Source organism: Telopea speciosissima, chromosome 4 (genome assembly GCF_018873765.1).
Source record: "Telopea speciosissima isolate NSW1024214 ecotype Mountain lineage chromosome 4, Tspe_v1, whole genome shotgun sequence".
Taxonomy (NCBI): domain Eukaryota; kingdom Viridiplantae; phylum Streptophyta; class Magnoliopsida; order Proteales; family Proteaceae; genus Telopea; species Telopea speciosissima.
In genome coordinates, this window is record NC_057919.1 from 61,760,131 (window position 1) to 62,048,488 (window position 288,358).

General features: G+C 40.5%; 10 protein-coding genes and 1 long non-coding RNA gene across 12 annotated transcripts; 6 read left to right on the forward strand and 5 right to left on the reverse strand.

The window, feature by feature from the left end:
* The first annotated feature begins 2,193 nt into the window (after nucleotides 1-2,193).
* On the forward strand, nucleotides 2,194-9,626 carry LOC122658620 (sugar transporter ERD6-like 7). Its single transcript, XM_043853644.1, has 18 exons — nucleotides 2,194-2,286; nucleotides 2,395-2,457; nucleotides 3,550-3,639; nucleotides 3,757-3,816; nucleotides 3,949-4,014; nucleotides 5,298-5,363; nucleotides 7,409-7,484; nucleotides 7,579-7,643; nucleotides 7,730-7,822; nucleotides 7,915-7,995; nucleotides 8,092-8,176; nucleotides 8,260-8,303; nucleotides 8,395-8,457; nucleotides 8,547-8,606; nucleotides 8,706-8,759; nucleotides 9,096-9,155; nucleotides 9,243-9,357; nucleotides 9,452-9,626. Exons 1-18 carry the CDS (start codon nucleotides 2,230-2,232, stop codon nucleotides 9,568-9,570), a joined length of 1,317 nt encoding a protein of 438 aa, XP_043709579.1. The 5' UTR covers nucleotides 2,194-2,229; the 3' UTR covers nucleotides 9,571-9,626.
* A 12,107-nt stretch (nucleotides 9,627-21,733) lies between these two features.
* Nucleotides 21,734-39,969, forward strand: LOC122658619 (sugar transporter ERD6-like 7). Its single transcript, XM_043853643.1, has 19 exons — nucleotides 21,734-21,975; nucleotides 22,465-22,527; nucleotides 22,688-22,777; nucleotides 22,896-22,955; nucleotides 23,094-23,159; nucleotides 23,278-23,343; nucleotides 23,500-23,575; nucleotides 23,731-23,795; nucleotides 23,887-23,979; nucleotides 24,081-24,161; nucleotides 24,661-24,745; nucleotides 25,364-25,407; nucleotides 25,491-25,553; nucleotides 25,647-25,706; nucleotides 25,791-25,844; nucleotides 25,954-26,013; nucleotides 26,112-26,226; nucleotides 26,406-26,574; nucleotides 39,940-39,969. The coding sequence occupies exons 1-18, from the start codon at nucleotides 21,802-21,804 to the stop codon at nucleotides 26,519-26,521; spliced, it is 1,431 nt and encodes a 476-aa protein (XP_043709578.1). The 5' UTR covers nucleotides 21,734-21,801; the 3' UTR covers nucleotides 26,522-26,574; nucleotides 39,940-39,969.
* Nucleotides 38,604-49,295, reverse strand: LOC122658616 (conserved oligomeric Golgi complex subunit 8-like). The gene is made up of 12 exons (XM_043853640.1): nucleotides 49,043-49,295; nucleotides 48,803-48,955; nucleotides 47,440-47,588; nucleotides 46,420-46,497; nucleotides 46,184-46,277; nucleotides 45,914-45,988; nucleotides 45,402-45,698; nucleotides 40,687-40,754; nucleotides 40,549-40,603; nucleotides 40,075-40,213; nucleotides 39,004-39,188; nucleotides 38,604-38,908 (listed from the first exon to the last, which is right to left on the reverse strand). Exons 1-12 carry the CDS (start codon nucleotides 49,187-49,189, stop codon nucleotides 38,627-38,629), a joined length of 1,722 nt encoding a protein of 573 aa, XP_043709575.1. The 5' UTR covers nucleotides 49,190-49,295; the 3' UTR covers nucleotides 38,604-38,626.
* Nucleotides 49,296-77,987: 28,692 nt separating this feature from the next.
* Nucleotides 77,988-94,006, reverse strand: LOC122657801. The gene is made up of 3 exons (XR_006332363.1): nucleotides 93,931-94,006; nucleotides 89,883-89,888; nucleotides 77,988-77,997 (listed from the first exon to the last, which is right to left on the reverse strand). It is a non-coding gene; the product is annotated as an uncharacterized LOC122657801 (long non-coding RNA).
* Nucleotides 94,007-98,710: 4,704 nt separating this feature from the next.
* LOC122657643 (protein DMP2-like) lies at nucleotides 98,711-99,469 on the forward strand. The gene is made up of 2 exons (XM_043852413.1): nucleotides 98,711-99,265; nucleotides 99,376-99,469. Exon 1 carries the CDS (start codon nucleotides 98,723-98,725, stop codon nucleotides 99,251-99,253), a length of 531 nt encoding a protein of 176 aa, XP_043708348.1. The 5' UTR covers nucleotides 98,711-98,722; the 3' UTR covers nucleotides 99,254-99,265; nucleotides 99,376-99,469.
* A 6,303-nt stretch (nucleotides 99,470-105,772) lies between these two features.
* LOC122657642 (protein FAF-like, chloroplastic) lies at nucleotides 105,773-106,401 on the forward strand. Its single transcript, XM_043852412.1, has one exon. The coding sequence runs from the start codon at nucleotides 105,797-105,799 to the stop codon at nucleotides 106,373-106,375; it is 579 nt and encodes a 192-aa protein (XP_043708347.1). The 5' UTR covers nucleotides 105,773-105,796; the 3' UTR covers nucleotides 106,376-106,401.
* A 1,479-nt stretch (nucleotides 106,402-107,880) lies between these two features.
* LOC122657637 lies at nucleotides 107,881-111,311 on the reverse strand. The gene is made up of 4 exons (XM_043852408.1): nucleotides 110,011-111,311; nucleotides 108,617-108,824; nucleotides 108,398-108,527; nucleotides 107,881-108,314 (listed from the first exon to the last, which is right to left on the reverse strand). The coding sequence occupies exons 1-4, from the start codon at nucleotides 110,904-110,906 to the stop codon at nucleotides 108,049-108,051; spliced, it is 1,500 nt and encodes a 499-aa protein (XP_043708343.1). The 5' UTR covers nucleotides 110,907-111,311; the 3' UTR covers nucleotides 107,881-108,048.
* A 6,218-nt stretch (nucleotides 111,312-117,529) lies between these two features.
* LOC122658472 (pyruvate, phosphate dikinase, chloroplastic) lies at nucleotides 117,530-140,035 on the reverse strand. 2 transcript variants are annotated; one of them, XM_043853447.1, is made up of 15 exons: nucleotides 139,877-140,035; nucleotides 135,619-135,798; nucleotides 135,078-135,215; nucleotides 134,306-134,470; nucleotides 134,019-134,180; nucleotides 133,851-133,940; nucleotides 133,423-133,561; nucleotides 132,782-132,959; nucleotides 130,773-130,902; nucleotides 129,882-130,010; nucleotides 129,007-129,144; nucleotides 128,498-128,575; nucleotides 127,901-127,992; nucleotides 127,711-127,764; nucleotides 117,530-117,602 (listed from the first exon to the last, which is right to left on the reverse strand). In XM_043853447.1, exons 1-14 carry the CDS (start codon nucleotides 139,955-139,957, stop codon nucleotides 127,722-127,724), a joined length of 1,743 nt encoding a protein of 580 aa, XP_043709382.1. In that variant the 5' UTR covers nucleotides 139,958-140,035; the 3' UTR covers nucleotides 117,530-117,602; nucleotides 127,711-127,721. The 2 variants fall into 2 exon arrangements, with proteins under 2 accessions (XP_043709382.1, XP_043709383.1); XM_043853448.1 differs by lacking the exon at nucleotides 127,711-127,764 and having other exon boundaries at nucleotides 117,574-117,667.
* Nucleotides 140,036-141,729: 1,694 nt separating this feature from the next.
* LOC122657850 (coiled-coil domain-containing protein SCD2-like) lies at nucleotides 141,730-209,516 on the forward strand. The gene is made up of 17 exons (XM_043852645.1): nucleotides 141,730-142,342; nucleotides 142,677-142,960; nucleotides 143,973-144,042; nucleotides 144,288-144,329; nucleotides 144,614-144,676; nucleotides 147,695-147,748; nucleotides 147,839-147,862; nucleotides 159,405-159,479; nucleotides 159,641-159,751; nucleotides 159,830-159,890; nucleotides 194,651-194,764; nucleotides 195,308-195,429; nucleotides 201,870-201,945; nucleotides 206,347-206,400; nucleotides 207,030-207,070; nucleotides 208,337-208,463; nucleotides 209,391-209,516. The coding sequence occupies exons 1-17, from the start codon at nucleotides 142,034-142,036 to the stop codon at nucleotides 209,510-209,512; spliced, it is 1,749 nt and encodes a 582-aa protein (XP_043708580.1). The 5' UTR covers nucleotides 141,730-142,033; the 3' UTR covers nucleotides 209,513-209,516.
* A 7,029-nt stretch (nucleotides 209,517-216,545) lies between these two features.
* LOC122660116 (superoxide dismutase [Cu-Zn]) lies at nucleotides 216,546-222,282 on the forward strand. The gene is made up of 8 exons (XM_043855298.1): nucleotides 216,546-216,605; nucleotides 217,686-217,774; nucleotides 218,329-218,430; nucleotides 218,537-218,632; nucleotides 218,887-218,918; nucleotides 219,011-219,086; nucleotides 221,767-221,820; nucleotides 221,962-222,282. The coding sequence occupies exons 2-8, from the start codon at nucleotides 217,699-217,701 to the stop codon at nucleotides 221,982-221,984; spliced, it is 459 nt and encodes a 152-aa protein (XP_043711233.1). The 5' UTR covers nucleotides 216,546-216,605; nucleotides 217,686-217,698; the 3' UTR covers nucleotides 221,985-222,282.
* An 8,370-nt stretch (nucleotides 222,283-230,652) lies between these two features.
* LOC122659509 (protein HEAT INTOLERANT 4-like) lies at nucleotides 230,653-258,210 on the reverse strand. The gene is made up of 13 exons (XM_043854612.1): nucleotides 257,992-258,210; nucleotides 257,406-257,444; nucleotides 257,153-257,206; nucleotides 256,889-256,952; nucleotides 256,471-256,529; nucleotides 256,136-256,251; nucleotides 255,744-255,803; nucleotides 235,739-235,794; nucleotides 231,858-231,937; nucleotides 231,621-231,659; nucleotides 231,037-231,099; nucleotides 230,881-230,928; nucleotides 230,653-230,793 (listed from the first exon to the last, which is right to left on the reverse strand). Exons 1-13 carry the CDS (start codon nucleotides 258,157-258,159, stop codon nucleotides 230,653-230,655), a joined length of 987 nt encoding a protein of 328 aa, XP_043710547.1. The 5' UTR covers nucleotides 258,160-258,210.
* Between the last annotated feature and the right edge of the window lie 30,148 nt (nucleotides 258,211-288,358).

Sequence of the window (288,358 nt, forward strand, 5' to 3'; positions counted from 1 at the left end):
ATTAATTAATTAGATCTCTCCCTCTCTTTCAAGTTCTGCGTTTCCTAGGGTTTCCATCGTTGCCCAGGGTTTTGTGGTGTGGAGTTCTCTGTGGAGAAGCCTGTAGAGATCACGTTGTGCTCGTAACTGCAAGCTGCTTTCGATCATCCCTTCCGCTGCGATTCCATTCGGTTCAGGTAATCCCTAAACCTCTATGGGATGCTAATATGCTAACAGTTATATTAACTCCTTCTCATTGGAATTAAAAGTAGAGTCTAATTACAAATAACTTTTCCATTGTCTGCTTTCCTGATCGATCAACTCTGCTACCCATTGAAGAGTGGTAGTATTATTAATGGATGGGTGAATTTGAGAGGACGACATAGATGGTATCCATTTATAGTTCCGGATGTGTATCTTGTCACCATTTCCCACCTTCCAAATCAAACCTATCTTCAAGATTTTTCTTCCCTCCAAGCCCACGAAGGGCTGTTACCCAATTTTGCTTCCATGAAACCGCATTTAGGGAAGTATAAACTCTTCATGAATTGAGCCTAGTGGGAATCTGGTTCGCTCAGAAGGTTCCAAGCAGCCTTTGCTAGTAGTGCCCTGTTATGAAGAGATGGTTCCCTGAAACCCAGACCTCCCCTTTCCTTCGAATGACTAAGTTTATGCCAAGAAAGCCAATGAGTTTTTGTTTTTCCATATTTTCCTTTCCCCTAATAAAAGCAAGCTGCCTCTCTTCGAATACGATCAAGGTGGGATTGAGGGAGTTTAATGTGACCTGCAGAGAAATTTGAGGAAGAATAACATATTTGAGGAGGACTTCGCGGCCAGCATGGGTAAGAAACTTTTGAGACCAACCATACATTTTCTTGCTTGCTTGGTCACTAATCTCGTGAAATAGATCAACTTTATTCACCCCCAAATCTGTTGGCAAACCAAGGTATTTTGATGGCTCCTCTCCATAAGGAATTTTTAGAATTCTTGAGAACCATCTTTTCACCTATGATGGAGTGTTGGGACTAAAGCATAGACTTGAATTTTTCATATTGATGGCTTGACCACTGGCTTGACAATAGAGGTCCATGCAGTCCTTCAAGTTATGGATCTCATTCAAATTCACAATCGTCGACAGTTTCGGACCTTGATGCCATTGATCATCCTTGCTGATTCTGCTTTGTTCAACAGACTACTCAAAGCTTGGGCACAAATAACAAAAATAGTTGGGGAGAGGGGGTCCCCCTGTTGAATCCCCCTTGTCGATTTTATCAAAACATCGTTCAATCCCATTGGCAAGGATGGTATAGGATACAATCGTGAGGCACTCCATAAGTAAGGACACAAATGTTGCATCAAACCCCAATTTTGTCAGTAAAGCTTTCATGAAAGGCCACTCAACTCTATCGTATGCTTTTTTCATGTCCAGTTTGATGATGACAACTTTGTTTTGCCTTTCTTCTTCCTTGTCAAATAGTGAAAAATTTCATGAGCCATGTAGATATTGTCGGATATTTAACGGCCCGACACAAACGTTGAGTGGGAGCAGGAGCTATAATATGAGGGAGAAATAACTACAAACGGCTGGCCATGATTTTAGTGACCACTTTGATGGTCACACTACACAAGCTGATGGGTCTATATTGATCGATTGATTCCGGGTTCCCAAAGTTGGGAATAAGGCAAATCAATGTCTCGTTGCAAACAGCTGGAATAGAACCTATGGAGAAAGCAGTAACCACAAATGCATAGAGATCTATGTATGTTAAATCCCAAAATTTTTTTAAAGAGAGGATCCAAATAAGCATAAAATATTTTAAAGAATAAATAAAGAAATAATCCAAATTTTAGATCCAACAACCATCCCCCCTAAATAATAGGTTTCCTCAGTGACTACCTGTCGGACTGACTCTTCATATGAACTAAGTATGTAAATGGAAGAATCGATCATCCCTGTAATTAAACTAAAATAATTAGAAAAAACAAAAAAGAACACGTAGTGATTAGCAAATATACTGAGAGCCCTCAGTCTTTCTTAACTGATAAAAAGAGCTAAAGTTGGAGGAGATGGGTATCATAAACATGGAGAAGGTCAACCATTCAGTAGGAGAAGGGAATGGTAATGGTTTACTATCAGAGACTGAGCCACTCCTCAAGGCCCAAAAGCCACAGGATTATTTGGTTTGCTTGGAAAAGCCTAGAGAACATGATAAGCTCAAACTCCAAACTCACCAAGGAAGGTCACTCTCAATGGTTCTTCTCAGCACTTTCGTTGCTGTTTGTGGGTCTTTCGAGTTTGGATCTTGTGTATGTCTCAACTTTCTCTCTCTCTCTATCTATGGAGAAGAGTGATCTGAGCTCTTTTTTCCCATTCAACTGTAAACTTCTTTAATTTTCAATTTATTGGCTGTGCAGGTGGGCTTTACGGCTCCTACCCAGAATGGCATCAAAGATGATCTTGGCCTGACTTTATCTCAGGTTCATTCGTTATGTCTTCCTCTTATTTATTTTTTTTTTTACTTGCATTTTTACTTGCTGACTTGTGTGGTATGAGTAGAGCCATAGTATTAAATCTCATCTTGAAAGGATATTTCAGTCGGATCGAAATTTTCAAGATACTGAAATCTCGTTGAAATTTCATCGAAATATTGTAATTTTTCTATGATTTTTGCTTAGCCATTTCAGGGTATAAAATGCTAAAATGATCCAAATAACCGAATTTTTGACGAAACGGTGCATTTTTAGACCTAAATTTCCAAAACAATATGATCGAAATTTCCGAAATATTGCATTTTTTCATTTCAACATAGCATCTTATCTCAGCCCAGCCAAAATATCCGAAATTCGGCGAGTTTTTGAACTATGATGGTTCGTAATCTTGAAATCGGATTGGTTGATTCACCAGATTAGATCGATATCGATTGAGGTTGATCCCGAATATTGACCGATCCTACACCGATTCACCGGTATGGTCTTAGGGTAAAAATATAATAAATCAATTTTTATTAAAAGACGGGCGACAATTCCATCCGATCCAAACCAATTTAGGGCAATACCGATCTGGTTCAAGTAAGCGGAATTGGCAATAGAATCAGTTTCCATGGATTTTGATTCAGCTAGATCAGAATCTTAAGACATTAAGTGGAGAGAACTTCTCAATTATATAAAGGCAACAAAGATCAGAACATCATGTTCAATAACCTTGGATATTTTAATTAATGAATTTGCTTTGGTTCATCCAAAAAAAATATATATATCAGAATACTCTGATGTGGGAATAAAACTCCTAACATCTTATAACCCCTCTCGTGTGATCTCGTTCTGATACCATGTTAAAGGGTCAAACTTAAAACCATAATGCATTAAGTGGAGTGAACTCTTCGAGTATATGAAGACACTAGAGACAAGAACATGCCGATGTAGGACTATAACTCTATAACTACCAACATCCCAACAATTAAGTCGAATTTGCACATTACTAATTTCACATAGCCAATGTGTATTATGGATGTTCTTATAAAAGTAATATTTGGGAGTTGGGTTCCTATTTGACTTGGTGAAACAATGCAGTACTCCTTGTTTGGCTCGATAATCAGCATTGGTGCAATGATCGGTGCTATCAGTAGCGGTTGGATTGCTGATTTCCTTGGCCGAAAAGCTGTGAGTGATGAACATCCCTTAAGATGAGAAATTTGATATTGATGAGCTAAAATTTTCCTTCTCTAACTTCCTTTTTATTTGATTCTCTGTGTGGTTTAATGAATCAATGGAGCACAGACCATGAGAATGTCATCAGTGTTGTGCATTGCAGGATGGCTTGCCATTTATTTCTCCAAGGTTATTAATTTGTTTGTTTCATCTCCACTACAAATTTGATAATTTTGGGTTCTTAAAATCTCCCTATAAATTCTCTGTTTTCTTTGTGACATTTTCTCAGTAACCTGATATCCATCTTAATGTTTCAAAAAGGGTTATGTAATACTGGATCTTGGAAGATTCTGCAATGGCTATGGAATTGGAGTGTTTTCCTATGTGGTATGATTTTCTTCATTTCCCCTATAATTATGCTCACTAACGCTCCTATTTATTGTTGTGTGAGGGGTGGGGCTGGAATCGGGTCGAATCGGTTACAAAAAACCTTAAATTGGCTACAAGTCACTTTAGATTTCTAACCAAATAGGCTGATTCCGCCGAATGCTATTGGAATCAGTCTTGGCCAATATTGATACAGATCGGCCGTATCAGAAGATTTTTCCCTTTTCTTTTTTTTTTTGCATAAATCAATTTTTGGACGGTTTTACTTTTACTTCGAACCATTATGCTGATCCGATATCGGCCAAGTATTGGTATTGGCCAATACAGCCGATTTGATGCCCATGATCCGATTCCTCGAACCCTATTGAAGATTGGAATAAGTAAAGCATTATCCCAGTTCTTGCATACTTAATTCTTGGGCCTAGTTCATGGTATAAGGAAACTGATCCCGATTTCGATTTCAGCCGAGTTCTGGAATTCTAGAGTTCAAACTCTATTAATTAAGGAGTAAGGACCACTGCTTTTACAATTATTTCCATTTTAAATCTACATATCTGAATTTCTATGAGAAGTAGAATACAATCTCAGGGTGTCTACACTAGCAAAACCCTTTGTGTGAATCATATGTCTTGGTTTGTAGGTGTTGTTTTTGGGTGTTTTCATCAATTTCAAGTTTGTAATGTCAATTAACCACATATATTTAGAGAGAGGATTCTCTGAGCAAGCGGCATAGGGGATACCACCAATGGGTTGCGATTAAAATGGTATCAATTATAGGAGAACAGTGAGGTCATTTCATATGGGGAGGAGAGAGATAGACATAAAGGTGCTAGCGTACTCTACTCTAGCGGTTAAGAGAACCTTTTCCTATGTTTTATTATCAGTTTGGTTCTAGGTTTGGTTTGATCTCCAGTTTCAGTCAGGTTACTCGGTCGGCCTGATCAGTTTTGATTTCTACCGGTTTTGGAAAACCCAAAACAAAGCCGAAATGATAAACATTCGGCTTGGTTCGATTGGGGCTACATTGGACGATTTCGGTTGGCCCAACCGGTTCAGGCTGGAAGGTGACACCCCTAGCTCCTTATGCTTGCTTTGGGCATATCGTCAAATTAATTTTAAGACGATGATTACCTCAACTACTTGAGGTCATCAATTTTATTATATGTAGTTCAGGTATTTGATTTGGGCAACTGGGTTCTTACTTGGTAGTGTGACTAGCCTGCCAAACCATAAATCAAATCTTCCAACTTTCCCACCAAAAGTGCTTATTGATGAATGAACAGGTACCCGTCTTCATAGCAGAAATTGCACCAAAAGATCTAAGAGGTGGACTAGCGACTGCAAATCAGGTGAACTACTGATATTCTATTATACTATAAAGAAGAATAGTGGGAGAACTAGACTCTCTATGGCAACAATTTGTGTTTTTTGAGCGTTTCTGGGTCTGACACAGTTTTGTGTTTCTGTGTTTTTTGAGCGTTTCTGGGTTCTCAAATGCGATAGGATATAGGGTGTAAATGAATAGCCGAAATCTGTTTCCGAAATCCGTGTCCGTATCTGTTTAGCACTATCCAAATCCATCCGAAAAATGGATACGGATACGGACAGGCTATAGCTAGCCGAAAAGCTATATTTACATGTAAACGGATAAAATATCCGATTCGTATCCTTGTCCGTATCCGTTTAGCACTATCCGAATCCGTCCGATAGCTAATCGGATGCGGATGCGGATGCGTATATAGCACTATCCGAGCCGAATCCGATCCGTTTATAGCCCTAATAGGATAACACTGCCAAAAAAAAAAAAAAAAAATCGTTTCTGTAACTAAGAAGAAACATAAACATGTATGGGTAAAATAGGGGTGCCACAGGTAGTAATTCAAGGTTCTAATAATGCAGATCAACAAGAACAGATTGAAGAGATGAAATCATCCAATGCTTTCAAGAAAAAGACATTCAAAATGAACATAATTATCAGATTATTATCATTTGTGCTTTCATGAAGAGCACAAAACTGCAACATTAGGAACAAAGTTGCATTCAAATAGGTAGAAGAAGATTTCAAACACCACAACATCAATAAAAACCCCTAAATCAAAATGTAGACCAATACTCATTTTAGGACAATGTTATACTTCATATCTTGGGTTGAGGAGCACAGGTCGAGTGCGAAGAAGAGTTGCAGAGGTCGAGCGACGAGAGTTTGTTAGAAATCAACAAAAGGAGAGGACAGAAAGAAGGCCCGAGTCGAACGAAATCGTTCGTCCTTAAGCATGATTTGCACCCTCCTAATCCGCAAAGGGTTGCAAACCCGCCTCCCAAGATAAATCAGCGGATTATCGTGCGAGACAGAACACTGTGAAGCTATCAGAGAATCTTTTTTTAATCCTCGGACGAGAGAATTCGTGGCCCATTTATAGGCCCACAAGGCCTGTCGGATGGGTCACACCCATTGGCTCATATGGCTTGACCGACAGTCATGACTATTGGGCGGCCCCTTGGCTGTTCGGTGGGCTGCAACTCTTGGGGTCAATGTTAAACCAAGGGTTGCACTCCTCTTTGATCAGCCACCGATCCAACGGTCGGATCGATCCTAAGCACCCTTTGATCGACACCGTCGATCCCAAAAGATTAAGGCGACATATCTGACGATGCGCACGTGCAAAGTGCAAAGTGCAAAGTGCGCCATCAAAGCGCCACATTGCGCCTCACGCACACGCACGCGCGACGCTGCACGCGCCGGACGGGTACCGTCCTCATTCGCAAGTGCACCGTACAATCTCTTCTAACATTACATGTGATAATAATAACTACTTACTACTAACACATATAAATCCAATGAGCTTTCCTTTCATAGCCGATGTGGGACTAAAAGTCCACATCAATATTTTGAAAAATTCCAACAGTTGCAAAGGTCGAGCACGAAGAAGATGAGAGCGGACGATTGCAAAAAAGAGTTGTAGGTCAAGAACCTAGTTGCAGAGGTCGAGCGCAAAGAGAGCACCAGAGGTTGATCGGATTTACAGAGGTCGAGCAAGAAGAAGATGAGAGTAGTCTTCCGAGAGAAGAGTTAGATTTTAGGGCAAGGTTTCACCTATTATTATGTTTTTCTGGCAAATTCCAGTATTGCCCCTCGTTAACTTAAGTGGGAATGGTGTTTCTTCAAAAATTGGTAGAAGTGTTTCTCTAATGTGAGAAACATCATTTTGGTGTTTTCAAATGGGGCTCAAAAAATAAAACCGGACATACCATATAGTTTTCACCCCGTTTCTATTCTAAAAAAGGAGAAAAACACTACAATTGATTTTTAAGAACGTTTCCATACAGAGCCCTAGCGATCCTTCATATAAACAACAATAAAACTTCTGTTTACAGTTGATACTTAATTGTGCAGCTCATGATAGTTACTGGAGTTTCAGTTGCTTTTGTCATGGGGACTATACTGAACTGGCGGACATTGGCACTGACTGGTAATTCCATGTAGTTACTAAAATTTCTTCATTTAACTTTCATCATAAATGTGAAGTAATAGAGATTTACAGAGTTGAATGGCCAAATTTACAGGAATTATTCCCTGCATTGTTCTACTACTGGGTTTGTTCTTCATTCCAGAATCTCCTAGATGGCTGGTAAGCTCATCTGCTCTGCTAAAAATAAAAAAAGGAAGTCACGTAATGTGCTTGATGTTTACAGACACTATTAACTTTTCTTTCAGGCTATGGTTGGACACCAAAAGAATTTTGAAGCTGCATTGCAAAGGCTTCGTGGCAAGGACGCGGATATTTCAAAAGAAGCTTATGATATCCAAGTTCATATGTTTTTTTCAGCTCTAGATCCCCAATTAACTTAGAGAATATAGCGAATTTCGATTTTATTAAGCCTTCTGTATGGCTTTGGCAGCACTCAATTGAAACTCTTCAACACCTCCCAGAAGCTAAAATGCTAGATTTGTTTCAAAGAAGTTACCTGAGATCTGTCATTGTGAGTCCTTTTTCTGACCCAGTAGCAAAGAACCATGACCCATATGGGAGTTCATAAAAATTTCCCTTTTTTGACCACTAAGCTTTTGATGTTCAGGTAGGAGTTGGGTTGATGATGTTTCAACAATTTGGAGGAATCAATGGAATTGGATTTTACTTGACCAAAATTTTTGCATCAGCAGGTAAACATTGTATTAGAATCATTATTTTTCAGCGAGACTTTGTTAACATATCTATACTGACTCTATCTAAATTGAGCTTTCAGGGTTCCCTTCCAATGTTGGGATTGTGCTTTATGCTTGTTTACAGGTTCACTCCCTCAATGTCCCAGACTTTCTTGTACTTTTTCCTGTTTTACAGCCCTGATTTCGCTCACTTTTTACATGATAACATCCTATAGGTTCCTGTTACTGCTTTGGGTGCAATCTTAATTGATAAAGCTGGTAGAAGACCTCTTCTGTTGGTAGGAAGTAGAATAAAGTCTCTACTGAATAAGAACACATTTAAAAATAAACCTTCTTTGACACAATAGCTTTGCTCTTTTAATTTCAGATTTCTGCGTCGGGGTTGTTCATAGGCAGCACTCTTACAGGGATATCATTCTACATGAAGGTAACTCACAAGTTTCCAACCAAAAGCAATCCTTGAACTATTTTCAGGTCTCCATATCTAGCTTTTCATCAAATACTTCAAGATTTTGTTGTGAATCAGGTCCATGAATTATCACCTCAATGGGTTCCTCTGTTGGTTCTTACTGGTGTCATGGTAACAAGACTAAACTATATACAATGAGAAATTTATTTGATATTATAGAGTTTCTGCTAAGGGGAGTATGCACCCATATAGCTAGATTTGCAACAATCAAGTTACTAAATGCACTTCATACAGATCAAACATTTTCAAAAGAAACTTTAGTTGCCAAGAAAAAGAGTGTAATCTCTTTATCTCTGTGTTTGAAATTAGCTAAGTTGAGGCCATGTAGAAGTTCTACTATGTTTCAGCTAGCTAGTGAGCTTCTAGACATTCAGTGCTGATGATAACTAGTTTAAGTGTTCCTGTGCTGCAACAAATGAACTAAATTTATTGTGAAACTGGGAGCAGGCATATGGAGGATCTTTCTCAATTGGGATGGGAGGAGTTCCTTGGGTCATAATGTCTGAGGTAACTTGAAGTTCTCAAAGTATGATATTTTTCAGCTTATCTTAATCTTTTAACTTTCCTTTGGTGTCCTTCTCTGTCTGTATACAGATATTCCCTATTAATGTGAAAGGAACGGCTGGAAGTTTGATTACACTGGTGAATTGGTTTGGGTGTTTTGTGGGTTCCTACACTTTCAATTATCTCATGAATTGGAGTTCTTATGGTAAGGAGATCTGATCTTAAAACCCTCTTATGTTCATTTTTTTTATTCAATATGGTGAGAGAATCCTCACTGAAACCTGTTCCTGTGGTTTTAGGTACTTTTTTCTTCTACTCTGTCGTGTGTGCTCTGGCTGTTCTGTTTGTGGCGAAGGTTGTACCGGAAACGAAGGGGAAAACATTGGAAGAAATCCAGGCTTCCATGAATACTTCATAGAGAAAGCAGAAGAGAGGAGAAACAAAGAAAAAAAAGGAGAATCATTGTTATTTGCTAGGTTAGAGAAGAATGCAATTGCAGAAAGTTAATCTAGGGCTTTTAATCAGACAGATCAATCCAAAAATCTATATGTAACAGAAATGCCCAAGTTGGTTTCTTGTCCGAACTTCGAACAAAAATATAATTTTGAGCAAATTATATGCACCCCCCTCATGTTTGAAATAATAACAGAACATCCCCCGTCGTTTCAACAATTACGTCTGCATCCATGAAGGTTGACGGTATTAGTTTTTTTTGGTAAGCAAAAGTCTACTGATAGACAGGTGAAGGGCACCTGGTTGTTGGAATACAAAGCTCCTTCAACCAAGGAATGGAGTTCGGCTAGATTGGCATACACCTCACAGACAGGGCCTTCCGGGCTAGGGAGTATGCAACAATATTTGACTCCCTAGGAATAAACAGAAAATTACAAGCCAGAAAGTACGATGTGGCGAATGTCCTAGATCACTGGCTGAGCCGATAGGGAAGCAATTCTTCCTTGGTCCAAAATTAATTCACTAGTTTCCTTACTATCTGATTCCACCTCGACATAGTTGACACCCATAGCAATAGCCTCAAGAAGACTACTTCTAATTGCCACAGCCTCCCCTTCCTTGATATCATCTGCTTGAGAGACATCAGATTTAGCCAGCATAGGAGAGCCATTATGGTCTTTAATACAAATGTCGATCCCAAGGAAACAATCATCACTAGCCTTAGAAGCATCGCAATTTAGCTTGAGAAAAGGGGGAACTGGGCACTTCCAGCTGTTCACTGTCGCTTGGTTGCAAGGGGCATGCACCTGAGTCATGGGAAGGGTGGGATGTTGGACTTGGTCGAACTCCGGTTGGGCCTTCAAGGCAGCTTGGATAATCTCCTAAGGGGTCCAATTGCGCTTCCCAAACACTAGATCGATCCTTCCTCTCCATAATCACCAAGCCAAGAAACTACATAAGCTAGTGGCCCATTTCTTGTCTCTTCGGTCCAGGCAATTATTTTCATTCCATTTCATGATCCAGTCCGAGAGAGAGCTTGGACCATCTTCAGTAATTTTCAGGGAAAGAGGGCACCCAAACCCAACCATTTTTGTGAAAGGGCAATGGATCAGGACGTGCTCAACTGTCTCCAACTCTTCTCTACACTACAAGCAATTGGGATAAGTGGGAAACTTATGATTGACACATGCCTCGCCCGTGGCAATGCCATTAGCACAAGCTCTCTATAAGAAAGAGTGGATTTTGGGGTAAGTGTGACACTGCCAAATGGATTTCCAAATTGAAGGAGGAGTAGCGGCCCATTTGCTGATTTGGAAGGAAGAAGGAGCCTTACTAAGAATGTCATCTTTGATGTTGTTCAGTAGGTGGTAAACCGTCTTAATCGAGAAAAGGCTGTTTTTAGCTACTCCCCAAACTATACAATCTTCCCTTGAGAAGAGAGGAAGCCGAATCTTTATAATTTCTTCTCTATCTCTCGGCTCAAAGTAAGCTCCCAGCCTATCCACATTCCAAGTTCTTTCCTCTTGGTTAATAAGATCTGAGACCAGCTCGAAGGGGCAGCCTTGGGGATAAGGGTGTTGCACCAAAGATGGAAGGGTAGGGACCCATTTATCTTTCTAAATGTTGATTGAGTTGCCAAAGCCCACCATCCACACCACTCCTTTTTCAATGACCTTCCTACCTTCAATAAGGCTTCTCCAAGTCTATGAGGGATTACTTCCCATGGGGGCTTCCCTAAATTTGCAAAGGGGGAAGTAGATTTCCTTCATGAAAATAGCCCATTGTGATTGGGGCTCAGACATGATCCTCCAGGCTGCTTTAGCTTATAGAACTTTATTTTGGAGAGATGGCTCCTTGAAGCCCAGCCACCCCTTCTCCTTCAAATGACTAAGTTTTTGCCAACAGATCCATTGGGTCTTGTGCATTTCTTCACATCCTCCCCATTAGCAACGATTCGCCTCCTTGCGGGTCCGATCTTGGAGAGACATAGGGAGGTTAAAATGTGATGCAGCAAAATATGAGATAGGCATGATGGCCGCTTTAAGAAGGGTTTCCCTACCTGCATGAGTTAGAACTTTTGAGTCCATCCAAGCATTCTCTTTGATGCCCTATCATTGATGTCACGAAATAGAGCATTCTTATTTGATCTCGCTTCCATGGGGAGACCCAAGTACTTTGATAGACCATCTCCATTTGGCATTTTCAAGATACTTAAGAACCATCTTTTGAGCTTAGGAGGGGTGTTTGGGTTGAAACACAAGCTAGATCTCTTTGCGTTAATTGTTTGGCCACTTGCCTTGCAATAAAGCTCCACACTCTCTTTCAAGCCATGGATTTCTTGGAGGTTAACCTCATACAAAGCAGGCAGTCATCTACAAATAACAGATGCGAGATTGGATGAATGTGGTTCCTTACTTTGATTCCATTGGTGAGTCCTTCCCACTTACCATGACAAAGAGTGGAGCTAAGGGCTTGCGCACAGATAGCAAATAAAGCCGCAGATAGGGGTCTCCCTGCATGATCCCACAGATAGGTTTAAAGGAACATTGTGTCACTCCGTTGATCAGGATTGTGTAGTTGACTAATGTTGTGCATGCCAAGATAAGCTTCACAATCTCTTTCGCAAACCCCAAGTGGATAAGAAGTTGCTCCAGGAAAAGCCATTTAACTCTGTCATATGCAATTTCCATGTAGAGTTTGATAATGATGAAGTTCTTTTTGCCCTTCTTCTTCCTCTTCACATAATGGAATGTTTCATGTGCCATAAAATGTTGTTGGAGATCTGATACCTGAGGACGAAGGTTGATTGCCCTGGATCAATGATGTAAGGGAGGATTGATTTCAGTCTCGAGGCCACAACCATGGTTACCACCTTGATGGCAACTCCGCACAAACTAATCGGCCAGTAGTGCTCAACAGATTCCAGGTTCACCACCTTGGGGATGAGACAAGTAAGAGCCTCGTTGCAATTGGAAGGGATAGAACCTGCGGAAAATATACTTACAACAAAAGCAAAGAGATCCACATACGCTAAGTCCCAAAATTTTTGATAGAATAAGAGGGGAAAACCATCCACACCTGGGGACTTGAGAGGGCCCATAGAAAAGATAGCATTTTTGGTTTCTTTGAGGGTAGGGGGAACACATCACTTAATTATCTTCATTTGTAATGCTCCACTGGATAGTATGAAGGACTTTGTTCATGGCTGACTCGTCGACACCCTTAGAAGTAAAAATAGTCTGATAATAGTCTTCCACTTTCCAATACACTTCATGCACTGAGTCTGTCGAAATTCCTGATCGGAGCTTGATCTTGAGGATCCTATTATGTTGCCTCCTTTGCACCGTGGAGGCATGAAAATAAGCGGTATTACGATCTCCTCCTTGGATCCAATCAACTCTAGACTTTTGGCGCCAAAAGTCTTCTTCACGAGCAAGCCGGTCTTCAAGACACTTGGACAACTCATTTTCCTTTTGTTGAGAAGGTAAAGAGCAGGGGAGGTTCTGAAGAGTTGTCATCTCTTCTTTAATATTTTTTGGTAAAGTTTTAGAGGTGGCCAAAGGTGGTTTTGTTCCATTCCCGCAACCCTTGCTCACATCTTCCAAGCTTGCAACTGAGATTGGTCTTGGGGTCTTCACGCCGCTCCTCCTCCCATGCCTTTAAAATGACCTGCTTAAACCCCTTCATGTTTGATCCATATAGATTGAAATCTAAATGGCCTTGGACCTATAGTTGGTTGGTGAGCAGTATCAACAATAAGGGGAGTGTGATTGGATCCACTGCGGCTTTGGTGAAACATATGGCTTCCTCAAAGCGCATCCTCTAGGCTGCATTGGAGAAGGTGCAATCTAGTCTAATACCAATGTTCGCTGTCCCTATACGCTTGTTACTCCACGTAAATGCAGGTCCCTGAGAACCAAGATCGATCAGTCTACATTCTTCCACCATATTCCTAAAATTTAGAATGTCCATGTGCCCTTTGCAATTTTTGCGGCTTTTTTCATGCCATACTAGGAAGAAGTTAAAGTCTCCTGGGCACAGCCAGCTATCATCTCTTCCTCTGTTGATTTGGATCAAAGTATCCCACCCTTTATGTTTGTTGGCTTTGACAAGATCTCTATAGATACAGGTAAGGAAGAAGCTCTATTTGTTGGGAGAGGTAACCAGGCAGTCAATGATTATTGCGTTAGAGAAAAGAACCACCACTTTAAAACTCTCTTTCCACATGATTGCAAGCCCACCAGCCAACCCATTAGAAGTGACAGAGAAACATTCTTTCAAGCAAACTTTTTTAAAGATGAAGCTCACCTTATATGGGAGATTTTTGTTTCCATAAGAAAAATCAAATCTGACTGATCCATTTTGGAGAGGTTAATCAGAGATCGAACCATCAGAGGCCTCCCCAACCCTCTGCAGTTCCAACTTGCAACTCTCATTGCTCCTCGTGGGGTTGTGCTTCGACAATGTCTACGGTTTCGACAATTAAGAAATGATCCTCTTTTGGTTCTTGCTTGTACAGGGAGTTGCAAAACTTCTCAATACTTTTCCTCTTTTGGGCTTTGCATTTCATCTGAGCAGGGGTACTTGAAATTCTCTGTTTGGCAATCTCCAGGCATTGAGCTTTTTTATTTCTTTTTACAGGTTTGGATCTGTAAAGCTTGGAGGTGAGGGATTTCGGGATATTAGGATGGATTATGGGTTGTTGTTGGTTGTCGATGGTCTTAGGGGGTTGGCTACTGTTCTCGGTTGGGTTACTTGTTGGGGTTGGGATTGAAGAGGTAGAAGTGTTTAAGGCTGGTTGGGGGTTTGGGTACTTGGTTTTTGGTTTGGAGATCGACCTGCAGACGAGGAAATGATTTCAGGGTGGGAACGGTTTGGTTTGTCATGGTGAGTAAAGGTTTGGGTTAGTTGGGTTATTGGGTTCGGGTTGTCGGGGCTAGTGAGTAAGATATTGGACAAGTGAGGGAGCATGGCCAGTAGGAGAGAGGTTAGGTCCATATGGGATGGTGTGTGATGGGCCTGCGAAGGTTCTGGAGGGGTAATGATTTGGGAAATGAGAGATGCCAGGTGGTGGGGGACGATGGTGGGAATGATTTGGTTTACTTAATGGTGTGATTGATGTAGTGGGTTGGTAAGTAACGGCTCCTTTCCTGAGATGATTTGAAGGGATTGTGCATGCCGAGGAGGATTGGGGCTCTCTGGTACATCTATTACTACTTGGACAGAGAGAGGCAAGGACAGAGCCTGGTGCAATTTAGAAAAGACACATGGTATTGGTATGACAAAGCCTATAGTGATTGTACCTAGTTGTCTTTGCTCGTCTTCTCCAGCTCCAGTTGGCGAGCTCCGGGGAATCTGTTGATGCTTAGTCTGCATCTGCCTCCCTGATTCCTCTTGGCGGAGATGGACATTAGAGTCCTCAAAGGGCATAGATATAGCTTGTTCGATCAATCTCTAATCTGGAGGAGTACCCCGAAGATGACTACCGAAGCGACTTTGATTTCCGTTTCCTCCAACTGGGTGGGGTCGTTGTCGTTCCTAGCTCTTGAAGCGCGTAGGGCAGCAGGAGAGGTTGTGGCCCAAGTGACCGCATATGTAGCAGAAGAGCGGGAGTCGCTCGTATCTGACTTGAACTTATGTATGAGAGCTTGACTGATAGCGAATAGGGAGGGAAGGCCACAAAGTTTTATTAATGTCTATGGCAATTCTGCATTTGAGGTAGTGAACTTGGCTACCGAATCAGTTACCTTGGATGACCATAGCCAAGGATGGTTTCCCTATCATGGCGGGGAGCTGGTGGGCAAACTCAAGGTGGAAGAGGTCGGTTGGCACAAAGTGGAATTGGACCCAGAAGTCGGCATGGCTGAACTGCCAGTTGCCACTGTCTCTCCACCGCTCAAGGAGTAAGTTACCTAAGATGGTCCAAGGTCCTTCGTTGACGACATTCTGCATATCAAGTTGATGTTGGAATTTGAAGAGGTAGCAGTTGTCCTCTATAGCTGAGAATGCAACCGGAAATCTAGTGTTTTAGGTTGTTGGTAGGGCTTCTGTGACAACTTGGCGCCTGAAGAGTTTCCCAAGTAGGATATATCCAACCATAGTGTTGGCCCATTAAATGGCAAGGTCCTCCTCTTCCTTGTCATCTACTAGCAGTTCTTCTTCGAATATGGGTCTGGGGGTTGTGTCGGTGGTGGTTACATAGGGTCAAGTTGGATAGTTCTACGCTTGGTTGTGGTCATTATAGAAAGAGATGGGGGGAAGACAGAGTGAGGGTGCTCGAAGTTCAGGGAGAAACACTCACAGCGGAGGATTTTCCTATGATCCTTATTTTTTACAGTAGGGCTGATAAATATTAATGAAGTGTTAGTTTTAAAATGTTAAAACGACATTTTTACCCTTATTATTTCTTGAACTAAAATGATAAAATGAAAATACCATTTACCCTTTTATATTCTCAAACCTAAAATCCCCAAATTTTCTTCTTCCTCTTCCTGTTACATTTCTGTCAGAAACCTAAATTCCCAAACTACAGAGCATTAAAAAGGAAATGATATGTACACTACTGATGGCTATGGAAAAACCTGCATAATTTTTATCACTAATTTAAAAGGAAAATGTTGCATATTGTAGACACCACATTTTGACACCTTGGAAGTGTGTCTAGGCAATGATGGTCAAGGACGTAACTCGTGTGGTGACTAAATGGCAAGAATTACCAAATTACCCCTACCCCACTTTTTGTAACCAAACTGTCCCAAATAGAGCCTAAACCCCCAACATAGCCGTATTTAACCATTTTAAGTCCACATTTGAAGTTTCACCCAAATCCAACACCTTTGTGAAAATGACCGTTTTGCCCCTAGCACGGTTCTCGATATCTAGATCACTCGATTTAGCCTGAAACACTTTGGATGACCTCATTTGGTCGTATTAAGCCTTCACAGAAAGTTTCGGCCAAATCGGATAACTTTTGTGAAAATGACCATTTTGCCCCTGGTATGGTTCTTGGTACCCGAGCCACCCGATGTGACATGAAATCATTTGGATAACTTTATTTGGTCATATTGTGCTTACACGTAAAATTTCATGTAATTTTGGTATCATTTGGACCTTGATCGGTGTGAAACACCATTTATGTGCTTTCCTCGATATCCGTGTCATTTTTAGGTAAAATCCGACCATATCTGTCACACGGATGAAAAGTACGGGTTGAGACCTTCGCGACAATATGTGGCGCGTCAAAATCGGCCACACGGATTGGAAGATATCAATATTTGAATGTGGGCCTTTAAAATGGAATCTTTAAGAAAGAGAGAAAAATAAAATAAAAAGTTGACCGACCCAAGTCAGACCGGATTGACCCGACCGGATCAACCCGGCCTGACCCGACCCACCTGAACTGTCGGCAGGGGACAAAGCCCCACCATTTAGGCTGAGCCACACAAGGCCCATCACCCATGCCCACCTGCCCAGCAGGCCTAGGCACACCCATGCCCAGGCTGCACAGCAAGCCTAGGCACACGCAAGCCCAGGCTGCGCAGCAAGCCTGGCCACACGCAAGCCAGCCCATCACTCACCTTATCCCCAGCCATTAAGGCCCCAAGGGTCTTTGAGACCTTTCCTCGAACAGATTTTCTCCTGTAAATAGGAGGCCATTTGGAGGGTCTAGGGACGGAGTAAAATTAGTGAAAAATTACCTTCACGTATTCCTTGATCCCCTCTTTCTATCCATGGTTTTCTTATCCATATTTTATGCTCCATTACTGATATAAAATTCCATAAATACCCCTTCTTCACCACTCTTGCCATTCGGAGCAACCACACTTGGAGCGGCTTTTGGAGGTTTCCGGAGATACTTACGGTCAAAAAAAGGTTACTCAAGCTGAGCCCAGGAACTTCCACGCTTCAAGGGTATTTTTTTCATATTTTTTAATTATTTCTAAGTATTTATTTTGATTTTCTTTACAACAAAGGTTGTTTTTCAGTTATAAAAATATTAAAAATAATTCAAGAGTGATAAAAATATGAAATTTTCAGGGATGATGCTTGTCACTATGTTTGACATTCATTAATTTTATCAAGCTCCAAATCATTTTTTTTGTGACATTTTTGCCCCTGTAAAGGATTTCGGATTATGTAAAATCTGAACATGTGGGTGGGTATTTGGACAAAAGTGTTATGACCGTGTTAAATATCATGTTTTGATTAGTGGGAATGGGCTCTGGTTTGATCCAATTCGGATCTGTGATGGGGATTTTGTATTTTTCTTTGTTTTCCCTTCTTTTTTAGTATTTTAGAAAATATTAAAAATAATATAAATGCATAAAAATTCACAAAAAAATTAGGGAATGCATATTTCATCATGCTTGATTTTATGGAATCATTATCCTGACATGCATGTTTGATAGTTTTTATACATTTCCCACCTCATTTAGGGGTATAAATGTCATTTTTCTAATTATAATGAAAAATTCTGGAAAAATAGAAAAAAAATGTTTTTTATGCCTGACATGCTGTTTTAGAATGGTTTAGGATGTTTTCATATGCATACGTGACCATCATGCTTGATAGATATGCATACAAAGTCATTTGCGCCCTCTAGGGGCATTTTGGTAATTTACCAAATGTGGGCCTAGGCTATCATTCTGGAGATATCATTTGGTGTGTTCAGTCATTTTAGGATGTTTAACATCACTTTCGACGCCTACAATGATTCTAAGTGTCTTTTGACACTTTTGCCATTTTGCCCTTAGGGGCATTTTGGTCATTTTGTGACCAAACCTTACTTAGGACCCCGGAAAGGCTCCTGTTATTTTTGCTGCATGTTTTGACATTAATAAACATGTTTTAAGCATAAGTCAGCATTTTCATGAATTATCAAGCATTTTCTACATGTTTGCCATAACAGGGGCATTTTGATAATTTTTACCATCCCACATTTCCTTGGCATTTCATGTGCTTTTGATGATCCAAATGCATGATGTTAATGTTATTTAATCATGTTTTGCTTATTTACAGCATTTAAATATGATTTCATTCCTTTGTACATATTTTGGCCCTTTAGTGGCATTTTTGTAATTTTGACTATTTTGGCCTATAAGCTGTTTTGCTTATCAATATAATTGTCCTTCTCCATGACATAATTAGACTTGGTTTTCTTTTTTACAGTCAACCATGTTTTAGACCATAGAGTTAGGCTTTTTAATTTAGGTAAAATCCATTAATTAGCTTAACTAGGATGCATAATGTACATAACCATCTAGCCTAGTGATAGTAATCAGGATTAAAACATTAATCTTAATTAACCTAACTAGGTTCATAAATTTCAATTAAAATAATAAAAAATCTTCAAAAAAAAAATTAGTTTAATTAGGTACATAATATGTATAAAACAACAATACACAACAGAGTTTGGTCTAGGAAGACCTACCGTCGGCCGGGCAGTTATTGGATGCTTAACACCTTCCCAGCCCGTAACTTGACACTTACCTAGAGATCTGGGGCAGACCATCTATTGAGTCATTGGAGTTAAATTAGCGCCCCTTCTACGAAGGATGGGGCACCATTCATGGGTCCTAGACCCCAAATCTAGGTGGCGATTTCTATTTTCCCATTTTCTTTCTTTCCCCTGGGTGTACGCTCAGCGACCCTCCGTCCGCTGCACCTACACATACAAAGAAAATCCTAAAGTAGGCAGAGAAGAAGGCAAAAGGAGAGGGGAAACCCTAACCCCAACCCTGTTTGTAACGGCGGAAGAGGTCTTCAATCTGGGCGTTCTTGAAGGCACTGCAACCGATGAGGTATACCCAAATCAGAGTGACGACGGTAATGATGAAGATGATGCTAGTCCTCCTCCATTGTTGCCTCAGGTTCCCAATAGCCCTGCCTGGCAGGCGTTGCAACTATAGCACAGTTCCGACCGGTCGTTGTTTCACAAGTTGAGCAGTCAGGGACTCAAGATCCATAGTTGGATTCGCTGGGTTTGTCCACATCGTTGGGTTCACGTAACCGTAGCCGCAAACCGTATGAGGCTTGCAACATCCCGACTATAGAATCAACAATCGAGAAATGTAGATGATGAGGAAAGAAATTTAAAAGAAGAATAAGAATGGGAATTGGGAATTGAGACATGAATTAAGAAATTGGAAAGAATAGAAGGGCTATAGAGACCTGCCGTTTCTTAATTTGGGGATTTTTGGAAGCAATAGAGACAACGCGAGAGAGGTAGAGGCCTGCAACAAGAGGAATGAAGGAGAGGACGACGAGGCGGAGGTCGGGATCGGAGGGCTGGAAGGTCTCATAAAGCCATGGACTAAAAGGGTCGTCGCCAGAGCCGGAAAAAGTACATGAGTTTGGGATTGCAGGAGGAGGAGAATGAGAAAGAGGAAAAAGAATTGGGGTTTTTTAGGTTTGAGGATGTAAAAAAGGGTAAAAATGGTATTTCTATTTTATCATTTTAGTTCAAGATATAATAAGGGTAAAATTGTCTTTTTATTTTTAAAACAAACACTTCGTTAACACCGTCAACCTTTATGGATACGAAAGTAATTATCAAAACAATAGGGGGTGTTCTTTTATTGTTTCAAACACGAAGGGGTGCATGTAATTTGCTCTATACTTGATTTTAATGGAAAATGAGAAATGGGTTTGAAACGAAGTCTGTGTAATAGTGGAATTCTAACTGAATTTTGGAAAAAGGTTATCAAGATGAGGTAAAAGGTGTTGCAGACTCTTTAGTAAGGAAGGCCATGTTGGTTAGATGTACAACAGTTTGGTCAAATTTCGATCCATAAGTTTGCTTTTTTCTATCCAAAAAAATAAAAAACAGAATTTTACGTGGAAAAAGGATGTCAAGATGAGATTTCCATGTTTGACCATGTTTGACGGGTCGAATTATACTTTTTGGCTCAAAAAACTTCCATTCGAATGGTTCTTCTTCTATGTCGCCGAAGGAAAAGCAAAACCAAGAGTCCATGACCAAGCGTGGATCTACGTGTAGTAGTTGTAGGCGTTGCAACTTCTCAATGATGTCAACTCATTTGAGGAGAGCCAGAAAGAGACAAAGAGAGAGAGAGAGAGAGATGCATTGCCAGTTTTGAATTCCGAAAGTTGGAGAGATGCATTGCCAGTTTTGAATCCCGAAAGTTGGAAACACATAGCTCCAACATTGTTAACTTTCGGGATTTGAAAGGCAAAGTTGAAGTCTACATCACTGTATAAGCGATTACAGACAAGCTTTCTGAGTAAGGACTGAAAACGATTGCTTTCAATCCGACAATCCACATTTGCGATTTCATGAATGAACACAATCTGTTTGAGAAATTCTCTCTTGTTCCCCAAACCTTTAGGGAAATGAAGTCTCTCTGTAGAGTTGTCTATAATATATCTCTTTAAAGTTCTCTATCATGAAAATGAAATATGATTATGACTGCAGATTTCAATTTCTCCCTGGTTGTTCATGGTTTGTTTTTTATTTATTTTGGGTTGGGGAAAGATGATTTGTTTTTTGGGTGGATGGGGTGGCGGGGAAGGTGGCAAATAAGAGAATTCACTTTAAGGGAAAAAGAACTCTGTCCGGAAGTGTGATCCACGGCAGCGCTCTCATGTGTCTATCTCTCTCTTTACGACCTCTTGTTTTGAAAAGTGTTGGCGTAGGCCACACTCCTGGACAGAGAACCACTTCCCTCAGTTTAATTAATCACCACTTGAGTGAGTTGGTGCCCATGGTAGCCGTATCGCAATTTTGTACATTCTTATCCGATTGATTCTATGGTTTTGAGACCGATTTCAATCCAATTTGGATGGAAATCAGCACTTACCAGTTTGATCCCTGACTCCAATTTTCATAGCCATGTATGATAGATGGAAGGTCCTTTGTTCTCATTCTCTTGGGCTTAGTGTCAGTTGTTTAAATTCTTTGATCCCTTGGACATCGCTCTACAACCTCTGTTTACAGCCTCACTTGGCCATAAGCATCTATAAAGCCCCAGTTGGACCATCCACAGAACAAAAAAAGACTCTGAAATCTAAAACTGGAAATACCATTTGCAGATATGTACAAGTTGTAGATTATAGTCACTAGCATTTCTCTTTTTTGAGCCTATTACATATGTTATGGTACTTGTTTCTATGTTTTTTTTTTTGTTTTTGAGATTGATCTGTCTGATTCATTCTCCTCTTTTTTGAGTAGATAGATATGGCCATTGACCACAACATGGAAACTTCTGAGAACAGATTGCAAAAAGAGATAAGAGAGCCTCTAATACAGTATGGAGAAGATGAAGACAGAAAAAGCACCAATGATAGTCATTGGATGGTTTATCTCAGCACATTTGTGGCCGTTGCGGGCTCTTTTGAATTTGGGACTTGTGTAAGTTCTGATCCTTAGATCTCCCTACCTTCAGTTCATCTCACTGAGAAGAAAATATAATACAAAATGTTCAATTCAAATCTGACTAGCAGATGAATTAGTTTTCCATCCTCATTTATTTGAAGATACAGAGCTCCTTATCCTCCTTGCATTGAGATATCATTCAAGACATAAACTTGGACCTACAACCCTATAAATAGTTCTAACCTGCTTTTGTGATGATTGAGCTTGGTTTATACCCTGCTAGTGAACTTAGACAACAATGAACCCCAAGCCACCCACTTGGGTCAAAACCACAATTATAACTGTTGGGGGGGGGGGGGGAATACAAGCTTTAGTCTTAGTGTATTGACTTTGAAACTCTTTGAGTGATCGTATTCTCGTACAAATGCAAAACAGATTACTGACTTTCAACAAGTTCTGTTCCATATCATATTCATCAAATGACAAACTTTGGTAAAACTATTGACACATTTTCCTATTCTTCAGGTAGGTTTTTCATCGCCAGTTGAGGCTGCCCTAAGGAAAGATCTGAATCTATCAATAGCACAGGTTCTTTTACAGATTTATTCAACTGATTTAATTAAGCAGTCATGTACCAAACACACTACCAAGTCGCAATGTATCCTGTGATTACACTGTAAGTACACAAAATTTTCAAAGTCACTGGGACTCAAAACTTTCCAACACCATTTTTACATGTTGCATGCAGTATTCTGTGTTTGGGTCTATCGTGACTTTTGGTGCAATGGTTGGTGCAATCACAAGTGGGACAATTGCTGATTTTATTGGTCGGAAAGGGGTAATCAGATGGAAATTTCAATAAAATTTGTTGCAACAAGCTTTGGCCTGAACAGGACTGTAGCATATTCAAGAAACATAGCCGATCTATTTTCTAAACCATGGTTTTGTGTAAGCAGGCAATGAGAATCTCAGCCGTTTTTTGCATTGCAGGATGGTTTGCTGTCTACTTCGCCGAGGTTTTTGTTTCATTTCCAGTTCTCCACTCTTACTTTGAATGCTGTTGTACTTCCATCTCTACATTACTTTTATTGATATTAATATTATTTCTCAAAATTGTAACACGGTTTCCTTTCCATATCTTGATTCTTATAAAGGGAGCTACATCACTGGATATTGGAAGACTGTCCATGGGATATGGAATGGGAATCTTTTCTTATGTGGTAAACTTCCTAAGATTTTGGATTCTAATGCATTAAGCAAACACTATTGAGAGTCCTGCTTTGGTTGTAGATATTTACTGTATGTCTAATTAAAAGTTTTAACAAAATGGATGAAAAGGTGCCGATTTTCATAGCTGAAATAGCACCCAAAGATCTTCGAGGAGGCTTGACGACGATCAATCAGGTTGCCAACTCAAATTATAAATATACACCTACATGAAATGTTGCAAGAAACACATCGTTTTGAAACACTTATGTCTAATCATCTTCAAGCCTCATACGTATGTCTATAACTGATTAAGGAAGGATCACTTGAACTTACTTTATACTGAATCTGCAGCTTATGATCTGCAGTGGAGTATCTTTTTCCTTCGTTGTAGGCACAGTTGTAACATGGCGAACCTTGGCTCTAATTGGTAAAATTCAGCACTTTACCCTAATTAGATAACCTATTATTATTTAGTTATGTTAAGGACATGGAGATATTGTATTATATTAGTGCAGAAATATTAAATCAAAGAACCTCAAATAGACCTATTGTAGGAAGGACTAACATGTTGTATTGTTGCAGGACTTATCCCATGTTTTACCAATCTTCTGGGCCTCTTATTCATTCCAGAGTCTCCAAGATGGCTAGTAAGAAATTTCAGCGAGTAAAGTTACTTCTACACAATATATGACAAACACTAAAGAGAATGACATAGTTTATATTTGATTTTTGTTGCAGGCAAAGACGGGACACAAGAAAGAATTTCAGGTTGCTCTACAGAAACTTCGTGGCATGGATGCTGATATTTCTCAAGAAGAAGATGAAATTCAAGTTCTTCCCAACTCAAAAAACAATAGCTTTTGAGAACGTAATATAACTTTTACATCAAAGAAATGTGATGACTGATGAGGGACCATATGGGTGCTTTGCAGGAATATATAGACACTCTTGAAAAGCTCCCTAAAGCCAAATTGCTGGATTTGTTCCAAAGAAGATACTCCCGTTCGGTCATGGTAAATGTTTCTTGCAACTCAAATAACTTGGTACTATTAATCCCACAACGATTGTGAGTGAGAAATCTCTCTCCTGATATACCTATGAACACCCTCCTCTCATCAGATCGGTCTTTTGAGATGGAGATTTACATGGTATCAGAGCAGGTTACGTCCTTCCTCCCTTCCAGTTCCATCCGACTCCAACATCCCCTTCCTATATCCGTTCACATGTACGGTGGCTCCGATCCACCTACATGTGAGGGGGAGTGTTAATCTCACATCGATTGTGAATGAGAAATCCCTTTCTTAATATACTTTTGAATACCCTCCTCTCATCAGATCAGTCTTTTGAGATGGAGATTTGCAAGTACTGCATCCTATAATCGGCTGTAGGACGAAACTGATAAAGCTTTCTGTTTATTCTACACGTTGATTTTTAAAAAAAAATTTGGCGTTCATTTCTCTTCCCTTTTTTTTATTATATAACTTTTTGACCAAAAATGATATTGATGAACAGATTGGAGTCGGACTAATGGTCATTCAACAATTTGGGGGAATCAATGGAGTTGTCTTTTACACGAGCCAAATTCTTTCATCTGCAGGTAAAGGGACTTCTTTGAAATGATTCCTGCTAGACAAGGGAATTAAGTAAGTGGCAAAAACAAAACTGTCAGCATTTCACACTTACAGACACTTAATTCTGCTTTTGGTAGACCAGAAATACAGCTTCAAATGAGCCTCTATACTCTTCTGTCTTTCTGGAGTAACTTTTCCAGCTTGATTATATGAAATGTTTACTGGAGAATTCTCGTTGCTACTCATGTTAGGAGAACTTGGTCAAAGGAAGATCAGCTTGTCTGTAGAGGAGAGAAGGTCGTTTTTTGGGATATTGAGTTTGTTCTTTCCCAAAATAGTTCATACTTGATTACAATAACCTTGCTTCGATATCACGTATTGGGAAAAACAAACCCTCTCCCACCTGTGTGCAAATTAATGGATAAACACAGCAACCAAGTCTGTGCAAAGCTAATAAGGCAGATAATCATTAATGGACATACAAGTATTCTCTAGAAAAGATAACCTTCTGGAGTGCTGTCTTCTAGAGAATGTATCAAAAAAGGAAATTCTGAAATGCATTTTTTATTTTCTTTCTTTTGATAATGTACAGGTTGAAGTAACAAAAACATACTAATTGCCATTGAATCTGTCTGTAATCTTAGGATTTTCTGCCAAAGTCGGAACTATATGTTTTGCTTTTCTTCAGGTATTCAGCTCTCTTTTCCCTCAATGTCCTTAAAATTGAACATCTTTCTCCATGGAATTGATTTAGACAATCTTATTTTGCAGGTTATAATAACTATATTCAATGCACTCTTAATGGACAAGGCTGGAAGAAGACCCCTTCTATTGGTAGGAAGTGATGGACAATGAATTGGGAAAACATCTTTTATTGCACAAAGTCCTTTTAATGAATATGAGGTGTTGTTTTGTTTCATTTTTTAGATTTCTACTTCAGGGTTGGTCTTAAGCTGTTTACTAATTGGGATGTCCTTCTATCTGAAGGTAGTTGTCACCTATGAATCCTGATATTCTTCCTGTCTTTTGGTTTTCGAGAGTCTTATGCCTAGAGATGCTTTTGTGAATTAGGTCCACGAATTGGCACCCACAGTAGTTTCTCCACTTGCTGTAACTGGAATACTGGTATGGTAATGTGGGAAGTCTCTAGTTAAAAATACTGATATTATTTCTTCCATCAGAACTCAATTCTTTTAATCTTTTTTCTGGGTTTTAATTTGTTCAATGAGCTTAGGCATACATAGGATTTTTCTCAATTGGAATGGGAGCAGTTCCTTGGGTTATGATGTCCGAGGTAATTTTAACATTTGTCATCAAAATCATTATTCATGTCTACACTATTTCTATACATTTGATCATATGCCTCATCAGCCAACTCTGCTTTGAATGCAGGTATTTCCTCTAAATATTAAAGGAGCGGGTGGAAGCCTGGCAACATTGGTGAACTGGATTGGAGCATGGACAATTTCTTTTACTTTTAACTTTCTTATACAATGGAGTTCTTATGGTAAAGACTAGTCATGAGTTTATATTTCTAGTGTGGGAGAGAAACTGAGAGATTAAAAGCAGAATTATTATTGCCTTGTCTAACTTGGTTTTCTATTTTAGAACCTCTGTGATGTGTTACTACAACATTAATCCCTTGTAACAGTAGTTGTTGGGCTTACATGTTTGTGTGATTTTCAGGTACCTTCTTCCTCTATGCAGCAAGTAATGCAATAAGTATCCTGTTTATAGTCATGTTTCTGCCTGAAACAAAGGGGCGAACCCTGGAACAACTTCAAGCTGCCATTAATGCCTAGAAAATGGACAAACCTTGAAAGAAAAAGAGCTGGAGTTTGCTTGAGAAGCAGTTGTAACTTTTTTTTGCTTGAGAAGCAGTTGTACTACTATCTCTTTCACTCACTGTTTTCTTTTCTTTTTTGATAAATCGATTCACTGTTTAGAGCCAGCCCAAGAAAAACAGTCACAGCCACTGTTCATCCCAACTTTTCCCATCTGAATTAAGTTATAAGAACCCCACATCTTCCAATTCCACATTTCCCCACCAATGCACTATTGTGATCTGCTTTGCTTCCAGTGCTAGACTACTGCTACTGTCTCCTCACCTCAATCTAGTTCCCACTTCCATCTCTCAAACGACCTAGAAGGTCAGTCTTTCTAACTTATCTTCTTCTTTTCAAAGCTTTATGAACTGGCAATTGCATTGAATTTGATGGAGTTGCTTATTATACTTCTTGTTTGTAAATCCTTCAATGAAATGTGGGATTAATTAAATCTCTCTCTCTCTCTCTCTCTCTCTCTCTCTGATGATCCTGTTTTCATCTTCATAGATATCATATTACACCATTACCATTTTCACAGAATCTTACCCATATTGTTGTTTTGGAACAAGATTTTATTGTGGTAATTAGAACTGAGCTTGAATTAGAGAGGCTTTAAAGCATATAATATTACTTCTCTGTGTTCGAAAATATAGGATATGATGTTGTTGTTTCATAGTGAAAGTATTATCCTTTTTGGTCCTCAAATTTTTCTTTTATATTTATTGGTGATGGTCCCCATGCTGCCAACATGGGTAAGAATGCGCACGGCACACCAATGGGTGTTTTGAAAAAAGTATCATTCATATGTAACCCACATTTTCAAAGTAGATGAGAGAAAACAATAAAAAAAAAAACTCATTTGAGAGAGGAACTGCACGGTCGTGTATAAGAGGTATATGTCAGATTAAAGTGTTTTAATCTAAACTGTCCAAAGATAAAGTAATGGTAGATACTTCTCCTATACGATTACCTTTTCAGTTACTTTTTCAAAATGCGTGCAAAAGACTTTTGTATTTATCAACATGATTAAAAAAAACAATGGTTAAAAAAACAAAAATGAAACAACTTCCTTTTGTTTCATTCTCTGCAACTTCCGTTTTTCAATACGTTCTCTTAAGAGGCTGTGATGGCTTTAAGAGGTGCGAAAGGAATAGCTCAAACCAAAAGAAAACCTTCCAAAAAACCAAGAAGTCAAACGACAACCAGGAGCCCAGACCAAACTTTTTCCTCAAAATTGCATTTTGGTGGCAATTCCGCAGCAAAATCAGTTGTAACTTGCAGATCTTAGGCTCGATTATAAGGTCTAAAAAACCCAACAAATGAGGGGAGGGGAGGGGTCTCTTCCCCAGATCTATGTCCACATTGGGTGCACTGCAGAGGATTTTTATATGGGTTTTGCCGTTGGGTTGGGAGAGAATTTGAAATTAAAAAAAAAAAGAATATGTGGTGAGGTCAAACTGAGTTTGAAATGAGACACCCAAAAGACAAACAGTAATAGTGATTCCCCTCCCGTAAAAATGAGTAAACTCTTGTAAAAAATAACGATACAATTTTTTTTTCTTAAATACAACGGGAGAGATTATTGAGAGGGGAATTCTTAAGAACCTTCGTCCCTGTTTTTTTACACTTCACAGAGACGTAATGTTCCTCTTATTCCCCTCTGTGTTTCTAGTAATCCAATTATGTTTCTCCTCTCTCTTTCTCCAAGTTTTTTATTTTATCAAAAAAATAGTGAAAACAATTCAGGAATAACAGCGATTCACTATTCAGTAATCCAATCATGTTTCTCTTCTCTCCTTCTTCAGTTTTTTCTTAAAGCCATCACAGCCTCTTAAGAGAACGTTTTTGAAAAAAAGGGAATTGCAGTGAACGAAACAAAAGGAAGTCGTTTCGGGTTTTTTTTTAATCATTGTTTTTTTTTAATCATGTTGATAAATACAAAAGTCTTTTACACGTATTTGAAAAAGTAACTGAAAGGTAATCGTACAGGAGAAGTATCTACCGTTACTTTATCCTTGGACAGTTCAGATTAAAACACTTTAATTTGACGGTTACTAAAAACCAGTGTAAAAGATTCCTCTTATACACGACCGTGCATGAAACTTTTCCCCAATTTTTTATGTGAAAAATATTGGACCGAGATTCTCTACACTCATAGAGAAGGGAATGTCCACACATCTAAGGACATTTAACCCTTTGAAATAGTATGGGGAAGGGTAATGATGACATGGAAGTCCAATCACATTGTTGTTGGTTTTCTCTTTCATTCAAATACAAGCTGGTTGAAACCTGTTTGTACCCTATTTCGGTCAAGAAGCGCGAGCAAGTATGGCTGGGTGTAGAGCAACAAAAGTTTTAGGGGGCCAGAAAGAATTATTTTGGGCCACAGTGGAACGGTTCATTTGGGCTAAGATAAGGAAGTTGTTGAGATTTGGCCGAGGTACTTTCGGTCGGTCTTCACAAGCCTAACACACTTAGGACAGTTCTAATCCATAAAGAATGGAAGTTACAACTACCGGTGGAGAACATGGGGTTTTTCCAGTTATAGAACCGTTCAAATATAAATAAAGGATTTGAAGGAGGCAGAAGGACCTTTCGGTAAATCAAAACACCATAATCTTTTTATCTTTATCTTAGGAAGTAGAAGTAATTTAGTGTAATCTTAGTTTGTAATTTTCCATCAATTTCTTGAGGAGAGTACATCTGATATTTTCAATCGTTCGAAAGAGTGATTCCGTTGGAAAATTGTTAGTGTAAACACCAACTAAAACACGAAAAGTAACAAAAACAGAGCAAGATGACACAGAGATTTAATGTGGTTCACACACCAGTATAGTGTGCTACGTCCACCAGCGAAGGCGAAGCTGTTTCACTATGTAAATTGGAGAAAGTTACAATGGAGAACCCTCAAGAACATCCAAAACGGTGTTGTTGCTCTCTCCCTGAAACCCTAAAACGAAAAAGCCCAAATCTCACTACTTTACAATAAAGCGGGTAAAGATTATAAATACTCCTCCATCGGATCGGGTCGATCCATCGTGTCGGGTCGTACCGTACCGTGGGGGGCTTTGCTCCCGCACCCCCAACGAGATCAGTGACAGGCCCAAGCCCTCCGCTACCGTCACAAATCTCAAAAAAAGTTCCATTCAGGTCGCCATCAAAAAATGTCGGAGTGGGTAATTCTTCCAAACAGGTCCAAGAATTCGAGACGTACATAACAAAAACAATTGATAATGTTTTTTTGTTTCATCCCTTTGAAGATCTGTTTCTCTTGAACAATTGTCATAAAAAAGCCCTTGGATCTACCTAGGTGGGAGGTTGATCCATAGTTTCCTGAAAGAAGTCAGATCATCATCTTCGATTTTCTCTAGGTCTTAGTGACTCTGGCACGCTCACGCATTCAACATTTGATTCGTGACCGAAGATAGAGGAAACAAAACTTTAAATCTTTAAATTTGAATATTTCCTCCATTGTTTTCTCATGGCCCACTGATAGGCCTTGAAGCATAATCTTTTTATTTAAAATTCCAATTAACCTAATTTCAATGTCATTGATTCTCTTTTTCTAAAATTAGAAGGGTGGCACCTAAACCTTAAGTCTACAAATATGGGTTTTTCCTTTGTTGTTTCCTCTTGGGCCACTCATAGCCCTCAATGCAAAATCTTTTCATCCAGAAGTCCAATTGACCTGATTTCAGTGTCATTGGTTCTCGCTTTTAAAGAAAAAATGACCATGGTCTGGAGTGTCAAATGTAAGATTGTCCCTCTTTATTTATTCAGTGATTTTAATCACAACACTTCAATCAGAACAACATTTTTGATTGACCTAATGCACTTTGGGTTTCGCTTTGTTTTCAAACTTGAAAACCCTTTGTGTTGGAATATATATAAATTAAAGGGAAGCAGTTTTCTGTCCGGGAGTGTGGCCTATGCCAGCACTCCCATGTGTCTATCTCTCTCCTCCTTAAAACAAGGGGGCAGAGGTGTCTTTTCAAATGGGGAGGAGAGAGATAGACTCATGGGAGTGTTGGCATAGGCCACACTCCTAGACAGAGAACTTTCTTCCTAAATTGAAATATATGATTCCAAATATTAGAGGGATTGTCGTTTCCTAATAGACACCTAAATGACCAATGGGTGTGTCTACTGGAAGACTTGTTTGAATGGTTAACAAACAAGTCTTGTGGGAAAAGACATGGTTTGTGGGCATATCCTTTTGAGACATCTCTTGAAGTGCCTTTTCTTCTCCTATATAAAGAGAAGAGATGTTTTGTCCATTTTTCTAACATTTAAGACGATCTCATTTTGGTTTTGGCTTTCTCACTTCTTTGTTTGTATCCAATTGAGTGCAACTATCCGTCCCTTAGTAGCTTAGTGAGTGAAATGCATCACTACTAGATAGCTTCATGTTTGGAATATTGTTTTATCTTGGAGACTGATTCATAAGGACCCGGTTTAAACCATAGGGGCATCTATAGTCTTAAGGAGAGTGAGTTTTGTCGCGACTCTGCCCCACTGTTTCCTTAAGTTTCTTTAAGATTTTCAAAATCACGACGCGTTATATGGTGCTTGAGATTGTCGTCATCGACCTTAGTTTGTCTCCAATTAAGATAAGCAATCTATCCCCCTTAATTTAAGTGTAATTTGGATAATTATTTTCAACGCTTTGCTTGAGATAGGGAAGACAACGTGACCTCTTTATTGTCTCTTGAGACTAGTCTTTGGTCACAACTTAAGTACCACTCATGAAAAGCTTTTGCTTGCCTGAGATAGGGAAGGGAATGTGGCATCCTTACTGTCTCTCGAGACCGGTCCTTAGCAGCTTGGGTGTCATTCGTGTATACCAGTTTTGTTGCTTGAGATAGGGAAGACAATGTGACCTCCTTAGTGCCTCATAAGACCAGTCCTTGGCCAACTTGAGTGCCATTCTTGGACACCTAAGTAGGCTCTCCACTTGAAGCATGATTTTAAAAAAAATGGTCAAATTAGTGCTATGGTTTCTCTTCTCCAACGTGGCTCCAAGACTCCTTCTTTGACCCTGGCATCCATTGTAGTGGATATAGCTCATATGTTTACGATTTTTAAATCATGTATTGTCTCTCACATTCTTAGATATGTGAATGCCTTTGTAGACTCTCTAGTTAGGAAGACCCTGTCTATGTTGTGTATGATTGTCCTGACACAAGCAACAAGAACTATTAGTCTCTAGAAAACCTGCTAATTTATCTTTTGTGGCAATACCACCATTCAACAATTTCCACAGGAACAATTGGAACTTTAGGTGAATTTTGAATTTCCGTATCAATCTCCACGTGCATAGCCTTAATAGACTCACCAGTCCCTACCGTCTAGCAGACCATCATCTGTAAAAGAGACCAACCATTCACAATACTATTCCAACACCAAGATCCCTTTTTAGATTTAAAATCGAACATTAAGGGATTAGAAGTTGGAAAATACTTTGGTTTCAGAATTTTGCTCCATAAGGTATCCGAATCTTTAAGAAGCCTCCATCCATGCCTAAGAAGGAGAGAAGTGTTATATATTGAACTTGCCCTAAAACCCAAACCTTCGAAAACACGAGGCTTACACATTCGGGACCAAGAGATTAAAGCAAGTTTATGTTTTCCCAAAGGCTCAGCCCTTCAAAATCGAGCATTAATCGAATCCAATTGGGAACAAACAGACTTAGGAAAGCAAAAGTAGGCCATTGGATAAGTTGGCATGGAACAGAAAACAGATTTAATGAGGATGGATATACCAGCTTGAGACAAAAGAGAGGCTTTCCAAGTAGCAAGTTTATTATGGACCTTATGTACAATTGGGGAGAAAAACTTCGTGGATGAACAAGATATAAAAAGGGGGCACCTAAGTATGAGGATGAAGATGACATTTCCTTCATTCCTAGAATCTGACACAGTTGAGAATGAAGCCTACTAGGAGCATTCTTACTAAAATTGACTTCACTCTTGGAGTAGTTTATACAAAAACCAAATAAGTCCTCAAAGAGGTGAACAATAGCTAAAATGGTATTAATATCTTCAATAGTAGTACAACAAAATAGAGATGTATCGTTTGCAAACATAAATGAGAGATTTCCAGGGTTGAGCGGGCAATTTTGATACCTTTAAAAAGGTTTAGATCTCTATATACAAATAACAAACATGACAATCTTTCCATTGCAATAATGAATAAGTAAGGACTTAATGGGCATCCTTGTCAGATACCCCATAAGGATTCAAAGAAACCAAAAGCACTTCCTTTGAGCTTAATTGAGTAACTGACTGAGGAAATGATATAGCTCACTAAATCACACAAATGAGTAGAGAAACCCAATAACTCAAAAATGGATTGAATATAACTCCATTCTAAACTATCATATGATTTGGACATATCCATTTAATGGCCACTCAACCCCATTTGTCACGCCCCTATTCCAGACAAGGAATATAATATAATATAAAGGGTGATTAGGACGACGCGTGTCATCCTACTAAACCGCCTGGATCACTGACACAGTGTCCCAACACACAGCCATAACCAATATTAACACAATATAATATCAGAATGTGAAAAAAGGGAATATTACATTCCAAAGATCAGTAGTATTGCGGAAGCGTATAGAATCAAATAGTTACAAGATGTTCAAAGGCTAGATGATAAATACAGTAGTTAGTTATATTTTCAATGACCATCTAATAACTATCAAAAGGGTATAACAGTATATGTTTAAACACGAGCCTAAGCCCCAAAAGTAAATCAAAAAGGGACCAAGTCCCGAATATCCTCACGGCCCTTAGGCGCAATCATCACAAGGACACCCATCGCCATGTTCCTCGAACACAGCTTCCGGCTCCCCTTCACCAATCTCATCGTATCCCGAGGGCTGAACTCCAAGTCCCGCGAGATACCCGTCACTTGCATTATAATCTAAAAAGTGTGCGTACGAGGGGGTTAGCTTCACTGAGCTAGTGAGGGGATGGGGATGCACAAACACGCAATTCACATAGTCCAATGCATGCACATGTTAATTTTATTTTTCCACCTAACAAACAACTAAGTCAGAGGTATATGCTATTGTGACAACTCAGAAGACAATGTGGGTCACTTATCTTATCACCACAATGAATTTTCAATTGTCACCAGGGAGCCTACGCCAATCGAAGCCTCCAAGATCACTCAGTGGCAGACCCCAATAACCAATACTACCATGACTGGCCTCTCTCCCCTCCACAGAATCCAATGTACTGATTACCCAACACCTAAACCCCTGTTGGTAAGGGTCGTAGCATAAGGGTACAAAATCCTAACCGCAGATATACTACATGCAAGTCCTATCGTCCCGAGAGGTAATCCGGACGCATCAACTTTTCATATGGTTTAGTGTCCGGTTACCAGCACGGCACGGTGCATACAGTTCAACATGACATTCAACATAATTACTTCATAAAAATATATATAGTATTCGGGGTTCCGGCACCGGCACCCACCGGCACTGTAACCCATCAAAGTAAAGCATCTCCAATCAACATCATAACAATCATATATATATAAATATACAATATGCGCAAGCATGCTTAATAATTTATAATGATGACATAATATACCATGCAATAATAATATCAAGCCCAAACAGCCAAACCCACTCACCGTATATGTTATGTCTCAAGTTATGGGTTGCCGTTGGGGTTAAGTAGCACGTTGCAAGAAAGGAGAAATATAACCTAATGAAAAAGTGAGAACATGGTTAATTATGTAAAAGGGGAGAATCCCCAAAAGATACCTCATAATTTAGCTAAGTTTAAGGTTTCAGAGACAGGGTGATTTTATGGGTGGTCTCATGCCCAAAACCTGAATCCACACGTAAATCCTAGCTAACCAAGGGCTCAGGAAGGTCTCTGCCCAATGTGGTTTTATGGGTAGTTTGTCTCAGAACATGAAACCACACCTAAAATCGACTTTAACAGAGCTTTCTCAGGAGAGTGGTTTCAAGGTGGTTTCTCGTAGGTACTGAAACCATATGCAAAACCACACACCTGCAGAACCAAAAATGGAAAGGTTTCTCATCAGGGGTTCCTTCCCCAAGGGGTTTGAGGGTAAGGAGGCTTCAAGAAAGCTTCCTCCTAAGTTCAGTAGGTCCATGTAATCTCAAGAACTCAAGAGGGAAAGCAATGAGAATCCTATTTTAGGGCATAATAGGGTAGAAACCCTAAGTCTTTCAATTGGAGAGAGATTGTGAGCTTTAAGACTAGCCATAGAGTGAAATAGCTCCACCATAATCACAGCTAAGGGTTTCAATCGATTTTTGAGTTCTAAGACAAACCCTAGACTGATTCTCTCTCATTTCTCCAAATTCCAAATCAAAATAAAAGAAGGGAGAAAGCTTCAATGGCTTACCTACCCTAAGGTAGAAGCTCCACGTTGAGGCTCCAAGAAGTGGGGTCTCAAACCTCCCACTAAGCTGCTCCACCCTTTTCCCTCCTTTTCTCCTTCCTCTTTACTCCTCCACGTTTAGGGTAGATGAGAATGATGAATGAGGAGTAAATGTTCTCTCTCCCTCTTGGACTTATTTATAACAAGTGGGTATTGGGTACCTCAAGTCAAATGTGTCATGAGGGCTTAATGGGTTGACCCATTAGTTCTATTTGGGTAAGAGAAAGGAATACTCAACCTTGGGTCAAATAGAGTTAGATGGACCCTTAAGTTAAATTACCACTTAAGCCCAATGGCCCTCATAAGCTAATGGGCCTGCCCACTAGTTATAATTAGGAAAGAACCTAATTAAGAGATGAGCTCACATGATATGGGTATAATTGCTCTCCACATGTTTCCCCAAGGCAAGTGGGACCCATAAGTAAATTATTTTTCCACTCAACTAAAATAGCCCCGGCGGTTCAACCTTGGCCCGTACTTCGAGGTCACCGCGGGAAAGGGTAAATAAGCAATTTAAGGGCTAGAACTTACACTTCTAGTGTCATGGTTTATCACCCATGACCCCAAATAGCTTCGCCACCGCAATGCCCAGCTCATCACTGAACGAAATATCCAACCGAGGTGACGGTCCAGGGTACTCCCTCCTAAACTCCTCGCTTCCCGGGCTGGTACTTGGAGGATAGTCAACAAAGTCGCCGTCAACGAACTTTTCCCACTGGCGGTTGAGGAACCTTTCCTCTACAAGTAAGCCCGTACTGTGATCAATGATTTTGTAGCTAGATTTGACCATCATAGAGAACAGGTCGCCAGCATACATGGCAGCGGTATCTACACGTCACGAGAAAAAAATAATATTTAATTGCATTCCGGGATGCGGGTATAACACCATTTCCCTTACAATGCTTCATATAGTACATAATCTCTTTAGCAATGATTACATTATCAGATATTTGCCTACTCTTGACAAAAGCTAATTGGAAAGGAGAAATGAAACGTAGTAAAAAATTTTGCAATCGACGGACCCTAAGTTTGGATATAATCTTATGAGAGAGTGCATAATCTAATGGGTATGAACTCATCTGGAGAGGTAGCACCTTTTTTTTTTGACTTGAGAGTAATCAAAGTATGATTTGTGCCACAAGTTACAGAGATTGATATGAAGAAGAGTTGCACAAAATTCAAAACATCCAAACTCACCATAACCCAACAGTTTTGATAAAAAAAAAATTAGCTGGGACTCCACTGTAGTCAGAAGTCTTGAAGGATCCCAAGCTAAACATTTTTGTCTCGCACCTCCTCTAAAGAGGGTAAGGCAATGAGTGAGTCATTATCATTAGGACTAAAAAAAAACTCTCAATGAAATCTGGATGAAGAGGATTTGAGGTGCAATGGATGGACTGGAGATGAGAAGAGAAGACTTTGGCTATCTCTGCCACATCAGTGACAATGTGGTAGAATTTTGTATTTCGATCTCCCTGAGAAATATAATTATGCAGGGAATTTTGAAACTAAAATGTTTCCTCAACCGCAACTAACAAATGGAGATTGGATGAAACCTCCAAAATTCGGTTCAAACCCTCAGGCGAAGGGGTGAGTTGCTCTAGATGGTGCAAACGCTTAATGAGATGTTGCTTAAGAGAAGATGACCAAAAACGTCCTTATTCCATTTTCGCAAACAAAACATCAGACTCTTAGTTTTATTGAAAAGATCAAGATCCAGATTAATAGACCACTTTGAGACACAGAAAAGGTTGAAAACTAGGATGGTGGCACCATGCAACTTGGAAGTGAAATAATTTCCTCACATTCCTAATTCCTAGTAGCCGTATTTGTTGCTAAAATTATAGGATGGTGATATGACTTTAAAGCTGAAGCAAATGAGAGTAACAATTCATCCCAGATTGTCAACCAAACAGGATAGGTAAAGCATCTATCAATTTTTTTTTTTCTTTGATTACAATTCAAAGGCTTTTGCTTATTAGACCAAGTAAATTTTACCCCCAGGATGAGGAGCTTGTAGACGTCAAAAGTGTGCAACAAATTTTTTAGACCTAGAGCAGCAGGGCTATTAACATTACTATCCTCCCCTCCAAATTTATCTATAGGTTACAGGGATTGGTTAAAGTCACCAATAATTAACCGAAAGAGGCACAAATGAAGGCTTGAAACTCACTCATATCCCAAAAAAATAGAGAGCAAAGAAGCGAGAAAATGTAAGGATGTTGGTAGGCCTGGACGAAACTTTGCTGCTACCGGGTTGCAGGAATGTTCCTGCTAACCGGTTCACTGCCAAAGAAATGGAATAAAAAAGGGTATTTTGGTAAATACCAAAATCCATGAGGGTATTTGTGAACCCTAGGAGAAAGTGAATTATTCCATTTCTTTGGCTGTGAACCCAGGTAGTAGCCAAAATTCTTTCCGGTAGGTCTAAGAGTGGAGCCAGAGACACACCATAATCCTACTAAACTTCTGAAGGAACCTAGTACGTACATGCTTCTCATCCAGACATCTTAACTTCGTCTCGTACAAAAAGATGAAATACGTTGAAATATTGGAGCGTAAAGCTATTCTAGTTTGAGGGGACTCAAGTCCACGAACATTCCAACTGAGAATTATCATATTACATAACTGAGTAAGCACCCAAAGCCTACAAAACACAACAAGGGAAACAGAGAAGAGACTAGAGGAATCCACCAAAAAAGATCGCAAAGGAAACGACATATTAGAAAATAGAGCAGATCGAGGTGAAAGAAGAGAAAGAAACCCAGAGGGGTATCGGCTTTGGTACAGCACCCTGTCCACGTTACACGGACAGCACCAGACACAGCGAGACATGCAAAGACCGCCTTACCCCTGCTCGGGCAAGGGACAGACAGGGTGCTGCACAGGAGCCTTTTCGTAATAAACTACACAGGTCACTGGTCAAAATAAAAATCAATCTGCAATAGTAGCACCAACAATGAATAACAATGTATGAAAAGTTAGACACAGTGATAGCAATAACCTTATTTTTTAAACTTCTCATCTCTCTACAATACTCTTCCCCACCCCCCACCCCCCACCCCCATACCCACAACCAAAACAAAGAAAAAAATCCTACGTCTCATCAAGGTTTTAAACTTGGAATCAGGGATAGAATCAGTTATCGGCCAAAATCAATCCCAACAACCCAAGAATCGGCTCCTCAGATCTGAAAACTTGCGATTCGGTTCCAAATCCTAGAATCGGTCACTCGTCCAGAATCAAGATCAATCACAGACTATTCGATTCTGATGTTATAAACAGTATTGCATTACTTGGCAGCTGTGTCAGTAAAAGAGATTTAACATTCCAAGTTACCAAAAGCATTCGTAGCTTCTTTTTTTTTGGGGGTTGAAAACATTTCTATTTCTATTGTTGGCAATTGGATGAGAATTTGGTCATGCAAGCATGGACTTAAGATGGTCAGCCCCAACTGGCCATATCCCTACAAGTACCTAATTCCAAATAAAACCAGAGAATGTGTTTCAGCACCTCCAATCCACAGGGTTGTTACCACTTTAAGGCTTTAGCAAACTACTCCATTCTCGTGTATAAGTTCCTGTTTCCCATGTTTTCTTTTTCCTTTGGACCAGATACATCATACCTCCATGAATTCAGTACAAGCATTTATACAGAACTTCCAACAGTCTCTGTGGTAGTGTCATCCGAACCATCTTTTCCCGTCTGCTCAGCTTCATGTACAACTCCATTGTCCACTGCAGGGATATCTTCACCATTCTCAGCAACATATTTTTCCCCCACATGCTCAACCTGGTTGGATAGTTCTCTGGCAGGAGCGACTGCCAATAGCCGGCTTACTCCATCAAATAAACTCTTTGATTCCGTAATCAAAGCAGCTCCACCGGGATAACAGCGACCAAAACAAGTTGCACAATGTGGATAGACAACCTAGAAATGTAGTGTTTCAAAGAAACAGGCTGACAATCACTATCGATAATTAAGTACAGGTTGCAAACAAACCTCAGTCTCAGTTTGGATCTTACCTCAATAAATGCTCGGCAGAGTGAGAGAAAAAGAATAGACTCATTCTCTCTAAGCATCTTAGTTGCATTGAACCTCAACAAGGAGTCAGAAACAGCTTGTAATCCCTTTAAAAGTTCTTGCGCCAGCATATGTTTCAAGCTCAATGGGGCACAGGGCCGTAATTCATTCATAGCTGCTGAGACACCTGCAACCAACAAGGAAAGAGAACACGAGTGAGATAGGGATGTTCTCAAGTGGGTTACAAGCAACATCTTTCGGTGAGAAAAGCCAACCAAGCATTATGGTTGTACATCAAAATATTTCTTCCGACTCTCCATGTAAAACAAATGCATGAAAAGATCCTGAAATTATAGTTTTGGTGATTGCTGTTCCTGTTATCCGTTAACCGATTAGACAATAAGTCATGTACCATCAAACCCACCAAATTGGTGAGGTTTGGAAATTCACACCATAACAATGAAGGTTCACCATTGTCTGTTTTACGCATCAGCAGCTAAGATTGAAAAATTCAAGATCAAACAAGACTAATTCACTCTGTAATAATTAGAAAACCACCAGACTTGCAACAGCTCAAGCCACAAAGCTTCTTCTCAGTTTCTCTAAAAATTGAGTTTAAAAAATACTAGGAATTGTAAACAAAATAATTATCAAGAAATAATTGTTTTTTAAGAGATACTTGAATTAAGATGTCACTAGAGGTAGCACCAATGCATGAAAGGAACTCTTGCAAACCAACTTTTGGAAACTATCTTACAAGACATCAACAACAATTCAGCCTTATCCCAACTAAATGAGGTCGGTTATATCTTACAAGACATCGATGGTTGCTTATAGAAAAGATTTTCACAATGTTATGAGGTAGGATTCCAGCTTGATCCAGGCTCAATTTCAAGTAGAAGAATGAAAACTGGTAGTCAATGGCATATCAAATAAAGATTTTAATCTTTTAAAACTTTGCTATGCACCCACTTTCTTAAAATGAAAATTAAAGGATATCAGAATGAAAAGAACTAATCTGAATCCTGATCCAAGAAAGAATTTCATAGAGAAGACAAATTAACCAGACATACCATTAACAAACACCGCAAGAGGTGGATGTTCCATTAAATAAGAAGATGGAGTCACATCTTCCTGACTGTCCTCAGTTACACCATTGGTTGAGAATCCAACAGCTGGTAATGGGACCCAACGATGTGAATCCAGGACTATCTGATAGAGAACAATGGCAGTTGTAATAGTTTAAAATTATAAAACAGTTCACAACAATTTGATTCAGTCATTCAGCAAAACAGTAATATTGACAATGCTGATATTGAGAGCAGCAATAATAATAACAGCTGCAAATTATAAACCACTCAAAAAGGGAAATAGGTTGTTCTTTTCAATGAAACATGTCAACCTAATCCCCATTTTCTGAAATGAATTCAATTTTCAGACGATAAGAACATTATTCCCAAGAAAAAAAGTTTCTGTAAACCAAAAACATTTTTTTTCTATATGGTAATACAATACAAAAATTAATTTTATGCTACTATTTCGCAGACCTGGAAGTCTTCAACTGCTGTACTCATGTTCTTTGAGAATAAGTTGAGCACTGCACTGTGAAACAGCCAAATAAAGTTAGCTAAAATGTTGGAATGCTGGAGGTTGTAGTAAAAAGGAGAAATTAAAGGTTTGTTTACCCTTCAAAAAGCAATGGAAGCAAGCCCCTAAAATCCAGTCCAACCAAACCAAGACCCACAGCACAATACTGTCAAGGGCAGATAAGAAAAAGAGGGGCATTAATTTCAGCAGACACTCCACAGATGATATTACAGACACCCTTTTTTTATTCATCAGAGAAACAGTAACCCTCATTCAGTTTAAGATTAAGCATACATTTTTTGGGGGGGAGTGGGGTGGGGGGGGGGTTGGCATACATTGAGATTACCACAAGGTACAATTATGAAAAAAAAATAAAAGCACGTACATCATCATACTCAGATACTAACTGGAGACATTGGCTATAGGAAATTTGTTGGTGTTGGGCAACTGCATCATGGGTGTCATTGTTGGCAACCCGTGTGGCAGTGTTCGGTGGTATATTGGAGGTGTCTGGGTGATGCACATGTGTTGTGGCGGCTCTGGCAGTGACAGACAGACTGCCACATTGATGTACACTGATAGTGGATCAGACAGAGAGCCGTGTAACACATGGCAGCAAAGTCAACAGTGTGACAAACACACTCACACTACAGTGCGGTGACAAATGTGATGGTTCAATGACTCGTTCTATAGTTCACTTCTTTGGTTCTATATGATTCGGCTCAACTCAATTGATTTGGATTGATTCAGTTTTGATTCAATCTGGTTAAAGAATGATTTCATGTTTCACGTGGGGTCTCAGTTCAGTAACCAATAGGTAAAAGCCGCGGTCAGTAATTTATTTGAAGTGGAATGATGAAGTCATGGGTGATATCAGCAAGCACATAGACAGCAGCATTAAAGTTCCCAATTTCATGATATCAACAATCACTAAGGCTGATTTTTGGCACAGAACTAAATCTACACGTGGACTGAACTCTCTAAACATGTATAGTGTATATTTCAGCAGCTTATATAAGCAGCAAATAGGAAAGGGAGTTCTAGAATAAGGAGTACAGTTGCTAATGTGATTTGGACTCTTGAGAATCCTAAATAAAAAGGGAAACAACCCACTGTATGCGTGGATTCCAAAAGGAAAGAAGTAAACCAAAGTTGGACTCTTGGGGTTCGGTTATGACTTTGCCATGTTTAGCCTTGCTATGTTTGCCATTGGTTGTACAGAAGTTCAGATAAGTCAGGATTTTCTCTACCTCACACGATTTCAGCAAGGAATACTTGAATGTTTCTAAATTCATGCTATAATAAGGAGGAGCTCTAGGATTCCTTGCATGGATTCTCTCTAATAGAGATAATTCTTGCGGCTCAAGACACAACCGAAAAAGGAAAATCTTAATTTCTCTCTGTCACTTGAGCATATTGACAGCTTGGTTGCCGATCTGTTGCTTATTTAAAAGAACTTCCTTGCGGGCAAAAACTGAGATCTCTCCTTTGCAGAATTTTTGAGAAAGTAAGTATGTGTGAATAGGTGCTGCTACAATTGTTTCTATTTTCATCAGAAAGAGATGAAGAAGAGTGGTCGAGCAGAGGAAAAAAAAAAGGAGAAAGTGCAGATTTGGGTTCCGTTCTTTGGGCTGCTATGAAGCTTCAAGTCGTTTATTAGTTGATGCTGCATTTCAATGGTTATATATCGTTGCCTATAGAGACAGAGATCTGAGAGGATAGAATGCTGACATGGTGCACATCAGATTAAGAGAAGTTGCTGCCATTGTGTTTTGAAGAAAAGAAGAACATCAATAGAAGGAAGGTATTGCTGTTCTTCAATACCTGAATCAAGTTTCTGGTCTGAAATTTTGAAGGATGGCTGCAATCATGGTGTATGAGAAGGTGCTGACTTGAATATAGTTGCTGCTACGGTTCAAGTACCACTGCTGTCCATTATTGTTGCAAATTGCAATCAAATAGAGGTTCTTATATCTGATGCAAGGAGCAGAGATCAGATTGAAGGAGAAACATCAGAACTGAAAGAGAAAAGCAAATTTGACAGTTCAGGAGAGTTGCTGCTGAAATAGGATCTTCTACGGAATATTGAGGATGATTTAAGAAGAGATATGGTATTGCAGAGATTTTTTAATGGCTGTTGCTACCATGTGTTTTGAAAAGAAGAAATCCGAGAGAGTTGCTATGCAACTGTGGATTGAAGATTGTTTTGCATGATGCTGTTTTGACTACTACTTCTGTACATATGGTGATTTTTTTTTATATACGTTGATGATTGAAGCACACTCAAGTTGACTTCTACGCATTGAGGGAGCAGTCGTCATGGGATTACACAGGTTGAGGTAATCCATATTCGCAAGTCCCTATTTTTGTTTGTCTAGTGTTTGATTAATGCTGATAAAGCTAGACCATTGATTTATTGGGAGGATTAGTAATTTTCTGATTTATATTGTTAGCCTAGCAAGTTTGGACTTGTCTAGGTGTTGGAGATTGTTGTCCTAGCCTTTATGTCATCAAGGGTTGAAGCAGGAGAGGGTGCTCCTGGGTTGTTGCTGCAACTGAAACATACCATTCGGGATTGTTGCCTTTGCACTTTGTAGGCAAGTGTTGAACTAGGATAAGGTGTTCATGAGCTGTAGCTTGCATTTAAAAATCACTGGTGTGAGTAAACGCTGAGGTCAGTTAGACCATTACTTTGTGGATGTAGGCACACTGCCTAACCACGTTATAGCCTGTGTTCTTGTGATTTGCATTATTATTGTGGATATTGGAGTGCTATGGTGATGACATCGTGACAGGATGGGTGTGCTTCTCCCGGTTGGCATGACCAATTGTAGTTGCGAGGCAAGAGGGCATGCGAAATTGTAGACTGATAAATTGGGTGATGTAGGACAAAACATGAAGAAAAAGAGGCCAAAACACTGCTCACATGAACAGTGTCACAGACCCTTATTTTGCCTTGGTGAGAATATTATTAGAAGATTCTGTGGGGCCCAAGATCAAATTGCATAGTGCTTTGTGCGTGGAGATTTAGAAGTCTAGTTTAATTTCGAATTTTAGATTTAGAAAGTTGGCTTAAGTTACTATTTTTAATTAGACTTAGTTTCTATTTTGAACCTTGCAACTTAGAGTTTCTAATTTAGTAACCCAAGTCTCAGCCTCATAAGGGACTTTCTAATTTTTAGTTTCTGTTTTGGAGCTCAATCCTTGGGCCTTTATATATTGTAACCTGCCACCCCACGTTTTTATGAATTAATGAAGTTGCTTAGGTTGTTTTGTGCAAGTTTTGATTATCCTGTTGTGAGGATGAAAGGCAAGGAGCCTGGCTGGTGAGACCCAAAACCCCTAGGGCTGAGAGAGCCGAATCTCCTTATCCCTTTTCCCTTCTTCTCCTATCTTCCCTTCTTATCCCAATCGATTCCCTTGTGTTGCTGTTATATTGTGATCACTGCAACTGCTGTGAAGATCCTTGAAGGCTCCAATCATCTCCAATCAATTCCAGAGGCTGCTGTGGCTATTACCCATCGATTGAAGACTGCTGCTACTCCCTGTGATCTGATTTAGTGCTGCAGCTTCTGTGTCTCATATCTACACATCCAGTGATCAGAACAAGCTAAGAATTGGAGGAGTTCTTCACTGCTGTTGGGGATCCACTCGATCCCAATTCCAGCCCCTGCCGTTGGCTGGATTGCTCTGCAGGCCATCACCTTCTAATTCTGAGTCCTACCTTCTATTTTCATTCCCATCTAATAACTCCACTTCTGTCTATCAGAATTACATCAAAATTGCTGCAGAGCTTTCTCTCATCAAGGCCTACACGCAATCCTCATTGGAGCCCAAACACAGTGCTGGTTTGTGGGCTCTCTTAACCTTCTAATTTGGTGTTGCTTCTATATCTTCCAACTCCACCATTAGAATTGAGTGAAATTTTCAGCAGTGCTTCCCCTCCATATAAGCTTCAATCGATCCAAGTTTGGTTGCATTCCCATGGCTGGTTTGGTTTGAAACCCTAACCTTCTAATTCTGCCCTTGTTTCTATTTTGTTTTTGTGGATTATTTGGGAAATTGGGACTAGTATTCTAGTTTTACATTATTGGGTGCCCCAGCCAGTTGAGGTTTGTGCCAGTGCGTATCAGTGTTTGTGGTTGTGCAACTAGGTGTGTGCTAGTTGTGAGTGCCGTTACGTCAGCGTCGCTAAATACAGTGCATCAGTGCTTGGAAAATAAAGGGTGTGTAGCAAAGAGTGTCGGGAATAATTTTGGCAAGAATTTTTTAAGACATTGATTCTCTTCCCCCCCCCCCCCCCCGCGCCTTCCTCTCAGTGTCAATCTAGGAATCTCAGTTGGGTTGTGTGTCTAAGTTTGTAGATACCAGTATGCAGGAGTTTGTCTTGAATCCAATGCATCAAGATAGAAAGGGACCTCCAAGTATCATGTTTCACTGTAATGTAATAGTTTACTTCAGTCTGGCCCACCTTTCTTAATTAAACTGTCACATTCTCCAAGAAACCCAGCCATGCGTTTTTTTCTTAATAATTACATACAAGATGGGTTGACCCATTTGACCCAATGGTCAAATCATTAAACCTGGAACATGGTGCTTAGACCAGTCAATGACTTACTCCAGGTTTAATAACTCCCCAGATTGCATACACAATGAAGGATACTACATGCAACAAATTGTCACATAGTCAGGTAAACAATGAGTTCACCTTTTCACAAATCATCTCACAAGAAAAAATCCTACATGACGTAAAGAAGCAAAGGCAAGCAAACATTAAGCCACAGAGATAAGACTTCAATGGAGACATTCTCACCATACACTGGTCCAGTATGTTTGACAAAGATCCGCCATCAGTAATCTTGGGCAACAGGGTCTTTAAAGTTCTAAGATGTGAGGTAATTTGATGCATAGCCCAACTATAAAGAAGCCCGCCATCATAGTTTTCTTCACTTTCAGATTTATCATCAGAAAATAAAGCTCTGTATTGATTAACTGCATTTAAGAGATGCATCCGATGACAATTCACCATTCCTTTCAAGTACTCGTAGACATTTCTCTGGTCCAGGTCATCAAGAATTCCAGCAAGCCATGCTTCTCTGCATCTCAAAAACTGTTCCAATGCAAGAACCTTGTCAGAAAGAAAGAAGAAAAATGAACATGCTCAGAGTTGCATAAGAACATTGTCAGCATGAAGAACATCAGACATCATCATCATCAGCTAACTTTGAGTAATTTGACTGTCCGGTATAGCTAGTCAGAACTATAAACTAAGAAACCAAAACAGGCAAAGCCGAAATATGTGTAGCAATCACACATAAACCATACCTGAAGGCGCAGTTCCGACTCACTAAATACTCCTATACGCCGTAAATACCCAACAATACGAAGACATTCCGGCAACTGCAAAATTTCAACCCAGTATACCAATGAATGTTGTTTTGCCGGAGCTAAACATATCCAAAACAATGGACTCTGCTTGAGAACATGTACACCCCATTTAAGTCAACTTTTGATAATCCATTTAAGTTGGAATAGAAAACAGAAAGTAATTTCCTCACATCCATATATTTTTTTATCCATGGCTGCCAAAGGTACCTCAATATTCGATCGAAGTTTTTGCAGAAGCTGGGAAAGAAGAGCTTGGGTTGTCTGTCTAACTTCTGCTGCTAATGCTTGAATGGCAGGTATCCTAACAAAGAGAGAGGAGGAAAAAATAAAACAGAACAAGATGAAAAGAAGCCACTGTTAGCTACTTTTATGAGATTTAAACTTCAAAGCCATAATTAGTCTTAGTTCAAAATAAATAAATAAAATGATAAAGTGAAACTCACTTTGGATGCATTGTTGACAGTTTGCAAACAAAGGCTTCTAAGTCAAGAGCTTCATCATAATTTCCATTCCTTACACATCTGTGGGAAGAAGGACCTTAGAGGCGTTTCTAAGCAATGATCCTAGAGACAAATATGGAGTGTCATACAGAAATTGGAGAAATATTATTTGCCACCAACAAAAGCAAAAAACACTAAATTACAGTGATATCAACCAACCAATCACTCAATAACCCAAAAGGTGCCTATTCAGATTCTCATCCAAAAAGTCTTTGAAGAATGCTGTTCTGATGATAATGTAGGACAAATTTTTTTTCTTTTTCTCACTGAACCTAGTCATTGATTCTAAGATACCAGGAGGTCCTAATTTTATTTTATCGAAGTACCCATGTCAGATGCAACAGGACAAGGAGATCATAGAGGCATCTTTTTTTATCCTCCAAATTTATCACCTTTTTTTCTTTTTTGAGTTTGAATTGTGTGCGTACACACCCAATTGGCATAAAATACCACCTCATAGTTTGTACAACACCCAACCAGTACATCCATGGATTTCTTAATGCAATGTGTGTGTGTGTGTGTGTGTGTGTGTGTGTTTTCCTGGTGGATGAATGTTCTCATGAACATTCTTTTGTTGCTAACTGTTTTCAATCCTTGGATACCAAAAACGAACACAGATTATCTACTTTCCAAATCTTGGAAATTTTTATTTTTCCTCAGCTGTTATTTATAGCCCATAATATGTACCCTATTGTTGATTCCATTTAAGCCTAGTCCAAGCATGCAAGGCTTTACCATATAAAAGATTCAACTCTTAGACACATACTGGAACAGCGCCCACTATCATACACATCTTAATATCAATCATTAATCTCCAAGAACTTTCCTATTCATTCCAGAAGATCAAGGTTGTTGATCCCTACAGTAAAAACTTTACAAAAGCTAAGAACTATTGGGGATCCATAACATATTGGCCAGTTATTGAGTTAAGAAATTATTAAAAGTATGTAACCAAACACATACGTGTCCATAAGCTGGGGAATTTCAAGCAAGTCAAGCAAAGTATTATGATTGGCTAGCAATGTTTGATTCAGCTTTCTCTTCTCCAAAACATGCTGTGCAGAGTCAATGAACTCAGTGCAACCTGTTGTGAGTTTCGGAATATCAGTTATCTGCAAAAAAATGGATAACAAAAGAACCTCAGTTTCCTAAGTCTGTTGGACTAGAATGGATAATATAATATTAGCAAAACAAAGTAGATATCCAATCATATGAATAAATGCATATACTTCAGAAAAGACTAGGTACCAATTTATAAGCAAACAACCCCTAAATAACTAACATATCAATAACTGTTCATAGACAAAGCTTGCACATAACATTAAAAAAAAATCTCCAAATAACATGAAGAGTTAAGGAGGCAGCCATTCTTATTAATACTCAACTCGATTCAAAAAATCCTTATCCCAACTACTTTGGTTTACTACTGCTCTACTGTTCCACTCTTTCTAGAGCCACCTCTTCAGTTAAAAATCTTATGTAGTAGTCTCTTGTCACAACCTTGACCACATCCTTCTTGGCCTTTCCTTGTCCTTTTAGAGCCTTCAACTTGCACCATATCATTCCAGCCAGTTCAAGTCATTTCTCTTTACTACAGATGACAAAACCATTTTATTCAACTTTCCCTCATCTACTGACCTATCGGTGCTACCCCTAAGTTCAAGAAAAAGCATCCTTAGATAATTCATCGTTCTGTTCTGATAACATACCCAACTGAAGATACTCCTCTAGCATACACATTCTCTCTATGCAAGGCAATGTGGATTGCCAGCTGTCTGTTCCATTTATTCGAAAACAAGGCAGCAGTATGCTAATATGGAAACATAAAATAAGTAAGAGAACAAATGATTTTCCACCAGAAATATTCGAGCTATTAACACAATGAGTTTCAATCCAAACTTTGAGGTATGTTACTCCATCAGAAGCTAAATATCAGTCTTGCAATAAACTGAAGTATCAAGTCTGGAGAAAAGTCAGTATTGTTGTAATGTAGATGTAGAATTGTTGAATTATCCTAGAACCATCTCTAGCACTTTATTCAATATGTGTTGAAGGTGATGGTTGGACGCTGTAAACATTAAAACTGCAGATTCCCTTTTGCTGCTCAGGTCAGGCACGCATCCATCCAAATCTAGCTCATCCACCGAAGGTAAAAACAATTCAACAGCAGTGGGGAGAGAGGAAATTATGAAAGTATCTCATAATGAATGGCACCCAATTGTGGATAAGATGCATTTATCACATAATGAATTGCACAAATTATGGATAAGAAGCAGTTATCTCATAACAAGTTAAAACAAGGAAACAAGTGAATCAAAGAAAATACCAGCAATTCAAGATGTATGTCAACTGCAGTGACTTCCTCCCTAATTGAGAGCAATGCATCAGCGGCAGCAATAAAGGCACGGTAATTCCCAACCGCCACCTCTTGCATTTGCCGCCGAATACGCTCGGCATCCACACGAAGAAGCTCCGGTTCCTGAAATCAGTACAAAAACAATCTTATACAATTATGTAGCTTTCCAGAGAAATCAACGAAACATGAACGACTGTTAAGAAGAAATACCTTGTGGAGGCGATCAAGAGTGAAAGAGAGGAGTTCTGAAACGTAGGGTTGCTGAGAGACAGAAGCCAGGGGAAGAAGGGCTGCAACCATCGTTGCCTCTTCTGGATTCTCAGATTCCATGGACATCTTCAATGATTCGAGCCTCATACAACGCTCAAATTTCACTGAGACACAGATCAAAATAGATCAATGCAAACGGATAGAATGATGATTGAGAATGCGGACAAGACGAGAAATGATTGGAATCCGGAAGGAATGGCGGAACTGTTTGAAATCCAGGTTTTTCCGTCAGGGCGAGTCAATTGCAATATAAGATCCTGATTGGCAGAAATGTATTGTTTCAGACTTTCAGTCTTAAAACATTTTAAGAACAGGGGAAATAGAACTACAGCCCCTGAATTGGCCTCTTGGGGGTAAAAAGAAATCTTCTTTTTCAAGGTGAATGCAAAGTCACGAAGAATCGTAGAAGTAGAACCCGAGTTAAGAAATCGAACTGCAGCCCCTGAATTTCCTGAAACCTGACTCAAATAGCTCTGAAACTTCAGAGTTCGAGTCGCCTAGGGCTGCTGGATTCAACTGAATCATTAAAAATCGATTTAAAAAGGAATAAGAAGAATCGATTTCAACTGGTTTACAAAATTTCGTTAAACTGGACAGATCCGATTTCAAAGTAGTACTTCACCTGTTCACCATCCATGCAGGCTTTTAATCCCAGAATGCACAGGTAGGGTCGCCTTAGAGCAGTAAGTAAACCTCGGATTTCAGAGAGAGAAATTTACCGCCAAGGCCAAGGAGTTGCAGGCTATTCAGTTCGTTCGACTCTCCTCTTCGAGAGTTCTTGCCCCTTCCTCTTGCAGGGAAATAGGGAAGAGCCAACTGAAAATCTAAAATAGGATTACTGAATTACACTACGGGGGTTTTATTTTTTCGATTTCACGATTTAGTGCCTTTTGATTTTTGACTGGAATCGGTGGCCCAATAATGATTTGAAAAGTAAAAAAATAATAATTTATCGTTAAATGTCTGAGGTGCCACGTGTCGAAATCTCAATCCCTATCGCTGCATAAGAAATTGAAAAAGATTAAAATCCTTAGATTAGCACATGTGATGCATCAATGATATGGTATGAACCATGGTTTGAGGTATTGGATCGGATCGGTATCAGTCAAGATCGATCCCAATATCGATCTGATCCAGCTGTATGGACAGGGGAAAAAATGGAAAATAGGGATAAAAGTATCATATTTGTCTGAGTTTGGGCAATCCCGATCTGATCCCAATCCAATCCAATCCAGCCGATATCGAAATCTCTACCCGACGCACTGCTTAGGGAATTGGAAAAGATTAAAATCCTTAGATTAGCCCATGTGATGCATCAATGATATGGTTGAACAAGGGATAAAGTGAAAAAATATAGTGCCATATTGATATCTTTGAATGCAAATACATCTAAAACGGATTGATACGTATCAGGTATAATATCGGTTACAGAATTGGCTGATAGCCTGATACCCATTCTGATACGGAGCTAAAATCCGGAAATGACATTGATTATGCTATACTTACCTAGTAATGGAAGTTTTCTTTTGAGATTTTATCACAATATATCTATTTTAAAGGGTTTTTTCTGGGTGTTACCATGTTTAGTAAAATATAACATTTTATTATTTACCATTTGGTAGTAAATAGATTAGTCCATGCGATGGTTCACTGATATCGTATGAAGAGGGTAAAGTGATAAAATAAGTACCGTATCAATATCTTTGAAAGCAAATATATCCGATATAGATTGATACATATCAGATATGGTATCGGTTTCAGAACTTGCTGCTACCGAACTAAAATCCTGAATAACACTGATTATGTGCTATACTTACCTGGTACTACTAGTAAACCACTCATTGTAATGTATGACAAGTGCATATGTCTAACCGTGCATGAAAGTTCAGATTTGTTCAGGCTCATGCAGGTTTTATGTTACTAAGGGTTTCAATTGGTTCGGTTCTAGGTAATCGGTCCGATTTCTTAATAGTTCCGGTTCTAAGGGGTCAAGATATCATAGCCAAACCAATAAGTTAATTGGTTTCAAACCTGAGATCCATGACCATTAATTAATGAGTGGGCCATTTACGGTTCAAGTTCCTACACAGTTTCAAGCAGTCCAAAATAATTAAAAAAAAAAGAGTGTTACTTGGTCACGTGGTTCTCATACCTAGGGGTATAAATGAATAGTCGAAATCTGTTTCCGTATTCGTTTAGCACTATCCGAATCCGTCCGAAAGCTAAACGGATGCGGATATAGATAGGCTATAGCTATCCGAAAAGCTATATTTATATGTAAACGGATAAAATATCTAATCCGTATCAGTGTTCGTATCCGTTTAGCACTATCCAAATCCGTCTGATAGCTAATCGGATGCAAATGCGGATATAGCACTATCCGAGCCGAATTCGATCCGTTTACAGCCCTACAGTCATACCCAGACATAGGCATTCGTGAATTTACCGCCATGCCCACTTTGAACCCTTCCAAGTTGATGCCCTTGCTTGTGCTCTCATTGGCCCTCACGTTGGTGTAAGGGGTTTTTTTTTTTTTTTGGGGTCAAGGTGCAAGGGTTATACAACTAAGCAGTGATCTCTTGCCCATAAATATAAATTCTCTAACGCATCCTACATATATTCGATAATATTACAATAAGAAATTAGTTTCATTAACATGAGATATGCCACCCACTATCTTTTTTTTCCCCAAATAGCGGAACTAGTCCATATTACCTCTTGTTTTATATTCAATTAATAAGTAGGAACACCACTACCTTCATAAGTTAAGATTATTTTAATGTATGTTCTTAAGTTAACATTCCCAAATGAACCTTTAAATTAACAATCAAATCTTTGGTAAAATAGCAAATGAGACAAGTGGTACCAGTCAAAATGAAAGACTAAAAAATTAAAGGATTTGACCTTTGTTCTCATGTCCGTAAGTCTTAAGAATTATATAATATATAGGGGTTAGGATGTGAATGTGTTTTGATTCTAACGGTTATGGAACCATTGGAAGAGCTATAACCTAATTGGTAGATCTGGAACAAGACCAATAACTTATCGGTAGCTCTAGAACCTGACCAATAAGCTATTGGGTGGGTTGGTTCCGGCCCAAATTGATACTCTTATATGTTACCTTAACATATTTTTGGTTAGTAAGAAATGAATTTATAAATAAATAAAAGATAAGCGAAAACTCAAAAGATACATACCAAAAAAAAACTCAAAAGATAAAATTTGTGTAGAATCTTTCAATTTTGGAATTAAAAAAACATTACAATCCTCAAAGTTATTTCAAGTTTGGAAGGAATATATTTTCTTTTTCATTGACAAACAAGCCCAAGCCCAGCCTATAGTCTAGAATATTTCCAGCCTAACCTTGGATTTGTTTGGAGTTGGGCTCGGGTAACCCGTCCTTAATCCTAATCAAGTAAGCCCATGGGCCCTGATGATGTGGTCGGAAAGAAAGGGAAAAGTTCTATTTGTTCATATCATCTTAAGGCTCCGTTTGGTTGTAAGGGGAATTAAAGGGTTGGGAAGGAAAATTTTTCAAACCTAAAAAAGAAACTTTTGTAATCATTACCCAATGTGATTATATAAACTGCTTAAATTTCTTACCATATCTAGTAAAGATACATTTTACATGTAATATTTATTTTACATTTTAAACCAAAGGAAAATGGATGCAAAGTAAAATGAAATAGGGCTATGGTGATGGAGAACCTTAGATTACAATAACTCAATAAAAAACAATACATGTTTTGTCGTCTCTCATAACTTCATTTTTTATTATTTGTGAAAGCACACTTGAATATGATTTAAGTTAAAGGAATGGATCCATCTATATGATGGGGGTTGGGTTCTCCACTGGTTTGGAGTTCTAACAGTCAAGATACAATTACTATTTTGGGAAAACAATATTCTAAAATTTGAAATGAATATTGTATTCCAACTATTTGTCTTGCATTTCAGTAAAACATTTTCTTCCTTTCTTATATTAATTGTTAACAAATTCTGTCAGAAATGTTTAGGCTATGATATTCCAACCCGACCTCGAACAGGGTATCTAATGACACAAATCCGGATAAAGGTAATAGGTCTCGCCCTCACGAGCGGTAATCGAATGATTGGGAAAAGTCTATCTAAAATCAACAGAATTTTTTTATTTATTTATTTCCTCGCTTACCAGCGGGATGCCTAATGGATGCCGACTGGAGGACATGGTGCTACTATGGCCGTGACGGATCAATTGGTGTGGCTTCGTGGATTCTGCGGCGATGACAACACGTGGTAGGCAACCTTTGATCGGGGCGTACCTCACTCACCTAATTTGTGTATTTGACAGTCACTTAAAGACTTGACCATATGATTTGTATTTATTTTTAAAATAAAAAATTTACATGTCATGATTTATTCATTATTGTCTATTTATCATGTAGGATTTCATTTATGAATTTCATGAAGTAACTATATTAACATTCATTGAGCTAGTGAGCTCAACCCCATTATTGATTTCACTTTTTCAAGCCAACACAGATATTAGAAGGTAACACCATGGGCACCCCAAGTTCTAGGGGTTGACATATTTTGCTTCTTTAACGATGTGCATGTGCTTATATGTTGGATCACTAGAGATCAAAAAAACTTTATTTCTTAGGAGTACGAATAAGTGTCTTTATTTTGAACTATATGTGACACGTATGATGTTATACTTTTATGGACTTGTCCTTGGGAAGGGATTGATGTATTTGAATTCCTCATGGACACTATGATTTGTAATTAGTAAATTACACATCACCCCCAGGTTTTCAAGCGAAATTCAGATCACCCTTTGGTTTTTTAAAAAACTCAAATCACCCCCTCTACAGTAACGGTGTTAGTCTACTGTTAGTTATTGGTGTGAAATAACTACTTACCCTTGTACTAAAACATTAGAATTAAATTTACAAACCTACCTGGGCTCGCTTCCTCTGTATTTTCCGGTGTCTCTTTCTCTCTCTGGCGATGACGGTTGCGACTATAACAAATGACTCTATAACCCAGGGTCATGAACCATTATCAATGTCCGACATGAGGACCTGGAACACACTTGGGACTAGAGCAGAGAGGAATAAAGAAAATGCTGGGGAGCTCTCAGATTACAACATCTTCATGATCTGTAGCTTTGACTTCAACACTGTCGGGCTTCTCCAGAAGATATGCATCACCTTCATCGTATTTGTCAACGATCTCTTTTATCAAGGTCACTCTGTCGCTCTCCGGTTTATGGATACAGCCAAAACCATTGTCTTCAAGGTTTGTAGATATGTTCAGCGCCATCATAACACATCTGATGGTTTGAACCTTCAGCAACAAATCCATCGTCGATGCAGCGGCAGATTTGCTGTCATTGCCCGGAGCTCTGCTCCGCTGCTCCGTCATCACCGAGAGAGATTTGAATTTGTGCTTACGGCGCCTACAGCATTGACTTCACCTGACCTTTCTGGGAGGAGGCCTGCGTCTTCGCCTAGGTCGTGGACACCTAGCACTTTGCCCCACGGCAAGAAGGCCTGCGACTTCGTCTGTGGCGGCGTCGATGTCTTCGCCTCCGTCTCCGCCTTTGGCTCCGGCAGGTCCTTCGACCTACGCGACAAGGAGGAGAAGGAGAAGGCGTCGCTGTTGGTGTTGGCGTTGGGGCTGAAGCAGCCCTGCGAGGTTGAGGGTGTGGCCATGACCTCCAAAGGGCTGTTGAGGGGTGGGCCTGGTCTATGTTTGGTTCGGGTCTTTTGCCATCATCGGCCGAAAGTTACTTTTTTTGTGCTCCAAGGTTATGTTGCAATTCCAAGCTCTATGTGGGAGGCTTTTCTTTTTTCTTTTTTTTTGTGTGTTTGCAGGTGATGTCGATCTGGGTGCTTGTGGTACCGAGCTTATCATCGGCTCTGAAGCGCTAGCCATCGTCCAGTCTTCACCAAGCCTCTCTGATCGTCGGAAGATACTCCACTCGTCGATCCAGCAGGTCTTGGCAGATCTGTTCGAAAGTAGGCTGTGGCATGGGCAATGTGGTGTTAGATTGTTTGACATATATGGGGCCCCATCTATTGGCACATATGTGCATGCACTCAACTTTAGCAGTGGCTACTGCTTGTTACCTAGGGAAGCGGTTATGACCCAACCCCTAGTCTGGATGACCCAGTCAATGGCATGTGCGACCGGGTCAATTTTCACTTCTCGGTTTTGGATACCATACATCCATACCTTGTGTTCATCATGCTTTCTATCTGTTTTATGTATTTCATTTTCCTTTGCTTGGCGTTGGGCACGCATGAATGAATAGCCTTCTTTCTATCCAAAAAAAAAAATTTACAATGCTATCCTGGGTAAATTACAGATCACCCCCTGATTTTTGAAAAAACTCAAATGTCCCCCTCTACAGTAATGGTGTTAGCCTGCTGTTAGGTATTGGTGTGAAAGGACTATTTTACCCTTGTACTAAAACATTAGAATTAAATTTACAATACTACCCTTCCTTCGTCTTTAACATTGGTCAAGGGTAGTTTAGGGATTTAAATTTATTTAACTGACTGTCATCATCACTTAACAGCATAAAACTAACGGTAGGGACTAATTTGTCATTTTGGGGTGTAAACCAAGGGGTGATATGAGTTTCGATTGAAAACCAAGGGGTGATTTATAATTTACCTTACTATCCTTCAAAATCTATGTTTGGATATAAAGGGTAGTTTAAGAATTTAAATTTATTTAACTGGCTAACATCATCACTTAACAACATAAAACTAACGGTAGGGACTAATTTGTCATATTGGGGTCTAAACCAAGGGATGATTTGAGTTTTATCAAAAACCAAGGGGTGATTTGAGTTTCGTTTGAAACCAAAGGGTGATGTGTAATTTACCCTTATTTCTAATATTCCATAAGCCTTTTTTTTTTCATTTTTTTATAATAATATTCCATAAGCTTTAATCACCATGTAATAGATGCCACCATGTATCTTGGATCTTTTTGTATTTACTTCCTTGGGTGGTTCCCTCTCTAGTATAGTTATTCGTTGTAGAAGGATGGTCGAGACCCTACTCCGTCCACCTCGGATTCTACTGTGTCTTTCAAAAAAAATAAAAATTTTCCATTGATTTTAAATATACTTTTCCCGATCATTCGATCACAGTTTGCAAGGGCCAGACCTATTACCTTTATCCGGGTTTGAATCGTTACAGGGTAGGCCTGGCCCAGCCAAGCCCAGTTGCACCCTAGCTACTAAGTACTGGCTAGCTGTTGCCTTTGAGGTCTTGACACCCAATTGCCAACAAAAGTATAAAGTTTGTAGCTTTTAATCTGGCACCATGCTTCTCTCTCCACACTAAAGAGAGGATCTTTCCTTTCACTGACCTCTACATAAACAAAATGAAGCAGTTTAAACTGAAAAAGACCGGAGAGAGAATTTATTGGTTCCTTCCTTGCAATTGACTGTGTTATAAAGGAATCAGGCCCCATCACCCCACGCTTTACTAAAGACTTCTTGGATTTGTTCCTCTTTCTTCCTCTTTTCCTCAGTGGAGAATAATTAATGTACACGCTTTTCTTTATGGCTTGCAATAGGATATAGACTGAGGGTTCATGGTCCACCTGTATAGAATAATAGAAAAAAAACCACTAAGTTTGGAATCCTGCTACCATTTTGGACACAGGCATGTAAATATGGATCGTGATCTTCTACCGCGTGCTGCGCGTAGCGGCCATAGCAGCGTATTAATGAGACGAGGTGTAATGACCATCTTACTCCCGCTTGGGCAAGATGCTCGGACAGGGGTAAGGTGATCATTGCTCGGTGCCTCATTAGTGCACCGCTCTAACTGCTACGGGCAGGCCGGCCGTAGACGATCTCGATACTGTAAATATATAGGGATGTCAAATGGTCGGTTTAGTTTGGTTTAGTTTTGATAATTTTTATTTTAAGTTTACTAGATTACAATTGAATCTGAAAGTTTCTTTTAATTGTGTATCATCAATCTATTATTGGTCCATTATTGATTTTTTATATATAAAAAAGAAAAAGTGCAAAATATATATTGAATTTTATCATATTTTTTTTGTTTTTAAAGTTATTTTTTTCTTTTCATTTTCGGTTCAAACAGTTGATTTTGGTCGGTCTTATCAGTCAGTTTGATCGGTTATGATCTTTAAACGGTTCTTAGAAAATAAAAATCAATATCGCACTGATAAGGAGTTCAATTAATCAATTTTGATATGGTTTGATCAATTTATGTCAATTCAATTGGGTTGGTCTAATTACTTATCTTTTGCCACTTTTGGACAATTTAAATGATCAAGGAGGCAGTTTTCCTTCACCCACAATTTCTTCACCGCGATATCTCGATCATTGTCTTTTTTGTTTTAGGTTAGGATATCCATCATTGTCAAGGCTTCACGGAATGGGTGTAAAAAAGTAGGGAAAGAGTATTTCATATTTCAACTAATAGAAGTAGTAATGACCTAAGATTTTGGGTGAACCCTCCACTGGTTGTGAAAACATTTTTTCCAATGATTTAAATATAGAAAGTGGGAGGGTTTACGACAGTAAGACTGCACACTACACCAATTAAGGGTGAAAATCGGTCCGGAACCAAATATTCGGTTTGGTTCCAAGGAATATTAGTGTGATCCAGATCTGGATCAAGTCTCGCATCGGTTTTGAAATTCGGTACTTGTACCGAACCTATACATTTCCAATTCGGTTTCGAAAATTGGTTCTTACATGGTTCGGCTCCGGTTTCGATACTTAGGTTATACTATATATATAGTATAATATATTATACTATAGTATATTAATATTATAAAATCAATGCTAGTAATATATATATATATATATATATATATATATATATATATATATATATATAATATATTAGTATTATAGTGTATTAATATATTAATATATTAGTATTATATTATATCAATGTACTCTAATATATTGGTACCTAAATTCAGTTCGGTTTCGGTTCTAACTGCCGGTTCCTATGTTGGATCCGGAAAGTAACCTAGTCCTGCCTCAATTCTATTCTTCAGTTCCAGATTGTAATTAAATTTTATTCGGTTAGGTTAGGTTATTCAGTCTGGATCTTGTTTCGATTTTCGGTTCTAATTTCAATTTGATACTTTTTTTTTTTTTTGGTAAACATTTGACACCCTTAGCACTCACTAATGAGGGGTTAGAGAATGATATCATCTATATGGGGTCCACATGAGGCCGCCAATGTTAGAATAGGAGAGAAAATATAAGTGTAGACCCATTATTTATTATGTGAGAAAGGTATAAAAGAATCTTTAGAAGGCCAGGGTATGTCCCTTTTTCCCATGTAGAAAACTTAGGTATGTGCCATATTATCAATTTGAAGGAAAGAAGATTTCAAAACTGTGATTCCCCTCCCCCCCCCCCCCCGCCTTCATTTTTTATTCTTTTATCAGGGTCTACATAGGGATGTAAACGGATCGGATTCGGCTTGAATAGTGCTATATTCACATCCGATTAGCTTTCGGATGGACTCGGATGGTGCTAAACAGATACGTATCAGATATTTCTGCATCCATTTAACTTTCGGACGGATTCGGATATGGCTAAACGAATATGGATACGGATTTCAGCTATTCATTTATATCCCTAGGTCTACATCTTCATCACATATGAGCATTGGATCTATTGGACCATGGAATAAAGATGACCTAGGGAAGTAGGTCCAACACTTTTCCTAGCGAATGATATTTGCAAAAACTTTACCGAAAAAAAAAATATTTGCAAAAACTTTTGCTTGGCATAATTAAAAGGCAAATTTATCTTTTAAGAAACATTGCCCTTGTTTTAGTTATCTTATTATTAAAGAAGAATCTTTATCACGGAAAAGATATTAAAGAAGAATCTTATGGCAAGAAGGGAAGCAAGCATAAATTAAAAAGCAAATTTCCCATCTCAAGCAACATAATTTTGAAGTTAGAACATTTCTCTCATCACTACCTTAGAAAGAAAAAAAAAGAAGAAAGAAAAAGGGAAGTCAGAAGAATCATTTGAATTAGTCATCTATAATCCTTTCTTAAACTTAAAAAATGAGATTACCTTTGGATTTGTTTTTGATTAAAAAATAATTTTGAATTTAATTATGTTTAAAATAAATTAAAGCAATAATCAACTTGGGAGATGTTCCAATTAAGGAAATTACATATAAATAACAGGTGGGCTATCATGAAAGGCCTCATGAATGGGGACATGTTTTTACACACCAAAACAGAAGGCAACTCTTTTACCAAAAAAGGAAAAAAACCAGAAGGCACCTCTTAATATAATAACATAACCTAGACATAGGTGGCTTACAGTACAGGTCTGCATTCTGCTACTCACACATTTCTTAAAAAGTAGCTAAAGATATATCTTAGCCAGAATCCTTTGCACTGTGGGGTTTTATTGTTAATAATTAAATCTACAGTGCATGGATGATGAGGAAAGACATGCTTAGTTTCGGATTAAAATGGATATAGGGGAAATAAGGATTTTGAAAATAATTGATTGGAGAAAAGGGTTTCATATAATCAACCCTATTTAAGTTAAAGGGAGAGGGATAGGCTCACCGACAGTTTTATGTAAACTAGTGAGCGGCACCAATGGAGGAGTAGGATGGGGATCTATACAAGAAGGGCAAAGGGGACCTCAAAGGTGGGGAGGGGAGGGGGGGGAGGGGTGGGGGGAGAGAGACAGACACAATGGACGCTAGCTTACGATACACTGATGATGCACTCAACCTTTTCCTTACATTAAAATAGGGAGAATGTTCTCTCTGCCGCAATGCATCCTGTGCCCAGGCACAGGCAGTCTGTGTAGGGGAGCAGGGTGGTCATTGCGCCCACCCCCATGTGCCTGGGCACAGGTTGTGCTGCGGCATAGAGAACAACACTCCATTAACATAAGGTCGAATTGAGTTGAATATATTTTTTTTGCAAGAGATCAATGCTTGTTCGTGTAGCCCCTACACTAGCGCAATGGTCAATGAAAGCATACATTAAAACATTCATGCAGAAGAGATTTTTATTTTATAAGGGTTTGAGTGGTAATTTCAAGTGTTCCTATGTCTGAATGTAGGAATTGAGTGACCAAACGACTTTCTTTTTCCCTTTTTTATTTGCTAATAATTAACAATTTTTTTAATAAATTTATTTATTTATTGATGGGCTGGTGGAGGGGATCCTGGACTAGATAAGGAATAGGAGATCCCATGGGGACTAGGTTCTATTACACTTAGGGGTGTCAATGGGTCGGGTTGGGCCGAGCCTACCTAAACCCTGACCCTGACCATAGAGGCCTTAATCTAAACCCTGACCGTGACCCAACCCTGGCAGGGCTAAGAAACCCTCAACCCTGACCCGATCCTGCCAGGGTTTTCCCTAACCCGGCCCGGCCCAACCCAACCCTGAACAATCGTAAGAAATGGTCAAATGAAGTCCAAACGAAGGAGATAATTCAGAACTTTATAAAAAAAAAAAGGAGATAATTCAGAAGCAGAGGATGGGTGAAATTCTCAGTGATAAGGCTTGGCAGTCAAAAATTGATATTCCTGAGGAGATCCTTGCTCTCACTTTTGATGGTTCAGAAAATTCTAGGAAATTGGATCCTTCCTGGACACTAAAATTGCTCCTTGCATCTGCTGATGATTCAAACAGAAGATACAATCGAAGTGTGCCTTCACGTATCCTCAGTACTTTTGGTTCCCTGCTTTCCATTTTAACAAAAAGTCCAAACGAAGAAAGAAAAGAAACCCATTTGAGATTAATCCGTTCTATTACCTGTAATTGAATATATCGATCAATCTCCAATGCCGCTTATCAATCTGAGCAGACTAAAGACTCGGAAACGCCATTGATAGAGAAGAAGAAGAAGAAAGCAGGGGACTATTTTCAAAACACAGATTGTGATTTCCCAATAAATTGATATTCGTAAGTGTTGCATCTGTTCTTGCTTGTTGAGGATTGAGATATAAATCGAAAACCCACCACGGAATTCATCCATTCCTGCGTACCGCCCCAAGTAAAATCCAGATTCTCTGGAAACTGCTTAGCTTGAACAGCCATTATAACAAAAATGATTTCCTAACCAAATCGTAAGAAATGGTCCAACCCTGACCCAACCCTGCCAAGGTTTTCCAGACGTCACAGAAGGAAAGAGATGGGGTTTGGAGACTCCTCGTCAGCCTTCTCCTCCAAAGTCCAAACGAGAACGATAGATGCGGCTAATCCAGATATCGCAAAGGAAAGAGATGGGGTTTGGAGACGGCGCATGAAGGGAAAGAGATGAGGTAGAGTGAAATGTGAATTGCCTTTAGGTTTTGAGGGTTTTGAGTATTTTTTTATTATTTTTTGTTCAGATAAAGAAGAATATAATATATATAAATATCTATATATCTATATATTGTATATATAAAAGTATATATATATACTTATAAACAATTGAGGGTCGGGTCGAGCGGGCCGGGTTCAACCCGAGGCCTAAACCCGATCCCGATCCGACCCTGCCAGGGTCAAACTATTTCTAAACCCTTACCCGCTCTTCGGGCTGAAAAATCGGGGTTGGGTCCGAGTCGGGCTCAGGGCGGGTTCGGGTCGAGCGGGCTTTATTGACACCCCTAATTACACTAAAACTTCAAGCCGTTCATTAAATAAATTTATTTGAATACCGCAAATAATTCTAGGGAAAAGGAACGCTAACTGGTGCTGCAACACGGTGTGTACCTGCACAGGCACAGGTACGTATGAAAAGCACAGTGCACCCCTGGTTTTTTTTATTTTCTAAGGGTGCGTCCATCATTTTGCATGCGACTGTGCATGGGCGTAGGTCCACGCCATACTGCGGCACCGGTTAACATTCTGTCACCCATAATTTTAGTAGGGGAGAAGATTGTCATATCCAATCCAGGTTTTCAAGAATCGGGGTTGGGATCTGATCTGGGTCGTCCGATCTTCGAACGGATAAAACAAAGACCGATGAAGTAAAAGTCGAGTAGAATTGTAAATTTGACAGCCTTATTAGGCCTTTTATCAAATGGGTCTTCTTCGTTGGTTCAGACTTCAAACCAAACCCACCCACCAACACCTACGTGAATCACACTTGAGTGATATTCATACCTTCTAAACGTCAGATTGGAATCAAATTCTACCAAAACTTCCTCTTGTAAAGGGAAGACTATAAACACAAGACTTCCACTGCGTAGGAATCGGGACTTCTCTTGTGGGGCCCATACGGGATAGAACCTCTCTAAATCATTTCCATAATTCCATGTAATATTCACTCATAGAGAAGTTAACGTCGTTAGGAAGCGTGAACGAAAGAATGAGACGACGATATCAAAGTAAACGTAAAGAAAAAACGGTTTCCGTTAGACAAAAAAAAAAAAAAAAAAACCGCGTGGACCACACAGCAGTGGAAGACCCAGTCAGGTCGGCCCATCTAATGGTCCTACGAGGCGGCCCACGGTCAAATCCATCTGTGTCAACTCTGTGTGTATGACTCATCTTATCTTCTTTTTTTTTTTTTTTAATTATTCCCAACCACTTTTTTTTCATCTTCTTCTCCTCTCCCCTATAAAACCACCTCGTCGGGAACCACCGGAAACTAAAGTTGCAGAGCGGAGAAAATTAGAAGAAGAACAAGAGAGAAACAAAGAAATCCATCTCTCTCATCTCCAAAGGAGGAACAAGAAGGGCGGCTTGAGAATTACTTTCAAAACTTTTTTCTTGTAGTTTCAATTAATCACTGGTTTGTTAGGTTTTCTATCACGAGAATCACCAGATGGGAACGGAGATCTTACACCCCCAAGATTGGTTAATCGAACGGCTTAGAGTAGGCCCGGCGGATTTTCCTCGCCGCAAGCCATACGCCGGTGGTAACCCCAAACCTAACCGGAAACCGGTTACCCGGCTTGAACCTAGAAAGCGTTTTCCCCCACAATCAGAGCCTTCGGTTTCGAGAAAATGGACCGGAAACAGCACCGATGATTCTTCGAAATCCTCGAAGAATTTATTCACGGGGCAGGTGACCATCTTAAAGCGTGGCGAGTCTCTCGATTCAAAGAGATCGTGGACGAGGAACAACCACCACAACGTCGCTTCTTCTTCTCCTTCAACTGCAAATGTGGATCTGATCGTTTCCGGCACGGAACGGTTGGGACCGGATCCTGAGATGGTTCCCAAGCAGATCCGGATTGCGGATCTCAAGATGATTGTATCTCCCGTAGCCGTTCAGTCCGATGTTTACGCCGGAGCCGCCTTCTCTCTCTCCCCTTCTCCCAGTAGTCTACCGCTGCCGTCTTTTTCCAAGAAGAAAGATGATCTGACGATCGTCGACGACTCCGCCACCAAAGATCTGAGGCGTCTGCTCCGCCTTGATTAGTAATTTTTATTCCAAGATTAAACTGGTATAGATCTTCATCTGGATCTAGGGTTTCTGGGTTTCGTCTCTGTCTCACCTCTCATAGTCTTTAGATCTGTTCTTCGTGGCCTATTTTTTTTCGTGCACACGAGATGAAGATCCGAATTATGAGACCAAAAGTAAGGGCGAAGCCTAAATATGGTATATTTATTTATCTGTTTTCATAAAAAATTGAAGGAACGTGGATTGATAGATTAAAGTTTAAAGGGATTCGTCTTAAGAGGAGGAAGAAGTCTTTAAATTTGAAGGAACGTGGATTGATAGATTAAAGTTTAAAGGGATTCGTCTTAAGAGGAGGAAGAAGTCTTTAAATTTCTCTGTAAATCGGTAATGGCTTGTGGAAGGAATGTGTAGTTGTTGGGGGTTGAATGTTGATTGTGAATCTTCTGCTAGGGTTTGTAATCTTCTTCTGTAATTATCTATAATCTATAAAATTATAAAGGAGGGAAAGAGACTGGGGAAGGTCTATTCTCAGTTTATCCCCTATATTAGCTTATAAGTTAATAACTTTTAGTTTCTGTAATACTGGGTTCGGCTTTAGATTTTGTAATGTTTTCTTTTGATATCTGGATTCTGGAAAGAGAACAGATATTTTAGATTTTAGCGGTTGTATTAGCGTAGATCAAAATCAAACTGTAGCAATGGCTATCATTATTCATGAATGATTTGTTTCTGATATATACATCCTCATTTCTTCCCCTCTTTTGTATTTTTTTTCTGGTTGAGTTGTCTTCTTTTTTCTGTGGGAATTGCAGAAGATGACGAATTCATTTCTTTGTCCTGTACTTCTGTGGTTGGGTGGATTTGATTATTTGTGAGTGATCATTTCAATTTATTAGACCAAAAAAAAGAAAATAGTAGGTAGCGAACTCTACAACCTCTACCATGGTCAATTGCAGCTTCATCTCATTATGATCTGAAAATTTTCCATTGCAGATATCAGATCCCTCTCTGTTAGAAATCCGGCGGTGAATTTGGGGGCTCTCATGAAGAACTCCAGTTGTGGAAATGAATTTTTAGAAACCCACACTGGTATCTCTTCTGCGTAGAACTTGAGCTTCTCTGATAGTATTGCTCCGTGCTTCCAGTGGTGGTGACAAACGCAACATATCACAACTTAAGCTAGATGCCAAGATCCCACCCCCATTAAAGCTCGAATTCAATTGGAAAGATGAGGTTATGGCCGGATTTTCATCTTCTCAAGTGCGGTACACTGCTCTGTGGTGCACCTTTAAAATGCATCTCTGATCCCACTGTGGTTACTACACTGAGAGGATGAAAATCCAAACACATGTTCTTCTCACCATCAGATGAAGGTGCATTTGAGGCGGTAAAAATGGGGGAATTATTATTACTATCCTATAATTAGCTTATATATACTAAAACTATCCTAAACTTCTTTTCTGATAATCCTTTGCTTTTCAACTTTTACATCTCCTCCTACCCTCCTGTTTTTAAATACCCAGATTGCCCGTTATTTTCATCTAGTAATCTGCTATTCTATTCAATCTACTAATCTTCGTCTATTTTTTACTATTTTTGTTATTAAAATAGTAAAAAATGAAAGCACCCATCCACTTTTCTCTCTTGTTTTTTAATCCATTTTTTTTTTCTTAAATTTTTCTATTTAATTAATTTTTTATTCAATATTTCATCTTCATCGTTCTTCAAACAGATCGACTTGATCCTCACAGTGATCTAAGTCTTCTCTTTCGTCTCTGTTACAGGTGCATTCTCTTCTCTGAAACCGATCGATCTTTCATGGATTTTCAACTGAAATCGCCAAGAAGGCAAAGACAATCCGACGATTGATCTTGTGCCGTTCTATCTCATGGCTGCGAGGTTGAGGAGAGATGAAGATGGTCATGTAGAAATCAATTGTAATGGAGAGGGAGGGTTGACGAGGGAGAAGAAGAGTGATGACTCGAGAATCATACTGTAATTTAATAAAAAATAAAAAACACGGAAAGATAAATTGAATAAAAAGAGGAAGAGAGAGAAGAAGTGGGGTGGGGTGCTTTGAAGAGAGTATTCCATGGTTTTAGTACATATTATCGGAACTACTATTGATAACCCACAAAACTGATATGATACCGATACGGTATCGGTCTGGATCATCTGTATTGGACAAAATTATCCTTGAATCTCCTTAAAAAATGAGTTTTTTGATCATTTTACTGCTTGTCCGTACCGATACAGTATCAACATGGTATTGGTATTAGTGACTAGCAAAATTGGTATGTATCACTTTATACAGGCGATACGATACCGATACTTGGAGCCATGATCTGTTCGAAGAAGAACGATGAAGATGAAATGTTGAATAAAAAAATAATTAAATAGAAAAATTGAAGGAAAAAAAAAAAACCTAATAGAGTAAGAAATGGGAGAGAGAAGAAGTGGGTGGGTGCTTTCAATTTTTACTATCTTAATGCCAGAAATAGTTAAAAATAGGAGAAAAATGGTAGGTTAAATAGATTAGCAGGTTAAAAGGAAGCGGAATCTGGGTAATTAAAAACATGAGATTAGAAGAAGATGTAAAAATTTAAAAGCAGGGGAGTATCAGAAAAGAAGTTTAAGAGGGTAATTTTAATAAATATAGGCTAAGTGTAGGGTAATAATAGTCATTGCCCTGTAAGAATACGGTTGTGGCCACAACTTCCCTAATTAGCTAAAAAGAATCAAGTTAAAGCTGCGTTTGATAACTCTGATGAAGAACAGTTATTTTGTTCTTATGTTTGTAAAAACACCCAAATGCCATTTGGCAATCCAAAATGTTTCTGTTCTTGCAGAATGAACCTGGCAAAATATGAGCTTAGGAACAGGTTTGCAAGAACAACAAATACATGTTCTTGAACTGAAAAGACCATCTTTTGGAGAACAATTGCAAGAAAAAAAAAATCCTAGGGATCTCTCACTCAAGGTCGAAGGGCCAAACTTACAAATGCCATCGCCAAGCTCCATCCTTCCTGATAGGGGAAGACGGACCCCGACCAATGACGCGAGGACACGTGGACACCGACACTATCAGCAACAGAGCAGATAACGACGATGACGTCACTATCTTGCTGTACAAGGTAAGGGGACCCTAACCCAATGCAGCCAACCGACGGATAACCCCTATTTGTTGAAGATTGCTCATAAAGGGGGAAGAACAGTCCTACTCCGACGCAACCTCGGAAGACTCCCGGTGACAGTGAACTACGAAAGTATAACCGCCTTGAGAACTCCCCCACTATAAATAATAGGCGAAGGGACCCAGGTAAGGCATCTCACCATTATTGACTCTGACTCTTTCGTACTTCCTCTACTTGTTGTTCTACCGGACTGACTTTGGCATCAGAGAGTCCCCCCTCGGGGTCCGCTCCAGGTCTCTTCAGTGCTCTTCCATCTTTTGCAGATCTCCACGTCATTGAGCAGGATTCCGATGGCAACAGATTGGCGTCGTCTGTGGGAATACAAAGAGCAAAGTCTACAATGGTGAACACCAGGAATATTCATCGATCAACATCAAACAATGAAGCCGGGAACAATATTAACCCTAGTCAAGCCAACATCGAACAAGAAGACCAACGCCAGGCGTTGACGATCGCTAATCGCGGTGGAAGAGCCCCCTGAGGCGGAACCCGGAGAACCAGCCAACAGCGGGGACAGACGAGCAGGTAGGTACCCCCACTTGATCCATAGGCGCCGATGACCCAAAGCCAATTCCTGGCTCTGCAACAGTAGCTCGAGAGGCTAGCTCAAGCCCTTGAGCAAAATTCGAAAGCCCTTGCCACTCATGGGAATACTATCATCCCATCACGGACTCATAGCACGGGCATGGATGACAAAGATAGCAGCTCGGGCTCGACCTGTGCGGATCAAAGCAACCACGACAAGCAAGCCGGCAAACAGAAGAAGAAAGCTGCCGATCAAAACGAGGTCCAATCGAAGCAGTTTCCCCAAGAGGACCGTGGAAAGGCTCCCGCTGAGAACAATCTGAACAAGCAATTGAAGCACCTCCGAGAGCAGATCCAGAAGATGGCCAAGAAGCAGCCATTGCCCGAGAAACCTATCTTCTCTCGGAAGACAGCACTCTAGGATGAAATCATGGCTGTCCCATTCCCCAAGGAGTTCAAGATGCCGACTTTCGAATATTATGATGGCAGCACCGACCCTGTTCAGCATCTGGAAGGTGATCATGTGTCGCGCCTTCCCCTCAACGTTGAGGAAAGCTGCCAGAACTTGGTTCACCCACCTAGCACCAAACTCTATTCACAACTTTTAGCAGCTCAACACGGCCTTCGCCTCCGCCTTCATGAGCAGTCAGAGCTGCAAGAAGACACCGGTGAGCCTCACCATGGTGAAGCAGAAAAGTGGCAAAACTCTAAGATCCTACTTAACTCGGTTCAACCAGGTCAAGCTAGAAGTGGAGGACCTTGATCCCAAGGTAGAATACATCGCTCTACTGGCTGGGATTCGCGACAAGGACCTCAATTGGGAACTCTATAGTAGTAATCCCAGCAATCTAATGGAACTTCAGGCTAGATGCGAGGAGTACATGACGGCGGTGGAAACCCTAGACGTAAAGATGGATGCCCAGGATGGTAGAACCGAGAAAAAGAGAACTGAGCGATTTGAAAAGCGAAGCCGCAAAGACGATAGGAAGAGGAGGCGACGCCGAAGCAGAACCCCTCCAAAGCACTTTGAACGGTATACTCCGCTCAATAAACCCTGTTCGAAAATCCTGATGCAGATCTAGAACGAGAAGTTCATCAAGTAGCCGACGAAGATAGGCAACAACCTAAATAAGAAGAATGGTGACAAGTTCTACCGCTTCCATAACGGAACTGGGCACGACGTTGATGACTGCAAGTACCTCAAAGGGGAGATTGAGAGCCTAATACAGAGAGGCTACCTAGGGTGTTACGTTTATGATCGTTGAAACCATGAACGCCCCGATGACCGCAGAAGGGACCACGGGAATGTCCTGTACTGCCACCTAGGAGAGAGAGACCAGGGCAGGAGGCACGGAGAAGAATGAAGGCATCCCGAATCAGCTGAGTACCCTAGGCAGAACGACTAGGGGAATCGAAACACCTCGGTAGAAGTTATATCTACCATATACGGAGGCCCCGGGGAGGAAGAAAGTTTGAAGTCGGCTAGGAAGGCGAAGGCCTACGCTCGAAGGGTCAACACGACCGAAGTACCCGAGCAAGAAGGCGAAAACTGGCCAAGTCATCTCATTCTCCAATGATAACCTAGTCGGAATCCAGTCCCTGCACGATGATGACCTGGTGGTGACCATGTGGGTAGCAAACTTTGATGTGAAGAGGATTCTTATTGACAATGGGAGTTCGGCCGACATTCTATTCATAGAGGCCTATGACCGAATGAAGCTGAATAGGGATAGGCTGAAGAAGGTGGATTACCCCTTACAGGGCTTCACGGGGCGACCGTGAACGTAGTGGGATCAATTGAACTGCCGCTCACAGCGGGAATGGGAGACCATCAGGCCACAGTGATGGTCATTTTCCTAGTGGTCGATGTGCCCTTCGTTTACAATGCTATTCTTGGACGAGTGGGGCTCAACGCGGTGAAAGCCGTGGTGTCAATGCCCCACCTAAAGATGAAGTTCCCCACCAGCCAAGGTGTCGATGAATGCAAGGGAGACCAGCAGGTGTCTCGAAACTGTTATGCAACTGCACTACGAGGAAAAGGGAAAGCTAGAGAAGCACTCCCTATCGAAGACCTCAGGGACGAGAGCATGCAAGGCCAGGCAGCCGAGGACCTCGATCTCATTGATATTACAGAAGGAGATGACTCCAAACAGGTCAGGATCGGGTCACACCTTCGAGGCACCCAACGAGAAGAGTTGATAGATTTCCTCCGAGCAAACTCAGACATCTTTGCGTGGTCCGCAGTAGACATGCCCGGGATCCCCCGGAGTGTGATTGAGCATAGATTGAGCGTTGATCAAGCTAGAAAGCCAGTGCGGTAGAAGGGAAGGAACTTCACCCCTGAGCAATAACTCAAAATTAAGGAGGAGGTCGATAAGCTACTAGAGGCCAGGTTTATCAAGGAAATTACTTATCTCGAGTGGTTGGCCAATGTGGTTATGGTACCCAAGGCAAATGGGAAGTGGAGGATTTGAATTGACTACACTGGTCTCAATAAAGCTTGCCCAAAAGACACCTACCCATTGCCGAGAATAGACTAGTTGATAGATGCCATCGTGAGCCATGAACTGCTGTCATTTATGGACGTCTATTCGGGATATAATCAAATCAAGATGCATGAGGTAGTTCCAAAAATGGCGTTCCGCACCGGTGACAACCAATACTGCTACAGGGTGATGCCGTTCAGGTTAAAAAATGCGGGCGAGACGTATCAACGGCTGGTGAACAAGATCTTCAAGGATCAAATTGGGTGAAATATGAAAGTGTACGTAGATGGCATGCTAGTAAAGAGCATGGAATGAGGAAGTCTTTCAGGTCCTGCGGAAGTACTGCATGAAACTGAACCCCACAAAATGCGCCTTTGGGGTGACCTCAGGCAAGTTCTTGGGGTTCATGGTGTCAAAGTGGGAGATTGAAGCAAACCCTGCTAATATCGAGGCGATCCTGGGAATGACCTCACCCTGGACAATCAAGGAAGTGTAAGAGTTAATAGGGCGTGTAGCCAAACTGGGCCAATTCATGTCCAAGTTGGTTGATAAGTGCTTCCCCTTCTTTAAAACCCTGAAGCATACGAAGCGGTTCGAATGGACAGATGAATGCGAAGAGGCCTTCCAACAGCTTAAGAGATACCTGTCATCACTGCCAATGCTAGCAAAGCCAGAAGCAGGAGAAGAGTTATAATAGTACCTGGCAGTCTCCCCGTTAGTTGTGAGTGCAGTTCTCATCCGAGAAGAGAAGAAAGCCCAGAGGCCGGTGTACTATGTCAGCCGAGTACTGCTGGATGCAGAAACAAGATACCAAAAGGTGGAAAAGGTTGCATATGCACTTATTGTTGCCGCCCGAAAACTCTGCCCATACTTTCAGGTGCATACCATCTTGGTTCAAACTGATCAGCCACTCAAGAAAATCCTACAAAACTAGAATTCTCCGGAAACCTAGTGAACTGGATGGTTGAGCTAATTGAATTTGATATCCACTACAGGCCGAGGACCGTTATCAAAGCCCAAGCATTAGCAGACTTTGTGGTTAAAAGCACTTTACCGGAGAAGGAGGAAGAGGAGGTGGAGCAAACAACAGTTTGGACACTCTTTGTCGATGGGGCCTCTAATTCTTCCAAAAGCGAAGTAGAGCTCATACTAACTAGCCCAGAAGGGTTTAAAGTAGAGTACGCCCTACGATTCTATTTCTCGGCGACTAATAACGAAGCGAAATACGAAGAATTGCTTGCAGGGATGAGATTGGCCTGGTCACTAATGGTCAAGAAGTTAATGGTGTATAGCGACTCACAACTAGTGGTGAGACAGGTCAACGGGGAGTATGAAACCAAAGAACCCCAAATGGAGAGCTACTTAAGGATGGTCAAAGAAAAAGTCGTTGATTTTAAAGAATTCCAAATCCGCCAAATTTGTAGAGGAGAGAACACAAGCGTCGATGCCTTGTCCCAACTGGCTAGATCCGACTTTGCGCAACTGGGGCTGATGGTTTATGTCAAGGTCCTGCAACAGCCGAGCATTAACGAAGCCCCTGAAGTCCTTCCAATAATGTAAGACCATGTTGGATGGATCCAATCATCAGTTATCTGCAGGACAGCACCTTACCAGAAGATAGGGAAGAAGCGAAGAAGATACGGGTCCGAGCAGCCCATTACAAGTTGCAAGATGAAACCTTGTACAAGAGGGGCCACACAATGCCCTACCTCAGATGCTTAAGGCCATCTGACGCTGAATACGCCTTGTGAGAGGTACACGAAGGGATCTGCAGACAACATCTGGGGGGCAGAGCCTTAGCGCAGAAAATCATAAGACATGGTTACCACTGGACACACCTGCTGCAACATGCAATGGAGTTTGTCAAGATGTGCGAGAAGTACCAAATATATGCACCGGTGTCACACCAGCCCATAACCTAATTGAGGTCATTCGCCAGCCCGCTGCCCTTTGCTATCTGGGGAATGGACATCCTTGGCACGTTCCCCATAGCATCTCGACAGTGAAAGTTTGTAGTGGTCGTGATCGACTATTTCACAAAATGGGTAGAGGCCGAACCGCTGGCTATCATCACCAGAGAGAACATGGAGAAATTTTTTCGAGAATCGGTGATGTACAGGTTCAGCATACCCTAAGCATTGGTGACCGACAACGGTAAGCAATTCGATAATGATAAATTCAACAACTTCTACAAAACCTAAGGAATTGACCACCGAATACATTAGTCAGATACCTGCAATCGAATGGTCAAACCGAAGTGACAAACAGGACGATCCTCAACGGGATCAAGAAGAAGTTGGATGATGCCAAGGGGCTTTGGACAGAAGAGTTACTCAGCATCCTATGGGCTTACAGGATGACCAACCGCGCTGCTACAGGAGAAACGCCATTCAGGTTCACATATGGCATAGGAGCAGTGATTCCCTTGGCAGTAGGGCTCCCCTCGCTCTGGGTGGCACACTACACTGAGGAAAAAAATAGCAATGACTTGCGGGCAAACCTAGATGTAATTGAAGAAGTGCGTTAAAGCTCCTGGCTCAGGATGACAGCTTACCAATAGAGGGTTGCCAAATACTACAACTCCAGAGTCAAAGAGAGGGTCTTTATGCCTAGCGATCTCATACTCAGAAAGACGGAGGTCTCTGACCCAAGGCATCAAGGAAAACTCGCACCCAACTGGGAAGGGCCCTATAGAGTTACCAGAGTTGTCAAGCCTGACACTTACCACTTGGAAACTCTAGGGGGCAAGGAGATACCACGCTCCTGGAACTCAGCGAATCTCAAAAAATACTACCAGTAGCTGTATTTGTCATTCATTTGCTTATCTTTTTTGTTTCGTTTCATTTTGAATGTTTCGTTTTTTCTTTCAAGTACTTAGTTTGTGGGCTGCGCTTGTATGCCTATCTTGTTTTCGTCAGAAGTAAAGTCAATTTTTCAACAAAGATGTGTACTAATCAACTAACGGAGTAGCATGCCCTCGAACGGGCAGAATGAGCCAAACAGGCTACTTGGCCCATGCCCTTGAACGGGCAGAATGAGCCGAACAGGCTACCTCGGCTATACCCTTGAATGGGCAGAACAAGCCAAATAGGTTACCTCGACCATGCCCTTGAACGGGCAGAACGAGCCGAACAGGCTACCTCGGCCATGCCCTCGGATGGGTAGAAGGAGCCGAACAGGCAACCTCGGCCATGCCCTCGAACGGGCAGAGTAGGCCGAACAGGTCACCCCGACTGCAAATAAAATAGGTATACCATAGCTCACAGACGAAAATCCACAATGGAAAATAAGGCCAGTTATCATTGAAAGTTAGCACTACTGGGCACTCGGCCTTACAACAATGAAGCCAACCATGCATTATAAAAGTTAAAACAACCTAAGAAAAGCTTTGGGCACCAGGCCTTACAAAAAGAAGAAAACAAGGCTACAACAAGGCGAGTCACATATCACGCCCAAGAGTGAGAGGGAGCTCACGATCCTCAGGGTTGTCGGCTACGGCATGATATTCGGCTTGCTGGTCTTCGCCGGGCTCAGGATCCGCCATGTTAAAAAGGGGGCACCCACTATAGTCGAAGTTCGGATGGGATGCTAGAGTCCAATCTCACACCATCGTACCCCCCCTGCAGGAAGGCGTCTGCCCCTTCATCGGTGACCGCCTGGATAAAATCTTCAGATCTCTTATACTCTGTAATGGCGGCGACTCGAGCCTCATGTACCGCAGCCTCCTGATCCTTTGTCGCCTTCGCGAACTGCTCCCTAAGCTGCTGCTCGAAGTCCTTGCGCCGCCTTCTCAAATCCTTCTCAAGGGACCCAATCTTCCGTCCCTGTTCGTCCCGCTCCTGAGCAAGAGCAAACTTCTCCTCAGCCACACGATCATAAAGAATGGTCATCTCCTCCAGCCGAGTGGTGATATCCGCAGTGTATAGTATGGCCTATGATAAAACAACAAAAAGGAAAAAAATGGTGGTTAGAAAAAAGGAAAAAAGAAAAAGGAGCAAAAGAAGAGAGATCACGCACCCCAGCCATAGCAGAGTATGCCTTTGCGGTAGCAGTCTCATTGGTGTTGTTCCTCAAAGCCTCAATGTCCCTGGGGAGACGACTCCCCAAAATGATCTCCTTGGTAACCCTAGGGTCACCCAGGGCGGTGTCGTCATCCTTCACCACCCAGCTAGGGCTGAAAAGAACCTCGCTATGCTTGCCCTGTGGAGCCTCCGCTCGCGGAGGCAGAGATGAACCACCTGGCCGTGATGAGGCACCCCCCGTGGTCGAACCGGAGGTGAAGAGCGAAAGGACAGCCTCTCGAGGAGCAGAACAAGCTGAAGGAAGGGGGTCGTTCGAGGCGGTCGGCTCAACAGTACAAGCCCGCTTCCCTCCTTTCTTACCCTTCAACGCAGCTAGATACTTCTCATTATCAAGCACCACTACGAAAGTTCAAAAATAAGAAAAGTGAGTTTGGATAGCATCATTATGACATGACATACAAAGTATGTAACCTTGGAGCTCACCGCTGCTCAACCCATATCGGACCAAAATGGACTCATCCTCAATCTGGTTTGAAAGAATGCACCGCGCGCCTCCAGCCTTTGCCAAGGCAAGCGAAAGTTCGTCCTTAGGATCAAGGTACCTCCTCTAGTTCACCTCGGCATAGGCTGCGGCGCCCACAGGGGGCTGAAAGGAAACCTGTGCTCGGATCTCACGAAGAAGAACCTTCTTTTCCATCCATGGATGGATGACTTAAGCTTGTCGAGGATTTTTATTCCCTCCCGCTGACGAAAATAATACCAACCCTCGCCCTCGGGGAGGCTATACAAGGCAAAGCGATGGACGAACAGGTTCATGCTCACCCCCTCTTATGCCGAGTAAAGAATATGAGGAAAGCAAGCACGAGGCGCCATACAATGGGTGCAAATTACGCGGGAGCTAACTTATAATAATGGAAAAACATGGGATAGAAGCCATGGAAGGGCAAACGAAGACCTGCTTCCAAATGGTCCCTATAGAGGCATAACTCATGACGGTTCCTGAAGCTGGCCCTCTCCCCTTTCCTTGCCGCCCTGATGATAAAAGAGTCCGGAATGCCATACCAGTCCCTAAGTCCGGCCAGATCCATTTCGTCAAGGCAAGGGGGGTTGTCTTTAGCTACAAGACCAAGTAAAGGGTCTGCAAAAGCCGCAAGCGTAGCACAAGACTCTTATAGTTTTCCCCCTCTTACTCCTCAGTGACGAGAGGGGCAGGGGATGGCATATACGATGAACCCGAGTAATCGGATGAATCCAATTGCAAGTCATCAGAGTCAGAACTGGCAATCGAACCCTCCTCGGGGTCATAAAAAGCCGGAGGAAACGAGCTACTAGAAGCCATAATAAAAGATGAGAAATGTGACTTACTTGTTATCGGGCCAAACGAGGTGAAGCAGACGCAAGTTGAGCAGAGCTTGGATGAGTAGAAAAGAAAAGAAATGGGATGAGCAGAAAAGAAATGAGATGAAAAGAAATGAGATGAACAGAAAAGAAATGAGATGAGCAGAGGAGAGTAGAGCACTCAGAACTTCTCCAAAGTGATAAATGAAAGTGAACTCTCCACCTCTATAAATAAGGAGTGAGTGAGAAGAAGCTTGTAAGGGAAGCTAGATGTCACCTCAGGCACGCTTTCTAATAAGGGTGATTTGACAAGGCAAGCTAAGAGGGTAGCTTGTAGGAGAAACCAATTCATTGGGGTTCCCAAGAAGGGATGATGTGTCACCTCCACCATTAGGACTAATGAAAGGTTAAGTTTAATGACAAGATCAAGCTTAATGGCAAGGCAAAGCTCCCAAACACTTGGCTAACCAAGCACGGCCGATCAAACACGGCTGACCAGGCCGGCTCGTCTAAGTCACCCAACCGTGCACGTCAAAGCCAACTTGGCCCAAGTCAACCCAGCCAACCAAGTCTTGCCCGGCCAGCACCAACCTAGCCGAGCAGAGCCAGCCAAGCTGGTCACACGCCAGGCCAGCCTTGTGCGCATGCACAAGGCCAGCCGCGTGCACAAGCACAAGACTAGCTCCACACACACCAAGGCCAGCCCCGCGCGTAGGCAAGGCCAACCTTGTTCATGCACAAGACCAGCCACACACAAACACAAGGCTAGCCCCACACGCGCACAAGCCAGCCTCGCACACACACAAGGCCAGCCACAGCGCACCCAAAGCCTGCCACGATGCACCTCTGCCGACCAAGGCTGAACGAACAGGCCTGCCCGGCCAACACTTAGCCGAGCAATGTTGACCGAGGAGGCCTGCTCGGTTGAGTTAAAAAACGAGAAAAAACTAGACGTTATTTTACTCTTTGCTCTCCCAACACCAAAAAGCAGCCATTATTTAAACCCCATTTTCCCTTCTTAAAATAATGTTTTCTAAATCCAACGTATTGAGAATTGAGAAAAGGTCGTTGATTCATGCTTTTATTTCAAAAAAATATTTAAAGAATATTTAAAGGTCACATCCATTGAAAGAAAGTTGACTAACTCTTAAAATAATGGTTACCATTTACCAAGCATTCTGCATTTCTGCTCATTATCAAACATTGAGGAAAGCAAACACCAGATCAGCCGAATCTGTCGAGCAGGTCTGCCCACCCAAAGCACCCATACGGGCAGAGTCAGCCGAGCAGATCTGTTCGGCCAGCAAAAAAAACAAAAAAAAAAAAAGGCGGGGGGCGGGGGAAGAGGGGGGAAAAGGGAAAAGAAAAGAAAAAAACATCGGGGTTCGCTTGGATCATACTCCTTCACCCGTCTTCTGTGACCAAGGGAGTAGGGGGCATCTAATAGGGTAAGACGACCCCAATCAATAATGCAAAGACATGTGGATATCGGCACTATCAGCAATAGAGCAAATAACGATGATGATGTCACTATCTTGCCGTACAAGGTAAGTGGACTCTAACCCCAATGCAACCAATCGACGGATAACCCCTATCTATTGGAGATTGCTCATAAATGGGGAAAAATAGTCCTACTCCGATGCAACCTAGGAAGACTCTCAATGATAGTGAACTACAGAAGTACAACCGCCTTGGAGAACTCCCCTACTATAAATAGTAGGCGAAGGGACCCAGGTAAGGCATCTCACCATTATTGACTCTAACTTTTTCGTGCTTCCTCTACTTGTTGTTCTACCGGACTGACTTTGACATCGGAGAGTCCCTCCATAGAGTCCGCTCCGGGTCTCTTTAGTGCTCTTCCATCTTTTGCAGATCTCCACGTTATCGAGCAGGATTCCAACGGCAACACTTCCTCTTCGCGCAAACGCTCCAACCTCCTTGTGGAAGCTCCAAACTCTAGCTTGGTACTGCCTCTTTTTTCTTCAATAGAAAAGAACCACCTAGCAGAGATTGTTCACAAGTAGACTCGACACTCTCTCTCTCTTATCGGCTACTTCACGCATACTGCTGCAAACCCTAGAACCCTTAAACGAGTTGAGATTTGGGGAAATTTCGTCTATTGTTCTCTCCCCTTAGATTCGTAAATTTTTTTTTTTTTTATATCAGACTGCATATCCTCCCTCCCTCCCTTCCTATGTGTCCTCAATCTATTATTAATACGGGTAAATTACACGTCACCCCTGGTTCTCAAACGAAACTCAAATCACCTCCTGTATTAGACCCCAATATAACAAATTAGTCCCTACCATTAGTTTTATGCTGTTAAGTGATGATGTCAACGAGTTAAATAAATTTAAATTCTTAAACTACCCTTGAAGATGAAAGAAGGATAGTATTATAAATTTAATTCTAATGTTTTAGTACAAGGGTAAAATAGTCCTTTCACATCAATAACTAACAACAGACTAACACCGTTATTGTAGAGAGGGACGGATGCATATTTTCAAAAACCAAGAGGTGATTTGAGTTCCGTTTGAAGACCAGGGGATGACGTGTAATTTACCCTATTAATAATGTCAATAATTTGCAAGTGAAGTTAATTTTGGTGTGTTAATCCATACTAGGTCAATTATTCTACCTACCCATTATTACGTAATAGAAATATCTTCCCAACTTGGAGTCCGGTGAATCTTCACGTATGTGAACGACTCACAGTCGTTTAGATGGAATATTCTCACAGATTGGATTCTATCTGAACGGTTATGAGTCGTTCACGTACGCTCACGTACGTGAAGATTCCCCGCTCACCCCAAGAACTTGTGCGTGCATGGCTTCTATAATGTATTTTTAATTCAGAAATTTGATTATGTAAGACTAAATTTTCATCCATGTTTTTAAATCGAAGTTTTGTATCAGACTTAATTAGAACTTCTTGCAGTATTTTCTGTTGCCAAACTCCAAACCTACAATGGTCTTAGATTAGCTTAATTTTGAGAAGTACGCCATGACGTTATTAATTTTCTCTTAAGTTTTACATGATTTCTTTATTTTCACTTTCTTGTTTGGCTGCACTCTGTTGCTACTATTTGTTGGAGAAATGCTGCATCTAAGCCTTTACTGAGGCATCTGATCTGATGTACATGGGATGTGGCACATAGTAGTGTTGCTATTTACAATTTATTTAATTCTTGTTCCAGTTCCTTATTGCTTGCTAATGTTGACCAATTATCTCTTTTATCTTAGCTCTTCTTCTCTCTGTAAGAGTGTCGTGGTACTATTAACAAGACAATGCAAACAAAATTTACAAGTGCAAGAGTGAAATTAGGAGTTGGGTCTTGAGAGTCATTGTGTTGTGTACAAACACCTTTTGTGTGTGGGTTGTGTGTGTGTGCGAGGGTGGGGGAGGCAGCAGAGAATAATTCAGATAGTTCAATGCCCGGGTTGCAAGCAGTCTCGGAAAGAGTTGGTTCAACGGATTTCTCTCTAGGGAGCTCAGCGCCCAAGGAGTGCTCAGGGGCATCCAAGGGTTGGGCTGTGCCGCACACATCTCGATGCATGCCTAGAGATGTGTGTGGCACAACCCAACGGTTGGATACACCTTGGGCATGCTGGGCTCCCTAGAGAGGAGCTCAATCCTAGTTCAGCTATGCCCATCTCTACCTCTGTCCTAGATGAAGATACTTGGATAGAATATATTTTACAAGTGGGAAAGTGAAAAGAGTCAAATTGTACAATTTGGATCCTCTACTGCCAAGCTGTCCGGCAAGACCGTGCTGCTTAGACACGGTGCGACTTGCAATGATCGCTTTACCCCCACTCAGGCAAGGTGCTCGGACAAGAATAAAGTGGACATTGCGTGCAGCACCGTGTCAAGGCCGGTCCTACCGAACAGCTCGGGAGTAGAGGATCTCCCATATATATATATATATAATCTACAACTGGTTGCCTACCTGATTTTGGTTGGCTCCCATACACACAGCTGTCACAGTGTTTCGACTGCATTGTACAATGTACACAATTATTGTTTGACATTTGAGTCACAGTAGTGTGAGTTTGTGACCTAGTAAGGATTAAAGAATCATCTCTCTGGTTATTGGGATGTTCCATTGGACGTTTCTAGAACAAGTTAAGGTGCACATTGCACCTCTTTACATTTATTATCAAATCAATTATTTTAAGGAAAGAGAAACAATGATATAAAAACAATAAGAGAGGATTTCCTTCGACACCGCAGGTCTCACCATTCTGAATCTTCAAATAGGGTGGGAGACCATTTTGGGAGGCATTTAGGATATATCACCCCCCCTCCTCTCATATGAACAACTATATGTTATGGAACATGCAATGTCGTTTTTTGTCTGGCCTTATGGCAATCGTTGGCCCTTGTATTAATGGATGATTTGGGTCTTGAAGTCTCCCTATGGTGGGAGAGACATCTCATTGAACTTATGGTTTTAAAAAGAGAAAATTATTTGAACACCCCTTAGACTATGGTCTAATTATTTATTCTTTTCAATTTTTCAAATAATTACTTGAACACCTCCTGCAGTATACCATTTCTTTCAAGTAGGTTTTGTCCGTTAGTTTAGTGATGATGTCATCGGTTAAATTTTTTGTAATGCTTAAACTACCCTTAAAGGATAGTGAAGTGACCCTTTTACCTTCTTCCTCCTTCCTAGAACCCAATTTCAGATTCAAACCCTAATCGATTTTAGGAAAAAATCTATTTTCTTAGACAAATTTCAAATCAAAATAAACTAAAACCCTTAATCGATTTCAGATTTAAACCCTAATAAATCTCTTTTTGGCCAATCCAGGTACAAAATTTTTTTTTTTTTAATTTGAGATCCCACTGTTTGTTCCCCTGTTCATAGAGGTAAAAACTTGATTTCCGATTATGTATTTTCGCTGCCCTCATGGTTCTGATTTTGAAGAATATTATTTCATTATCAGTCAATTGGGTTGCTTCTAAATTAGTTCCCCATTACCAACAGCATAAGTGGATTATTTGAGCTTGAAGTATATAGTATCACAGGCTGAAGATAGTATGGTAGTTTTATTTTGTCCATTCTGAGATTATTGCTGCAAATGGTGTACATCGATTGACCTTTACAAATGGACTGCTGGGTTCCATCAATTGAAAATTTTAACCTTTAGAAATGGACTGAGATTATTGCTGCATAAGTGGATTATTGCTGCGAGATGAACTGAGATTATTACTCCACCCCTACTCCTTCTAGGGTTCCAGCGATTGAAAAAAAAAAGAAAAGAAGAAGAGCAGAGAGGGCGAGAAACCGAGACTCCCTCCTGATGTACGCATCATGCGTTGATGGTGATGGTGGTGAGATTCGGTCCTCCCTCTGCAGCTGAACTGTAGTTGCAGGGAGAAGAAGAAGAAAAAGTTAAAGAAGAAAGGAGGGTAAATTGGTCATTTAACTTCATAAGTTTAAGTTAAATAACTCATAAGGGTAAAATGGATATTTCCATTTAAACAGTAACAGCAGACTAACACCGTCAGGTTTCAGGGGGTGTCAAGTAATTGTTTGAAACGTTGGTAGATAGTAAGCAAAATGGTCATAGTCTAGGGGGTGTCCAAGTAATTTTCTCTTTTAAAAATCAGTAATTGGACTGATCATAATCGATTGACACGAATCCTGATTCCCATCGCTCCTAATTGTTGCTTACTGAATCAGAATCGGATCAGAATTGGTCGATTCCTAGTCATTTTCCTTATAATTCATCTTGAATCGGACCAATTCAAGGGCCGATTCTCGATTCCTGAACCGATTTTTACCATAAAATAGTTTAGATTCCCGATTCCTGAATCGATTCAGGCCGTTTCAAATCGGAATCCTCTTTGACCTATTCCGAGTTTAAAACCTTAATTGCACTCTTCCTCTAGTTCTTTTTTTCCCCTCCCCATTGTGCTCCATTGTTTTTAAATAACAAATCACAGTTTCTTTTTCCCTTTCAGCTTTATTCATTGAGCATACATATTTTGATTATTTTATTTTGAGTTAACCAATCCATCATCACCTCTAGATACTGGAACGAATTCACATCTGGAGAAGGTATTCTTTCTTTTATATTGTTGAAGGAATTCAAGTATTGAAATAAACTATCAAATGGAAGAGTAAATTTAAGTTTGAGAATTTAAACTACTAAAGTCAGACTTTCCCAGCAGTAGCAGGTGACTGACCAACTTCTTCAATTTCCATCATTGAATACTTAGCTATATATATATATATTATAACAACAAGGCTTTCTTGGGCATGATTAGGAGACCTATTGGAATCAATCACCTCCCTTAACGGTTTTCTTAAGATGTTGTACAGCAACCAGAGTCCACAAGTCTGAGGGTTAAAGCTCAACCCTCAAGACTTGTGAATTAAGAAAAGACCAGAGGACTAGTAGGAAGAAAATTGAATGTTACTAATTTACATTTCAATTACTTTAGTGATCCATGACAACAATCACATGACCAGAAGGGTAAAGCCCCGTTTGTTTGACAAGGGCGATGGGTGGGAATTTTATTGGACTGGATTAGTAGTGCGATAGGTTGGGGAACAAGGGTGGGATTTTACTTTTCCCACGAACAATAATCAAAGTCTTTTGGTTTTTGTAAAACTTTGGATAACATAGGAGTGAGATTTTCAAATGTCACATCAGTAGACAAAACATTTAATGTTGTTGCTTGAGCTTTTGTAAGTTCACCACCCCTGGTTAAAGTCTTACCATATGAGTCTTCAAACAAACAAGGTTGAGGTGAGGTTTTGAAGTACCATCAAAATCCCCGTCAAACAAACGGGGCCAAAGAAGGACCAGAAAGAATTACACATCAAGATGCATGACTCTATATTATTCACTAATACAAATTAATTAGGCTTCTACAGGTCATCCAACATATAACGTCGTGATGAATAAAACTTGTTATGTTCATCAATTCATTTTCTAGCATTCTTGAGGGGGTTGCAGGTCTGGGAGTGGGCCAGGCAAAGAACTAGAAGAGATAATTTTCCACTTTCACTTGAGGGTATAAGAATTAGTGTATGCAGCACAAGAACCATTCTTGTACGGCCTGAGCCGCATAGGCAGAATCCAAGATAGATGGATCCCACACATGGATTCCATCTCTGCGGCTAAGGGCCGAACGAGAACCTGAGCCAGCCTCAAGAATATTACACCGCATTTGGTTGGATAAATCTTCATCTTCTACAAGCAAGACCTGAAGAACTGCATTCGAAGAACTTCTGCAAGCAAGACCTGAAGAGCTGCATTCAAAGATCTTCTGCAGGTACTTCCTCTCTCTCTCTCTCTCTCTCTTCGTCTCTCTATCTCTCTGCGCTCTATCTCTCTCTATGAATCTTTTCATTTTTTGCAGGATCTTTGTACTCTAAGTAGCGTTTCATCCGCATGAAAAACGAAGTTCGTGATCTTCAAACAGAAGCTCAAGAACAGCCTTGCAAATCGAGTTCGTGGCCTTCAAATTAAGCTTGCGGCCTTCAAATCAAGCTTATGAAATTCTTTTTGCCCAGCGCATTAGATTTTGTTCTTGTGTACCCTAAATCTACTGTTGTTATCTGATACATCCAAGATTCACCAGACCAATCAGTGGCTGCCACGTGTCAAAGAGCGACCCGCTCCAAAACCAAGGAGAACCAATGGGGGGTCCCACCCGGGTGTGGCCAGCACCCAGGCGCGGCCTCACCCAGGCGCGGCTTGCACCCAGGCCCGGCCTACACCTAGGCGTGGCCTCACCTAGGTGCGGCCTACACCCAGGCGCGGCCTACCCAGGCATGGCCTCTCACCAGGCGCGGCATCGTGGACGCAGACGTGATGTACACGGACACTGGGGCCACTCGTCTATGACCCAATCGTGTCACAACAAACTCATGTCACCACCAGGACTCTAGGTCACCGCTTAGAAGTCACATCACCCAGACAGATTCAAGCACCAATGACGTTATCACCACACGCGGGTATCTATCCTTCAAGGATCTTGATACCACCAGGACAGTCCCTCCCGCAGGGAGATGGCCAATCAGGATAGAGCGCTGCTACCTAGGGCCTCTATCCACTTAACGGTACACTGGCCATCAAACTAGGACTCTCCACACCGCCATACACTACTATAAAAGGCAAGGTACACAACCCCATGAGGGGACATCTGAACTCATATTGAATAATCACTATTCATCAATTTGCTCAGGAGATCTAAGTTTGGCATTGGAGAGCCCTAGGCCGAAACCACACTGGTTCTCTCTGTTGACCCCTTGGTTCACTTGCAGGTGATGACACTCACAGGACCACTCGACGATTTCTTGACGCAACAGATTGGCGCTGTTTGTGGGAACGACGCTAGCCATTACAGCTATTAGCTCGCTTCCATATACATTCAATGGCACAAAGGAAGACTACCACCACCAACAACGGAGCAAGGAATGGATCACCACCCCCAGAGTGCTCTCGCCGCAGAGCCAATGACCAGGACCATGTCCCTCTAGAGGAAGAGATCCCCCTTAATGACCAGTTTGTGGCCGACGAACCCAATAATGACGAGGCAGACGATGTGGTGGTGGAGGTGATACCTGACCCCAATGCTCCAGCCACTGTGGGTCAGATCAACGACCTACAACGACAGATCCTCGATGAAAAATGACTCTTTCGAGAATACTTGACTCAGGGTGCGACGTCTCACCGCCGAAGGACGTCGCCTTCAGCAAGGGTGGAGTCCGTACCTCAACAAGAGCCGAACCCTAGGAGATCATCTCCCAGGGAAGTGGGATCAGAGAGACTTGCACAATGGGCAACCCCCACTCCGCAGCGGGGGGATCCTTCCCAGCATCCCAGGAGAACAAGAGACCTCTCGCCACGGTCAGAGCGTGGGAGGACACCAACACCCAGGGCGAGGGTGCCTAGCCCGCAGAGATCGGTTCGGAGGTCTGTGTTCGACGGACGACTTGAAGAAGGTCACATACCACGACGAAGTCGGACCTACAGAGAGGAAAGCGCCTCACCTTCGCTATAGGGTTCATCGCGGCGTGACCATTCACCATCCCGCCAACACTCAAGGCAGGAGGGGACATCCAGGAGAGAGCGTGAACGAGGTCACAGCGATTGTCCTGCCAGGCGTGAGGGACAGACATGGGACGAGGAGCTCGATCGAAGACTCCGCGACCTGGATGAGAAGCTAGAAGGGTTGAAGAAGCAGACCAAAGGCGAGACACATTCCATACCTGGACAACACCCATTCTCGACAGAGATCATGTCAGCCACGCTACCTTCCAGATTCTGACTACCCACCTTTGAACTTTACAGTGGTACCACGGACCCTAATGACCACATCAACTACTTTAATGGCATGATGACGTTGTACGGTGGGTCGGACGTGGTCTCCTATCGGGCATTCCCTACATCCCTCAAGGGAGCAGCCACATCATGGTTCTCTAGGCTACGACCGAGATCTATAGGCTCGTTCGCGGAGCTATGCAAATAGTTCGTCACCCGCTTCCAGAGCAGTGTCAAGCAGAAGAAGACCACCGTCAACCTACTGAACGTGGTATAGAACCCTAGGGAATCTCTCAGGGAGTATGTTAGTAGGTTTACTAAGGAATCCCTGGAGGTTCGAGACTTGGACGGCCAGACACAACATGCAACCCTAGCAGGAGGTATCAGGTACCCGGACCTAATCAAGGATCTGGCACGTCATGAGACCAGGACTATGAAGGAGCTCTTGGAGCGGTGCAAAAAGTTTGCAAATATGGCCAAGGTACTACAAGCTAGAACGAAGATAATCGAGGCGAAGCTGTAGGACAACAAGAGGTCAGCACCTGATGACTGCAAAGAAGGTAAGAGGTCGAGGACAAAGCATCGACAAGAGAAGGGCGACCGCCCATCTAGGAGGATGGACCGTCGTCCAGAGAGAAGTGAGAGGGCAAGCACCCCTAAGTTCATGCCACTGAACACCACCAGGTCCCAGATACTCATGCAGATCCAAGACCGTGACCTACTCCATTGGCCACGAGCCATGCTAGCAGGACCAGAGAAGCGAAACCCTAACAAGTACTGTCTCTTCCACAAAGAGAATGGGCATGACATAGAGGAGTGCTATCAATTGAAGAGAGAGATAGAACAACTTGTAAGAGCAGGAAGCTTGAACAAATATGTGAAGGGGAGACGTGACAACCGCTCAGGCCAAGGAGACAGAGGTCGCGACGGAGATAGAGTTGAACCGAGACGAGAAGAAAGAAGAACAGATCGAGAGAGAGACCGCCCAGAAGAGTGGAGAGATGCAACAGAACCTAGTGGCACCAAGGGACCTCCTATCCTCACCATACTTGGAGGACCGGGGCAAGAGTCCACTAGAAAAGCTAAAGCCCATGCCAGGTTCATGGGAGTGGCAGAGAAGCCAAGCAAGATAGCCAAGACCGAGGCGGTGATCTCCTTCTCGGATGAAGACCTGGAAGGACTAAACTTCCCACATGAGGATGCCCTGGTAGTACAGGTGGAGGTAGCCAACCGACCTGTACACAGGGTACTGATAGACACAGGGGCGTCTGTTGACATACTCTCCTTGGACGCCTATTGATAGTTCGGGTTTGGCGACGATCAGCTCAAACCAGAGCCCACGTACCTCTATGGATTCTCAGGTGCCACCGCCTCCATCAGAGGTACCATAGAACTACCCGTCACCTTCGGGGTACACCCTCGACAAGTGACTATCATGGTAGTCAAGTCTATGGTGTCCTTCAATGGCCTCCTAGGGCGACCATCTCTGACAGCCCTTAGAGGAGTCATATCGCCACTCCACCTAAAGATGAAGTTCCCCACCGAGAATGGGGTAGGCGAAGTCCGAGGAGATCAGAAGAAAGCAAGGGAGTGCTACGCCACGTTCATGAAAAAGAACAATGGTAACACCCACGGAATGGCACTCTGCCTAGAGAACATGGCCAGTGACTAGAGAGATGAATTGATAGAGAGAAGAGGAAGACCAATAGAAGACCTCATCCCATGGCCCCTTAGCAGGGATGACCCCTCCAAGGTCGTACAGGTTGGCTCGCTACTAAGCAAGGAACAGAAAGAAGGGCTTGGACACCTCCTCCAAGCGAACATGGATGTCTTTGCATGGTCGACCTCCGACATGCCTGGAATACCACGTTCCATAGCAGAGCACCGACTACATGTCGACCCAACAAGGAAGCCCATTCAACAGAAGCGGTGTAACTTTGCCCTCGATCGACAAGCAGCAATCAAGGAAGAGGTCGAGAAGTTGAGCCAGTTAGGGTTCATCAGAAAGAAGAAGTTCCCAACCTAGCTCGCAAACGTGGTCATGGTACCAAAGCCAAGCGGGAAGTGGAGGATGTGTGTCGACCACACTGACCTGAACAAGGCATGCCTAAAAGATGAGTACCCACTGCCTAGGATCGACGTACTGATCGACGCCACCGTCGGCCATGAGATGCTGAGTTTCATGGATGCCTACTCCGGGTACAACCAGATCCTCATGCATGAGGGTGATGAGTCCTACACTGCATTTTGGACGGACAAAGAGAACTACTGCTACAACGTCATGCCGTTTGGGTTGAAGAATGCAGGGGCCACCTATTAGAGGATGGTCAACAAGATGTTCGAGGAGCAGATCGGGCACAACATGGAGGTATATGTGGATGACATGCTCATGAAAAGCATCCGCGCCAACCAACACCTAACCGACCTAGAGGAAGCATTTATAGTATTGAGGAGGAACCAGATGAAGCTAAACCCTGCAAAGTGCACCTTCAGTGTAACGTCAGGAAAATTCCTGGGGTTCATGGTCTCAGTACGTGAAATAGAAGCCAACCCATCCAAGATCAAGGCCATCCAAGAGATGGCACCTCCTCGGACGGTCAGGGAAGTGCAGAGGTTGAATGGAAGGGTCGCCGCCCTTTCCAGGTTCGTGTCACGATCAGGTGATAAGTCCCTACCATTCTTCAAAATATTGAAGAACCTCCGAAGCCCTTAAGATTTCATATGGACAGAAGAGGGCCAGAAGGCGTTCGAAGAATTAAAGGAGTACCTAGAGAGCCCACCACTGCTTGGGCGACCAGAACCAAATGAAGAATTGCAGCTCTACCTGGCAGCCACCCCTATCGTGGTCAGCGCAGTATTGCTGAAGGAAGAAGACAAAGTCTAGAGGCCTATCTACTACGTCAGCCATGTTCTGATCAATGCAGAGACCAGGTACACCAGGATCGAGAAGGTAGCCTATGCATTGGTAATCGCAGCTAGGAAACTACGACCATACTTCCAAGCCCATACCATCACAGTCCTCACAGACTTACCTCTGAAGAAGATACTCCACAAGCCAGACGTCTCCGGACGATTGATAACATGGGCGGTGGAGTTAAGTGAGCATGACATCAGGTTCCAACCAAGGACAACCATCAAAGGCCAGGCTCTTGTAGATTTTATTGCAGAGTGTACCCTGTCTGAGATCGAACCAAAGATAGGGGAGCCCAAGGAGAAGGATCGCGGATCATGGGACATGTTCGTGGACGGGTCGAGTAACGCGACGGGAAGCGGCGCTGGCCTCATATTAACCAACCCCAAAGGATTCCGTATCCAATATGCTCTCTGATTCACCTTCCAAGCATCTAATAATGAAGCAGAATACGAAGCACTACTAGCTGGACTCCGGGTAGCTAGAGCCATCCAAGTCACACACCTATCCACCCGGAGCGACTCCCAGCTTGTGGTGAATCAGGTGAATGGAGAGTACGAGGCAAAAGATGATAGGATCGCATCATACCTAGCACGTGCTCAAGCATTGATCGAGGGTTTTGTGAAGTTCGAGATGGTTCGAGTTCCCAGGGACTAGAACGCCGTCGTCGATGCCCTATCCAGGCTAGCAAATGCGGAACTCCAAAATTTGGCTAGTGCAGTCTATGTTGAGATCCTACATGAGCCAACGTATAAGGAAAAGCAGGTTAACGAAATCGAGGAGGGACCTAGTTGGATGGACCCTCTACTCAACTACCTCCAGAACGACATCTTACCAGAAGACAAGGCCGAGGCAAGGAAGATCAGGATGAGAGCTGCAAAGTACACCATCCTAGACGGGGTACTGTACAAGCGGGGGGCAACAGCACCACTAGTCCGGTGCCTAGGACCCCAGGGGGCAGAGTACGCCCTAGCAGAAGTCCATGAGGGGATATATGGAAGCCACATGGGGGGACGAGCCCTAGCTTACAAAATCCTCCGCCAGGGACTATACTGACCACGAATGCAAGAGGAGGCCATCCAATATGCCAAGAAATGCGAGCAATGTCAGTTGTTCGCCCCAGTATCCCATCTACCCGCCACCAAGCTGACATCAATCCTCAACCCCATACCTTTGATATGTGGGGGCTGGACATCTTAGGTAACTTCACCACAGCACCAAAAAACAGAAAGTACCTGGTCGTCGCGATTGACTACTTCACCAAGTGGGTCGAAGCTAAACCCTTGGCCAAGATAACAGAGACAGAGATGGAGAAGTTCGTCCGCGATGACGTCATCTACAGGTTTGGGGTACCACAGATCCTCGTCTCAGATAACGACAAACAATTCAACAACCCCAAATTCCAGGCATTCTATCACAACTACAACATTGACTATCGGCCTGTATCAGTAGCATACCCACAGGCCAATGGTCAGGTGGAGGTCACCAACAGAACACTACTGGAAGGAGTCAAGAAAAGGCTAGAGGGAGCCAAAGGGAAATGGGTCGAAGAGCTACCAAACGTTCTGTGGGCATACCGAACTATAGTACGGACACCCACAAGAGAGAGCCCATTCCGCCTAGCATATGGCACTGAAGCATTGGCGCCAGTAGAGGTCTGCGCCATGTCCCATAGGGTTATGCACTTCAACGAACGTACCTATATCGACGAACTACAGGCGAACCGAGACTTTATAGATGAGGTCCGTGAGAGAGCACTACTAAGGAACGTCGCCTACCAACAACGTACTGCCAGGTACTATAATGCCAGGGTCAAGGAAAGGCTATTCCACCAAGGAGATCTAGTCCTACGGAGGGCAAGTGCATCATAGCCACAGAAGGCAGGGAAGCTGTTAGCCAACTGGGAAGGACCCTACATAGTCTCCAAGCAGATACGTCCAGGGACCTACTGCTTGAAGACTCCAGGGGGCAAGAAGGTAGACCATACCTGAAACTCAGAACACCAGAAGAAGTATCACCAGTAGAATCAAACAGCTCCATCAATAGTAGCAGTCAAGTAGTATCAGTAGTGGTAGTGGTAACAGCAGTAATAGCAGCAGCAGTAGCAGTAGATGACATCACTGTTTCAAGGGCAATTTGAAACTTTCATTCAAAATAAAGAGGTGTTTCGGGAATACTTGTCTTCTTCTACCACTCAATCGAATCACTGCCACTACACCAAGGCGTTACGCCACCACTGAGGCTTTATGCTTAAGGCGTCATGCCACCACTGAGGCTTTATGCCTAAGGCGTCATACCACCATTGAGGCTTTATGCCTAAGGCGTCATGCCACTATCGAGGCTTTATGCCTAAGGCGTTATGCCACCATCGAGGCTTTATGCCTAAGGCGTTATGCCACCACTGTGGCTTTATGCTTAAGGCGTTATGCCACTACTGAGGCTTTATGCCTAAGGCATTATGCCACCACTGAGGCTTTATACCTAAGGTGTCATGCCACCATCGAGGCTTTATGCCTAAGGCGTCATGCCACCATCGAGGCTTCACGCCTAAGGCATTATGCCACCATCGAAGCTTTATGCCTAAGGCGTTATGCCACTAAGGTCCGATGACTGCCCAAGCGCAAGGCCACCACGGTCTAATGACCACTAAGGCGCAACGCTACTACCAAAATTTCATGGCTATCACGGGTCATATGGCACCAATGCTCAATCAACCACCAAGAGACAATGCAATCAAAGAAAAGCAACAGCGATCACATAGAGAAGTCATAATAGTTACAACTCAAGTTCAAAAAGGAAAAAGTTCAAGGCATCTACAAGTTCGGTATGGCCATAGGGTCAAGGGACCACAGAGGGGTGGGTCACCTCCTACCCAGCAGGAGACATCATGTCCACCTCGAGAAGGCAAGCAGCAGCACCCCCCTCAGGCAGGGCAGCCTCCACCTCTGACACTAGAACGCTCTCCACCACTTCTACACCAGGAAGCGCCGTAGCAAACTCAAAGAACCCCAAGACAGAGAAGCCATAATCGAGGGTCACCTCCAGGACACAAGCGGCTAAGTCCCGGACCCCTCCCTCATACGCAGGCTGAAGCTGTGCCTGATACAGCGCTGAGAATGCCGGGGAAGCCTGGAACTCAGCCACAGCTCGCTCGCCTGCAGATGCCAGCTCCGCCTCATGACTCCCCCTCAACGAATGAAGCTCCTGCTCCAAGGCAAGAACCCTGGCCGAGCTCTCGGCCATAGCAGAGGTCACACAAAGCTCCTCAGACACATCCAGGAGCTTCCCAGATGCCACCACGAGCTCCTTCGATGCCCTCTGTGCACCGGCCTTGGCCCTCTCGCGGGCATCGATCTGTCCCTGGAGCTCCCTCTCCACATCACGCAGGGTGCACTGTATCTCCACCTCACGAAAAGCTTGACCCTCCAGTTGAAGCACCGCCTCAGCAACACGGTGGTGGATCTAAAATCAGCATGGCAAGCGATAAACACTCTAAGCATAAGTAGAGTAGTGAACATGACAAAACAAAAAGGAATAACTCACCGAAGCCATATCATGGTAGAGAGTTTGGGCCAGACACGCATCGCTAAGCCTCTGCAAGGCCACCCTCGCGGTAGGAAGCCTACCCTTGTCTACCCATTCCCGCGACACACTGGCTCCAGCCAAGGTCGAGCCCTCTGGCACACCTAAGGTGATCACCAGGGACTCATCCATCGCGAGAAGATCAGTGGCAGTACCACCGAAGGAACTCACCCCTTTCCCCTTGGAGAGGGGCAATGCAGAAGACCCGAAAGGGGTGACAGTAGGAGGCAGAGGCACAGAGCCCGAAACACCATCATCATCGAGAGAAGTACTGGGAAGGAGGACACGCACACCAGAGCTCGTCACATGGGCGTGTCCTGGACCACCCTTCTGCTTCGCCCCCACAGCCACAGGCACAGAAGGACCACCAACATCAGTTACTCCAGCAGATGGACCACCTTGAGAAGCAGCCTTCCTCTGCAGATTGCCATGGAGGAAACTGAAGTCCGGACGCATATCCACTGCATAGACCCCCCAACCAATCAGATGTCATATATATTCAAATACAAACATGCCAATCAAGTACAAAAGACAGTACTCTTACCAGGACTCAGCTTCCAGAAGGATAGGAAGGCCTCTGAGTCCAACTTTTGGACGTGGAACGGATCACGACCCAAGCACAGCTTGAGGGAGTCACCCTCAAAATCACTAAGCTCAAGCCCCTGGTTGACCCTCTTGAGGTTAATGACTTCCCTAATAGTTCGTAGTGGGCATCGGGGGACCATGGCAAAAAAGAAGCGATCCCTCCATTACTTCACGTTACTAGTGATCCCTATGAGAAGCTCCAAAGAGGCATAGGGCCCCTTGAGCACGCGGCGAGCAAAGTGATAACATCCATGATTCCCTTTCTTCAATAGATAAAAGTGGGAGAATAGGAGAACAGTGGCGGCACGCCCCAGGTGGGCGAAAAATACATAGAAACCCAAGATCACCCTCAAAGAATTGGGCAACACCTACCCAGAGGTGAGGTGCCAATGCTCTAACACCAACTCGACAAAGCGAGGGATAGGAAGGCGAAGGCCCTGGAGAAAAAAGGAACGATAGAGACAGATCTCATCCGCACGATGAGAGAAGGCATACTCGCCAGGTCTAGGAGTACGTAACAGGACCTCAACGGGAATATGGAACTCCTCACGGAGGGAGGCCAAGTCAGAAGGGGACAAGATGCTAGCAACATGACCCAACCTATCAGCAGGACCGACGACTGAGGACGCCCCCAGAAGGCCTACGATCCCTACTGGGACCAGAGACACTAGAAGGTCCCACACCCCCATCAATAGCATTGGGGGAAGGTATAGAGGATGGCGTACCCACAGAAGAAGGCGATCTTGGGGAACGCTCCTCTGAAGATCCAACCCCGACTGAAGCAGGGCCAAGGTCATCCGGAGACGACATGAACGACAAGAGAAGAATGGACTACTTACTCGAGAAAGCGATCTCCCAGACAAGAAGCTAGCAAGAAAAATGAAATGAAGGCCACCTGCAAAGTATAAACAACAGATCCATCACAGACAAGAAGAAGAAAAGTGGAGAAGCATGAGGGTCCATCGCACCCACGCCGCGGCCACCCTAGGCGTGGCCTCACACTCACAGGCACAGCCACCCCAGGCGCTGCCCCACGCCCTCACCTGTGGCCATCGCAGGCATGGCCTCACACTCGCAGGCGCGGCCCCCCCAGGAGCGGCCTCACACCGCAGGAGGCGGCGCCCAGGCGCGGCCTCACGCAGGGGGGGCGGTGACCCAGCGGCCTCACGCACCCAGGCGTGGCGACCTCGAGGAGGCCTCGCGCCCGCAGGCGTGGCCTCACCTAGGTGTAGCCCTGTATTAAAAAAAAAAAAAAAAAGAAAGAGAAGGGGTCGAACTTACCTCAGGGGGAAGGCGATCGCACGGGGAAGCAGGCACATGACGATGCGGCCACACCACTGGCACGATCAAGTGACAGAGACCACCAGATGCAAGGCACTCAAGCCAAGCACCACTTAAGCCCTCCAAGTAAACAAGGCACCAAGTGAGCACAAGGCAAACACAAGGACCCAAAATCAAGCAAAATGGATATTAGTCTAGGTGACCTAAGGAGAAGCACATGGTGGGCACCAAAAAGAGGACAAAAGACAAAAGTGTAATGCAAAGGAGAAATTCAAGAAGAGCAAAGTGGGAGACAAAATGTAAGAAAGAGAAATGAGAAGTGAAAAAAGAGAAAGTGAAAGAGAGGAACATATATCTACAAAAAACAAAAGAAGAAAAAGTGTAGGAGGAAAGGTTTGAACCCCCAACCTCTCCTACCTCACTAATAGATTTGCAGGCAAGCCCCACAAAGAAAGTTTATTTTCCGTGGACCCCTCATTATATAAAGGCATCTACTCTCTTGGACATCCTATCTCAAGAGAGTGGGGGGCAAATGATACATCCAAGATTCACCGGACAAATCATCGGCTGCCATGTGTCACAGAGCGACCCGCTCCAGAACCAAGGAGAACCAACCGGGGATCCCGGGCGTGGCCTCACCTAGGCACGGCCACACCCAGGCGCGGTGTCACCCAGGCGCGGCCTCTCACTCAGGCGTGGCCTGCACCCAGGCGTAGCATCGTGGACGCAGACGTGATGTACACAGACACCGAGGCCACTCGTCTATGACCCAATTGTGTCACTACAGACTCATGTCACCACCAGGACTCTAGGCCACCGCTTAGAAGTCACGTCACCCAGACGGATTCAAGCACCAATGACGTTATCACCACACGCGGGTATCTATCCACCAAGGATCTTGATACCACCAGGACACTCCCTCCCGCGAGGAGATGGCCAATCATGATAGAACCCTGTTACCCAGGGCCTCTATCCACTTAACGGCACACTCGCCATCAAACTGGGACTCTCCACACCGCCATACACTACAATAAAAGGCAAGGTACACAACCCCATGAGGGGACATCTGAACTCATATTGAATAATCAATATTCATCTGTTTGCTCAGGAGATCTAACTTTGGCATCGGAGAGCCCTAGGCCGGAACCACACCGGTTCTCTCTGTTGACCCCTTGGTCCACTTGCAGGTGACGGCACTCGCAGGACCGCTCGACGATTTCTTGATGTAACATTATCTATGATAAATTAGTATTGTCTTGGATTGAGTCAATGCAGGGGAAATTACTTTATTTTAAAGGGAAATAACCAACTCTGTTGTGAGTACTCTGTTTTGTCTTGCTTCTTTAAATGGGAAATTTGTATGAAATCCTTGCTTCAGTGGGGACTGTTTAAACACCCCCCCTCCCTTTGGATTGGCTTTTTAATGCTTTGTTTTGGCTTGAATGTTTTGAACATGGAAACTAGAGGGGAAAAATATCATCTAACTTCTCCTTGTATCTTTAATTGGATGACTGAAATTTTGACTAAACAAAATGTGATGATTTTCTGCATTCCCATTCTGTAACAACCGCCCAACTTTCGTATACAAACTTGTTGATTGGTACACTTAAATAAATCCAAATTGAAAGCAAAACTCCAAATCTGACAGGAGAAAGATTTTTTTGTTTTTGGTAAACATAATTTATTATCTCTGAAACAACGTTTCATTAGAGTCCAAAAACAAGGGGATTGAGATAAGGGGGGGGGGGGGGATAGTACATCCAAATATGAGATAATTGAGAGTCAACACCATAGGTTGCAAGAGAATCTGCCGTAGCATTTCCTTCGCGGAGAATATGATGAAACTGGATGTCCACAAACTGGCGAGAGAGGGAGAAAGAGTCATGAACCAATGCTTCTATACGCCCAGGGATGCTAGCAGTCCGGTGGTTGAAGATGTTAATCAATAAGAGATTGTTGCTCTCAATAATGAGATGGGAGATGTTCCAATTGGTGGCTAAAATGAGAGCCTGCCGAATGGCAGTAGCTTCTGCAACCAACGCGTAACCGTGACCCAATCCAAAGGAGAAGCATCCAATGAAAGAGTGAGAAGAACGACAAATACCACCAATACTTGCGAGTCCAGGATTGCCTCGGCTTGAACCATCCACGTTGAATTTATAATAAGGCTCGTTTGGCGGGGACCATGAAATTATTCTGAGTGGCTTGAGAGTAGGACCTTGATTGTGCGGCGCAAAATCAAGAGCTGCGCTGCTTGCTCTAAGAAATATACTTGAAGTTCTAAATGGAGAATTCCAGAAAACTAGATCCCAATAGCCATGCCAAATATGCCAGATTAAACTACAAAACATGGTGACCTGGATAATGTGATTGCGATCTCGAAATCCTGCTTGATTGAGTACATGTAGGCCGGATCCCTTCTTCAATGCTGTTCATCTGAAGAAGATTGGGAAATCCTGCTTGCCGCCAAAGAGTCTGGACAATCGGACACTGCATGAAAAGATGAGTGGCATTCTGGTGGCTGTTCTGGCAAATATGACAATATGGGTTTAAACTGTAGCCCCTTTGGTTGAGCAAATCAGGGAGCGGTAATTTGTTATGAAGAATTTTCCAAAGAAGATGCTGAGTCTTGGGGGGTGTGGGGAGATGCCATAGTTTAAGCCAATGGGGGTAATGGAGGGGAAGCTACATCAGTTGTTGCTAAGCGGTATGCTGAGGCCACCGTGAAGTTGCCTGACGAAGTGACCGCCCAAACCAACTTATCCTCAATGGGGAAGATAGGTAAAGGAATAGAAAGAATGATAAAAGCCACATCAGGAGGCCACCAGTGAAATATACGGTCACGAATCCAAGAATGAGAGTGAGGATCAATGAAAAAATCCACAGTATTAGGGCCTGTTGATGGTAGAGGAAATGAAGCTGAAGAAGGTTGATGATCAAGGATCCAATAATCCAGACATGGATTAATGGATTGGCCGTTACCGACTTGAAAGAAGGTGCCCCTGTGTAATAGTTCGCGAGTCGAACATACAGATTTCCAACCCCATGAAGATGCTTGAGAGCACCGAGCTTGAAAAAAGGAGGAATTGGGGAAGTACTTAGCTTTCATAGAGTGCGCCCAAAGTGAAACTGGGGCATGAAGGAATCCCCAACCCTTTTTTGCGATAATAGCAAGATTCATGGATGCAGAAAGTTTGACATTGAGACACCCTGATCTTCTGGGTTGACATATGGTTTTCTAAGAAATGGTTGGGGTCAAAGACTTAGTACCACTGGACCAAAAGAATTGATGGCAGATTGTTTCCAACTCCTTATGTATGGAAGAAGAGAGTTGGAAACAAGACATAGTATATTGCGGCATCGTAGAAAGAGTGGATTGTATGAGGACCGTCTTACCTGCCGGACTGAAAAATTGTGCTTTCCAGTGAAGCAATTTGCTATTCACCCTGGTGATGAGATCTTGACAGTGGGCTTTAGTGAGAAAGATTTAATTTAGGAATGATCATTTTTTGTGGAATTTCATTTTTCAAATGGATATTTTGGTTACATGTGAGATTTTTGTAAATAATGGTATATTTTTTATTTTAGGTTATATTAAGTTGAATGGTAATTAAGTATGATTAATTATTTGGGTACATTAATATGGTAATGATATTATTTTTTAATTATTGATTAAAGTACCATGTATTTTTTAATTTCAGGGTAACCAAACAGTTTTTCAGGAAGAAAAATGTCACAGAATCAGGGTAACCAAACAGTTTTTCAGAAAGATTCACGTCACAGAATTAGGGTAACCAAACAGTTTATTTTTTCCGAAATACAAATCCACAAAAAGTCCATTTAGAGATCCCCATTCAAAATTAATACATGCTCCCAAAGATTTAGTGGGTGGAGGAAGTTAAATTATTGAATTTTTACCCACCATGCGATTTAACAAGAAAATTGCCTTAAAAGTAGATTGCGTTTCATAAGGGTTTGTATCAGATATTTTTGTCATCAATTACCTAGTATTAGTCATAATTTTGAGCATATTGGTTTCAACGAAAAGGTAAAGGGGAAGGGAATATTTCCAAATTTAGAATGCCTTCTAAAGAGAAATATTGGCATCGAATATGAATATTTTTGAAGAAATTGAAGTTCATCCAAAAAATAGAGTGCCTTGAAATTTAAGAATTCTAGAGATCAGAGCAAGTTAAGTAATCCCTACTTCAAGGCTTTACAAATCCAATCCAACAACTCCCATTTTCCATTTATTCTAAGGGAAGTAGGGAGTGCGATCTACGTCAGTATTCCTTGTGTCTATATCTCTCCTCCACAAAATAAGCGTAGAAGTATCTTTTCACAGAGGAGGAGAGTGATAGACCCAATGACACATGGGAGTGCTGGCGTAAGCCATGCTTCGGACAGAGTTCTATTTCTCTTATTCTAATAAGCATTTCGATGTGTGCCTAAATTTGGACCCGGATCCTCTATAGTGTGTCAGCCCCTCCAGCTTGCATCTGATAGTTGATACTGGTAGTGATTGGCACACATCCCAATGCTCTGCCAGTCGTCAAATGTTCATTGGAGGAGCTAGCGTGCTAGAGAGGATCTGGTTCCAACACCTTCCCCTAAGAGTATCCTCTTTTGGTTCATTTTCTGAGATATAACATAAGAAATTGAGTTGAAGGACTATTCATATATATTAAAACGATGGGAGAAATTTGGATTATTTTAGGGGTGTCAAAATGCAACCCAAATTGGTTGGACCGATCAAAAAATACGAATCAAATGGAATCAACATAGGCTGACCTGATTCTGGCCGATTCAGACGAACCAATCATGCACGGAAACTAGGGTTTAGGGGTTTTTTTTTGCCAATTTCTACCAATGACCAATCTGGATCGTGATTCCTAATTTTTCTTTTTTAAAGCCTGGTTTTTTTTTTTTTTTTTGGGTAGAAAAAAAATTTTAATTTTTTTGTTACACTAGTTTTCTTTTATATTAAAAATCGAAACTAAACCGATAACAACCTGATAATAGATCAATAAGAGCCTGTTATGACAATACACAAACCCGAAACCGATCATACCAAAACCAAATCTCACCTCATAATGGTTCGGTTTCAGTTTAGACTGATACACATAAAATCGATTCAGATCAACCAAAATTGGACCGAACCGACCATTCTCTTATCTGAGATTTCTCTTCATCTCAACAAACAATGCAAATGATATGCATGGTTATGTTAAAAAAACAACGCAGCAGAATGGCGATTTTGCAAAAGAAATGCGAAGGGAAAGATAAATCACACACACACAAGACAAGATTTACGTGGCTCACCCACAAGAAGGAAGGCTAAATCCACGAACCAGCTATAGAACGAATCCACTATTTTTGTGAAGCAAATACAAACCCTCACTCTCCTCACTCTCCTATTTTTCAAAGAGATAACTACAACATATAAGAAAAACCCTAACACAGAAAGTACAAAATTGCCCTTAAAGACCCATCCGGTTTGATTCAGACCTGAACCAAAATAGGTTGAAATACATATCAAATCGAAGATCTTGACGATTGAAACAAGTTGGATTCTTTACTCTCTTAATACAGTAGGATTAATACGTGTAACGGTCTAACTAACCAGACTATCGATCTATCACTAGACCCAAAAAGGGTTTGAGAACAAGAAAATATGGGAACCACAAACTCCTGCAAAAGTGGAAATAGAGATGGACAGAAGAGCAAAGGCCCACATCAACATGTCGAAGAGTCTAAGTAAACCAAAGCTCAACCCAATTGAGTTCCATTTTACGTGCAAGCAATTCCTTCCTCTCTTTCTCTTTCCATTTCCAACCTCTACAGCTGCAACTTTATATATATACCTAAACATGGTCGAGAATCTATCAGAGTTAAGAAAAAGAAGCAAAAGCCCATTCCACTCATCAGAGCTCTAGTTAATAACAGAGAAATGGGTAGTCACAAGAACTCATCTTCAGCTTCTTCTTCTGGGAAGAACAAACTGAAAGGAGGAGTAACAGATATGGCATTCACTGGAGTGGGAAACCTTATCAAGCTTCTCCCAACTGGAACTGTTTTCCTATTTCAATTCCTGAGTCCATTTTTAACTAATAATGGTCAATGTTACACCATTAACAAGTACCTAACTGGTATTCTCCTTACTGGTTGTGCCTTCTTCTGCTGTTTTTCATCTTTTACAGACAGTTATGTGGGTAGTGATGGTTTGACTCACTATGGGATTGTAACCATTCATGGGCTCTGGTCATCTTCTTCATCAGCTTCAGGGTCTGTTGACTTATCAGCTTATAAGCTCAGAGTTGGTGACTTTGTTCATGCCTTCTTGTCTCTAATGGTGTTTGGAGTAGTTGCATTAATGGATCCAAACACTATGGATTGCTACTATCCATCTTTTGAGACTACACAGAAGATGTTGGTGATGGCAATACCTCCTTTGGTTGGTGCAGTTGCTAGTTCAGTGTTTGTAATCTTCCCCAACAATCGTCATGGAATTGGGTACCCTTCAAGCCCTAATTCTACTCAAGATGACTCCTAATTAAGTGATCACTTTCATTCCCACCCCCAAGAAGGAAACATAAATAATTATCAATCTTCTTATGTATCTGATGCCTACTAGATAAAATTTGTGTAAATTTCTTCACTTTAATCTTATCCTTTCTTCTTCTTTCCCATCCAGAGAAGAAAAAGGAAATAAATATCAATCTTCTTATCTGATTCTACCTTACACAAAGTTTCTGTGAATTTCTTCTTCTTCTTCTTCTTTTTATGTTTGTGGTTAAAACTTTACAATGTGAGCAGGTAGATATGTTGTTCCTCGATCTGTTACATGGATTTTTTCTATGGTTAGTAACCTGGATCATGAACCACATTGTCTCGCGGCTTTTGATCCTCGTAAAGCCGTTTGCAATGGGTACAAACTATCCATCAAAAGTTCTGTTCATGATTCTTTTTGGTCTGAGTAGGGCTGTAAATGGATAATCGAAAATCCGAATTCGATCCGCATCCGTATCCGTTTAGAGATATCCGGAAAAAAATCTGAACAATCCGATAAAAATCCAAATCCGAATACTTAATTATAAAAAATTAAGTAAATTATGATCTTAAGGGTTTTTTAAGATTCAACAGGTTCTAGAATATGAGGAAAAGAGAATCATGATCTAAAACTATGGATTGAGAGTGAATTGTATTCACTAGGGGGAGGAAGGTTCGGGTTACACAAGGCAGAGGTGTAAACGGATGGTCGAAAATCCAAATTTGATCCGCATCCGAATCCATCCAAATTCGACCAAGAAATATCCGAATCCGAGCCATTTACAGGTCCAGGTCTGAGTGACTATTATCTGACTATTATCTTTCCTTCTCCATGTTGTTGAAGGTGCTTTAAGGTAATAACTGGTTTAAATTTACAATACCACTCTTCCTTCATCTTCAAGGGTAGTTTAGGGATTTAAATTTATTTAACCGGTTGACATCATCACTTAACAACATAAAACTAACGGGAGAGACTAATTTGTTATATTGGGGTCTAATACAAAGGGTGATTTGAGTATTTTCAAAAACCAAGGGGTGATTTGAGTTTTATTTAAAAATCTGGGGGTGATGTGTAATTTACCCTTTAAATTATTTTAAGGTAAGTTCCATACCTTTCATCATCATCCCCCATGACATCTTACACTTTAAGTAATTACATGACTTTAACATCAAACAAGCTAGGTGGAAGAAATACACCCACACCCCCCCTCCCCTCTCAAAGAAAATAATAATAATAATAATAAAAAAACTAGACCTGAAAATTTTCATTTATTAAGGACATGAGAATCAGTGTGTGGGAATACTTGTAGGAGCTAGTTAGCAACCTTTCACTAATGGTTTACATTAGAAATTGGTCTAAAAATTAGAGTATCCTAGTGCATAAGGCTCTTGCTATTACAGAGTCTGGGAGGGGCAAATGTATGCACCCTTACCCTGCTTCACAAAAGATGTTGTTTCCAAGTTTTGGACTTGCAATCACTGTGCTGTACGATTAAACCACCCTTTTATCCATAACATTATCATTGTAACAACTTCTTTTCTTTGGTGTGCCAGCCAGGGGATAAGCATCCTCTCCCGCGCGGGAAAGGCACCAGCACAAATCCAACGGATGGGCTGGCACGATGGACACTCCATCGTGCCAACCCATCCGTTGGATGTGCGTTGGAGCCTGATCTCAATCTGCTAGCCAGGATTCCAAACTAACACCCGTGGCCTCTTCTTCCCTAGCTTACTCTGTACCGGACCTGTTCATGCAAGCCTTTCTACACGTGTTTGTAAATATCAGTATTGGGATTAGTCATATCGACCATGCCCAATACTGATACTTGTCTTATCTTACATCGGTGGAATAGGTTTATTAAGGGAAAAACTGTCTAAAAAACAAAATTTTATTGAAATTGAAGGCAAACCCATCCCATATGTATCAGTATCTATCAAAATCGATACAGATCCTGACACCGATATTTACAATCATCCTTCTACACCCACTTAGGATCTAATTAAGGGCACAAGGGATGAGCTGGAGAGGTGGTTTGGGACTCTACCACGGCTAATGATCTCTAATTGTTTGATTGTGTATTTGGAGCAAGGTTATAGGTATTGGTATGGTCTCAGTTGATATCGATATAGATTGGGCTAGTATTGGACATTAAATTTAAAAATTAAGATCACTTCTCGACCGATACATTCGATCTGTATCAATAATATATAGGTCTCTAACGATATTGATACATATATAAGCCGATATAGTGATACAAAACCGATACTTGGAACATCATAAAAGTGGCTTTAAGAGTGTCGGATCAATAGCATATAGTGCGTATGGACCATGTGGTGAATATGCTGGTGGACTATCCTTCAAGAGCAGCGGTTCATTTGGATATGGGAGTGACCATGATGCATCTTCTGCTACATATGGATATCGTGATGGGTCAGGTGTTGGGTCATCCTTTCTCAATAGTATCTTCGTGTATCCAGCCCAACCATGTGTGTCGACTCCACCTCATTAGAGTCTCAGTGAGCCCTTTCCTAAATTGGGATATCTTAGACAAGTTGATGAAGGGGCTTATAGATGGGCTATTATGGACTATCAGAACAATTGGGTCCAAAGCATGTCATGAGATACATATGTGGTGCATTCAGAGGAACGGCTCCAACATCTTCAGTGATGCGCAACTTGTGGATTAGACCCACCAAGAAACTCCTCTTGGAATTGAGAGAGTGTTGTATGATTTATGTTTTATTTGGTTAAGATGAATTATTTAGTTTTCTAGTGCTTTAAATACATGCGAACTTATTTTTTATAATATGGCTAACCTACACCTGGACATTAGCATTCATTGTACACTAGTAAACTTAGATCAATAACTACAAGTACCATTTTGAGTGTTTTGTTTTTTTTATTATTATTTTTTTTCGGGAAAATAGTTCATGCATTGTGTTAAGAATGTAAAAAACTAGACTGTAGAGAAAAAACCAAACAAAAAAACAGCATTTCTGGACCTCAAAATCACCAACTCGAATTAACTGGAAAAAAATACCTGATTTCAACAAGTGTCGACCAAATCTCGATTTCTGACTGGTCAAAACCGAGATTTAGAACCTTGTTCCTAACTAATCAAGCGAACCAATTGAGTTGCATGAAATCTAACTAAGTTTGATTAATTAAATGATACGAGACATAGACTAATTTATATCACAAACCTGAAAGAGGAACTAATGAAAATGAAAGATGCCATCATACAAGTAATGGGCTGAATTGCACCATGGGCCTATTTAGGACCTAAAGTAAATAAATAGACTTTGGAAATATCATGAGCTTATGGCTTTCTGTATTAAATAAAAATAAAATTAAAGATACAATTTATATATATGGTGTTTCCTACACCCTCTCACAGGGCAACCATGAGATGACACCTCTGCCCCCTGGGGTAGATATCTAGGCGTGTTCTCCCATTGGTCCAGACACTTGTGTAGAGACCATGCAATCAAGTGGAGATCTCTTGCTCATATATGGAAAAAAATCTCTACTAGGTATCTACCCCAGGGGGCAGAGGCATCATCTCGCGTTGCCCTGTGAGAGGGTGTAGGAAACATCACATCTTCTCCCTCGCACTTAAGTGAGCTGCCCCACGGCAAACTTCTAATGAATCATGGACTTTCTTAAACATTTGAAAAAATTCAATTGATTGATACGAGTTTCTTTTTCTATTACGATGGATCGACAAAAGACTGGCCCAATAGCTACTTCAGCGGCTGCAATAGCTACACTGTGGATGGCAAGGCCAAAGTGAAATAGTGATTCTGACTATCCCTTTGTTGTGGTTTTTTTACCTCTTCAATCATCTGATTAGATTATCATTGTGTGGGATCTCACTCATCTCACGGTGCCCTATGAGAGGGTGTAGGAAACACCACCAAGTAGAGATCTTTTTCCATATATATATGAAATCATAAAGTTTAAGGGATCCTAAAATAACCCTTGGAACCATTCACAATAAGTAGGTATATAAACTGGAATGAGACCTTAAATTATAAAAATGCCTACGTAGGTGATGAGCCTAGGAGTGAAAGACATTAGCGGGAATTTTTCAGTTCTCTTTGTGGACATCAAGGTGAGTGGAGCTAACAAACTCCACCATTTTCTTATGTATATGAGATATCTGATGGATGATGCATATGATGGTATGTACATAATAATTCCCCTGATAGACATAGTGACATATCAATAGAATTGTTGATGTGTGAAGGTTACACCATGATAAAAAGAAAAAATTATGAAAGTATTATGAAATGAAAGGAAAGAAAAGATGGAACCTTTGACCCCGTGACTGTCACCCCTTTCCAGTAGGCGGTTAGGCATTGGATGATGTACACAGAGATAGTCTTCCATTCAAGAGTTGACGTTATATTTTCAGAGATTGTCCTCCATTCAGGAATTGACGTTATATTTTTAAAGATGATCCTCTAATCAAGAGTTTATGTTATATTCCAAGTGGGCCAATCGGTGTATCCTCACCTTAGTGTTGCGCTTTTGGCAGATCACAAGTTGACCAGACCTATGATTTTTAGGTTATGTTTATTGTCTTGTGATAATTTAATTTCCCCTAATATATATGAGAAGTACTATGCATTGCTCTATTGCCATTACGATTTACTTCATAGTCAACATAATATGATGCTGATAACTCCACGTTATATTTTCTCTTTTCATTCTTCGTAATAATTATTCATATATGTTACTTCATGGTGATGGATTCAGATTATTATCCTCTCTAATTCCTAAAGTGTGGCAGTGCGGCAATGCTAGGTGGAGATGTCAACACCTGGCAGTTACCGCATCCAACGGTCTGATCTCATTGATATGGACTGTTGGATGCAGCAGCTGCCAAGTATCAACTTCTCCACTTAGCACTGTCGCACTGCCACGCTTTAAGGATTGGAGAGGATAATTTTCCTGATGGTTTCTTTCATTTTCCTCAGTGGGCTAGTTAGTTCAAAGCCGGACATGTCGAGTATTGTTGTGCTTTGATCTAGTATGTAATTTTACTAGGGTACATGGTTTGTAATATTTTGGAACCACTTTGTAATTTGTGTAAATAGGCAAGGATACTCTCTATATAACTCGAACCTAATTGTTCGTAGGTAGTTGTTGCCCGAAAAAAATTGGCTGCAAGCCAGGTTGCAACCATGTTCTTGCTGCCCCCAATCGGAGTCGCAAACTTGGAATAATCCATTTCCCCTTTGGGTTCATAAATACCCTCTTCGATTTTAGTTTTTTCAAAATACCCTTTTGGATTCCAAATCGGCGCCTACAATTGGGGTAGCAGGAACATAGCTGCAACCCAGGGAATTTTTATCACCTGTGGTTCCCCTGCCCGGTACAGTTCCCTAGTGCCTCTAATAAAAGGGGGGTGGATCCCACCCGGGCAGTGTGTTCGGTCAGGGGGTGGAATGGTCATTTCAGCTCCCCCTAGGAGAGGAGCTGCACAACCGTACAGGTCAGCGAACCTCAGGGGATAAAGGTCCGCAACCCAGGTAAATCTTCTCAGATTATTATCTGCTCCATTTCCCTGCCCGGTCCATTTCCCTAAGTTCCTCTAATAAGGGGGGCGAAAATGACCACCCTACCCCCTACCCGGGTGGGGTCCACTATCCCCCATCAATCTAGATCCTCTACTACTATGTTGCCCGGCAGGACTGTGCTGCACAGACACAGTAAGGCAGGAAATGACCGCCTTACCCCTACCCGAGCGCCTTGCCCGAGTGGGGGTAAGGCGATCATTTCCCACCTTGCAGTGTTTGCGCAGCACGGTCCTGCTGAGCAGCTCGACAGTAGAGGATCTGGATCCCCCCCCCTCCCCCTATTAGAGGGACTTGGGAAATGGAGCGTGCAGGAAATGTAGCAGATAATTTTCCAAATCTCCTCATTCCCTGATATTTGAGGTAACTTAACCCCAAGAACGGACCACAGTTCTTACAAGTCAGTGCCCTTCTTAGTATAATCAGACTATAGTGGATTGATGTTAAGAGAACATAGTGGATAAGGAAGGACCGAAGGACATGGACAACGAATGCAAGTAAATGCCAATGCCAATAAGCTCTCTGGCCTGTCAATACTCACCCATTCCTGAGAAAATAATTCTATTTTGGGAAGTGAATGGATGGGTTTAGAGAAACTAAGACTGGTATTGTTCTTGTAATATATGCTGGCAATCTTCCTCTCTTCCCCTGTTCCAGACCATAACCATGGCCATTTGCCCATAATAGCCAGGCCAACGCACCAGGTATTGAGTAGACATTCCACCACATCTTTACTACTATTAACTCTTCCATCCTCACTTCTTTATCCTTATCTTTCGCCTGTGAGGATAACAATTTGAACCCATCCTGTCCCCATTTACCTGTCTACCCATCTCTAACAATCGTCACTTTTTCTTCTTCTTCTTCTTCTTCTTCTTCTCTTATTTATAATCCTGATACTGAAAAGGAAAACCAAAAAAAATAAAAAAGAAGAAATTTTTAGCCAAAGCCAAAGAAACAATTGATGGGTTTCTTTAAGAAGACAATTAACACTTTCTTAGGCCGCTCCCACTCCAAGGACTACCCAACAACATCCCACCAACATTGCGGCCATATTCCGCCCAACTCCGGCTGCTTTTGCTTGATCGACGGAGACACCCAGAAGCGACCCAATGTGGTGGAGTCTAACGCCATTAAGTCCACCTCCAACCCCACTTCCGGCAAGAAAGATTCCAGCACCTGTAGCTTCCTCTTCGACAATGCCAGCAATGGGTTTAGTGGGTCATTGCCGTCGTGCACAGAGAGCCTTGGCTTTGAGAGCTCTGACCACCCGATGGAAGAGTCATTGGTGGAGGAGCTGTCGAGGTCCAGGTCGACGACGACGGCACGATCCAGGTGGAAGACGACCGTGGCCAAGGTCAGGAAGCAAGACAAGAAGTTCCCACCCCCTCTGACATCAATGAACCAGAACGGACAACGCAACTTTTATCTAAAGCCAGTGCGCATGAATGGAAGGCTGGAACTCACCGAGGTGAGCATCCGACGTCCCGAGGTCTTCAGGGCCTGCCGAGAGGATGGTCGGTTGCGATTGACGACGAAATAGGAGAACAAGAGTCAGTCATCTCCCGTATCCCTTCATCAAGAAGAAGAAGAAATTATTGGACAGCAAGAAATTGAAGAAGAACAGGGGAAGTAAGAGGGGTTCCTAAGAGGGGTAGGAACCCCTCCTCAAACGAACCTCTCTGACTCCCACTTTCCCCTGTCAGAAAAAGAAGAAAGATGGAATGAAATGACTGCAAAATTTGGAGCTCCACAGAAAAAGAAAAAGGAAACTGAGACACTCAAGATTGGAATTCTTAAACTTTTCTCTGTGAGTTTCGAGGTAAAAAGATCGAGGCTTTCAATGATAAGTTTATGATCGAAAGCCCCTAAAAGCTTTTCCACTTCCAAATTCCAATACAATCTTTTCGGGAGGTAGTGAACGAGTTGAGCTCGAGAACAAAGGAAGAGAGTCCAAATACCTTTACAACAAGTTCTATCCAATCATGGGGTCCTCTCATTGAATTCTAAAAAGAAAAGACTCTGCATTTCCAAACAATTTATGCTATTGAGATTGTGGTCGACTTTATTCCAATACAGTCTTTATTGGTCAATGTTCGTTGGGTGTTTGACAAAGATTCTAAGGAGACATAAAACAATAAGGAGGCAGTTGGATCTGTTGAACCAAATCCATTTGATTCACTCCCCTAGTGTCTCCCCCCTCAAATCCCAAAAACAATGACACCTGCAACAAGATAGAAAATCACCCTAGCTTTAGGTCATTGCCCTGCATGGACAACCCATTTTGATACCACTTGACCGCGTAGAAAGACCTTTCCCAAATTTCCCCCCCCTATTGCCATGGAGTTACACTCACATCACCATCTCATCCTTGGTGAAAACCTGAAGATCAATTAAGGTAAATACGAACATTTGAGATTTATTATTAACCTTAGATTATGATAAGAATGGCACAGATTTAGTGATGGGAAATTATTATACACGGACATCTCTTGATGTTTTTCATGCTATATTTGCTTTCTAAGATAAAGCATTATATATAACTAATGGAATTTCTATTTGACATTTTTCAGAAGCATTCAGCAGTAAGTATGAATCAAGTATGAACCCAACAGACCTGCAAACCATGTGTATGTGACTAATCCTAAGACTGAACTGCAGAAAGTTGGGCTTTAGTCATGGAGATTTTTTCTCTAGTTGGCCTAAGGCAAGCAAGCTCAAACCCAAGCTGCGGTTGGGTGAGCTTGGTTAAGCTTGCCTCCTTCCTCCTTGGTCCTTGCATTAATGGGAATTGAGTTCAATTTTCTTGAATGGCAAATTGGTGCTACTGAGAATGTAGAGTACATGCTAGTAGCTTGAGGGTCCCAAAACAATGGCTGCATTCCCTTGAAGAGTCTTTAGGATTAACTCTAGAATTTGGAGACCTTAGGATGAGAAGGTTTTTACATTTGTGACAATAAGACCGATAAATCCTCCTTCCTCTCGCCTTTAAACAGAGGACATAAAACAAGGAGCACTTCATATCTATTTTCTTCCTTTAGTTATTTCTTTCCAATCTCATTTCTGATATAAAGAATTATTTACATAAGGTATCTTTCTCTCAGGAGGATGAAGCAATTTAAATTATCTCTCTAACGTCCCTGCCCTCGAGAAAAGAACACCAAAAATGTGTAAATAAAAATAATAAAGGGAAGAAGAAGCAATGCCATGGCACCTTCAAGTATTTGTTTTCCTTATTCCCCTTGATGAAGAAGAGTTTGTTATCTTTACAACCTTCTGTTTTGGTTTTCTTCTACGCCGTAAGGCAACATTTTCTTGGGCTGTGTTGTCTACCCTTACCACATCAACCTTTACTATGTGGTGATCAGATGTCCCTTTTGATGACATGACAGAGTATGACCCAGGAACAAATCTATATTGTAAGGCTGGTGATGCCAATAAGTAATCCACTCTGGTCCCATACTTGCACGTTCCCTGCACATCTGCATTGTTGGAATTCATATTACTACAACAATAGTATGGTTTAATCAATTTCACTAGACTTAGTTAACCCAGGACATCATACTTTGGCCTTTGGCAATCATAACCACAGATTCGCATTCGCCTGAAAAGTCCTTGGAATCAACAAAATGCTTTCCCTTTAAGAATTTCATCACATCAACCTTTGGTGTCGGCTTTCCTATCTCCTCATAGTACTGCAATATAATCAATTACTAATTGTTTCAAGTATTAATCTAGGATTCATAAACTGGCAACAGAACCAAAAACTTCATGACCTTTTTACCTTCACAATATCTGACCATCTTTCCACAGAGTAATCTGTTTCATCGAGGGAATTGAGTCCTCCGGCTAAGATGTGTGGCTCATCATTTGATTGGATAATTGCATTTATCTGCTTCATCCTCCAGTTCTCATCCAAATGGTCTAGATGAGTGCAATAGAAGTTGATTTCTCCTGCCTGGGGCACATCAATTGTTGCCTTCAGCACGTTCCTGTAGATGTTAAGCACACACCAAAATGAATCATAAAGATTGACCGTTTAGAAGAGAGAATTCTAGAATATGAACTTTCTTGTGTGATAGAATCTGCTCGTCATTTTCTGAACGAAAGATAACCAGAATTGTTACATTCCAGAAGCCATATGCTATTACTGTTCACAATTTATCAGCTGGATGTGCTGCTTGCACAGTTATGGATTGTTGGATCATGCTTCATGTAGCCAATGAAAAAAGAAGAGGGTAAAAAAGAGAGGAGGAAAGCACCATAGACCTCATCAGTCAAGGCCCTACGGTTGAGTAAGGGCAGCTTGGATGCTGATGATAGTTGTGGTGCTGTCGCATTTCCATGAGAAGGTGATCGAAGTATGTGATTGTATCAGATCATATAATCATAGAATTACCCAAAACAAGATAAAATTATTTTATGTTATGCCAAAAAGATGGAGTTACTAAGACGGGGATCAGAAGATTTTGTGACAAAGTGCAGTGCATCCCTAGTTTCTCAAATAAATGGATTTTATATATCCTTCATCATCCACCAGATCCAGGACCTCAATTTTGATAGAATCAAATAACCAGATTGATGTTCTGTTGATCTAGAGGCAAGCCCAAGTGGATGCCGCCCTCACCAAGGTTGATTAATACTCCAGAGCCCTAATCAGCTAATAGAGCCATGTGTCATTAACCATGGCCAGACATTCATCTAAGATGACAGAAAAATCACCAAGATACAACTTGAGATTGAATCTTTCTCATCTTCCTCTCATCTTGATTGGCTTGTTAAAGCAAATACAAACAAACCAAAAAGGGTCTCATAAAAAAATAAAAAAAAATAAAAAACAAACCAAAAAGGGAATGGATGGAAGAAAGCTGAGAAGAAACAGAGCCTTAACTTGGTGATTGACTAGTTCTTCAACTCTTTTTCTTCCTTTTTGTTCCTCCTCAATTCTTTCCTAGTGGACTACAGTTGGTAAAGGGTAGCTTATGAAGGGGACAATATAGACAGTCAATTGGAGCAAACAGGGGAGCTATTGTGATTATTGAGTCATGCGAAAGAATCAGCAATTTCCCACAGATTTTAACTTTTAAGGTCTAAGGGTTCATAAAACAAAGGAAAGCAACGAATACAGAGGACATGAGTGAAGGAAGAGGACTACTGGAGAAGGAAAAGGATGTGCACCTGAAGTCTGTGTCATCGAAAATTTTCTGAGTTTGCCATTTCTTAATTGGCCATTTGGACAGGATTGCGTTCCCATACTCAGGAGCCCAGCTCTCTGCGAATACATATTCCATGCCCAAGGCAGTAGCCAAGTCTGAAAGAGGTTTCATGCCTTTCTCTTCCTCTGCTTTGACGCCTTGCAGAGCTAATATATCTGAATCCACTTCCCTCAGGACTTCCAGAATGGATCTACGGCTTCTCAGTGTCTCACCGTCCTTATCAGTTACGGTCAGATTGGTGGGGAAACTCAAACTGGACTTCAGAGGAGCTTTGCCTCTTGGGATTTTGCTTGCAATCTTGCTCAACGAAGATGGTCCCTCTCCATTCTCTTCGGAAAAGCTCGATTGTCTACTGCGCACTAATGAAATCTCATTTTCAGGGAGATTGATGGAAACCCTCAATTTTGATTTAGCGAATTTTTGTTGCTTGGAAGCATGGTCAGGACTGTTAGGGATGTTGGGATGCAGAGGAGATTGCTTCAGTATGCTCTTGGGACGATCATTTACGGATTTGGCTCGGATATCTACTTCCATGGCTCGCCGTATTTTGAGATAATCTTGCTCTTTATAATCGAAGAAAACAGATTTCTCAGAATGGGGAACGGCAGTAGCCATGGAGAACATGGCCGCATTGAAAGTTGCAAGTCGAATTTGCCTTTTGGGTTTAGAAGTGGAAATGCCCAGTTGACCATTTTGATGGATAGCTGACTTGTTCATGGTGGGTTCTTCTTTGGGATGAGGTTTCGGGTTGGACTTCCCAAACCTCCTGATGACGACTTTGGTCTTTGGACTCCTCCGTATTGGCCAGTAGAGTCTCGAGCAGAGGCGCCGGAGTTTATGGCTTAAGGTGCTTAGCATTTCAGAGAGTAGGGAATTGCAGGAAATCGCTTGAGTCCCTCTTAATTGCTTAAGAAGAAGAAGAAGAAGAAAAGATGTGATGATGTATGTTTCTACAGTCAGAAATGGATTAAAAGTGAAAGTAAGCTTAGTTTAGTTTGATCGATCATGGCTGGAAAGAAGAGGAGAGGAAACAAAGTCTTCTGATAAATAAGGCTGGTAGACATTTGGGAGACAAAAAGGATTGAAAAGGGGTGGTGGGTTTTTCTGAGAAGTTGCAGTAGAGATGGAAAAAGATTGAGAGGGAGAGAGAGAGAGAACCCAACTGCCCAGAAGGAATAAGAATTGAAAACCCAAAAAACCTACCCTCTTCAATCCCAATCCATGCAATGCGGACACTTGTTTGGAACGCCACGTCACCCAAAACCCGGGGTACCAAACTCTGGATTTGCGGCAGTGGAGCTCATTCTCACCCTTGAAGCCTGCAAGTTTGCTTGATTTGGGGCCTCTCTCCCTCTCTTCCCTGCAGCATAAGTTTGCTTAATTAATATAAATCCTTTTCTTGTCTTTATAAAGATTTACATAAGTAAAGCTGTAACTTTTCCAGATGGGGTCTCATAGGAGAAGTTTGATCTCTTAAGTTCCCATATTTAAGAATTAAGAAAGATATACTTGGTATCATTTTGGATTTGATTGAATTATTAAAAAGTGAGTCTAATTCTCCCTGGATTTTGAACCTTGAACCAGAACCATGGCTGCTGTTTTGTCAATAAAGAAAGTAAATATCTAAAGGTTAAAGAATATAGTTTCTGGGTTTGATTTGTTTATGTTTCTGTTAAATGTAGAACTGAGTTGGACTTACTTTACAAAAGAAGATGACAAAAACAAGGTTGGTTTTGGGTTGTTAAGAACTCAACAAAATGCCAGCGTTTCTCACCTGTTATATATATATATATATCTATACCTTTTGGATCTTTCCCATTGTTGGGTTTCTTTTCTATCACATTTGGTCTTTCCCATTGTTGGGTTTCTTTTCTATCTCCACCAAATGTGGTTATAGAAATTAAAGAGATGGGTTATGATCATATAACTCTGAAATATTAAAAAAAAATATGACTGAAACAGAGAAAACAGAGAGGTTATGCATTATTGAAACTTTAAAAGAAAACTGAAAGCTTTTAAAAGATCACAAGGCTCTGAGAAGAGGTCAGTGGATCCAGTTGGGGCTTAAGGAATCTCCATTATTTGGTCGACAACATACCTTAGCTGTTATCTTGTTGACATGGGTTTTTGTAGAGTTGTTCAAATTTTACAGTTTAATCAGTTAGGCTCCATCATCAGTCTGTAAAGTATCTTTTTTTAAGAAAACTCTCTCTCTCTCTCTCTCTCTCTCTCGGCTTCTTAATAGATTAGTTTGTCTTCTTGTCTTTTCTAACACTCTGACCTGAACCAATACGGAATTCAAGATTAAATGGGTCAGTTTCAGCAGGTCCATACTGCATTTAAAAAGAAAGAGGCGAAGTAATGGCTCATTTATAAGATTCTTCTTTGCATTGGATTTATTAACATAAGCAATTTTGGTAACCATTATTTCCTTACAACTCTTTCACATTTGTTAGTTATCAGCAAGTAGAAAAGAGATGACATCCGCCCAATGAATGGGTAGTTGAGTTCATTTGGTTTGTGTGGATGGCATTAAGCACAGCATTTATATTGATGAGTAGACTGTTGGGATGTGGGACCACTGTTCTTAGTATCGGTATTATATAAGTCTACATGTATCGATATTGTTAGAACCCGATATCGATATGGATCAGTCGATACGGTCAAAAAATTGATTTTTTTTTATCAAAAAATATTTTTTTTTTATCTTGAATTGGATCGATTCATCCTATACATATCGATATCAATTGAGACCGATATGGGTACCGATTCCCGATAAATAAAACCATGGTTGGAACTACAGATATATTTATCAGATTGATTTGCATATGTAGTATAAGGAAGGTCCAATTCTTCTAATGAATTTGAAGATATCATATGTTATTTTTTTGTTAAAAGTGTACTAATCATATTAATTATTAGTTATGGGATTGATTCACGCGGTCCACCCTCTAACCTCCCCATCACAACACATCTTAAATCATATCAAAATAAATTAATTAATTTTTTAATTCTCATTATCCATAAAAGAAATTTCCATACCTCAAGAAAGTTATTTACTTTAAACACCCCCTCCCAAAATGCAGGTCAAGTAATTAAAAAAACTAAATAGGTGGTGGTCTCCCATGATGCTAGAGTGGGGAAATCGCATCAATGAGTTGGGAGACGGATTCGATCAGTAGAATGCTTATATTTTCTGAAGAGAATCAATGTGCATTCCATGATTTATTATGTGAGAGGATATAAAAAAGAATCACTCACTCCAATGGATGAACATAAGAATGAGTCAAAAGAATGGAATGAACTATGTCAGGTCGCATTCGATACAAACAAAAAATATTTGACCAACCCACCAGAATTGACACCTCCAATACCTAGCAAACTTTTGTTGCTATATCTGTTTATAATTGACACGACTATGGGAGCAATGTTAGTATAACATCAGGAAGATGATAGGACAAAACAAGCCATATACTACTTGAGTAAGAAGTTTGTGGACTATGAGATAAAATATACGTCACTAGAAAAAGTCTGCGCGGCTCTGATCTGGGTCACAAGGCGGTTGAGGAATTACATGATATCCCACCCAGTATTCCTGGTCTCGAGGATGGATCCAATCAAGTACCTATTCGAGAAACCCGCCTTAACAGGGAGGTTAGCATGATGGTTGTTGTTATTATCTAAGTTTGATGTCAAACATGTAACACAAAAGTCGATCAAAGGACGAGCGATTGCTAATCACTTATCGGCACATTCAACCCTTGAAACTAGACCGTTGGAAGACGTATTTCCTTACGAGAATATTGCACAATGGGAACCAGAAGAAATAGATACGGTTCGGACAATTATTATTCGATGGAGCAGCCAATCACAAGGATTATGGAGCTAGCATATTACTAATCACTCCTGACAGAACCCATATGCCCTGGGCGTTTAACCTAAACTTTGAATACACTGATTCTTGGAGGCTTTTCAACATTATGGCATTGGGAATAGTCCCACATCGAAAATGTAAAGATGATTCCTTGGTATATTTAATAAAGTACTATTTATTATTTAAATTAATAAATATAGTGTATGTGCGAGGACTTTCATTTGAGTGGGCAGTGGATTGTAGAGGCGTTGTGACGTACGTACTTTGCACGCTTCGAGCGAGATATGATCTGGACCGTTCCTTTTGATCCAATGGACCAATGTGAATATAGATAAGATTATTATATACAGTTGATCAACAGTTATGACTGTTATATTTTTAGACGGTTTAGATCGTACAGTTACGATCTAATGGACCAGATTAAAAGATGGAGGGATCCATCTGCTGGGATCAGGTGCCAAGTGGGTTATAAAATAACTAAGTTATTTCAAACTAAGATATATCCCAAACATTCTTCTTCTCCTCTTCTCAAAGTGATCTTGCACGAAATTTGTTTTACTGCAGAAACCAGGTTTTCTGCTACTGGCTTTTTTGTTCTCTCAAAAGGTTTTCAGGCATCGATCTTGACTCCATTTATGCAATACATAATCAAGATAATCAACATAGTTTGGGGCTTCATTGTATCCTGGGAGACAATTCATCTGCAACCTATTTGTATCTGGAAGTAGGGACGGATTTTGTCTTAAGGAAAGCGACTCTGCAACGCGCCTTGAAGATTCAAGCCAACTTTTGTTCTAACACTAATAACATGGCTGAATATGAAGCTTGCACCATAGAACTTGAGGCCGCCTTATCAATAGGACTCAAGAGACTTGAAGTCTATGGGAACTCTTTCTTGGTCATATGCCAAATGTAAGAGAAATGGAAAACTAAGGACAAAAAGTTGATACCATATCAAGAACATGTGGAAATCTTATCTAAAGAGTTTAAAGAGATTACTTTCTCCTATTTATCAGGAGATAACAATCAGTTCACCAATGCACTAGCAACTCTGACATCCATGGTTGAGATGGAATCTGAAATAAAGGTACATCCATTTTCAATTAAACAAAGACATCAACTAGCATTCGCCAATCACATCTATACCTTGACAGTCAATAGATGACCATAATAGCAAACATTGTGGATTTCATCAGGGAAGGACGATACCCCAAAGATGCTACGACAAAGGAAAAGCGTTTCTTAAGGAGGTACGCTACACAGTTCATCCTGTTGGAGGACATTCTATACAAGAGGTTGTAAGATGGAGTGCAACTGTTGTGCGTTGACGAAGAACAGTCAAAGCTAGTCATAGATCACATCCACCAAGACATATGTGGGCCTCATATGAATGCAAGAATGATGGCCACAAAGATTCTTAGACTAGAGTATTATTAGAATCCCATGGAAGCCGACTGTGCCCAATATGTAAAGAATTGTCACAAGTGTCAAATATTCGGCAACCTCATACATACACCGCCTTCAGAGTTGCACACTCTAAGTTCTCCCTGGCCATTTGCAACTTTGGGCATTGGTGTCATTGGCCAAGTGAACCCTAAGTCTTCTAATGGTCATTAGTACATTCTAGTAGCCATCGACTATTTCACCAAGTGGTGGAAGCCCAGACTTATGCCAAGCTAACGATAGCTAAGGTGGCTAAGTTCATAAGCTACAACACCATGTGCCTATATGGAGTCCCCCATGAACACATATCAGATCAAGGATCCCACTTCAAAAGAGAAGTGAAAAAGTTATGACAAAATGAATATTCAAAGATATACATCGTCAGTCGCCTTATAGACCTCAAACTAATGGTCCAATGGAGGCTACTAACAAAACAAGAAGGGGGTTTTGTGTGAATAAAGCAAATAGGCCCTTACTTGCAAAATTAGATAACTTACTTCTTCAACCTTTGACAAAGATAACCAGAGGTATCTGGCTGATTTTCACATCAGAATCTCCCAACAATAGATCCAAATTGCAGGAGATCTCAAAGGCAAGTTCTTAATTCCAGTCTTTATCAATCCCACACTAAGGCTGAACCAACAAGAAATAATCAAGCAAGGAAAAAACCTCTGCAACCTAATCTGGCGCAAGAACAGAACCAGATTTGAAGTTCTGGTAAAACTCCCAGCAAAGGCCAAATCTCAGTTTGAATCTCCGTAAGGTTTGTCGTTTCTATCACAGGAAAGACCCCTTAGAATCTCAAACTGATCTGAAGAAAATCAGTAGAGATCGATGCCAATGGTTGGGGCACTACCGGTACCATCAGAAACAAGGGAGAAACCAAAAACAAAGAACATTAATGAAAGAGAGAAGGAGGAGGAAAGAAAGAATCAAAAGAGGGAAGAGAAGCACGCAAGGCTCATGGCAATCATCGGTTTAACTAATCAAAATTTCATTAAAAAACTCTCAAATCTCCATCGTGGGAGTTAAGGGTGTCAAAACCTAACCCGAACCGTTAAAACAGATCAAAAAAACCTTGACCGAACCGAACTGATTCTTATTGGATTAGTTTTGGAGTGGGGTATTGCAGGACCGGTTGAAAATAGGACCGCATCAGATCGACCACTAACAAATCAAAAATCGAACCGAATGAAACCGATAAAAAAAATAGAGTATAAGGTTATGAATAGGTGGATTGATTACCCATTGATTTCAATATTAGTGAGCAATTTTCTGATTGTAAGGGGAATTGTTACAAATCAATGAGCATGAGGTTGAAAAAAATGGAAATTGATTTGTAACCATGCTTCTTCCATTGATCTTCTTGTTTACTATATAAAATTAGTTGGTTATCCAGAATGATTTGATAGTAGGGTTATTTTTGTGATTTCAATATTAATTATCTTCTCAGTGATTATTCATTGATTTTAATTTTAATTACCTTCTCCTTACAATTAATGATAAATAACTATATGATTTGTATTTTGTAACAATGATTTCGCTACAAACTCTATTTATCCATTGATTTGAATATTAATTATCTTTTATTCTTCCCCATATAATTTATTCTTCTTTATTTGAATTACAACATGAACTGATGAACATATCAAATCATTTTTCTTATTTTTGATTGTATACTTTTTTTTTTGTACTAGGGAAAATGAATTGAAGTGTTTTTATTGAATCTTTCCTCACTACAAATTATGAATTTAAGATTTCATTGTGGCTCAAACCCGAAAGCAAACCGATCTAAACCGGTATTAACCCGATATTGAAAATCCGAAATAAACCGAAATCGCACCGGACAGAAACCAAAACCGATACCAACCAAAAGCCGAAGTTTCTTAACGGTTTGGTTTTAGTCTCACCATTCCGAGACCAAAACCCGATTCAACCCGACCGAAACCGAGCCGAACCGACCGTTTGACACCCCTAGTGGGAGTACTTGCCCTTTTATAGAAATAAAAGAAAAGAAATCCTATTCCTACTTTGAAACTGAAAAAAACAAAAAAACCTAATTGAAACGAAATATAACCTAGACTGAAAATAAAATTAAATAAAATTGGACTCTTACCTTTCTACGATTCTAATAACATGAATAATAAAAATTTAAAAAAAAAAAATCCCTATTTGACCCATCTTCTAACTGCATGAAGGTTACATGCATGCAACACTTGATCCACAGATCTTCCTACTTGTTTCCTACTTGAAGTCTTTTCAAGCGACCACTTGAGCTGCTGCAAGCCTAGCAATAGGGACCCTGTTGAAAAATTAGAAACTAATCATAAGAAAAAGGAGACCACATCCAGGAGTTTTATCGAGGTGATGTTTTCAGTCAGCTGAACTGAAACAAAAACTTTCTTTTCATCTAATTGTTGAGAAGTATGAAAACATACCTGAATGGTGAACATGAAACATAGTCTAGTCCAACCTTCGCAAAGAATGCTACAGAAGAGGGCTCCCCGGCCACCATGTTCTCCACATATTCCGACTTGCTTGTCATCATATTATTGATCAATCTAACTGGTCCAAGATAGGAAAATAGAAATCTGTCTTTTGCCTTACTTCTCAATGAACATGGTAACCTGAGGTTCTTTTGGGACATCTCAGATTCCAGCAAGGGAACCTTCTCAAATAATGAAAGACATTGGATCACATGTTGTAACAATAAAATAATTACAACCATTTGGTCAAGTCACATTGGGTAAAGGAGAGCTTTGCATCCTTGTATAGGTATGCCTCTTAAAATCAAATTGGGAGGTATCAGTGTTCCAGAGTTTAGTGGAAGCAATGCATCTATCAATGCCAACATTGATATTGTTAAAATTTCAGAGTATTTTCACAATCGGATGGTTTCTAGAAGAGTCACTTCATGATAATTTTAAGGGAAATTATCAACGTCACCTCCTGACGTTTGCCTATATTTTAAAGCACACCCACTAATTACCATAATATCAGTGCCTCCTCCTGTTTTATCAAACTAATTCCACACAGGCCCCCTATCGTTAGTTAAGAGCTGTTAAGTGGTGATGTCAGTAGTTTAAAAGACAATTCTACCCTTGTTAATGGTGAAATACCTAATCTACGCTTTCAATTAGAACAACCACAAACCCTTCTTCCTCCTCACACTCAGCCGACAACCATGGAGAACATCCACTACAACCTACCATCTTCTGAAAAGAGACCTACTCCGGTGACCAAATCTGTCATTCTTTGCTTATTGCTTGTTTCACCACTGAAATGGGTTTTCTGTTTTTCTTTTCCAACGATGTTCGGTGTTTCAGGTTAGTAAAGGAACCGAAACCCTTCTCTTTCTACTTCTTCTTCTTTTTGCAACACCATCCGTCTCTTCTTCCTCCTCCTCTTGCAATAACAGAGGTGATAGATAGGTCGCACGTCACCCAGAATCATCGTCTCATTTCTATTTCCTCCAATTAATGATGAAACGGGAGAAAAATTAAATTTCCCCCATCGCCCAAAAATCAAATTTAAAATTATTCATATTCACTGCAATTATTCATTAAATTATGAGAAAGTAGTGGTTGAAAGTTGAAGTCTCAAACTACCAAAATCTAAGAATCCATAAAGAATTCCAGACATACTATCTATTCTACTGGCAGAGATATTTTCCCTTTTGTTCTTTTGCAGGTTCCGAAGTCTTCAATGGGCCATGGTGGCATTGGCTACGATGGGTGATTTGGGGTTGAGCATGCCAACGGCGTTGATGAGGTATGGGGTTGGGTGTGGAAGGTCTGCTCTCTTCATGGTCGAAGAGGGCTGAGAGAGAGAGAGAGAGAGAGAAGGATCAGATTTCGGATAACGGTTAGAATCTCCCCAGGTTCCATAGCCCATCTCAGCAATCACCCATTGCAGTATTGCACCCCTTCCCAAACCCTTCTGTTTTCTTTGTGGGAAATGGTTTGATGAGCTTTGCTGCAGTGTTTGTATTTATGGTGATGTCTACTAACATGCGCCCTAGGTAACTTGTGGATGTTGCATTTTTTTTAATCAATTTTGATTAAAAAATTGGGAGAATTTTGGTCATTGGAACAATCTGATTGGGTAATATTTCTCTCTGTCATTGGATCAATCTAGGTTTGTAAAGGATATTTTGGTCAAAAGAATTTCAGAGATTAACACCGTTAAAAAATGGGTAATGATTGATATTATGAAAGGTAGTGGATGTGCTTTAAAATATAGGCAAACGTCAAGGGGTGTCACTAATAATTTCCCTAATTTTAGACCACTTAAAATGTCCTAAGAGAAAAGTCTGGTAATGAGTACCAAAGAAAAAGTCTGGTATTAGCTAGCAACTTTATAATATATCTCCCTTCTCAAAGTGTCAGTCACTCACCTTTAAGCTAGGCCTTGCTCCACGTCTTTTGTCTGTAGCAATCTTGATGAGTTGCCCCGCTCCTTTTTTATCAAGCACCTAAGAATCATTTCCATAGGACCTTGGAAAGCACCTAAGACTCATCTCTCATTTGTGGTGGTAATAGCAATAGTAAGCAGTGACATATTAATCTTTGTAAGTTTGAAAAAAAAAAAAATAAAAGTTTTTTTTTTTTTTTTGGGAATTGGGAGCTTTATATATATTTTTGGTATAGAGGGGGGATCGAACTGGGGAGGGGATAAGGTACCAGCCAGGAGATTCGAAAAATAAATAAATAAAAAAAAGTTTTATTTGTAGAAGAATAGAACACACCATCCAATATACCTATGCAATTTTCCAACTGCTTTCTGACAAATGGACAAACAGAAGATTGCATCAACACTCCCTCCTATTAGTAAAATTACTGCTTTATGTGGATGAATGTGTATTTTTATGGTCTGAAATGAATATATATTATATATGAAACAGGGGGCAGGGTGGTCATGCAGGTTGTGCTGCAGCACAGAGAACAGTTCCCAAAAAAAAATAATATTATTTTTGGCATCGTTTTTTATCAAACGTTGAAATAATCTAAAATCTACCATATATGACGGCGTTTAAGAAATGCCGCTGCCATATGTTTTACCGACATTTACAAACAACTGCCGCAAACAACCTACATTTAGCAACATATACCGGCGTTTAAGAAATGCCGCTCTAGGATATTTTACCGGCGTTTATGTAAACATGCCGCAAATAAATCATATTATACCAACGTTTACCAATCTATTTCAAAAAACGCCGTTATAAAGTATATATGGCGACATTTGTTAACAAATGCCGGAGAAAGTATACTTACATGGGCGTATGGCATAAACGCCGTGATACATTTTTGATGGTACATTTGACGGCATATGTGCGGCGTTTATTACAAACACCGCTGAAGCATATAGCGGCACTTTTTTAAGCTACGGCGACACATGAAAAACGCCGCAAAAGACGCTTTTTCTTGTAGTGTTCTTCTTCTCTCTTTCATTACTCTTCTTCGTTTTTGGTTTCACCCCTGTTTTTGACAGTACCAGCAGTGCCCCAATCATTGGCATCGATCTCTACTGATTCTCTTCAGATCAGTTTGAGATAGAAACGACACACCCTACGGAGATTCGAACCGAGAGTTGGCCTTTGCTGGGAGTTTTAACCAGAACTTCAAATCTGGTTCTGTTCTTGCACCAAATTAGGGTCGAAGGTTGAAGAAGTAAGTGATCTAATTTTGAAAGTAAGGGCCTATTGCTTTATTCACACAAAACCCCCTTTTTTTTTTTCTAATGTTATCTTAGAGCCCGCTTGATAACCTTACGAGAAATAGTTTTTGGTATTTTTCTAAAATGAGAAATGGAAAAACATCCAAAAACCACTAGATAACGAAGTGTTTTTTGTAACTGTTTTTAGAAACAAAAATCAAAATTTATGTTCCCTAGAAGACTTTTGACAGAATGTGTCCAACATGTTCTGTCGTTTCTTGGCACAAATTGGAAAAACTGTGTCCGATAATTTTTTGTGAAAAAAGGTTCCAAAGTATCCTCTCTGCTCGACATCGTCCTCAAGAACCACACTCTACACTCTCTACTCTCATCGTCCTCTGGAGCTTCACAGAGAAGTTGCAACTCACCATCGTCACTCGAGAAATCTACTACCGCCATCGAACGTCACCTGCAATTACCCTCTCCGCTCGACAGTGTCTTACGAAGTGTAATCTGACCTGCAACTTCTTCTTCTTCAATCTAATCTAGGTTCTAAAATACCCAAATTTGGTTTACTACTTCGCCTTCAAGTCCTGAATCGCAAAGAAATTTGTTCGTTTCATCTTCAAGGACCACTAATGGGAGGAATTTGTTTGCTTCGACCCGGCGGCGAGGGCCAATCACAAACACAGTTCAACGAGGGCGAAGAGGAGGTTCAGCTCAGCGGGGCCGCGGTCGTGCCACGATTAATAGTCCGTTGCATTGTTGGTACCCGAGGAGGCCTCTTCGTGACATCACAGAGGTTATGCGAGTAAGTTCTCTCGGATCCTCTCAGTTTCTGTTCAATTTTAGAGTGGAAGGTTTAATTGGGTTTCTTGTAATTCTTCACATGAGCCCTTCTGTTGTGGCAAACCTTTCTCTTTCAAAACTACTTGAGAAAGGTGTGACTCAAATGATTGAGATCATCCACTTACCCTGACTTTTGGCCCTCTGGATCTCTTAGTTGGACCCATTTAAAATTTTCTACTAATCCTCTGGATGTACATATCTGCAATTTGTGCTAGAGGATATTTATTATTATGAAATTTTTAGATTGGAAAGGCTGTCTTTTGTCATCATTTCATGATGCAAATTGCAAGTTTAATTCTTTTTAGATTAGTCATCAACAAGCTTGCTTAACTATGGAAAAGAAAATTGGATGCAAAATATTCTTATGTTAGAAATCTATAATCAAGGGGCATTGCTCCAGTTAGTATCTTGTAATGTCTGTAAATTGCTCGAAAACCATGGGATTGGGAAATGGGTAAGCAACGGATTGATGGGTTTTGGGTTTGAATGGTAGTGGTGATGGGCAGGTGAAGGTAGATAATGGGATTTTTAAATGGGTTCGAGGGAAAAAGAAGAAGAAGGCTGCTACAGCAAAGGCAGCAAGGACAAAGAGAGAGGATGATCATTCAAGAGAGAGATAGAGGATGATTGTCTTCTGGAAACGTTACCAGAACAGGTTTACCAAGCGGGTCAAAAACGGTTTCTCAGCATAAAAAATGAAAAAACTATTCTACTATTTCTCTACACATAATCCGCTTGATAATTTTACGGGTGTTTTTATTCTGATTATATGCTGAGAAACCGTTTTTGACCCGCTTGGTAAATCTGTTCTTGGAAACAATCAAGAGGCTAAAGGATGCCATAACCACTCTACCTAAACTCAAAACCGCCGATCTTCGACCTGAACTGCAAAAATGGGGGTTGAAACTCAGCGATAATTAGAGGTGGATTACAAGATAAAGTGAAGAAACCTCTCTGATCTTTCGAATTCCTAATGGCACAAACATGTCCAATTCGTTCTACGATGCTCAAGCCTTACATTCAGGAAGAAACGTTAGACTGGCAGAAAAAAATACGAAGATTTTCCATATTACTCTGAAATAGACAAACATTAACCGCTTAGAAACAACCACCAAGATACTTCACCCAAGAATGAGAGACTCTCCAGCGAACATTAACCGCTTAGATCCACCGGAAACCGAAGAACACCACAAGAAACACAATACAAAGCGCCTGCAAAAAAGGCTGGTCCGAGCAGGAAAAAGCCAGGAAAACATCCCTGTTCGCCTTTTGAAGAATCGAGAAACTCAATCCCTTTCTGGAGGAACTCGAAGAAACAATCGCATTATTTCAAACCCCATTAGCTCCTTGTAAGGCAAGTTGACGCCTGCCCTTCTCAGAACCCAATACTCAGTTGCATTCGCATCGTCTTCGCCTCTTACTTTGTAGAAATCGCCGGATTCTGGCGGAAAACAACCGCTGGAGGAATACTCTGTTCGGTTATCCAGGTACCTGCAACCTCCTCCCGGAATCCACCTAGATTTTGGAGAGTTGCAGAGGGATTTCATCAGAGGTCGAGCTTGAGAGGAGGGTTTGAGAGAGAGAGCTTGGGAGAGCTGGGTGTGGTTGGTATGGGTTTCAATTTTATCAGGAACAACTTTGTAAGGCACCGTTTGACAACGTTATAAACAGACTGTTTCTTTGCCAGTAACGTTACCAGAACACAAATGAAACAAAAAAACCGTTTGATAAATCCGTTTTGTTTCATTTGTTTTTTATAACAAAAATCAAAATTTATAACAATTTATGCCTAAAATAACGTTTTTGACATAACAACTATTTGTTGTTATTACCACTTGTGATTCAAAATCCAAAAGTGTTACCCGTGTTTTAAAGAAAGGGAGCCAAAGAAAGGTCTCCTCCCTCTCGCTCGACCCTTCCCTGAAAGCACTCCTCTCTCAACCTCCATGGAAATACGGGGAAGGAGACAAAGAACCTGCAACTCGTCGTTACCAGCGCTGATTTCTCCAGCCTGTACAAGAACCTCAAGCTCTCAAGTTCCAGCGCTGACTTCTCCAACCTCAAGCTCGCCCGCTCGAGATCTCCTACCGCCTACAACTCGTCGTCGCCATCTAGGGTTAGTTCTATTGTTTTCTTCTGCTTCTTCTTCTTTTTCACTGCACAACCCCTAATCTCTGCATCTTCGAAATCCCTTAAATTTGTTTTGAAAACAAAAACCAATTAGAATCAGAATCAGGATAGGGGTTTTGCAGAATTGCGTAGAGGTATCTTCGAAATCCCTTCTTCGTTTTTTTTTTTTTTTTCTGGTAGTTAAACCCCTCCTGGTGTTCTTAAATTTTTTTTAATAGTTGTTGTCCCTCAATTCTGCCTTACTTTTGCTGTGTGATGTGAATATGGTCCATTTTCTCTTTGCAAAAATTCGCCCTCCTCATGGTACAGAACTCCCCAGAGTTAGAGCCAGGGGAATAAGGAGGAAAACAGAGAGAGAGAGAGAGAGAGAGAGAGAGAGTCATTAGAATGGCAAGAATCAGCCCGAGTTGTGATTCCTATTTTCCCTAATTTGTTGGTTTTGTTTTCCTCTCTCAAATAGATATTTGTTATTCTCTTGCAGCCAATGCGTTTTCATGGCAGTCATTGTTATTGTTCGTCATTTTTTTGCTCGATGCACAATCTATGCTTTAGAGGCTTCCTTGAATTTTCTTTGAAGATTTCCTAGGTGTGGTTTAATTGGAGAGGTTTCTCATTGTGTGTGGTACAGAGAAGACAGAGACTTTTCCAAGTTATTTGAAAAGTCATGGAAGGACACAACAGCCACTAGAAGCTTTTCTTTTTCGTATCTTTGTGCCTTTATTACTATTGGTGACCCATGGATGACACTGCAGAAGAAAGGTATGATTAACCACCTAAATTTGTTCCTTCAAACACATCAAAGGACTCCAAGGTTTGAGTTCTGGTTTATGGGATTTTGAAATTATCTGAAAGCTTTCAAGTATCTTCAGTGGACAAAAACTAGGAATATATGGTGTTCTGTTGAGCATAGAAGAAGACAATGCCAATGTATACAAATTCAAACGGTTTAATATGGCTACACTTGATGATCTACTGTTTGATTCTTTGGAATTTATAGGTTTGGATCTTGCTGTCCATTAGAAGATTAATGTACTTCCATCTTTTCTATTGTAATCTTAAGTACATGATTGGATCTCGATGTCCATTAGGAGATTAGTATACTTCTTTCTTCTATGTTGCATCCTTGAATACATGTTTGGATCTTGCTGTCCATTAGAAGACTAGTATACTTCTACTGTCCTCTGTTGCATTCTCTTATACATGCTTGATTCTGGTTGTCCATGAGTATACCTCTATTCTCTTCTAATGCATCCTTAAATACATGCTTGGGTTTTGCTGTTTACGTGAAGATTAAGATGCTTCCATATCTCTTGATGCATTATCATATACCTTGCAGTCCATAATATGATTGATACATCCATGTCTTCTCTTGATAGTAAGTGTTTATTTGGAACCCAATGCACTTCTGTTTAGTTCTTTATAGTTGGATTGATGCTGCTATAATCATTATAAGTGGATTGATGCTACCATGGCCTGCCTATTAAACCAGTACATTCAAGTACAACATCCTTGAATGTTAATGAGGTTCTTCATTTTAATGAGGTGACCAATTCTCAATTAGTTTAATGTCTAGGATGTTAACGAGGTGCTTCATTTTGAAAATTGGTTGAAAGCCACAGAGCAGCTTAGATCTTTGGGTTCTTGATTTGTATGTCAAAGAAAGTGGAGTATATCCAAAGGCACCAACTTGTTTTGTTCAATACATGTGAGAACATTAGGAAGGGTTGTGGCAAGGTCCCAATTGGGTATTATCATTGGAGCATGGTTTGTGGCATGATCTCATGGTTACTTGTAAATTTCAAACTTTACTTGTTGGGTCTTTAGCTCAAATTGGTAGAGCACTTGGAACATGAGGATGTGTCAAGCATGTTCCAAGGGGATGGTGGTTCGAATCCACCATGACCCTTTTTATTCAACTGTTCATAGAAGATAGTCATGAGCATCATACAATGTCAATGTTTTTTTTTTTTTTTATTTTTTTATTTTTTATTTTTTTATTTTTTGTTGATAGTTTGAATGAATTTTGTTGCTTCTCTGGTTTTGAAGATGAAAAAACGAATGAGATATTTCCTATTTGTATTTTTTAAAACTTTTGTATGTCTAATCGATCCATAAACTTTTGTAATTTATAATGTTAATGGCATTTTTGTAATTTATAGTAATCTATTAGTGCATCTCTGTCTTTTTTTTTAATATAAACTTTATTTAGATTTTTAATAAATTTTAATGTCCTAACATCATTGACTTTATATGTATTTTACTATTAATGGTAATTTTGTAATTTATATTAATCAATACAAAACTGTTTTTGGAAGAAGTTTATCAAACACCTTTCAGGAAGCCAATAACGTTATTCTGGTAACAGTAACACCAAAATACGTTTTTAGTCAGAAACAACACAGAAACAGTAGTAACGTTGTCAAACGGTGCCTAAATTTGTGCTGAGAAACTGTCAAAAGTCTTCTAGGAGCATAAATTTTGATTTATGTTTTAAAAAACAGTCAAAAAAACAATTTGTCATCAAGCGGTTTTTGAGTGTTTTTCCGTTTTTCAAAATGGAAAAACACCAAAAACTGTTTCTGATAAGATTATCAAGCAGTCTCTTATTTACCCCCATTTAAGTGTTTCCATTCGGAGGTTGAAGAAGAAGTAAGTGGACTATTTTTCTGTCATCTACTAAGAGCCCGCTTGATAACCTTCCCCGCAACTGTATTTGGTGTTTTTCTGTTCTGAAAAATGGAAAAACACCGTAAAATCCGCTTTATAACCTTCTTCAAACTGTTTTCGTTGTTTCTCAGCACAGAAACAACAAAAAGGTTTTTAAATGGACTCTAATTTGACCTATCTTTTTTTTTTTTTTTTTTTTTCTCTTTCCGAAACCAATCTATTTGCCAGCCAAAATGGATCCTACAATGGCTCCTCAATCTAGTGAAATAGAACATGTAATAAACACCATTGGATTTTTTAGGGAAAAGGGTTCGACTCATTTGACATTTATTTGTTTTTTCAACTTGTCTCGTGTGTCAAGGTGTAGCCTGAGCGAACAATCGAAATGCCAACTTAAGTGGATCCTATGATATGCCCTCTTTTATTGCAAAAACCATTTGCTCTTCTGTGTGGTAGAAGATAATATTCGGTAGAATGCTATGTTTTTTAACATATATTCAAGGTTTTGAGAATGTCTTAGGAATTAGTAGAATCAGAAGAACATTGGACTCTAATGTTGCTTAGTCTCTTGGCTCATTTTTAAAATTGGGTTTGATCAGGAAAGTTTTAAAATCTATAGCCTTTTGAAATACATAGCGACTCCAATGTTCTTCTAGGACACTGTAAGATACTTTCCATCTTGTAACTTGGAATTTCACCCTTTAAGGGTTGTTTGTATTGTCCTCTCCCTCCCCCCTTTGGGGCTCTTTGTATTCCCCTTTTGGGGCTTTTCTTTTCGTAATATATATTTTGGGAGAATGTTCTCTGTGCCGCAGCGCAGGCTGGGCCCAGGCACATGGGCCTGCCACTCAGGGGGCAGGGTGGTCATTGCGCCCACCCCCATGTAGGCTGCGGCACAAAGAACAGTGCCCCATATATTTTATTCATCCAAAAAAAAAATTCTTCAATTTTTTTGATAAATATTCTCCATTTTCACTTTTGATTGATCATATCATCATTAGTACTACAAGTAAAAAGATCCTATTTACATCTGCACAAGGTTACTTGAAGTCTTCTCAAGCGACCACTTGAGCTGCTGCAAGCCTAGCAATAGGGACCCTGTTGAAAAATTAGAAACTAATCATAAGAAAAAATAGGCCACATCCGGGAGTTTTATCGAGGTGATGTTTTTAGTTAGCTGAACTGAAACAAAAAACTTTCTTTCATCTAATTGTTGAGAATTACGAAAACATACCTGAATGGTGAACATGAAACATAGTCAAGTCCAACCTTCGCAAAAAATGCTACAGAAGAGGGTTCCCCACCATGTTCTCCACATATTCCGACCTGCTTGTTATCATTATTGATCAATCTAACAGGTCCCATACAGGAAAATAGAAATCTGTCTTTTGCCTTACGTGTCAATAAACATGGTAACTTGAGGTTCTTTTGGGACTCAGATTACAGCAAGAGAACCTTATCAAATAATGAAAGACATTGGATCAAATGGTGTACCAATCAAACAGTTACAACCATTTGGTCAGGTCACATTGGGGAAGGGAGAGCTCTGCACCCTTATATAGATATGCCTCTTAAAATAAAATTAAGAGGTGTCAGTGTTCAAGATTTTAGTGGAAGCAATGCATCTATCAATGCCAACATTGATATTGTTAAAATTTCAGAGTATTTTCACAATAGGATATATGGTTTCCAGAAGAGTCACTTCATGATAATTTTAAACCACTTAAAATGTCCCAAGAGAAAAGTCTGGTAGTTAGTACCAAAGAAAAAGTCTGGTATTTAGCTAGCAACTTTTTTATATACCTCCATTCTCCAAGTGTCAGTCACTCACCTTTAAGCTAGGCCTTGCTCCACGTCCTTTGTCTGTAGCAATCTTGATGAGTTGCCCCACTCCTTTTTGATCAAGCACCTAAGAAACATTTCCATAGGACCTTGGAGAGTAAGACTCATCTCTCATTTGTAGTGGTAGTAGCAATAAAAAGCAGTGACTTATTATTCTTTGTAAGTTTGAAAAAAATAAAAATAAAAATTTATCTGTAGAAAAATAGAATACATTTCACCCAATTTACCTATGCAATTCTCCAATTGCTTTCTAACAAATGGAATGATATAAGATTGTTGCAAGTTCATATCTTTATGTCATTGGCAGTGGAGGAGACCTTACTCATAGCTATCTATCAATATCTTATGCATCTTTCTAATATTTTGGTCTCCAAATGCACAATGATCAAAACCAACAGAAAATCAGGAGTTGGTGGGTGCAACAGCAACGGACCCAATTTTAATTGACTTTGCTTTACACTACTGAAAATAGATTCTGCAGTATTTGCATGTTCTAACCTCAAATGGATCACTTTGTAGAATGCCTTTGGACAAATACACTGGAAGGAACTTTCCGACGTCATCTCTACTGTATCCAAATGTCATTTGTGTGAGGTCATTAGTCCCGAATGAGAAGAACTCTGCTTCCTTGGCAATCTATAAATCATCAATGAACTAATAAGCAGAAATAAAGAATTGAAAACTATATTGAGAAGTACATTACAGCTTATGATGCTTATGGAAAGTAAATGAAACCACCAACTTGCCAACCCTTATAGCTTGAACATGACAGCTGCAATAATGCATTCTATCTGTGCATTACAGGCCCTTACTTGTAGGAAGTGTTTGGGTACAGTTCCTCAAATGCTAAATAACTAATTTTTCCATTTTGTAATGCCAAAAGTAAAAGGTCATTCTATTTCTGTCTGTCGAACAAAGATATATTTATAACCTCTCAGTGACTAATGGGCAAGTGAGATCCAAATTTTCCCTCTGAACACATTAAGTCCATTGAAAGGCCGTACCCTGTGCACAAGGCTCCTGTATTTAGCAGGTTCTGGGGAGGGTCAAATGTATGCAGCCATACCCCTGTTTCCAGAGAGGCTGTTTCCAGGACTTGAACCCGTGACCAAGCGTTCAGCAAGTGAGCACTTGACCAACGCGCCAAGCACTTGACATTAAGTCCATTATGTGCTTAAATTGTTCTTTCTAAATGGTCCCCAGACTGCATTTAGTGATCCATTCACATGAACTGCATGTTTAACAAGGCAAACAAAACCACCAAAATGTCCCTTCGCAATTTCTCGGTGGACTTGTCTTCAAGGAATAAGCTAGTGAGAGCTGTATTCAATATGTTTGCAGCAATATTAAGAGAACAATGCATTTCAACAAACCTCATCTGCAAGTAGAGCAGCCCTGGGTATCTCAATCATAGTCCCAACCTTATAATCTAGGGAAGTACCCATCTCAGAGAATACTTTCTCGGCAATGCTACGTATTAAACTCACTTGATGTCCTAGTTCCTGCAATAAAAAACTTCATTATATGCGAAATATAGAATTGAGTGCTCTACTTTAGGCTATGTTTGGATGCCAAGTAAAGAACAAAAAAAATTGAATTTGAGGAGAGAGAAAGACACATAAATCAATCATTGCATCATCATGATTTTTGTCTCATTATGTTTTTCTTTTCTTTTCTTTTCCTTTCTTGGCATCCAAACATAGCCTTAGTGTATTGAAATATTTTGTTTTCCTTTTCAAATTGTGTGTGCGTGTGTGTGTTTGTGTGTGGAGGGTGAAGGGTTACAAAATAGTGAAATGATTGGAATGGCACCTCATTTTCGGATATTCAAGCATGGTTAGAGAAAATGAAGAGTATTTTATGACTTGCTACAAGAAACGGTTTCCAATTATTTTGCACATAGGCTCCATCTCCTTGATGAAAATTTTGAAAGGTAAAGTAAAAACAAAATTGAAACTTTCCAACAAATATGGACAGTAATTGTGTATCAAACTGACTTAACAGATATAGTATGTACATTTCACTAAATTCTTTAGACTTGTAGTGAAGCAAGGAAAAAGGAGATATTTAACTTCACTATTCATCTACAATCTGAAGTCTAACTATTTTCTGTTATGCTATTAGGATTTTATTTGTGGGATATTTTAGTTTTCTTCATTTTTCATACAATCAAATGGAGCCATAGAAAATTAAAACTTTCTTGCAGGGCCAGCCCAGTCCGTACATATATAAGATATAGAAAGAAAAGGAATAAAAAGCCATGCCTGTGGTGTTCCAACAAGGGGAACCATTATTTCAGGAAGAACTTGGACACCCTGGTTGCTCATTGAGATAGCAGCCTGAAAGATTGCACGTGCTTGCATTTCAGTTAGTTCTGGATACGATATCCCAAGCCTGGAGACACATTATCAATAAACAAGATATAAACATTAAATCTTTAAAATATCAATACGGTAGATATTTTCATCTGCAAATCAAAACATGCTTTCAGTTTAAGCAAAGTAGATAAAATAAATTAGGTGACATTCACATTCATGTGAGATTGTGACCAAGTGATCACAGGTTCGAGTCTGGAAACAGCCTCTCTGCAAAAGCAGGGGTAAGGCTGCGAACATTATGACCCTCCCCAGACCCCGCAGTGGCAGGAACCACGTGCACTGGGTACGCCCTTTTTCACATTCATGTGAAATTGTGAGATGACCTGGCCTGAACCAATTGCTCTATAAGTTGGCATTCCATGCAGCAACTATAGGCCTCAGGTTTGATCTTGAAAGAAAATATTGATTTCACAACTTGGCCATTTACGGTTTTCAATGCAGTCCAAAAATTCATAGGCCTTCCGGGTAAAATGCACCTGCACTCTATGTGGCAACATAACCTAGATGCTCAGACTCTAGGGACATGCACCATTTGGCAGTTTGAGGGATGATCTTTGAATTCCAAGCTTAAGAAATAGGCATATGAGTCCATAGCTCAATGTTTTTGTCTGATGCAACCTTAGGTAAATTCAAGGGATAATCAGGAATCCTCCATGGCGTAAAATATCTGGGTATTTAATTTTGTTGATGAAGTCCGAGAACAGCCCTCGTAGAAGCATGACTGGATAGATTTCAAAATCTGACCAGAGGCTGGACCATGGGATCAGTATCACAAAGTCAGACAGTCCGCCCAAGAATTAGAAATTTAAGAGGGAAAATCTTGTTGTAACAGAAGTTGGTGAAAAAGACGTAACTTTACTCTTTTTTTTCCCCTTTTAGCATAGAACACACTTCTTTCAATGAGTAAAATCTTGTCATTTCACATGTGTACTCAAAAAGTGTGCAAGACAATGACTGCTCTTGAGAATGACATAATGGCAAGTCACTTAAAAATTATTTTAAAAATCCCCTATTTACCCCTGAATTAAAGAACTTTTGAGAATAGGAAGAAGGGCAAAGAAAAGAAGGTTATAACTTCTCGATTCACCACTTTAGTTACAACAGGATGCACCCAGTTTGTTATATAAAATTCCCAAGTATGACACAAGCTTAGAGTAATGTAAAATGTGTCATCAAACTAGAGATTTAGAGTTTGTATTTTCAAATGCCAATTTATCTAAATACTTTTAGTACTCTCACCATGCAATAGCTATGGTCTGCAATCTTATGCAAGAATTAAAAACTCGGTACTGAAGGTTGGAACATTTTCTGGTGACACCGATCCTGATCGGGCAATCCAGTGGATCAGACCGATCTAGACAGGGAAAAAAATAATTCAAATAATAAGAACGGTGATCCATTCTTATCCCTGGTTGGATCATTCCGAGATGATGCCCATCCGGACAATCCAATACTGATCTTTAGAACCTTGGTCTTATGGTCTGACCATCCAAGTACGATCAATTCACCTGTTTAAAATTCTTTGAACATGGAACAGATATGACCTAGGACCAGGTTATTTGGGCTAGCAGCTGAAAATCTATATGGTCCAGCCACCTGATTTTATGGTTGAAAACAAACTGATATACATCCAGTACTGCAGGTCCTCCGTATTTGCACTATAATTGGAGTCTCTCTGCCCTCAGGATTCTTTTAGAAGTTTATACCATTTATTTATTTTCATAATCATCAAATCCAATCCAAGTGTAAATGCCTTGGACCTTATTGGGGACCCAGGACTGCTCCATCACAGCATTTCTTCTAGTGCTATAAGAGGTGGTTGACAAAACCACTGGTTGGAGGCAGAGAAAACAAAAAATTTAGCAAGTTAACTAAGGTAATAGAAGGCATCATACCTGCAACCACGAAAACCAAGCATGGGATTTACTTCTGAGAGTTTCTCAACTTTTGAAAAGACTTCGTCTTCAGTCATGCCAGTATCAGAAGTTAGTTCGCTGATCATTTGTTCAATGTCCCCCTCTGGCAAAAATTCATGGAGAGGAGGGTCTAACAGCCGGATTGTTACAGGAAGACCTGAAATTTCAACATTTTCTGTAACATAGCTGAATAATGAACCGTAAAAACAGACTACAAAAACCTAGGCATCTTGCCAAATTGTAAATACCTAAGAAATAAGTTCTAGTCAAAGGACACATCCCAAATTAAGATCTATGAATTCCCTCATTAATGCCATAAGTGCCAAAATGTGCCAAAAAGATGGAATTTGATAGCAGAAAGGTCAAAAGTATACATGTAGCACCATTTCACTTGATAAGTGGGCATGTCCACAAGCAAATCATAAGCCAGTAAGCATGTGCAACAGGGACTATGAAATTTCCTCATGCATAGAACCAAAGCTAAGTCTATTTTGTCATAGTGCATAATAATTTCAGTTCACAGCATTAACTTTATCACTCACTAGTGGGGCCCATGCACTAGACAGAGATCATATATTTTCTTTTAGGCATATAAATGTGTAGGAAGAATATAAAAGTACCATCCATTGCACGAAAGATTCCTTCAAAATCAGATCTTTGATAAGGCAATAGTAAGTCCAGGGCCTTCTTTCTCTGTTCTGGTGTCACAGCCATTATCATCTGTCTCACTGCCTTTATCCTCTCATCTGACGCAAAGAACTGAGACTCAAACGAAGGGGACGGGGGGGGGGGGGGGAAATCAAATTTGTACCACGTAAGGTTTAATTTTTAGGATCATATTCCCACAAATACACATAATTTATGATATCTCCAGTCTCTTCTTTTATGGAAAACAAAGAGTATGACTGTTGTTGCAAAACCCCGTGCATCTCCAACATTTTGCAATAGTTCTTATGAGACTGCAATCTATTTCTTATCTTCCCAAATATAAAGAAGATAAAGAAACACTAAATAAAATCAGAAACAAATAAAATAATCCAATATCTACCATATGCTCCGTCCTACAAAGTCCAATCCCTTGTGCACCATTATTTCTTGCTGTTTTTGCATCTTCTGGTGTGTCAGCATTTGCCATAACCTATAACCCACAATTTCCATGCATTAGTTGGAGATTTTCCAGCAACTTGTATGTACAACTTAATAATATGAGTTTTACCTTGAGAGACCTTATTTTATCAACCATGGACATGAAGGTTTCCAAGTCACCACTTATAGCTGGAGGAGCAAGTGTCTGCTTCCCCATTATCACTTCTCCTGTAGATCCATTGAGTGAAAGCCACTCACCCTCCTTAATTATCTCGTCTCCAATTAGAACAACCTGGAATGTTAATCAAACAACCCATCTATAACTTCCTGTTCATTAAAAGTTTGTCCTTTGTAGGCAGAAACTGTCAAATACTTCTTTTATTATCAAAAGAGAAGAAAAAATGTCAAATACTTCACCTTTTCTGAGTCATTCACACGTAAGTCAGAGCATCCGGATACGCAACATTTTCCCCACCCACGGGCAACGACAGCTGCATGTGAGGTCATGCCACCTCTTGCTGTCAAAATACCAGTGGCTGCATGCATTCCCCCAACATCCTCTGGGCTGGTCTCTGTCCGCACCTTCGGACACAACAAAACCAACTCAACTCAAGAAATAATTCTGCATCAGGCAAAAAATGGCAACAACATCTTTGCCAGTATACTTTCTTAGGTTTAACAACTGTTATTCTTGGATATTCTAACTTGAGATGACTACTCAAGGATTCCTTTTCCAAAATAGACAGTTCTCTTTATTAAATGCAAACAAGTGCAAATTTATTAAGTAACAACAATAAGGAAAAGTTCAACTGAAGGACCCCATAAGCATTATACAATGACAATATGTAAAAGTAAGACCAAAGGATTCTACAAGCATCATACATGGGGAATAACTTAAATCCAGGGAACTGGAATGATGAAGGGTTTGGGAGATCAATTAAACCAAAAATTATCTCAATCAGATAGCATGACGAATGTAATATATCACATTCTCGTGGAAAGCTACAAAATATTTACAATTACCAGTCAACGAGATTGTTTCTGGTCAACAACGCCACCTAATTTTAGGTTTCATGTCTGGATAATTTTTAGGCTAAATTTTTAGCCTACAGTCCTGGAAGTTTCAAGTAAGCTAGTCGTCCTAATATATAATGATGGAACATAAGAGGGGGAAAAGAAAAGTGAATACCAAAATGACACTCTTTCCTTGCGCATGCCATGTTTCAGCATCATCAGCACTGAATACAACCTGACCAACTGCAGCTCCAGGTGATGCTGGCAAGCCCGTGGCTATCACATTGTCTTTGTAAGAAGATGGATCCTCAAACTAATCCAAAGAAATAAGAAAATAAGTTATTGAAAAGTACATTACTCCTGCTTTGTGCATGACATCCATGCTTCATCTCTGTGCAAATATGGCCATGCAAGAGTACATAAATCATGATAATGCTCATAGATGTTAGGTCTGAAATGGCTTAACAACATTTTATTTTTTAGTCTATGCACTCACAAAGTATCATAGTTAACATAATTCGCAATAATTTCATTTCATGAATTCATTAGAGGAACTAACAGAAAACTTTTAGCATTCATGTTTTATTTACTTCTTGCATGTTCAGTCCAACACTCCAACTATTGTGTTCTTTCTGCTATTTGTGTAACGGGTGAAAATGTCAAAGTAATATTAATCTCTTACTGTATCCTGTGTGCATTCTTGTTTACTTACGTACCTGTGGATGAAGAAGTTGATCGAGATGTTGTGGTTCCACCATCTTGATAGCTGAATGAGCATCAACAAGCCCTTCATTAACCATGTCCACAGCAATCTTTACAGCCCCTTTCCCAGTCCTCTTTCCAGATCGGCATTGCAGCATCCACAGCCTATGTTCCTGAACTGTGAATTCGATATCCTGTAAAGACCAAAGGAAACAATACTCAGTTTCAAAGCAGTATAAATAGAAAAAATAAATAAATAACAACTCAACTTTATCCCAAATAAATGGGGTCAGCTATATGGATCTTTTTTTCTCCAATCAGCTTTATTCAAAGTCATACTTATTACTAGTCCTCCGCTATCCATGTTTTTCCTCACCACTTCTCCCACAGTCATTTTAGGCCTACCCATGTCTCTTTTAGCTTCTTCAATCTGAATCAATACACCCCTCCATACTGGAGCATTCAAAGGACTCCATTGCACATGTCCATGCCACCTCAAACGACTTTATCGCAACTGAACATGTATTGGAGCTACTCCTAAATTAGCTCCAATTTGTTGCATGCCTATTGTAAAATTTAGAGAGAGAGTTGCAATATTGCCGTGTATTTTTCATTCACAATAGTAAGATATATATACAATGAGATAGATGAGGATAAAAGAGGAAAGAGATCAAGGTTATATCACACGTGATATAGAGTTTCTATATGAATATGATTCTATATCACATGTGATAAATAAGAGGGAATACAAGTATGGAAGTCATAGGATTCTCCTTCCATTGAGAGACCAATAATACTTCCCCTCAAGTTGGAGCGTGTAGATCACGAACGCCCAACTTGGAAAGTAAGAAATGGAATGTATCATGACCCAGTGCCTTAGTGAAGATATCGGCCAGCTGCATGCGAGAGGGAACGTGGGCCGTAGTCAAACAACCAGACTAGATACGCTCACAGACAATATGACAGTCGATCTCGATGTGCTTGGTACGCTCATGATAAACCGGATTGGCAGCTATATGGAGCATAGCCTGGCTATCACAAAACAATCGCAAGGGAGCAGAGAGAGTGACCCCGAAGTCCTGGAGAAGAGCACGTAGCCATAATAATTCACAAGTGGCGTTGGCCATAGAACAATACTCCGCCTCGGCAGAGGAGCGAGAGACAAGGGTTTGTTTCTTGGACTTCCAACAGAGAGGGCTGTCCCCTAAAAATGTAATGTAACCAATGACAGAGCGACGCGTCATGCATAGTTGTCAAGGCGGCGCTTAGGCGTCCTGGCGGTATTTTATGGGCTAGGCAGTGCTACGCTTTCCATGAGTCAAGGATGGCGGTCGCTCTGACCATATAGGTGTGGCCAAGGCGGTCAAAGCGACGCCTTGGTGCGCCATATGGGCTGAGCGACCGCCATCCATGACTCTGGTTATTTTATTTTTATTTTTTCATGTTCTGCTTTTTTATTCTTTTTGCTTGCTTTTTATTGGTTTGTGTATAAAGAGTCTAATGTACGCTGCTACATGGGCTTATTTAGTTTTAAAATGTTAAATACTTAAAAGTTAAAAATCTATCTAAAAGTATAAACGAAAAAATGAAAACCTAAATTTACTCTAAAGCCTTCGTCTCCTTCAACTCTTCATCTCCTGCAACTCTTCGAGTCTTCATCTCCTCCAGTTCCGGCAAGCGGCAACAAAGACTCGACTCATCTTCTCTTCTAGTTCCGGTAAGTCTCTAGTCTCTACTCCCCTAATCTTCTTCTTCTTCTTCTACTTCTCTAATCTCTGTAACTCTGTTTTTCCTTTTTTGTTTTTATTTTTTTTTATTTTAACGACTGCTGGCTGCTACTGCTTCCCCCAACACAGCATCTCAACTCTTCCGGTTCCACTTCCGCCAACTGAAACGTGACTCTTCTGGCAGGGTAAGCCCCTAGTTCCCTACTCTTCTTCTGTGTTTGAGTGTTTTGCCTGCTGCGCTTTTTTTTTAAACGCCTGCTGCTTCTCTCTCTCTTTTTTTTTACTTTTTATGTTAACGCATGTTACAGGCCCTGCTTCTCTGTTTTTTTATTTTATTTTGATGCCTGCTAGTCTGCTACAGCCTGCTGCTTCTCTCTCTCTGTTTTTTTTTTTTTTTTTAATGTTAACTCCATTGTTACAGCCTGCTTCTCTGTTATTTTTTTCCTATTTTAATGGCTGCTAGTCTGCTACAGCCTGCTGCTTCTCTCTCTTTGATGCTTCAATTAATCAATTCTGCTTCTTAGTTCTTAGTTCTTACCTTCTTCTTCTCTGTACTTTGTAGTTTGTAGTGGCTTAAATTTTATTTTTATTGATATAAGATATGATATGTATTGAGTGTTTTGGCAGGGGGGGGGGGGAGGGGGAAAACTAACACTAGATTGACTAGACCGCCTTTACCGCTTAAGCTCCGCTTAGGCGGCCGCTTTACCGCCTAAGCGCTTAGACAGGCCTCAACCGCCTTGGACCGCCATGCCGCCATGACAACTATGGCGTCATGGGGCAAGCCGCCCAGTCGGAGTCAGAAAATGCAGTAAGCCGAAGAGAACTGTGTGCCGGAAAAAAAAAATACCAGTGCTTGGAGAACCCTTGAGAGTTTCTATATGAATAGGATTCTATATCACATGTGATCAATAAGAGGGAATACAAGTATGGAAGTCATAGGATTCTCCTTCCATTGAGAGACCTATAATACCTATTGCAGAAACTACTCCCATGATAAGGAGTTTAAGAACAATACTCTTCAGTCAAGCATAAAATTGGTGAGCATGCCTATAAGACGTGACAGTTATGCCATGGCAAGGTTCAAGGGCTGAACTTTGCCTTAAGAGTGAGGTCCAATCTTCATGCCTTGAGGCTTACTTTATGTCAAAGTTAAGTGCCTAAAATTATAGTATTTGACATATGGGATTTTCTCACAGGAACGGAACATAAAAAGAATTAATAAATTTTCATTGATTTTGTTTTTATTTAAAATTCCCTTTGGATCTCAATATTACATTAGGAAATTTTCTGACAGGATTGAAGGATGTCAGCCATTGGAATATGATATAGTTTTTATGACTTTATTCTGAATGTATTGGCAACTGCTACAAGCTTTTGTTCTGAGGTGATGACTTAAATATTTACTTTTTGTTATACAACTCACCTCTGTTTAACACTTTAACCTTGCCTTCTCTCTCTTTTTTTCTTTTTTGTTTTTATTTTTTATGGCGGGGGTGTTAAATGATCTGTCACACCCCCCTCTCTTTTTCCTTTTTTTTTTTTTTTAATTCTATATGCAGGTATGTAGAGGTGTGATTTTGTCCTCATTCTTTTGTTCCTTCTAAATTTTGGAGAGATCTCTACAGATTTAAAATCATTGACTCTACATCTGTGTAGATTTTAACACCATTGCCAAATATGGGTGAAAAAATCAGACACTGGAATAGCATGAGATTTACACAAACAAGGTTGTTTTAGGTTAGGCTAAGCTGTTCCAACCTTCTACAGAAGTAACTATGATCCCCCCCCCCCCAAATTTAACCTTCGGTTAGTTATTAGAATGTTGTTCCCTTTTTCTTTTCTGCCTTATAGTTATAGATACTTCCTATGAACTCACCACGAGGAAGATTAATTTCAGTAAAAGGAAGAACTTTCCTTATAGATTTTCATTGCATTGCTAACTCCTGGAATCACTTAACAAGGGAATATTGTATGAGATTAATTTCAGTAAAAGGAAGAACTTTCCTTATAGATTTTCATTGCATTGCTAACTCCTGGAATCACTTAACAAGGGAATATTGTATGAGTGTACAAAGAGAAAAGAAAGGTTGTTTCTAAAGAAAGAGAATGTTTCCTTTCATTCTAAACCTAGTTGGTTTGGGTGCTCTCTTGGATTGCTTCTTTGTAGTCTGCTCATTATAAGTGAAGTTCTCATGGATCACTTTTCCTATGGATGTATTTATGCCTAACCATGTATTTCTTTTATTTTGATTGTGTGGTGTGTACTTTCTTGCACATTACTTTTCTCTATTAAATTTATGCACTTCTCTCAACTTCATACCCAGCTTATAAGCTTGACATGACAAATAAAGCACGCTAAAAAAGAGCTTAAAGAAGAAATGAAACTGAAAATCAAAATTGTTGCTGTTGTGTGTTGATATATATTATTGTAGCCCTTACTTAACAGCTCGAGTTTTTGGGATAAGCGGTGGTAACTATAGTGATGTAAGAAACAAGGAAGTTAGAAGCAAAGTCATAACAAAATATAATCTGTGTATGTTACCATCATGTCTTTGTAATGTCTCTCCAGAATTTCACAGTTCTGTACAAGCTCTTTGTAAGCTTCAGGCAAGCATTGTTTCATGGTGTCCAGGTCCTCCGGTGTTCTAATTCCAGCAACTACGTCCTCTCCCTGTTTAAATCCAAGTCCTACTCATGATTACTTAAAACAGCAATTGTCAAAAGAATCATAGAAGTAGGGATGTAAATGAATAGCCGAAATCCGTTTCCGTGTCCGTGTCCGTGTCCGTATCCGTTTAGCACTATCCGAATCCGTCCGAAAGCTAAACGGATACGAATACGGATAGGCCATAGCTATCTGAAAAGCTATATTTACATGTAAACGGATAAAATATCCGATCCGTATCCGTGTCCGAATCCATCCGAAAGCTAATCGGATGCGGATGCGGATATAGCACTATCCGAGCCGAATCCGATCCGTTTACATCCCTACATAGAGGTTCTGACTAAAACATCATTCTAGTATTATGGAGTTGTCTCCTTAGATTTTGAAAAAGTTTTGGGTTGGGGGTAGCTTGCTGACGAGCACTCTGTTTCATCTTCCCTTGGCTCTGTATGATAAAAACTGTAGGTGGACTATTGGATACTGATGTCCCATTCCCTCGAGCATGTGGTGGATTCCCTTTGACCTTCTGATGATTTTCACCTTTGTGACTTGTACTAACATCTTTAGTCTCAACGTGCACCTTTGATTTACCATTATTGTTGTGTCTTGGCCCTTTTATGGCGTGTTTACCTCCATCCCTCATCTAGATTATTGGCTTCTATTGGTAGAACCGTTTCAGTACTAGGCGAAGGATTTGCCAATCGAACAAGAACACAGTTGTCATCCCGGTGCCCAAACACCTTGCATCTGGTGCAGTTTTCCAGTCATATTCAACTAGTTGCAAAATACATTTTCCATTTGGGAGTTTGATTGGAATAACCTCTGGTATTCCCCCTGAAGCGGGCATCATGACGCAAAGTCTCGCAAAGGAAAGTTTTTCATGATTTGCCGTAGTAATATCGCTGAACATAAGCTTCCCAAGGACTTCAAATTTAACTCCACCCCCCTCCCAAGAGAGAGAGAGAGAGAGAGAGACATTGGTGCAGAATGGGCTGCAGAAAACCTTCCATGGTTGGATTGGAATCTTTTGTTTTTGCATCTAATTACAATATCAAGTTGGATCCAGATCCTCTACTGCTGAGCTGTCCGACAGGACCGTGCTGTCTAGACATGATGCTGTGCACAATGACCACCTTACCCCCACTTGGACAAGACATTTGGGCAAGGGTAAGGCGGACATTGCACGCAACACCGTGTCTTGATAGCACGGTCCTGCCGAACAGCTCGGCAATGAAGGATCCAAAAGTTCTGGTTGCACAAGGGATTCTTCACCGGAAAAGAAACAAACGTCCAATCAGTAGTATCAACTTCGATCATTGAAGCAATCCATCCTAGGTATCAGGATCAGATCGATGCATTAGATCGGTACTAGTGCCCAAAATCTGGTCACATATATTATTTTACCCCTATTTTTTTTTTTTTATCTTTTTATGTTTGTCCGTACAGGTTTATCAGATCATCGATCTCATGCTCAGCCCATACCGATCCGATTTGGCCAATATCGGCCGATCCGATCAGGCAGGCCAAGTAGGAGGCTCCTACTTCCAAATTTGAAACAATCCATGATATTTATTCAAAACTCTCAAATTCCGTGAAAATAGTCTCTTAAACGGTCAAAATTGGCGGAAACCTATTCAGACTTCAAAGGGGAGAGACAGAGTCGATTCTAGTTCAGTTTCGTTGTCATCACAGGTCCCTCCCAACTGAAACGAAAACGGCAATGAAAATTTATCCCTCAGATTTACTCGATTTCTGATCCTGTTTCAGGAGAGGACGGTCAGTTTGATCGGTTTCCATGTTTACCAGTTGAAATTTCAAGCTTGAGGATTATATTTGATCTCAGTTTCCTCAAAGGAAGTTTTGTTGAAGCAAACGTTCGTTTACTAAAATTGTTGTGAAATTTCTGCAACAAAAACCTTTGAATTTTCAACTGTGTGATCGGTCTGTAACTGATAATATAAGTTTTGAAAATATTCAAGCAAAATTTAGGTTTGAATTCGGATTATCTTCCTCCTCCGCTTTTGGGCATCAACAATGGATAAGGAGAGGACCAGGAGTCCAATGTCTGTAAGACTGAAGAGCAATTCTAGCACGTCCGAAGGTACAGCACCTGCGATGATGTCCCCCATGCATCGCTATGGACGGTCAGAATCAACCGGTGTGAATTTCCGGAGGCCGCAGAATTTCGCCGCCAAAGCTGCAGCTCAGAAGCTTGCGCAGGTCATGGCACATCAACAATCGGAGGACTACGATGACGATGACGATGGCCTATCTTTGGATTACAATCCCACAGGGAGAATCGGTCTTGCATCCAGGAGCACAACTATGTCTCCTTCTCCTGCGGTAATTTGTTTCTTGTTCTTGTTCTTGTTCTTCATCTAGACTATACTAATTGAAGATTTGATACTTCTTTCTTCTTTAAATAAGCACGATTCGAGTAGTATAAGTAGTATGTAAATATAAAAGTGCACTGATGAACAGGACATGGGTTAGTTGTCGCAAAAGACCAGCTCGAAGGTTAAACAAATTCTGCTTCCTATAGCACTTGAGAATGGATGCTTAAATAGTTATTCTGCAACTTCAAACATATTTTTTCTCTAGTTGCAGTTCTGTATTCTTCATCATCAAATAATTAATGAAATAAGGCTTACTGAAGGTTATATGTTGTTTCTTTTAGGTAGGTCGTAACCATGTAGAACAGACTCAATCTTCTCGCTTTTTATCAACTAGCCGATCACCTATTGCAATCAACTCTACAGCTGGCTTTACATCAGTTGGTCAATCATCTTTTGCGGCTAATTCTGTTAAGCAACCTCCATCTGCCCATTCTACATCAGCTGGCCGACCATTCCAAGTAGCCAAGACAGTTCCCATGGTACAACCCAGTATACCAATATCATTAAGGCCACCTACTTCTGTGCCTCTATCAGATCCTTCCACTGAACATCAAAGGGATAGAAGGTATGTTTGAGTTTAGAACTTGGCCATCTTCATTTCGTTGAATTGTAATCTACTACCTTCCAAGAAAAGAGCTAAAAGTGTTTCACTACTACTTAATATGTGCTGTCATCATCTTTCTTTAGCATATTGTGAATTCTGTATGTGAATATAAATAATTCTGTAACAACCGGAAGAACTCACCCTCATAGACCGGTCTATAAGGGGAGGGAACCCAATATTATATATGCCCACACCCAAGCCCTTATGGGACAGATGTGGGACTATTGTACATAACATTACCCCACCCTTTAACGGCCGACGTCTCCGTCGGCCCACTCCAGATCAGGTAGCCCTTTCTAGGCGGCTCCACCCTGCTCCAGGATTCTACCCGGCTGCCGGTAGCCCTTTCCCAGCGGCTCGCACTCTGGCCCCAGGTCGCCCCTTCCAAGTAGTCAGCCACAAAGGACGGGTCAATGAAAGCACCAATGTAACAATTGGAAGAACTCACCCTCATAAACTGGACTACAAGGGGTGGGAACCCAATATTATATATACCCACACCCAAGCCCTTACAGGACCGATGTGGGACTATTGTACATAACAAATGCAGTCAGAAAACAACCAACCTGATAGTAAATTCTTACAATTGAGTGTAAGCTATATTTTCCCTGTGTTGCGATTTTATGACTTTAAGTTTTAAGATTTTGGATACCTTTACATTGATGTGAATTTTCTATTTTTGACATTTGATTATGCGGGCTCTTTAATACTAGTTTTTTTTACTACAAAATTATAAGAGCTTAACAGTGTGATAACCATAGGTACTATGATAAACTCTGTTATATGGCTATCTTGGTTGATTTGTCCAACGAAGAAGTTTTCCTTTCAGTTTAGGTTATTATTCAGGTAGTTAGTTAGATATTCCAATAAGCAGACATTTGGAGGGTCATCCAAAATTTTGGATATGTTTCTGTCATGAAATTTCGGATCCTTCTAGAGATATTAAGTTTTAAATTGTTCTGTCAATATGCAGATCATCAGTAGATTTGGGAAGTTTAAACTTGACTGGAAATCAGCATTCTATTTATGCCCTTCAAGATGAGGTACAATCATGTTTCAGGCTGTTAAAATGTATTGGGAAATTCAAATTTCTTGAAGCTTCATGTTGAAAAGCTCTTAGCTGAGATATATTTGTAATTAATTGCTAGCAATTACGTTTATTTGTATTGATATTCAAATCATAAATTTGCATTTATCTTAAAAAAATTCATAAACCTAATATTCTTAGTGGTTAGGATAATATCTTTCTGAAATATACTTCTTAGCAAGGTGTGTATTTAATTTGCAGCTTGAAGTGCTACAAGAAGAAAATGAGAGTATAATTGAAAAGGTGCGGGCCAACACTTTCTTACTTGTTCTATTCTTTTATTTTTTAAATTTGGAAGGCGCTTACTCTTCATTTCATGTGCCATGTTCAATCCCGTTAGTAACTTCATGCTGCTCAATCAAAGGAACATGGTTTGGTTTCAAGTTATTGAAGCACTGCCTTTCATTAATCTCAGTCAACATTAGATTGTTCAAACAGATTGAGCAGCAAACCATGATGCTTAGTTGAATAACATATTCATCCTGCTGTTGTATGCTTTGCAATTCATTATGATATGTTGTCCCCAGCTTCGACTTGCAGAGGAGAGGTGCGAGGAAGCAGAGGCCAGAGCTAGACAGCTTGAGAAACAGGTAATGGAAAACTATGTCCAAGTATATCCTGGTATAGTTAAACTCAATTCAGCTCAATAGACTTGAGTTTCACACATATATGTAGTTACTCTCTTGGCTTCCCATGTAACACAAATGTTAGTGAAAGAGCCATGGCATCATTAAATTTTAAGCCATGTGAGCATGTTGATACAGATTGAGATACTGTCATGGGAAGTGTTTTTTACTGTTTGCACTTAAACCCCTAGATCCTTTACAGTTGGAAGCCTAGAAAATAGTAAGGAGAACCATGGTTTAAAGTATTGGCCGATACGATACGATACAGGGCGATACATATCGGTATCGGTAGGTACCGATATGATACATCTCGATACGTATTTTATTTTAGAAAATTGTATGTCTCGATTGGTATTGTATTGTATCGGCCGATACAGCCCGATATGATACGATACGATACAGACCGATACTTCCAATATGTATGTTAAAGGGTTTTGTGAGAGCATCGATGAAAATATTTTTTTGGACATCAAAACAAATGAATATTTTACCGCACTTTTGGTTTTTAGCAATGTTTTACCCTATTAAGATTTATAGAATATTTAGATTTGAGAAAAACCCCAGCATTATAAAGTTGAAAATTGCACCTATCGCTGAAAATCTAGTTTTTGTTCTTGAACTAGGGGGTTGACTTTTTTTCCTTTTGGAATTTGAATTTTTATTGGATTCAAATAGGGGGTATTTGCTTATGTTGAATCCCGTGAATACTGGCTTTAGTCAAAGTGACTACCACCATTCTTTATTTATAATATGAGGTAGGAACATTCAGGAATGGGTACAAGGACAACATTACCCCTATGACAAATTTACCCCTTGAACCCATATTACAACACTCCCCTCAAGTTGGTGAATACATGTCAAACATGCCCAACTTGCTTATTGCAGAACAAAACAACTTACTACTAATTCCTTTAGTAAGGATATCAGCCAGTTGTTCACTAGATTCAACAAATAGAATGCAAATTACTCTTTGCTCTAATTTTTCCTTGATAAAATGCCGGTCAATCTCAACATGTTTGGTGCGGTCATGTTGGACTGGATTATGGGCGATACTGATTGCTGACTTGCTGTCACAGTAGAGTCACATAGGAAGATCAACACCTATACCCAAATCTTGAAGAAGTCCCTGGAGCCAAAGAAGTTCACAAATACCTTGTGCCATAGCTCTAAACTCTGCTTCAGCACTAGATCAAGCAACCGCTGCTTGTTTCTTGCTTCTCCACTTAGTTAAATTACCTCCAATAAAGGTACAATATCCAGATGCTGACTTTCTATCATCATGGTTGTCTGCCCAATCTGCATCAGTATAGGCCTCTATCTGAAGCTAACTATGTGGAGAATACAAGATTCCTTTTCCAAGAGATGACTTCAGGTACCTCAATATTCTATATGTTGCCTCCAAGTGAGATGAGTAAGGGTCATGCATGAACTGACTCACGACACTCACTGTAAATGCTATGTCAGGTTGGGTCTGGGAGAGATATATCAATCGACCGACTAATCTCTGATAGCTACCCTTGTCCACCATGTCACCTTCCTTACTCTTCAAATGTGTGTTGGGCTCCAGAGGAGTATCGACTGGTTTACAACCAAGCATTCCTGTATCACTCAATAGGTCAAGGGTATATTTTCTCTGGGAAAGAGATATACCCTTAACTGAATAGGCTACCTCGATTCCCAAGAAATATCTTAATCATCCCAAATCTTTGACTTCAAATTTTGTACCTAGATAAGTCTTTAACTTCTGAATTTCTTGTGTATCACTACCAGTGATCACTATGTCATCCACATAGACGATCAAAATTGTGATGTGCTGTCCCACCCTTTTAACAAACAAAGTGTGATCAGCATTGTTTTGCTTATAACCATTAGAATTCATGGCTTTATGGAAGCGACCAAACCAGTCCCTTCATTAACAACTTCTTGAAATTACATATGCCTCCCTGGGAGGTAAAAGATAAAAAGAATAAAAGATAAAATTACAACTTAACATGACTTATAATAAGCCAGTGACAAAAATACCCCTTACAACATAAACTCTAACAACAACATCCTGAATTTTAAAATGGAAGCTGTTTTCCAGCTTACTGTCTTACATTTTACTACAAAAATTTCCCTTTCTTTAATCTTATGCAATTTTGTGTTGGTTTTTAACAAATCCTGGATTATATTCAACAACTAAGTGAATAGGAGAAAATATTCTCATTTGTATGTAGGTAATCCTTCTCTATAATCTTGTATGACTTGTTTTTCCTTACAAAGTACTAGCCACCTACAACTGCAATCTCTATTTTCTATTCAATTTCTAAGTGCTGTGAGCATGGTCAAGGCTAGTGTTTCGCCAACCTGTACTTATTTTCTAGTTCCCTATCCATTGAACTTGAGTAAATGTTAAAAGCACAGAATTTGAACTGGTACTGTACTCTCAGTTAAAAGGCCATTCTATTATATTAACAGCTTACAAATAAATCTCCTAGAAAGTAAAAGGACCTTTGAGCCAAATTATAGCTTGAATGGTTATTAATCATTCTTTATGTAGTGCTTACGAAGTGTATATGCATTTTCCAAGTGTGTTCGTACTTAAAACTAATACTTCTTACTGAATATTGTGTTATTTATAGAGTTTAGCAAGCACTGGAATTTTATTTGAAATTTCCATATCAACAACGCTAACGATACTATCCATGGATCTTAAATTTTGTTCACGTGGCTAAAAAAAAAGAAACCGGTCTCCATGAGTGTGTGTGTAATACATACCCCAAAGCATGAAATGAACTCTGGCAACCTGGTTCAACATCAGTTTATGTCCTTTGAGATTTCAGTGAGAATCTTATGCCTTTTTATCTTACTTTTGGATCTCTCTCTGGAATCTTTGTGCACAGAAAAGCTCTTCCTCTCTCCCTCTTTTTCTGAATTTTAAAAATATTATTGTAATTGCATTATCCTTTTATGTTTTTAAATCACATATTTTCTCATTCTTAGGTTGATTCACTTGTAGAAGGCGTATCTTTTGAGACCCGTCTCTTAAGCAGGCAAGTTTTGAAAACCTCCAGAGGCATTCCTGTTCTGCCTTCTTACTTTTCTGTTTTCATAATCTTTCTATGATTTTTCCACTCTTTCAGGAAGGGGGCATACCTGCAGCAAAGGAAGGTACTGCTGGTCCAGCTATCTCCATGTCAACTTCTCTCAGGCCCACTTAAATGTGTATCACATGTTTGTGTATTCGCGTATTTGTCTTTATGCATATCATGTGTGTATTTACGTATACAATTGTGCATATCCTTTTTCGTGTATTTATGCATCTAACTCATGTGTTCATCAGGTTATAGATGATTGTAACAAGACGATACATATGGGTAATGCACATGGATGGGTGTGGTTCATGCATTTGGCTAATGAAATTTAATCTGCAGTGTCAGAAATTAAACAATTTTGTCCTTACAAAGTTGGATCTCTTGTGGTGTGTTAAGGAGAGTCTCGGTTTAGTCTTGGTTATTGTTTTATGTTAGTGAGGGGTGTTTTGGGTATTAGGTATATGTGACTTAAGTCGGTGGTTGTAAGTTATTCTGTTTTAATATAAATATATCCCCTCACCCACGGTTTGAGTAGAATGTTTACAACTAAAACCGTGGGCAGTATTACTCTCCTCTCTTATCTCTATTGATCTCTCTTCTTCCTTCTTCTTCCCTATTACTGCTGCTTGTACTTAATGCCTTGAAATTGTCACATGGTATCAGAGCATTTAGATCCAGTGGTTATCCTATCTCCTTTCGTTTGGGAGTCCTTGCTATTCTCCATTGTGGTGGACAGCAATTAATGCTGTATGTTTTCTTTCTGAAACCCTAGTTGATAATATAATGAAGAACTAGGTTTTCCTACTTTGAAGTGTTTACTACATCAACCACTGATGGTTTACTACAACTGATGAATGTGGTACTCCGTTTTTCTGAAGACTTTTTGGCAGAATTTGATGGCAATTACTTTTAATCTGTTCGATAGATCAGTCCAATATTCTAGGGCATTGAAGTTCTATCTGAATAGGTTCTTCGATCCAAGTGTGATCCTGATCCAAGCAACTACTTCAAATTAATTTGAAATCTCCTATTTTTGCAATTTGATTTTCTGGAATTTCTGTCAATCTCTTGTTTTTGCAATTACTCAAGATCTTTCCATTGGATCTGGATGAAATTTGAGGGCACCAAAGTCCACCCTGCAACCCTACTTCAATTTGAATCTGGGGCTAATCTTAGCCTCTGCTGCAATCAATTTCTCCCATGACACCTGCGGTACCCAGTTTTTGCATGTGATTGGCTGATTCGATGTTTCTTATCTGATCACCTACTTCAAGTGCTGTCTTAGGGCATTGTTGCTCTTCTTTGGGAGGGTTCAGACTTGGTATTTTATTACTGATTGATGGCCCTTTATCTATTCTGCATCTGGTTTCTCCCTGTGGATTTGATTAATCTCAAGGTGAGCAATTGATTGTTGGTTATTTTATTTACATCTCTATTGCAGAATCTAAGCCTCTTGTGGGCAATGTTAATGTCCAGATAACTTCTATCAAGTTAAACGGTGCTTCCAGTATCTTCTTTGGGCACAGACTGTTGAAGTCTATATCATAGCCAAAAGGAAGACGGATGATTTGTCTATGACTCTTGTGAGACCCACCTCTAAAACCCGGTCTCACTAAACTTGTATACTTTCAGGTCCAGGTTCGGCAACCATGTATGCCTCAATGTTGTGGGCTTTAGCGGTTATAGATTCGGACCAATCCCTCGATTCACCAATGGAGGATTCCGAAGAGCCAACCCAATTGGCCATTATTGAATCTGAGGAACCTGGCGGGACTCCGCACATAAGTTTTGCATGCGAGGTATGCTGGGTGGAGCATATGCAAAACCTGTCAATCTCTTAGGCCGGATCATAGGTAAGAAGTAAGAACCCTTTGGTAATGTTATATAAAACTGATGTCTTATTTGTGTAATATAGGCTGAAGTGTAATTTTCCCCTGTGGGACCCACATACCCCGTCTGGGTTGAGCATACCATCACGACCGGGCTCTCACTTGTGTCACGGGATATCATTCTTGGGACTTAATTATAGGTCTTCCTTAAGTTAATTATCATTTAATTAGTTTAGAGAATCAAATTTCCAAACTAATTCTGTTTTGGCCCAAACCAAACATACCTTAGTAACTTCACTATATAACCAAAACTTAGTGTTAGGAACTCATTTTCTATCCAAATCAGAATCGTTTTCTGCTCTGGAGAAAGGAAGAAAGAAAAGAAAGAAAAGGGAAGGAAAGCTTGAAGAACGTGGCTGTTGGAGAGAGAAGCTCTGGGAAAGGATTGATCGGTTTGGCTGCTACCATCTCCTCCATTTCATATCTCTGGTAGGTTATCAAACCCATTCTGATCTGCCCAATTTCTCTCTTCCTTCTTTGGTTTCTACTGAGTTCACAACTCATCTCATCCTAAGCTTAGGAAATTAGGCAAAATGGTTGTAAAGACCTTAAACCCTACATGTATTTGGGTTGATTTGACCCAAATGTTATGTTCTCCATCCCCATCAAACTAATTTTGGATTTTGGAGCTGTGCATGGCAAGATCTATGAGCACCCTAAACCCCTACACTGCAGCAGCCACCGGATGGAGGCACTGTCATCCAACCGGTCAACCAGTCCCTGGGCTGGCCTACATCCGATCCCCCTATGCTGACCCTAATTTTTATCCTAAATGGTTGGGGCTTTGCCTTGGGTTTATTCCATGATCTAGTTCATGTTATGTACTGTTAAAATAGGTTGTAATCTTCTATCTTAGGTGAGGTTTAGCAATAGTTGAATCTACTTTTAGTTTGGATTGTCATCCAACTCAAGGTGAGTGGATTTGACCTTAATTTGAGAATGTTTGTTATTATTTGCTTGCTGCACCTATACATACATCATATCAGATTTATGTTCATATAGATTTTAGTTTTTCTTTTACATTAGTTATATGCATGATAGTAAGATACATTTCATTATGCATTGCATATTCTTATTTGTGATCTATGAATGATGTGTTGAGAGATGATGATGGAACTGATTTGATATTCTATTTACTATGGAACTACATAACATACATGTTTGAAAGTGCATCATAAACCCTATGCTACGACCCTTGCAAACAGGGGTGAGGTGTTGGATAACCCGTGGTAGGTCCGAAGGGATGATTCCGGAATGCCATTTGTTGTCTCCTAGGTCCGATGTGTGCTTCCGGAATGGGATGTACAGTAGGGTTAACTTTGGGGGTTTGCTAGGGACCGATGGGTGATTCAGGTACTGGTAGGTCTCCACCGTAGCAGAGTGGTATTCTTGGGGTCCGATGGGTGCTTCCAGAATTGAGAATATCATACCTATTACAGTAGCATTTAACCTCATGAGACCTGGATTTGTTGTTAGTTGCATGCTTAGACTTGGGACATGCATCATGGATTATTTGCATCTGTTTGCATGTTTTCCCTCGCTGGGCCCAGTGGAGCTCATTCTCACGGATATTCCCCTTTTTCAGATGGTGTGGCTGGTTATGAAGAACCAGGGATAAGAGCTATTGCTACTTTGGACCTCCACACTGATGATGGCTACATGGTGCAAGATATACGAAATGGAAAAATACCATATTTCGACGATATCTCGTGAGATATCGACGAAATATAGTGGACTCACGATATATCGCGAGATATTGAAAAAGCCACGTGCAATATTTCGGAAATTTCGGTCATCTCGTTTTGGAAATTTCGGTAATCTCGTTTCGAAAATTTTGGAAATCTCGGTCATTTTGGCATTTTACACCCACAGAAAAATATCATATTTCGACGAAATTTCGTTGAAATTTCGGTATCTCGGAAATTTCGGTCAGACCGAAACACCGAAACGAAACGAGTTTAGTACCATGGGCGTGGAATGGATGGTCATGGTAATCAATCTTCTAATCATATTGTTTGTTGGTGCACTCATTGTGGTCGCCCTAATCATACTATTGACAGATGCTGGATGAAGCATGGCCAGCCCTAGTGGGCACAACAACAACTATTTGCTAATACTATTGTCATTGATGGGAATACTGATGTAGTACCCCCTTCTGACTAATCCTAGTCCTTCAGGTGGTGGTGGTGTCTCATCTCATACTGTATGATCAATCAACTCCTCAAACGAGTTCAGAAAAATGAGACATCCTCTTCCACATCCACGGCTAGATTAGCTTATTCAGGTATACCTACATTCCTCACTTCCTCAACTTTCAGACTCGAGTCATTGACTCAAGCGTCTCCTTACATATGACTAGTAAGGCAAATTTGTTCTCTTCATTTCAGCAGTCTGATTCTCCATCACAAGTTATTCTTGCAGATGGATCCTTTCCTAATGTTACCGGTCATGGTGTGGTGCCTTTGTCTTCTACTCTTTCATTATCTATTGTACTTCTTGTTCCCAAATTGCCTCTTTATCTCTTATCTGTTAGTGAACTGACAAGACATCTTAACTGCTCCATTACATTTCATCCTTCTCATTGTGTTTTTCAGGACCTCAAGACAAAGATAACTATTGATGAAGGGCATGAGAGGTATGGCCAATGCAATGAGTCAATGACGTTGCTTCCTCATATACGGCGGCGTCCGCTACCTCTACTAGCATTTCCCCTTTATATTGGCACTACCGGCTGGTGTACCTATCTCTTTCCAAGCTATAGCATATGATTCCTAGGTGTAAGTCTAGTTTCCATCTTGAGTGTGAAGCTTGTGAACTTGGCAAACATCACTGTACAGTTTTTCCGTCACATAGCGAGTCTAGGAGTCTAGTTGTAAGTCTAGTTTCCATCTTTATTTACATTAGTTCATTATAATATTTGGGGTCCATGTAGGGTCAAGAGTTAGTCCAATTTTTATTGTTTTGTTTCCTTAATTGACGATCAATCCGCATGACATGGTTGTACCTTTTTAAAGTCCATTCTGAATTTACGTCTGTCTTCAATTTAAAATGAAATAAAAGTTTAGTTTGGTATTTGTTTAAATATTTTGCGTACTTACAATGCTCTTGAAATTACCCAACGTGAAATTGCATCCTTATGTTCTGACAATGGCATTATTTACTAAACCAATTGTTCTTATACACCTCAACAAAATGGTGTTGCAAAACGGAAAAACCGCCTACTGTTAGACATTGATAGGTCCCTTATCTTCCATATGAATGTTCCAAAGATTTATTGAGGCGATGTTGTGTTGACCGCCTGTCCTTTTATTATCTAGATGTCGTCTTCTATCCTTCGTAATCAAACCTCATTTCTATTGTTTCCTACCAGTCCATTGTTTAGTTGACCTCGCATTTTTGGTTGTCAATGTTTTTTCCATAATCTTCGTCCTATTCTCGATAAACTATCTCCTCAGGCTACCAAGTGGTCCTTCGTAATCAAACCTCATTTTCTATTGTTTCCTAACAGTCCATTGTTTAGTTTACCTCGCATTTTTGGTTCTCAATGTTTTATCCATAATCCTTGTCCTATTCTCAATAAACTATCTCCTCGGGCTACCAATTGTGTTTTTCTTAGTTACTCTCATACCCAAAAAGGCTACCGGTGCTTTGATCCTATTACTCGTCAGCGATTTGTTAGTGCTGATGTTATTTTTTTGAGAATACACCCTATTTTCATGGTTTTGTTCTTGATTTAGGTCCTATCTCTCCAAGTCCCCCACCTATTCCTCAGATCATTCCTCTTGAGGTTTCGAACCCCAAACCTAAAGGGGTGCCCTTACAGATATACAAGCACTGCTCCAAGCACCCACTGCCTGTTCCTACCATTCCTTAATTCTCTCCATCCGACTCTTTTCCTGGAAATACACCTTCCAGTGCTGATCTCTATATTGCTCTTCAAAAAGGTATTCGTTCCTGCACTCAGAATGTTTTGGTTGCATATCCAGTTGCTAATTATGTTTTTATTTCTCATCCTTCTTCTCTTCGTCAATTTGCTCAATCTCTTAACTTCCACTCCGTTCATACCAATTATAAAATATGCTTTGTCTAATCCTAGGTGGAAAAGTGCAATGGATATGAAAATGGATGCCTTGCTATCTCGCAAAACCTGGACATTAGTATACCTATCTCCCGATAAAGACCTTGTACGGTATCGTTGGGTATACACTATTAAGTACAACCCTAACGGTTTAGCCTTGTCTGGTTGATAAGGGCTATACTTAGACGTATGGGGTTGACTACTTTGAGACATTCTCCTTCATTGCTAGGTTAAATTCTATGTGAATCCTGATATCTTCGGCTCAATCTTTTTTTTTTTGGGTGAATAAAAATTTCAATACTAAAGAGGAAAAGAAAGAACAGCCCTCAAATAGGAGGGAGGAAAACCAAAAGCCAACAGCGAAAGCTCAAACAAGGGAGCCCGCGGCTATAAAGGAGATAGAGGAAAGACCCCAGGATACAACAATGAGTCTGTTCCTTGGGGTGTCATTACAAGAAGAGGGAGCAACCGAACTAAGCTTGGTTTTAATTTCAAAAGAGTTGGAATCCCAAATCTGGTTGATAGATCTAGATTTGGAGGTCTATTTCCGAAGATTACGCTCCATCCAAATATGATTGATGACAGCAGAGAAAGCCAACTTTCCGACCACATCGCAGAGAGTAGAACCTCTGAAGGTCATATCAACCCAAATCCATTCTCGATCAAAAGGAAGGATCCTTTGATTTCTTGGCCAGTATTTAGAAAGGATGCCTTTCCAGATAGAGCAGGAGAAAGGGCACTCGAAGAAAAGATGATTTGCATCCTCAATTCCATTCCAACAAAGACCACAATTAGGAGAGACCATGATGTGTCGATACCTAAGGAAAGCTTGCGTTGGAAGGCAGTTGGAGAAGACTCTCCAGACCGTAAAGCTGTGCCTTGGAATGTGATGCTTGAACCAACAAGTTTCCTCCAAGGAACAAGAGGATGGCGAGACCTAAAAAGATCCCAAGCAGATTTGGAGCTGAAATTACCTGAAGAACTTGGCAGCCAAGAGACACAGTCAACCCTAAGGAAGGGTCTTCTAGGAATAGATGGCAATAAGTTCCAGATAGAAGTAAGCATTGGGTTTGAGGAAGCCGGGGGATCCCATCCATTAGCATTTAGAATATCAGCCACCAAGGCATTTCTAGGCAGCCCAGAGCCATAGATAGTTCTAGGGCTGACATGATGAAGGAGGATTCCCATAGGATGCCAATGATCTAACCACAAGGAGGTGGAATTCCCATTACCAATGTGAGATTGGATAGATCCAAGAACCAAGCGGCGAGATTCAAGAATTTTGCTCCAGACCCAAGAAGCATCTAAAGATATGTGAACAGTCCAAATAGAATCCAAACGAAGGAGACCAGAATAGATCCAATCCACCCAGATACTTTTTTCCCTAGACACAATCTTCCAAAACAACTTAATGATGCCAGCCAAGTTCACATCCTTGATCCTTTTGATATCCAAACCTCCTTCCACTAATGGAAGGCAAACTGAATCCCAACTGGCAAGTTGAAGAAACCTAGAAGCATCAGTACCTTTCCAAAGGAAAGAAGACATAAGGGATTCCAAAGACTTGATGGTGGACTGTGGCAATCCATAAATTCCAAACCAGTAGATGTAGGTGGCTTGCAGCACAGACTTGACAAGCACCAAGCGACCTGCATAAGAGAGAAGCTTGCCTTTCCAAAGTTGGAGCCGTTTCCTAATAAGATCCAGTATAGGGGTGCAATGATGAGCCGATAATCTGTCCGGGATCAAAGGAAGACCCAAATGTTTAATTGGGAGCTGACCAATAGTGAAACCACATTTTCCCTTCAAAGCAGCTTTGACCTCATCAGGAACCCCAGTTAGGAAAAGAAAGGGCTTGAAGGGATTGATCTGGAGCCCTGATAAAGCATGAAAATGCTGCAAACAGTTCATGATAGACTCAAAGGAGCTAATGGATGCCTTGGAGAAGATCATGAGATCATCCGCGAACGCCAAATGGGATAGCTTGAGGGCTTTGCATTTGGGGATGGGGGAGATGAGCAGCTGATCAGTGCATAATTGAATTTCCCGAGAGAGGATTTCCATAGCTAAGGTGAAGAGATAAGGGGATAGAGGGCAGCCTTGGTGCACACCAACAGTAGAAGCAAAGTAGCCAGCCGGGTTGCTATTAACAAGCACAGAGAACTTGGGGGAGGAGATGCAACAATGAATCCAATGGATGAAGACCGGAGGGAACCTCATCTTGACCAAGACTTTAGTAATGAAATCCCATCTTAGAGAATCGAAAGCTTTGTGGATATTGATCTCCATAAGAGCTGCTGGGGAATGATTTTTTCTCTCAAAACCTCTGTCTATCTCATTGCAGAGGAGGATATTGTCAGAAATGCTCCTACCAAGGATGAAGGCGGACTGGTTTTCACTGACAAGGAGATCCACAACAGTCTTGAGCCTGGAAGCAAGGATCTTAGCTATGAACTTGTAAATCAGGTTGCAGAGGGCAATGGGCCTGAAGTCCGACATCACAGAAGCTCCTTCCTTCTTTGGAATGAGACAAAGAAAAGTATGGTTCACCCTTGAGATCTGGCTAGGATTGAAGAAAAAGCTTCTAATAGTTTTAATGAGATCTTCCTTTATGATATCCCAAGCAGCTAAGAAGAACCCCATACTAAAACCATCTGGCCCAGGAGCCCGGTTTAGCTTGATAGAGTGAATAGCAGCAATAATTTCCTCCTCCAGGGGAATGGCACTAAGGGGCTGAATGAGCTCATTAGGAATGAACTTGTTGAGCAAATTATCAGGGATTTGATCAACAGCATCCAATGGGCTCGAAAAATGATCCTTAAAATAATTCACAGCCATGTCTTTGATATCTTTCACATTAGTAACAGGAGAACCATCGGGAGCATCCAGCTGTAAAATGGAGTTGGAGTTGGATCTAGATTTCAAGGAGCAGTAGAAGTAGGCTGAGTTAAAGTCCCCTAGGTCCAACCACTTGATCCTGGACTTTTGCCTTAAAAAACTTTCCTCTTGGTTGAGAAGCAAGGATAACTCAAGGGCAGCTGCTTTTTCTTTGGCTCAATCTTGATTGCCCACTTTACCAGTTAGACATCAAGAATGCCTTTTTGTATGGTGCCTTGCAAGAAGAGGTTTATATGGAGCAACCTTCTAGGTATGTTGCTCAGGAGGAGAGTACTCAGAAAGTTTTTAGGCTGCACAAAGCCATTTATGGGCTGAAATAGCCCCCACAAGTGTGGTTTGATAAATTTAGCAAAGTTGTAGATGCATATGGCTTTTCCTAGTATTACTCAGATCACTCAATTTTTGTTCGACGACAGGGCTCCAAAGTTATTGTGCTGGTCCTTTATGTTGATGACATCATTGTTTCTGGTAATGATCCGTCTGGAAATGGTTTTTTTTTTTTTGGTAAGGCTGGAAATGCACTGGTTAAGACTTAAGACTTACAGAAGCATTTTCAGTTTGAAAGACTTCTGCACTTTCAGCTATTCTCTTGGTATTGAGGTCATTCGAAGTAAGAAAGGGCTCAATTTATCACAACAGAAGCATGTCCTTGATCTTATGTGTGAGAAGAATGTTAGGCTGTAAGCTTATAGATACACCTATGGACTCTCCTATCAAGCTTGTAGCGTCTAATGACGAGTTTGAAAATAAACATCTCGAGATTAGTCGGGAAACTTATATATCTTACTGTTACCTGTCCGATATCTCATTTACTCTTGGTGCAATTAGTCAATTCATGCAAACACCTAAGCAAGTTCATAGGCAAATTGTCGTATATTGAGAATACCTTAAGGGTGCTCTAGGGAAAGGTCTTATTTATCACCATCATGGTCACATTAGTATTGTTGGTTATTTTGATTGTGATTGAGTGATTGGGCTCTTGTTGATGGTGATCAACAGTCTACTACAGGTAATTGTACCTTTGGAGGTAATTTTGTTACGTAGAGGAGTAAGAAACTAACTACTATGGCCCATTCGAGTGCTGAAGCTAAATGTCAAGCTATGGTTCACACTGCAGTCTGCAGCTGAGTTGATGTGGCTTCGGTCCTTTGTTCAGGAGATTGGTTATTCGATCAACAAGCCAATGAGATGTTTTGTGATAACCAAGCGGCCATTTACATTTCTAATAATCTAGTTTTTCATGAGAGGACGAAGCACATTGAAGTCGATTATCATTTTGTTAGGGACGTCGTGACAAAGAAATTGATCTCCACTCCTTTCGTCAGCTCTCATAATCAATTTGGAGATTTGTTTACCAAGGCCTGGTTTTGGAATGTTTTTCTACAAGGGTTTCCCAAGCTGGGCATGGGTGATGTCTAGGCTCCGGCTTGAGGGGGAGTGTTAAGTATAGTCTCGGATTAGTCTTGGTTATTGTTTTATATTAGTTTTATGTTAGTGAGGGGTGTTTTGACTATTAGGGACATGTGACTTCAGTCGGTGGTTGTAACCTATTCTGTTTTAATATAAATATATCCCCTCACCCACGGTTTGAGTAGACTGTTTACAACTCAAACTGTGGGCAGTATTACTTTCCTCTCTTATCTCTATCGATCTCTATCGTATAATTTATAGTCTCCGCAACAAAGATTCCAACGATTAGGTGCTTTTTTCAACATACCTTTTTTTCATAGGGATACAACTCGCGGTAGTACCGCGAGGGGTGTTTTGGCTATTAGGGACATGTGACTTCAGTCGGTGGTTGTAACCTATTCTGGTTTAATATAAATATATCCCCTCACCCACAGTTTGAGTAGACTGTTTACAACTCAAACTGTGGGCAGTATTACTTTCCTCTCTTATCTCTATCGATCTCTATCCTTCTTCCCTGTTACTGCTGCTGGTATTTAATGCCTTGATATTGTCACACGGTGTTTCATTTCCATTGCAGAAGATATTATTTAATGAACCCTGTTTGTATACAAATGAATATCATAACAGCTTTGGTGGTCCCTTGCTTTATGTAGGTTTTTATTATCTTGAAATTAGTGATCCACCTACTTTCTAATTCCCTTATCTTTCCTACATTTGGATAGAAAAACATAATTTGATAATAATCTAATTTAACTTTGCAAAACCAACTTTAGAAACTACTTACTATTTGAAAATGATTCTAATGTACGAAATCCCTAATTAGACCGAAAAGGAAAAGAAGGAGCCAATATATATGTAATATGTTGCAAGTCCAGGAGTTCCAAAAGTGTCCTGATTTCCTTCTAAACTTGATACAACCAATCCCATGTTAATATCATGCTTCCATGGTAAGACTACTTTAAATTGTTTAATTCTTTTCCACCACTGAGAAAATGACAAAATAGAGGTAACTTTTGTCACTAACTATACAATAGGAGCTCTTATATTGATGCCCCAAGCAGGGGAAGCTAATTGGCACAAAGTTGTCCTAGATCCTTGGCAAAGCATCCTGTTGAAATTCATTGGTTCATTCGCTTAGTAAAATTCAAAGGTGTAGAAACTTGTTAAGGGAATTCATGATTTACGTCTTTGGCTGGATCTCTTCATTATTTATTTATTTGGATGACTTCTAATTTGGTTTGCTTCAAATATAGATTATTATTGTGTCTTAACTTCTGCTTGAGCTGATTCCAAAATTATGTTCTTGATCGAAGTCTGATACTGATATCTAGTTTATGCAACAGGCTACTTTGAAAGATGCACAACAGACTTGTGATGGTAAAAATGTAGAGGTTGCAACCCTTCGATTAGAAGCAAAGGTATCAAAACTCTGCCCTTGTATGTTTATTTTTTTTCTTTCCTCTGCCCCGTCATTTAATGGCATATCTGCATGGATGATTTTTTTCTTTCCTCAGTCACATCATTTAATGGCATATCTACATGGCTGCATTTTGATTGACAATTCTGTACTGTTGGCTAGACTGCAAAGGATGAGGCAGAATCTGCTTTGGAACAACTTCATGAGGCTGAATGTGAAATTAAATCTCTACAGATGTTGACACAGAGAATGATACTCTCTCAGGAAGAGATGGTTTGTATACAGTTTATCAGTCTTATGAATTTTTTCTACTTTCTATATCATAGTTATGTAATACACATTTTGTGTCAGGAAGAGGTGGTTCTTAAGAGGTGTTGGCTTTCTCGACATTGGAATTTATGTTTTCAACACGGTAAAGTGACCTTACAGAAGCTTTTATTCTTGTTTTGCATAACCATATCCACTTTGTATTGCTGCTGATGGTTAATGCATATTCACTCAATAATAAACGTTCTTGTATATTTGGTTGATGCATAGAGTAGATAGTTTCTGGAATAGTGTTAATATTGTTTTCTTGTTGATATTAATGATAACAAGGAAATATTACCTACGAAGTTGTTGTTGTAAGTACTGATTTTATAAATGGCCGGTGTGACACAAAGACACTTTTTTTTTTCTTTTTTTTTTTATAACTTTTTAACCCGAATATTACCTGGGACCCGGGTGAGCCCCTAGCATTTTATTGATCTCCAAAAAAGAATCAAAGAATACACGGGGGGGACATTCCGCCTTACCCCAACCCTTGGAAATGACCTCGCACCGTCTAAAAATCACTCAAAACCCACACAAAGCGAGCCAAATAGCAATTCTAGCTCCTAAGGACTGGCAGACCAGCCTTGTCCTCCCTAAGGATCACTTGAAGCATACCTTTGGGAATATCATCCTGATGAAAAGTGTAAGACAGACCTGAGTCACAGGCTAGGTTAGCTAGCCAGTCAGCAGCCCTATTGCTTTCCCGGAAAGCGAAGGCCACAGAGGTCCGGCCTTCCGCGACCAAAGCCAAAATCTCCTGAAACCAATACCAGCCCTTCCACAGGTTGCACCTTTTCTGATTAATCATTCTGACTGTGGAAGCGGAGTCCGAGTGTACCACCACATCATTGTAGCCTAAGGCCTGGCAGAGGGTTAAGCTGTCTCTCAGGGCTCTTAGCTCAGCAATCGAATTCGTACCGATGCCGTAGAAGTTAGAGAAAGCTGCCAAAGCTTCTCCCCTCGGATTCCGAATGACACCCCCACCCCCTCCTGGACCGGGGTTACCCCTGCAAGCGCCGTCCACATTGAGCTTAACAGAGGCAAAAGGGGGACACCAATACACCGGGGTGGGGCGGGACAGTCTGCGAGCGGGGGCCCCGAGGCCAAAACACTGTAGAATCAGGCCGTTTCTGACCGAACCTTGCCCACCAAGCTTGGGAGGGAACTGAATCTCGTTAACCCGGGCTTTAATGCACTCAATCACCGAGTTAGCAGTGCGTCGCTTTTCCCCATGCCTTCTAGAGTTCCTTTCTTTCCACAGCTCCCAAACAATCAGGGAAGGGAGTATGCCAGTAATGAAAGCACAGGCACTGCGACAACTAGCCGACTCGTGCCAAAGTCCAATGCGATCACGGACGCCCTGGGAAGGGATCGCAGGGATGTCAAAGAGCCTAGAGAAATACCCCCAGACCTTGGCAGCCGTACAGCCAGACACAAGACAATGGTTGGAGGTCTCACTCCTTGGCCTCCCACAACAGTTGCATTTGGAAGCCAACGGAATGCCCACCGACATTAAGGAATCATCTGTGGGGATCTTTCCATTGAGGAGCTGCCAAGAGAAAAACCCCACTTTCAGGGGCACCGCCTGGTTTCAGATCCACCTCGCATAAGGAATCACTGTATAAACACTCCTCACTTCATTTCAGGCCTATTTGGTTGTGAAGTTCCCATCAGAAGAGGGGGTCCAAGCGAGCACATCACACCTACCAGAGGGAGCAAACTTATGGAGAGAAACACTATCCCTGGCAGCCACTGAATCAATGACATCAAGGATCTCTTGCCTCCAAACTCCGTCCTCCACCAACGCATCCCTGACTCTCAAGCCCAGGTCCACCTGCAGCGTGTTGTCAACATGATCAAGGAGAGGGCCAACACCCATCTAGTTATCCAGCCAAAAGGAGATGTTACCCGAACCCAGCAACCATCTTGACCTGTGAAGCAGAAAATCCTTAAAAGCCAATGTACTACGCCCGGATTTTGAGCCCAGTCTCTGACCACCAGCCAGTACAGCATGTGAATTCCTAAAGAACTTTGCCTTGAAGAACTTACTCCAAAGAGAGCACTCAGTGAAGACTTTCCAGAGGCCCTTAAGCCGGAGCGAGAGACCAACATCTTCCAACAACCGAACCCCCAAACCCCCTTCTTGAAGGGGCCTGCAGACCTTCTGCCAGCACGCCCAATGCCTTCGCTTCCCCCATTCAAAGCAACCCCAGAGGAAATCAGCAAAAATCCCATAGAGCCTTTTAATAACAGCCTTACGGGAAATAAGTGATGCCAGAACATGTATGGGGATACAGGAGAGAACATGCTTTAGGAGTGTGATCCGACCTCCAGCAGAAAGTAGCTGTCCCTTCCAGCCTGCTACTTTATTTCTTATTTTTCCAACCAAACCGTCAAAGAAGCAAATTTTAAGCCTACCAGCATAAAGAGGAGCTCCCAGGTAAGTGATTGGGAGCGTCTTTCTAGAGAAGCCAGTCACCACCCCGATCATATGGGCCCTAGCCAAGGAGGCCTTGCTACTCAACACAAAGCAGCTTTTTTGCCTGTTCACCAGCTGCCCTGAGAAACCTTCGTACCTGCCTATGAAACCCATGATTTGCTTGAGCGAGTTCTACAGACCCTTGGTGAATATAATAGTGTCATCCGCAAAAAGGCTATGCGAGATTCCAGGACATCCCCTTGGCAGCCTGAAGTAAGAAGCGTGCCCCTCCAAGAACAGATTTTTAATTCCCCTGCTGAGCACTTCTTCTGCCAAAATAAAAAGGGCTGGAGACAACGGATCCCCCCTGCCTCACCCTCCTAGAGGATTTGAGAAATCCGGATTGGCTGCCACCGAACACAATAGAGAACCAACAATTCTCCACCGCCTTCCTGATCAATCTGATCCAAGCCTCACAAAAGCCAAACTTGGAGAGGACCCGCCAAAAAAAGCTCCATTCTAACCGGTCATAGGCCTTGGCCATATCAAGTTTGAGGATCACATTGCCCCCCGGAGCCTTCCTATTAAGGTCCTGAGTAACCTCCTGGACCACGGAGATACTGTCATGGATGCACCTGCCTGCCCTGCACAAAAGCACCCTGTTCCGCTTCCATAGGAGACGGTAGCAAACCCGCCAACCTAGAAATAATAATCTCGGCAATAATCTTGTAAGAAAAGTTGCAAAGACTAATAGGGCGGAGATTAGCCATTACCTCAGGATTCTCCTTCTTGGGGATGAGCACGAGGTTAGCCGAGGTGTAGCTTCTAGGGAGGGCCCCACCCTCGAAGAAGTCCACTACTGCTGACCCGACATGAAGGCCCACCACCTCCCAGCAAGCTGTGAAGAAGTAACCCGAGAAGCCATCGGGACCTGGCGCGCTGTCACAAGATAAAGAGAGGACGGCCTGCTTTACCTCTTCCAAGGTAGGCGAAAGTAACATGCCAGCATTCACATCCTTCGTAACAACTGTGGGAATCAGCGCCAAAAGTTCTTCGTCCACCAAACTGCCCTGAGAGGCAAAAACATCTGAGAAGTGGCGCACCGCCTCAGCCTGCACCCCATCAGGGTCGCAGATCCATTCACCATCCTCTCCTTTAATCCTATCCACTCTGGCTTGTCTTCTTCTGATATTAACTATGGAATGGAAAATTTTAGTGTTGCGATCCCCCTCCTTTAGCCAGGTTACCTTGGACTTTTGTTTCCAGAAAATTTCTTCCTGAAGAAGCACCCCTTCCAAGGTATTCCTAGCCTCCACAAGCTTCTTCTTTACCCCCTCACTTGGGCTCTGGTCATAGGTAACCTCCAATCTGCTAACAGTATCTTCAGCATCCTTAACCTTTTGGTGAACATTCCCAAAGACCTCTTTGTTCCACTTTCGGAAAACCACCCGAAGACTCTTCAGTTTCAAGAACAGGACAAGGAGTGGGGAGCCAAGCACCGATTCTTCCCAAACACCCTTAACAAACTGAATGAAATTAGGATGGAGCAACCACATTTGCTAGAATTTAAAGGTCGAGGCTGGACGGTTGCAAGTTGCTGAAAATGAGAGCCACAGAGGAGCGTGGTCAGAGCACGTCCTATTAAGATGTGACACCTCACACCTGGGAAAGGCAGCCAACCATGCTGGATTCACCAGGAAACGATCCAATCTGGCCATAACTCTGCCCGCACCCGAGCGGTTGTTTGTCCAAGTGAAAATATTGCCTGAATAGCCCGCATCCACAAGGCCCGCATCACTGATAAATCTACCGAACTCATCCAACGATAACGAGCAAGCAGGGCTGCCCCCTATTTTCTCCAAGGGGGGCACCACTGCATTAAAATCCCCTCCCACCGACCAGTGGAGAGCGTTAGCTAAAGAGAACCTCACCAGTCTCTCCCACACCTCTCTCCTTTCGACCACTGAGCAGAGCCCATGAGCGAAAGTGACAACATAAGTCCCTGCACTGACATCCACGCACTTCAGAGTCACAAACTGGCTGTGCTCCTCCAACACTGTGATCTGAACCGAAGCTCTCCAAAACACCCAGATACGCTCACCAGTGTACATTGAGTCCAACCCAATTCGCTTTAAGATCACCCGCGCCTTGGAGGCTTGTGCCTTGGGTTCAGCTATAGCCACAATGTCCACCTTATGCATATTAATCAGTGTTTTCAACCGCCTAGTAGAAGGCTTATTCCCAATACCACGGGTGTTCCAGAATAAACAACTCATGTAGGAAAATTCCAAGAGGACCCTAGCGATCTCATCGATCTTGTAACACACCGCAAGGGTCCCTCTTTAGCCGGTCTCCCCCTTTTGCTCTTCCTGATTTGCTTCCGTTTGTAGACATGGGCAGCACTCAGAAAGAGCGCCCGAGAGGCCCGTCTCCTCCCTCCATGTGGGTCTGCCGGTGAAGAGGCAGATTCCTCCCTCAGCCTGACCAGCGTTTTGCGTATCCGACCTTCAATAGCAGCATTAAACCTCCTAAAGCTTTCCAGCACCGCTTCACGACCTAGGGAAGGTGTCTCCGACCTGCAAGGCACATGGAAATCATCCTTAGCTCTTACCCCAGAGGCTGCGCCTGCAAAGAAAGGGGAGTGACCATCGGAAAGGGTCTGCGAGCAGCCATCTGCTGAGACGACACCCTCTGCAGCCTCAAAAGCAACCAATTCCCACCCTTGAACACCTGGCGCCACAAGTTCTTCAGCCCTGCCGAAACCAGCCTGAACCGGAGGTGCTAACCTCCTAGAAGAAATTTCACCCTCTTCTAAAATCAGTGAAGGATCCTCAGTAAACGAGAGGACCTCAGTCTGCGAGATCTCCTGTTCCAAACCAGTCGCCAAGCCTCAACTCTGTTCAGGTGGGCGATCATTCCCAAGCCCGTACCTGTAACCTCAACGCAGCAGTCCAAACCAGCCAAGTCCATCGACTGTGAGCCACCCTCCAGCGCAGAGTCGCCAGCAGCTCCTTCGATTGATCCCTCACAAGTCGCCTGCACACCTGGGACCACGCCTTGCTTCCCTGTAGGTGGTTGCCTCCTTGAAAGAGCTTGACTCCCTGAAAGGTCTTGCCTCCCTGTAGGTCTCCAACGCCCTTGACGCCCTCGACGCCGAGTCGCAGGCTGCTCGCAACCCACCGCTGCAACCAACACCCCTGCATCACACGATGATCCTTCTAGGAATGAAAACCCCAGCTCTGTTACGAGCCCCATCGCCGGGATGAACAACATCCCTGACTCGAGCCCCCGGCTGCCCACCTTTGCTGGGCGCCACTGGGCAGTCTTGAACAGGAGCCTCAGGCCCTTCAGTAGCGACAGGGAGTTCAGCGCCTCCTTTCCTATTCAACAGCTTCCTACAAACCTCTTGCGAATGGCCAAGTTTCGAGCACGCCGCACAGTAAGAGGGCAGCCGATCATAAACAACCTTTTGATGGAACCCTTCAGAGCCACAACCCACCCGCACCCTTGAAGGCAGCGTATTCCTCAGGTCAACCTCAACACAGAATCTTGCCTCCACCGTACGAGAACAGTTTGCCGTAGCCCCATCTACTTTGAGAAACCTTCCGATCGTGCCAGCAATGGAAACTAGGAAGTTCCCCTGGTAAAAGTTGATTGGGAGCCCAGGCAGCGACATCCAGACAGGAGCGAAAGGGGATTCCCAACCGGAGACAAACCCAGAAGACCAGCGCATGAAGCGCAGGCGAAAACCTTGAATGAAGATCTGTTCTTTCAGCCACACCTTGACGAAGTCTGCCGGCGTCGAGAATCGCAGGAGAACGTGTCGGGGATCCAAAGTGGATATCGCGACTTCTCCCTGAAGGAAGAGATTCTTTGAAAGGTAGGCCTTTATCACATAGAGGGAAGGCCTGCCATGGCTGCATTTGGCGATGAGTGTTGACTCGAAGGCTTTCTCGGAGCTCACGACCTCTTCCCTGGTGAAGAAGACTGCAGGTTCACCAAAGTGGGTGGAAGGTGACTTGATCTTGACAGCAACACGAGGAGGTGCCAAGGATCGCCATAGCACAGCAGCAAAAGAGGACCCACCTCCAAGAGATCCACGAAGGGATGGATCGGGGGGGGGGGGGGCGCTCCTCCCGAGTGGGAGGGACCGCCATAGCCAAAACCACTCAGAAAGCGACAAACCCTAGTGTGCGCCACCAGAGCCTGGGAAAATATGCTTTATAATATTCAGGAATTTCATTTCTATGGGATTTTCAAGCTGACCTCCACTTGTAATTTGTTAAACCTTAAAACAAAAAGATTGTAGCCTTCAAGTCCTATTTCAATTGGCCTTGGAATCAGGTCAATCGGGTGACACAAAGACACTGAAGATGATGGAAATCAAACAATGTGCTAGCGTCCCTGTAAAGGTTGTTTTTTTCTGTGCCAGTGTTTAAATGAAGAATTAGAAAGGTGCTTCTTATATTCTTAGGTACACATTACTTATTAACATGGTTTCCATTTTCCATGGGACCAGGAGGATTCACATGAAAGTCGAAACTGAAACTATCATGTACCTGGTCATGATATGAATGGCAACTAAATTACCCATTACTTTATGAGATCATTGTGACTGTTCGGGGTTTTCTTTTGGGTAGTTGTCTTCTTCCTTAAAGTAATGTTGATGCATTTCTTTATGCTGACCAAGCAAGGTGCTGCTATGAATAGATTCTGCAAATTCATAATAATTGGTCCATTATGGCTGAAGTGCTTGGGTCTTTTCAAACTAGGATTAAGTTTGTTTTACCTGACAAAGTTTAAGATGGTCTGGATGTGCACCACAGTTATGGCTCAGCTTTGAGTTGGGCACAATGTTGGATGTCTCGGTATCTCTGCTGGTTTCGGTCAGCAAAAAAACCGAGTTGTCTTGGTAACTTGGTGAGATCTCGGCCAAGTTGGTTCATTTTGTTGTCAAATTTTGGCCCTTGGTTTTGGTGGCCATATGACCTAATTAGGTCATGAAACTTGTAAGACAGCCTATTTTAGGCCCTATAAACATTGTGGAACCCTTAAAATTTTAAAAATCACACCCAAAATGGTAGTTTGGCTTAGGACCCTAGGTTGGTAATGTGCGCTGTATATATATACCGATATGACCAATTCCACATAATCTTTAGTATTAGACATATAGTTCAAGTAAACCAGCTTAAATAAGCAATAGGAATGAAATTTCTATAATTCAAGTAAAACCCTTAGTTTTTTTAAAACCCACTTATTCCAAGCTTGGTTGTGTAATTGGTCAAACAATGAGCATTTTGATCGAGTCGTTGAACCAATCAAAAATAAACCTAACTAAACACTAATAGGAACAGAGACTAAGTTGCATGAAATTAAATCAAGTCTAAGATGAAACTAAAAACGCAAATTAATTAATTTAAAGCTAACACTAGCAACTGATTAAAGCGAATAGAAGATGGTGAGAAAATACTGCTTTTAGGTTGAATCAACTTTAATTCAGATTCATCATTCAATCTCTCTCATATTCGGCTCATGGCGACTACAAGCCCCATGACAACCACAGAAAATAGGGTCCCTTCTAGGTATAAAGTATCTTGGCGAAATTGTCGTCCGATCGCTACAATGAATCGAAAGTTCAAAGAACTCGGGTACGCACAATCCACTCAGGTATACCGTATCATCGATACGACCACATGAATCAATTCAATACTATTGCTTGGTAGGTCAAATTGAATCACAGAAACAAATTACCCTAACTAGATGTAAACATGATTACACAAAAATCACAATGAGATGCCTAAGTCTTTTCCAAGCAATCAATAAAAAAAGAGAATGACTAATTAAATCATCCTTAAAGTATCTTCTTCCCAAAAACAGCAGCAAGTTTAGTTACTCATTTAACATAAATGAAATAAAGAGAAGTTAGGGATACAAGCCAAAGAATTAGAGGGAAGAAGAGAGTAGAAGCAATGGCAGCAATGGCGATTCAGGTGTGTGAAGGTGCTGGATGGTGGCGATGGTAGATGCTCTTCCTCTTCTTCTTCTTCTTCTTCTTCTTCTTCTTCAAGCCTTCTTCTCCCCAAAATCGAGAACTAAAAAAAAACCCACACAGCCAAGAACGATCCCTTTTATTTTCTTTTCCTCTTTTTTTTAATAGAAACCTTCCCAAAAACGTCTCTAGCAACTTCACCAATCCCAGCCAAAATCGTCTCCTCTCTCTATCCATTCCTTTGCTGTATTTATTTTTATTCCCTTATTGCCCTCTTTCCCTTATCTTCATTCCTCCATTTATGGAAGCAAAAGGGGTAGAATAGGAAAACCGTGTGAGGGAGTTGAGAAGGGGATCTTTGATTGTATCCTTAACAAATCACGATTCCTTTCTTGTGAGAATCCTCTCTCAACTTGCCTTCTTAAGAAACAAATCCAGCCAAAAACGTTTAATGAGAAAGGAGTTGGAGAGGTGTGAGATGAGTGGTCAAGATTGAGTTAGAGAGGGAGTGAGAACATGATTGGAGATGAATAGGGAGAGAAATATACGACTTGGATCCTCTCATATGTATTCAAATTACAGCCATACCCCCTACTTTGCCATAATCCATTTTTGGGCCATAATCCCTCCTTCCTTGAACTGAATTGACTCGACCCAAGAATTAAATGTTAACCATTTAATTTTGCTGATGCAATGAGTCCAATATCGACTTTTCTTGAGAAATTTTCTCTTTGTCAAATTACGATAATGCCCTTGAGATGACGATTTGCACACATGCGGACCCTTGGCCTAGCTGGTATTGAACATCCAAAATCGGCTAAGGGGCTGATTTTATCACTGATTCATGCTTTTCTCCTTCCAGGCCTGCAATCATAGAAATCACATAGCAGTATCAAATCCTTCATAAATATTCAAATAACAATAGTAAGTAAATAGTGATTTCTATCTAAGATTACAGCCCAATCACACTCCCCAACTTAGCCTTTTGCTTGTCCTTGAGTGAAAGAGAATTAAGAAAATAACTGACTCAACTCTCTGGTTCATAAACAGTCTATCTACAGATGATACATTCTAAGAAATAATGACAGTTTACTATTGCACATCAACTCATAGGATGCTTAGCTAATGGAAACACAAGAGCTAAGCAATGAACGAGGACTTCTCCTAAGGCATCAAGCGCTCACTTTTTGCTTTTTCAACCCACTGGTTCACCATGAATTGTGACATCTAAACCTTTTACCAATGCACATGCTAGCTTGTGTAACACCTCATAATCAATGTGGCTCACTTATTTTTCTCTTTTTTTTTTTTTCTTTTTTTTTTTTTTTTTAATTATGTGATTCTCAGATCCGTGCAATGTTCTGGCTTTTTAAGCTTTTTAGAAGGCTCATGTAACGAGCTTTAAGCCAACCACTCCCAAGCCAGATGACTTTAGGGGATTGAGTGTGAAACACTCCTCGGGCTTACTCACTCAAACCAAAAAGGCAACAAGCCCGAACTAGATTCAAGAATACTAATAATAATAACCTAACTGGTCACTCCAACCGTTTTACGCGAGACGCTGGGCTTGTTGCCTAGATGCCCCGGTTACTAAGTTGAAGCAACAGAACTAAACTCACATGAATTTTTTTTAGTTTTTTTATTTCTTTTTATTTTTTTTTTATTTTATTAAGAAAAGAGGATGCAAACACAATCAATTAAGCAGTGGTCTGCCTAAACATTCAAACTATCACAAACCGGGTAGACTTATGTGTTTAGAAGCATTAAGCAAGCTCACAAATGACAGTCAGAGAAATAAAGGTTCAATCACAACCTAGAGTCAAATGCACTGTAAAGTAAAAGTATCATTATAAAAATGAGTGCATGAAAATTTTTCAAGAATGTAGATTAATCAGAGAGTCATATGCAGAAAATTTTCAAAATCCTCCCTCCCCAACTTAAACGGCATTGTCCCCAATGACGACTAGAAATAACAGAAAGAGAAAAATATGGGAAACAAAGGATGAGGAACGAAACCACCTGGGGTGTGGGTGTATGGCAACGAGTGACATCACTGGAGATAACAGCACAAGGAGAATTTAACTCTGCTACGGGAGATGGCTCTACAAAATGCTGTAAATAAAGGAAACGTGGGTTGCCTCCCAAGAGCTCTAAGTTTTACGTCTTCAGCCAAACGACAGTAAAGGTCAGGGTAGTCCATCAGAAGCATGATCATAATCCACATCCACTACGTCTAAAGACTCAATTAATTGGCCATCAGCAAGGCCATCAACATAGGGTTTCAGTCTTTGACCGTTAACCTTGAAAGTTTTCCCGTTCTGTGGATTCTTGATCTCAATAGCACCATGCGGGGCAACAGAAACAACCACAAAAGGCCCATCCCACCGAGATCTCAATTTCCCTGGGAATAAACGCAATTTAGAATTAAAGAGCCAAACACGCTGATTAGGCTCAAAGGACTTCTGAACTATGTGTTTATCATGAAACGCCTTAGTTCGGTCCTTATAGATGCGTGAGCTCTCATAGGCATCATTGCGCAACTCCTCCAATTCAGATAGCTGGAGACGGCGAGTGGAACCAGCCTGAGTCATATCAAAATTAAATGTCTTTATGGCCCAATATGCTCGGTGTTCCAACTCAACCGAAAGATGACAGGCCTTACCGAAAACTAATCGGTATGGAGACATACCTATAGGAGTTTTATATGCAGTTCGGTAAGCCCACAAAGCATCAATCAGCCGAGTAGACCAGTCCTTACGGTCCGGTCTAACAGTCTTCTCCAATATCCGTTTTATCTCTCGGTTCGATACCTCCACCTGACCAGATGTCTGGGGATGATAAGGGGTGGCCACTTTGTGGTTAATAGAGTACTTCTTCAGTAAAGCCCCTACCCTCCAATGTCGAAAATGAGAGCCACCATCACTAATGATGGCCCTGGGAAATCCAAAACGGCTAAAAATGTACTCCTGAATGAAAGAGATAACCACCTTGTGGTCATTAGTCTTCATAGCCTTGGCTTCTACCCATTTCGAAACATAGTCAATTGCCACAAAAATATACTCATTACCGAATGAGGCAGGAAAAGGGCCCATAAAATCGATACCCCAAACATCGAAAATCTCAACCACTATGATAGGATTTAGGGGCATCTCATAACGTCGGGACAGATTGCCAACTTGTTGGCATCTCACACATGCCTTGCAGAAGGTGTGTGCATCCCGAAATAATGTGGGCCAGTAGAAACCAGACTGCAATACCGTGGCCACAGTTTTCTTGCCACGATAGTGTCCCCCACAGGCGAGACTATGGCAAAACGATAATATACTCTGAAACTCACTCTCAGGGACACAACGACGAACGACCTGGTCCGAACAATATCGGAACAGCTCTGGATCCTCCTAGTAGTAGTATCGCATAGTAGAGAGAAACTTATCTCAAGCTGCTTTATCCCAATCAGGAGGTAATTGGCCAACAGCGAGATAGTTCACTATAGTTGCGTACCATGGAGTCAGTTTCGAAGAAATGGAAAACAACTGCTCATCAGGGAAAGTTTCCCGAACCAACTCCGATATGGGAGAGGAATCCAGAAGAATCCGGGATAAATGGTCTGCTACAATGTTTTCTGACCCCTTCTTATCCCTGATCTCCAAGTCGAACTCCTGAAGGAGAAGAATCCACCGGATCAACCTTGGCTTGGTGTCATGCTTTGAAAGAAGGTGCCTAAGGGCTGCATGATCCGAGAAGACTATCACCTTCGAGCCCAAAAGATAGGAGCGAAATTTATCCAGGGCAAAGACCACCGTTAGGAGCTCCTTCTCAGTAGTGGTGTAGTTCAATTGAGCATCAGACAAGGATCTACTAGCGTAGTAAATAACAGATGGCTTCCCATCCACCCTTTGACCAAGTACAGCACCCATGGCATAGTCAGAGGCATCACACATGATCTCAAATGGTAGAGACCAGTCTGGTGACCGGATAATAGATGCTTCAGACAATGCAGTCCGAAGGGTGTGAAAAGCAGTCAGGCACTTTTCATCAAAGATAAATGGGGCATCCTTGGCGAGGAGATTGCACAAGGGCCTGGAGATGAGACTAAAGTCCTTGATGAAACGCCTGTAGAACCCGGCATGGCCCAAAAAGGAACGGACCTGCTTAACAGTCGTGGGAGGGGGTAGTTTGGCAATCAGATCCACTTTGGCCTTGTCTACCTCAATGCCCTGAGAAGACGCTACGTGACCAAGTACATTACCCTTACGAACCATAAAGTGGCTCTTCTCCCAACTCAGAACAAGGTTATGCTCCACACATCGCTGAAGAACAAGAGATAGATGGTGGAGACATTCATCAAAGATGACCCAAAGATGGAGAAGTCATCCATGAAAACCTTAAGCGAATGGCCGACCATGTCAGAAAATATGGCCATCATGTACCTTTGAAAGGTAGCCGGAGCATTACACAACCCGAACGGCATCCTCCTAAAGGCAAAAGTACCAAATGGGCAGGTGAAGGTGGTTTTCTCTTGGTCATCGGGAAAGATGGGGACTTGGTTGCATCCCGAATAACCTTTAAGAAAACAGTAGTAGCTCTGCCCAGCCAATTTTTCTAGAATCTGATCAATAAAGGGCAGCGGGAAGTGGTCTTTACACGTGACCTTATTCAACTTTCTGTAGTCGATACAAACATGCCAACCCGTAGTGGTACGAGTTGGGACAAGGTCACCTTGGCCGTTAGGGACGACTATGATTCCGGATTTCTTGGGGACAACTTGAGTTGGACTGACCCACTGACTATCCGAAATAGGGTATATAATACCCGCATCAAGCCACTTTACTACTTTATTTTTCACCACTTCCCTCATATTAGGGTTAAGGCGCCTCTGTGGATCTCGCACAGATTTGGCTCCGTCTTCACAATAGATACGGTGCATACAAACAGAAGGGTTAATACCCTTCAGATCAGCTAAAGACCAGCCAATTGCGGCTTTGTGAGCTGATAAAACCTCCAACAGGAGGGACTCTTGCCTTTCAGTAAGATCAGAGGATATGATAACAGGCAGAGTCTCTTCCTTGCCCAAGAATGCATATTTTAAGGTATGGGGCAGAGGCTTGAGTTCCAGTTGTGGAGGGGACTCCAGTGAAGAGGGCTTAGGGGATGCAGCCAAGGGTGGCAGAGGCTCATATCTATAGGTCCAGGGAGGCTGCCCGGAAGAGGGTTTAAGATCTAACATGGCATTTACCTCTTCAGTATAGGCCTCTTCATCAAAGCCTTCTGCTCCATAGGACATCACAAGCTGCAGAGGATAATTAGTAAGGATCTGGGGAAGTGTACTGAGATACAGCTTCATCAATCATATCCAGAGCAAAGCACTCGTCTCTGTAGGGTCCTAGGGTTGCATTGAAGATGTTTAGCCGAAGCTTCTTGTTCCCAAACGATATGTCCATGGCGCCTGACCTACAGTTAATGCAAGCATTGGCGGTCGCCAAGAATGGACGCCCTAGTATGATAGGGGGAGGCTTGGCTGAGGTAGATTCCATATCAAGGACTAGGAAGTCCACTGGGAAGTATAAATCATCTACCTTTACAAGAACATCCTCAAGAAGTCCACGAGGTCTTTTCATAAAATGATCAGCTAACTGAAGTATGACTTCAGTGGACTTTAACTCTCTTAATCCAAACTTCTCAAAAACCGAACCCGGTAAGATATTCACACTAGCCCCCAGATCCAACAATGCTTTGTCAATGGAGAGGTCTCCAATGACACAAGAGATGAGGGTGCACGAGATCCTTCACTGGGGGTAGGTCGTGATAACGGCACTTACCTGCTTCGTGAGGTGTATGGTTTTGGGAGTTTGGTTCCTCAGCTTACGCTTTTGAGTGCATAGGTCTTTCAAAAACTTAGCGTAAGCTGGAACCTGCTTGATTGCATCCAATAATGGAAGGTTGATGTGGACTTGTTGAAACAATTCCAACATCTCCTTCATCTTCTCTCCTTGCTTCCCAAATGAGGGAGAGGATGGAGTTTTGAGAGCATCGGGGAAAGGGACTCGAGGTGTATACTTATCCGGTTGAGGTCCCTCCCCAACTAGTTGCTCATTCTCCTTCTCAGTATTTTCCTGGGAATGGACCAAAGAAGGTGTAATGGTTCTATTCCCATCAATGAGAGGCCTCAGTACCTTTGATTCAACCTTTGCCTAGGCTGGGGTTGACTCTGCTGGTGTGGTCTGTTGAGGGGTATTAGAGGGGAAGTCCTCATAGGTAGGTAGTGTGTCATGTATTTCCACCCTCTTACCATTCCTCAACACTCTAACCGACTGGACTTGTTCTTTACCCCTCCCTATTTGAGCACTATTGGGGTTTCCAATAGGTTGGCTTGGTAGTTGGCCAGTCTCTCTCTTATTGAAGGCTTCAGCAAGTTGACCAATCTGGGTCTCCAGCTTGTTGATAGAGTGAGTGTGGGAGTGCAATAATTGGTCATTGATTCCCATTTTCTGCTCAATACCTTTCAGCACCTTCATTACCTCACTCTCAAATGATGGGGTATGTTGAGGTTGAGAGTAAGGTTGTTGTTGTCTACCCCTATAGGCATTAGGTTGGGCATTGAACAGTGGCCTAAAGGGTGGATTAGGAGGGGTTTTCCAAGAAAAATTGGGGTGATTTCGCCATCCCGGATTATAGGTGTTGGAAAATGGGTCATTACCCGGGTTGGCAAAACCCTGAGCAGCTTGTACCTTTTCCTGGATCAATTCAGGATATTGTCCTGCTAAATAACAATCGGTCACATAGTGATTCGGGTCAGCACAGAGGGCACAAGCTTCAGCTTGCTCAGGTGGAGAAAATCCCCTTGAGATTGATGGGGGTTGGGCAGGTCCTCCGGACAGCAGGTAGTCCATTTTTTTTGACAGCAAGTCAACCTGTGCCTTTATGCCAGCACTCTGGTTGATCTCATAGAGTCCACCTTTTTTCGGTTGCCCAAGCGTGGGGACGTCAGTCCTTGAGGCTGAAGCTTTGTGTTGGGAGTTTTCACTCAGGGTCTCAAAAAGATCCCATGCTTCATTCTCGCTCTTATGCATAAACGTTCCTCCACAAGAGGCATCCACCATCTGACGATACTGGTCACTAAGACCATCATAGAAGCACTGTACCAATTGCCATTTTGGTACAGCATGGTGGGGGCATTTCCGAAGTAGTTCCTTCAGTCTTTCCCAATACTCATGAAATTCTTCACCACTATTCTGGGAGAAGGTGGCGACGGCCCTTCTAATGGTATTGGTTTGGCCTATTGGGAAAAGCTTCTTCAGAAACTGCTGTTGCATTTCCGCCCATGTGGTTACTTGTGCAGAATCCAAGGAATGCAGCCAATGCTTGGCTTTATCCTTGAGGGAAAATGGAAATAGCAACAATTTTAGGGCGTCCTCTGAGAGGTTTTGGATTTTTACTATAGAGCAAATTTCCAAAAACTCATCCAGGTGCTTATAGGGCTCTTCATTCTGACGTCCATAGAACGATGGCAGCATCTGGATAATGCTTGATTTGATTTCATAATGTGCAGCCGCAATTGTAGGTAGCCTAATGCCGGTTTGGGGTTGGTATGCAGTTGGAGTGAAATGATCACTCAGTGGCCTGGCCTGTGGGTTTGCCTCGTCACCCATCCTAATATGGTGTCTAATCCTCCTACAAGTATGTTCAATTTCGGGGTCAAAATCTAATAGGTCAGGTCAGGCTGAGCGCATACTAAGCATACAACGACCAAACTAAACTAAGCTGGGGCCGAGCATACAAGTGTATCAACCTAGCTATCGGGGTCCAAACGTAGTAAGTGTAGGGTCGAATGTCCTAATGTGGGACCGATCAAAATAGGGCAACTAAGCTCACAGGACCGCACATACAAGGATAACCTATACTAAAAGAAAAAGAAAATTACAAAAGTGGTACAGAAAAATTACAGAATTAAATTAAAATGAAAATTACACATGTAAATTAAAACTAAAATTAAAACTATCCTTAAAAAAAAATTAAAAGTTTAAACTACCCTAAATAAAATGAAATCCTAAACTAGCGCAGATCCAAGTGTACCAAGGTCAATCCTAAAGTGGTTTGGGACCGAATCATACAAGGCTGAAATTAGCTACTAAAAGAAAAATAAAGAGAAAAGTTAGAGAATATCACAGAGGCTATCCGGACTGCATCGGTGTCTTTTTGAAAGAACCAAATCCAGCTGAACCGCATCCCCTCTTAAACAACCTCCAACGATTCAATACCTACAGCAAAAAATAAAACGTGAGTCTATCACTAATACTAAAGACAAATTTAGAATGAATAGTAAATTAAGCTATGTTAACACAAAAAAATAAATCAAAATTAATGCTACTGTAGGCTGTTAAACTAAGAGATGCAAAAATCTAAAATACCTAAAACGAAAATCAGAAATAAAGATTAAAGCAAGCTATTGAAAGAACATTAAAAGACTCGATAAAACTCTAGCAATCGTGCTCTAGTTCCCCGGCAACGGCGCCAAAATTTGATCGAGGCGTTGAACCAATCAAAAATAAACCTAACTAAACACTAATACAGTGGAAAGTACGGGTATCGAACTACCGGGAACAGTGGCTAAGTTGCATGAAATTAAATCAAGTCTAAGATGAAACTAAAAACGCAAATTAATTAATTTAAAGCTAACACTAGCAACTGATTAAAGCGAATAGAAGATGGTGAGAAAATACTGCTTTTAGGTTGAATCAACTTTAATTCAGATTCATCATTCAATCTCTCTCATATTCGGCTCATGGCGACTACAAGCCCCATGACAACCACAGAAAATAGAGTCCCTTCTAGGTATAAAGTATCTTGGCGAAATTGTCGTCCAATCGCTACAATGAATCGAAAGTTCAAAGAACTCGGGTACGCACAATCCACTCAGGTATACCGTATCATCGATACGACCACATGAATCAATTCAATACTATTGCTTGGTAGGTGAAATTGAATCACAGAAACAAATTACCCTAACTAGATGTAAACATGATTACACAAAAATCACAATGAGATGCCTAAGTCTTTTCCAAGCAATCAATAAGAAAAGAGAATGACTAATTAAATCATCCTTAAAGTATCATCTTCCCAAAAACAGCAGCAAGTTTAGTTACTCATTTAACATAAATGAAATAAAGAGAAGTTAGGGATACAAGCCAAAGAATTAGAGGGAAGAAGAGAGTAGAAGCAATGGCAGCAATGGCGATTCAGGTGTGTAAAGGTGCTGGATGGTGGCGATGGTAGTGTTCAGTTTTAGAGAAGAAGGAAAAAGGAGAAGAAGAGAGGAGAATCGATTTGTGTTAATCTGTTATGTCTCAACAAGAGACAAACATGCTTATATTGAAAAGAATGATAAATTACAGAGGGGCCCCTGGCCTTATACAAATAACAGAAAACACATAAAACTAAATGGGGTTATGTACAAGAATACCCCTTAAACTAAACTCCTATTCTTAACACTCTCCCTCCAGCTGGGTGGTATATGTCATACATACCCAGCTTGTCCAATAAACAGTCAAAGTGATGAGTGCTAAGTCCTTTAGTGAAGATATCAACCACTTGTTCATTTATCTTCACAAACGGGGTGCAGATGGTCTTTGACTCGATCTTTTCCTTAATAAAATGTCTATCAACCTCAACATGCTTAGTCCTTTCATGCTGCACTGAGTTGTGGGCAATACTTATGGCTGCCTTATTGTCACAATATAAACTCATAGGTTCAACAGTCTCAAATCCCAATTCTTGAACAAGTCTCTTTAGCCACAAGATTTCACACACTCCGTGAGCCATGGCTCTAAATTCTACCTCAGCGCTTGACCTAGCCACCACAGGTTGCTTCTTACTTCGCCAAGTAACCCGATTTCCACCAACAAAAGTACAAGACTAAGTGGATCGTCGATCGAAATAGATCTAGCCCAATCAAGATCAGTGTATGATTCAATCCTCAGTGACCATTCCTAGAGAAGAGAAGGCCTTTTCCAGGACATGATTTTAAATATCTGAGGATTCTATAAACTGCATCAAGATGACCCATTTTTTGTGCATGCATAAACTGACTTACCACACTGACAGCATAGGCTATGTCAGGTCGGGTAAGGGAAAGATAGATTAGCTTGCCTACTAATCTCTGATATTTTTCAGCATCTACAAGAGGTTCACCACAATCTTCTCCTAGTTTGTGGTTCTGATCAATTGGGGAGGAGACTGGCTTACACCCTAAGTACCCTGTCTCTGTAAGTAGATCAAGGACAAACTTTCTCTGACAAACATTGATACCTTGCTTGGATCTTGAAACTTCAATCCCCAGAAAATACTTCAATGGACCAAGATCCTTGATCTCAAACTGCCGAGCCAAGTAAAGTTTAAGCTTTGAGATTTTAGCCTCGTTGTTTCCCATGACTACAATGTCATCAACATATACAATTAGGGCTGTAATATTGCTACCCTTCCTTTATATAAACAAGGTGTGATCGGCTTGACTTTGAGTATATCCATTCTATAGGATAGCTTGTCTAAACCTCTCAAACCAAGCCTTAGGAGATTGTTTAAGTCCATAAAGAGCCTTCCTACAACGACACACTTTTTCATTGCTACTAGGATGCTTGAACCCAGGAGGGGAATGCATGTAGACTTCTTCTTCTAAGTCACCATGTAAGAAAGCATTCTTTACATCAAGCTGGTATAATGGCCAATCAAGATTTGCAGCCATTGAGAGGAGTACCCGAATGGAGTTATGCTTGGCCACTGGAGCAAAGGTTTCCTGATAATCAATGCCATACACTTGGGTATAGCCTTTAGCAACCAGCCTTGCCTTATACCTCTCTACAGTACCATCAGACTTGAACTTGACTGTGAATACCCATCTGCATCCAACAGGAACTCTCCCCTTTGGAAGTTCAACAAGATCCCAAGTGTGGTTCTTCTCAAGGGCCACCATCTCGGTATTCATTGCCCCTCTCCATTTCGGACCAGCCATAGCCTCTACTACATTCTTAGGTATAGAGATGGAGGAGATAGCCACTGTAAAGGCAACACCTGTAGGAGAGATAGAATCATAGGAGACAAACTTGGCAATGGGATTAGTTCAAGCTCGAGTTCCTTTGCGGTGAGCAATAGGAAGATCTAAGTCTGAGGATGGAAGAGTAGAGGAAGGTATACCTGTTTCAATGGATGGAGGCTTAGGATGAGGAGACGAAGAAGGATTTTGGCAGGTCTTCTTTATAGGAAGCCATGGAGGAGGATTTCTCTTGTCCTTTGTATAAACAAGTAGTTCCCCTTGTTCTCTGTTTACCTGTGCACTTGGAGACTCCCCCTCAACAACAGTATCCTCTAGACTTTTCTTTCCCTTGTCAAGCTGAAATGGGGAAATAGGAACGAAAGAGGAGGATGGAAAGGATACAAACTCAGGAGCCTCTTCAACCTCACCACCACAACACTCCCCCTAAAGAGGTGACAGAAAAAAAGGAATGGTTTCAAAGAAAGAAACATCTTTGGAGATAAGCCACCGACGGGTAGAAGGGTGGTAACAAGTGTATCCCTTGGAGGTAGAGGAATACCCAAGAAAGAGGCACTTCAAGGACTTAGGATCCAATTTAGTGCGGACAGATTTGCTAATATGGACATAGCATATGCAACCAAAGACCCTTGGGGGAAGAGAGAAAGAAGAAGAAAGTGAGGGTAAGACCTCAAGAGGTACTTTGAAGTTCAAGACACTGGAGGGCATATGATTGATAAGAAAGATCGTAGTGAGTAAGGCATCGGACCAAAAAGTTTTTGGAACATGCATTGTAAACCAAAGGGATCGGGCTACTTCCAGCAGGTGGCGGTTTTTTCTTTCAGCAACCCCATTTTGTTGAGGGGTATCAACACAAGCCACCTGATGGATAATGCCATGGTCAGAAAAAAAGGTCTTCAAACCCCCATACATATACTCTCCACCTTTATCAGAACGGACAATCTGAATACGAGTTTGGAACTGAGAATACACCAACTCATAAAAGTTTTGAAAAGCAGCATAAACATCACTCTTTTGTTTCAAGAGATAAACCCAAGTAACGCGAGAGAAGTCATCAATAAAGGAGACAAAGTAGCAGAAGCCACGTAAAGAAGTAACAGGGGAAGGACCCCAAACATCAGTATGAACAAGGTGAAAAGGGGAAACAGATCTATTACTAGAAGATGGATAAACTGTCTTACAACTTTTTGCAAAAAGACAAGGTTCACAATGAAAAACATGATTGACAAGAAAAGATGTAAATAAATGTGGCAACATTTTTCGCATAACAGAAAAAGAAGGATGTCCCAAACGCTGATGCCAAAGCAAAATATCCACCTGTGTACGTCCGCCATGTTGCCCACACACATAAGATTGAGCTGTTGTCACAAGGGAAGCACAAATGTCCAGAACATATAATCCATCAGTCTCACGTCCACTGCCAATCACCCTCTTCGTCACCAAATCCTGAAACAAACAATGAGTAGGAAAAAAGGTGACAAAGCAATTCAAGGACTTAGTCAATTGGCTAACAGAAAGAAGATTAGTAGCAAAGTTAGGAACATGAAAGACAGACTGCAAAGGGATAAGTGGAGTAACTTGGACATCTCCCTTCCCCGAGATGGAAGAAAGAGAACCATCAGCAAATTTCACCTTATCTTTTCCCGAACAAACAGTGTAGGAATTAAAGAGCTTAGACCTACCAGTCATGTGATCGGTGGCCCCCGAGTCAATGACCTAGGGAGTGGGGGTAGAAGAGGTAGAGACCTGTAGAGCAGTGGATGTAGTGGGAGCAGCAGAGGGGGATCCATCCAAGTGTGCTACAATCCGACGAAAAGCTGCTATGTCTTCTTTAGAGAGGGATGATGATGACTCAGACTCATGAACCCCAACATGGGCTTTAGGCCCATTCTTCTTCGGCCCTTTCTGTCCTCCAGATGCAGCAGAGGGTGGTTTCCAATGAAGATCCCAACAAAACTCCTTCTTATGCCCAGACTTGCCACAATAGTCACAGGAAAAACGGCCTTTACCAGCCCCCTTGGTGAAGGGAGGACGATCCTATGGAGTGGATGAAACAAGAGCAGAACGCTCAACAGTAGTAGTCTCCATAGCACTTCAGCGGGTCTCCTCACTCTGTACATAACCACACACCTCCTCCAGGGAGGGAAGACTTGGTCGGCCAAGTATCTGTACCCTTATGGGTTCAAACTCAGAGTTAAGACCTCCAAGAAGGAATAGGACCCTCTCCTTCTCAAACAACTGATGCACTTTAGGCTCATCAACAGGACACAACTGGAGATCTCTGTAGTGATCATACTCCTCCCAAAGTCCCACAACAAGGCTGTAGTACTCAAAGATACTTTTGTCACCCTGGCGTAGGCTAACAATTTGTTGGAGAAGTTGATAAACCTTTGTAGAGTCCCCCACTCTATCATAAATACGAGCCACACTATCCCAAATATCTTTGGCTGTCTCCTTGCTCATAAACCTTCTTCCAATTTCCGGCTTCATTGAAAAAATGAGCCAAGTCATCATAAGGGAGTTCTCAGTTTCCCATTTGGAGTAACCTGGATCAGCAGAGGAAGGGGCTTTAAAGCTTCCAGATATATATCCCAACTTCCCCCTACTCCGAAGAATGAGCTTCATTGACCGTGACCAGTCCAAGTAATTAGTATTGTCAAGCTTGACAATGGGAAGAACATTTGGATTGTCATATGAAGGGGTAATAGGCAAGGCTGCCGCAACAGTGGGGAGTTCAGATGCTTCAACAGACTTTTCACCCATTGTGGCTTCAATGCAAACAGAAAAAACACTTGGGAAAAGTAACAAACAGCAAGCAAGAATAGTAGGTCCCCAAGAAGCAGCAGAAAAAAACAGGGGAAAAAACAGTCCAAAAACACTTGAAATGACTTGTAGAACTTCACACAAGCATCAAACAGCAGCGGAGTACAAAGAAACAATCTTCCTTACCAAAAAACGATAGCAGGTGGCCTAAAAAACCTCCCAAACAAAGCTCTATTGGAGAGCAAAGGCCAATCTGAACTCTGGCTGGCGGAAAAACAGGGCAGAATAGCCCAGTCCAAGATTCACTCCTGTCCCTTGGATACTTCCAGATGACTTGAGAAGACACAATGGGAAGAAATGAGACCTCCAAACGAAACTAAAGCCCCTGGTTGCTCTCCATTTGGGTTAGAAACAAGGGAGAACCAGGTCTGAGAAGAAGCTTAGGTTTGAGTTCGAACTCCAGCAGCAGCCAAGAGGAGAACCCAACTCTTAGCCTGCTAAACTCTCTTCCAACACCTTCAAACTCCAGGAACATTAAGCTCTGATACCATGTTCAGTTTTAGAGAAGAAGGAAAAAGGAGAAGAAGAGAGGAGAATCGATTTGTGTTAATCTGTTATGTCTCAACAAGAGACAAACATGCTTATATTAAAAAGAATGATAAATTACAGAGAGGCCCCTGGCCTTATACAAATAACAGAAAACATATAAAACTAAATGGGGTTATGTACAAGAATACCCCTTGAACTAAACTCCTATTCTTAACAGGTAGATGCTCTTCCTCTTCATCTTCTTCTTCTTCTTCTTCTTCTTCTTCAAGCCTTCTTATCCCCAAAATCGAGAACTAAAAAAAAACCCACACAGCCAAGAACGATCCCTTTTATTTTCTTTTCCTCTTTTTTTTAATAGAACCCTTCCCAAAAACGTCTCTAGCAACTTCACCAATCCCAGCCAAAATCGTCCCCTCTCTCTATCCATTCCTTTGCTGTATTTATTTTTATTCCCTTATTACCCTCTTTCCCTTATCTTCATTCCCCCATTTATGGAAGCAAAAGGGGTAGAATAGGAAAACCGTGTGAGGGAGTTGAGAAGGGGATCTTTGATTGTATCCTTAACAAATCACGATTCCTTTCTTGTGAGAATCCTCTCTCAACTTGCCTTCTTAAGAAACAAATCCAGCCAAAAACGTTTAATGAGAAAGGAGTTGGAGAGGTGTGAGATGAGTGGTCAAGATTGAGTTAGAGAGGGAGTGAGAACATGATTGGAGATGAATAGGGAGAGAAATATACGACTTGGATCCTCTCATATGTATTCAAATTACAGCCATACCCCCTACTTTGCCATAATCCATTTTTAGGCCATAATCCCTCCTTCCTTGAACCGAATTGACTCAACCCAAGAATTAAATGTTAACCATTTAATTTTGCTGATGCAATGAGTCCAATATCGACGTTTCTTGAGAAATTTCCTCTTTGTCAAATTACGATAATGCCCTTGAGATGGCGATTTGCACACATGCAGACCCTTGGCCTAGCTAGTATTGAACATCCAAAATTGGCTAAGGGGCTGATTTTATCACTGATTCATGCTTTTCTCCTTCCAGGCCTGCAATCATAGAAATCACATAGCAGTATCAAATCCTTCATAAATATTCAAATAACAATAGTAAGTAAATAGTGATTTCTATCTAAGATTACAACCCAATCACATTTGAGGGGGTTTTTGTGCATTCACAGTTGAAACCCACAGAGACAGACGAGACTGGTCGAAATTTCGACCATGTCTCGTTGAGTTGAGGCTTTTATATCAAGTGCATGGTAACAGTTTCGACCGATATGAGATTTTGGACCGACATCTCGGCGAGATGATGCCGAGATTTCAAGTGAAACCTTGCTGATTCCCTAACTCCCCTGTGGTATCGACTCAATAACACAAAAAACGAGGGAAAAACCAAGATCTCGGCAAGACCTCTGTGAATTAATGGAGAAAAAGAAGAAGAAGAAGAAGAGAAAACGAGAGAGAAGAGAGAAGTCGAGAATGTGACTTGGGGAGCCACACGATGTGTGTGTCTCTCCTCTGAACTTCAAATATATATCTGTCCACTTAAGCGTAAAATAGGAAAACAAATAAAAATTAAAAGAAATAACTTAAACACCTAAAACTACCAATCTACCCTCTCACATCTATTCTCGGTATTAGCCATCTGCGCTAATACCAAGTAACGATAACACTCCCCCTCAAGCTGGAGCATATATGTCAATCATGCCCAGCTTGTTACAAATATAATCCACTCTTGCACTTCTCAAAGACTTTGTGAACACATCTGCAAATTGTTCTCCTGTGCGAACATGACCAGGAGAAATTACACCTTGTTGTAACTTTTCTCGAACAAAATGGCAGTCAACCTCAATGTGTTTCGTCCTTTCATGAAACACTGGATTTGAATCAATATGGACAGCAGCCTGAATATCACACCACAATTTCATTGGAGCATCATCAACAAAACCAAGTTCAGTCATTAATTGCTTTACCCACATCAACTCATAAGTAACATGTGCCTTAGCCCTGTACTCTGATTCTGCACTGGACCGAGCAACAACTGTCTGTTTCTTACTCTTCCAGGACACCAAATTTCCACCAACAAATACACAATAACCTGTAGTGGATCACCTATCAACCGGAGACCCAGCCCACTCACCATCTGAAAAACCTGTTATCCGCCCATGGCCATGATCACTGTAGAGAAGACCACGTCTAGGCGCCTTTTTAAGATAGCGTAAAATATGCATAACAATCTCCCAATGAGATGTCCGAGGAGCAAACAAGAACTGGCTCACCACACTAACAGGAAATGCTATGTCAGGTCTGGTCACTGTGAGATAGTTCAATTTTCCAACAAGCCTTCGATACTTCTCTGGATCACCTAAGATTTCACCATCCTCTGCAACAAGTTTTAAATTGGGATCCATAGGAGTATGTAAAGGTTTAGAACCTAGCATTCCTGTCTCTGACAAAAGATCAAGAACATACTTCCACTGTGAGAGCGAAATCCCTTTCTTTGACTGAGCAACTTCCACACCCAAAAAATATTTCAACTTTCCCAGGTCCTTGGTCTGAAATTTCTGCTGCAAATGTGTCTTCAATTTATCAATCCCAGAAACATCATCTCCTATAATAACTATATCATCAACATACACCACAAGAAACAATTTTCCAACCTCAGAGCAACGGAAAAATACAGAATGATCACTATCACACCGTGTCAGCCCAAACTCTAACACAACTTCAGTGAATCTGCCAAACCAGGCTCTAGGGGACTGTTTCAACCCATATAGAGACTTCTTCAATTTACACACCAAGCCAGACTCCCCTTGAGCAACAAACCCAGGAGGTTGCTCCATATAAACCTCTTCTTGCAAGTCACCATGTAAGAAGGCATTCTTGACATCCAGCTGATAGAAAGGCCAACGATAAGTAGCAGCCAGGGAGATCAAAATACGAACAGAAGTAAGTTTTGCCACATGTGAAAAAGTATCCAAGTAATCCACACCATACACCTGGGCATAACCCTTGGCTACTAGGCGCGCTTTCAAGCGAGCCAAAGATCCATCAGGATTCACCTTTACCACATACACCCAGCGACAACCAATAGCAGTCTTCCCTGAAGGTAAGGGAACAAGATCCCAAGTCTGATTTTCATCTAATGCCAATAATTCCTCATCCATAGCAGCCTTCCAACCTGGACTAGACAATGCCTCTGCGACAGACTTAGGAACAGGATGGTTCTCAACAGTATGTAAACAAGAAGAAAAAGTGGAAGATAAACCATCATAAGAAACAAAGTTAGAAATAGGGTGTTGGGTACAAGCCCTAACCCCTTTACGACGAGCAATAGGAATATCAAGATCTGAAGAAGATTCCAAAGGAGGAGGAAGATTACCTATTGCAGGATCTGCCAGCAAAGAAGGAGATGGTGTAGGAGTCGATGTCGCAGGGGACCAAGCACATACTTTCCATTGGTGACGTTGAAACACACTGGGTTGAGGTGCCGGTAATGAGGCAGCCTGCGGAGCATGGTGAACAGTAGACCGAACAACAGTAATAGGAATATCATCATCCAAGTCAGACACAGCATGGGAAGAATGAACAAACGGTGTAGACTCAAAGAAAGAAACATCAGCGGTAACAAAGTATTTTCGCAAGTCAAAAGAGTAACAGCGGTAACCCTTCTGAGTGCGAGAATAACCAACGAACATGCATTTGAGAGCCTTGGGATCCAACTTGGAGACACCAGGACGATGATCATGAATAAAGCAAACACTACCAAACATACGAGGTGGCAAAACAAACAAAGGTGCAGAAGGAAACAACAAAGAAAAGGAAATAGCACCACGTAAAACCGAAGAAGGCATACGATTAATGAGATAGGATGAGGTTAAAACAGCATCAGCCCAAAAAGATTTTGCTATGTTCATTTCAAACAATAAACAACGAGTAACCTCCATCAAATGTCTATTTTTCCTCTTGGCCACACCATTTTGTTGTGGGGTGTAAGCATAAGAGGACTGATGAATAATGCCACGCTGAGTCATAAATTCAGCAAAAGGAGTAGAAAAGTACTCTTTAGCATTATCACTACGAAGAACACGCAAAGGATATGAAAATTGATTATTCACTTCATTCACAAATGCACAGAAAATAGAAAATAACTCAGAACGCTGTTTCATTAAGTAGATCCAGGTAACCCTGGAATAGTCATCAACAAAAGTTACAAAATAACGAAAACCCAAAGTGGAAATGACAGGACACGGAAGATGCAGCAAAAAAAATATTATAGTCGATCCCCTCAAAGAAATCCCTGACAAAGTCAATACAGATAGCAGAGACAGCAGCAATCGAACCTTCAATCAAAACCCTGACAAACCCTTCACTTCATCGAAAAACCCCTTCAAATATTCTTCAGACAACGAGACAGACCTAGTTCTTAACTTAAATCATGAACTAGTCTCTAAACAGTCCCACAAACAACTCCAAAATACAGCATAGGGTGCTGCACCCCTTCAAGCAGAAAATAGAAGAAACCACAGGTCTTTAAACCCTAAAAAAAAATAGAGCTGCAATTGAATGTTGCAGATAATAGAAGCAAAAATCTTCGAAGGTTGTAGCAGACCTTACAGCTCTGATACCATGTGAATTAATGGAGAAAAAGAAGAAGAAGAAGAGAAAACGAGAGAGAAGAGAGAAGTCGAGAATGTGACTTGGGGAGCCACACGATGTGTGTGTCTCTCCTCTAAACTTCAAATATATATCTGTCCACTTAAGGGTAAAACAGGAAAACAAATAAAAATTAAAAGAAATAACTTAAACACCTAAAACTACCAATCTACCCTCTCACGTCTATTCTCGGTATTAGCCATCTGCGCTAATAGTTGAGTTTCAGATTAGGGAAACAATGGAGAAGGAAGGAAGATGTTAGAGAAGAAGGAGACAAGAGAGGGAAGAAGAGAGAGTTACGGTTGAAAGTTGTGTGTGTTAGAGAGACTTCTCCAACCCACCTATATTGCTCAAATAGAATTACTAAAAGTATTACAATCACCTCCCTAGGGAGGTAAAAGGTAAAAAGACATAAAAAGTTAAAAATACATAATAAGGGAACTAGTTAGAAGTCTAGTTCCTGAACTACCCTTGATACATATTTACTATCAACTCTAACACTCCCCCTCAAGCTGGAGAATATATATCATGCATTCCCAGCTTGCTTAGAAGGATATTAAACTGAGGAGAGCCAAGAGCTTTGGTGAGGATATCTGCCAACTGATCACCAGTCTTCACAAAGGGAGTACAAATGCAGCCAGAGTCTATCTTCTCCTTGATGAAGTGTCTATCAACCTCTATGTGCTTGGTTCGGTCATGTTGAACAGGATTGTGGGCAATCCTAATGGCTGCCTTGTTATCACAGTAGTCTCATAGGACCTTCAGTGTCAAATCCCAGTTCCTAAACAAGTCTTCTCAACCATATAAGTTCACATACTCCATGGGCCATAGCTCTAAATTCTGCCTCTGCGCTGGATCTAGCTACAACATGCTGTTTTTTGCTTCTCCATGTAACCAAATTACCCCCTACAAAGGTGCAATAACCGGAAGTGGATCTCCTGTCTGTAATGGAGCCAGCCCAATCAACATCTGTGAAACCTTCCACTTTCAAGTGGTTGTGTCTGGCATACAACAATCCTTTCCCTGGAGAAGACTTCAAATATCTAAGAATATGGTACACGGCATCCAAGTGGCTACTTTTGGGAGCATGCATGAATTGGCTCACTACTCCCACTGCATAGGAGATATCTAGACGTGTCATGGCAAGATAGATAAGCTTCCCCACTAGCCTTTGGTACTTTCCCGCATCAACTAGAGAAGAACCACAATCTTCTCCTAGTTTATGATTTTGCTCAATAGGAGAATTGGCTGGTTTGCGGCCCAACATTCCTGTCTCTGTCAACAAGTCAAGAACAAACTTCCGTTGACATATATTAATTCCTTTCTTGGTCCTTGATACTTCAATGCCTAAGAAATACTTCAAGGGACCCAAGTCTTTAATTTCAAACTGTCGTGCCAAGTAACTCTTCAGGTTATCTATCTCAACTATATCATCTCCTGTGACCACAATATCATCAACATAAACAATAAAGGTTGTAATGGTACCATGGCCCCTCTTAGTAAAGAGAGTATGATCAGCCAGCTCGGGAATATCCATTCTTCGAACGGCCTGCGAAAGCGCTCAAACCATGCCTTTAGTGATTGTTTGAGACCATATAATGCCTTCGAGGAGACACACCTTCCCTTCACTGATGGCATTTTGAAGCCTGGAGGAGTTTGCATGTACACTTCCTCTTCCAAATCCCTATGGAGAAAGGCATTCTTCACATCCAACTGGTATAATGGCCATTCTTTATTGGCAGCCAATGACAAAAGAACTCTAATTGAGTTGTGTTTGGCAACCAGAGCAAATGTCTCCTGATAGTCAATTCCATAGACTTGACTGTATCCCTTAGCCACCAACCTTGCTTTGTATCTCTCAACACTCCCATCAGATTTGTACTTGATTGTGTAGACCCATCTGCATCCAACAAGGACACGTCCCTTAGGAAGATCCACCAGTTGCCAAGTACCATTCTTCTCAAGTGCCATCATTTCCTCAAACATAGCTTGTCTCCACTTTGGGTCAGACATAGCATCAATAACATTTTTGGGAGTAGAAGCAGCAGAGAGGGCAGTAACAAAGGCAAGACCTGTAGGAGAAAGAGCATCATAGGAAACAAACTGAGCTATAGGATTAGTATAAGCTCTTTTCCCTTTGCGAACAGCAATCGGGAGGTCTAAATCACATAAAGAAGGAGAAGGGTGATCACCTGAGCTAGAAGAGTGGATCTCAGGTTGTGGATCTGGATCCAAAGAGGACTCTTGGTAGGTCTTCTTTCTTTCATTATGCAAGCCTTCACCTTTTCTGTATGTAATGTGGTAATCTTTCTCCTTACTAGGACCACTGGCAGTTCTGTCAACCACCGAATCAGTATGCACATCAACCAGATTCACAGACTTCCCAATGTCAAACATAAAGGGAGATATAGGTAGTGGGTAATAGAGAGAATCAGCAGCCTGTTCATTCCCACAATTCTCCCCCTGAAGAGGATGCTGAAATGGGGCAAAAAAAGGAACAGATTTAAGGAAGGTGACATCTTTGGAGGTGAAGCACCGGCGAGAAGAAGCATGGTAGCACCGGTAACCTTTAGAAGTAGAAGAGTAGCAAAGAAAAAGACACTTGAGGGCTTTGGGATCAAGTTTTGTGCGATGTGATTTGTTAACATGCACATAACAAACACAGCCAAAGATTTTAGGAGGAAGAGAGAAAGCATAAACCTATGGAGATAAGATGTCTAAGGGAGATTTGAAACCAAGAAGTTTGGTTGGCATGCGATTGATGAGGAAAGAAGCAGTGAGAAGAGCAACCGACCAAAAAGTCTTGGGAACATGCATACCAAACAAGAGACTATGGGTGACCTCCAATAAATGGCAATTTTTCCTCTCAGCAATCCCATTTTGTTGGGGTGTGTCAACACAAGCTAACTGATGGAGAATGCCATTCTTAGTAAAGAAAGCTTGGAGACCACTAAACATATATTCTCCCCCTTTATCAGACGGGACAACTTTGATATGAGTATCAAACTGAGTAAGGATCATTTGATAAAAATTCTGAAATGCCTCACAAACATCACTCTTATTTTTCAGAAGAACAGTCCAAGTGGCACGAGAAAAATCATCAACAAAAGAGACAAAGTAACGAAAGCCAAATAAAGAAGTAGTGGGAGAAGGTCCCCAAACATCAGTATGTATAATATGGAAAGGAGCAGCAGTTCTATTACCATGATATAGATAAGAGGAGCGACAATGTTTGGCCAACATACATGGTTCACATTCAAAAACATAGGAAGATGCAACAGAAGAAAATAAGTGAGGTAAATGTTTCCTCATTACAACAAAAGATGGATGGCCTAGACGCCGATGCCATAACATAATAGAATCCGCTGAACTATCGTCATCACGTCCACACACATAGGATCGAGTCAGGTACACCAGATAAAAAAGGTAAAGGCCTTTCTCCTCACGTCCGCTACCAATAATCCTCTTCGTCACCAAATCCTAAAAGAGATAGTGAGAAGGAAAAAAGGTGACACAACAGTTGAGGGATTTAGTCAAGTGACTTATAGATAAAAGGTTAACAGCAAGGTTAGGAACATGAAGAACTGAGGTAAGGGAAATAGAGGAGGTAACGAGGGATACTACCTTTACCGGATATCGAGGAAAGGGATCCATCAGCTATCCCGACTTTATCCTTACCAGAGCAAATGGTATAGGAATCATAAGTAGAGGACATACCAGTCATGTGGTCAATGGCACCAGAGTCAATGACCCAAGATCGGGCTGCAGAGAGGCCGAGCGGAGACGGCAAGGCCGAGGACGAAGATGAGCTGGCCACGGTAGATGCAGTGAGATGTACTCAATCGGGATATAATCCGGCGGATCGTGTCAACCAAGATAGGATCATCCTGTGGAGCATCTCGCTCGGTCGTCACGGAGCGAGCTTCGAGCTCCCCTCTACGACCACCACGACTACGTGTGCTAGGGGGCGACCATGAAGAGACCAACACCTATCCTGGTGTGCCCAGCTTCTCCCACAGTGCTCACATTTAAACCTCGTCTCTCCTAACTCCACCGGCACCAATTGTCTCTACTACACTGGCTGCCTCACGATTGGGCCCTCGCCTCTACTACCTTCACGGGTGTCTCGAAAAGAACTGGAATTGAGAGTGACTTGTCATGAGATGATGCGATGTGGAGTCCATAGTGACACGGCGAAGTTTCCTCACTCAGTAGGTAACTACACCTTACTAAGAGATGGAAGAGGAGATCGGCCTAAGAGTTGGAGCCGGATGGGTTCATAGTCCGGGTTCGACCACGAATGCACCACCAAGTAAAGTGAACACCCGCTCCCTTTCAAAGGTCCGATACACCTTCGCTTCGTCCGCCGGGTTAGTCAAATGGAGGTCCCGGTAGTGGTCATATTCTTCCAAAAGACTAAGGAAGGCATTATAGTACTCAGAGATAGTTCTGTCCCCTTGCCTCATGGAATGAATCTTTTGGTGCAGCTGATACACTTTGCGAGTCACCCACTCTGCATAGGCCCGAGAGACACTGTCCCATGGCCTTGCAGTCTCCTTTCTTATAAATCTTCTCCCAATCTCAGGCTTCATGGAGAAGATCAACCATGTCATGATCGTAGAGTTCTCGTCTCCCATTTCTCATAAGTAGGTGCATTCGGCTCTGGAGGCTTGATAGCACTGTGATGTACCCAAGCTTCCCTTTGCTCCTAAGGGAAAGCTTCACGGAATGTGACCAGTCCAAGTAATTTGTCTCATCAAGTTTCACAAAGGAAAGCTGAAACTGTGTGCTTTCATAGGCAAATTGAGGAGAAGGGACAGGCTGTGATTCAGCTATACCAGGTCCCGAAATCTCAGAATCAGCCATTGTTCAAGTGGGGAGTACACACTCTACCCAAATAATAAAAAAAACTTCCAAACAGGTCTGATAAAACAGAACCAGCAAGTAAAGGCAGCCTGTAGAGGCTCAAGTAAAGGAAAAAACAGGAAAAAGGGGCTTCACCCTAGCATTCACCAAGAAATAACATATCTGAAACAATCTCAAGGCCCTCACACAGGCTGATGTTAAACATTTCTCAGCAAAGGCAGCAATACATAGCAGTCCAGAAACAAGAGGAGCAGAGAAATTGCAGTCCCGATATTACCTGGGCAGAAACAGAGATTCCACGAAAGAGAGTACTGCTCAAGCAGTAGTGGAAGATTGAAACCAAGGCCAGATGGGATGAAAAGAACACCCTTGGGCGATTCTATGGAGCCATTCCAAGGCTGAAACCAAGGCCGAGAGAGAGAGAACCAAGGGCTCAAACTTGAAGCTGGCGGTAATAGTTGCAGGTGATGGAATGGCTTCAAAACTTCATAATAGCTTCAACCAAGCTCAAAGAACACCTCCAAACAGCTGAGTAGGTTATTTCCAACCTATTTCATACTTCTATACCACAGATTTTTTACATTGGTAGCTTCTCTTTGAAACCCTTTGAATCCTAGGATTCCAAAGAGAAGAAAAGAATAGAGAAGAGCAACCAAATACGACTCTCAAACCAACCTGCTCTGATACCAAGTTGAGTTTCAGATTAGGGAAACAATGGAGAAGGAAGGAAGATGTTAGAGAAGAAGGAGACAAGAGAGGGAAGAAGAGAGAGTTACGGTTGAAAGTTGTGTGTGTTAGAGAGACTTCTCCAACCCACCTATATTGCTCAAATAGAATTACTAAAAGTATTACAATCACCTCCCTCGGGAGGTAAAAGGTAAAAAGACATAAAAAGTTAAAAATACATAATAAGGGAACTAGTTAGAACTCTAGTTCCTGAACTGCCCCTGATACATATTTACTATCAACTCTAACACTAGTACCAAGTCACGATAACAACCTCAAACCATGGTTGGGCAGGGCCTGAATAACATACACATGCACTCACAAATCCATGTTCATGTAAACACTATTTACACACACACTCACACTCACATATTGGTACATGCATCATACGTATGAATGCTATGCAGTACATATTCAAAGGGTATTTGAACTAGCAGGTTGGTTATGGTCCCTGTTAGGGTTGAGTTTACGCTAATGGAAGCATAAGGTTATGGAACTAAGGGTTGGTGTTATGCAACTAAGGTAAGTTGAAAGACATGTTGAAAACTGAAGTTGACTGTGTAGGGAATTTTTATTTGGCTGAAAGTTGTTCCTTGTGGGTGATGATGGATCTAAGTTTCATTCTCAGACATCAAGAGTCTTCACCCACGAAAATAAAATCTCAAATCTTAATGGAATTACAAGAAAATAAGGGGTGGGATCCTATCAGCCAAGAAAGAATTGCAGTCTAGATTCTTAATAGTTCAATTTGTGGTGGGGGCTTGAAGGTGATGGAACTATGGAAGGGGAACGGGCTGTCTGTTCCTTGGGTTATTTTGGGCTCCTTTGGATTGTCTTGTTTTTTTTTTTCTTTCTGGTTGCAATCTTCTCTTTCCTCCTATAAATTTTTCTGTCATTGTCTGTTAAAAAAAACCTCAATTTCTTTCAAAATAAATGTCCATTACTCTACACATTATTCTTTCTTTAACATTTTATAAAAAATTGGAAATCCGAACTCCTAATCTGTACTTGGACATTATGAAACTCCTTATTAGATAAAACTCTAACAAATGGAATATACTTCTTAGTCTAAACAACTTCCTGGATTATAGGGATTCAAATGGTTGCATGGACAGCTAGATTGGCCTCTCATAAGAGCCTTGAGCCACTTTCACGAAGGTAATAGAAGCCCTTATTGAGGGCCCATTGGAGGCCTAACCACAGGCCCATAAGGTAGCCAAACTGGTGATCCATCAAAAGTCCATTAGGGAGTAAACTCAATGTTTTATAGCATCCATTGGTATATAGAATACACATTTGTGGGCTAACCAAACACTAGATAATAGGCTGCATTAGGCCCATGCTCAGCTTGGCCAGACCAAACCCATCTCATCTGCATTCTACACCGTTGTCTGAAACATATCTTTGGCTTGTAGTTCTTAATCTACATGCATTTATGTCCAGATAACTTTTTCTCTCCTTATTGAACACATCTTAAAGCTAATTATCATGAATGTGATCATCAAGCTATACTCCTGAGTATCCGCCAGAGACCCTGCCAGGACAGCCATAGAAATAGGCACATTTTGACTTTTGGGGCCTTGATTCTGCCCTTTTGCGGTCCTCCTCTGCGTAGGCTGGTAGACCGCCCCCCCCCCCCTTCTCTTTTCTCATTTCATCTCTCCCCCCCCCCCTCTCTTTCTTTTCCTCTTCTCTTTCTCTCTTGGGGTTCGGTAATATAATTATTTACCAAAAAAAAAAGCTATACTCCTGACTTTAATATTTATATATCAAACAATTATCATTCGTACATCCATACCATTTTCTGATGCTTAGTGATCCTTGTATTGTTCTCTTGTTAGGTATTCATGCAGAGATTGCTGCAGAAAAGTATGAGTTTTGGTCATCCTTAGCCCCTCTTCCTCTTGAAGTTGTATTATCCGCTGGGCAGAAAGCCAAAGAGGAAAGCTCAGTAGGTTAGATTTCAATTAACATCATATACATGAGAATTTTATTTTATGAGTATTCCAAATTTCCATCGCCAAACTTTGATACTATGATTTTTATGTGCTTTTTTATATTAAAAAAAATTAATCTGTTTCCTTAGACTCTGTTTGTTTTAACAGAAAATATTTTACAGGAATCACTTAAAAGCAAAAGAAAATTATAGTAGTAAAAAAATGAAATTATTTTATTGAAATACAATAAAATTTTTGGAAAATGACATCCTGTTAACTGGATTTTGTTTTTCTAGAAAACGTGGTGACATCCTAGTCCATAACACCATTGCTGCCCGTGGAGGACACAAACCCCATCATAGTGCTGGATTCTTGTCCTCAATCAATTTTGCCTAGATATTGGTGTCATTTACATTAAGAGAAAAGAAGACAAATGGCTAAGAAATACAAAATAAATTTTATAAGGGAAGACGATTTTCGAGAAAAAAAAATCCAGTAAAACAAACGGAGCCTTAATGTCTCATTTTTAGATTCTTACAAAAAAAATTGTCTCAATTACAGAGAAAAATGATGTAGAGGAAAGGGATGAAGTTCCACGTGACTTGAATGAACTATCTGGAGAGGGAAATATTGAAAGCATGCTTTTAGTTGAAAAAGGAATGCGGGAGCTGGCTTCACTAAAGGTTTTTGTCATTTCCTTTCATTTGACGTACTACCTTTTTTCAACCTGTATTGTTTATTATTATTGTTAACAAAACCAGAATGCTGAGAATGCTTGAATGATCGATTGTGATCAGTCAAGCCCTTTATATATATGAAGGTAAATAATGAAAAAGGACAAAAATACCCCTGCCATAGTCGACATAACTAGGCAGTAAGTAAAACAGCTTAAAACATAAGATAAATAGACCCAAAAGACCAGAATACCTTGGGGGTTTACATTATTCAACACTCCCCCTCAAGTTGGAGCAAAGATGTCAATCATGCCCAACTTGACTAGATTAGGATGAAAAGTCTTTCCAGGCAGGCCCTTGGTAATACAAATCTGCCCATCTTCTAACTTCTCCTTGATGAAATGCCTTTCCACTTCAACATGCTTGGTATGGTCATGCTGTACCGGGTTGTGTGCTATGCTGATTGCCGCCTTGTTATCACAGTATAGTAGCATAGGAAGTCGAATAGGAATACCCAGGTCTTATAGCAGCCCTTTAAGCCAAAGTAACTCACAAATCCCTTGTGCCATAGCTCGAAACTCAGCCTCGGCACTAGAACGAGCAACTACATTTTGCTTCTTGCTACGCCAAGTGACAAGATTTCCACCTACAAAGGAGCAATACCCAGAAATAGATTTCCGATCTGCTGAACCAGCCCAATCAGCATCGGTGTATGCTTCTATCCGTAGGTGACCATGTGAAGACAAAAGAATACCTTTTCTGGGGGCTGACTTCAAATAGTGAAGAATGCGAAGCACAACCTCCATATGAGAGGTGTAGGGATCATGCATAAACTGACTTACAGCACTCACAAGAACAAAGAATAACCGGACGAGTGTGTGAAAGGTAAATCAGCTTCCCTACAAGTCTTTAGTACCGGCCTTTATCAACAGGCTCATCCTCTTTTTCCCTGAGTCGAATCGTGGGATCCATAGGAGTATCTGAAGGGTGACAGCCTAGCAAACCAGTTTCAGCCAACAAGTCTAGGACATACTTCCTTTGGGAGAGAAATATTCCCTTCGAAGATCTGGCCACTTCAATCCCAAGAAAATACCTCAGTTTCCCTAGATCCTTAATCTCAAATTCTTGGCCAAGAAAGGTCTTCAACCGTCTGATCTCATCACCATCATTACCCGTAACCACTATGTCATCAACATAGACTATAAGAACAGTGAGTTTTTCACCAACTCTCTTGATAAAGAGAGTGTGATCAGCATTACTCTGCTTATAGCCCATAGAAATCATGGTCTTATGGAATCGACCAAACCATGCCCTGGGTGACTGTTTCAGCCCATACAGTGCCCGCTTCAGCTTGCACACTTTTCCTTTATTTCTGTCACAAGAGAACCCTGGTGGGATGTCCATATATACCTCTTCCTCCAATGCTCCATTTAGGAAGGCATTTTTTACATCTAGCTGCTGCAAATCCCAACCAAGGTTGACTGTACATGATAACAACACACAAACTGTATTCAACTTTGCAATAAGTGCAAAGGTCTCCTGATAATTAATGCCGTATGTCTGAATAAAGCCCTTGGCCACTAGTCGTGCCTTATACCTATCCACAGTGCCATCCACCTTCTGTTTTACCACAAATACCCATTTACATCCAACGGTTTTCTTCCCAGGTGGAAGGACTACAAGCTCCCATGTGTCATTTTTCTTTAAAGCCTCCATTTCTTCCATCATGGCTGCCTTCCACTTTCCATCTGATAGAGCTTCCTGCCAATTGTTAGGAACATGGACAGAAGAAAGGGAAGAAATAAAAGCACGAAATGATGGGGAAAGGGAGTCATATGAAACAACATGAGCTATGGGATGCTGAGTACAAGACCTGACACCTTTGCGAAGGGCAATAGGTAACTCAGGAGAAGGAACATTTCCAGGTGGAGAGGCAGGTTCTGGATCCAAGTTCAGCAATTAGATGGGCACTGGAGCAACAGTTGATTGAACCTGCTTGTGTTTCCTTGCATAGGTCTTTGTATTACTTGCATCAATCCGCCTCTGAAATTCACTAATGGTTCTCTGGACAGGAGTCTGGGCTGGAGTAGTTTGCTCCCCGTGAATGGAGGTTGTCTCCCCTTGCACAGGAACCTCTCCCCCTGACTCAGGGGAAGGATAAGGACTAGGCTGAGGAGGCGGAAGAGAAGTAGGTTGCACAGGTTCAGACTCATTATAAACATACTGGAGAGGAGGAGGAGAGTCCATAGTCAACACATCTTCACAAACACTCTCCCCTTGAAGAGGTAGGGACACATAGTAAGAGACACTCTCATGAAACACAACATCCATGCTGACAAAAGTCCTGCGGGATGGAGGGTGATAGCACTTGTACCCCTTCTGAATAGCAGAGTACCCTAAGAAAATGCAACGAAGGCTGCGTGGGTCAAGTTTGCCAGGGGACTTTGTATCCCGGGCACAGCAAACGTAGCCAAAAACCTTAGGGGGAACAACAAAGGAGGAAGAGCCAAGTAACAGCTCAGCAGGGGGTTTGGAATTAAGGACCCGACTGGGCAGCCTATTAATCAAATAAGCTGCAGTAAGGACAGCATCCCCCCCCAATAAGTGGAAGGGACATGACGGGCGAACAAAAGGGCCCGAGCAACCTCCAAGAGGTGGCGGTTCTTCCTCTCAGCCACACCATTTTGGGCTGGAGTATCAACACAGCTGGTCTGATGGAGGATACCATGGGCAGCCAAGTATTGTTGGAACTGACCTTCCAAATATTCTCGCCCATTATCACTCCGTAAGATCTGAACAGTGGCATTATATTGAGTCTTAACCAACTGGTGGAAGTGCTGAAAGCACGAAAAAACTTCACTTTTGGTGTGCATAAGGTAGACCCAAGTGAACCTAGAGTAGCAATCAATAAAGGTAACATACCACCGATGACCCGAAATAGACACTTTTCTACTAGGACCCCACACATCAGAATGAACAACATGAAATAAAGAAGAAGATCGTCTATTAGAAACAGGATAATTTGAACGTGTCTGTTTGGCCAAAACACAAGACTCACAAAAGAAATCTCCTTTATTACAAGTAGTACTTAATGCTGGAAATAAAGTAGATAGGGTACCTAAAGGGGGATGTCCTAGTCTAGAGTGCCATATATGTAATTCAGAGGAAAAGGATGCTGATGAACAAAGCCTAGAAGGTAAAGCCTGAGTAGGTGCAGGATCTCCATCAAGCAAGTACAAACCGCCATGCACTTTACCTGATCCAATCGTCTTCCCCGAGTCCAGTTCCTGAAAAACACAATGAGTAGGAAAGAAGGTCACTTTACAGTTCAAAGATTTGGTGATACTGCTAATGGAGAGAAGGTTAGTGGTAAACTTGGGAATATGCAAAACTGAAGTTAATGTCAAGAAAGGAGAACAACCAATGGATCCTTTCCCAGATATGGAGGAGAGGGACCCATCAGCAATTTTAACTTTGTCCTTACCAGAAGCAGAAAAATATGTGGTAAAAAGACTGGAGGAACCTGTCATGTGATCAATAGCTCTGGAATCAATTATCCAAGGAGTGGAAACTACTGATGCACAATGACCAGCAAAGAAAATACCTGTACGGGCAAAGAAGGAACCTGAATTGGTAGCAGATGTAGTGGAGGCAGCAGATGTATTTAACAGGCGCCAGAGAGCTTGAAGTTCTTCCTGGGAGAAGCCGATGTCAGTAGTGGGAGCTGGAGCTACACTTTCAGTGTGATTGGCTTTGTTTTTAGGCTTGGTACAACGCCGTTTACTCTCAAAATCAGCAGGCTTCCCATGAAGTTTCCAACACTGAGCCTTAGTGTGATAGGGTTTGTGGCAATGTTCACACTTCACAAGCTCCTTAGTAGTGGCAGCAGTAGCAACAATATCAGCAGAAGTGTCAGTAGTGGCAGTCTGTAATGCTGATCTTTCAACCTTAGGAGTAATCATCATAGCAGCCCTCCTTGTCTCTTCACTGTGTACATAGGAAAAAGTTTCCTCCAAAGTAGGAAAAGGAACCCGACCAAGGACCTGTACCCGAATAGGATCATAGTCATCATTGAGTCCAGCCAGAAAGTCATACACCCGAAACTGATCGACATAGGTGTGGTAGGCAGTGATGTCAGCAGCAGTGGTAGGCTGAAATCGAGCATAGTGATCCAATTGCTGCCATAAACACTTCAGGGCAGCATAGTACTTGGTAACAGTCATCTCCTTCTGAGTAGTATTTTGGAGAGTTTTCCGGATCTCATAAACTTGGGCACCACCCCCTGACCGACCATAAGTGCCTTTGACAACTGTCCATATCTGAGTAGCAGTGTCAAGGAGAATATACTGACTAGAGATGTCAGTGGTCATGGAGTTTGTAATAAAAGACATCACCATTGCATCATTGGCAGCCCACTTATTATGAGCAGCCCCTGCTTCAGTTGGTTGAGTGGTAGTGCCAGTGAGATGGCCAGTGAGTCCCCTACCAGCCACGGTCAGGGATAATGATCTGGCCCAGATTAAGTAGTTTGTGCCATCAAGTTTAATTGCAGCAGCATAGGGAAGAAATTCAGTCCTATTCTGATCTCCTCCAGAAGTAGCTGAAGTAATCTCTGAGTCACCCATAGTGCAGCCAGGAAGAAAATCGATCCTTGAACTTGTAAAAAATCAGATCTTCAAAAAACAGCAGCAGGTAGGGCTGAAATAGAGGTCGAGTGCAGCAGTAAACCAAGGGAATAAACCCCTAAAAAATCTTTCCAATCGACAGCCCAGATAGCCAAGATCGATAAAGTGTCAGGGTTTTGAAAAACCCTGACAGTTGAGATCGATAAAGGGAAAAGAGGGGCTGGATCTTGGAGTCTTCTGTTTCTGAAAATTGCAGATGTAATAGCTGTTGTCCAGAGGCCTGCAGGTGGAGCTCGAAGGTGAAGAATCAACTTTCCATAGCACTGATGTCGATCTTCAAAAAACTGAAGCAGTCCAAATCGCAGAGAGAAAAACAGCAGCAATCGTGAATCTGAATTAGGGCATAAAGAGATGAGGTGTGATGGAGGGCAGCACTTAAACCATTATAGGATCACCTCAGTAGTGCTGCCCTTGAAGAATGGAAGGAACCAAGGGAGAAAAAAAAGGAGAGAGAAGAGATCGATAGAGAAGTGGAAAGAGAAGAAGAAGAATGGGGGGGGGGAAGGTTTTGAAATAACCTAGATCAGAGAAGATGGCTCTGATGCCATGTTAACAAAACCAGAATGCTGAGAATGCTTGAATGATCGATTGTGATCAGTCAAGCCCTTTATATATATGAAGGTAAATAATGAAAAAGGGCAAAAATACCCCTGCCATAGTCGACATAACTAGGCAGTAAGTAAAACAGCTTAAAACATAAGATAAATAGACCCAAAAGACCAGAATACCCGCACGGTATTCTGGTTTACATTATTCAACATTTATTTTTTTTTATTTTGTCACTTTTGTTGGGTTGGGTCTCTCACAATTCAGTAAAACAAACATCTTACTATTAATGCAAGTGCATGTAGAGCAACCGAATGAGTGATTTCAGATATTATGGGCATAATGGGCATGTCTATGGGGGAGTGGGAACAGCTACCGTTAAAGTGAATATAAGTGTAGACTAAAGTCCATTTATACTATATTTTACTCCTTCCTGTTGAGCTGTTCATTAATTTACAGAATAGCATTGGAATTTCACTTTCTAACATGTAACAAAAACATAGTGTCCCTAGGCACCCACCGCCACTCATTGCAGCTTCACAACCTTCACCATGAGTATATCATCTCATGTCATTGGACTATCATTCTGCTATTATTTAAGAAGAAGAAAACATTAAAAACTCACACTTAATGGTCTTTGTCAATGAACTTGACTCAACTCAATCAAGCCTTTTCACGATTAAATGGGATTTTGACCTGTTTCTCTGTTCAACTCTGTTTTTTGCCAATAACTGAATATGGAAAAGGTTTTGCTCGCAAATAATAGCTTATAAGTGATAGAAGGTTGTCCTTGTGTAAAAGTCTCATGATGAGGCCTTTTAAACTTTTAAACAGTGGGGGGTATCAAGAACTTTGTAATGATGCAGCTATAATGGAAAATTTCCAGAACTGAATCTAATCAAACCATTGAAGTTTGAGTAGAGACCAATTTGTATGTTTAGGCTGGGTTCAGTCCAGCCTAGTGTGTCATATTAGGGTCTTTTGCCCAGCCTGTGAAATTGGGATGGAAATACTTGCCCTGCTCAGTTGCTAGCAGGGCCTGGAAGATTGAGACCCACCATATAATCTAAAGTTTACACTCCCGACAAAAGTAGCCCAGAAATGAACCTGACTCAATGAAATAAATGCATCAGAAGGCACATGTAATGCTTCTGCTTGCCAAGACTAAGATACTTCTTGGATCTAGCAATTATCTGTTGCTTCTTTTCCTGTTTGAAGGTTGAGGATGCTGTAACGCTTGCGATGGCTCAACATCACCTACCACATTTATTGAAGTCTGATCAACGAGTCTCAGGTGTGATGTCTATTGTTTTACCTCTATGTTGTCAATAATTTTTAGAATGTAGTTTTTGGCTAATAATCAAAGCATGTTGCATCTTATGATATTACATACTAATATGCCTTATTAGTTTGGATCATGCCCAAACAAATTTATATGTGAATTGCATATTAGTATGGATCATGCCCATTGTGAAAACAAATTTATTTTTGAATTCTTAGATTTGGGTTTTATTCTTTTTGTTTACAAAGTGTTTTCAAGTGTATGGGGTTGGCTTCTTATGATGTTCCTGTTGTTGTTTTAAGTTACTAAAAATATATCGCATGCTAGTTTTCTATCTCTTTGTGGGTAAATGTTACAGCCGCTTATCCCAAAAGCTCAAGCTGTTAAGGGCGACAACAATGTATATCAACACATAGCACCCCCCGGCATGGGCCGGCCCACACAAACACACATTGCACGTGACACTATCATGTGGCATCAAGGGGGCACAACAACACATAACATAAACCCATCACACTTACCAGGGATCAAACACCCGCCCTGGCTCTGATACCATGGGGCAATACCAAAACAAGTTAGATCAGTATCTGAGTGTGAAAGAAGAAGAGAGATAGAGAAGAAAGAAGATAGAACTAGGAGAAAACCTAGCTCTCAGTTTGTGTGAGTAGTATCTCCTATGAGCAAGATAGTATATTATATATAATGAATGACTCCTTAAGAATCATGATTGAGTTCAACTCAAAGTAATAAAAGACCCCCACGGTATTACTTAGTTATGTGGCTTAAACATCACCATAAATAATAAACAGCACCATGTAATGACAAGTGTCACCATAGTTACTATAAAGCACCATGACTAGAATTTCAACAGCTAACAATTAATACTAAATATGTATTAGTACTTTGAATAAATCAACTTTGTCCCATGTTGTCTAACTAATAACCTCTAACATTTGCTAACTGATAATTAATTTATGTGCTTTTAGTACATTCTTATGCATTAGAACATTATTTCTATATGTATCTTAATTACCAAGCAGTGCATGCAAAGCCTGTTCTATCTTTATAACCAATAATATATGTCAGTACCCTTCTATCAATATATATATATATATATAGATAGATATACCTTAGTTAAATTGACCTAATAAATAAAGAGAGAAATAGAGAAGTGAAGAACTAAAAGAACGAAAATGTTTCTCTTCCATTTTGTTTGTTTGAGACAGCTGCCAGTGACAGAGCAACAAAGCATGACTCATTAACAATCCAACAAACTAAACCTTCACTAATGCAGAGGCCAATCATCATTGTTTTCTTTCTTAGAGTTGACATGTCTTTTGCATGCCAAAATCTTATACATATAGACCTGAAAGATGTATAATAAAAGATGCTTCCATCCTCCCCCGGTGCATGGATAAAAAATTGTTGTGGACCCCTTCTCTTCATAATTAGAAGAAGAAATTGTGCGGAAGGAGATTTTTCCCCTTTAAGTTAGAGAAAAGATTGTAAAATTTATGTCTCCATGATTATTGCTTAAAATAAGACACTTTGAGTAATGGTGTTCCGGAATAGATGGGAAGGTTATTTTTGCAGCCTACTATATGAAGACACTACGAGTAATAGTGTTCCAGACATAGTTCGAGATCTCGCCGAGTTTTCTCGGTTTTTGGAAAAGCCAAGACGAGACTGCCTGCGAGTCTCAAAAGTGCAATATCTCGGCGAGATCTCAGATCTCGGTTTGGATCTCGGTTTCAACCCATTTTTTTAACCCACTTACCACTTAAATACCTTACCTAACTCGACAAAACTTGACATATCTCGGCGAGATCTCGGATCTCGGGTTGACCCAAAGTTGAGGCTTCGAGTTGGAAAACAAAAAATGCACCAACTCGGCGAGATCTCGACTCATCTCGGTTTTTCCAAGAGCCAAGTTGGTACCGAGACCCGAGTTTTAGTACCTTGGTTCCGAAAGACTGCATTACCCATCAAGACACCACATATTATGGATATATACGAGAAATTAGATTGTTTGAAGTAAAAGAAGCTTTAAGAAGGATGAAAGTATGGCAAGCCACAAGACCTAAATGAGTTTTTAATAGAAGTGTGGACGAGCTTAGGAATCTGTGGTTTATCTTGGCTGACAAAAAACAACTACACAGCCTTATCCCAACTAAATGGGGTCGGCTACATGGATCTTTTCAAAACAAAGTAGGGAAAATTGAGGTCCTCACAAAGGGAAAGGAAAGTAATAGGAATGAAGAATAAAATGAAGAAAAGTGAGAAGTGAAAAATGATCTCCAATTTGGTCTTCACAAGTTGTTTAATAAGATTATGAGCACAAGGAAAACGCCAGATGAATGGAGGAGAAGCATAGTGGTTCCGGTTTAAAAAATATAGAGGTGGTATTCAGAGTTGCAATAACTATAGAAGCATAGAGCTAATGAGTCATACTATAAAATTATGGAAGAGGGTTATTGAAACCCACCTGAGACAAGAAACAACTATTACAGAGAACCAATTTGGTTTTATGCCAGGAAGATCCACGACAATAGCTATTTACTTAGAAGACTCATGGAAAGATTTAGAGATTGCAAGATGGATCTCCATATGATCTTTATTGACCTAGAAAAAGCTTATGATAGTATCTCTAGAGAGTTAATCTGGCAAGTACTAGAGAAAAGAAGTGTTTCAAGTAAATATGTGGACATAATTAAAAATATGTTTGATGGTGCAGTGACAAGTGTAAGAACTGTGGGGTCAAGGTAGTATATTCTCGATTACAATAGGGTTACATCAAGGATCGAATGATGATTTAACCAAAGACATTCAAGATGAGGTTCCTAGGTGTATGCTTTCTGCTGATGATATTGTTTTGGTGGATGAGACAAAAGCAGAGATTAATGCCAAGTTGGAGTTATGGAGATCAACCTTGGAATCAAAAGGTATTAAGATAAGTAGAACGAAGACGAAGTATATGGTGTGTAACTTTGGTTACACTAGGACAGATAATGAAGTGGTGAAAATTGATGAGAGGGAGTTTCCACTAAGTGATTATTTTAGGTATCTGGGCTTAATCATAAATAAAGAAGGTGATATAGAGGATGAGGTTTCATAGAGAATTAAAAAAATAGATTTGATGAAGTGAAAAGGAGCATCCAGAGTGGTGTGTGATTGGCGTATTCCTTTAAAACTTAAAGGAAAATTTTATAGAACATTTATTCGACCAGCTATGATGTATGGTGCAGAATGTTGGGCAGTTAAGAAGCATCATATAGATAAACTCAGTGTAGCAGAGATGAGGATGTTGAGATGGATGAGTGGAAAAACTAGGAATGGTCATATTAGAGATGATTTGGGAGTAGCTTCGATACATGATAAGCTACGAAAAAGTCATTTGAAGTGGCCTGGCCATGTTCAATGGTGGCCTTTGGATGCCCCAGTACAGAGGAGTGATATGATTCAGAATAAAGGAACTAAAAGAGCCAGCGGCAGACCAAAACTGACCGTAGGAGAAGTGGTGAGGAAAGACATGCATAGCTTAGGCCTTGTATCAAGTTTGACCTCAAATAGAGCTGATTGGAAGTCAAGGATCCATGTAGCCTACCCCATTCAGTTGGGATAAGGTTGAGTTGTTGTTGTTGTATGATTATTTCTTAAAAGGTTCTTATGTAAAGACAATTTCAAACATGTGGTTTCCATAGGTAACATTGAAAGCTTTCTCTTTAAATCTTCTTTTGTTTTTACAAGCTAAATGGGATTATCAAATTTTTTTTTTAAAAAGTCATTGGAATATGTAATAAAGCTAGCTTATGGGGGAAAAATATACCGGCAATTATTTTTCCATGTAAGTAACGCATAAAAATGCTGTGTACAAAACATTAATATATTGGAATGGAATACCCTCAAGATATTGTGTTTATTCCATTGTTATAATTAAATCCACCTATTGTAAGTGAAGGAATTTCTATTGAGAAATAATAACAAAGTTTTCCCTTTTGAATTGGATTGCATAATGGGTTATTTGCTACCACTTTTATAACGAAGTGCATATCATTTTTTCTCAAAATGATTCCATTCCATGTTTTTTAATTGTTTGTATTGAATTTAAACAAATATAAGTCTAGAATTCCTATTTTATACTCTAGAATTCTATATTAAAATCAAGGAAAAAGGTGGGGAAAAAAAAGAATACCCTCACATTCTTGCGACACTTTTTGCATAAGGCAATGAACGGCCCCCAATTCCATAATAAATTAATTTGTTTTTTCTAGTTCAATTTATCATATGATAGTTTTGTTACTGTGTCTATAAAATGATATAATTTATATGTAATGTACCAATTTTAAAATTGTTTTGCTGGCAGCTGGTTTGTTTAAATTCTGTTCAGATACTTAATAATTCACTTCATCACAGGTGGAGGTGATCTGAAACTAACGGTGGATACTCAACATCTTCTAGAAGCATGTGGTAAAGTGGTCTGCATTCTTGATTTCAGTGTTTTCTATGAAATGGAAATTTTACTGACACATAAAAACAGTTTCAACACACAAGAAACTACTTTGACATTAAAAATCTACCATAAATACTGAATCTGACCAGGACTTGCTAAGTTTTGTTCCCATACGGCAGGACACTGTTTTGAGCCTCCCAACTCACATGATAGAAGAAGAGTTTTGATGGCTCTTGGATGTCAAGCAGTATTGGGAATATATTCTATTGCCTAAAATTATGATCTCCCTATGATAATTTATTATTTCTATAACTGGTCTAGCAACCACAAGAGGCAGCCATTGGAACTTCATGAAAATGTAGATGTTGTTCTGAGTTGTGTTACCTGATTTTAGAGTTAGTGGCAGTTATCTGGGTTGTTTTGATTGGCCTGTGTGCATAGTTGTCAAGGCGTCGCCTAGGCGATGCCTTGGCATCCAGGCTCCTTGCTCTCACCTTGATTTCTGGTGTCGCCTTGGTCGCCTTGTTGTTGTCGCCTTGTTTTTTAACCCCCTCGGCCGCCTTGATTCACCTAGACGCCGTAACAACTATGCCTGTGTGTGGGATCTGATTTCTATCATTGAATTGAGAATGATTTTTGTTTTCAGAACTAAGCCAGGAGGAATCTCAAGATGTGGCTTTCAAACAGGTATAACATCATTTGCCCAGAAATACTAATATATATTGTGTTGAGATGAGGTTATGTCAAGCACTCTTTGATTTTAACTTTATTTTTATGTCATCCTTTTTGTGTTTATTGGTAAAGAAAAATGTTATGCACCCATTGTACCGGCCTAATTCGAGCCATATGCACATATGTATTTATTAAGGATAGATGGTTATCCATGTAACAATTGAAGGTGATGTTTCCCAAAATCACAAGAAAAATCCTACCCAACCATTTTTACATTTTTTAATCAAAGTAGTTTATTCCCATTTAGAGTTGGGAGAGTGCACAGTACTGTTTAGAATACCGGTACACATACATAAACATACACGAGATGTGTGCCGATGCATGGACCTCTCTATTCAATGGTTGGAATGGGCATATCATCTATATACGTGGTAAAATGGATACCTTGTGACATTTAGAAAAATAACCGACCATTGTGACAATAATAATTCATCATTTATTAATTCTGCACACGCTAACCATGTACCATTTATTATTTCATACATTCAGTGGTCCATAATTACTTCAAGATGTAAAACATGGCATTTATTTGTCGAAAATATATCCATGGGCGGATGAAATTATTGTCCCTCTTGTTTTAAGTATGGGATAGGGTTGGGCACGCCGCTGGCTTTCCTGGAGCCAGTGGCTGTGCCCAATGGAGAAGATGGGATGAGGAGGGTGGGGGTTCACTTCCATAGGAGGTAGGAGAGAGACAGACTCAAGCTGGCACAATGCCGGCATGCCCAGCCTTTACTCTTAAAGTATACAGTGTACCCATGGAAGTTGGGACTAGTTGTACCATTTTATTCTATGTTTCTCTTTCTAAATGCTTGATTTCTAGTCAAGATAATTCGTCATTTATTAATTTTTGCACTCGCTAACCATGTACCATTTATTATTTCATACATTCAGTCGCCCATAATTACTTCAAAATGTAAAACATGGCATTTATTTCTTGAAAATATATCCATGGGAGGATGAAATTCCCGTCCTCTTGTTAAAAGTATGGAAGAGGGTTGGGCACGCCACTGGCTTTCCTGGAACCAGCGGCTGTGCCCAATGGAGAGGATGGGATGAGGAGGGGTTGGGGGGTCATTTCCAGAGGGGGTGGGAGGAAGACAGGCTCAGGCTGGGTGTGCCCAGCCTTTACACTAAAGTATATAGTATACCTATGGGACTAATTGTACCATTTTATTCCATGTTTCTCTCTGTAAATGCTTGATTTCTATCTCCATGCAGGCTTGGCTTATATATTTCTGGAGGAGAGCAAAAAATCATTGGTTGGAACAGGACATCACAGATGAGCGTTTGCAATTTTGGATCACCAACGGTGCTAGGTCACCTACCCCATATGATGCAGTTGACGGTAACGATTTTGTCCTTCACTTGTGTTTGCTATAATATCTAAATGTGTAGCTCAATTCATATTGAGACAAAATTCTTGAGGGATCCTTTCTGTGGAATTTCAATGACTCAATTCCATAGTTTTAGAAACTGTATAGGACTCGAGGTTTAAAAATAGACCGGTCAAGTTGAATCAGCCGATCCTGATCCTGATTCTTGTCAACTGATTCGTGAAGTTTTTCTAGGGTTTGGGCCAATTTTATCAGATTCCCAGCCGATTCTGGCTGAATCGGAATTGGATTCCGCTTATTTGAACCTGACATGAATGCAAACTTACCAAGAAAAAAAGACATGAATTTAAACCAGAAAGGATTTCTGGGTTTGGTTTTTTTATTGGGGGGGGGGGGGGTTGGGGTGGTGTTCCTTCAACCGTGGAGTAGAAAAATCTAACTCATAGGACATCGTTATTGACAGTGGAATTTACCCCTCTGATGGAATAGGATTTAGAGATTCCCTCTACACCAATGGAGAGAAACCCTTCCTTTTTTTTAAAAGGCTCAAGTTGCGTTTGGTATGCATTCTTTGAATACATTGTAGGTCCATTTTGCATTCTTGGATGATAAAAATAATTGTGTTTATCCTCCAATAATGCAAAATTGACTTAGAATGCATTCCAAGAAACATACCAAACACATCCTTAGTTTCAAAAAAAAACCAAGAATCCAACTGTAGCTGGTTCAGTTGAACCCAATTTGATCCGTGCCATTCTAATAATCCACACAGAAAGCTGTAGATTCATTTCCCCCTCCCATGACCTTTTCTGTGAGGCTTAAGGAATAAGATATCTTCTTAGATTTTTTATTACTTCCAAGTTGGAAAGAGATTTATCACCGATAGATGAGAATATGAGTTGGTTAACTTGTTGATGTTCTTGTCTCCAATGTTACAGTTGAGCGAGGTCTAATGGAGCTGAGGAAGTTAGGGATTGAAACAAGATTGTGGGAGGAATCCCGCCGAGTAGTCGATCAAGATTTTTCCCATTCTAGAATCTCAGACAATTCCGAGCTGTGAAGATCGCATCGTACGGATGAGTTAAATTTCATTGACATCCCTTGCCTCTCATGTTTTTGTTTCTTCAATATAGAGGCTAGAGTTCTTTGAAGAGCCTCAGCTTAGGGGGTGTTTGAGGGTGATGGGGGTTGGTTAGTATACAGGAATCAAGACTGATTGTAATTAAGCAACTTCCTTTTAGTAAATTTATTGTATGTAAACAATGAAAACTGTTTTTTTTTTTTTTTTTTTTTTTTTTTTTTTTAATATCCATCCATCACATTCACAAGTTCAAGTCACCAATGGTGAAGCTTGTCCATGGGTGAAAACTTGAAGAAAAAAAAGGGTTTTCTGAACAAGAGGAGCACACCAATAAGGTACGTGGAAGAGCAAGAGGTCATTTGCATGTAAGAAAGAGAGAACATTTTCTCCCCAAAAAAAATTTGAAATATCTTATTTGTTGTTGCTAAACATGCAACAACTCAGCCTTACAATCTCCACCCCCCCTCACCTCCCCCACTTTAATTATTCCAAATTGAGTATTTTGGTTGGATACACTTTTTTGCCATTAGAATCTTTCTTTTGCCTCAAACCTAGAGGCTCATAGGCTAATCAAAATATACTCTTTGTATTTGTTGGCTTCCCAAACTTTTCACATGTCTTGCAATTTTCTTAATTGTAATGATTAAAGCATTCATACCCATTTTCCATTGTGAGGAATAAAGTTTTGGGAAAAAGCATGCTAACTGGTCGCATTGTTCTTGAGCTTAAACACAAGACTGTTTGAAATTATCATTCAGTCTCAGGTGAAATAAATATTTCATTCAGATAGATTCTTTTACATGCACTCTCATTGGTCCCCACTTTGATTTAGGCATTTCACTATCAAACTGTGATCTCTTACCCTAAATTTTTTTTGGTAGAATTGAAATACACCTCAAAAGACTAAGATTGGTATATAATGTGCATTATAAACTAAAATTATGGGGAGTGCAATTATTTCCCACATGATTTCTTCAATTTGCCCTGTGGAGTGGCAAATTAACCATTGAATAGACCATTAAAACATAGCCTATGTCATAAATCACATTTGGTGGTCCAAGTTTTAGGTCAAATAACATTATAAGGTGGAAAAACTTTCTTTGGATTGTGCAGTTAAGAGCTGTTCTCTTAACAACAGACAATGTTAAGCCATATGGAAGGGTGATTGGGCAAATTCTACCATTGGGTATCTAGGAAAATGTTCTTGATTTACAATGTTAAAATTTCATATTCAAATTCAGCCTTATAATTAACAATTTATTGACATATTCCCCTTGTATTTTTAGATGTCTTTTTTTGTTTTATTAAGATTTATTTTCTTATTGACACTCCTTAAGGGGTCAAATCATCTATAACCTTAATTTTTTGTTCTCTTAGTATAACACACTTCTTCTTTTAGTGGGGGTACAATTTTGTCATTTCACATATGTACTCTAAAAATATGCAAGACAATGATAACTATTGACAATGATATTATGATAAATATAAGGGATAGTGTTTCCTGTTCAAGAGTGTAGCCTATGCTGGCAGGAAACTCCCAATGAATACCCCTAGAAAGGAATCATTTCAACGGGTAGAGAGGCCATTTCAAGGGAGGGGAGGAAAAAGATAGACACAAGGGAGTGCTAGCGTAGGCTACGCTCCCAAACAAAGAACATTTTCCCCAATTATAATTTTAAATTATGGGAAAAGTTTACATACACGGCTGTGTAAGCCGTGTATGTGAGAGGGTGGGAGTTTCAAGGCATTAATTAATGGATGGGGGTTTATGATTTTTCCAACTCTTTGTGAGAGGGGACACAACCATACATGCTTACACGGCCGTGTATGAAAACTTTCCCCTTAAATTATTTTGAAAATTCTTTTTTACCTCTGACTTAGAGAACTCTTGAGAATGAGAAGGCAATCAAAAGAAGACTACAAGTTCTATATACACCTATAGAGGTGTCATTCATATAATCCCACTATTAGATTTACCAAGTTTAATTTTGCTACTTGGTCGATACTGTTTAGGTTGAAACTTGATATGTAAGTGGGGATAGTTTGATCGGCCATGTGGTAGATATTTTGTCATATTTTAAGTGGATCAGGATTAGGCACGCTTGACTTGCTCAAGGCAACAGGCCTGATTTCTACTATCCCACTCATGATTGTAGATTGTAGATTGTGTTAGAACAGAAGGAGGCTTGAATCTTCAAGGCATGTTACTGAGTCGCTTTCCTTAAGATGAAATTCGTCCCTACTACCAGATGCAAATAGGTTGCAGACGAATTATCTCCTAGGATACAATGAAGCCCAAACTTGTTGATTATCTTGACTATGTATTGCATAAACGGAGTCAAGATCGATGCCTGAAAGTCTCCTGAGAAACAGAAAAGCCAGTAGCAAAAAAATCTGTTTCCTGCAGTAAAACAGATTTCCTGCAAGATCACCTTTGGGAATGAGGGAGGAGAAAAACGTTTTTAGATATGTCCAAGTTTGAATTAATTTGGGTATTAATAATCCACTTGGCACCTGTTCCCAACAAATGGATCCCTCCATCTTTGACTCTAGACCGATAGATTGTAATTGTACAATCTAAGCCGTCCAAAAATATAACAGTCATAACTGTCGATCAACTGCATACAATAATCTTATCCAGATTCAAATTGGTCCATTGGATCAAAAGAAACGGCCCAGATTAGATCTCGCCTGAAGCGATGCAAGCGTGCAAAGTGCTAACTGCGTGCGCCACTAACGCCTCTACAGCCCACGTCGCGTGTGCACGTGTGCGCTCAGACGAAAGTCCTCGCACATACATTGTAGTATTCACCATATTTATTAATTTAAATAATAAATAGTACTTTATTAAATATACCCAATGAATCATCTTTACATTTCCAATGTGGGACTATTCCCAATGCCATTGTGTTGAAAAACATCCAACAGATTGCCCCAAAAATATCACCTCAGTCAATTGGTTCGTTCGGTCCGATTTTGGTCAGGTTGAATCATTTTGTGTGTGAGAAGGGTGAATTCGACAACAAGCCAGTAAGGGAAGTTCGGGTTCGATTGGTTTTAAATTTTTGGTTTGGTTAGGTTCAGTCGTTTCGGTTTAGTCTGGATTGGGTTTAGTTCAGCTTTTTCTTATCGGTTTGATATCAAGTTTGGTTTGTTTCGATCCAGTTTGGATTCGTTTTACTCTATTCAAATTTAGTCTGGTTCGGTTTCATTTTAATAAATGGGCAAGAGAACGCTAACTGATCATGTAGCGCTTGCACCAGCACCGTAGCCAATGAAAGTGCGCTCAGTGGCATTGGTTTGAATGCGATTTTCGATTTCTATGGGGGCTGAATGGTCTTTTTGGGCACAAAGCATTGGTTTGTCTTAAGGGTGTGGTTTGTCTTAAGGGTGTCAAAACCTAAACCAAACCAGTAAAACTGGCCCGGCTCAACCCCGATCAAGCCCGATCCAAATAGAACCGAGGCCTTACTGGTTCGTCTTCACTTACGGGTTAGAACACAATTCGTTTCGGCTCAGTTCGGGCTAAATCGACGGGCCACCAATTGACCTGCCCAATAGGACCAAACCCTAAAACCAACCCCCAAACCCTAAAAACTCTACCTAATCCCTACCCAAAACCTGCCTATACCCATGTTTCAAACTGAACTGAACCAAAATCGAAAAATCCTTATTGGTTCGATTTTCGATTTTCCTGAAACTCACACTGAAATCGAATCCGAACTGAACCGCCTGATTGACACCCTTAGTTTGTGTCTAGGTGCGGGAACCAGGTGACCAGTTAGCATTCTTTATCCCCTTATTTTTTTATGGGTACGATGATAGGGTCCTTATTCAGCGAACTCATAGATTGGCACATAAAGCTAGAATAGATCATATAAAGTGTAAATGTATGGACAATGTTTGTGCCTTTTATTCCCGAATAATTAATTGATTTCTTTTTCATTAAAAAAAAATCTCTCAATAATTACCTAAAGTATATTTTTAATCAAATTTGAATTATGCAATCCCTACCCTAAGCACCACCCCCCCCCCCCCCAAATAATAATAATAAGGTATAAGGTCCCAATCACTAGCATTTGATAAATAGGAATCTTTCCCTTTTATTAGTCAAGCCTAGACATAGAATAGATCTAATAAAAAGCTGGAATAAAAGTGTGTGGTTTTGACTAATTAGGTTTCACTCCATAAAATAATCTGGAACAATTATTGTAAATTTGAACTTTTCAATGTTTGTTTTTATATTTATAAAAGTGACAATTTTATTAGGGATCGCACATTTTTTTATTTTGACTTGGACCACATATGGCCACAATTGTGGTCACTGTCAGTCTATGATTCTCACGACAATATAGGGTAAGGGTAGCATAATTTAAATTTGATTAAATGATATTTTAGGTAATTATTTTAAGGGAAAAAGAACACTGCTTAGTCACGTGGTCCCGTGTCCAAACACAGGAGCATGCGGAATTACCTCCCGCTCCTATAAAATTAAAAATCTCATACATGTTGACGCTTCTACTGGTGCTTTCATTGGGCCTTGTACTAATGCAAGGGCTACATGACCAAACATCATTCTCCAACCCTTGTTTTTAATAAGGGATAAAGAACGCTAAGCGATCGTGTTCAAGGTGAACATTCCAAACGCCATGACGGGGGTTGGACGATCATTTCACTCCTAGTCGTGTCTAGGTGCAGTGTTCACGCCTTGGACATGATCGGGTGGCATTCTTTAACCCTTTAAATAATTTTACCATGTCAAATAAATCGCAAACAAGTATTGAAATTTTTTGCAATGATATTTTACATCACGTTTAACCTCATGCAAAGAATATTGAGGAAAAAAATTTTAAATATAAAAATGAATTTTGATTTGATCGATTGAAAGTCACTATGGAAGTTGGGCTCACGTTGAGTTCATGAATTTAGGAAGGAAATTACTATTACTCCCTTATATTTACCCTATAACTATTCAAACGTCTTTAATCAAAAATTGATTTAGAAAAAGAAAAGAGAAAATTTCGCTACTTAAAATTCTTACATATTTGGTGAATCTAATTTTCAAATGTGATTTTTATTTTTTTATTCAAATGAATTTAATTATAAAATAAAATAAAATTTAATAATTATATTTTAAAATATTGTGTAGTTAGTTACACGATCATCAATCATATTAGGTAATTAAATTACAAATTTTATATTTTAATATTGAATTTATTGATTTGATTTCACTTTCCTAAATAAGCCTTTATCTCCACAAACGAGCCTTAAAAAACAATACCCCAAACAAAAGAAATCTACCTCGTGCCTATTGGACAGCATACGGTTTCCCTATAAACCGTAGACGATAGTCCAGGGGATCTTATTCGTTCATTGTCCAGAAAGGGATTGAAATGGGACCCACAAGAATAAGTGGTTAATAACGCCTGCAAACGGTATGATCTGTACCGCTTTTGCATTTTCTAATCACGCAAGAGCGACAGTATCAATCCCAAGGGGCAGTGCAGAAGGTCCTGAGTTTGACTCTGCCTCCTTCTATGGGAAAACTCCCTGATGAACATGGGGGCCCCAGTATCTCCCAGTTCGTGTGTTGCACTTTCTAACTATGCAAGAGCGAAGGCATCAACCCCAAGAGGTAGTGCAATTGGTAACGGACGAAGCCTAAGGAAGCTGAAGATCTTGAGTTTGACTCAACCTCCCTCCTTGGGGTTACCTGCCTGAAAGGAAACTCCCTGGTGAATATGAGGGCCCCAATATCTCCCGATTCATGTGTGTTGTATAGTCATGCACGAGCCCTGGAAATTTAGACTACCTCCAATTTCAAAAAACAAAAACACAAAAAAGCACGAAGGTATCTGATACTTTTTTTTGTGGTGCCAGAAAGTATCTGATACTCAGGAGCATCTAATAACTAATTAATTGTGCGCGCGCTGGTTCACGAATAACGATAGAAGATAGAGAATCTTTCTCTTATTCATAGAAAGAAGTGATACGATAGATCAGGGCATTAAATTAATATCGTGGTTCAATGCTAGCAACACCATATTTCCATCTGATTAAAGGCTATGACCCCACCATAAGGGATGAACGGTGCTGTTCCGGCACGTCCACATGGTGAGCTGTGGTGCCACGCCACAAATGTTGCGCCGGATAAAATCCTCTCTAATTGCATATAACCATAGTCGATCTCACGGATCAGGATCGTCTCGAGGGAGCCCAGCACCTACGGCGCACCCAAGAGGCATTCAATGATTGAGCTGTATCACATGCATCTCAACGCATGCCTAGGGATGAGTGCGGCACAACCCAATGGTTGACAACACAAATTTTTATCATATACGGTTCCCTAGTGCCTCTGACAAAAGGAGGGTGGACCCCACCTAAGCAGAGTGTTCGGTCAGGTGCCCCTGGATGGGTCCCATCCCCCTCTTGTGAGAGGCACTAGGGAACCGCACCGGTTAGGAAACCGTAGATGATAACGATTCCTAGCAACACCCTGGGCGTACTAGGCTCTCCGGAGACGAGCTAAACTGGGATCTCACACCATCCATAGGATATGGTCCCCACAATGAAATCATTTCATACTAAACACGAATTTTTATCCTCTCAATTTACCTGCTCGTACTTGACGTCAAGTACATCTAATAGAAGAAGGTGGATCCCACCTTGGGTAGTGTGTTCGGATAAGGGGTAGGATAGTCATTTTCACGTCCTTTGTTAAATGTACTTGACGTCAAGTACTTGAGAGGATAAAGAGCCAACTAAACACAGCCTAATGTCACTGGAGAGGATCTCTGGACTCGATCCGTGCTGCCACGTCATATCAATATAAAATAGGACAGAGTTCTGTTGCCCTTTTATATATATTTCTACGGAAATGTCGGAGATGGAGTAGGTGGAATTAGAACGACGATAAGACCTCCTCACGTTGGTTCGTTACTGTTCGCGTCTCTCTCTATCGAATTTCTATTAAATTGCAGTGGAGAAGCAGTGTGACAGTGTCTCGTTAACGCAGACTCTCTCTCTTTCTCTCTCTCTCTCTCTCTCTCCGTCGAAGAAGGGGTGTTCTGAGGTGAAACATTGCCCCCCTCTCTTGTCCTCTTCTTCTTATTCCTTTTCATTTTGTAATTATCTTGTAAGTTGTAATAGATGATTTGATGTTATAGACCGTGATCGCTTTTCTGATATGTAAGGTTTTTTATTTCGATTCGTTTTTTTCGAACAAAATTTGATCTTTTAGCTTTCAGTTCTGCTGTTTCTCTGTCTCTTTCTCCACCCTTTTTTCCTTTTGGTATTTTTTAATTCTCTTGTAATAGTGAATTTGATGTTATAGACCGTGATCGGTTTTCTGATATGTAAGGTTTTTGACTTCGATACGTTTTTTTGGGAACAAAATTTGATCTTTTAGCTTTCATTTCTGCTGTTTCTCTCTCTCATTCTCCACCCTTTCTTTAGCTTCAAATGAACGCTAATCTTTATTTTGGGGTAGTGATGTATGTTCTCGTTGTCAAATTCTTCGGTCTCTTATGGGTTGAGCTTACTTGTCCTGGGCTCGGCTTGGTTTTTTTTTTTTTTTTTTTTTTTTTGCAACTTTTAGGGATTAAGGAACTCAAGTGCTTCAAATTCTGTTTCAGGCTTGACTTTTTCGCTTTCTAGATCATGTTTAGATTGACAATCTTAGATAGCCATAATTGATGTCATCTATTCTTTTTACCCCTTGAGATTTAGCATTTGTTAATATGATTCCGACCTTTTTTGTTGTTGAAGCTAATTTCTTGCATATTAAGTTGTATTCAATTTCAGTTGTTCTGACTATTACTTTCATCATTAACCTTCTTGCATGACCAAAAGAAAAACTGGAATTGATGATTTTTGAACATGAGATTCTAAAACTAACAAATATTTCTTGCCATTTTAATACATGAAAGTAACCAACACACTGTGCTCTCTCTCTGTCTCTTTGTCTCTCTCCCTCAAACACACACACACATGAATATGTGTTCATAAACATTGGATTTTATGAAATTATTAACATGTGTCTAATTAAATCTTCTCTCTTATTTTTATGGGACCCTTCCATTACTCATTTGCCATGTTAATGCTAATTTTCTTTCGCCTAAACTTCTTCTGATTACGGGTTTTCTTTTATTAGATCACATTGAGCAATGGTGAAGGCTGTTGTCGTTCTTAGCAGCAGTGCAGGTGTCAGTGGCACCATCTACTTTGCCCAAGAAGGAGATGGTAAGATAGTTTACATTTAAACATATAGATGAATATTAGTCAGACTATTGTTGATTGGTTATAACTATCTTTCAATGTTGTTGAAATGCCTGGGTAAACCTAGCAAATGGTGTATTGGTAGTGTAGGCAACTCCTAGGCATTGCACGGGATGAACTTTGGCATAGTAGTCTCTGAAGAAACCTTGTCTTGGTTATTTAAGTCTCCAATGACAATATTTGATATAGTCTTTCCAATAAATAAATTTTTATTATTTCTGTTCTTGCATCACAAATAAAAAATATATATTGCACAAAACATGCATATAATATGATTATACAGTAAAATAACTAGAAATAGCACGAATAGTATCTCATATAATCTTGTCTACTAGGCAGTGGCTCTGCCAAAATGGTCACCTAGGCATACTCTTAGGTTCAGGTGTGTGCCTACTAAGACCTTTCTTAGGCTTATGTTGCTCAATCTACCTTGGTCTACCTGGTCATGGAGGCGTTGCTTTTATTATTGAATCCTTTAAAAATTGAATTCGTGTTGATGTGGTTCCTCTTTCTTTCAGGTCCAACTGCGGTAACTGGAAGTGTCTCAGGTCTTAAACCTGGGCTTCATGGTTTCCATGTCCATGCGCTTGGTGACACAACAAATGGTTGCATGTCAACTGGTATTGTGCACTACACGAGGACCTTCTTCTTTTATTATTGTCAGGGAAGTACTGATTGGTATGCACACTAAATTGTTTCTAATTGTTTGTTTGTTTTGATTTGCAGGACCACATTTTAACCCTGCTGGCAAGGAGCACGGTGCTCCCACGGATGAAAACCGTCATGCTGGTGATCTAGGGAATATTGTTGTTGGTGAAGATGGTATGCTCTCTTTGGTTTGCCCTTAAGTATGAAACAATGAACAACTGTTTCAGCATCATTATTACTGTTGTTTCTCCTTCTAGAGGTTGTTAACTTATGGAGTTCAACATACCTATGAGCCTCTCTCTCTCTCTCTCTCTTTGGGGTGGGGGTTGGGGGTGCAGTAGTTTAACTTAAGGTCCTTGTCAAGATAGATGGTTTCATGAGATACCATTCACCACTGAACAAAATTGTATGGACTTTATGTGTTGCAGGTACTGTGAGTGTTGACATTTCTGACATTCAGGTGATCTATTACTTTTTTTTTAAAAAGAATTTCAAGTGTCTAATTTGTGTTATCGATTGGTTCTGTTCTCAAATGTTGGTTTATGCGTATAGATTCCTCTCACTGGACCAAACTCAATCATTGGAAGGGCCGTTGTTGTCCATGCTGATCCTGATGACCTTGGAAAGGGTAATCTTCAATTTTCTTTCCTGTAACTGTTGTTTCCATTATCTGCTAGCTAGCCCTTTTCTCTTTATATATATATATATTATTTTATTTTTATTTTTATTTTTATTTTTTTGTTTTTTTGGGAGGGGGTGGAGAGGGGTCATGGGAAAGGCAGGAAGGGAAAATAACTTGTTTATGGAGTTAATGGATTCACAACTGTATTGATAAACTGGAGTTGGTAATAACACTTCTCTTTCTCTTTTAATTGGAAGTGATTGAGCTGACTAAAGTTGCATAAAAAAATTGTATGCTTTCCTTAGTCAATGCATGAATTGAGACTCAAGTTTCTGATCATGTATATTTGTCTGACGGGTAGTATAAGCCACGAGAATTATCATGAAGGCACGATGTGATTGTATATTAAATAACTTAGCAGCACATTTTGCTTTAGGGCTTTGTGGAGTCCTGTCTCTTGTGCTCAACATGTGAGTAGGGTTTTGTCATGCATATGCAATAGGTGCCATGTCAAGAACATTGTGGATACTCAATTATCTGATGAGCAAGTAGTTGGACTATGTACTGAATGTTAAATTGACACTGACAAGCATTTGATCTGTTTTCATCAATTATTGAAGATCATCATTTGCTTGATGGAACACTAACAGTGAGTTTTTGGATTTTCACACTAGATACACTGACTTTGTGCTCCCTAAATATTGGACCTTGGTTCTGTGTATGAGGTCATCTTTTGGAATGTTGATTGTTTTTATTTTTCAGTTGGAAGTACTTGTTTCGCTGCAGCTTCTTTTTACATGCAACAGTGTCAGTTGCCAAATGTAACATTGACACGAGGTATTGAATTCAGGAAGCCCTGAAATTGCAAAAAAAAATTTAGTTGAGGATTCAGGCATGTTCATCTATCTTCACCTATAAGGTGCTTTGTGTGGTTTGCTACAAATTACTTGGGTATGACCTTTTGTGGAAAAGTAAGATTCGACTTTGGAACCATGTTGTGGGGAGAACAGAAAGAGGATTGGCATCATGGAGAGCTTCATTCTTCTTTTGGGCAAGGGGGAGTGAAGATTGTTAAAAAGCAAGTTAGGAAGACTGCCAATTTATTGTTTGTCTGTATGTATTGAAAAATAGAATGATAAGAACGTTGAGAGGGATTTTCTGTGGCATGACCTGGAGGAGTCAATATTCCAGAAGAGGGAGGTGGTCTTGGGATTCAGCCAGTGAAGGTGGCCTTGGCACTTGATATCTGGGGAGGATTATCTGGAAGTTTGTGATGGAAGCCAAATTTAGTTAAAGGGGGTATATAGGTTCTAATGTGGGCTTTGATCTCATGGGTGGTGTCTGATGTTCTGAACTTCAAGCAAAACTCAATATATGGTTTTTTTTTGGGGGGGGGGGGGGGGGAATAGCTTGTAGGTTGGTTTTCTGGAGCAATGTATGGTGTGGTATTGAAAACCCTGAAGATTGAATTCCAGAACTTTAAAGAATTATACAAATAAAGTGGAGACTGGTGAGGGTTTGGAACGAAAGGGTGGTGCCACTGGAAGTTTCACATGTGGTGTGAGGGAAGACGGACCAGATATCTGATTGTGGTGGAGCACTTAAAGTTCTTAATAAATTGGTCAAGATTTCGGCATTGTAAATCCTGGTCTAAAGAGGACTATAGGAACTGGGTACATCTTTCTGTGCGAAGAATAACATTTGGGAAAAGGTCCTCTGGGATGCTGACGCAGGTTACACTAGCATCCCTGTGTCTATCTCTCTCGTCTAAACATAAAATGACCTTGCTGCCCTCCCATGCATTATACCGTTTTGACACACCTCGTTGGTGTGCTTCTCTTTGCCAAATCCTCTCCCATAACATTTTATAGCATTGTCCGTTTGTTTTGACCCTATGGTCCAGAATGCTTGAATGTTTCCCAATAAATTGGGCATTGGCCACAATGCCAATAAGTGTAGAAGAAATGTAGTATGCATGAATGACTTGCATATTAGAGTAGGATGTCTTCTTGTCTTCTTGTTGTAGAATATTGTGTGGAAGGTGAGAAGCAAAAGGAAGTCCAAATGAGCCCGTTTCATTCTATCCTGTCCAGGAGTGCAGGATAGGAACAGGATAGAATGAAACGGGCTTATGTAATATGGGTCACAGTTTTTCCTATTTTCAATGGGGTGCAATCTACCAGTTCTACACTTAGATTAGGATGAAATCTTTGGCATTCAATAATCTGTGTCACTGCCCCACATAAAAGGTGGTTTCCATAAATAAAGGGCGGTAATATCTATTTGCGTAGTAGTAGCAGCAGCAGCATTTCACAGACTTCTTTGTTAGAGAGGCTAATCTATTTGCGTAGTAGTAGCAGCAGTAGCATTTCACAGACTTCTTTGTTAGAGAGGCTAAATCTACCGTGTGGCACTCGTGCAACACCTGCACTTGTTACACAAGTCAGCCTGCTCAGGGAGTTAGCTTCTCTTACAAAGAAGTCTGTGACGCAGTAGCAATAACAGTAAATGTAAATATTTCAAACCCCAGGGTAACTTTGGATTTTTTTTTGTCCTTAATTCCATTCTAGATGGCTCAAAATGGGGAAAACTTCATGGTTATCATAAATATTTAGTGTTTTGTCCATACTTCATACTATAATGGAATGCCCTAACAATTTGTCTTTATCATTATTATTTTCTTCAGGGGGACATGAGCTCAGCAAAGCCACTGGGAATGCTGGCGGAAGAGTTGCCTGTGGTAAGGACAGTATATCGTCAGCTTTTTAACTCATTTTTGGTGCTTGGCTTTCAGTTTCAGAGAGGAAACCCATTTGTTGAATTTTATCTGTTACTGAAACTGATTCATTACTACATATTATGATTTTTTTTTTTTTTGCAGGTGTTATTGGTCTTCAGGGTTGATTTGCGGATTGTGACATTGTTTCGGATTAAATTCTCAGTACCAAGAAAATGTCTCCTTTTTTGACTTTTGAGATGGCAAGACGATAGTGAAGAAGACAACTAGAATAAAGTAGTGCACGATATTTTAATCAGTGTTTGTTTGGTGTGTGCTCCAAATTGTAATTGTGTGTTTCATCTACTGTTGTTTTAGAGATCCCTTTCTTTAATAGCAATGCTCTGATATGTGAGTTGCCATTTTCCTTCCTACCAAAAAACGAAACTTAAGATCTGGAAAAAAAAAAAAAAATGAAACATTTTTTCTACAGGGCTCCAGCCCAGGTTATAGAAGTCGGAATTTTTTATTCCGATTTCCGTTCAGAATTGGTCAGAATCGGCCTGAACCTTGTGTTGACAACAATGACAACTAACACATAGATACTGTCATCGGCACTATGTGTTTAACAGCTTCTTACAGGAGATTGAAATTCTATATTCGGGAATTACATGAAATGATTTTGCTACCTCCAATATATGATACCATTTTACCACACCTCATTGGTCGGTTTCTCTATGGCACTTGCTCAGAGAAGCCTCTACCATGAAAAATAATTCATGACTTCTAAGAAGGTGCATTAAGACCTAAAGGGGTACGATGCATTGACATACACGTACAAGAGTAGATAGTAGAGTAAATTATGGAATTTGAGGTTAAAATTTGATATGTTATTTTTTAAAACCATTTCATAAATATCTAGTGGTTAGAATTTTTTTATTAATTATAGAAAAAAAATTACTCAGGTAAAAAAATTAAGAACACCATCTGTAATTACATCACACAACCTATATTCATCGCTCATCCAAACCTCTACTTGCCTGAATCCTTGCCCAACACCTGTTGCGGGCCTTGCAAGATGTTTCTGACCTTCAGTGTCAACATGTTCTTGTAAGGCCATGGCTCACCAATTAAGACACATTGAAATTTTTTTTTTATGATAAAAAAAAAAACTTTATTAAAACTAAGAAAATACAAAAGAAACTACATCATCTGAAATGTTGAGATTGAGTTTTTCAGTTCGAAAGACACATTGAAATTTGGAGTTAAACAGTAAAACAGTCATCGAGCCAGCAGTAGAGTTACAAACATTAAAATAGGTCGATACATGGATGATAGCAATAAATAATCAGTTAAGTCAATACATATGCCTCACCAGACCAAACTAAGCAAAGTGGTGAAAACATCATGATAGACTTGATGAAAGATAGTGTCTATAGTGTGGGTCCTCGCAGTAGCAAACACTTCTTAGATATCATAAATGCTCATTTGGGAGAATCACACTTATCATGCATCCATGCATAAGGTGGTGAGTAAATTTGTTTTATGTTTACTAATTCATAGTATTATTATTTACTAATTACCTATGCATTTGACAATACCTCTATTCTATATGTCATATTTCAGCATACTACTTGAACCCTAAGTATCAATATACCAATAGGCTTGGGTTGAAAACTCAATTTATTGATGCTGTGAAACAAGTAGTGAAGAAGTTGGAGCCACAGAAGTGAGTTCATTTGGAAACTCAACTTATTGATGCTTTCAAATAAGTAGTGAAGAAGTACTTACTAATTTTCCACATGGGTGTAGATCAAGGTATTTAGGGATGCATTGGGAAGTTTTGGAACCGAGGTGCGATACAAGGCAAGAGCACGTGGTGATCTTGGTAATTCTTTTAAGTTTTAAATTACATATGTATTGAAATTTGAAAGTTGAAAGTTGAAACAACATTTGACACGTCTTTTTGTTGTAAACTTGTAATGCATGAATGGTGGATGTTGTATTGGGAATCGGCTGAAAACTTAAGAAGAATAGCAATTAAAGTCCTTGCCCAAACATGTTTCGCATCGGTTGTGAGAGGAACTGGAGTACCTTTGCACTCATCCACTCCAAGAGGCGCAGCAGTTGGGGTCTCAACGTTATCCGACATGGTGTATGTGCACTACAACTTGAGGCTGAAATCTGCAACACATACGCGTGGGACATGAGGGACAGAGGGGCACTATTGATCTAGCCGACATCTTTCAAGTTGACTCAGACGATGAGGATCGTATTGTGGATTGGGTGAGGATAGAGGTGAGCCAGTGTTGGATGAGGAGGGAGGTAGGCCGGACCCATGATAGCTTCGAGATTGGTGCGATGTGGGCGAGTATATGGCGACGAGGGTCGGATACATGCGAGGAAGCCTCACCCATACCATTCCGGCCAATTGGTGGCAATGTTGCTGATGATGAAGACTGATCTAAGTCCTCAAATGATGATGATGGTGATGATGGTGATGCTGGTGGTGGTGATGGTGATGCTGGTGGTGGTGATGTTGGTGGTGGTGATGCTGGTGGTGGTGATGCTGGTGAAGAATATGACGGCATGCGAGAGCGTTATGTGGTAAGCCAGGAGGCCCAGGATACGGCACCTGTAGAGCCACTCCGATTCACTGGAGACAGTTTGATCATGACACACAAGATACGGACCACGGAGCACGTGCCCCGCACCCCACCCTCGAGAGGCCCCTACATACATACAACGGGAAGCGTAGGGGTCGACAAACACGATTTGCAACGATCACATGGACATTGATAACCTATCTAGCTCTGTTGGTGGTTTGAGTATGGGTGATAGGGAGGGAGGACCGACTGGACATTGGCGTGCCCCATCTTTTGACGCACATGCCACTCCATTGGCATCGGATTATGGTGCATCACAACCTTACGGTGGATATGGATATGGATCATCATCATATGGGCGATTTAGTGGGGTAGGGGACTATGACTACGGTCCCAGTCCCAGGGACATCTTGGATCATCTTTTGTAGATAACATCTTTGCATACCCTAGCGGACCTAGCTACCAACCTCACCAGCCATACATGCGGCCAATGCCATCGCCTCTTGCGCCGGCGCCAACATCATATCACAGTGGATCATCTTCTTCACGGATTGGATCGATTGGTAACCCTAGTTTATATCCTAGGATAGGTTACCTACAGTATGTTGATGATTCCATTTACGTGACACTTGTGGATGACTACACTCGTTTCTTCTCCGATTCTATACCGTGGTCCACATATGTCCTTCAAACAGAGAGCAATGGACGTCGACTCCAGCGAGGCATGAGTGGGATTGATCCAGGGAGGCACAGCAACTACTATTAGCAGTTTAGCACTTGTAATTTGTAACTTAAGTTGTGATTTCATTAATCTATGTGTATTTAACTATTTATACATTAGGGTCGCGACCGTATGTCAATCAGTGTCAAGCCCAAAACACCAATTTGAATTCACATTTTTACAATTTTATGGTTTAAATGTGTTTATTAAGCTTAAATAAGGCTGTCCATGAAGTTTCGAGGCCTAAATATGGCCAAATACCCCCGAGATGGACCCCGAAATATTGCAGAAAAAATGCAATATTTCGGGCATATTTCGCGATATCTCGGATATTTCGGATATCTCGGTAGGCCCGAGATACCGATATATCGCGAGATATAGTACTATGACCAGTACCATAAGCAATTTAATTAAATCAATTCATCAAAATCTGAAACTTGCGTAGGTTACAACCTTGTATTTAAAGAAACAAATAAAGACTGCTAACTAAGACTGATAACTGAAATAAAATCCTAAATAAAACTCTAAACAGACTTTGAAACCAGCTACATGCTATCTTTAATTCAATCCTATCTAAGACTCTATCAATAGCAATAAAAGGAGATTATAAATATCTCAAACTCCTAATCGACCCAGTTTCAGATAAACCCAACTAATAAACAAAGATATCCTACTAAACCCAAAACTTAATTGGACCCGGTTCATCTCCGTCTGGATACCCAAGTGGGTTTGAGTCGGTCCAAGGCAGTGCACCTGAATCACAGGCTGCCATTTATATTGTTAGTAATTCCATGGTTTAAAATCTCGCGAAATTTCGGCGATATATCACCAAATTTCGTATATCTCAACATGTCCGAGATAAGAAACCAATCCGAAACCAAAAAATACAATATTTCGTCGATATATCGTGAGATATCGACGATATATCGTGGATCTCACGATATATCGCGAGATATTGAAAAAGTGACAAATAGTGTCACGTGAGGGGCCATTTTATACCATATTTCGCAGCTCTTGGTCGATATTTCGACCGAGAGCTGCTGAAACTCTATTTTTCTCTCTTCTTCCTCATTTTTTGATCTTCTTCCTCCCTTCCAAGCCTCATCCAAGCATTGTTGAAGCTCCTTGTCGCCGGGAAGACGTCGGAGGGTCATCTAAGCTCATCATCCAAGCCTATTTTCATTATTTAAGGTAAATTCTATTTCTCTAAAACTATTTTTTTTTAAAATACTTTGTACAAATGTTGTTGGATGTTGATGATATTAATATATGTTAGACAGGAGGCCGATCTCTGACCTCACGGTGTCGAAATTTTTCCCATATGTTTTTTTTTTTTTTTTTCTGGTTTTAAAAATTCATTTTCCTACAACTAAAATAGGAAATAATTAGGGGTCATATGACTTAGATGGTAATGAATTAAATATATGTTAGACACCAATGGCCGATCTACGGCTTCACAGTGTCGGATTTTTTTTTCTGCTCTTAAATAATTATTTTAATTTTCGGAAATTAAGAAAAATATATAAAAAATTAAAAAAACAGAAATAAATAAGGAAAAATATGAGTTTTAAGTTTAAAAAATAATGAAAAAATATGAAAGTTATTTCTATATGTTTTGAAATGCATTACATGTATATTATGTTTACTAATTTTTGGTTTTATTGTGTTAGATCAATACTTATATTAACATTATATATAAAAAATTGGTTTTAATTATGTGAAAAATATAAGGGTTAGGGAAAAAATATTAAATAACTATACAAGTGTATTAGTAATCTAAAAGTGTCAATTGAAGTGCATCTACATGACTACATTAAGTTTTTTAATTATTTGTGTTACTTACATTGCAGTAAACAAGTATCATTATGGCGGATCGTGATAGACAACGTGCGAAGGGCAAGCAAAAGGTGGGGTAAAGTAGTCAACAAAGGGGGCAGAGGGAACAAGAGCGGCCCAGGATGGTAGTGATGCTAGTGAAGAATTTGACGACATGCGAGAGCGTTATGTGGTAGGCCAGGAGGCCCAGGATACGGCACCTGTAGAGCCACTCCGATTCACTGGAGAGACACAGTTTGATCATGCCACACAAGATACGGATCACGGAGCACGTGCCCCCGCACCCCCACCCTCAAGAGGCCCCCTACATACATACAACAGGAAGCGTAGGGGTCGACAAACACAGTTGCAACCTGATCACATGGACATTGATAACCTATCTAGCTCTGTTGGTGGTTTGAGTATGGGTGATAGGGAGGGAGGACCGATTGGACATTGGTGTGCCCCATCTTTTGACGCACATACCACTCCATTGGCATCGGATTATGGTGCATCACAACCTTACGGTGGATATGGATATGGATCATCATCATATGGGCGTTTAGTGGGGTAGGGGACTATGACTACGGCCCAGTCCTAGGGACATCTTGGATCATCTTTTGTAGATAACATCTTTGCATACCCTAGCGAGACCTAGCTACCAACCTCACCACCATACATGCCAATGCCATCGCCTCTTGCCGGCGCCAACATCATATCACTGGATCATCTTCTTCACGATTTGGATCGATTGGTAACCCTAGCTTATATCCTAGGATAGGTTACCTACGATATGTTGATGATTCCATTTACGTGACACTTGTGGATGACTACACTCGTTTCTTCTCCGATTCTATACCGTGGTCCACATATGTCCTTCAAACAGAGAGCAATGGACGTCGACTCAATGAGGCATGAATGGGATTGATCCAGGGAGGCACAAAGCAACTACTATTAGTAGTTTAGCACTTGTAATTTGTAACTTAAGTTGTGATTTCATTGATCTATGAACTTGTGAGTTGTGACTTGCGAGTCTTGTGACTTTGACACTTAGTGTATTACCTTTAAGGCTTTAAGCATTTGAGCTATTGAGTTTTGAGTTATTGAATATTATGGAGTTTATGAGAATCATGATACTCATCAATGTGTATTGGCTTTAACTTGATATGTGATGAAGTTAAATACTATTATTAAATATTAACTGCCTAATCTATGACTCTATGTGTATTTAACTATTTATACATTAGGGTCGGCGACCGTACGTCAATCAAGGGTGCAAGCCCAAAACACCAATTTGAATTCATATTTTTGCAAATTTTATGGTTTAAATGTGTTTATTAAGCTTAAATAAGGCTGTCGATGAAGTTTCAGGCCTAGATATGGCCAAATACCCTCCGAGATGGACCCCCGAAATATTGCAGAAAAAATGCAATATTTCGGTCATATTTCGCGATATTTCGGGTATCTCGGATATCTCAGTAGGCCCGAGATATCGCGAAATATTAAACCTCGAGTAATTCTATGAGCGGACTTACATATTAAACTCGCTTGTCACTTTGTGTGGAATGTTGTCATGCAGAAGCTGATTTCCACTCCGTTTGTTAGTTCCCGCAATCAACTTGGTGATATGTTCACTAAAGCTTTGTTTAAGCCTGCCTTTTTAGTGGTTGTTCCAAATTGGGCATAGGAGATGTAATGCAAAAGTCGACCTCAAACCGGGGAAAACCAGAGAGAGATTGATTGCAGCCAGGATCAACACAATAACGAAGAACAAATTAACTAACTGAAACTTTTATTGCTTTTTCTTTTCAGTTTATATATGAAAGAAGAAGAACCAAAAAGAACACGAAGAAGAAGAGGATATAGGATAGGGATAGTAGGCTACCTCAGCCTCGGGCCTCTCACCCACAGCTATCTCAGCTGTTGACACAAGGATATTCTCCCATAAACGATTGCAACATGGCCTGAAAATTCTATTCTCCAAAATCTGCTCCTTCCTTACAATAGGGGGCCTATTAATAACTTAGGCAAGCTTACAATAAAAATAGAAACTAACTGAAAATAGAAAGTAGGGAAATAGAAACTACAAAAACCTAACTAAAATTAGAAACTATTAGTTCAGAAATAAAAACTAATAGATTTAGTATCTAAGTACTACTAAGAGAATAGTAACAAAATAAAATCAGATAAAGTTTTCTACCAGCTGATCCTCTTTCTTGCCAAAACTTGTGGTCCCCACCAAGGATCTTCTAATAATATTCTCACCAAGCAAAATAAGGTGTTGTGACACTATTCACATGACAGTAACGTGAACAGTGTTTTGGCCTCTTTTTCTTCATGTTTTGTCCTACATCAAAATGTCTATGGTCCAACTTGGGGGGGAGTGTTAAGTGTATTAGGTGTTACGATGTTACCATTATTCTAAGGGTATCTTTGTTAGTATATACTGAACTATGTGTAGTATTGTAATTAGTAGGTTTAAGTAATGTCCTTAATTGTGCTTGCACATATAATTTTCTACTTAATACAATGTGAGTATCAGCTAGCGGATTATTCTAGCCGAGACTCTTCTTTTCTCTCTCTTGGTTTCCTTCTTCTCTCCTTTCTCTCTTTGGATGTTCTTCTTCTTTCTTTCTTTCTCCTTTGGTTGCTGTTTTATTAGGGTTTTTAATACCGTCACATTTACCAAAAAAAAAAAAAAAGAGGGAGAAAAAGGCTTGAAGATATTGGAAAGGAGATTCACAGTACATGACTATAAGCCACAGGGCCAAAGTCAAATACAAAAGTTGAAATGGAAAAGTCAAATATAAAAGTTGAAATGGATATGTGAACTCCAGTTCACAATCACTAGGCCATCTTTTACGAACCCAAGGGCATACGTGAGATATGGAGTATAAGGAAAGGAGATTCACAGTACATGACAATTGGAAACTCGAGCACATCTGTTTTTGCAAGTACCCCCCTCCCCTTTAGTCAAATCTTGTGAATTTGTGATGGTATCATGTATGACTTCAAATGGAGCTTATTGGAGAGCAAGGATCCATTTAGCTGACCCAATTTAGTTGGGATAAGGCTACGTTGTTATTGTTGTTGTTGTATGTGAATTGATGATGAAGGGCTGATTTCCATGGTCCTATTCACACATTATTTTTTATCCCTAGGCCTCTTAAAAAATAATTATTCTGAAGGCTTCTTGTTAAAAATAAAACAAAGTCTTAAGCTTAGAGAGAGAGAGCTGCTAACACGATTGCCAATGACTTGATAAAACAAGGGAAGCTTCAGCCTAAACTTTGTTTTGCGGATGGTTCCCTCTGTGAGCTGTATTATGTATTTATGTTTATATTGGCTGCAATTGTCATGGGCTAGCTCCTTCAGTTGATTCTTTGTACAGGGCAGTACATACCACTGTACTAACATTTAATTCTACATTTTTGTCAATGAAGTGTTATTTATCACTTCCCTCCCCCCCACCCCAAAAAATATATATATATGTATATCTATTTTATTTTTTTTTATTTTTTTTTTTTGAAGACTCCTTTCAGCAACTACGTAACGCTTCATTTCACATTTAGTTAGTGCTATATATATATATATATATATATGTATATCTATTTTATTTTTTTTTTTATTTTTTTTTTGAAGACTCCTTTCAGCAACTACGTAACGCTTCATTTCACATTTAGTTAGTGCTTCAGATAAACAGAGTAATGTAGATCAGAAAATCACCTTCACTTTGGATACATCGGGGGTATCAGGTGTTCGTACAGGATAAAACTTGTAAAACCGCATATTCTCAAGAGCTGCTCTAGTATCCTCACTCATTTCCTCCAGGGCCTTTTTCTGAGCTTCCCTTGCCTAAAAGTTAAAGAATCCCGTGTTAGAACACGCAATATCAAAACTCATTCAATAAAGTTCGCCAATGCGTATGTGCTTGAAAAATACCTCTCGTTTAATTTTTCTCGCTTCTCTGATCTTCTGCTTGACAAATTCCTGATGGCCAAGTATGAAAGTTGATAAGAAACAACTAATAGCCAAGAGATCTACGAAAAAACAAGTAAAAACCAAAAGTCACATGCAATCCTTCAACAAAAAAAATACCTTGAAAGAGTCTATCTGATCTTCAGATAGTTGTTCCCTTTCAATTAGGTCATCAGTAAATTCCTGGAAATTACATAGACAGTACTTAGGCCGAGAGAAACCAAGAGCAAAGTAACATTTCCTACATACAAGCAACAAAATTGACTAAGCACAGCAATAATTCTTACATGAGCACTGAAATTGCCAATCTTTCACCCAGGTTACTTCACATTTGTGACTTACCGGTTATTACATTATTCAATCAACAAAAATATACAAGAACTAAAGTCCTCATCTATTAGAAAGAAGAAAAAAAAAGGCAGCAGCTTGTTAAAAGAAATGCTCAGCATGCAAAATAGATACAGGAGCATCAGACCACAGTCTGGTGGCCTCGTAAATCTCCTGTCCCAAAGAAGTTGACCGCAATCATATCACCATCTGATCAAAAGTTCCTTTAGATGCTCAAAAAGTTTACTTCAACTGGTCGAGCATAAACTTCAAAATGAATGGTTAAGTATTGCAGTCTATGCAAGTTTTTCCTGACTTTTAAACAGGTTATCAGGAATGAGATAAAAGGCAACTGTACACAAGTAGTTAATCTGTACCTCAAGTTCATCAAGTTCCAAGTGAAATTCACACACGACCTGCAGAAAGAGATCACAACCAAATATTACTTATTTTAGTTGTATTACATTCTCTGACAAACCAAGTTCAGTAGTCTCCTTTGGCTGCACTTTCACTAACCATATGAAGAGGATATTGGTGTAAGTCACATAAGCTTGGCAAAATCATCAGAAATCTAAATGACCATTGCATTAACATTGTGTCATCTAGTATCTTACAGGTTCTGGTTCAGCCGGATATAAGATCTGAACAACTCTACTCTGCTCAAGTTCATCCTCCTTCACGGGCTGGTGGAAATCTATCGAGAGAACAAAACAAAGTTTCACAAAAAGTGAAGTCCTCATACAGTAAAAATAATTAAATATTAGATATTAGTCAAACCAGTTGAAACCATTCAGTCAACGAGACCCCGAAGTGGTGGGAGCCTCGTGCACTGGGTACACCCTTTTAGTCAAACCAGTCGAAACCATTCAGTCATTAAAAGAACCACAGGAATTTTCACTGTGTACTACCCCCACAGGAATTTTTTTCCCTTTCTCTTTCCCCCTACTTATAGAAAGAGGGTGGTCAAGGAGAAGTGGAAAGACAATCTTCAGCTAAACAATAATTGCAAAAGGAATCAGGATCAAAATACTTTAGCTAACCAAGAATTGTTGGTGTGATCAATCAATTCATGCAAACACCTGAGAAAGTCCATTGGAACACAGCTTGTCGCATATTGAGGTACGTCAAAGGTGCTCCAGGGAACAACAAAAACAACTCAGACTTCAGCCAAATAAATGGGGTCGGCTACATGGATCCTTGCCCTCCAATCAGCTCTATTCGAGGTCATACTTGATACAAGGCCTAAGCTATGCATGTCTTTTCTCAACACTTCACCTAAGGTCATTTTAGGTCTACCCCTAGCTCTTTAGTTCCTTCAATCTGAATTAAACCACTCCTCCGTACTGGAGCATCCAAGGGCCTTTGTTGAACATGGCCATGCCACCTCAAACAACTTCCTCGTAGCTTATCATGTATCAGAGCTACTCCCAAACCAGCTCTAATATGATCATTCCTTACTTTATCCTTCCTAGTTTTGCCACTCATCCATTTCAACATTCCGCACCATACATCATAGCCAATCGTATTGACTGTCCTATAAAATTTTCCTTTAAGTTTTTAGGAATACGCTGATCACACAAAACTCCGAACGCACCTCTCCAGGGAAGGGACTTATTTATCATGGTCAAACTAGAATTGTTGAGTATTCTGCTGCTGATTGGGTCGGCACTGATAGTGATCAACGGTCCACTATAGGCTATAATAGTACCTTCATTAGAGGAAATCTTGTTACATGGAGAAGTACGAAACAAACTATTGTTGCTCATTCCAGTACTGAGGCAAAGTATCGAGCTATGGCTCACACCACTGCTGAATTGATGTGGATTTGGTCCTCTGTTCAAGAGTTTAGTTATTCTACCAACAGTCCGACGGAAATGTTTTGCGATAAGCAAGCTACCATTTACATTGCCAATAATCCTATGTTTCATGAGAGGACGAAGCATATTGAAGTTGATTTCCATTTTGTTCAGGACGCAGTGATAACGAAGTTGATATCTACTCTATTTGTTAACTCTCATAATCAACTTGGAGATTTGTTTACCAAGGCCTTGTTTCGGAATATTTTTCTTCAAGGATGTTCCAAGCTGGGCATGGGTGATGTCTATGCTCCTGCTTGAGGGGGAATATGAAGTTAGTAGTATCAGTTTAGACTAAGTATGGTTCCTATTTGTTATGTTTATAAATGAGAGGTACTTTAGGGATTCAAGTTTTACTTTGTCCCTTTAGTTTTGGGTCGGTGGATATTTTAAGTTAAGGTTCTGTTTTTTTATAAATAAATTCCTCCTCCCACAGTTTAGGTTACTCACTTTTCAAACTGTGGGTAGCTAATGTAAGACTAGAACCATAATAGATTTAATCCTAGGCAGGATCAAATAGAGAACTCTAGAGAACAATGGGATCTCAAATTTGTTGGAAGAGGATGATGAGATCTCAAATTGATAACCACAAGTGAACAAGAGAAATAAATAATAGAATCCTTCAAATCAGTGTCTACAGGGTTTTGAAATTTGAAACCCTAACTTCTCTTGAAAACCGATGGTAGGGTAGTCCCTGCTGATTCAGTTGATGGAGATGTATCCTGGCAGCAATGATCTTGATGTAGAAATCTTCAAGAAATTGATATGACAATCAGTTGAAAGAAATCCCAGAAGCTTTAGCACTCTTGAATTCGATTTGACTGAAACTAGGGTTTGGAATCAAGAACCGATGGAAGGGGATGGGAGAATGGAATGGGCATTCACCCTAGGCCTCTCACCTATCTTAACTCAGGATTTCAACATTGCATAAGAAAACTTTCTATTCATTCAAATTCGTGTACATTGCTGGCCTCCCTAACAAACATATATAGAAGATTCAAAATTAGACTTAAACACTAAAAAAGAAAGGCCTAACCCAATCCTTAACTAATAAGGTATCCTAAATTAATAAAGAAAACAGACTCAAAATAGGACTCTAACTAAACTAATGAAGTAAATCCCGTTTTCCTACAAGTAAACCCATGGGATCAAAAGCCCAACACATATATAACCCAACCCAAGGCTTATTTCGACTAAAAAAAGCCTTCTAAGTGACTTATCTACATCAATAGCATTCTTCTTCTTCAAATTGTTAGGGTTTAATGCTTTGACATTGTTTCACCAACTAATATAAAAAGACTTAAACAAGCCAAATCAGTTGCTTGAATCATTAATGTGGAGCAGCAACTTCAATTGTAATCCAACTAGAATTAGAGCTGCAAGAAATTTTCCTCATCTTAGTATTTCATACTTCACTATACCAAGGCTGTCTTTGGTATAGTTTAAATTTATGTTTATTTGACACATAAACATAAATAGCTGTGTTTGGTATGATATATGACCCCTATTTTTTTTTTTAAATCAATATAAGCATAAATTCATAAACAGCTTGAGAGTTGTATATGATTTATCACCATAAACCGTTAAAATTTGTTTATGCGGGTTCCATTAATGACCATGTGCAGAATTGCAACTTAAAAAAGGGTAAAATGGTAAAATTAACAAAAATTAGAACAAAATTTCTCTTTTCTCTCTCTCTCTCTCCAACCCCCACCCTCTCTCAACATATATTAGGGTTGTCAAAACCTAGCCCAAACCGACAAAACCGAGCCGAACCAACCGAAACCAACGTGAACCTACCGATATGAGCTTATTGGATCATGTTTCGGATTGGGGTTTTGTGAAACAGAAACCAAACCGGACTGCATTGAAGCCAATAAGTCATCAAACCAAACTTAAAAAACTGGATCGAAACCGATATAACCCGGTAGGAAATCAACACCAGCTTAAAATTTACAAGGCAACCCGAAACCAAACCGATATGAATCCGAAATCGGTGCACCCTTGTTGGATCATGTTTTGGACTTACTCATTCTCACACTGAAAACGGTGAAACCGAACCGAAACCGGTCCAAACCGACCAATTGACACCCCTAACATATATCATAATTATATATACAATATATGTAATATTATATATATATTATCATATCATATCTTATAATATAATATAATATATATACTACTGCATATACATATTATAATATTATATAAAAAGAAGGCTTTTGGCTTTTGTTTTATATATATATTATCTTCACTTAAGTATACCAAACCTATTTTTCATTATATAATCTATTATGTCTAGTAGTAACCAAACGATTATTGTTTATACCCCATAACCTAATATCATAATTGATTATTCATAAATAGGACATAAATATAAATATAAGCTATGCCCAAGAGAGCCCAAGAATTTATATCATCAAGAGTAACAGATCATCAAAAACCATTATAACCATTATATGTTCAAATTTGACTCTAAAAGCTAAAAGAGAAAATAGAATTCAAGGCCTCAGAGAGTAACATTCATAGTGCTAGGGCTTCGGACCGGCTAAGTACTACCTTGAAGAAGAGATTATTAAAGTTTGAATGAGGAGTAAACAATGTCTAGATCAGAATAATGTTTTTAAGAAACTTACAAGGTAAATACGCATACTTCTTGCTATGCTCCAGCTTCAGGTGTCTCAAAGCATCCCTGCTGCACACAGATTCAAGGATAAGATTTCCCTACAACAGTGACAGCATAAAAGGTTAAAGACACTAACAGACCCAAAAGTAAGGGTGTCAATTTGGGACCAGAACCGGGAACCGTCCCATTTATTATTGGGATCTGATTTTGGTACCGAATAATAAATGGGACGGGATTCCCAATGGTACCAGTACCAAAATACCAGTTAGGTACCGAAACTATGAGTACCTTTTCAAAGGGTATATTTTATGTTATTGTGTGAAGTTTTATGGCTGCAGTTTGATGTATTTTAGTGGTATTTTCTCTTATAGAGGTCTTGGCTAGTGGACCTTTAGTTCTATTTCCATAAACTTGTTTTGTGATGGCACTAAAACCATATATGGGTTTGTTTATTTCATCGTGATTAATTCTTAGACGTCATTTTGAGAAGATTACATATGATCTTAGGGAGGACATTGAAGAAGTAAATCCATGAAATTTATCTTAGTTTCGTATTCTAAGTTGCTTTCAAATAATGGAACCATCTCAGAACCATTAAACTTCTTCTCCCTTTTTAATTGGACTTAGAACTGTTTAGGAACCGGTACCGTCCCATCCCGTTAATAATCGGGACTGGGACCTAGGTTTGGTCCCGTTTACTAAATGGGACGGTACTGGGATTGGCACCTTTTGTGCCGGTACCGGTATAGACCCGTCCCAATTGACACCCTTACCTGAAAGGAAGCTTCCAAAGCAACCTTAAAATGATGCAGCAAAAGGCAGAAAAACATTTAAGGTCATTCCAAGTTATGCATTAAGAAGCTGATGACATATGTTAGCAATTTTCCTAATATATAGGCCAGCATATCCCAGGAAGGGTATATGCTTTTAACATGATGCATATCACATATAAATTATAAAGTGAAATGATAAGGAAGTTAGTTTCATACAACTGAATCAGGCAAGATAACAGGAATCGATGAGGAGAAAGCTTGTTGGTCTGGTTACTAAAGGTTTTCTTATGATTGACGCAAACATGGCCCGTTTTGTGGGACCCTGTGCTTAGCAAAATTGAGCCACAGTGGGAAGATCCAAGACATAAGCAGTTCCCAGCAAGAAAATATAATGTAGAAATCAACTCCAAAAAGGTCAGCATGACTCATGCCATTCCAAATCTCAACTATTAAAGAAAATTCTGTAGTTAATTCCCATAAACATAAGCTTCTTTCAAAATTACGTAAATTTGCAGAGACCAAATTGAATAGCTTTTATTTCGTTTTCCTTCTGTTAAAGTTACTTATTGTCTACCACTTTATGTTACTAGGGGGTACATGACCCATATGTACCGTGGGGGTACATATGTGTCATGTACACATCACAATCTTCTAATTCCTATGTTTTTATTTTTATTAGCTTCTAATTTTGTGTAATTAGATTTGGGAGGTTTCCTACTTCCATTAGGATGTATTTTCCTATTATATAAAAACTACCAAGAGGGGGAGAGACTGACTAAGAAAGCTTGCGTCTTCTTCTAGCAGCCTCTCCCATCTTCTCTTTCTTCTCTTCTCCTTCTCTTCTCCTTCTCTTCTTCTTCTCTTTCTTCTCCTTTTTCTTCTCTGGCTTATTACTTGCTTCATTGTTACATGGTATCAGAGCATTAAATAAACCAGAGATCGATCCTCCTTTCACGTGGTTTTGAGAGTCTCTCCAGAGACAGGAATCAATATTCCTGCAGCAGTCCTTGTGCTGCCTGTCTGCTGCTATTGTCCTAGTTCTTGACATTACAAATATGAACTAGGCATTCAACTTGTCATACCACTGCTGCTTATGAAGATTTCAAGATATTAAAGTTAGAATTATGAAGATTATGTCTGTGGTTTCTGAATCTGGGAGTTTTCTGCCAGGATATTGAAGTTCAAGTTACTTTCTACCCTGCCAGCTGATGAGGTTTATATTCCTGGAGTTATTTATTATCATCTAGAGGTACCATTGATCCAAATCTGGGGACCAACTTGTGGCTTGGTCTTCTGGAATTTATTTTCTCCTTTCACCTTGCGGATGCTCTATTTTTAGGTCAATTTGCAGACCTAGTGTTTATATCTCTTGATCCCTCTACCTGATCAGGCTAATACTTTGGGTTTTATTTCCCCTGCTATAGTACCTTCTTCGGTTCTTATTTTGGGTCATTCTGACCTCCAGTTCTGGATTCTTAAAAGTACACCCTGCCAGCTGGTTCTAGTGCATGTTGATTGATATTTGTTGTCTCTAATGCTGTCTCTACTACCTGCTACTGGGGACAGATTCTGCTGTCCAAAAGAACCACTGCTACTACTTGCTAATAATGTACCATTGCTACTACCTGCTACTACTACTACTGCTGCTGCTCCATTATTGGTTCTGGTGATCTATGGCTGAGTCTAAGCCTCCCACTGATACGTTACATGTTCAGATTACTACTATTAAATTGAATAGTGTCTCCAATTACCTCCTATGAGGCTCAAGCTGTCCAAGCTTACATACATGCAAAGGGTAAGATCAAGTACCTCACGGATGAACCTCCTATTGTTGACCCTAAGGATCCTACTACTACTGCTACTCACGATGATTGGATGCGTGAGAACTCTACTATTAAGATCTGGTTATGGAACAGTATTGAACCTGCCATTGCCCAATGTGATGTTTCACACACTTGTTAAAGGTGTTTGGGAAAATCTTCGTGAAAGCCACTCCCAAGAGAAAAATATTTCCCGCACCTATGAGCTTTATGAAAACTGTTCCACTTCTCCCAGGGTGACAAATCTTTGAACGACTACTTCAGTACATATAAAGGCTATCTTGAAGAGCTCCAGGTACATCAACCTCTCACTACTAATTTGGAGCAATTGAAGGAACAACGGGCTGACTTTCATGTTGCCAAATTTTTGGTTGGTCTTCACCCTAAGTACCAAGCTGTTAAGAGTCAGCTCCTTACTGGAGAGAAGGTGCCCTCTCTCAACGAGGTCTTCTCTCGACTGCATCGTTTGGTTACTACACCTTACATGGTCACTTCTTCAACTCCTGCTAAGGATACTTCTGAATTCACTGTTGCCCGCAGCCGAGGTTCTATAGAGGCCATGGTCAGTACCGTGGTTGTGGTCGTGGTACAGGTGGACAACCAATTGACAAATCCTCTCGCCAATGCACTTATTGTAGGAAGCCTAATCATATTGTTGACACATGTTGGGTGAAACATGGTCGACCAGACTAGGCTAACGAGTAAGTTGTTTTAAACTTAATAATTCCTCTCCTGCTGTTCTTGTTGATGGATCCTTTACTAAAGTGACAGGTCAAAGGATGGTCTCTCCCACCTCTCTCCTGTTCTTTTGTTCCTAAACTGCCTTTAAGTCTTTTATTTGTTAGTCAACTTACCAAGTCACTTAACTGTTCCATCACTTTATTTCCTTCCTATTGTGTTTTTCAGGACCTTCAGACCAGGAGGACGATTGGTGGAGAGCTTGAACGGTCTGGACTATACTATTTGGATGCCACTGGTCCTACTACTGTTCTTGCTGCCTCTGCTAGTGGATCTCCTCTTCAGTGGCACTTTCGTCTTGGACATCCCTCCTTATCCAAGCTTCAGTTGATGATTCCAAGTTGTCGTTCCCTTTCCAGTATTGAGTGTGAAGCATGTGAACTCGGGAAGCATCACCGCTCTTCATTTCCTGCTCGTAGCGTGCCCCATAGCTCACTTTATTTTTGTTAGTTCATTTGACATTTGGGGTCCTTGTCGTGTCAGAAATAGGTTAGGATCTTATTTTGTTAGTGTTGTTGATGACCATTCTCGGTTGACTTGGGTCTATTTGTTAAAGGATCGGTCACAATTTCTTTCAGTGTTTCACAATTTTTATAATGAAATAAAAACCTAGTTTGATGCTTCTATTAAAGTTTTTCTTTCTGACAATGCTCTTGAGTTTATTCAATGAGACATCTCTGAGTTCTGTTTGTCCAAAGGCATGATTCATTAAACTAGTTGTTCTTATACTCCCCAACAAAATGGGGTTGTTGGAAGGAAAAATAGACAATGTTAGAAGTTGCCTGGTCCATTATGCTTCACATGCATGTTCCGAAACAATTTTGGTGTGATGCAATTCTTACATCTCCCGCCTTGTATTTTTGGTTGTGTTTGCTTTGTTCATATTTTACATCCTGGTATTAACAAACTAACTCCTCGAGCCACTAAATGTATTTTCCTTGGTTAATTTCGTACTCAAAAGGGACACAAGTGTTATGACCCCATTTTCCATTGGTAGTTTGTTAGTGCTGATGTTACTTTTTTTGAAAGCACTGCGTATTATTCTCCATTCTCCTTCTGCTTTGCCACTAACTTTTCCTACAAATCCTACTCCTGAACCACCTCTTCCGGTTCCTACGCCTATTGCATGTACCTCTCCACTGCGCGTCAGCTCGTGTACCAGCAACTTCCAACTACTGTGCCATCCTCCATTGTTGTTCCTATTCAGTCCACTACCGATTTGGCTCCTTGTTCTGGAAATCCTCCTGACTTAACAGTCACCCTTCGGAAAGGTACATATTCTTATACTTAGAAATTTGTACCTACTTATCCCATTGCTCGTTTTGTTTCTGTTTCTCATCTCCCTTCTCACTACCGTTCCTTTACCTCATCCTTATCCACTGACGTCGTTCGTAAGTCCCATCATGAGGCCTTATCTCATTCTGGGTGGAAGGTAGCTATGGATACAGAGATGGATGTTTTGTTATCGCGTGCGACATGGACTCTTGTAGAACTACCTCCTGGTAAGGATCTTGTGCATTATCGTTGGGTTTACACAACTAAATATAACCCAGATGGTTTGAAAGAGCGCCTAAAGGCACGGTTGGTCGCTAAGGGCTACACTCAAACCTATGGTGTGGACTACTTTGAGACTTTTTCCCCTGTTGCCCGATTGAATTCTGTTCGTGTTATCATTTCTTTGGGGGTCAATCTTGATTGGCTGCTCTACCAGCTAGACGTTAAGAACAAGGAATTAAGTCTCGGAGCGTATCGTATCGTCTTGGCCGATACGTCTCGGTATCGGTTGAGGTCGATACGATACAGGTCGAGACGTATCTGTTTTTTTTTTAAATGTTAATGTCTCGACTGTATCGAGACGTATCGACCGAGACGATACGATACATATCGATACAGAGAAGAGTTTTAAAAATTTTGATTTTATTATTTTTTTTAAAACGATACGTATCGAGACGTCTCGATATGTATCGACCGATACATAGCGATACATATCGAGACGACTCGATACGTCTCAATACGTATCGTTAACTTAAAAAACACATGGTCATTTCATTCTTGTCACCTGAAACTCGATTTCTAGCAGTCCTGGCGGAAAAAAGCTCTTCCCAGCTTTGAGAAACCCTTCTAAAAACACATTTAAACTTGCTTTTTGGGTAAGATTTCTTGAGGGCTTTCAATTCTTTGCCAAAAACGAATTTAGAGGAGCTGAAATCACATCATTTGGTGGATCTAACAGCCCACATTCGAATTCAAAAGCTGTTCTTGAAGGGTTAGGTAAGTTTTTTGAAAAAAACTTGAATCTTTTGCTTTAATTTTTTATTTTTGGTATGTTTTTTGGTATAAATCAAAGAGAATATGTTAAACAAACATAGAAATTGCATTCTTTGTATGCATTTACAAAGATTTGGTTTCAAATCCATGTTTCTTTGACCATTTTTACCCAAAACCGAAAATTTCTTCTTTAAAATGATTTTTTTTTTCTTCTTCTTAACTTTAAAACAAATGGTAATATTTATAATATATGAAGTACATTATGTATAGATGTATGACATCCCAAGAATATTATACATTTACCCTAAAATCTGTTTTTTTTTTTATTTTTTGGATATTTTCTGAATTTATAAAATACTTTAAAAATTGTAAAAAATCTGATTTTTCCATCTATACTCTTTCATTATAGTTTGATAAAATGTATAATTGGCTGAAATAGAATCAAAGACTTAGATTCATATATGTAGTACATTATGTCATTTTTTTTCATTATTTAAAAAATTAAATAATGTGTAACTAGTTGTAGAAAATATAAAAATGTTTAAATATTGTTTAGGGCAACTTTGCTAGGTAGTAAATACATGAAAATGATGCAATGCATGACATGCATCATAATGTCTGTCCATACTTGTATAAATAATAAATTATTGATGTGTGGATTTGAATATTGTTTAATATATATCTTATATAGTTTACTTTTGTTTGGTATTTAGGACGATGCCGCGATAACAAGACATTGGGTGGTCTTATTGTACCAAGATAAACAATAATAGATTGCATACACAGTGCAACTTGTGTGACACCCAACATCTTGGAGGTGGGGTAACTCGGCAAAAAGAGCACATGGCAGGAGGATATGGAAATGTTTCCAAGTGTACAAAGTGCCCTGTAGAGTTAAGCAAGGCAACGCAAAAACACCTTAGAGATTCCAAAAAAAATCCAAGCAAGCACATGATGATGATGCATTGGTGGAAAATTTGATGGAAGATTTTGAAGATTATGAAGGATCGGATATGGAAGCAGAGGAGGACCCAGAGTTGGCATGGGCGATGAAACAATCAAGACATGAAGCAAAAGAGCAACAATGGAGAGCTGAGCAATTGATTAGAAGTCAATCAGCTCGACCCAGCCAGGGCCCTGTAGATATTGGTGTTGGCTCCTCTTGTCGTCCATCTCTAAGTAAGGGTAAGCAGCCTGTTGGCCTTAGTAGAGCAACCAGTGTGAAGGGGATGTTTGACCGGTTTACAAAGAGTGGTAAGGGTAAGAAAAAGAAGAGCCCAGATATCAGAGACATGGATCCTAATGTCTATAGACCAAGGGATGCTGGCCAACAGAGGATTGAAGAAAGCTTTCAACCCAAAACACTTAGTAAAAGGATAGGCAGAGCAATCTCCAGATGGTTCCACAGTTCTATGATTCCATCACATAAGGCCAAAGATCTCCACTTCAAGGCCATGGTAAAGGAGATTCAGCGGTATGGGAAAAATGTTAAGCCAGCCACACCTCATGAGATTGTTGGGCCTTACTTGGATGATATTGTTCAAGAGGTGCATGAGTATGTGGAGAGGTTCAAGGAGAAGTGGCCACTATATGGAGTGACCATCATGTGTGATGGATGGAGTGGACCAACAAGATTATCCATCATCAATTTTCTTATCTACTGTGACGGAAGGACGATCTTCCACAAGTTGGTCAATGCATCTAGTGAAATCAAAGATGCCAATTACTTGTACAAGTTAATGGATGAAGTTGTGGAGGACATAGGAGAAAAAAATGTTGCCCAAGTAGTAACTGACAATGCAGCAAATTTCAAGAAGATTGGTCAGTTGCTTATGTTAAAGAGGCAACATCTATTTTGGACACCATGTGTAGCTCATTGCATAGATTTGATGTTCAAGAACATAGGAGAATTGCCCAAGGTCCAAAATTTGGTTGGTAATGCAAGGAAAATCACCAACTTTATTTACAACCATAGTTGGGTTTTGGCATTGATGAGGAGTTACACACAAGGGGATTTAGTGAGGCCTGCAACAATAAGATTTGCAACAAATTACATTGCAATTGATAGCCTCATTTCCCGAAAGCATGGGCTGCTACAGATGTTCACCTCTACTGAGTGGTTGACTAGCAATTATGCTAGGTCTGAAATTGGGAGATTTGTTCAAGATCTTGTCACCTCCTCAAAGTTTTGGGCTGCGATGGGCCGACTTTATAATGTTATGATGCCACTCTTTTGTCTGCTTCGAGAGGTTGATGGGGATAAAGAGCAGACCATGGGTAAGATGGTAGAGGCCATGGGATGTGTGAAGAGAAAAATACATGAGAATAACCCAACATCAAACAAGAAGTATTTGAAGATTATATCCGATCGATGGGAAAATATGTTGGTTCAAGATGTTCATTGGGCAAGTAATCTTATAAGTATATGACTTTGGTTTCATTTTAAACACTTAGTAGTTAGTAAGTTACTATTTATTTATTTATTATTAGAATTTCTAAGTTTTTAACCATCCATTACAAACCATGTGCAGCATATTATTTGAATCCGGATATCCAATACTCCAATGATATAGGGTGTAGACCGGATCTATTGCGTGCCTTAAGGAATGTTGTGAACAGAATGGAGCCAGATGTAGCGAAGGCCACACTTGCCATGGATGAGGTTAGAGCTAAATTAGTTGTATAAATGATTGAAACCAAGAATAGAGTGATTGGTGGAAGTGGAACTAATATTTTAATTTTTTTAATACCTCTCTAGGCTAAGTATTTTCGGGAAGCCACTCGTGGTTTTACTGATAGAATGGCTATCCATGCTAGAAGCACACAACGCCCAGGTAAGTTAGGTTTACCTAATTTATTATATCATTTAAATTTTGTTTTAAGGTTTTGTCTTTTAATATTTCATTTATTATTGTGCAGTTGATTGGTGGCTCAATTAAGGGGGTACTAGTGCTCCACACTTAACCCGAATTGCAATTCGAGTGTTATCCCTGACGACATCCTCTAGTGGCTGCGAACGTAACTGGAGTACATTCGGGTTGATACACACCAAACCCCGGAATCGTCTCAGTTATTCAAAGTTGGAGAAGCTAGTGTATGTCCATTACAACATGAAGCTGAAGCTTAAATATTTAGAGCTGGAAAGAGAAGGAGATGATGTAGATATCAACCCAATCGACATCAACCACCTACTTGACGATGAAGATCCAGTTAGAGCATGGATAGAGGATACCGATAAGGTATTGGTAATGGATCAATTAAGTGAGGATCGTTAGACAACCAAACCTGATCCAGTGATAGAGAGCATCATTCAACAGATGGATGAGGATGCAACACAGCCACCGTCACAAGATCCTTGTCCTAATGTTGAAGAAAATGAAAGTAGCTCTGAAGAAGGTTTAGTCAGGAGGACGAGGTCAGGTCATCCGTATGGAGGAACTCAACAACATGTTGATGATGAAGATGAAGACGACGATGGTGATGATGATGGTGATGGTGATGGAGATGGTGGTGGTGGTGGTGGTGGTGGTGGTGGTGGTTCTGATGATGATGGTAGTGGTGGTGGTGGTGGTGGCCATGGTGCTGGAGGTAGTGGTGGTGCTGGAGGTAGTGGTGGTGGCCATGAGGCTTCACAACATCGTGCTGGGGTTCAGTTCACATGTGAGGCAGGATACACACATACTACCCAAGATATGGATCATGGTCCTGAGCCTGCTGGCCATAAGACTTACTCGCGGAAGCCGCATAAGGGCAAGTCTGCCAAGCGCTCCCACAATCCATATGATAGTGATGTGCTTATGAGTGGCATGGAGTCACTTAGCATTGGTTCTGATTATGCTGGTGCTTCATCAGGCCATGGGCATTATGCATCAGGTTCTTCTTCAGGCTATGGATATGGGGCTTCTGTAGGGTATGGAAGTTATGGATACGGAGAGCATCAAGCACAAGCACAACCTAGTGCTTTCGTGACATTAGCCACTCCAGAGCAGTACACACGATTCTACTATGAGTGGGAGAGTCACTACCATCAGTATTTTGACTGGGCTCAGTATTGTGCTTATGTTCGGACAGTACACAACATCATCTTAGTCGCTCCTATTGTTGAAGACCCTTACAGACATGACTTTGATCCACCCCGACATTCTTCATGGCAATAGAGTGACTCTACATGTAAGGAATTTCATCTTTTAATCTTTTATAACAATTTCAAAGTGTCGCACTTGTCTGGTTATTGATTATTCACAATGCTTAGTATATATGCATGATATATGACACAAATTGCTTGTTTATATTGTTTTTTGTGTCCAAAAATGTATTTTCATGCCTATTTTGATCATTTTCATGCGTTTCTGCACTGATCGATACGTATCTCCGATACGATATGTCTCTTAAAATCGCCTGACCGATACGATACCCGATACCGATACCGATACTTAAATCCTTGGTTAAGAATGCTTTTTTATACGATGATCTTCAAGAGGAAGTTTATATGGAGCAACCTCCAGGGTATGTTGCTCAAAGGGAGCTTTCCGGCAAAGTACGCAAGGTTCATAATGCTATCTGTGGGCTGAAACAGTCCCCACGAGCATGGTTCGATAAGTTCAGCTCTATTATTACTCGTTGTGGATTCTCACAATGCTATTTAGACCACTCTGTATTTGTTTGACGCCAGGACTCCAAAGTTGTGGTTCTTGTCGTTTATGTTGATGATATCATCATATCTGGTAATGATGCTACTGGTATTAGTGAGGTACAAGCCTATCTTCATCAGCATTTTCAGATGAAGGATTTGGATTTTCTCTGGTACTTTCTTGGTATTGAGGTTATTCGAAGTAAGAAAGGAATCAACTTGTCACAGAGGAAGTATGTTCTCGATCACTTATCTGATACAGGTCTACTAGCAGCCAAACTAGTTAATACTCCTATGGATCCACATAAAAAGTTGGCTCTAGTGATAGTGAAGACTTTGAGGACCAACATCGGTATAGGCAATTAGTGGGAAAACTTATCTCACTGTCACTAGACCGGATATTTCTTTTGTTGTGGGCGTGGTTAGCCAATTTATGCACTCTCCTAAGAAGAATCATTGGGAGGCAATGTGTTGTATCTTGTGGTATTTGAAGGGAGCTCCAGGCAAGGGGCTCTTTCGTCCCCATCAGAGTGTTGACATTGTAAGCTTCTCTGATGTTGATTGAGCAAGGTGCAGAGAGTGACAGACGTTCCACTACAGAATATTGTACTTTTGTGGGAGGTAATCTTGTAACTTGGCGTAGCAAGAAACAGACTAAAATTGCTAGATCCAATGCAAAAGCCGAGTATCGAGCCATGGCACAGACTGCAGCTGAACTAATGTGGCGATTTCTTCATGAGTTGGGATTTCCAATCGCTCAACACATGCAGATGTTCTGTGATAATCAAGCGGCTATCTACATTGAAGTAATCCTGTCTTCCATGAGCAAACTAAGCATATTGAAGTTGAATGTCATTTTGTCAGAGATCCAATTCTGAAGAAGTTGATTGTCACTCCCTTCGTTCCTTCCACTGAACATCTTGGTGATATCTTTACCAAGCCCTTGTTTGGCCCTACTTTCAGAAATGGGTGTTTCAAGCTGGGCATGGGTGATTTGTATGCTCCAGCTTGAGAGGGAGTATTAAAGTTACTTATTGTCTACCACTTTATGTTACTATGGGGTACATGACCCATATGTACCATGGGGGTACATATGTGTCATGTACACATCACAATCTTCTAATTCTTATGTTTCTATTTTTATTAGCTTTTAATTTAATTTTGTGTAATTAGATTTGGGAAGTTTCCTACTTCCATTAGGATGTATTTTCCTATTATAAACTACCAAGAGGGTGAGCGACTGACTAAGAAAGCCTACGTCTTCTCCTAGACATCTCTTCCATCGTCTCCTTCTACTCTTCTCCTTCTCTTCTTCTTCTCTTTCTTCTTCACTGGTTTATTACTTGCTTCATTGTTACACCTTTATTTGGAGAAAGGAGAGGATTTAGTAAGTTATAGAATCTGTCTTTTTCCCTCCACAACCAAAAAAATAAATAGAACACACACACACATGTGAATATATAATCCCATCTCAAGCTACAGGCAAATTAAGGTAATCTGTTGAATCTATTTTTATAAAATAATAGCCAAATACTAAAGAATTGTTTGGGTTCCTTCTTTAGTTCTAAAGAAACTGTCTTCTGGCCTCTATTTTAATATGAGGAATACTTAAAAAAATGAAAGATTTGCAACCATGTTATTATTGATCTCGAGATGTTTATACACCACATCTTCCATGATGGCAAATTGACTGCAAAGAATATACTGTAATTTATCATCAGCCTGGTTGAGGAAGTATTCTAGAGCAGAACCCGCAGCAATAGTGCAAGGGGCCAAGTTCACTCTTTCCCAATCAGTTTGATATAGTGGAGGTAAAGGGAACTCTATAATTTTAATGACCCATCAGATTTATTTATTTTTTTGGGAGGGGTGAGTTTTTTGGAGGCTTGGGATCTGTATGGCAACGTTAAAAAAAAACGATTCTAGTGTTTTTTCGTTTTTTTTTTATGGAACAGAAACGGGGTGAAAACTGTATGGTATGTCCGCTTTGATTTTATGTTTTTTTTTTTCTTCAACGAACTGGTTATTGGGCACACTTTTGAGCCTTACTTGAGAAACACCAACACCAAATTGGTGTTTCTCACTTGGTAGAAACGCTTCTTTGAAAAGTCGGAGAAACACAATACCGTTTTAAGTTACGAGGGGTATTTGTGGGATTTGCCCTTCAAAACATAAATTCCATCAAAAAAGCCCTAAACTACCGTCTTCTTCTTTGGAGGTCCTCTGCGATTGAAGCCAGTTCTACCTCCTCCTCCTTGGAATACCATCTTCTTCTTTGGAGGTAGTCTGCGATCGAAGCCAATTCACGGTATTGTGGGTCATAGTTGTCACGGCGTCACGGCGATCCAAGTCGGTGGAGGGGTGTCACGTCGATATATCGACATGTCGCCCACCATGGCGAGCATGTCGACCATGTTTTATTTTTTATTTTCTCTATTTTTAATGTGTTAATAGATGTATACTCAAGCCATGTTTTATTTTTTCTCTATTGTTTCTCAAGTTTTAAGAAGAAAATTCAGAAATCGAAGAAGAAATCGAAGAGGGAAAGAAGAAATCGAAAGAAATCGAAGAGGGAAAGAAGACAGGAAGAAGAAATCGAAGAGGGAAAGAAGACAGGAAGAAGAAATCGAAGAAGAAATCGAAAGAAATTGAAGAGGGAAAGAAGAAATCGAAGAGGGAAGAAGAAATCGAAGACAGGAAGAAGAAATCGAAGAGGGAAAGAGAGTCAGGAGGAAGAAATCAAAGAGGGTCGCCATGGCGTAGGTCGCCATGCAGCCCTCTCCAGCGCCATGACAACTATGTTGTGGGTGGGTCGAAGCTCTTCAATGGACCTTTGCACAATCAAAACTCTGTGGCTGTGGTTGAATCGAATCTTCGAAGGTTTGCTGAAATTGAAGCCAGCGACTGGGCAAGAGGAAGAATCGACTCTTCGAAGGTACTCTCTCCCTCTTCTCTACGATCTGGTTCGATTTCTCTTCTTGTGTATTTTCTTCTGCTTCTGTGGGTGTGGGTGAATCAATCCTTCATGGGTACTCTCTCCCTCTTCCATGCGATCTATTTTATGCTCTGTTCCGGATAATCCCCTAAGCACAGAGGATTTAGTTCTGAATTTTTGGGGGAAGGTTATAATCCCCTGGGCAATCAAAAGCCCTAGGACATTAGTTGTTGAAATCGATCATATTGAGATGGATTTGGACCTCTGTGCTTTTTTGGTCAGATATAGAGTTAGATTTTACTGCTATTTCAGTACATGGACTACTATTAGGATTTTTTTTTTTGTTTTTATAAATCTGCTTGTAACCAAATCATTGGACAGCCTTGATGGAATAGAAAATTGATCCCGTTGAAGCCTACGGGGGCTGCTTGTGCAATCTCCCTCGCTCTCTCATCTCGTCTTCTTTTCTCTCCTCTTTTCTTCTTCCTTCTGTTGAATATTCATACTGACAAACTACTTCCCGGTTTTGAGAGGTTGTTTAAGTCAAGGGGAGATAACAGAATCTCCTCCATCCCTAGACCATTCATTTTACGAACAGAAAGGCAACTTGCCCATCTAAAGTTTCAGTCCGGAATACCAAAAGGGCTGTTGTGAGGTCTAAACCATAATTTACTGCTAGTTTTGCTAATCTGCCAGACCTTGTTTCAGATTGGCTGACTTACCCAACTAAGTTTCAGAGATTAATCTGTATTTTAATAAACTCCTCAAAACTTAAATTTCTTATGCAAGAGTAATCCACACTAGGACACTAGAAAATGCAGATTACTTGATTATGCCATCTCTGCCTGTGTAGCCTAATCATAAAATTTTATGCATTAGAATTTAGAAATGTATATCGGGATTCCAGGAAAGTTTAAAGTGTGGAATTCAATTTCTCAGCTCAACCCAATGAAACTCCTAGAATACAAAATTAAGTACTCACCTTTAGCATTGTTCCTCGATGCATTGGATGGGTTTCTATACATCTTCTGATCCCAAGTATATTAAAATTATACACTGTTTAGTATTTAAAAAATGATTTAGGAAGTGAACAAACTCTGTATCATCATCAATTTGGAATTCATAGAGAATGCTCAAGGTTAGTGTAAGACCAATTGATCCACAATTCACCTTGAGAAGAGTACTCAATTTTGTATTCCAGGAGCCCAGGTGTTTGCGCAAATGGGTCAACTGATTCATTAACAGCATGGGACTCAATTTTGTATTCTAGACCAACTGATATCCCAAGATCCCAAACCGACCTGTCTTTTGAATAGGGAATGAACTTGGGGATGCAGAAGGCTAGTGCACCCAGGGCTAATTTGATATGTAGCATATCATCCTGAACATGTTGACAAACAGCCATCAATATATTACTCTTCTTCATTGGATATGCACTTTGTTTTCACATGGTGGTGTCAATACTTGGTTCCCTCATTCCAAAAATTGTTTTATTGATATGTAAATGATTGTATTCTATAAGTTTAAGGTTTTGTTATATGATTGCATTGGTCTAGATGTATAGGTAGATTTGATCTGTTTGTTTCTTTAAATAGTTAGGAAAATGGCAAGTTCATAAAATGAGAATATGCCACGTGGAGTTAAAACAATATAGATATATGTCATCATTATTAGAAAGGGCAATAGAACAACAAGTACATTTAACAAGGCAGGGTGGAGAAACATTATGGAAGAGTTTACCAAAGAAACCGGTGTCAAGTACTCTTATTTGCAAATGAGGAACAAGATGAACAAACTGAGGCAGGACTATAGTAGTTTTAAGAAGTTACTTGACAATGTGACAAGAACCTGTACTGTTGATGATGAGTCGATATGGGATAGGCATATAGAGGTATGATTATAACTATAGTATTGAATTGATTTTTAAAGATAAAACAGAATGGTTGATATGCCTTAATACTGAATGGCTGATTTTGAATACTTAAATGTATGTCAGGAAAACCTTAAGAAATATTGACTTCCACAGTGGCTAAAGTTGTGAATGATTTTTGGAGATACATACGCAAGTGGTAATGAAGGGATGGTCCATCAAAATGCCTTTGCTCATATTGAGGCAACTGAGATGGAGGATGCCCATGAGTCTGTTGATGAGTCTAGCTCAGTTAACGAGATAGATGTGATACCCAGCAGTCAACCTGAACCTACTCACACACTGGCCCCAAGTTAGCCTCCAACCCACAGGTATGATAGGACTTCTAATACGAAGAGGAGGAGCAGAAACGGTGATTGGGCAATGGCCGTCAAGGCCATTCAAGACATAAGTAGATCAAGGATAAAGAGGGATGCATCTCTATCTACTGCATCAACCCAGCATGGTGGAGACTTGTATGGTGTTACAAGGGCCTTAGAAGTGCTTGAGACAGGGTATGAACTGGATGAGGTTACATATGAGAAGGCACTTAAAAGGGTGATGTCTAACCCGCAATGGAGAGAAGCCTTGATTTCATGCCCCTCGCACAGGAAGTCCATACTCCTTTGTACTCTAGACTGATACTGGTTTTTCTCTTCAAACTTGTCCTGGTTTGGAAGATGTCTATTAAGGATTTTTTTTTTTATTTGTTCATGGTGATGGGAAATAATTATGGAACTTTGAATAGGTTTAATTTGTGATATTTTTTCTTTCTTTCTTTTTTTAATGCTTTGAATGGTATGTTATTTGGATTATTATGGTTTAAGTTTAATTTAGTCTTAATATGTATCTCTATTTTATTCCCGTGTGTTAATTTGTGATCTATTTTTAGGAATGGATCATAATGGGCATGTGTCTAGTGCGTACTTGGAACAACTAGAAAGACAAGACATCGATCAAGAAATGTTGATGTCTATGGTTCTTTTAATGCATGCACAAGAGTCGATTTATGTTAGGGAACCTATTCGAGATAGTGCTTTAACAGGATCAGAACAAGTCCGTGAAATTTTATACGGATATGTAGACCGGTGTTTTGAACAATATAAGATGGAACGACACGTCATCCTGAATCTTGAATCGTTAATGCGAGAGTGTGGATGGTTAATAGAATACTAGATTTGTCAGAGTTGATGAGCAGTTAGCTATATTCATCTCTATAGTTGGCCATAATGACGGGTACAGAGACATAGCGGAAGATTTGCAACCTTCTCCAGAGACCATGGGGAGAGTGTTTAACAGAGTGTTGAAGGTTTTCTTAAAGTTGGCAGAAGAGAATATAAGACCTATAAACTTTACTCGTGTAGCGAAAAAGAAAAGTTGGCAGAAGAGAATATAAGACCTATAAACTTTACTCGTGTAGCGAAAAAGATTTATGAAAATCCAAAAAACTATCCATTTTTTAAGGTATGAATAACATCTCACCAATTTATATTTATTAGTTAATAAATTTCATCGGTAGTTTGATTTGATGATATTGTTAATATAGATTCTATTAGGATTGTATCGGTGTCATTGATGGCATTCATATTCATGTCACAGTACCAGTTAAGAAACAAATTCCCTATAGAGGCAGAAAAGGAGATATCACACAAAATGTCATGTGTGCATGTGCACATGACATGAAATTCACATCTGTGTATAGTGGTTGGGAGAACTCCGCAAATGATTGGCAGGTATTTGCAACGGCTCTAGCAAATCCAAGCTTAGGCTTTCTTTGGCCTCCTCCGGGTAAATATAAGGTCATTTTAATTTTTCATCCAATTGTAAATGATGTTAATACTTATATTGATTGTTTGGTGGATGTTGTTTATGTTAGGCAAGTATTTTGTGGTTGACTCTGGATACTCATCTACAACAGGGTTCTTGACGCCATTCAAGGGTTAGAGATATCATCTACAAGATTTTAAAGATAGCGGTAGACAACCAAGGACAGCGGTGGAACTATTCAACCATAGGCATTCTTTAGTTAGGAATGTCATAGAATGGAACTTTGGATAATGCCATGTGGGTATCCTATAAAAACTCAAAGTGCCATCGTCATTGCTTGTTGTGTCATTCACAACTTCATTCGTGGCGAACAAGAGAAAGACGAAATATTTAAAGAGCATGGAGACGAAGATAAGGAATCGGAAGATGATGTTATCCCACCTGAGAGTAGTTCTACCAGTCAACGTAATAGGTCAAGAGAGATGGATGTTATTAGGAAGAGGATTGCGAACGAGTTGGAAACAAAAAACAGATTGCCCCCCATTACTTGATTCATAGTTTGTAATAATTTTGAAGATTAAAGTACATTGTTGTCTAAATTTTGATTAAACTAATTTACTCCTATTTTATGCTAGAACATTTGATGATATGTTTATTTGATATATTAACCACGTTTTATTTTAAAATCCATACTTCAACTATGTACAATTTTCTCTTTTTAGACAGTATTCCTAAATTCCATATCTTTAACTTTAATTATCTTACAAAGAGACGAAAGGTAAAGGACCCATGTGCTGTTGTGGGCAGGGTCGGATGGCGTTGAAGGTGTCTCGTACACACCTAAACCCAGGACAATGGTTTTCAAATGCCCCGCAAATAAAGACCACGTAGGACATTTCATGTGGGTAGACAACCACAATCCCGATGAGGATATTGATGAGCGCATCCATGATAATATTCTCAAGAATGGCATTCGTACTCATCCACCACGAGGAAATCAGCCGAAGTATTTTGAATTTGATGTTACAACTTTCTTGTTGATATGGAACCTGATTAAGTGATTATATCAATTGTTCTTGTTTATGTTTTATTTCAACTCTAGATATTTTTGTAATAACTGGTTCAAACTCATGGTTGTACTACCTAAACAATTTAAGCAGTTTTTATGGTGATGTTTTGCATTTGTTTTTGCTTAAAAAAAAACGTAAGTATAAAATTAGGGTGTAGGTGACATTTTATGTAATTTTTTGTTAACAACAGAAACGATTCTGTTAAATGTGACCCATATAGGTTTCTGTTTCTTCTTAGATACAGAAACGTTTTTTTTAGTGTTACCATACAGCATTTCAGGACCTAGAAACGCTCAAAAAACACAGAAACGTTGCCATATAGAGCCTTGGTTTTCTGCTAAGAGACGACAAAGATTCAGCATCCAGGTTGAACATCCCATTCAATTATATGCATAGGTTGGTCAATCGGTCAGCAAAATTAGTAAGATGGGATTGACAGGGATCACTAACAAATGCTTAAAAAGCTGGCCTTTACAAGAAGGAAATTTTTATTTTGTCCATGTGGCTGGAACCAAACAGGTGTATTTTGAGAATCGGATGGAACCAACAGACTTTCAATCCTCTGGAAAAATTTAACTAAAGTCTTTATTCCAACTGAACAGCTTTCAATATTGATCCCCAACGAATATCCAAAAGTTTCGAATTAACATGGACTAAAAAGATTATGATACACGAAATGAAGAATAGATGCAAACACCTTACCACTCCATTCACATCACAAAAAAATAATGAAACATGGAGAAAGCAAGGACACACAGAAACATTGGAATGGGAGGTTGAAGGGAGGAAGAACTCAGGTAGCTTCATGGTGCAAGGATTCCAATGAGTTAAGAAACAAAATAACCAAAAACTAGTGTCACCATTCATATCCAATGTAACTGACCAGAAAAAAATACACTAGGGTTAATGAGAAAATTACAAATAAGTTCTTGAGTTATCAGTTGAAGATTTCAAACCCTATCTTACCTTCTCCTCACAGGAAATTGACGAAGGACTAGATTAAGATTCAAGACGTTAGCTAAATAATCTGAAAACTTATAGCTGAGGGGGAATGTGACGAATAAAACTTGAAAGTGTAAATCTAAACCTTGACTGGAGGGGAATCAAAGACCCACAAATGAAGATATCATAGTCCACAAAACAAAAGATAAGGGGAAAAACAAGCAAATTTTCATAACATGAATTTTTTTTTATAGGCATTTCTTGGATGGAAGTAATGAACAAAGTCAATTTCAAAACACCTAACAAAATCCTGCATTCACTACTCACTAAACAATTTGTAGGCAACTAGAAGAAAGATGTTAAAGGATTTAAAGAAAAACTGTGTGAATTTAAAAACTAAAATAGCAAATTCTTCTCTGGAGAGGGAGAGGAAGAGGGAGGGGGAGTTTTGAATTACTGAAGTATGTTTAAGAATCGTTTGTTACCAGTTGAAAAGACACAAAGTCAACAAAAACCCAATCACTATATTCATGTCCATATGTTGACAGTTACAAATCAGCCAGTGAGTGCATTAATGATTGCAGGTGCCCAAGCATTATAATATGCTAATGTGGATAACAAGTTATGCTAGCATTCAAGCTTATAAACACCAAATAATGCGAAGTAGTTTTTTGTCCGGGAGTGTGGCGCATGTGTCTATCTCTCTCCTTCTCAAAACAAGGGGGCAGAGGTGTCTTTTCATATGGGAAGGAGAAAGATAGATTCATGAGAGTGCTGGCGTAGGCCACACTCCTGGACAGAGTTCAACACCCCCCCCCCAAAAAAATAATATTGCACAATTTAGAATATATGAACAGTCAAACAAGAAATTTATACCAGAACATAACCAGGATACGGCACAGCGAAATTTACGAGTTTGAGATTTGGTTAGTGACCAGTAAAGGTGAATATGAAAACAAAACAAGGAAAATGAAAGTTAATGTGGATAAATATAAAAAAAAATGGGAAGCACAACCATGAAGCAATATAGTTCACACCACATGCATTCTTCTCTAGACAAAGTATAGTAAAAATGGCTGCAATACTCCATGTATATATCATGAAAAGAATTGGCGCAAAACAAAGAGACCACTATTACAATTAGGATGGGGAAGAATGACTACCTTCTTTGAGTGCAGCTCAGTATAAAAATTTTCAACTTCCATCTCTCAACTTGATTGTCCCTGTAAGATGATATGATTGAAATTAAACAAAGACACACAGAAAATAGTATTGTGTGTTAGAATCAAGAAAGGAAGAGATATTAAATATGTTGGGTGGAAAAAGATTTTAGAAATCACTATAATAAAGTAGGGCAAGAGAACGCTATCTGGTCATGTAGTGTCTGCACCAGTGCGGGTGCCAATGGGAGTGCATGCAGGGGAATCAATAGGACTGGGATTTTTTATTTCATAAGGGACAGGGTATTACTTTCACGTGCTCCTGTGTCTGGACGCAGGAGCCACGCGACCAGGTAGAGTTCTTTTTCCCAATAAAGTATAAGGAAGGAAAATACCTATCTTTTAAAGGAATATAAGGAACCCAGTCCATTTTCGTTTCGCTCATTGATATTATTTCTTCAGTCTCCATTCGAACACAAATCTTATCAGAAGGGGGAAAAGGAGACACAACCTGCCAATAAAAATGGACGTAACTGACAAAACTCCCAAGCATGCCATCAAAAGCTCACCTCTTGATTATGATTCAGAAAACCACAAATCTAGACAACAATAAACTAGCATATGAGACTTCCAAATAAACCACAAATTAGATTCAGGACAACAGAGTAAGTTTGGGGCGATAATTTGAGTCTTAAACCAATATGGTAAAAATAACAGATCAAGAATTTACCGCCACTACAGCAGGAATGTGGATTAATTTCTTTTCACCCTTGAATCTGAGCAATTGAGCTGAAAACACAGAAATATATGTAATTGCAAAATTAGAACAGTTGGAAGGAAAATGCAGTAAAATCACATATTTGAAAGTTGAATTTCTCAAGGGCACACCAAGAAAAGGAAAGAAAGAAATGTTTCTCGTGAAAGAACTAGATGAAATCAAACATAAGTGGAGGGTGGAATAACAAACTGACCATCAAATTTAAACTTGGAGTCCCTAAAAAGAAATCACTTGTTTATATCCAATCAATGCAGTGTCATAATAATTATTTCACATATGCTAAGCAGAAACTTGTAACACTGATTCATAATATGAAAACATGTTCTAAAGAAATAAAAAATGAAGGTACCAAATCATACAAGGCACTTACTTTCTGTACAACCAAAGAGGTAAACTTTCTTCCCATGAAGCTCTCCATTATATTCTAATGCATTCTGACAAGAAATTGAGAATAACTTTCAGTAGTGTACAAATTCTAAATTTCTTTTTTCATATTAAAAAAGAATTATCCTTCCTAGACACCCAGGATTATTGGCTACATCTTTATATCTATCTGCATGGTTCCTTGAGAGACGGGAGGAAAGAAAGTAAAGTTGAACAACACATTATCCAAAAATATGAAAATTCCACTCACTTTCAAGTTGTAAAAATTCCAATTGAACTGATGGACCGAGTTCAGTTGATCCCACTGCAATAAATATAACAAAATTACCAGTTTTTGTATGTTAAATAACATTCGGAAATGATTCAAAAGTTCCAACTTCATGCTAAGACCATAAAATTGAAAGGGGGAAAAATACAAAGAGACGAATTGATGTCATATGCTCATTGAATTTGAGACTAATTTTACTTAGTAATATAAGAAGAAGAAAAAGTTCCAGTCAAACCTCTGTGCCTACAGGAAATGCAATTTTCCACAAATCTTCCTACAAAACAGAAACCAACATTCGTGTCAAAGAAAGAGAAAACAAAGTAAATGTCCAACTGACTTGATTACAGCACAGATAACGTCTCGAGATTATATTCAATTTTCACTAACTCTTTACCTCAACAAAACACTGGATGGTCAGTGGAATAAACACTCAATTGAGCTTTAGAGATTTTGAAATACAAAAAAAAAAAGGAAAAAAAACGATCAAATCAAACCTCGAAGATAAAAAGGTGGTCTTCAATATTATCGCCAGAAAAAAAAAATCCAATCACAACACAACTCCACAACCGATGAACTTAATAATGAAAATCAACAAAAAAAAAAAATTTGTTTCGTGAAAAACACAACACCGCGTCTCCGCCAAAAGTTGGAAACATGACTCCCGCACACGACATAGCCATCGAAGAAGCGAAAACTCAGTAGCACGAAGCAAAACCCTAAGAATTTCAATCTGAGGACTCATTGCTTATCATATCAAAGAGAATGGACACAGGTACAGAAACAAAAAATGACTCGAAGAAGGGGGGGGGGGGAAAACTAACCAGATTGCGGTTATCAGGAAAGTATTCAGGCTCAGATTCAGGTGTACGAGCAACAAGAACTTTGGCTCGTTTACCTCTGCTGGAACCCTTGGTAGATTCCTTAGAGAGATCGTCGGGAGATTTGCTATCTTCCTTCTGGCTCGCCTTCCTCTTCGAACCACTCTTCATCGTTTCGAGACTGGGAAAGATGCTGAGACAGGAAAACAAAGAGAGCCAAGAAAGAGAAAGAGAAAAAGAGAAAGAGAAAGATAAAGAAATAACACACAGGCGGCGTCAAACGAAAGGCCGGTTGAAGGAGGCGAGTTTTACGTGTGTCAAGTTAGAATCGAAACCGAAACCGAAACCGGTCCGAATAAGCCAAACCGGGTCGAATAGGATTAGGTTAGGCTGCGTTTGGTAACGGTCTGAACAAAGAACGTCCGTTCTTGACTAGAAACGTTCTTTTGCGTTCTTGGTCTAGAACGGTGTTCTGAGACCGAAAATGACCGTTTGATAACGGTCTCAATAATGAGTTCAGAACGAAAATGGTGTTTGGTAAAACCTGTTCTTTCAAATTTGATATTAATTATAATAATGTCATTTCCTTTTAAATTATACCAAGAAAATACTTGTAAAATCAGTTTCTCTTTTACCAACCTTAGCATAAAATTAAAATATCTCATTAACATAACCAAAATAATTATAAAAATATGTCAAATTACAAAAATACCATTAATATTGGGTTATTATGTGGATTGGTGTCATAATTGACTATACTATAAATAGTTGAATAAAAAGGGTCTTGGTGGATTCGAACCACCATCCCCTTGGAACATGAGCATGTTCCAAGTGCTCTACCAATTTGAGCTAAAGACCCATTAACTAGAGATCCAAAACATAAATACAACAACAAAAATCACAGTAGCATGAATCTTCACATGAGGAATGAAATGAGCAAAGGTCTAAAACATAAATACAGCAAAAGAGTCACAATGAAATGAATCTTTGCATGAGAAAGTTAACAAGCAAGATTTCCAAATAGGAATTGAGCATTTGAGTTATGATCTCATCAAAATGGAAAATAAATAGAGTCAACATGAATGCATCTAACTTGAAAAAAAAATAAAAAATGAAAATCCAGGAGGGAAGTGTTGGGTAATTGTATTACAATTCGTTACAAATAATTGAAACAACACGAATTGCAATACAATAGATTAAGCAGTAGAAACTAGGCTTGACCTTTGGCTGAAATGAGAAGACCAAAGCTTGAATTTGATGTAGAACCACACCCGCAACAACTTGAACAAGCTTGAGGTTGAGTCACACTTGTGGTGCTGCCTTTAAGGTAATTGATGCCTCCTACTGCCAAGGAGTGTTCTGCACCACTACCCCAAGATAAAACAACCTCCAACTAGAAGATGAAGCAGTCCTTCTAGTCCCTTGAAGGAGCCAAGAGCTTCAACACAGCAACCCTCTAACACACTTAGAAGAAAAGAGAGAGAGAGAGAGAGAATAATACTCCTAGTGATTGTTAAGTATGGGCATGAACATGTATCCAAAGATGTCTCTTACAAAGCAATTGGTTGGGTTTATATAGGCCCAAGACCAATCCTTGCATTCCTTTGGAATTCTCAAGAATAACCATCCACTTATGACCAAATTGAAGAATAAGATTTATGGGCATGAATATGGACATGAATTGGAGGTTAATTCCAAATTCATGGTCATTCCCCACTAAGGGTCATGAATGACCTTAAAATTCATTCATTCTCCACTAAGACCATAAAGGCCTTAAAACCCCATAAAATGGTCATTCTCCACTAAGGGCCATAAAGGCCTTAATACCCATAAAGGGAGAGACATCACCTATGGCCATGAATTGAGAAATCAATCTCATTCAATATCCTTGACCCACCTTCCCACTCATGATAGTGACCATGAATAGACTTTAGGGTACCCATAGAATGTTACAACCTTTGGAATTACTTCTTTGATCACATGGGTCCCACACCATAACAAAGCAATCAAAAAATTTTGAAACTTAAAATAAAATAAAATATATTTTAAATCTAACAATCCCCCACAAGTTTCAAACGACACGAGACACACTCTTTGTGTTGAATTAGACACTATAGGACACATCGTTATAGGTGTCTTGGGACTTGAACCTACACTAGGTCTAATGAACCGCTACGAGTAGAGGTAGAGTCGAGACTCCTTGAACCTTTTCTCATTGGTGTAGCTGACCGTCCCATCAACCATATCCCATAGGTCGACTCTTGTGCTACCCATCATAAAATCACTTTGGACTTTTGAACCGGCCATATCCCTTATCTTGAACTCGTGAATGTTTTAGAGAACTCGCCTATAAGTTCTCATCGGCGGCGGCCACACCCCCTACATTCACTTAGGTTAGTCCCTAGTGTGCACCACAACTGACACACCCCCACATTTCCTGGGATTAGACTAATTAAGAGCTTTACCGCTCAACCTCTTTCTTTGTGGTAGTACTACTTTCACCATCTACAGCTTGGAATGAATATTTATATAAGTAGTAGTACAAAACCGGTCAACCAGTGATTTCGTTTGTACCCCTTGAACCTAATTCAGGCATTTAGCCTCTTTACATAGGTAGGGTGTCCATCACATGACCTATGGATTAGGCATTAACCCCATTCCTGTAGATGCATTACACAAGTTCTTGACAGACATAGGCTTTGTGAACATGTCGGCTTGGTTACTTTCTCGACTTCACATAATCGATAGCTATCATTCCTTCATCTATGTCTTGTCTCACAAGGTTGTGTCCGAGGCGTATGTGCCTCCTCTTACCATTGTATATCCGGTTCTTGGCTAGATGTATAGCCGCTTGGTTATCACAATGTAGTGATACCGATGGCACCGGTTTTTGCCACAATGGAATACCCGCCATTAAATTTCTAAGCCATTCGACTTCCGTTCTCGCCTTTTCCAAGGCTATGAACTCGACTTCAGTAGAGCTCGTCCCACAAGATTGCTTTGTGGACTTCTATGAGATTGCACCGCCTGCTAGTGTAAACACATATCCACTAGTAGCTAAGGACTCGTTTGTATCCGAAATCCAATTTGCATCACAATACCCTTCCAAAACTGCTGGTTTACCACTATAGTGTAAACTATAGTTTATAGTGCCTTTTAGGTACCTTAATAACCTATCAACTGCGCTCCAATGTTCCTTACTTGGATTGTGAGTATGTTGACTCAACTTTCCTACCGCAAGGGCAATATCTGGACGCGTACAATTCATTAGATATGTGACCGAACCAATAATTTGAGCATATCTTTTTTTATTCACTGGTTCACCTAGGTTCCTTTTCAAGTGACACCCCATATCAAAAGGTGTTTTAACCGTTGAAACTTCATGGTACCCATACCTTTTAAGTATATTTTCTGCATATCGGGCTTGGGATAATGAAATATGATTTCCTTGCTTTGTGATTTTGATCCCAAGGATCATATCAGCCTCTCCTAAGTCTTTTGTGTCGAAACTAGACATCAAAAGTTTCTTAGCTTGATTAACCATTTCCAAGTTTGTTCCCATTATAAGCATATCATCTACATATAGTAGTATGAATACACCCCTACCACCATGAAACCTGCTATATAAGCATCTTTCAGCGTCATTTACAACGAACCCATTTGAAATTAGAACCTTGTCCAATTTTTCATGCCATTGCTTCGGTGCTTGCTTCAATCCATATAAGGATTTCCGAAGTTTGCAAACCTTTTGCTCTTGGCCAATTACAACACAACCTTCTGGTTGCTTTATGTAAATTTCCTCCTCTAAGTCCCCATTAAGAAATGCCGTTTTCACATCCATTTGATGGATGACCAGGTTATATATTGACGTCATTGCCAACATAACCCTTATCGTGGCAATTCTAGACACCGGGGCAAATGTGTCAAAGTAATCAATATTAGGCTTTTGCCTAAAACCTTTGACAACAAGTCTGGCCTTGAAACGATCAAGTGACCCATCACTTTTTAATTTCTTTCGAAATATCCACTTGGTTTCCAAAGTTTTGGAGCCGAATGGTAAATCCACCAATTCCCAAGTGTTATTCGCCAAGATTGAATCTAGTTCACTCTTGATTGCCTCTTTCCAAAAGACGGCATCCAGTGATGTAATAGCCTCTTTGTATGTAAGAGGATCCTTGTCTACTAAATAGACAAGCCACTCATCATCTGTATATTTGGGTCTTTTGAGTCGCTTGCTCATCCTAGGCCGACTTTCATCATCATTACTCAATTCTTGATTGGTAACCCTTTCATTTGACTCCATTTCCCCATTAGTCAATTGACTATCCTTACTTATAGGTAATATGGACTTAAAGGGAAATAAATTTTCAAAAAACTCAACGTCTCTTGATTCTATGATGCTATTTGGTTCAATAACATCATCCATAGCTTTGATCACCATGAACCGGTATGCCGTACTATTTGTAACATAACCCAAAAACACACAATCACATATTTTTTGTCCCAATTTTCTTTTCTTGGAATCCGGTAACAACACCTTAGCCAAACAACCCCAAACCCGTAGATGTTTTAGACTTGGTTTCCTACCAAACCATTTCTCAAATGGAACCATACCAGTCTTGCTATGTGGGATTCTATTTGATAGATAACATGCCGATAGCATGGCTTCCCCCCACATATCAAGTGGTACACCTGAACTCAATAACACAGAGTTCATCATCTCTTTAAGAGACCTATTTTTCCTTTTGGCAACCCCATTTGATTCCGGTTGGTATGGAGCGGTTGTTTCATGGATAATTCCATTTTCCTCACAAAACTTATCAAGGTTAAAGTACTCAGCCCCTCTATCAGTTCTAAGTCTCTTAACCTTCTTACCAAGTTGATTTTCAACTTTCATTTTGTAAGATATGAACGCCTTTCCGGCCTCATCCTTTGATTTGAGCAAATACACCATGGTATATCTAGAGTGGTCATCTATGAAAGTTATGACATAGTTATTTCCTCCCCTAGACTCATATGACTTGTAGTCACATAAGTCACTATGGATTAATTCCAAGAGATTACTCTTCCTATCCATAGTCTTGTGAGGTTTTTTGGTTAACTTTGCCTCTACACAAGTTATGCACTTGTTTACAGGGGATTCCACCTTATCGGTGATCATGCCTAACTTGCATAGTTTGGTGATATATTTCACACTACTATGACCCAACCTACCATGCCACAAATCAAAAAAGTTAGAAGAGACAATCATGTAAGCAGAAGAAGTACTAGTTTTCTCAATTACAATATTTCCAACACTTAATACAAACAACCCCTCACTAAGGTATCCTTTCCCCACAAAAATATTGTTTTTAGTGATAACCGCCTTATCACTTTCAAAAGCCAATTTCATTCCTACTTTATTAAGCAAAGGAACTGAAATTAAATTGCGCCTAATATCCAGGCACATGAAGAACATTGGTGAGAATCATAGTCTTCCTGAAGTGATTTTCAAAGTCACTTTTCCTTTTCCCATAACAGAGCACTTTGGGAATTCCCCATAAATACCTTTTCATCCTCTTGTATTCATGGAATAAGAGGAAAACATCTTGAGATCACCACAAATATGTCTTGTGGCACCGGTATCCAATACCCAATCTTTTGATTTTTCAATCAAATTTGCTTCCGTGACCATAGCAATAAAGACGTTGTCTTCAACTAGGTTCACCTTTTCAGAATTTTTCTTCCTGAACCGACAATCTTTTTTGAAGTGTCCTAGCTTACCACACACAAAACAAGTAGTTTCTTCTTCTTGAAAGAAGGTTCATCATTGTCTTGACGATTCTTCCTTTTCTTGTTTTGTTTGTTGGTCTCTACCAAGTTCGCTTTTAGGCGTCTTTCCCCAAGGTCTTTTTCACCCTTGTTCTTGTGCCGGTTCTTCTCCTCAATTTCGATCCTTACAATCAATTGGTCTAGAGTCAACTCCGTCTTCTTATGTTTCATAGACGCCTTAAATGCATCCCAAGAAGATGGAAGCTTTTCAATCAAGGCACCGGTCACAAATTCTTCCGGTAGAACCATCTTTTCCTTTGCTAGCTTTCCAACCAAAATTTGAAATTGATCAATTTAGCTTGAGACGGTGTCACTATATTTCATAGCAAAGTTTAGAAAGTTAGCCACCAAGTACTTCCTTGAACCAGCATCCTCAAGAGAGTACTTTTTTACCAACGCATTCCAAATCGAACATGCATACTCCAAAGAACTATACACATGGTATAGGTCATTTGATAATGCATTCAAAATTCGATTCTTGCACTGATAATCCGCTTGAATCCAAGCCACCCTTTTGCCCTCCTTTTCAGGATCATTACTTTTTCCGGCATGGGTTCAGTCAAGGCAAATACCACCCCAATTTGGGCTAATACAAACAACATCATTTGCCTCCATCGTTTGAAGTTTTGACCTCCAAACTGTTCAATCTTGTCAAATTCAGAGATAATCCTCATCTTACCCAAATCCGGGATAAGCTCCGTCACCGATGGGATAACATTGGTGGGAATTGAGTCAACGGTAGGAAAAAGAGGAATCTCCTTACCATTGCGGCTAACAGGAACTCCGCCTTCTTGGTTGTTGATTGCTCCTTCAATACTTGTGTTTGAAGGATTTCCTTCATTGGCGACTCCATCAGCGTGTTGTTGTTGAAGCATCACCCTTATTGCTTAAGTCTCCAAGATCAGCCATGAGATCTTATAATATCAATTACCTTAAACTTGTTGGGTAATTGTATTACAATTCCTTACAAATAATTGAAACAACACGAATTGCAATACAATAGATTAAGCAGTAGAAACTAGGCTTGACCTTTGGCTGAAATGAGAAGACCAAAGCTTGAATTTGATGTAGAACCACACCCGCAACAACTTGAACAAGCTTGAGGTTGAGTCACACTTGTGGTGCTGCTTTTAAGGTAATTGATGCCTCCTACTGCCAAGGAGTGTTCTGCACCACTACCCCAAGATAAAACAACCTCCAACTAGAAGATGAAGCAGTCCTTCTAGTCCCTTGAAGGAGCCAAGAGCTTTAACACAGCAACCCTCTAACACACTTAGAAGAAAAGAAAGAGAGAGAGAGAATAATACTCCTAGTGATTGCTAAGTATGGGCATGAACATGTATCCAAAGATGTCTCTTACAAAGCAATTGGTTGGGTTTATATAGGCCCAAGACCAATCCTTGCATTCCCTTGGAATTCTCAAGAATAACCATCCACTTATGACCAAATTGAAGAATAAGATTTATGGGCATGAATATGGACATGAATTGGAGGTTAATTCCAAATTCATGGTCATTTCCCACTAGGGGTCATGAATGACCTTAAAATTCATTCATTCTCCACTAAGACCATAAAGGCCTTAAAACCCCATAAAATGGTCATTCTCCACTAAGGACCATAAATGCCTTAATACCCATAAAGGGAGAGACATCACCTATGGCCATGAATTGAGAAATCAATCTCATTCAATATCCTTGACCCACCTTCCCACTCATGATAGTGACCATGAATAGACTTTAGGGTACCCATAGAATGTTACAACCTTTGGAATTACTTCTTTGATCACATGGGTCCCACACCATAACAAAGCAATCAAAAAATTTTGAAACTTAAAATAAAATAAAATATATTTTAAATCTAACAGGAAGTTATGAATACATTCATTCACAAGAAGGAAAAGAGATCTCATCTTCCATATCTTCTCCAAAGCTATGCAGGTTTAAAGGCAGCAATTGTTCAAAGGGAAAGACCCTTGATTGATCTGTTATCATATAGATCTAACAAGGTCTATGTATGCAGGTATGGAAGAATGAATAATCCATTTTGATCATGAGCACTAAACCACTCTTTTTGGTGTTCATTTGCAAAAATTCAGGAGAGGCATATACATTCATTATGTAGCAACCATGTACATCATTTACCAAACAGATTAATAGCATATAGAATATATAAATTTATCAAAACAAGTCCCTAATTTAGACTGTAAATCAGCTTTTGCCCATTTTGGCATAATAAAATCTACTCAATGAGTTATACAACAGGGGAAAAGGATTGCTGTCCAATCTAAGAAGTAAATTAGCTAAAGTTATCATCAATCAAGGTGAAGACGAAGAAGACACACTACTTGATGAAGCCAACTACTTCTCTCAGTTTTAGCTGATCTATTCTGCTTAGTTCTGTCCATTAACAGAGGAATCCCCGGTTTCTGTGGTTAATGTTTATTTAGACCCCCTAAGAAGGTTCTATATACTCACAGGATGCCCATTCAAACAAAGGTAAAGAGTATTTCAAGGTTAGTGATGTATGGAATAGTTTAAAAATCCAATGTTCATCCATATCTCTGATCAGTAAAAAAAAATTGAGAGAAGGGATGATCATGTTAAGTTAAAGTTTTAGCACCAATAACCATATTTACTTCAACAAAGCATCTTCAAATCAAGTTCTGATTTTAATGCCAATGACACATGAAAATTAAGAAAATCTTAATTAAAGTAAGCCACAAATTAATCAACTTATAAATATCAAAATGTAGCATTCATCATATACAGGCATGAAAACAATCAAACAAATGCACATACTCTGTTGGCAACCACCCATAATTCAGCAAGTTATTATTTTACATTTATGAGATTCCAACAGCAGTGAACCAAAAAGGAATACATTCAGTGGGGACAAAAAAAGGAATTGAACAGAAAAGGCATCTCTTCCATTTCTTTAAACCAGACCACCCATTTTCACTCCCAAATATTCAACAAATATAAGAAAAAAACTCTCTCACTCTTTCACTCACTTTCACTCATTTTCACTCAAAATGCAAACCCACCCCAAGGCTGAAAAAGGCTAAATAGATCAATCCATTTAGAGAAGATAAGCATCACCTCATAAAAGCAACTAGAAAGAATGCAACCACCACTCCATCAACACAAACACATGATCCTATATATTGGGAGATACTATTAAATTTTAGATAATTTTTCTTTTCCAAAACCCAAACCAAAAAGGCAGACTTGACATGGGAAGTAGGGGCAATTTAATGCAAGACCAACAGGATCTCAAGAAAACAGACAAAAAGTTACTGATACCCATTAGCCAAAATAGCTTCTAAACTTACTTCAACCCATCAAAGAATGTGAATGGATTCGAAATGGGCTGAACAGACTATTAACCGCCAAAAAATTTCCCGGCATGTACAATGCCATTCACCCCTATTTTCAACAGACAAAAGAAGGCATATATCCCCCCCCAAAAAAAAGCAAAAGGTTCACCACAAGGTGCTCAAAAAATCCAAACTCACTACCAACCCCTTGACGAAGAAGTTCAGATAATTCAGAAAAACAAGAACAAAATCAAGAACAAACTGTAGTAACAGCAACTTGTTGTTGGGGGGGGGGGGGGACTACTTTATATCTACCAAAGGAAATCATCAAAAACACATTAGAAAACTAATAAATCTATCCCAACGTGCAGACCATTCTATCCATCCAAACAAAACCATCGAACTCCGTGATTAGAGCATTTTTTATGAAAATCCACATAATCCTTCATCTGTCTGAGGATTTCGCTTTACCCACTTCAGATCCGGAGGGCCCTCATGGAAGAAACCAAGCAATTCATCCACATTAAATTAAAACTAACCAAATAGATATTTATAACAAATACAAATAAAATAAAAAAATCAGAAAACAACCCTAAAACCCTGCCCTGAGTTGATGGACAGATCTCTCTCAGATGGGGATCAATTCAGTTCAGAAAAAGCCCTAAAACAGACTTACCACAGGGTGTTAAATCAGCCAAATTGGATCAATCATCACAGAAATATCGACACAAAGACAGTGAGAGGGAGAGACAGAGACAGAGAGAGGAAAAGAGCGAGAGAACGACACAGAGATAGTGAGGGAGAGTATGAGAGGGAGAGAGAGAGAGAGACCGAGAGAGGGAAAGAGCGAGAGAGAGATGCAGAGAGTGCAAGAGATAGCGAGGGAGGGAGAGAAACAGAGAGAGGGAAATAGTGCACGAGGGAGGCAGAGCATGCGTGAGATAGAGAGGGAGAGAAAGCGAGAGAGAGTGAGAGATCTCACCTAAGGCTGCAGAGCAAGGAGTCCTCCCTTCGTCGTCTCCAAACTTGGTGCCAGCAGAGCGAGAGATAGTTTCGTGATTTGTCTCGAAAATCATGGGTTTTCTCTGTCGCGAGTCGTTCTTGTTCTTTGGGTGCTCAAGACCTCCGGTTCGTTCTAAAAGAACGAAAAAACGAACCGCAAAGCCAAACACTTTTTCATGTTTTTTGGTTCTTTTTGAACAAAAGAACTGTTCAGAACGCTAACGCATTCTTAGAGTTTAATGTGATTTCAAAATCGATTCAGTTCTCGGTTCGGCTCCGGATCCAACATAAGAACTGAATTTGGATGCTATTATTTTCTGGGTGAATCTGTTTGTAACCAACCCGATTACAAGATATTATTGTAATCGGACTTATTTACCCATCCACACCCTTTACTAATTTTTTATGATAGGGTATTTTTCTGTAATTTCCTCCTTCTCCCCATTCTTCTCTGTCTCTAGTTTCTCCTTCCCCTCCGGCTCTCCCTCTTGCCTCCTCACCGGCTTCAGCTCCGGCTCCCCCTTCCTCTGTCCCCTCCCCCTACGGTTTCCTGTTCCCACCCCAACCCTGCTGTCACCCACCAACCAAATCCTGAAGTTGGCCCAGTGGTATTGCTATCGAAGCTATGGGAATGTACATCCGAAAGATTCCATCAATTTTGTTGCATGGTAGACAACGATTCCATGAACAGAGGAATTGGGCTGCTTGTGAGAATTTACAGGTAAAAAAAAGTTTGTTTTTCTGCAATTGAGAGTTGAGTGTATGCATAGCGAACTACACTGATCTTTCAAGTACCCTTGCTTCTTACTGTCCCTTCCTCTCTTAATTTCCCTTGTTCGTTCTTCAAAATTCTGATCAGCAATTTCAAGTTCTGTACTCTCTTTGGCAATACCCTATTTTAGAAGCAATGTATCCCATCTTGTTTATTTCAATCCAGATTGATCTGAAATTCAATGGTTGATATTCTGTTACCATATTCTATTGATTTCTTACTTGAAATCCGAGTTTATTAGCCATATCTAATGTTCCTTAAGTCCTGCGTTGTTTGCTTTTTATTTTCCAACCTAGCCTTTCACACCCTTATTCATGGTTTCTTAGAAGCTTACCGGAATATAGAGAATATTAGTTGACGTAGTATATGGAGGAAGCCCGCCAAAAAACTCAGTCAATTTGATGTTAATTCTTAAGGAGGGATGAGGGTCTGTGAAGTTTTGTTCCTCAGCACTTGAACCAAATTGGAATCAGCCAGTTGGATCAGAGATTGGCACCGCCCCACATTACACGACTTCTTGTTGCAGAACGAACAGAGGGCATAAATAGTTGAGAAGGTCTAGTAGTGAAATAAAATCCACCATCTGTGTAATTCAGGAATAGAGGAATTGATTGAGGCACCCAACAAAAATTAAATCCCTTGTCATCATCGTTGGGTCCTCCGGTTAGGATCCGCCTTAGCTTGTACGCTGACAAACACGAAACCTTTGGCGGCTTCTTCAACAGTGAAGATCTTAGCCTCTACAAAGCTCTCCACCTAGAAACCTCACACTGCCAATGCTTCGAGAAGGATTGAAATTCTTCAACGATCTAAACCCCTGTAACCAAATCGATAGTCACATTGAAATCGCACGCAGGAGGTAGGTGTAGAGTTGTTTGATTAAGCACGGCAACGGGAAGGGCATCGGAGTCTGAGCGAAATGTGCGGACGTGTTAGATTAATGCGTAGACTTGCGAATTTACTTATTTAGATCCTTTAAGTAATTGACCCATAATCATATGAAGGGCAAAAATGTCAGGTTACAAGTTATGTTTGTAACTTGCTTGGTTACAAACAGACACACCCTTATATTATAGTCTATTATTTTATTATAATATTAATATGTGTTGCATCAGGAAATCTCCGGTAGGTCCTTCGGGTGTCGCAACCTGTAAAAGGACGTCAGGGACAAGGGAGAACCGGTGTGGTTCTGGCCTAGGACTCTCCAATGCCTAAGTTAGATCTCTCTCAACAACAGATGAATTACTGGAATTCAAGATGAATAATGGGTTGGAATACCTCAGTATTTATAGTTGTGTATGGCGGTGTGGAGAGTCCCAGTTGGTGATAAGTATTCCTCGTGGAAGAGTCTATCACGTAGTAGAGTTGTACTTGGAATAGCTCCTTGTGAGATGTAGAGTCCTAGTAGGGAAGAGGTTCCCTAAGCATCCGCTTCTCGTGTTGAGTTTGATTAGGTTTGTACCTCTTTGGGATAGTCCTCCCTTTGGTATACCTCCAGTTACGATCTGTTAGTGATAGGATAATGTAGATCTTGCCGATGACGTCATGGTTGGACTCTGTGGCTTGCATGGTAGACTTGGCCTTTAGGGTGGCCTCTTGAGCCCTATTCCTCTTTGACTGCCGAACTGGTTCTGTCGTGGTCAGGCTTGAGCTGGCCTCCTCTTCGGGTCAGGACACATGGCATCTCTATTGGCCCGTATATGTTTGGTTTATCACTTGCCCCCCATTCTCTTGGAACGGAGTGCTCAAGAGAGTAGCATCTGTGTCGTAGTTTTTAATTTGGCGAGGGACTTACTGTAAATAAGGCTTCTTAGAGGGAGTTTTGTGATGAGCATCTGGGACCGTTGGATAAACTTTTTTTTTTAAGTAGATGGCTTCTTCCCTTCTTAGTAGGTGGGAGACTTGAGGGGTTCAAATCCCCCCCCCACTACATTTTTTTTTTTTGTCTTTTTGAAGTAGATGGCTTCTTCCCTTCTCAGTAGGTGGGAGAGGTGACGGGTTCAAACCCCCCCCCCCACTACACTTTTTTTTTTGGTCTCTCCCATCTTTTTCTTCTTTTTGGTCTCTCCCATCTTTTTCTTCTCTCCCATCTTTTTGTTCTCTCCCATCTTTTTCGTCTCTCCCATCTTTTTCTTCTCTCCCATCTTTTTGGTCTCAGCCACGATCCTTGGTCTCACCCACGTCTTTGGTCTCGCCCACGATCCTTGGTCTCGCCCACGTCTTTGGTCTAGACCACGATCCTTGGTCTCGCCCACGTCTTTGGTCTCGCCCACGATCTTTGGTCTCGCCCACGTCTTTCATCGATCCTCGTCATCACCCGTGAGCCTCGTCGCTCGAGCCTCCATTGGTCCTCGATGCCCGATCACCCGTGATCCTCATCGCCCGTGCCTTATTTTTAGCGATCTTGCCCGTGCTCGGGGGCTCGTCACCCGCGACCTCGGCTGTTGGCTTCGTGTTTTAGGCTTGTCTCTCCTTCTCTTGAGGTTCAATGATTACCTTTGTCTGTTGTCTCATGGCCAAAGGGCCTTGGTGGCATAGAGCCACGTGGCCGATGGCCTTGGTTGGCATAGAGCCTCGCGGCCGATGGCCTTGGTTGGCATAGAGCCTCATGGCCGATAGCCTTGGTGCTTGTGCAAACTCGATCGACGATGGAGAAGTGCTCGACAATGGGAAAGTGAAGCTAAAAGCTTTCATATCTTGTTAATCTTCAACTTGGAAAAACTTTGAAAAATCTTACTTGAAAAAACTTCAAAATTCTTGAAACATGAAAATAACTAAACTAATTGCAGCTAATACTTTACTGGTAGAACTTTTTCAGATGTCAGAGTTCCACGGTCGATCTATCCTCTTGCCTCACGGAGTTTTCAAGTAATATGTTCCCAATTTGCCGATAGCTTTCCTTCCTTCCTTGGTTGTGATGCTTGAGCTTTCCTTAGAACTAGGTCTCCTTGATGGAACAGCCTTTCCTTGACTCTTGAATTATAACACTTGGCCATTCACTGCTTGTATGCCACGTTCTGGAGTAATGCCTTCTCACGAACCTCGTACAAGAAATCCAAATTCGCTCGAAGTCCATCGTCGTACGTTCGCTCGTTGAAGTGCAAGACCCTATGGGACAAGGCGAGGACCTCAATCGGCACTAGAGCTTTGGTTCCGTATGCTAGTCGGAATGGGCTCTCTCTGGTGGGTGTCCTTACCGTTGTCCGGTATGCCCATAGGACACTAAGAAGCTCTTCTACTCATCTCCCCTTTGCTTTATCTAGTCTCCTCTTGATCCCCTCGAGCAATGTTCTATTTGGTACCTCTAGCTGACCGTTGGCCTGTGGGCAAGCTACGGAGATAGGTCAGAAGTTGATGTGGTATGTCTGATAGAAGGTCTTGAATATGGGATTGTTGAACTGCGTCCCATTATCTGTGACGAGAATTCTTGGTACCCCGACCGGTAGATCACTTTGTCGTGAACAAATTTTTCCATCTCTTTCTCTGTTATCTTCGCTAATGGCTCAGCTTCGACCCACTTGGTGAAATAGTCGATTACCACCACCAAGTATTTCCTATTCCCGAACGCTGGTGTGAAGTCTCCCAGAATGTCCATCCCCCACATGGCGAATGGTATAGGACTAAGGATGGAAGTCAATTGTGTCGCTGACTGATGAGGTACCAGGGCGAACAGTTGACATTTCTCGCAGGCCTTAACATAGTTTATGGCCTCTTCTTGCATCTTCGGCCAGTAAAATCTTTGACGCAAGACTTTATAGGCTAGGTTTCGCCCTCCCATGTGGCTGCCACATATTCCTTCATGTACTTCTGCTAAGGTATACTTAGCTCCCTCGGGTCGTAAGCACCTAAGTAGCGGTGCCGTGACCGCTCTCTTGTATAGCACTCCATCGATCAACGTGTATTTGGCTGCTCAAATTTTCACTTTTTTGGCCTCGAACCTATCCTCGGGCAATACGTCATTCTGTAGATAATTGATAATGGGATCCATCTAGCTTGGCCCTTCCTCGATCTCGTTGATTTGCTTCTCCTTGTAAGTTGGTTCATGGATCACCTTGATGTATAACACACTGGCCAAGTTCTGGAGCTCATCTCGAGCTCGCTTTAAGTAGGCTGCCATGCGCTCATCCTTGGCCTCGTACTCTCCATTTACTTGGTTTACCATGAGTTGGGAATCGCTTCGGACGGCTAAGTGTGGGATCAGGATTGCTCTTACGACTCATAGTCCGGCAAGCAATGCCTCATTGTTTGAGGCCTGAAAGGTGAATTGGAGTGCGTATTGAATCCGAAAACCTTCCGGACTGGCGATTATGAACCCAGCCCCGCTCCTTGCCGTGTTACTCGACCCATCCACGAACATCTCCCACAATCCTCGATCATGCTCCTCAGGTCCTACCTCTTTTGGCTCGGTCTCCGAGAAAGTGCATTCGACTATGAAGTCTGCTAGGGCCTGACCTTTAATTGCCATTCGAGGTTAGAACTTGATGTCATACTCACTTAACTCCACCGCCCAGGCGATCAGTCGCCCTGATATGTCTGGCTTGTATAATACCTTCTTTAACGATAGGTCTATGAGTACGGCGACCGTGTGGGCTTAGAAGTATGGCCTTAGCTTTCTTTCCGCGACCACGAACGCATAGGCTATCTTCTCTATCTTGGTATACTTGGTCTCTGCATCAATCAACACATGGCTGATGTAGTAGATGGGTTTCTATTGTTTGCCTTCTTCCTTCAGTAATATCGCACTTACGGCTACTGGGGTTGCCGCCAAGTAGAGCTGCAATTCCTTGTTAGGTTCTGGTCGCCCTTGCAACAGTGGACTCTCCAGATATTTCTTTAATTCCTCGAAGGCTCTCTGGCATTCTTCCATCCATGTGAAGTCTTTGGGGCTTCCTAGGTTCTTTAAGGTATTGAAGAACAGCAGGCACTTGTCCCCAGTTCACGACATGAACCTCGTCAAGGCCGCTATCCTTCCATTCAGCCTTTGCACCTCTCTTACTGTTCGGGGTGGCGACATCTCTTAGATGGCCTTGATCTTCACTGGGTTAGCTTCTATGCATCGGGCCGAAACCATGAAGCCTAGAAACTTTCCTGATGTTACGCTAAAGGCGCACTTCGCCGGATTCAACTTCATTGGTTCTTCCTCAATACCTCGAACACTTCCTTGCTATCGGCCAAATGGTCCTTGGTCTTGATGCTTTTCACGAGCATATCGTCCACGCACACCTCCATGTTGCGTTCGATTTATGCCTCGAACAACTTGTTGACTATCCTCTGATAGGTTGCTCCTGTGTTCTTTAGCCCGAACGGCATGATGCGGTAACAGTAGTTCTCCTGATCGGTCCTGAACGCAGTGTAGGTCTCATTTGTTGGACTACTGAAGTAACCGCTCACCAGGTGTACATTGGTTAAACATGAATCATGTCAAATGGATTGATCGCACTAAGGCATGGCATGATATGGAACCTTATCATATGCTGGACAGCAAGATATGCATTATATAAGTTGCTAATTTGATATTGGAGTCTTGATCTCATACGTGGACAGCAGGCTGTTGGGCTTGATATTGTAAAGCAACAACCTTGTTAATTAATATTATACAGCTCATATGATGGGAATATAGTTGCTGCCACATGTCAATGCTAGTATCCTTAGAGAGCTGCCACATGTTATTGAAGTAAGCTGGGATTCTTTATTAAGATGGATAGCAAGTCATGGTGGTTGGGTGAAGCCAGCTGTGCATTCTATATTGCAGCAATATGATTCAAGTTTGATTATTTTAATCCTAAAGGAGATTTTGTGGCTCAGATTGCATCTCTTGTTGATCGTGGCTTGAGTAGTTGAGTTCAATTAGAACTCTTTTGGTTGATTTGTTGCCATATCAAAAGAATATTAGGATCCTAATATAAAAGGAAAGCTATCTATATGCGATTAGCTCGGGAATCCAAAGATTGCTGACTCAGAGTTGGTTATTGCGTGGATTGAAAATAATCTACCTTGTGGAATTAAAAAAAAAAATAAAAAAAAAAGAAGAGGAAAAAGCAGAGAGAGTTCTATCGGGGTTGCAGTAGAGGTGATTCGTGAGTTTTAGTTGCTGGCCGAAGATGTTCTATTGATCTTCATTGAGATGAATTGCTGAACCAAGAGTATTCTCGTGAGAGAAGTCGTAGAAAGAGGCAGCAGAACCGAGTAAGGTGTCTTTCTCTCTATATATTTTTTATTGCTGCTGTAATGAAGAGCTATTGCTGCCACTGGTTGTGAAGTGGAGGTTTAAAAGAGTCACTAGTTTTTGAAATTCTTGAGTTGCTGCCTCGATGCACCATCTAAAGAAAGCGATATAGAGTGGAGGCGTGGGTTCATACACTTGTTGCTGCTTTTGTGAGCAGAGTATTACAAAAAAAAAAAAAAAAGAAGTTCAGGGTTGGAGAATGTAGTCCAAGGCTGCTACTGTTGAAGATTGTTGAGTTCTTCCTTAATTGGATTACGTTGTGAGGTAATCCTATATCGAATCCCTGTTTTGATGTTCTAGGTTTTTTGTTGCTTGATGTTAAACCTAGATTGATGCTATAAAAGGGGGGATTTGTTATTTTATTAGTACATCATTGTATGGGCTATCAGGTGGGTGCTTGATAGGAATTTCCTTTTGAGGTTGCTGCCCTAGTTTTTGTATTATCAAGAACAAAAGTAGGATACTATCCTGAACAGTTGTAGCAGTTGAAAAGTGTTGCGTATCAAGCAAATACGAAACCCCGATTGGGTATTGCTCCGTGGATGTAGGCAAATTACCGAACCACGTATATCTTGTGTCTCTGTGGTTGATTAGATATTAAAAGTGTGTGTGTGCTTGCAGAGTGGGTGTGCACATCCTGGTAGGCCTGAACATTCTTGGTTGCGAGGCTGGAGTGCATACGACTGTGTTACAGATACCATCAGAATTAAAAAAAAGGGGACAGAAAATTTAATAAACACTTATTCACCCCCCTCTCCGTGTTGAAGCCAGTTCAACAAGTGGTATCAGAGCCACACTCAGCGACAGGGAAATCAACAACTGAGAGATCCATAGGACAGTCATGGCTTCAAGAGAAGGATGTTCATCTGGTAAGGTACCAAAATTTGATGGCACAAATTTTATCTTTTGGAAGAAAAGAATGGAATTCTATCTGGGTTCCTTAGGTTTGGAAGTTTGGGAGTCTGTGACAAATGGGTACATTACACCATCAACACCCTCAACTGATACTGAGGAAAGAAAAAAATATGTGAGTAATCAGAAGGCACTCAATGCAATCTCTTGTGCAATGCCGGACGATGGCTAAATTGATGACATGTACTACAGCCAAGCAGATGTGGGATAAATTGATAAGTATTCATGAAGGGGATCCCAAGATTAAGAAGGCTAAACTACAAATTCATTGAGCACAGTTTGAAAGCCTAAAGATGACATCTGATGAAGACATTGCAGGTTATATGCTCGGGGTGAATGAGGTCGTTAATGCAATCAAAGGTTTGGGAGACACACTGTCTGATTCGGTAGTTGTTCATAAGATCCTCAGATCACTGCTTCTAAGGTTTGATTCAAAAGTCTCGGCAATAGAAGAAGCAAAGGATCTTGATACAGTTACACTCGATGAGATCCATGGAACACTTATTGCATATGAATTGAGGATTGGTAAAGGCGACAGTAAATCAGATGACAAGGAGGCAGCATGCAAAGCACTCAAGAAACTTGGTATTAATGAAACCTCAGATGTGGAGATTAGCAGTAATGATGAAGGGGCAGCCAACTTTGTCAGAAAACTTACCAGAGGTAAAGGCAAATATTAAGGGAAACTCCCATTCAAGTGTTTCAATTGTGGTGCAATTGGACACTTTGCTTCCAAGTGTCCTCACAGAAAGAACAATGTTAGTGATGATGAGGAGGAACCAAAAGAGAATAGAAAATTCAAAAAGAAGAAAACCACCAACCTAAGGATCAAACTAAAGAAAAGAAGTTTGATTTCTAGGAAAAGCAGTGATTCTTCAGAGATTGACACTGATGATGAATCAGATAATGCTTACAGCGAAGCTTTATTCATGGTGTATGAGACCAAGGACAAAGAAAAGGAGATCAGAGTTAGAGAAGCTGAAGCTGAAAAGGAGGATGAGGAAGAAGCTGAAATCAATCTAGAAGCTGAGTTAGAGTCCGCTTTGGATGATCTTGATGAAGAGAGAAGGAAAAACAAGAAAATTACCAAACTCCTCAAAGAAAGAAATGAACAGGTGAAGTCACTCAAGGAGAAGTTTGAAGAAACTCATAAGGCTGCAGATGAGATGGAGAAACAACTATCTCTAAAAGTGATTGAGTGTAAGAAACTGATGGAATAAAATACAATTCTCAAGGCACAATTAGAGGAGCAAGCTACTGCCATGTCTGCTTACTCTGAGATGGAAAAAGAGCTGACTATGTTGAAAGAAAAAGCTGAAGAAATGGTTAGGATAGAAAGTTCATCCCCTATTGTGAGCAGTCAGACATCTCAAGTACAGAATAGCAAAATCTTGGATGAGATACTCAGTGTACAGAGACCAGCTGGTGTTAGATTTGGATTGGGTTTTGAACCATGTGAAACATCCAAACAGGGTAAAAATAAACAGAGTGGCATAACTTCAAGTTAAGTGATGGCTATTGAGAAAACAACAAGTGCTCTAGCTCAGAAGAAAGCTAGTAGACAGGAAAAAGGAAAGCAGGTTGTATCTGCTCAAACAGTAGTTAGAAGAAACAAAAGGGAATACAACTTTAATTCGGTTAGACAACAAAGGCCAGTCAAAGTTGATCCTTATGATGGATACTACAGATGGCAGAGATCTCCAGTGAGGCATAACAACTTCTTTCCAGGATACTGTTTCAAGTGTAACACCTATGGCCACAAAATAGTTGCCTGCAAGTATTTAAAGCAGATGAGTTTTGTTAGCAACAATTCATTTGCACTATTGATGGAAAATGAGGTGGAATGCTACAGATGTGGTTATTTTGGTCATATTTCCAGAGAGTGTATGACAGTCATTCCTCCACAGATGCAACAACTCAGAGATGTCAAACAACTGGTTACCCCAATGCAAAGTAAAAAGAAAGCAAGAAGGGCACCAAAGAAACAATCTAAGAAGAAATCCCAAGGTATGAGTAAGAAAGTTTGGGTAGAGAAGGGAAGAGATGACACTGAAGACACTTTCCTTGTGGTTCAGATAGCTTTCAAGGATCAAGACAAGTCTATGCCATGGATTTTAGATAGTGGTTGTTCTAGTCATATGACAGGTGACAAGGGGAAGTTCATTAAATTGAATCAATATGAAGGAGGGACAGTGAAATTTGGCAACAGTGAGTGTGCCAAAATTGCGGGGAAAGGCATTGTCAACTTGGACAATGGCAGAGTAAAAACAACTGATGTCTTGTATGTTACTGGGTTGAAGCACAATCTACTGAGTGTTAGTCAAATATGTGACAAGAGACGCAATGTAATCTGCAACAAATCTGGTTGTGAAGTCATCAGACATGTAGGCAATGGGAAACTAATTGCAGCTGGTACAAGGACATCAGGCAACTTGTATACTTTGACGGAAAGTATTGAAGGATCCTGTTTGATGGGACAGGAGGAAGAACAGTGGTTGTGGCATAGAAGATTGGGTCAGATTGGTTTTGATAACCTAGTCAAAATCACATCCAAGAAAGCAGTCAGAGATGTTCCCCAACTAAAGAAGCCGTCAAGTTCTACTTGTGCATCTTGTCAGAAGGGTAAACAAACCAGAGTTACTCACAAAGCAAAGGAACACTACTCAAGAAGGCCATTGGAGTTAGTTCAAACTGATCTATGTGGATCAACCAGAACTCAAAGCATCAATGGTGAAAGGTATTTCATTCTTTTTATTGATGATTATCCAAGGATGACTTGGGTTCAGTTCATGAAGCACAAATCTGAGGTACTTGACAGATTCAAGGTTTTCAAGAACCAAGTTGAGAATGAGACAGGAAGGAAACTGAAGTGTCTGAGATCAGATAAAGGAGGTGAGTACACATGGTCTGAGTTTGATAATTATTGTTTTGAGCATGGCATAAGAAGACAAACATCAGCTGCAAAAACACCTCAACAAAACGGTGTTGCAAAAAGGAAAAACAGAACAGTACAAGAGATGGTTAGAACTATGTTAATAGAGAGTGGATTGAGTAAAAGGTTCTGGAAAGAAGCTGTACACACAACAGTACATATACAAAATAGGTGCATGTTCAGACCACATGAAGACAAAACTCCATATGAGTTGTGGTTAAAAAGAAAGGCAACTGCAAAGTACTTCAGAATCTTTGGCAGTGAATGCTACATCAGAAGGACTGATCAAAATTTGGGTAAGTTTGAGACAGAGCCGATGAAGGTATCATTGTGGGCTATTCTATTCGTAGTAAAGCCTATAAGTGCTACAACAAAAGGCTAGGAAAGATTGTTGAAAGTTCTGATGTGACCTTTGATGAAAAGAACTACAACCCAAGAGATGTGAATGTTGACCTCACAGATGATAATGCTAAAAGTGAGGATGAGCAACATGATGAAAAGGAGCCTGAGAAGCATGATGGAAAGGTTCTTGAACAACATGAGTCAGACTCTGAGGAACAAGAAGAGAGAAGACATAGACCAAGTAGAACAAAGAAGAATCATCCTCCAAGTCAAATCCTAGGTGATCCCAATGTAATAATGTAGACTAGAAGGATGACGATTAATGCTTATTCTCTTCTGTCACACATAGAGCCTACATCAGTTGAAGAAGCATGTAAGGATGTCAACTGGGTGAAAGTCATGGAGGAGGAACTTGACCAGATAGAGAAGAACAAGACATGGGACTTAGTGCCTAGGACAACAGACAAGAATGCCATAGGTACTAAATGGGTCTTTAGAAATAAGTTGAATGAAGATGGCAAGATTGTCAGAAACAAAGCAAGGTTGGTATGTAAAGGGTATGCGTAGGTTGAAGGTGTTGATTTTGAAGAGACCTTCGCACCAGTTGCAAGACTAGAAGCAATACGCATATTCTTGGCATTGGCAGTATATAGAGGCTTCAAGATTTATCAAATGGACGTCAAATCAGCGTTCTTGAATGGAACACTAGAAGAAGAAGTCTACATTGAACAACCAAATGGATTTCAATTGAGTGAGGATCCTACCATGGTATGCAGGTTGGAAAAGGCACTATATGGGCTCAAACAAGCACCTCGAGCTTGGTACTCAAGGCTGGATGCCTACTTGAATCAACCAAGCTTCACAAAGGGCATGGTTGATAGCAATTTTTACATCATGGTAGTGGAAGACAATCAAATAATTGTGGTGGTGTACGTTGATGATATCAAATTCGGAAGCCATAAAGATGAATTATGTAGAGATTTTACTGATCGGATGCAAAGAGAATTTGAGATGAGTGTGCTAGGAGAACTTACTTTCTTTCTTGGTCTCCATATCAGTCAACTGAAGGAAGGGATATTTATCTCACAGGCCAAATACGTGAAGGAGATGTTAAAAAAGTTCTCTATGGAAGATTGTACACCAGTGTGTACCCCAATGATGACAAATTGCAAGCTGAGTAAGGAAGAAAATTCACCATCAGTAGACCACACTTTGTATCGGTCTATGATCGGCAGCCTCTTATACTTGACATCATCAAGATCAGATATACTGCAGGCTATGTGCATTGTAGCAAGATTTCAGGCTGATCCCAAGCAAAGTTACGTTGCAGCAGTAAAGTGGATATTCCGATATCTTAGAGGTACTGTAGAGCATGGGTTATAGTACCCAAATAGCAAGTCCTTTGACTTGAAGGCCTACTCAGATGCAGATTGGGCAGGCTGTGTTGATGAGAGGAAGAGCACCAGTGGCGGTGCATTCTACTTGGGCAATAACTTGGTTACATGGCATAGCAAGAAGCAAGAGTCCGTTTCACTATCTACAACTGAGGCGAAGTATATTGCAGCGTCAACATGTTGTACACAGATCCTCTGGATTAAACAGATGATGAAGGATTTGAACATTGAGCAAAAGCAACCAATTACAGTGTATTGTGACAACACTAGTGCTATAAATATTTCCAAGAATCCGGTGATGTACTCAAGAACGAAGCACATTGCCATATGTTATCACTTCTTATGAGAGAAGGTTAGTGCTGGTGAGATAAGTTTCGAATTTATTCCCACAGCTGAGTAGATTGCAGATATATTTACGAAACCATTACCTAGGGAGACCTTTGAAAGACTTCGTCAGAAGATAGGTGTGGTTACACTTTCTAAGCATAGAAATACATCGACAGGGGGATCTTTATTGCAGGGGGAGCTGAGACACCCTTTGTCACACCCCAAACCACCCCTGGGAGGATTAGGTAGGTGACCCGAATTGCGTAACGGCAATCCACCAAATCCTAGAAGCAGTTAATACATTCACGGACACCCATATCCATAACATTTCCACAAGTAAGATCAAAGTACTGCAGATAATCTACAATTATAAAAGAAAAGAGAAAGCGTAGCGATACGGGAAATGATTGTGATACATATTCATAAGTCAAGTTGTTCCATTTCCCCCCATACAACCCACAAACTGAACAATAAGATCTGATATATACATAAGCAGAACAAAAGTAACTATGTACAGGGCGAGATAACTCAACCCCCCAAAAAAAGAAAAAAGAAAAGAAGAAACTAAAACAGGAAACAAGAACGGGGATAAACTCCTGACAACTCAAAAAGGAGTCCCCAAGATAAAAAGCATCAAGAGCACCCTTCACGGGTCTTCATCAATAACCACTGAGAACGCTCGCACCATCAGCACGACCTCCGTCGGGGTTCATACAAATATCATCATAACCACACGAGCTCTCCTCCTCGTATTGAACCTCCATGCCACAGCAGCATCCACTTGTAGAATCATCTATAGAAAACATATACAACAGAGTGTGAGCCCCACTGAGCCCGTGAGTAAAACATATCATCATGCATGTATATACAACCACATTCCACATGATCCTACATGATATGCAAGTCCAGATTATTTATTAGCCACCTATCAATACAGCTAAGGCAGGTTAGTGCTACTACAATCCCCAATACATGTATCCCTGGTGTGGGCTTGGTTACCCTTTCTTGTGATACACCCATTGAGTTGTCGGAGAGGACCAGTCAGCTCCAGCGCACTAATCCATGGTCAGCCCGACCAGCCCTCTGTGATTAACCTGTGAGGTAATCGACTCAATATCAAATTCACCATTTCGGTGCTTCCCGGCATGTAGCACGAGGATCAACTTTGTTTGGATTATAGCCATAAATCACCTATCGGTGCTTCCCAAGCATGTAGCTCGAGGCTTCCTAGCTTATAGCTCGGGGCATCCTAGTATATTACCGAGGCTTCCCGGCGTAAACGCCCAAGGTTTTACGGTAGTTCTCACAGGCATCCAACACCTTAACCCCTGTTGGCAAGGCTGCGTAGTTAACCATCCAAACAATATAATCCCTAACACCCCCAGAACCATGATATTCCATATTAAATAGCTCTTGCAGAAGTCTCCCAATCTCAGCATTCGATGAAACTTGGTATCTCTTGGAAATTGCATCCAGCAACTCCCTGGCAGTACATTTATCAGCCAGACCACTCTTTAGGTGTTCCGGTATTGACTTCTTTATAGACAGTACAGTTAAGCGGTTACTCTTTTCCCATGCAGAATGCACAGATTTTTCATTCTCAGTACTATCAGCTGTTAGGTCCATTGGTTTATCTATAACAAGGGACGTATGCACATTTGCCATCTCCATGACAAACATAATGTCTTCTTTCCACTTCTTAAAATTTGACCCTGTAAGAATCTCAATAGTGACCATATGATTTTTTACAGAAAAGATGATTGAAAATTTAGACAATGAACAGTACAATAACCAGCATGATGCAAGTATAACTTGAAACCTTATAAGCTAATGAGAATTTTACACACATCGTTGTGAAAACACCTTTAGACTGAATTCCCAACATGCAATTGTAAAAATTCCTACATACTAGTGGCTATGGGAATATAACTCAACTTTCAAAATCCACCACTTTTGGGTGTGTAGAATTCTAGGGTCAGCCTATTCACACGCATACTGTATATATGTACCCCTTCAAGTACCAATACATGATCACCACCTTTGGGTGTATGACCACACATCGAGTTGAAGGACATCCCACAATCAGATGAGACCAATGTTTCACAAATCCAACAAGGAAGGTCGCTTTGGCGCGCATCCTGTCGAACCCATGGAACCCTCTCTTGGGATTTTCCAAAATTATTTGCATCCTTAAACAATTTGTGTTATTTTACAACTTATGACAAGGGGCTTAATGTCTCAAAATTAACACAAATATGCCAACAGTGCTGTTCATTAAGGTAGGTATTCAAGTAAGTTAGAAAATTGGTTCGGTTCCCAATAGAATGAACCGATAAATTCCAGAAAAGGGTATGCATCAAAAGAATACCAAAAATATTTAAAATATGTATATCTGTTCAAAACAGAGGGCACCACTGTGTAGAGCACAGAAAAATATAGCCAACGTAAAAAAGGGACCCCAAACGGAGTCTCGTAGCTCCCAGAAAGGCCGGTTAAAGTTTTAGACCCAAAATAGTTGACTATACTAGTTTGACCGGTCCGTATGGTCAAACCTAGTCAACCCGGTTCAAATGAACCAATCTATTCCGATTCATTAGGCCCAACTCAGATCCGGTCCAACCGGTTCAATTATGTAATGATTACAGGTTCATTCAGGGCCCAGGCTGGCCGGGCCAGGACTAGGCCAGGTTTTTTTGTTTTCTGTACAATAAACCCGGTCCGGTCTATATGGGTTACCCTGATCGGTTTGGTCCGGTCCAATATGGTTCAACCCAACGGTCCATCCACCAGGCCAACCGGGTTCGGGTAAACCCAAATGGGTTAATTACCGGGTCGGGTTCTCGGGTCGACACCCTAAAGCTGTTGAAGGCGCATGATAGTAAACCCCCAAAAATCCCATTTTTTTAAAAAAAAACCCAGTCGGAGAGTGAGATCCACTCGCCGGCGCATGAAGGCGCGTCCGGCCGCCGGCGACGATCCACCTACCGGATTTCTCAGCTCTCCGAGTTCTATCCGTCTATGTCCTCTATTTCGACTTTTGACGGAGAAAAAATTTGGCAGAATACAGTGTCCGTACGGGTTTTTCGAAAAATTGAAAAAACCCTAAACAAATTTTCGATTCCCTTAGCATGATCTATTATTTTGAATCCATATAGGTTCAAGAACGGATCTATGGAGGCTCTGATACCATATGTTAGATGAAATCTATCCGAATAGGGATAAAATCCCAAAAGTCAGGATCTCCATAGGGCGTTCAAGAACACAACCAAATAAATAATAGAAAACAGGGATAGAACCACCAACCTTGTTTGGCATCCATAATAACGAAGATTGCAGCGGAAAATAATGAACAAGATCTAGGTGCTTCCCCTCTATTCCCAAAGTAACTGGCCTGATGAGAATACCGAATGCGCAGGGATGATGAACACTGAACATCTCCCTCTTTTTCAAGAATGCACTCCTCAATAGCAATTGAGAATAATAAGTTGTGATGGGTAGAGGGGGGACCTAGCTCTCTTTATATAGTAATTCCTAAAGGGCCCCTCTCATCATAGTCCCAGTAGGAATCTATCTGACCTACACTAAGCCAGTCCACATTAGACTTCTAATACAACTTAATAACCCCATTTTATTAGACCAAAACCCTAATTAGCCTGGTTTAGGGATTTAATTAAGTCCACATGGAATTATATTAGGAATAAAATTCCAACAATCTGGTCTCCCTTGTTCCTAGGCTTATGAAAATTCAAGGGGTTCAACCCCTTGTAAGTGAGAGCCAGCTTCAAATCTACAAATGGTTGCAAACTATCTTACGCAAGTTCAGCTAAAAGTATTTCCTTTAGGTAGGAATTTTGCTCAGAGTAAAGAACTACAGTCACTTGTGCAGTTGAATCCGCTGCAAGTAGGAGCTGCAATGGTTGGCCAGTGTCAAGCTTTTAGGTACTTGACTTTTATGGAATCCATTTCCCTAAGGATGGTGGATCCACAGTTTGGAGAGTTCCTTAGAATGGCATAGGCTGACACAAGCACACAAGTTAGAGTGTGCAACAAGTTAAAGCAAAAAGACCGGCACTGTTATATTGGAAGCTAGCTTGCAATGAATCACCATATGGGACAGTAATGTTTATACTAGGGATGATATGAAACCTACTTTCTACCAACAGGTTCCTGCCATTCAACTACAAGAGAAGGCTCAAACTTTAGTTCTGAAAATTGACTAGTTATAGCGTGAATGTTGAAAAGTACACTGAAATTCTACATACCTCGATGAAAAATCGATCTAATATTTTTACTCTGCAAATTCTTCAGTTTTGGCAGATAAGATCCATAGTCTCACTATTCCCGCTGATGGGCTATCATGTACAGGCACTGCATGAACCTATTAGTGTTGCTGGGCAGATTATTCCATGTTATTTTCCTCTTCTTATGTATGCTTGGAAGGTTGGGCCTACATTAGCTTGCGGTGACATTGTTATAGTAAAGGTTGTAGAGCAGACACCATTATCAGCTCTTTATGTGTCAAAGCTATTCAATGAGGTGGGTGCTTGGTATCTTTTCTTTTCTTCATAAAACAATTCTTTTTCTACTATCTTTGACTTGTATTTGCTTTGTTTTCTTTCCCTCTCTTTTAAGGCCCGTTTGTTTGCCGGATAAAAGTGGGATAGGCAAAAAGGGGTGGGAAAAGTGTACTATTTCCCCACAAAATACAAAGGATGTGTGTGTTTGAATACATGGGGTGGGAAACTTCCAGACAAGCTCATTAAATGCGTTTATTCTTGTCTGGTGAGGTGGCATCCCTCTTTTCCCCATCCCATTCACTTTCAAAGTGCTACCAATTTTGGTAGGACTTTGACACTATTCATGGAAAAGTTACTTTTGAATCTATCTATCTCCTCTTCCTAGTTCCTTTGTTTCCCATGGAATCCCACCCCATGTCCATGTCCTTTTTCTCCCACTAATTCCCACCCCGCTACGTATTCCATTATTTCCTTTCCTTTCCTTTCCTTTCCTTGTCAATCCAATCCACAGCATATGGGTCCCACCCTCACATGTTTCCCACCCCTTTTTATCCGGCAAACAAACAGGGCCTTAAGGATCTGGGAGCTCAATTTATATTCCAAATCTCTGAATCACCATTTTCAAATTAGAAATAGTTGAATCTATCATTTCGGAGTAGTTGTCTAGCTGAGGGGGTTGATGCATAATAGAAGCTTTGAGTTTCAGACAAACCCCAATTGCACATAATATTTCTGACCATACAACATGTTCAAAGTTGCATTTGAAGTCAATGCTCTAATTTATGATAGCATCAAGTAACTATTTATATCAACTTTGCCAGAATGCAGTTGCAAGTTTCTGTGAACTCTTCAACATCAAAATATACAAACATCAACTTTTTAACTTTCCAATGCTCATGATATGTTCTGATAAAAGTTGCTATTGCATTTCTATGGAAAATAACTGGTTTCTATGAGCGTGAAAATCTGGTTGATACACACACACAACATACATCCGTTGGTGCAACTATTACCAGTCATATGGATGTAGAGAAGGTAATTTAATGAACTTCCTTTCTGCTTGGGATGAATGTAGAATTTTTTATTTTTTTTGGAGGGGGGTGGTCTTACCAAACTGTTGAATTGTGGTAGTTGTCGTCTTCCATCCATCATGTAAGTTAGTTTCTTATCCGACATTAATCAATTTACATTACTAATGAACTCGGAATCTTCACATACGTAGCTCTATCAACGACCCTGCTTTGTTGTAGAGGCATCTCTGTCTTCTTCCTGAACAAGTTATCTGAACTATGTTCTTCATAAATAGACTGTTTCATGCCCCCTCCATTAGAGCGTCCCAGTGCACGAGGCTCCCGCTACTGTAGGATCTGTGAGGGGCAAATGTACACAGCCTTACTCCCTTCTTCATAGGAGAAGTTATTTCCAAGTTTTGAACCTGCAACCAACAGGTTGCAAATTGCAATAGCACAACTTAACCGTAGCGCCGAGGCTTGCCCACTTCACGTCCCCTCCATTCTGTCTCATAATTATATTGGATGAGTAGATCCTATGATTTCTCTCTTCTCTTTTCATATTTATTAGGAAACAAAATCGCCCCCTCTTCCCATCTCAAAATGTTCTCTCATCTAAAATGCCCTCCTCTTCCCCTTCTCTCCCTCTCAGTTGTCCTCTCCCCAACTCTCTCTCTCTCTCTCTCTCTCTCTCTCTCATGTCCCCTCCATTGTCATCTTAAATCCTCTTTCTTGGTCCACAGTAGCAGACGGGAAGGATCAAAAGTTTCATGATTGTGGAGTCTCTTGATTGATGGAGACTGGTGTTGATATTATAGAGGGGGTCTCCATGTGTTGGGAAAGACAAGATCTTTGTGGCAGTTGGGAATGTTATAGAGGAAAGCACATGGACTTTGCTTTGGGCACTGAAGAACTTTAGAGGAAGAACTGCATTCTTCATGTTAAATAGCCAACTCAGGAGATCCGTGTCAGTAAGTTTCAAATTTCAAATTTCTCAAGGTTCATTATGAAACTTGTGAAGACTCACTTCTCTCATTAATGATCTTGACTGAATTATGAGTGCTTCTATTTTGATTCTTCTCTTGCCAAAGTAAGAATCTGTTGATTCATCTCCGGTTGACCCATTTTGCTACACCGTACTCAATAGTCAGTTCACTATGGATGGGCTCTCTTAATTGGACTCTAACTTGGTTACACAGAGACCATACTATCAAAATTTCCATTTTAATAACATCTTGTGGTAATATGTATCTCAAGGCTCAGGGATATGAGGACATTGTAATAAATTATTTGAGTGAATAACTTTGCTTTAGAAAGCAATGCTGATTTCTTTCTTCTTTTTAGATCATAGTTGCTCAAGAAAACATTTTTCTAATTTGAGAAACAAAAATATATATTCCTTTCATGGCTTCTAATTAGTTTTTTTACTCTCTTCTCCAATCTGTCCTTTATAGGACAATTTCAAAAGGTTTGTTTTGATTGTTGTTTTTCCCTGAATCTCAGTGGTATTAAATTTAGAATAGAGGGACTAGATGTGAATCAAGTCAGGGCATACCAAGAAAAGGAAAATAATGAAATACATGTTATTCTAAATGGCACCTTGATATTTGTCTCCATGCAGGGTAATGCTTCTTTTCCTTTGCTCTTTCCCCTCAACTTCTTTTGATGTTGATGTGCATTGCAAAAACAATTAACATTAATGTATAGCAGTGACAACCCAGTTACTTGTGAAGAGATTATTAATGCATGTGGAGTTGATGATCCATGATGGGACAAAGTATTCTAGGCCCTCTCTTTTTATTATATTTT

Bases quoted from the DNA above. Each gene is read 5' to 3' on its own strand.
- LOC122658472 (XM_043853447.1), bottom strand. From the start codon at position 139,957: ATGAAACAATGCTTGCCTGAAGCTTACAAAGAGCTTGTACAGAACTGT. The intron at 135,799-139,876 runs GTAACATACACA...TGGTCTTTACAG, and splicing joins GACATTACAAAGACATGATG to GATATCGAATTCACAGTTCA. The intron at 134,181-134,305 runs GTGAAGTATTTG...TTAACATTCCAG, and splicing joins GTGTGAATGACTCAGAAAAG to GTTGTTCTAATTGGAGACGA.
- LOC122658619 (XM_043853643.1), top strand. From the start codon at position 21,802: ATGGCCATTGACCACAACATGGAAACTTCTGAGAACAGATTGCAAAAA. The intron at 23,796-23,886 runs GTAAGAAATTTC...TTTTTGTTGCAG, and splicing joins CAGAGTCTCCAAGATGGCTA to GCAAAGACGGGACACAAGAA. The intron at 25,408-25,490 runs GTATTCAGCTCT...CTTATTTTGCAG, and splicing joins TATGTTTTGCTTTTCTTCAG to GTTATAATAACTATATTCAA.
- LOC122658620 (XM_043853644.1), top strand. From the start codon at position 2,230: ATGGTTCTTCTCAGCACTTTCGTTGCTGTTTGTGGGTCTTTCGAGTTT. The intron at 2,287-2,394 runs GTATGTCTCAAC...TTGGCTGTGCAG, and splicing joins CTTTCGAGTTTGGATCTTGT to GTGGGCTTTACGGCTCCTAC. The intron at 9,358-9,451 runs GTAAGGAGATCT...CTGTGGTTTTAG, and splicing joins CATGAATTGGAGTTCTTATG to GTACTTTTTTCTTCTACTCT.
- LOC122659509 (XM_043854612.1), bottom strand. From the start codon at position 258,159: ATGAAGAGTGGTTCGAAGAGGAAGGCGAGCCAGAAGGAAGATAGCAAA. The intron at 257,445-257,991 runs GTTAGTTTTCCC...TCTGTTTTGTAG, and splicing joins TTCCTGATAACCGCAATCTG to GAAGATTTGTGGAAAATTGC. The intron at 231,100-231,620 runs GTACAGATTAAC...TGTAATTTCCAG, and splicing joins TGGAACTTGATGAACTTGAG to GAATTTACTGATGACCTAAT.
- LOC122657643 (XM_043852413.1), top strand. From the start codon at position 98,723: ATGGCATTCACTGGAGTGGGAAACCTTATCAAGCTTCTCCCAACTGGA.
- LOC122657850 (XM_043852645.1), top strand. From the start codon at position 142,034: ATGGATAAGGAGAGGACCAGGAGTCCAATGTCTGTAAGACTGAAGAGC. The intron at 144,043-144,287 runs GTACAATCATGT...TTTAATTTGCAG, and splicing joins TTTATGCCCTTCAAGATGAG to CTTGAAGTGCTACAAGAAGA. The intron at 159,752-159,829 runs GTTTGTATACAG...ATTTTGTGTCAG, and splicing joins TACTCTCTCAGGAAGAGATG to GAAGAGGTGGTTCTTAAGAG.
- LOC122660116 (XM_043855298.1), top strand. From the start codon at position 217,699: ATGGTGAAGGCTGTTGTCGTTCTTAGCAGCAGTGCAGGTGTCAGTGGC. The intron at 217,775-218,328 runs GTAAGATAGTTT...TCTTTCTTTCAG, and splicing joins CTTTGCCCAAGAAGGAGATG to GTCCAACTGCGGTAACTGGA. The intron at 221,821-221,961 runs GTAAGGACAGTA...TTTTTTTTGCAG, and splicing joins TGGCGGAAGAGTTGCCTGTG to GTGTTATTGGTCTTCAGGGT.
- LOC122658616 (XM_043853640.1), bottom strand. From the start codon at position 49,189: ATGAGGCTCGAATCATTGAAGATGTCCATGGAATCTGAGAATCCAGAA. The intron at 40,755-45,401 runs GTGAGAATGTCT...TGCCCTTGACAG, and splicing joins ACATACTGGACCAGTGTATG to TATTGTGCTGTGGGTCTTGG. The intron at 40,214-40,548 runs GTCTGCGAAATA...GTTCTCTATCAG, and splicing joins CAGCAGTTGAAGACTTCCAG to ATAGTCCTGGATTCACATCG.
- LOC122657642 (XM_043852412.1), top strand. From the start codon at position 105,797: ATGGGTTTCTTTAAGAAGACAATTAACACTTTCTTAGGCCGCTCCCAC.
- LOC122657637 (XM_043852408.1), bottom strand. From the start codon at position 110,906: ATGCTAAGCACCTTAAGCCATAAACTCCGGCGCCTCTGCTCGAGACTC. The intron at 108,825-110,010 runs GTGCACATCCTT...TAACATCTACAG, and splicing joins TTCGATGACACAGACTTCAG to GAACGTGCTGAAGGCAACAA. The intron at 108,528-108,616 runs GTAAAAAGGTCA...ATTATATTGCAG, and splicing joins GATGGTCAGATATTGTGAAG to TACTATGAGGAGATAGGAAA.